Source organism: Acipenser ruthenus, chromosome 2 (assembly GCF_902713425.1).
Source record: "Acipenser ruthenus chromosome 2, fAciRut3.2 maternal haplotype, whole genome shotgun sequence".
Lineage (NCBI taxonomy): Eukaryota > Metazoa > Chordata > Actinopteri > Acipenseriformes > Acipenseridae > Acipenser > Acipenser ruthenus.
In genome coordinates, this window is record NC_081190.1 from 12,367,424 (window position 1) to 12,624,894 (window position 257,471).

General features: G+C 38.6%; 5 protein-coding genes across 8 annotated transcripts; 3 read left to right on the forward strand and 2 right to left on the reverse strand.

The window, feature by feature from the left end:
- The first annotated feature begins 5,260 nt into the window (after positions 1-5,260).
- On the forward strand, positions 5,261-9,014 carry LOC117403773 (vasotocin-neurophysin VT-like). The gene is made up of 3 exons (XM_034006178.3): positions 5,261-5,468; positions 7,830-8,037; positions 8,626-9,014. The coding sequence occupies exons 1-3, from the start codon at positions 5,349-5,351 to the stop codon at positions 8,793-8,795; spliced, it is 498 nt and encodes a 165-aa protein (XP_033862069.2). The 5' UTR covers positions 5,261-5,348; the 3' UTR covers positions 8,796-9,014.
- A 1,603-nt stretch (positions 9,015-10,617) lies between these two features.
- On the forward strand, positions 10,618-14,320 carry LOC117973674 (complement component C8 gamma chain-like). The gene is made up of 7 exons (XM_034926698.2): positions 10,618-10,818; positions 12,110-12,255; positions 12,389-12,459; positions 12,744-12,851; positions 13,259-13,360; positions 13,587-13,622; positions 14,227-14,320. Exons 1-7 carry the CDS (start codon positions 10,672-10,674, stop codon positions 14,232-14,234), a joined length of 618 nt encoding a protein of 205 aa, XP_034782589.2. The 5' UTR covers positions 10,618-10,671; the 3' UTR covers positions 14,235-14,320.
- Positions 14,321-16,419: 2,099 nt separating this feature from the next.
- On the reverse strand, positions 16,420-46,136 carry LOC117403731 (phosphatidate cytidylyltransferase 1-like). Its single transcript, XM_058989627.1, has 13 exons — positions 45,655-46,136; positions 32,003-32,145; positions 29,972-30,068; positions 28,923-29,020; positions 26,859-26,998; positions 24,703-24,761; positions 23,887-23,969; positions 23,542-23,629; positions 23,059-23,127; positions 21,855-22,004; positions 21,619-21,738; positions 19,887-19,990; positions 16,420-19,538 (listed from the first exon to the last, which is right to left on the reverse strand). Exons 1-13 carry the CDS (start codon positions 45,712-45,714, stop codon positions 19,406-19,408), a joined length of 1,344 nt encoding a protein of 447 aa, XP_058845610.1. The 5' UTR covers positions 45,715-46,136; the 3' UTR covers positions 16,420-19,405.
- A 5,429-nt stretch (positions 46,137-51,565) lies between these two features.
- LOC117403511 (endosomal/lysosomal proton channel TMEM175-like) lies at positions 51,566-61,281 on the reverse strand. Its single transcript, XM_034005660.3, has 10 exons — positions 60,960-61,281; positions 60,065-60,103; positions 59,384-59,481; positions 59,032-59,083; positions 58,809-58,844; positions 57,326-57,409; positions 55,990-56,154; positions 55,497-55,575; positions 54,999-55,134; positions 51,566-54,777 (listed from the first exon to the last, which is right to left on the reverse strand). Exons 1-10 carry the CDS (start codon positions 61,158-61,160, stop codon positions 54,114-54,116), a joined length of 1,554 nt encoding a protein of 517 aa, XP_033861551.2. The 5' UTR covers positions 61,161-61,281; the 3' UTR covers positions 51,566-54,113.
- Positions 61,282-70,741: 9,460 nt separating this feature from the next.
- Positions 70,742-237,660, forward strand: LOC117403877 (ras-GEF domain-containing family member 1B). 4 transcript variants are annotated; one of them, XM_058989640.1, is made up of 17 exons: positions 70,742-70,883; positions 72,759-72,846; positions 139,633-139,680; positions 158,133-158,186; positions 220,578-220,760; positions 221,192-221,314; positions 221,440-221,577; positions 226,658-226,870; positions 227,123-227,197; positions 228,219-228,314; positions 228,420-228,522; positions 230,331-230,410; positions 230,923-231,018; positions 234,004-234,099; positions 234,209-234,332; positions 234,765-234,837; positions 235,880-237,660. In XM_058989640.1, the coding sequence occupies exons 1-17, from the start codon at positions 70,810-70,812 to the stop codon at positions 235,902-235,904; spliced, it is 1,689 nt and encodes a 562-aa protein (XP_058845623.1). In that variant the 5' UTR covers positions 70,742-70,809; the 3' UTR covers positions 235,905-237,660. The 4 variants fall into 4 exon arrangements, with proteins under 4 accessions (XP_058845623.1, XP_058845624.1, XP_058845629.1 ...); XM_058989641.1 differs by lacking the exons at positions 70,742-70,883; positions 72,759-72,846 and adding an exon at positions 109,042-109,388; XM_058989646.1 differs by lacking the exons at positions 70,742-70,883; positions 72,759-72,846; positions 139,633-139,680 and adding an exon at positions 149,029-149,068.
- Positions 237,661-257,471: the final 19,811 nt, after the last annotated feature.

Sequence of the window (257,471 nt, forward strand, 5' to 3'; positions counted from 1 at the left end):
ACACCTATCACATCATAGTTAGTGCAGTAGCTTTAAGTTCTAACATTTCGTTTTTGAGACTTCTAGCATTTAGATAAATACATTTAATGGATATCTTACCTGAGTTGTTGCCCTTGTTTAGTCTAGTCTCCTTTCTGTTTTTTTGTTGATTTCTTCCTTTCTAGTTTAAATGCTTCTGAACCTCCTTGAGGATCCTTTCTCTTAATAGATTGGTTCCCTTTTTATTTAATTGCAGTCCGTCCTGCCTATATAGATAGTCCTTGCTGTAGAATGTGGTCCAATGTTCAAGGAAGGTGAAGCCTTCCTGTGTGCACCACGATTTCAGCCATGCATTTAGATTATTTCATTCCAGTTGTCGTATTGGTCCTTTGCAAAATGCCGGCAGTATCCCAGAAAATACCACAATTTTGCTCTTGTCTTTTAATCTTCCTAGCTCTCTGAATTTGTTTTGCAGGGATCTTGATCTGTCTCTTCCAGTGTTGTTTGTACCGATGTGGACAAATACTACCGGGTCATCTCCGTTCATTCTAGGAGCCTGTCCACGTTCTCAGGAAGGCAGCACACTGTTGTAGTAAGGGGGTCCATACTGCACACTGAACTTGCTGTGTTTCTCAGTATGGAGTCCCCTACAGTCATGACCTCCCTTCTTTTTGTTGCCTGGCCAGCACTGTTTATAGGGTCCTGGATGTTGTTCCTTTCATTCTCTTGATGCTGGTTTTGATCATCTAAATTTTGAAGTGGGTCAAACATCAAACCTTGGCTTCTGGCATGTGATTTGTTAGAGGTTGTGACTGTGTGTTCCACGACATTCCAGATAGCAGATTAAAAACAAATATATATATATATGAACATAATTTAGGTATTTTATTTAATGTAATCAAAGGAACTACAAAATGATATCGTAAAAGCCATAATAGTAGTACAGTATTTCATATTAGATTTTGAAATGTCACATTTTTACATTTTGTCAGTTTTTAATTAAGAATATGGAGAACTGTAAAGCGGTATGATATTCAATATGTTAAACTGACATTATTCAGCAGGTTTCATTCGACTTTATGAAGCAAAATTAATAATTCTACAGGGTGATGCAAAACTTTTTCCCATAACGGTATAAATAGGTCAACATTACAGATTTTCAGAAATGTCACAACATCACTGGAGTTTAAAATAAATACATATTCATCAGTGGTATAGATCGTTCATAAATATTCAGTCCAATTAGTTTTATGAAGCAGTAAATACATAAAAAATATGACAGAACATGTTTCAAAATTGTTTTGGAAAATGCTGATTTGTATTTCAAATGCTGCTCAAGCTCCAGACTGTGAAATGTCTCTCTTGTGACATGTATGAATACATGTTAGATATTTAGATATTGCTGCCAACCAAATGTGTATTTGTTTCAGCAAATGTATAGTGAAGCTCAGGTCATCAAGTAACTTGGTGAGAGCATACCTCTATTAAAGTAACAAAAAAACATTTACTGTCTGGAATCTGTTCCCAGATTTGTATAAACTGTATTGTTTTAATTTTTTACCCATGTTGCCTCAGCACTACTATCCATATACTGATCAGGAAGATTGAGGAATAACAAGCATCCTATTCTCCTGCTTTCATGTCAATATTGTCAGTGAACTTAGATAATAAATGTTGCCAAACTACTGACCCTGCCTGATCTTATCTGGCCACTGACCAGTAGGGGGTGCTGTGATGATCCGGTTTACCTCTCTATGGAGAGGCCAATGCAGCACTCCCTGTGTAATCCCAGGCAAGGTGTTGAACTCTACATGAACAGGATTGGAACCTGCGAGCTCCCGGTCGCAGGACTCACCCTGCACTCCAGATCAGCCACTGGGGGGCCACTTTTTATTATTGATTTTTGGGATCGTGTCAGAAACATGACACTACACATGTTGTTTTCTTGTATGGCACATATTACTTCAGTTCTTACTTATTTGAGCAGGGTCTGTTCAACGAGAGTCGACTCGACTGGAAATGTCAATCACACTTATCTCCCTCTCTCTGCATCTTCTTCATACCTTCTCTTCCTCCTTTCATCTAAGCACTCATCCTGTTCACTTACATTACCCCTTTTTATTTCACAACCCCCTCTATCTCTATTAATCTCTTCTTCACTCCTCTCGTTCCCTCCCTTTTTGTCTTTCTCTCCACTCCTCTCTCCCCCTTCTGCCTTCCTCTCCTCTTCTCTCCCCCTCTCAGTTTCTTTCTGATTAGTATTCATGTAGAGCTCCCGGATATCTAGCCTGCGAGAGGTCAGGAAATGAGACATGAATGGGCAGAGAGTAATTGCTTAAATAACTTAAGTGATCTGAAAGATGGAAAATATTGATTATAGATTCATTTGTGCTCCTGACCTTGAGCCAGGCAGAGAAAAGTGAAATTTAGGTGGGGAGTCATTTTTGTAGGGGAGAGATTTTGAGTCTCAATGCTCAGTTCACAGGCACCTGCCTCCTTCCTTCTGTTAGACTTTGTAAAATCAGGAATATTCACTTGCAACAAAAAAAAAGATTAAAAAAAAATAATATATTAAATAATGATACAAAAAAATGTAAGTTGATGGAACCCATTCATACAAGGTGTCATTATTTAGTTACTATAGTGGTTTTGCTCTTTGGAAAAAAAAAATCTTCTAAATTGAGCCTTTCAGCTACTCTAAAGGGTCCCAACTCTGAATTTTACATTAAGGTCCATAGATACTGGTTACTTGGGTAGAAGTGTCAGAATCGATATCACAATAAAATATGATGGCTCTGTTCACTAACGTTATTAATCCAGGAAAAAAATGAAAAAAACAAAACCATCGGGATTACAAATCCCGTTTCAAGGGTTACCTGGTGAGGTTTCTACCTCGAAATGTAATTAAAATAAGAATGTGTTCCTCTCAGCACACAAAGCTCTTGGATCAGGGGTCTCCTCAGCAATTATTCCTTGCAGCTTGGTCAGCAGTGCTTCTTTGGAGCAGCCGTGGGGTCAGGAATTCCCTCCTGCATGCCTCCAGGTTTACATCTGCAGCTCAGCGTCACCTCTTCTTAAGACTGCTCTGTTTATCATGATGAGCATAGTAACGGTTCTCCTTTAAAGTGGAGTAAATGTGTCACACTGTGTTCATTTTTTATATGATGCAGATTTAGTGTTCATGTCCACTTGAGCCAACAGACTCTTTGCATTTTAAACCTGAGTTGGTTTTGAACCAGGACTTCCAGTGATGAAGAGTTTGAAAGGCTGGTGAGTAACTGGATCAGTACAGGGTCAGTACCTGGATCAGTACCTGGATCAGTACAGGGTCAGTAACACCTGTCAATTAAAACATGCTAAAGGTAATTGCTCTGAGTATCTACACATGGCAGTATAAAGTATTTCTTTAAACTAAGAGGGATGTTGCCAGTCTACAGCATGCTTCTCTATTCCTGATAAACATGCAGTTTAAACAAGTTTCATGGCATTTGTCTACTAAACAGATCTAATCCAATCAAGGCTGTTGACGCATTTATTAGGTGGTTTATCCTGAACTGCATATTCATTTCACGTCTGCTGGGTGAGACCCCTGCCTGCTGTGCACCTCGAGTTTAATTCTAAACAACCAGCAGTGATTCTGCAAACTTGTGTTTGTGTTTGCGTGGACTGACTTAAAATTATGTATTTTCTATCAAACAATATTAGGTTGAAAGCCCACAGTTATTTTAACCCTTCCTTGTGCGTACATCCAGCTGAAAGGAAATTAGATGAACAATTCATGTTCTATAGTAATTATTGAGTGCACTCCACATGTGTCGATTGACTGCCAGAAAGTAAGAATTGAACTCTGCCTTAATACTGTCAATATCCCAAGGCAACTGAGGCGGTGCTGTTTGGAGTTAGTTAGTCAAGGTGTAATCACTGTATCGACCATTTCCCAATGACAACCGACTACAGTGCCTTTAGAGGAAAACCTACATTCGGAGATCTGTAGTGTAGACACCTCTCCAGAATAGCGCATAGAGGTTCAATAGAGTTCAGAGCTAGCAGGATATGGGAGACTTTAAACTAATAGCCAAAAACTCATCGAGTGTGTGTATATCGTTAGAAAAGTTTATCACAGTAAATGTGTACGGTGGTAATAGACAAATAAGAATAGGGCAGGGAAGCGATCGTTTCTGGACGGCGGCGCAGGCAGGTAAATACCAATGCACACACAGTCCGGTTGCCAGTTTGGATAGGGGCCTGTTCAGAGAGCCTTTTCTCTTCAGATTCCTTAAGAGTAAAACCTGAATTTAAAATACAAATGCACTGCCTGCGTAGAACTGTGTTCAGAGCCAGGGCTTGCTGTTAGAACTTCATAGTATAGGTAAAGGATTTGACTGAGGTATTACATTTTTAATTACATCAAGACACCAGTATTCTGCATTGGTCGCAGTTTTTTAAAGGACACATGCTCATTGATTAGGTTTTGCTTCAGCGAAAGAAAAAAAAGCATGTGAGAAACAAGTTAGGTGCCGAAATTAAATTAACATTGCGAGTTTATTTCTATTTTTATTGACGTTTAATTGATTTTAGAACACCTGACAGTGTTAAACATACCTAATTGTAAAAACTGGATTTAAAAAAACGAAAACAAACATAAAGCAGACCCCTCTGTCAGGTTTGTTCGATTAAAACGTAGAGAAAAAGTGATGATCAGCACCTTGGACAGCGTAACTTCATAAAAGTCAGCAAACTGTTTTTTGTTTTTTTTTTATAGCTGATGCAAATACAGATGCAAACTGCCGTTGGGACAATGTTAAAGGGGTTGTACATACAAATATATCTGACACGACCTTTGAAGAAATGTTTGAAAAATATAAGTAAGACATTGTGTACATTTCGTTCTCTATTCCTTTTTTGCGCTGATGGTTTTTTATTATTATTATTTATTATTGCTAAATTTGTTCTACACAAAGGAGATTGTTAATTCCATTATTGTATTGGGAAGGAGATGATCACTTCAGACGCTATGCTGGACCAAGTAAAGCTGTCCTTTTTATTATCGGTGTCCTTCAGGCTTTGAATGCCGTTGCCTTGTGGTGAGATGTTTTGTTCATGATTAATACACACAACACAAACGCTGGAAGTAATTATTTTGTATTGTGGCATTAGACGGTACGTAACTGAGCAATGACTCACTTAGTTTAAATGCACAAGAACACAAAGGTGGGGGGTAAAGGAGAAACAATTATGGTGACGTTGAAAAAAAGAATACATAAAGCGTTGTATAAATAGGTAGGCAAGACATGAAGCAACACAGTCGCCAGTAGCTAAAGAGCTCAAAGGAACCGAGTGCAAAGACAGAAGATTTTGGACCTGTCGCCATGCCCGAGTCCGCCTTGCCCCTGTGCCTCCTGGGTCTTCTCGCTTTGTCCTCCGCCTGTTATATCCAGAACTGCCCGAGGGGTGGGAAGCGATCGTTTCTGGACGCCGGCGCCAGGCAGGTAAGTACCGATGCGCAATCCGGTTGCCAGTTTGGATAGAGGAGTGTTGAGTGCGCCTTTTCTCATCAGATTCATGAAGAGTGCAAATGCACTGTCTGAGTAGAACTGTGTTCAGAGCCAGGGATAGTACCGGTAATGGATTTGAGTGCGGTATTACATTTTTAATTTCACCAAGACTCGAATGTTCTGCAATGGTCCCGTTTGACTAGGTTTTGCTTCAGCGAAAGAAAGACAAAAGCATGTGAGAAACAAGTTAGGTGGAGAAAATAAATTAACACTGCGAGTTTATTTCTATTTTTATTCATGTTTAATTGATTTTAGAAAAAACTTTGTTTTTAGAACACCTGATGTAAAAATACAATGTTTAAGAAAACACCACGTTAAACAGCCTAATTGTAAAAAAATGATTTCAAAAACGAAAAAAAAAAGAAGAAAACATAAAGCAGACCCCTCTGTCAGGTTTGTTTGACTAAAAGGTAGAGAAAAAGTGATGATCAGAACCTTGGACAAAAGTCAATTTAAAAAAAAAAAAAAATCGGCCCTACTTTTTTATGTGTGGATTTGTGAGATTTACGCTACGCTTGAAGGGACGCAGTTGTAGTAAAACGGACCAGCTAAAACTACAGTGTTTTTATGGTGTGGATAGAAGTGAAATATATGACATTTTAAAGCACATAACTACATTCTTGGTTTGTCTGGGTAACTCGAACCCTGTTTTGTATGCAGATATGTGCCTTCCCGCTGATCTTCTTGGATACCTTCTCGCGCTTGTAAGAAATCACTAAAGCGAGCGGGGAATTGGAAAGCATCACATCTCCCGCCTGTTACTGTATCAATAATATTTCAAAACGGCTGAATGCATTTCCATGAAATTTAAGCCAGTGACTGATATGAAGGTGTGATGATCGTATCTTGTTTTCAGTTTGTAAGTAATTATAATATATGTTACTTATTCTAAGGACGAACTTTCGGGTTATACTCTTTTTAACATATGATGGAAACCAAGGAAATAACGGTTTGTCTCGTGGCAAACTATGATAAATGCATAGTATAACCGTAAAAACTGCAAGAAACTGCAAAAACACAGCGATAAACTTTGAAAAGGGTCCTACTAAGTAGTTGTTAACATACTTCCGTTTTATAGATATGGGGACATCATGAAGTATTTATCCCAGTGCTAATATTAAATATTAAACATGTTTTATTGAAAAAGCAAAGCAAAACGGTGCTTTATATATATATTTTATGTAATCTTCCCATGAGGTTTAATCAGAAACTACGGGTCCCTACCTAACTCCACAGCTGTCTCAACAAGGAGACCACCCAATAATGTTTCTAGTTGTTTAGTAACTTTTTTTTTTAATTGCTGAAAGAACTTTGTGTCACCTCCAAATCCTTCCTTCCCTCATGCTAAATCTCTTCTACTGAGTCAAGTGCAATACAAATGTTCGGAGCAACCATGCAGTTCACTGGAATATAATTTGTGTATACATAATAATTCTGGAACTTTCAAATGCTGAAAAACAGCAACACAACTGTGGATAATACATTATACTTCTGATATACTTACATAAATGAAAATAATACATAATTACAAAGACATACATGTAACCCAATGGCTCATTCTAATACTTTAGCAGAACAAAACATACTTTAAAATAAAAATCTTTTTAGCGCCCCATTATATCTTATGAACTGGGAAAACAACCTGTTTAGTATTTCATTTTATTTTAAAATTTTACACACATTAGGAAAACCTTGTTAAGTTGGCACAGCCAGCTTGCTTTCAAGAGGGACCTGGGAAACAAAAACTAGACAAATATACATTTAAAATCATCCATTCTCACACACATTTCTCATTGCTCAGTGATTACATATACTTCCGATAAGAAAATAATATCTTATAATATCCCCTCTCTCCTCAGTGCATGGCTGTGTGTTATTGTAAACTCTCTCCTCTCTCCTTGGTGCATGGCATGGCTTTGTGTTATTGTAAACTCTCCCTCTCTCCTCAGTACATGGCTGTGTGTTATTGTTAACTCTCCCCTCTCTGTGTGTTATTGTAAACTCTTCCTCTCTCCTCAGTGCATGGCTGTGTGTTATTGTTAACTCTCCCCTCTCTGTGTGTTATTGTAAACTCTTCCTCTCTCCTCAGTGCATGGCTGTGTGTTATTGTTAACTCTCCCCTCTCTCCTCAGTGTGTTATTGTAAACTCTCCCCTCTCTGTGTGTTATTGCAAACTCTCCCATCTCTCCTCTGTGTGTTATTGTAAACTCTCCCTCTCTCCTCAGTACATGGCTGTGTGTTATTGTAAACTCTCCCCTCTCTGTGTGTTATTGTAAATTCTCCCTCTCTCCTCAGTGCATGGCGTGTGGTCCTGGGAACAGGGGCCGCTGCTTTGGCCCCAGTATTTGCTGCGGGGAGGAGCTGGGATGTTACGTTGGTACCCCGGAGACTGAGCGCTGTCTGGAGGAGAATTCCCTGCCATCTCCGTGTGAGGCTGGAGGGAGAGTGTGTGGGGTCGAGGAGGGGGGCCGCTGCGCTGCACCCGGCATCTGCTGTGATGAAGGTGAGGCTAAGATTTTGGAGCATAATGTTCCATTCAAGGATAGACCCAGTGTTTACTTTTAAACCGATCTTTCAATTAGTTATGAGGATTTAAGCATCTTATATATACAGTAAATGAAACCCTAGTAGTGTTTGCAGTCATCTTATTTTTTTGTTAGTGGACTGCAGAAATGAGGTTTAGATGCATGCAAGTTGTATTTTTAGACAGGTGTAGCATTTAAGCATTTATAGCTGTCTATGGATTTTAATGTGTTCATGAGTAGCTGAGACCTTTTTTACATTGCCACGTTTTGTTTTCAATGCAGTTACACATCTAAAATGAGAAAATGAAAGATCTGTCTTGATAATATCTATGTCCTGTTCTTTTGTTAATTTAGGATACATCAAACATATAAAAAAGTGTCCTCTGAAAAAAACTGCCACAGAAATATTCCTATCAGTGTATTGAAAAAGCTTTTCTGGGGTTTGTGGGGCAGCTTAAATAACCGAGAAGTCATCATGTGTGTCTTTTGCCAGTCATGATCACTAAAAACCATCAACATTTACAGAGCCCTCACTTCCAATACTAATTGTGTTGTTGTCACTCTAGAGAGCTGCATGCTGGACTCCATCTGCCTGGACGAGGACAGTAATAAGAGACGCACTTCCACAGAAAAGAACATGACGCTGATGGGCAGTGCTGCCAGTGACTTCCTGCTGTGGCTCATGCACATGGCTAACAGGCAGCCACAAGGGCCAGGCAGGAACCAGCAGTTTTAGTGCCACAGAGCCTCAGAGCCTCAAACCAGTTTCGACTGACTGATCAGAGGGATTGCTGGGTGGTACCCATTGTAAAAAAAGTAATTACAAATAAAATATATACTCTATTCTGGCATATCTTGAGAAGTGTATTGCAGTTTTTATTTCTTATATTGAAATCTAACATGTAAAAAGTGTGCAGAGTGTAAATATGTAGCAAATAAAGTGTTTTTCTTGCACAACTTATGGAGCTGTGTTGAAGTCATTACTCTGGGGAGCTGTCACTCGTCTCCAGGGTGTCCTCTGGACTGTGCAGTTTAATATATAAAGGTAGTGCTGGCCTATGCAATGTAATTCCTGAAGGCCGTGCTGGACTGTGCAGTTCAATGACTGACAGGCCTGCATCAGACTACCATAACTGGACAGGAACACAACATTTAACTGAAAATACATTCATCATACACACACACATCAGTGCAGCAATAGTGCTATAGAAATTCTTACTGTCAATATGTTCATCAAATAACTTTACTTAGTTTATTTTATTACATATAAACATTTGAAAATAACTTTGGGACATAAACCTGCCACAGCTCTTTTAAAAACAGTTTCCTGCACTTGTGACCTGTGTCGTGCTTTCAGCTATCACTGGCATTTCCTCTTAGTAATAGTGTGTTCACAAGGGTGTAAACTGGGTGCAATGGAGCTAGATTCTAGCACCAGGGTACCTCATATAGCACCAGCAACATTAAATTCTGCCAGCAGACATGTTAATCATTTGTTTTTTATTCCTTAGCAACCATAGATTATGATAGATTTCTCATTGGGTCCCTATTACTCACATGACCCGCCCACTTATCCACATACACAGAGAGAAGGTTTGTGTCGTGTGGGAAGTTGAGAAAGGGGGCTTGATTAGAGTGGGTTTGATAGCACCAGTATGCTCTCCAGTACTAAACTTTCAGAACAGTTTAGCACCAGTTTTCAAAATGATTTGCACCCCTGGTTCATCAGAATTGCATGGCATTGAGTTCACTGAAAAGAATCCTGAATTCCAGGCTTTTTGCAACTCCAGGCTGTGTGGTTTGAGTTTACTAATTTTGGTGAACATGCAAATATAAAGAATAAGACTGGTGTGCTGGAAAGTATGTGTCTGTGTGTATGTTGCATTCATTATAAAGTGCAAGCAGAAAACAAGCTGACAACTGTCTGTATCTACCAGCTCCCTGCATGGTGTATATGTGTACAGCTATACTAAAATACTGATACTGGAGATTCAATACCGAATTTCTAGGCAATCATGGATTTTATGAAAAGGAAATTTCATTGCACAGCCCACTCTCTTCAGCAGCTTTATGGGATTATTATTTATTTCTTAGCCGACGCCCTTATCCAGGGCGACTTACAGTTGTTACAAAATATCACATTACAGATAAGAGCAGTTATAAGATACAATGCAGTCAGTAGTAAATTCAAATAAGAGAAAATAAAAAATACAGTAAATATGTATATATAAATATGGATGCAGCCAAGGCAACCTTTGATTGCCATCTAATCTTATTTGATAAAAATCAATTTAAAATACAGAAATAATCCGGATGCTGCCAGAGCAAAACTCAGTTTGGACCTACACTATACATATTATAATATTAATTTGTAAATATGTGATTTTGATATCTTTGGTATCATGCTCGATAGGGTATGTAGCATGTAAACTATTCTAGGGAAATGAAAAGGATAACTTCCAGTAAACTGGTTTAGTTTAATCATCAACCTGAAAGTTTGTAAACAGGCAGGGTTGTTTGCCCTGGAAAGGCCAGGGACAGATAAAGTTCATATAAGCAGCACATTACATCCAGCCACACTACCTAAGGAAAGGACAGGCAGAGGCAGAGCAATGGACAGACTCTGGCTGTGTTTCCTTCTCGCAGCCCTGCATGGGCTGCATCTCTCAGGGGTACACTCTGCTGGACCCAGAAAGAACACTATAAAGGAGAATCCCATTGACAAAATCCCCATTCAGAAGAACTTCAACCTGGACCAGGCAAGTCTAATAATATCTGTATTCAGGATTCAGGGCCACTGTCCTGCGCTCAGCCAGCTTTGTTTGTCTGGGGTACTGAAATCAAATACTCAGTTACTTGGGGAGTAATGGCAACACATTAGAGTCAAATCTTTGATTTTGTGATGTTTAGAGGACTGTAGCTCTTGAAATTGAAAAGCTAGAAGCTTAAAACCTATGCCAGTTAATAGCCTTGGACTTGTACTATTGCCTGTTTGTAGGATACAATCCCTTATTTTTTTACTTTTACAGTTCACAATAGTTTTTGTCATTTATACTCGGCATTTCTGATGCAGGAGATACTTACAGAAGATCACACAGCTCATAAAAATGACACAGTTTGATTGGTTAACCGTTGAGTAATGATTCCTCACACTTGCTACCTTCACCAAACTTTGGACTAAGGAGGTAACTCACACATTCTTGTCAACTTTCAATCAATAGCAGTTACCAATGGTATTCAGTGTGTGCCAAGCTATGGATTCCTCCCCTCCTCCATCTCATTGAATCTACCTCCTTGTCTATTTCTCAGAGCTGGCTAAAAGATGTCAATCAATATTTCCAGGCAGCACCTGGAAAAAAGAAAGGCGAGACTGAGCACCAGAACGGATCAAGTCAAAAAGCTTGCTTTTACAGGGCTTGCAATTCCCCCTAGATCTGCACCCAGCCACAGGTTTCAGAATTACCCTCAATTCGGTGTATTATTGAAATGATCAGATGCCAGGATTTTAATGTTAAGTGAACTGTGGCTCCTGCAGGTAGACCTACAGACTCACAGGTGAGACTTGTTCATGCTGTGATAAGAAGTGCAATCAGTTGATTCAGAGCAGATTTACCAGGGCCTCCTGTGCCTGGTTATTTCAATAAGATACCTAAACAAGGGGAGTTCCCAAACCCAGGACTGTGCGAAGGGCTTCAGCAAAGTTTCAAGACCTGTTTCTGTCAAATGTTTTTTTTCTCAAAAAAAAATTGTAAAGTTTTGTGTAGCAGTACTTATTGAATATTCTGTGATGGCTTTCTGTACATTGAGATTGTCCAATGGGGATCACTGATTGTCTTGACACAGACATTCTAAAATGTCTGATAGACTCGCCAGATACAGGTAGTGTCCTGAGCTACAGTTACAGGGCCCAAGGATACTTTTACCTGGATTACTGAGTAAGCCTTCCAGTACATGATCTTGTTGACAGAGGTGCTGTGACTGCCAAACCAATCTGCCCCGCAGTGTACCTGATAACCAGCCAGCCCTTCCTTCACTCCCCCTTCTCTTCAGCTCACAGGGAAGTGGTTCCTCATCGGTGTGGCCTCCAAGTGCGAATATTTGAGAGAAAATAACTTCCGGGTTGAAGGAACCAGCGTGGTGCTGAGCCGCTCCTCCACCCAGAAGATCGCCCTAGATGTGAGCACACTGAGGAAACTGTGAGTACCTTGAGAGGGGAAGGGAGGGACATTAACAGCCAGGAAAGCTACACTTAGGATAATGCAGGTTGAAGCAGTCATGGCTGTAGCTAAATCTACAAGCTGATTCAACTCCCTTCTTTGTTCTGTTCAGGGATCTGCAGTGCTGGGACATTCGGCAGGAGTACTGCTCAACAAAGACCAATGGCAGGCTCCTCCTAAAAGGTTTGTGTCAATCACTCCAGGGCTTTAACTCTGACACCCGGAGACAGTTTTAATGTCAGTCCATCATTGAACAAGTCTCTCGTGTACCACATCTTAACATCAGCTCTTAAACTGCAATGGAAGTGGAATAAACATCAGCTACAGTTGAGTTTCACTTTAAATTGTAGCTGCCAAATGAGCTATAATTTCGATTACAGCAGTGAATCTGCCCAGGAGTCTAATAGCTTGCTAATGGGTCAAAGTAAGTGCAGAGAAGTTTGTTAAATCTTGTCCTTTGTGTTCAGGCCGTGGCTCTGGAAATGATGTTGATATTGTTGTTGGTGAAACGGACTACCAGAGTTATGCTATCCTGTACTATCAACAACGCCGCAAAATCACTGTCAAGCTCTATGGTGGGTATATTTTCCATATTAACACTGGCATATAGAATTCTGAATAAATACAAGCTGCTGGTTTCACAGGCCCCGATAAGCAGTAGACCAAGATTAGTGGTAATCAATGTTTGTGAAACCTGCCAAATATCTTTGGACATCACGACTTGTAGTTACTTGATGTACTCTTCTTTAATAACCATTAGCACTCTATCTGATCTTAGTGCTTTTTAATACCGCTATACTTGTTTCATTTACAAGTATAGTATTCAACAGAAAACAAGTTCAGGGATCCTGCAGATAAGGAGTATGGTGTGTTGTTGAGAATCTAAAGGTCAGTGTTTACAGTAAATGGCAAGGCCGATGAAAATAGCCTCATAGCAGCATCATTACAGGCTAATAACAACCCTGTGTTTCTTCTTGCCTAGGGAGATCTTCTGACATCCCTGACAACATTATTGATAAATTTCAAGAGGCCGTCCTTAAACAAAACATTGGAGAGGACTTTATCTACTACTTCCCCAAATATGGTGAGAAGATGACCTTTGTAACTGGGTACTCTTGGGATGAGGTTCCCCACAATTGTATGGTGTTCAGAAAAGGACTACATTACAATAATAAGCTCCTCTTTACCAGTCTATAGTCAACATTAAATGGTTTGCAGATCAGATCTTCATTTTCTCCCTTCACCACTCAACTGATACGGGCCCTCCTGTTGTAACATTCGATAACAACACAATCTCCTTGCATTTGCAGGGTTCTGTGAGTCTGCAGATGAGTTTCATATTCTCCGTAAGTAGTTTTTTCTACTTTTTTCTGCTAGTGAAAAGCATAGTAAATGTAGAGTCACGAGTGTACGCACTGATACGGGAAATCACTGCAAAAGGCATAGTTAAGTAATTTAAGTCTGACGAGGTAAACTTTAAAGCCAGAGTATGAAATTAAATGTGAGTTACATAGAAATACTGAAGGAAAGAAGTATTTGACAAATAGCTTGACTTGAAGTCTTGAAGCCTATTTTGGCAGAACTATGTCTAAGGATTTTACAGCCCTGGTCTGCCATTACCACTTTGCTTGTCGTTGAAGACACCAACCTGCATTCTGACAGGTTGGGATAATAAAGACTGTCTTGCTAACCGATTGTTTGAATTTGTACATATTTAATGATGTTAAAGATGCATCATTGGCTCATTGGTGTCTTGGTAATCCTTTACCTGGTGTTCCTGTAACTATGCATGGCCATTTCTTATTGTGTGATATGCTGTTCTGTACTTGCTCTGGATGAAGCTCATGATATTGATTGCTCAAATAATTTATTGTAGTGTGCAAGGATTTGTATGTATCAGACATTCTTGCTTTGAAAAGTAAACATTAATCAAATTATTTTCTTTTCCAGGTGAGTGATGCAAGAATCAATAGAAATATCTATCATTATTCCAAGTCATGGCCTACAACCCATTGCTGAATAAAGCTGTTCTTGTTGCTGCTTAGTCTTGACTCATTTCTTCATTTTGTGCATGGTAGTCCCAGTGAAGAACGGTGTCAGTACCTTTAAACTGGTCAGAGGTCAAAACCAACTGGATTTAAGCAATAACTAGAATATGCATCGAGTTCGAGTGTGGAGTAGTGGTTAGGGCTCTGGACTCTTGACCGGAGGGTCGCTGGTTCAATCCCAGGTGTGGGACACTGCTGCTGTACCCTTGAGCAATGTACTTTACCTAGATTGCTCCAGTAAAAACCCAACTGTATAAATGGGTAATTGTAGGATAAGGGCGTCTGCTAAGAAATAAATAATAATAATAACAAGTCCTCTGGGGGATATGCTTACTTTAAAACTTTTTTTATTTTAGAATGTCCATTTATTTTTTACTCTCACTGCAGCAATTCCCCCCTCTGATCCCACGACCAAGCCAGAGTGTATGTCAGCGAGCTACCGGCCTCTGGAGGAAACAGGCCAGCTCTGTAAGTGTCCACCTGAGCTCACTAGGTGCCTGGCCGGCAGGGTCCGCTGTAGCATGATGAGGAGAAACAGTCCCTGCCCTTTTGTCTCCCTAACCGCAGCAGCGCCCCAATTGGAATCCCCAGGGAAGACGGCAACTTCCCACAGCCAAGACGCGAAACAGCACTCCCGACTGTATGCATTGTAGGAGGAAAACATGTTTCCAAAGTGAAACTTAAAACCCATGTACATTAGAAAAGTCATATTAGATAGTTGTTAACTTCACACCACATGCATATCATCCATAAGCTGTAACTGTCCAGCAGACAAAGTTTCAGCACTGATTTTGAAATCAGCATCCATCCTCGGACAGGCTGCACAAAACAATTCTTAATGTATCAAGCAGAAAAAAGTGAACGAGATTCATAACAGGCGAGACACATTCATGGGAAATTACAGCAAATAGTGCACAAGAAAACACCATTTTTATAAATTATAATCTAAATGAAAAATACAAACAAAAACACAGACTGTCAATTTGACTTTTTAAAATATTCTTTATTATTATTTTACTCAATTTACCCCATTTTAAAGCTTCTAAATAAATCTAAATGACAATTGTGGCCACAGTTGGTGTGTTGGTGGCTATTTTAAATGGTACAATGCCTACATATTATTGAGATTCTACGTTTTGTTAGAAGTCATTTGCCACCTGGGCACTAAACCATCTGTATTTTTTTGTTTTATGAAATGAACAAACTCCCTTAAATAACACATTTCCATAAACATGTTTACTAGGACAGCTATCAATAACCCTAATTAATTTTTTATTTATTTTTTAATTGCTAGAAATACAGTATAAAAATAAAACTTGTTTTCTTTAATATTGTGTATATGTCAAGTTTAAATGTTACAATATTTCAAGCAGTAGTCAAATCAGATTTACAACATTCAAATGCAATAAACAGGTTACAGTGTGTTCTCACAGTTTCCAACACAGGTCACTTTCCTTAATGCAACAATAAAAGCAGATGAATCTCAAAGATCATGTCACATATTTGTAATAATACATTTGGTGTTATTATGTTTCCAACTCACTCATTAGTTTAAAATCAAGGGCTAGCCCTTGGGGACTTTCTTGTCTTGCAGATCAAGCTTGAATAATTTAATAAAATGGTAAAGAACGCAGAACTCATATTCATCCCCCCCCCCCCCCCCCCCCCCCCCCCAAACTTGAGACACATTTCACAAGTCCTGGGAGAGAGAGGCGTTAATCACACTGCTCCACATATATAAGAGGTATTTAAATAATTTGAGTGTTAAAAAAACCCACCAAAATTAGTTTTGGGGCAACAATTAGTACATTTAACATTTGATTGTTATTGCAAGCTACCTTGTAAGGTGTACTAAGCTAAAAGTTTCCCTACATTGTATTTAATAAAAACAGTTTCTATAAACTGTTTGACTGTATTTGTGTTTTATACTGTCCTTGCCACATATTGTTAGCAGAAGGGTTTGACAGTTACCTTGCCTGTAGCTAGGTCATGTTGAAGTGGTGAAAGAGAGGATTTAAAACCAGGCTACTCCCACCCAATGGCTCTATATTTTGCACCCTATTTGTAATATGCAAGAATTACATATCAAGGGATATTTTAAGGGACATGTATTTTAATTAGTTCTTCAAAAGCAAATAAATAAATACATTTAAAAAAATAAAACAGTACAGTTGTGCTTCTTCAGTTAAGAACTTGAAGGGATAATTAAAACAACTCTTATTGTCATTATTTTCTATAAGCGCTGCCACAAAAATAAAAAAGGCATCTTCAGATTGATTGTGCTCGTATGAAAAGGATGTCTGGATTGTGCAATACTAAAGGTCTTACTATGAGACCAATCTTAAAATATAGAGAAAACGAAAAAACAGTCTTAAATGAGTCACAATAAAATATAAATAATGTGATCACCCAGGGTATGACAAGCAGCTGATGACAAAATATATATGACAGATTTAACAAAGAAGTGTTAGGGTATAGCAGTGTCAAAATACATTGCACAGAACAGTTCAAAATACATTGCACAGAACAGCTGAAAATACATTGCACAGAACAGCTGAAAATACATTGCACAGAACAGTTCTTGTGTGACATGAAATACTGTACACCCTAGAATCATTACCATATCCACGGAGCAGTCTTAACCATTAACCTCCCAAACTTAACAAGCTACAGTACAACTACAAATGATGAAAACTAAACAATGCATGCTATACCACTAAGAGTCATCAGCAAAATACATTACTCCTGTCCAGTACAACACCACCCAAAGCACAAGGGCTAGGTTCTCAAAGCTATTTAATCCTAAATCATCATTAGCACAATCTTTTTCTGAAGGGGAAAAAACCAAACACCAAAATGTAATTCTAAAATGAACAAGAAACAACGTATGACTCTTAACAAGTTCTTAAGTAAAAAGTCTTAGTTGTTTCTATCTGGTTTGGTAACTTTATTGGGTCTATTTCTCCTTTCTGAAAAAATGTGCTAATGCCGATTTGGAGTAAATAGCTTTGAGAATTTAGCTCAATATGTGTAATTCTTAGAGACACTATTCTAGCACCTAAATCACACCTACTGTGCATGTATGTACTTAACCCAGAAGGACATATACACACACACACACACACACACACACACACATTTTTTTCGGTGTGTGAATGATTACAAATTTTGATAATGAAGCTTGTTGTTTAGTTTGTTGTCTAGGACCCTCGATTTCAGTTAGAAGTAATGTGGAGGCTTTTATTTCTTTGGACAACACATGGATCATATGCCTAAGGTAATTACAAATCAGAAATTGTCTACCAATATGAAACTACAATACTGCAAATGTCTTGGTTAAACACAGGTATTTACTAATTAGCTGCAGCATATGCTTGTGAATCCAGTGCACCTTGCTGAAAAAGTCTTTAGAAAATTCAGTTTACCTAGATAAACTCCTAAAAAAACACAATTGGTGGAACTGAAATAGTCAAATTTCTAGCAAGCAATATTTGACTGCTCTTTTTAATTTGAAAACCAAAATACAGCCAAGTAATAAAGACCTGTGATGCACCTGTCTATTTAAAACTTAAGCAGTTGTTGTAAGCAGGTTTGACTGTAAGACTATGGACATAAACTTTATCTGATTTGAAATGGTTCTGCATTGTACAGGTATTCTCTACTGCCACAAAATGAGTGATTATCAATATATTCCATCTTCATTTACTTGCAAAAACGCAGACTGTGCAGATAATGCGAACTTAACTTTCCAATCAAGAGAACAGTACAGGGAGAACTGCTGGTGAGTTTGACATACTTTATTTGTATACCAATCTCAGACATAGCTATTGTTTAATGTTTATTCTTTATGAGACGCTTTAAAATTATTAAAGAAAAAAAAACAAAAAACGGTGAAGAACATTCAGGAGAGACCAAACCTAACCAATATCCTCGATAGTTGTTACTATGATAGTCAGCACATATTTCTAACAAATCCCATGGTTTGCTCATTCTGGAAGCAACACTCAGTATTTACTTATTTTACAGAGTGTCTGGGTTAAAGCAGTAACACACTTGAATTGCAAAATGATTTGGTTTCCTTTCCCATTTCCTACTGGATTGTAAACACACAGGTCACAGTGCAATCTCAGTAAACTGCAATTAAATCTACAGTGACGCACTACTACAAACTCCTTGCAGATGCTTTACTGCAGTAACTGGATCACTAGTATTGTACATCTTCCTTTTGTATCGAAGTTTTATACATGCTACATACACAGTCAAATTAAAAACAATACCATTCACCTTTGTCCTAAATACATTTGCAAATATATATATTTATTAAATGAGTCATATATACATATAGGTATATCATTTCTATGTATTTATTTGATATACTTGGGCCTGTACTATACATTGTATATATCTATTGCTATGATGCTGCTGGAGAAGAACTCAGCTGCTTAACTACAACATTTGAAGTAGACCCCCAGTATGTTCTACAGTATCCTTTACCCTTACTGTGTGATGGACAAATAAAGATACAGTACCTATCTGAGCGAACATTAAGGTTATTGCAAACTGTCTGATGCATCTTCACTTAGTAATATTCAATAAATAGTAATAAATGTTTAAAATCAGACTTCCTATTATAACCAAATAAGTTTTGTTCAGTTCAATGTAAATAGAGTAAAAGGGTCCATGTACTTTACCTCCACATTCAGATGAAGTTTACCTTCTGTAGGAAAGACTAATACTTTGTACCATTCCTTCCTTCATAAATTTGATTCAGCAGAATATCTGAATATGAACAAAGCATTTTACACACTCAGCAATATTTTGACATTGCTTTTAAAGTCTTCATCACAGGCACCAGTGTAGTCTCCCATTGCTTACTCTTTCATGCAACACTCACAGTAGCATGACGGCTGCCCATTTGAACTCTTGATGTCAAAGTACTAGTGTTTCACAGTAATGTTAGAGAATAAGCAGTCTTCTTAAAATCCTAATCTGCAATGGTATGAAGCTACAGCAGGACGGTCTTAGTCTGCAGGTCCTTTTTTATTGTGGAGATGCCGTAGCGTTCGGTTTGTCTTACAGTCTTACAGCCCCCTGATTGCAGGCGGGATCATTCCTGTTTCTGTTAGGTGGGATTTCAATGTGTTGAAGATGCTTAGTTGTTGTTCTGGCTGCAGAACCAAAAGCTGCTGTAACACTTTACTAGGGTTGGGTCCCCTAAAAAAGGAAATAAATAAATGAGCACATCTACAGTACTGATCAGCTAAAAGCTACATCTGTAACTGATACACAAACATAACTATTGCAAACTAAAGTGCTGTGTGCACTGCACTTGGAAACAATTATATTTAGAATCTGGTTGCAACATAGTCCTACACTGGAATAACCCTCTTAGAACTAGAGTACAAACTGCCATATTAAACTTACTCACAGAACTCCAGTTTCTGCATTACAAAGAAACAAGTGAGGATGCCTCCTTTATTGTTATCCAGGAGAAACAGATTTAGTTTCCTTAATGTATTATTGCATTACTAAAGTATTATTAATAGGTATGCATTTTTTTACCTGATGAAGCTGGTGAGGTAAACATGGACAAATGTTGCCACTAAGTACTGGCAGTCAAATCGATCCATGATCCCACCATGACCAGGAATTGTGTCTGCAAAATCCTATTGGGGAGGGGGGGGGGGGGGAGAAGGATTTATTAGGTTGTAAAGCAGATTGATTAAACCATTTTGAAATGCACAATTAACTATAGATTTTGCTTTTAGTATAAATACTAAAAGTTATTCTGTACCCTTTCCATCCTGGGTTTTTGTAAATTGCTGTTATATTGCAGTCTTGCACCAGCAGATGGTGTTCAAACTGATATTCCTACAATGCTGTGTTAAAGCAACCTAATTTTAATAGATGTAATAGACAACTCTGTCAATGCAGTCATGCTGTTGCTGGCCAGGTTACTACTGCTTTTTAGGAGTCTTGGTCTGGAACATTTCTGGATGACATGCACAGCTACGGGCCAAAGGTTTTGGGTCACCTTATAGAATTAACTCATTTTGCTTCATAAAGTCAAATGAAATCTGCTGAATAATGTTACGATAAAATATTGAATTACATACTGCTTTGTAGTTTTCCATATACTTAACGAAAAACTGACAAATTGTCAAAAACTAAATCTAATATGAAATATTGTACTACTATTTTGGCTTCCGGTATACTTTTGCAATATCATTTTGTTGTTTCATTGATTACATGATGTTAAATAAAAGAATCTACAAAATCATAATGATGTTCATATAGTTCTTATTTTTTTTATCTCTCAATCCTAAAATTCGAGGTGACGTAACTCTTTTGGCAATAGCTGTACACTGCATTTTGGAGAAGAAAGTAGTTTGGTTATTGTTTCCAGAAAATATATATACTGCAGTTTCAGGCAGATATGAAATTACATTCATACATTAATACACTCACCTGCTGCCTCTGCAGGTAAATAATTCAACTATGGAATCTTGTTTTAAGTAAAAAATTGAATGGTAAATCAAATAATTGTACTATTTTCATAGTAGCAGTAGTATTAAACTGTATGAACTTGGTCCCACATAATCTACCTTTGCTGTAACCTCCAATTACAACAGGCAGAAACACAGGACCAAGTCTCCCTGGTGTTAGCAAGGGCAGGACTGTAGGTTGGTTGACACTATAATATAGTAACTCATCATATTAGCCCATCTGACTGCAGTACTCTGTAGTAACACTAATGAATGAATATATATATATATATATATATATATATATATATATTATATATATATATATATATATATTATTTGGAGACGTGCACCACCATGAAAAGAAAACAAAGTAGCACTTCTAAAACAGTGTTCATTATATTTCACCTTCTTGACCAGGCAAGTATTAAACATGCGACTGTTATGCAAACAGTATTGGTATACAGTATAAAGGAACTTATAAATGCTATGAATCTACCTCCTGCCAATGTTGTTGTTGTGTACAGTGATCATACTTACTTGCATGATAGCTTTAATGTGTGTATGAAATCAGTACAGATACCATAATCCTCATGAAGAGATGTTACTTAAGGTTTCTGCTTCACAGGCCCACCTCATTACAACTAGTGTGTTTAGCGAAAGCTCTGGATAACATGTTTCTCTGGTTTCACCAACTCTGATTAGCACCAACTTTGGATTACCTTGTAAGGTTATGCAGTCCAAGATCAGAGCTAAATCAGGATATTTTAACAAGCCAAGAAGCACAAATAATAAAATACTCGTCTTACTTTGATTTTGAAAGCTCTTTTAAATCCACTTGCAAAGAATCCTCCAAATGGCCCTATAAGCGATGCAAAAGTAGAAAGCGCAATGCTGTGGATCTGGAATGGATAGATCTTCACTGTTTTCTGTAAAAATACAAAGCATCGTAAAGCATAAACAAACTCATACTTTTGTGTCAACCTCAACTGACAAACTTAGCACTTTGAATACTTGTTACTTATTAATTTAATGATGTTCTTACCCATCTAAGCACAGTTTGCAACACTGAAGGAAGTGTGTAGTCCTGCAGCACGAACAGATCTGACGGTTCACAATCGATTAGAAAACTGTTTGATTCACTGTATTCCACAGGGCACACAAAGTAATTGTACTGTGCCAACAGATAGGCGAACTGAAAAAGAAAAATATATATATATATATATATATATATATTATTCAGGTGAAAGACTTGTATAAAGGGCAATCGATTTTATTTCTGCTGCCACCAGCACACATCTACAAACAAGGCATCGCACCGCAGAGGTCAGTTCTTGAATGGACAAGTGCACAAAATGTTTACTAATTAGAATCAAATATAAATAGGCTTGCTCCCTCTGAACACTAACTTGTCAAGAGCTCATTAAATACAAATCACTCACCTCTAAGAATAACGTATTTTGAACAGACTTGGGTTATTTATTGAAACCTCACGAAACCGGTTAATTGTGCAACCCGTTGCAGGGGTTTTGCTATCCAATATGATCATTTTCAATGTATTCTTTTTATCTGACCAGCAACTGAACAAATGCAGCCTGGGGATGCCAGCTTCTCAATTACAGGACATCACCAGCTCAGCTGGTCAGAACCTACTCAGAAAACACAAGTGTCACACCTGTTGTATAAGTAACAGAGTGTTACATATGCCACCTAGTCACATATGCACTCTTACAGGTGAGTGATTTACGATTGTATTTTATGAGACCCTGAAAAATAAATGTTGAAAAGGCGCAAGCCCACATATAAGGATTGGAAAAGCTATTGACCTGAGCCTTGTCAGGTTAATAAAGATGTCAGTGACTTCATTTCATGCTAGACCGGTTGTGTTATTAGTTATCAGATGCTTCCAGGGAGCTGGAAGAGAGGAAGTGCTGGGAGTATTACCATAGAAGAAAACCAGTGAAGGCTTTGCCCAGCCTGGTTCAATTAAAAAGAATGGTTATATTGGGAAAACGGCTTAGTTGTCCCAACCCTTTAGTTAGGAAAACCAAAAGTTGAATTAGTATTCCGAGGGGAGTTAGGTTTTTGTTTGTCTATGTGCTTAATAAAAGTGCACAACCCACGCTAAAATTACAGTTCTGTGTCTGGGGCAGTACTTTATAAGGGCGCAAAAGAACCTGAGCTGGGAGGCTTGGTTACATAACATATGTATATTTTCTTAGTGAGGGAACAACATTTGTTTAACTTACTATGAATCCAAACATGACTGTTGAAAAGAATCCTCCAATAAAACCTTCCCAAGTCTTCTTTGGAGATAACTGTAAAGAAATTGATCTGTTGAACATTTCTGGAGAAATCCACGATATATTCAAGCAATTCACCTGCTACTGAATATATAGCCACGACACACAATCCTTAAAAGAGTGATATACAGTAAAACATCAATTATTCAAACTAACTGGGCCCAGGGGTTGTATAATCAATGTAGTGCAGCACATGGGGCTATCAGGTGCGATCATAATGTTATCCACTTGCAGGGAACAATTATATTGTTTTCATTACATTAGTGTTTTATTTTTTCAACATTAGCTAAACAAAAAATACAAATAATACAATATAATATTTCAGGAATGATGTAACTTGGGGACCAATCCAGCATTAGATAACATACCTCAAAAACAACTCTTTAAATGAAATGTATGAGATCCATCAGCAGCATCAAAATATATTACCTTAATTAAGGGTGTCCTTCCAAAGAAGAAACCACAAATGTAAGCTGTTATATCATTACAGATGACAGTAGAGATTGGCACAATAAACCTATATGAAGGAAAACAACAGATTCAGCAATCAAAGAACACAACCTACATACATGCAAGCTGGATTTTACATGAACAGGCATGAATACAGAACTAACTATAGTTCTACAGTTAGAAAAACAAACACATACAGGTATTAACAAGTTTGGGTTAGGATTTGGGTTTATATACAGTAGTATATCATTTACTGTTTTCCTATTGAGTCATCATCACTATACATCTAAAACAGGTTTAGCAGGAAAAGGGTTTTAATCTCACCAGATCAGTCCTTCAAACAGGTTTTGGATGACAAGGTGTGACTGTGAGACTACAATTAACAGGGTCACATGGGTCCAAGCAAACTGCACATTTCCAAAAATAAAACAGAACTAAATGTTATACATGGTGGCGTGGAACAGAACAGGAACCAATCACTTCTACCAGTTAGACATGTGGAAGAGAACGACTATTCACATTGTATGGATCACGACAGCTATCATTAGAAAACGTAAGCGGTGAAGCAGATACCAGTCAAAGCAGATGCTTTAAATGTATTTCAATATCTATCTTTAACATTTTAGAGACCATTTCATTTTGTGTACTCTGGATAATGATAACAGCTCAGTTAAATTGGGTATTGCTTCATGCAATTAGAAACAGTCCGAATTAGTCATCTAGAAGCATTTTTTTTGGATTAAATACTTTAATAAGCAAGGCAAATAATGATGTAAATGGAAAGAGCCATAAAGAATCATTCCGAAAACACATAACAGGATATTAAGCAGGACACTTGTATGTAAAAGCAGATTACATAAAGTATTGATTCCTTTTAAACGGGAATACTGTAAAACATGTATGGATAAATGTATTTCACAAGAAATATAGGATACACTATCAAAGGAAATATCTTTGCAGAGTACTCTGTAACACAATCAAGAGATTCATACTCTATTAAACATGACTAAAGGAATGCTGTATGAAGCTGTCAAGTTTACCATGCGGGTACTGTTATAATCTAGGAAGCCATGAGCTCAATGGTAAATGCAACTCAAACAGATTAGTATAATTAGCACAAGTTACATTGCTGATACACACCATATAAAACTGCAGGCGGTAATGTTTCTTCACTAAACTCAGTACAAACATGCAGAAACCTGAAAAAGTAATAACATGCAGTCAGTTTTCTCAACACGGACAAAACAAACATTTAAAATCATTTGTAAACCATTTTGCAGTGTTATGAAAAAAGGGACCTATGTAATTGTAGCATGGCCTATATAGCCTGGAATCACTGGGATGGAAAATGGTTAATTAAATGAAATGCATTCGGGCCGACTATGGGCAGATGGTTTTAAATCTATTTTAACAGCCATGAGGCTATTTCTGATGACATTAACTGAAGTAAAGGACTAAACTGCATTTTACTAAAAATAATAAACAGAACAACACAACCCTATTCACAAAGCTGTTCTTCACAAAATTATTAAAAGCAAGTACATTTGTATGAAGTACATTTTATGAATAAAATACAGGTGGCTGTTTTTTGTGAATAGGGCCCATGAAGATTAAACCTTGAACACATACAGCAGCACACATCCTCCACAGATATGCAGATATGTTTCTCGATGTCATATCTACAACACACTGAGGGGTAGATGTACGGAAGTCTAGGATGAAATGTACTAAGCAAGCACAATGCTATTAGCGACTTGTTGGGAGCAATAGACAGCTCTCATTCTGAGAATCTGTATAGGACTGTGATCTATTTTGTGCTAATTGTCTAAGCTATTAAGTAACCAATGATGACAATGCAGCATAATGATTTATTTTGTGTTACTGGTAGCCTACAGCTAAAGTAAAAATTAAGTGTGCTAGGTATTCATTTGATTTTACTGTACAGATTTATATTTTTACATAATGTAATGTGTAGCCTACCCAAGACACATTAGTGTTATTTCAGCGCACTTATGTACATTTAAAATGCATTGAGCACAATAAATGTATGTGTGTGCGATTTTATTGTATAGTTTTTAAACCAGACACCTCCTTCTGTCGGACAAACATGTCCGGGTTAGCGAGGAGCTACTGTATGACTATGAAAAGCTTTTTAGGGGTGAAGGTGAAGCCCCCACTATAGAATCTGATGCCTTTCATTTATATAACAGTATTAAAATAGGTCAAATGAAGACGGAACAATGCTAGAGATCTTACTAAGAAGATGCAACAAATATTTAAATTAGTATATTGCGGCTCTTTCCATTAACATATTTTCTCTTAGTACATACGACAAAATGTATACTTTGTGAATTGTGACAACGGAAATGCTAATTGCGGTATGTTTGCGCTGCGCCTGGCCCATCTTAGTACATCTACCCCTGAATGCTTTAACCCTAGAACGATGTTGGCGTGCAGCACACTTCAATGAGATTTTTAAAAATCTAAATCCCACTTATGTTTTTATGTTTTTATTGCATGGATTTTGCATTCACTTTGAATATTTTTTTTCAGAAAAAAAGAAAGAAATAGATCAGATACTTGCAACGCCAATGGTTTCTCAGTACAATACAATACCATTGTTTGCTAACTGTCTTAGATATCTAGACCAATTACTTGCTAACTGTCTTAGATTACTAGACTAATTGCTTGCTAACTGTCTTAGATTTCTTCCAGGTGCGCTGAGACAAGTGTGAATTGCAACGGCCTATGTTGGTTGCCTAAGCAATACAGCTGCGGGTAGTCTAGGGACAGGTAACTTATTTTTAATACCAGCTGTGATTAGTCTTTAATACTAGCTGCGATTATCTTGCTGTGCTTACAAAGGTAACACAAAATTCTCCTGTCAGAACACTGCACTCTGATTGGCTAGCATATTATTGTTAATAAAACAATGAATAATCCTCTCCCTACACCGAAACCCTAACATTAAGGTCAGTATCCTATACTGCAGTCATTACACATCCTAAAGTAGTTCATGTTTGGCAGTGAATAAGCGTTTTTGTTACTTTAAAAAAAAGTGATGGGAGGTGCTGACTGTTGTCCCGACAGGAACATTTCGGGGTACCTTTGTAAGCACTGCGATTATCTTACTGCTTATATTTAGAGCCCTTTATAGGTTAAACGGCTTGTTAAGTTATCATTACTAGAATAATTGCTTGCTATCTGTCTAGATTACCAGGCCAACTGCTTGCTAACTGTCTTCGATAATTACCAGCTGCAGGCAAGTAAGAGTAAGCAGACAATCAAACACTTACCTGACAGGTAGAGAGCGAAGGAAATGAAGCGGTGGTAGCGAACCAGAAACTGTAGAGGTTCATCTCTCTGGACCAAATTCCCAAAGTTCTCAGCCACAGTCTCTCCATAGAAGAAGTAATTGACACACAGCAAGAAGTACCTTGAAAAAAACAGAGCCAGGTATGAAACTTTACCTTACATTTCAGTGTCCTTCCCAGTTACTTACGCCACTTTACAACAGTGTGTGACAATAAAGCTGTCGTGGTATTGTGGTGGTAATGCTGCAGCACACTCTTCAACTACAGTCCTCTTTCACTGTCTAGTAGTAGGGTAGAATAAGGTAGAGTCAAGGGTTATAATTGCCCCACCCCCACCCAGTCATTACTTCAATTATATATTTTTTATGGATTTCTTTTTTATTATTATTAATCAAAAACAAAATAAATAGATCTGGTTACAAAACTGCCAAGTTCCAAAGCCTAAATTTAAAAAAAAGACAGTATTTATGTACATTGTTTGTACAGTCCTCTTAACCAACTACAGCGTTCGTGGAATCTTTTGCTGCTAGCATGAAAACGTTTAACATTTTTAGATTTAATCCTAAAAATTCAGACCTGCTGTACCCATATTGTACAAATTAGAATCTAGTTCTTACAATAACTAATCTCCTAGTGTTTAGAAATCTGGAGAAAGCTTTGTCTCCCACCTGAAATAGGTACAAATAAGATGAAATAAGGAGGACAAGCGGTTCACTGCAGTGATCCTTAACTACTGTACACTAAACGTAATTCCCAGTCAAGTGTAAGGGAGGCACAAATCTAGAACTAAAAAATATAAAAGCTGGCACATGTTTCTGAAGTCTTTAAACTCATAATTTTAGTATTTTAAAAAGGAAACAGTATACCAACAGGAAATAAAAAAATAAAAACATTGCACAGAGAACTAGTATCAGAGCTCTCCAGCTGCAAAACAACAATGTATCTTGTCTTTAATACTCCCTGATAAATATGGGCCTTACAGATTGCATCAGATAAATGCTCTTATTTGGTGCCAGTCGACTACTATGATACTGTACATGCAAGTACAGTAAATCACACCAAAGACTACCCACAGGGTGTTTAATATATCCTTGCCCATGTGCAATACCAGGGAGTATTGTGGAGCGTTTGAACTGGGCATTAACTGGCTCCACTTCAGCTTTGAAAACAATTCTAGTATTTAGTGCAAATTCTCCCCCAAGACTAGTTTATAATGGAAGGCTTGGTTTAGTCATTATGTTCCTCTCTTTGTCTCCACTGGGCTGTTGCTCTGCAGGCTAATTTCCATTGCAGTCACTGTATACAATGTACTTTGTTTGGATTAATTTACAAACAAACTGTGGCAGTATGAGCCATTTTCTACCACTGTACACGACATGGCTCTGTCCTTTCCAAAGATGTGACCAACATAATGAAAATGTATCCAAGCAGCATTTTTAACACCTTGTCTGAACCATGTACTTTATAGAGGTTTACAATAATAAATGGCCTTGAGATGACACAAAACAAATGTTTACTGTAGCTTTAATCATTTCTCTGGCTGTAGGTGTTTACAGAACAAACCTGCATATAGTCCCTTGATGAAACCTAATACTGTGACAGAGTGAGATTTAAAAGCACACAGTGGTGTAACCCCCAAGAGTTTTTTTTTTTTTTTTCAGCAAGTACTGTACTACCCATCACTGAAGTTTTTCAGGTACTTATACTATCTTATCATCAATCAGTTATGACATACATTATATTTTTTATACATTAATCTTGTATTGAACCATTTTTAATTTTGTTCTTTTAAGTATTTCTTGTCAGAAAAAAAACAAACATTTTATTTGCAGAAATTTCAAAATCACATTTCTAGAAACAAAAAAAGATACTGCAAAAAACACAATTTTAAATCAACATACAAGACTTGAGTTCTAGCCTTCCTTCTGAGGAATGCAGTGTCATTCTACACCAAGAATAAGGAGAAACATTTACAGATTTAAGGTCAACACGGTGACTCCTCCCCTCAGTTCAATGCTGCTCATACAAAGTGTCCTGTTTCCTTACCAGCTTAGTGTTCTGAACCATGGAAGCTCATAGGAATGATAAACTCTGTAGCCGATAGTTATAATCTCCTGGAAACACTTGATTTGAATGGCTAGGACCTAAAACAAGGAAAGAGAATTATTTATTCAACATACGAGAAAAGAATACTGTCCTTGTTGTAATTAAGTAAACATTTTAAACCCTCTTTTTCTCTTCATTTAGAGTGTGTTTAATTATATACTGCAATGTATTTTTTGTTGTTTGTTTAAATATCCTTAAACTAAATATAACCTTATAACAGCATTCAGTATTTCTTGACATTGACACAGTGTCATGCGGGTCAGCTACGTGATTTAACACTATTTTTGATAAAGCAGGGTTGACCTGGATGACAGGTGCAAGTAAACAATATGCGTATCAATGCCCTGGAAGCAGCTTGTTACTGACAAATGTTTCTTCATCCCTGCTGCAATCTGGCTCATGGTGCCTCAAGCAACAAAAATATGGCTACAGAATAAACAAAAATGTTCCTTGCTGAAGTGAAACCTTCACTCAGGCGTGGCTGTATGTTATTTCGGAGGCCGTCATGCATTCTGTCTCGTTCAACCCGGGTATGACCCAGGTACATGGTTTCACACTACACGGTACTGTGACCTGGGTAGCCAGAACCCGGGACTGGGTCCGTGTAGAAATGCCAGCGTGAAAGGGGCTTTAGATTTAAAAATGTCCAGTTTTGTCGGTTTTTCGTTAAGTATATGGAAAACTACAAAGCGGTATGTAATTCAAAATGTTAATGTAACATTATTCAGCAGGTTTCACCTGGCTTTATGCAGCAAAATGTCTTAATTCTATAGGGTGATGCAAAACTTTTGGCCATAGCTGTAAATTTAATTCTCATCAGTCACAGGGTGTCAAACACAACCTACTGTCATTAAAAAAAACAGGACACACCTAAAGCTCAGTTGGGTATGCCAGAGAATTTTTTTGGTTTAACTGAACTCATTGCATCAGTCTACAATCTATAAAACTGCAATTCCAACACAACCCTGTACATAAATACCCAGGTGTACCATTAGCATTAGCGGAAGAGGTCCCATGTAGATGATTAGAAAAAAGCCAGAAATCATTGTCAGTGTCAAGATCCCACGAATCCACCAGTTCTTCCACCTGCAAAGGTAAAAGCACTGTGTTAAACATGTCTTTTCCAAAAACCTTTTTAACTATAACCAAGGACCAGAATATTCTTCTATTTTTGTTACTGCACCAGGCTAGGATGTCCTCATTCTTCCATATTAACATTAATAGGGTTAGCTCTCAGACAGAAGACTAGGATACCTTTCTGGGAGAGCCAGTAATCTTATGATTTTATTGTCATATTCCTTATATCCACCCACCATTGTATATCTGTTGTAATTAAAGGCATTCTGTGTATAATGTGCTTTACTGAGCAGCCCTGGGTTGCATCCCTTGTATAATGTGTACCCCTTGTATGTTACCTTATAAAAACACCACACTATACAGTACTTTATAGAATGCTATTAGCCGTATGTTATATATGCAGCTCATATATAAAAACGCACAGAAATCCTACTAATATCTGTAAAAAGTTTGGACATTATAGTCATAAAATGATGGTAATGTACTGTATCAGCCTCCTAATGAGATTCCTGGATTGCCACACTATATTGGATTTTCTCCCAGTTGATATACATTGCAAATAATGAACCTGTTGCAAAAGGCATTCAAAATTAAATCAATGCATTGTAGCCATATTGCTAGAGCTCTGGACTGGAAGCCTAACGGTGCTGAATTTAAAACGGAATTAGTAAATACGAATGCTTCGGTATACGCTTTGGGTAAAAAAGCTGCTAAGCTGAAGAAAACCTTTTTATTTTGCTTTTTCAAAGTGTTGCTCCTCTGCTGTAAATTCATTTATTAGTGATAGGACTCGTTTTCTGTACAACACTTGGCACACAGATTACAAATACCAGAACCTATTTCATTTCAACCTGGCCATTAATTACAACTAAAATGTCAACTGATACAAATACAGTGATGCTCTTTTGAGTGTGTTGATCATATCCAGAATTGCAGCTGAATATGATCTGCACTGTCTTGTTCAATCACATTGTTTTCCTGAGAACTGGGTACTCGTTCCAGAAGTTTGCATTTCTCCGATTCCCAATCTTCTATTCAAAAATAAGAAAAGGACTTTATTGGGTACAGTACCCCTTTTACTCATTTAGTGCTGATAATCACCATTTTTATTTTGAAACCTAGCTTATTGTAATTGACAAAAAAATATTTTATGAAGGCTAATTTAAATGCTAAAAAAAGGAAAAGGAAATTTAGTATATCTATATATTTTAACCTTTACCCAATTTAGCAAAAAACTATTTGAGTCAACAGATGAACTCATCAGAGTTAAACAAATTATGAATCAGGCAGCAAGAATTTCAAATAAAGCACATGATGAGTATTTGCACAACTCTAAAACCATGTGAAAGAAGCCCGTTGTCTGCCAGTTAAAAGAAAAAAAAAGCAGTGTCATCTTAGAACCTTCTGTGAAGTAACTGCAGGGATATTATTCAAGGCTTTGTGGTTCACGAGAGTTTGCACTGACTTTAACTGTAATTCTATCTGGCAGGGCAGAGGAACGGCATCCAGTATATCCCGCCTGCAAAGCTGACAAGGATTATAGATGTACAAATAGTATCTGCTTCTTATTAGTGCTCCAAAACTGTATTCTCACTTTAAGTACTACTTGAAACAACATATTTGATGTTTTCCTCTATAACCGTATGACAGTAAAGAAATCTAACATACATATTTTTTTATGAGGAATATATTAGTAATGTAAATGTAAGATAGATCATCTTAAATATTGGTGCACTGTAATGGACCATGAACAGGAAATTCCTCTTTCTGTGATGCCTTTGGACACACCAACCAACATAATCACTGTAATGCAGGTCACATTAAAATAAAAACAAATGAAAAAGCATGCAACATTTGATGACATTTAAAGAGATACAATACTGTATTATAGTGTAGCAACACATATTAACAAACAAAGGAGTAGCATGCAGACTTCAAGGTACCTTGAAGACATCCCTGCCAGGGCTTTGTTGAGACATTTGGGAGTGTTATCTACAGAGGGTTGTACTTCTGGAGTATCTGTGTCGGGTTTGGAGTCTCTGTCTCCTTCTCCTCCCAGTCCAAATCTGTCCTCTCCATCGGTATCCTGTGGAAATTGAATAGCAAAAGATATTCTTCTTGCAAGAATTTCATTGAGCAATAACAGATGGGCAATGCACCATAATCCTATTGAGCAAGTTGTAATGCAAATATGTCCAATCAGTCACCCAAATAGCAACCTAAAAAAATGTAATATATATTTGCTGTGTGTAGAATTTAAAATTGCCACAACTTAAAAGTAGTTTCCCACTGACAGCAGAACAGAACATCAAATAAATGTTGCTTTGGTACAAGTACAAGCAATACGAAATCAACAGAATATACACCTTGCAGTAGGTATTTTCTATGCTCTGCTGTTGTCTGGAACTCCCTGTAGTTTCTAACACATATATTTTTGTTGGAGAGTAGCAGGGTTTTGGAATTGTTATACAGTGTAGTCACAGAAGCAGTCATTAGTCATGGGGGCACCTGTGACGGTGAAATGCTAAATTCAAGTTTCACAATACAGTGCTTCCAGTACTTCTAGTAGATCAAACCCTGAGACAAGGCTAGGGCAGTGTTTTACTTGGCTGGAGAAGACTGTTCAAGTGGAAACAGACCAGCTGATATTCAAGCTGATTCACTGGACTGGAGAACAAAAAACGACAGGTGGGCTGGCAGGCCGAGCTTCAGAGCTGCAAGGTCATGTGGTGAGAGGGGGAAGTGATACACTGCCTCAACACCACTCACATCACCTGATCATACTGGGCAAGTTTCTATTTTTTCCAACTGCCAAGCCAGTTGCTTCTTTTCACCCATCAAACATTTTTCATTTTTCACTTTCGTGTACAGTAGTATACTGTATGGCACAGAAGGCTGCCTATAAACCTGATGCATCCTCCAAGCAAAGATTTAAAGAAAAAAAAAAAAAAAATCCTAATCTTTACAATATATGCTATTAAGCAGTAGAGATTACATAACTCCAAGCAGAAACAGAGATGTACTACAGATATAAGGAAATGCTTCCAAAGTCACATGTCTCTGCCCATTAAGCTAGCCTTGCGTTCATTAATACAAAACATCTTCAAAAGGTGCAAGTGCCGAGGAGCACTTCAACTTGCACCTTAGACACCTGCAATCATTCCTCAGCGTGAAATATCTTCTCTCCACACTTTCCTCAATTCAATTAAAAATGCCTTGAATGTATAGAAATGAAGGTACGGGGAGACCAAGTCTGTAAATGCTGTACAGGATGTCAAATCACTGCTGAGATTTAAAGGACATGTTACTTATGAAAATGCAGGAACTCCTTTGAGTTTACAGCAAATGCACCTGTCAGAGTATAAACGAACACCCTAAAGTGCTAAACGTGGCTAAGATGTTTTTTTCCATTTGCATTACTAAAAAGAGTATGGTAAGTTATGAGTGTTAATGTGATAAAAAGTATTCCACTTTCTTCAATCTTTTACTACAACTATAATAGTCCCACATGGACATGCCCTTCTGTTGCCTGAAGGTAACTCCCCGCGCCATGCAGTACATGGTCTCATTGGCTTAGTAGCGCAATTACTGTAGATACTCATGTCAACCGTTACTGAGAATAAACATTTCCAGGGTTACAAAACAGAAACCGCAACCTCAAGTTAAGGTACCTTGAGTATATTTGGTTGCCTTTCTTTGCTACGTTTTGCTGGGTTTGTTTTGGCTCCACACAGAAATAATCACAGTGAGCTTTCTTTTCTGGCAGCACATAAATTTTGTTTTAAAACGGAATCAAATTAGCCAACTCCTAAAGGGAATCAAATTAACTAACTGTCTTCAACCATCTACTGCATAATTACATTTAAATCTAAATTTACAGTGGATTTAATACACTCGGCTGGCTGTTCACGTGGTAGACCTCAAGAGCTTTACTGGTGGTATCTTGAAAAATACTCTACAGCTTCTAATTAATATTTTAGTGATCCAGAGTGTGTTGCAGCATGATTCCATTTACATTAGATTGTACTGAAAGCTGTTGAATTAAACAAAGACATACAGTATTGGAGGATTCTGGCTGCACAGCACTTGTCAAAGCTACAGCCATCCAAGTCAGATTTCTTACATATTTATCTATGCATTTATTTAACACAAAAAATCAATCAATCTTAAGTTAACCTTTCCATTAATCATGTTTAACCTTTGGAAGACTGTCTCCCTTTCAAAAAAGGAAGGGGGTGGTTTGTCGTCTTCTCAGCGTTAAGATGAATAATATTAATCGATACAAAAAGTGTACTGTACTGTATATAACAGTGCACAGCAACAGAAGCACACTGTACAGAGTAAATGTTATGGGATTATATTTGAATTCCATTGACATTTTTAATCGCTTATATTTTTATAAAAACACATTACCTTCCCCATTTAAATTGGATTTTTTAATTCATGTTTTTGCCAACACTGTCAACATTTCGCCTGCATGGTATTTTTTTTTGGTTGCTCACATTACAATGCGTTGAAGACCTGTTTACTGTCATTTGTTCATATGCTTCAGCTAGGCCCCCCTGCCCTTCTCCAGCTGTTTGGTTCCTAATTACTGTAGAAAGTAGGATTTTATTTAATGAGACTATATATAAGTTTTCCTTGGCCTTTTTTAAAAAAAATACAATTGTACATTTTGAAAAACAATTTGTGGTAATATAAAAAGATTGAAATAATTGTATAATTCTTACTGAGCAGGTGGCAGACTAGGACTACAGAGCAGCAGTTTTGATGCCAGAGATAAAATTTGATCAGTCATAGCGATGGTTATACTGTAGGAAATTTGCAATGCACAAGAGCTGAATCTACTATACAGTATGCTGTACTCGAAACGCTTGCTGACATTTAAGAAAATGTCAACAACCTTGTGTCTGGAAACACAGGGCTCTAGTCACAAAACTTGGGAGAAGGACTGGGTTTTTTTGAAGAGGTTAAACAGTGCTTTGAAACCTTCATTAAAAATGTCATGAACTACAAACTACAATCAATTAATCAAAACAAACTTCAAAAAAACAAATACTCTTTTGCCCATAAATACTAAATTATTTTGCTTTGTAACATGCAAACTCCCTTTGTTTTAAATAATTCAAACAGCGATAATATGTACAACCACACTCCAACTGCAACATGCATTTTCACCAGCTTGGCCTAATGGCTCAAAAATGTTTTTCAGTACTTTGTTGGTCCGAAAGATTTTTACAGACGGTACAGACGGTACAGACGGTTACAGACGGTATTGCCATCCAGTCCTCAGGTACTGCACATTGGCTCAGGTGAGTTCAGGTAAGGGCTTTGGAAGCACTCTCTCACTGGATTTGTATTGGGTGTTCAAGTCGCATCTGAACCCTGACACATGTGACTTTGGAAGCAACACGGTTACCAATATGTCAGTCCTAATAATCTGAAAGTGACCAATTATAGTATATAATTACAAATGAAACAGAACTTCCAGCCTGCTGCCTCTACAGTACACTACAGCAGCAATCAGCAGTGTCCCATTTCACAATGTGATATTTATTTGCATGTGTTTTTGAAAGGGAGCTGAAAGGCTGACAGTACTCTGTTAAACTGAGCCACAAATTCCTTCTTTCTGCTGACAAACCTAAAACCGGCATGAAAACAGAGTCCTAAAACACTGAGACAGCACATCCTCAAGGTTTCCCTGGCCATCGTACAGTAAAGTGTTGCAGGATACTGCAGCAACGCTGGAGAACTGGATTTGACAAATTAAATAATCTTAGTGGACCCCCCAGCGTCAGCTCACTTTGTTCGCCTTGGTTTCACTGTAGCCGTCTTCCTGAATGTTAGTCTACATTAAAGTTGCAATGCTACCTTTAACTTAAATTTAACACATTCCCATTTTTAAAAATGGTTTTGATCATATAAGCAGCATTTTCACCTGACAGTATTCATTATCAATTAAAACTACAATACAGAATTCACGCAACTACTCTAAACCTTACGAAAGCAAACCAGAACAATGTTTAAAAGGCAAAGGTCATCCAGGATGCCCTGCAGTATAAAAAGTCCAAAGTAACTATGATAAACGATAAGGCAAACAGAATGATAAGTAACCACGGCTTTGAAATCCATTTTCTTATAGAATATATTTATTTAGATATTTACGTATTTATTTAAAAGCTGTGGTTCTCAAACTGGGGTTCGAAGAGGTTGCCCAAGGTGTCCCTTGATAATTCTAGTGAGAGAGGCGATACCTATTCTAAATCAGAAAAAAAAAAGAACTCCACCGTGGAAATTTTTTTTTTCCAATATCTAATCACTTCCTGTGCTGTACGGCAGTCTTACCCCAATGGTCTAGCTGTAAACAGTGTGACCAACAGATCACTAGAAGTGTTATTAAAACATGGTATATCTCTAATTTAAAGTAAAAAAAGAAGCAAAGAACAACAGGCATTCAGCACAGTGATATGGAGTCTAGTGATTATGTTTATAGCGCTAATAATGGATTTGAAAACCTTGGCTAACACAAATAAGTTATTTTAAAATACTCAGTTGCCACAATTCCTCCAACAATCCACTTGGCTGGAGTGCCTGGAGTCTGTAAACAGAAATGCAGTACTACAGCAAACATTACAACATCTTTAGACTTCAGAAATATCAAACCATGTTTCACTAGTAAAGTAGTTATTGTTTACTTATCCATATCCCCACCCCCCTTCCTCAAGGGAACTGCTTCACAGGACTAGTTATACCAGCTTTTCCAGAAGCTTCCCTTTCAGTTACTCAATCACCAATGAAACTCCACCCAACCATCCAACACAAATCTAGTTTCTAGATTCAAATTTGTGACAGTGACAATGCCTGTAGTATGATTAAAACATCCTCAAAGTAATTTTCATACTGTCTTGTACTATAACAGGGGTGGCCAAACTTCCTGACCCTACGAGCCACATATCAAAATTTCCATATGGTCGAGAGCCCCTGCTACCTCTTGATGGCAACAAAATACACAAGAACAAGGGATAGAGCATCGCAGAGGTTACACAGATTATACTTTTACCCCTCGAATATCTGAATGCTGGGTTTAAAAAAAAAAGAAAATCACTTTGGATGACTGCTGCGTGTATTAATACTTTTGAGAGCTGTGTGGATGACAAATGCACTGCATTTATTTTGAAAGGGATTACAGTACCTGCTCATGACGAGACGTAAGATTTGTAAAAATTTGCTGTGATTTGTTTCAAAATGACGTTGCTGGCCTTGTACTGACCACAGTGTTTGAGCGATTTGTTGCAGATGAGACACAGGCTTACCACTGTTTTCAGTGAAAGCAAACTTTCTCCCAGCCTGGTTTAAAGCCTCACATATTCGTTTATTACTCGTGGATGGTTTTCTCAATGCCATTGTCTCCACAAAACGAACAAGCGATTAAGAAGAGAAGAAATAATAATTAACACGAAAGAATACAGAGAACAAAAATAATAAACTTCTTGTGTTTACTTTTTACTTTCTCTCTTTTTGTTTGTTTATTATTCTTTCTTCAGTTCATTCGAGCCGCAAAGCGTGCGTCACCCAGCGTTTCACCGGGAGCCGCATGCCGCTCGCGAGCCGTGGTTTGGCTACCTCTGTACTATAACTTGACATGAAATAAATGTCACTTTATTTGTTTCCTGTTGTCCTGTTTTTATTACTTCATCACTACAATGGTATTTGGCATTTTATCCTAAGATTAAATTTGAATGATGACACCGCTATCGTACCGCAGCTTTTAAAATGATGACACTGTAACTGTGTTTAATTACTGAATTAACACTAACACCGCATACAAAAACAGCAGTTACCTTTATCAATACTGTTGTTTGTTTTGTTATGTGGCTATTTATAAAAGCTGTTATAAGTATAGCAGCGCCATGATTAAAATGTAAGTGCTAGTGCATGTCAGATCCGGAATTACACTTAAGACCTGAAGCTGCCATGAAACCAACATGCTGATCAAGCTGATCAACCTGATACACCACAGTCATACTGCATACCCGGTACCTGTAACACAGGTACTAGTTTCTCCTATTCATGGTTTTAAAAAGTAAACAGTTACAATAAAGTAAATTGTACAATAGTTTTCAAAGGTAACAGTACAGTAAAACATACTTCAATGCAAATTATACATTTTCTTAAAACACATTTGTCTGATTTTTTTTGAGGATATTAAAGTATATTTTATTTTGTCACTTTTTATTTATTTATTATTTATATTTTCCATTCTGACATGAGTAAGGGAAATAAGGGACAATACATTTGATTTTGATCAACTTCTCCATTTACTTTAAACTATATCGAGTGTATAATCTTGCCGGTGCAAGGCTAAGCTATGTAAGAGTCTATTTTATGTTTTGTAGGTATTACAACAATTTACAATGCTGCTGTGAAAAAGATGCTGGCATTGGGCATCCCGCAAATCAAATGGGCAGCCATCACTGGAACCCTGTTTTGTTTTACTTGCCAAGTCATGAAAAGAGTAATTGTGTTTGCCTGTGATGTCATAGGCACAATTCATGCTGAAGCAATGTTTTAGTTTGAAATTGGATGTGTTTGTTCACTGTGGGTAGTCCACACTGGGATTCAACATCTTGCTGTTGAAGAGCAGATTGCAGAGCAGGTGGACAAACAGCCAGGCCAGGTATCAGCTGTTGAGTAAAAGACTCACTAATCCCAAGCAACAGGGATCCACAATTTCACATTGCAGCAGTCATCAAGAAGGGAATTTCGTTTCTGTCCAGCATGAAACAGCAATACATTTAGATTAGAAATTGCATTTTATTTTATTCGGTTTGATTGTAGCACGGAAAGCTTTTATCAAGCAAGCTGCACTATAGCTACAAAATGTATTTTAATCTCAGTGTATGGTCAATTTAAATCCTTTTCAGAGGTGGAGGAGTCCCTAATTGGGTATCTCTACTAGTGCAGCACACATAAACTGAACTTGCACACTGAAAACAAAAGCTACGTAGTTGGACTTTGAAAATCAATACCATGTGGTAAGCTGCCATGGTTAAATGAGAAAGCCACTGTGAAACAGATAAGAAACAGGCATTGGCCAATCAGCCACCTTGTTCACTAGAAAAATCCTTAGTCCTTAAGAAGATGTATGGTGAAATTTTATAATGGACAGTGTCCCATATCGTTTAAGGAAAAAAAAAGTGGGTTTCACATACTTTCAGAAATGTGTTGCTTTAAAGGCCAAGGTGGTCAAAATGTGATTTACATATTGTAAAATTAACAAAAAACACCAAATGGTGAAAGTTGTATTTGTAGATTTCTAATGTATATTAAGCTTCCAGTGTGGGAGAGGGGGTTTGGGGTTTGGGGTTTGGTTCCTAGCTTTAAAGGAAGGCAGCAGAACAATTAACTTACAGTAACACCATTAGTTTTTTTTTTTTAATGACAACAATAATTTCTGTTGTGCCTTTTATAACAAGGATCCCAAAGCGCTTCACAAATGAACAATTAAACCATTAAATTAAAAACAGTCTAATACAGAATTTAAAAAGTCTAAAACTAAAATGTTATAAAATTTGAATTTAAAAAAGGACAAAAAGAAAATGCAGTTTTGATTGTAAAATAGGAAAACCAAGATAGAAAAACTTTTTTTTTATTTTTTTAAACAAAATATGTTTTCAATCTTGACTTACAAACAGTAAGAGTCCCAGCTTCCCTGACAGAAGAAGGCAGAGCATTCCATAATTTAGGAGCTTTACATGAAAAGGCCCTTCTTACTGTATTATTTTTATTCACCCTGGAATAACCAGCAGCCCCGCATCCTGTGATCTAAGAGTGCGGTTAGGAGTATACAGGGTCAACGATTCCTGCAAGTAACTGGGTGCTAATCCATTCAGGGTCTTATACTTTAAAAGCAAAATCTTAAAATCAATTCTAAACTGCACAGGGAGCCACTGCAAAGAGGCCAAAACAGGAGTAATATGTTCACTTTTTCTGGTTTTAGTCAGAATTGTAGCTGCAGTGTTCTGAATGAGCTGTAAGCGAGACACCACATATTTTGCGATACCAAAGAAAAGTGCATTACAATAAATCAATTCTAGATGGAACAAAGGCACACATTAGTCTTTCAGCATCAGTTACAGAAATAATAGGTCAAAGTTTAGATATATTTCTCAAATGATAAAAGTAACTTTCCTAATAGGAGTCTGGAATGATAGATCAGGGTCAAAGATGACCCCACATTTCTCAATTCTATTTTTAGTTCTGATGAGAAACTGCTAAAGTCTAACTCAACTTTCTTTTAGTTGGTTCTGAGAGCTCATTAGCATAACCTATGTTTTATCAGAATTTAACATTAAAAAGTTCTGAGACATCCAACACTTGATGTCAGCAAGGCAAGCAGCTAACAACACCCCAGCAGAAGTACTTCCTGGCTTTAAAGACAAATATAGCTGAGTATCATCAGCGCAGCAATGGAAGTTCATTCCACGTCTGCGGATAATGGCACCTAAAGGTAACATATATAACGAAATTAATAAAGGACCTACAACAGAGCCCTGTGGATCACCGCAGACAACTTCAGACAATGCTGATTTCACCTCCCCAACAAAGACAACCTGAAACCTATCAGGAAGATACGACCTGAACCAAGATAGGACACCTCCTGACAATCCCACTGAGCTTCCAAGACGATTCGCTAAAATGGTCCATAGTATCAAAAGCAGCACTTAGATCTAGGAGGATTAACATTGAGGGATGGCAGTCAGAGCTTATCAACAGATCATTTACTACTCTAACAAGGGCTGTCTCGTGCTATGTGCAGCACGAAATCCACACTGAAACTTTCCATATGCACTATTAAGAGCTAGAAATGTGTGTCATTGATTGCCAACAACTCTCTAGAACCTTAGCTAAAAATGGCAGATTGGAGATTGGGCTATAATTATTTCCCCTAAGATTAAGAGCACATGTAGTGGGTCTCATATGCAGGACTAGCTCTCTCAGTTCTTGTAAGGTAATCAAGAAAAAAACCTACAGCAGCCTTAACAGGTCTAATTGGTAGAATTATGAAGTAATCCTCCATAATACTGTATAAAGAGTCTGTAGAATCTAATGTCTGATGTCTAGAATTTTATTTAAAAAATAATTTAAGTCACTGCAGCTATAAGAGGAGCCAATGTTAACGGTGGGAGTATTAGGGGGAGGATTTACTAATTTATCTAGGGAAGCAAAAATAAACCTAGGATTGCTTTTATCAGTTTTGATTAAATTAGAACAATATGATGATCTAGCCAACACCAGAGCCTTCCTATATTTGACCTGATGGCTTTTCCAAGTAATGAACATGCAGTTTACATTCCTTCCATCTCCTGTACGTTTACAACTCTCACATTGCAACTTAGGAGCCGTATCATTAAACCATTGCAAGCTTCTTTTAAAAAGACACTCCCGACTTTTAATTGTATGTTGCACACTCTTTGTAGTTAAAGGAAGATAAACATCGAAAAAAATGGCAAGATAATCAGAAATACTGAGATCAATAGTTACGAAATGTTGAACAACTAAATGGTGAGAAATTACTAAATCTAAAGTATAGCCACGATTATGCAATTGACCTTTAACATGCTGGACATAATTGAGGGTATCCAGTAGCCTCGAAAATTCCAGAGAGTTAGAATCAGAATCAATGTCATCATGCATGTTAAAATCACCCAATAAAATAATCCTAACGTAACTGACAGACAATATACATAACAGATCCCTAAATTTGGCCAAAAATGGCAAGTTTGACTTCGGTGGAAGATATACAATGAACAGATAATTGGTTATTTAAAGTTAAAATTAACAATTCAAAAGATGAATAACCTTCAACAATTTCCTGTTTGATTCTATGTTCAGTGTGGAAGATAGTGGCAAGTCCATGTGCTTTCTGGAAAAAAGAATAATTTGGAGGAGAAGCCTCAGTCAAGGAGACATTATCAACAGTTCCAGCCAAGTTTCAGTTAAAGACAAAATAATAATATAATAAAATCACTTTTTAGAGTGATTTTATTAGAAAACGATGTAACATTAAATAAATCCAGGCAAGAGAATGTGATTGAGCAGAGGTAATAGGGATGTGAAGAAGATTACTGTAACAAGCACCTCTGTGATTACTAAATGCCAACGAGAGTGGTAAGATACTTTAACTTCTATTTTGCACAGCTCTTTAGATTCTCTCCCCTTCCCCAGGTCCTAGTTTAAATAATTTGCTAAGTGGTTTTCAATATTAGCAGCTAGTTTACTTTCCCCTGACCTATTTAGGTGCAATCCATCTTTCTTTTAGTATCTAGTTCTTTCCCAAAAGCATTCTCACACCCCTTTCACACATATGAGTTATGACGGCTCAGAACCAGCACTGATGCAGCACTTTGGTCTGTGTGAATTGCCTATACCATCACAGAGCCGTCACATTTTATGCCGTCTCTGAACCACCTTGCGAGGTCGTCAGTGTTACACGCTTTCATTTTTTTCAAATACAATGGATGATCAAGAACGAGGTAGTAATTGGAGACCGGAAGAAGTGAAGGAATTGTTAACTTTACAATTCTAGTAGTGGCAGCTACTAAACAGATGCAGCACTTTGAACTGTGCAGTAGAATTTGGGGGCACAAGACCCTGTGCAAATCCACTTAAAGCGAGGACAGGGAAGTTTACAGTACACTACGGTTCTCATATATATGTGTGTGTGAGAGAGAGTGTGTATAATTTATCCACTCTGCACAGGAGTGTTCTTGAGCAACTAACTAGTAATAGATAAGATTGAAACTATTTCCTTTGCTGTCACAATTTGCATTACGGTTTATTTATTTTAATAATTCAATTGTAAAGATCCATGTACAGTACCGACACAAACAATGGAAACAAAAAATGATTTTCTTCACTCAGACCCCTTACTTACCAAAATACTGTGGTATCTCTGAATTGATAATCATATCCTATTTAAAAAAATGCAAGACATTAACGAGCAATTCATCTCTCAAGTACACTAGTACCCCCAAACATTCTCTTTTTTCTTTATTGGTAAGCAGTAAAACTGGGGATGGGAAGTTTGTTGCCAGATGATTTCATTCAGACTACTTGCTCACTTAGGGCCTGATTTTCAAAAGGGGAAAAATAAGAACTAGGTCACAAAATGATTTTTAATACCGGATTTATGTAACTAAATCAAGTTATTTATATTTTAAGGGTTCAACGGGTGGATACATGATGCCACATTGTATGTCAACCCTTTGAAAGCCACATGTTTAGTGACCGAAATCAAGTTTTTGAAATCACTTTACGACCTAGTTCTTATTGAAAATCAGGCCCTAAATATCTTGACATTCTTGAAAAGAAAATACTCTCTTTAAAAATATGCAAAAGATTTTAATGAGCAGTTTTTTCCACAAGTACTGTATATGATGCACTTACTATCGATGAAGAGTGACTGGGTATGACATTTTGCCTTCATTTCAGCCTCAAAACTACCAAGGACAACACTACATGAAAATCGTTTTTTTTGGGGGGGTCAAATACAGTACAGATTATCCGGTAATAAACTCCCCATCTCCAGTTGTACTGCAGTGACAGAAAAAGAAGAACATTTTGTGGTACAATTCTGCTTATGTGTTATTCATTAAAATATTTTGCATATTTCTAAAGAGGAGACAATTATCTATACAGGGATACCATGATATTTAGTAGGTAAACAGAGGGAGAGAGTGAGGAAAAATTTGCAATAAAACTGGCATTCTGTAAATCATTTGTTTTTTCCATAATTTGTGACGGTACTGTATACTGTAGTATTAACTGCAGCAAATACAAATGGGTCAATTGGAGCTGAAATCAGTCACTTGCTGCATCAAAGTTTTTACTCTAAGGCAAATTCATCCCCAGTGAACATTTGCAAAACTGACAGCTACTGCATAGTGCAAATGGCTGTCATGGGCAATGCAATGTATCATTTTACTAAAACCCTTGGCTATTGACAATGAGAAACACATTCATTCTCAATCCAAGCAAACAACGCATTGAAGAACACCTAATGCATCTTCTTTCTCAGTTGAGTACTCTGTTTTAAGCACAGGGCTATCTGTTGTTTCCTATAGAAGAAAAAAACCTAAAACTAAACTCATGAAATTATTTTAATTAAAATGTTTATGGACAAAACAGAAATACATTAATAAGAACATGTAAAAATATGATTTGCATGTAACTATAAATTGGTATAACATAATTGCTTTTCAGTAATCAGTACTTCCATTTAACTGTTGTTTATGAATTATTAAAATACAGCCTATTTGAGGACCAGTAGCAAAATACTAGTATAACGTTACAGTTAATGCAATACTGCAGTGTTCTAAATTAGGTTAAAAACGCTGGTTTTCTATCTTGCTCTACCTGAATCCCTGGCTTCTATAAGACCGTGGATCATTGTGAACGTAGGTATAGTTCTAACAGTAAATACTATAATACACTGACAAACTTCGACATTGCACAAAGTTTAAAGTGTACTATTTTATTGTCTCTCGACAGTAAAATGGATTACTATAGGGTAGGGCCTTGCACGCTCACTGACTGTAGCCATGGTTACACTCGTATATGACTAAGTCCCATTGCGAAGGGGTGCGGTTAGTGTTGTGTACCTTAGCAGTGCAAAAGTTATTCACAATGAAAACCAACACAAACACAAGTCTTCACGTGAACAGGTAGGGGATAAGAAATTAAGTTTGTGTGTTGTTCATAGTGGTTTACTTCTGTGAAGACACCAACTACTCGTGTTTTTTTTATTTATTTACTTGTTAAACGATCCTTCAGTACTTTGACTGGGCGTGTATTTCCAGCGCGCACACCTGGCTGTACACGACAGGTTAAACGTTACTTCTTATCTCTGTTCTAACAGGTACTTTTCCACACCCGATATGGTTTACTGTAACTTAATGTATATACTATCAAATATACAGACTACTATGCTATATAACACATCAATAATATGTGACCTTGCGTATATGATGATGGCCGTTCACAGTTCTGACCGTGTTGTGTGAAAAAAAGAGAAATCCCTAACACAAACCACCTCTCTACAGATATTATCGGTTTATTAAATAACAAACGTTGCGAGGATTTCACGGTTGAACAAACTGTAAACTTGCACGTGTTTGACAACAAGATTTCTTAACAAGTCATCATGGAAATTCTAGTCTTAGCAAAACATTACTGGCCTTGAAATGTTGTACATTTCGTAGTTTAACTTAACTCTAACGATTGTGAATTACATGTTGATGGTGGATATATTAATAGATACATGTTTTAAATGTTCTGATTTGAGAATCATTTTAACTTGTAAATGTTACCAGTAGTACAGCAAACCATAGCGACGGTAATGTAAGCAGTGCGTCACCTTTTCTAATCGAAATATGTCACTATGTTGTAAACGTACTGGTATTTACTAAAGTCGCATTCTTAGTTACTAAGCGATGATGAACTAGAACTGTATTGATCTAAATTCGTGGTTCAAGCTGTATTGTCAGCTGTGATTGCAAAGTGACTATTAACTTGCATCTTTTCAGTGTCCTACCTTGTCACTGATGTTTTCTGCATCACGGTCTCCGCCTCCTCTCTTTCTCAGCTCTGTCATTTCTTCTGTCAGTTCACGAAGACAGTATAAACACTGTATGTACTTGTAAATGATCTACAGAAAAGCACCTTGTCACTCCTGAATTATCCAGAAAATAATGAACTCACGAAACGTCAGTACTTTAACAGCACCTATCCAGGTAAATTACACTCCAATACACGCCAATTCTGTACTGACAGTAATTGTTAAGCCCCACTTCCCTGTCAGTATATCTGCGTTTGTTTGTAACTCTGCGGCAGCTGTCTCCAGGCTCTTGCAGCAGATCTCAGTCTAATCCCAGCTCTCTCCTCTCTCTCTCTCTGCTTCTGACGCAGCCCTGTACAAACGCCACAATCTGAACCTACAGGAAACCCAAAGCGTTACACTGCGGCAAAGACCGCGCTCTGTCAGCGCCACAGCGACGCGTAAGTGTGGAGGGCTGTAGTGACTACATGTTCTCTGTGCAACAACTTTACGTGCGGTATTTCAGGTATTCGTTTTTCCATTACGGCTCTAACTGTTTTGAAATAATGTTGTACTGTATTTCTACACACAGTCTGATGCAGATTTTATTTCGACTTGGCTGTGTGTTGTTCGCCGAACATTCAGTGTCTACGGTATGTTTCCACGATTTGTATGCATTGGAAGTTTCAATCAATGCATTTCTTAATGCACTGGCTTCAGTGCTGCAATGTTCTGATCAGGCAGTTCATTTTCATCTACATTTGAGACCTTCTTTATTGTTTTCAGAGGACTGTAAATATATTCCTTAGCAGTCTGACCCTTAGTACAGTGTGGCTATGTGGATTTTTAAAAATTATTTTTAGGATGTTATACGTCTTAAGACTTTAAAACTGATTAATGCTAGCTAATCTGATTATTACTGTGGTAAAGTGAGCTAGCGCTGTCACTTTGTCTGCAGTGATTGGGCTAATACGACATTATAAATTGCTAAAATGATTTGACTAGTTTGTAGTTTAGCTTTTAAATTAGACTACCTCTTCGATAAGATTTGCAGCACCTAATGCCGATAATATTGTGACTGTAAAAGTAGTACAATGTATTGACTTCTCTTAGTTTTAACTGTTAATTAAAACTAAGAGAAGTTCATTCTAACAAGAGCAGTTTAATATGGATTTAAATACTCTTTTCCCCTCTAATCATTGAAATTCAGTTTCTAACATGACATGACTTAACTAAAAGGAACACATTCTCTTTAAAGGTAAGTAGTTTTTTTAACCATTACAATTGTTTTAAGTAGTTCTAAGCATTTTGAGTGGATCTGAGCCTGTAGAATCCTAGTTACCAGCTGTGTGTAAGAACTTCCCGATTTCAAAGAAATCATGTGATGCTGTTTCATAGACACCATCAATAGAGTTTAGGAATGTTATGTGTCCATTCTGCAGTGTTCTTTACAATGGTCCTTCGCTTTGCCTTATGAAACCTCAGTAATTTGTGCCGGCTTGGATACAGCAGCACCTACCAAATGAGGAACTACTTTCAGCCCTGTATCATTAGATAAGCTGTCTTGTCCACTGTGACTGAAGCTGGTGATGTAGCTTATATTACAGAATGTATGCAAGATGCTTCAATGTGCATAAGATTATAATCAGAAATGTCATACAATTTAGGTATCACATTGTTTTTCCAATCCAAACATGCTTGTTTGTATTTGTCAAGCATTCTTCAACTAACAATGCCTTCTGCTGTAGATTGCAACATTTAAGACATTGAGAAAGATTTCTAGTCAAAATATTAGTCACTGGATTTATTACAGTTTATTTTAGTGTTGAATAGTTATGTGTGCTATAGACTGGATTTGACACTTGTTGACTCTTTCAAAGTATGAATAGCTAGTTTGTTGCTGATGTGCCAGTGAGTTTTGGACAACTGATCCCTGGAACCAGCACTGGCAAAGAATCACATTGTTTCCAAAAGGAATGACATGACAGCATTAGAGTTATACTGTAACATGGAACTCAATAATTTAATTCTGCTTGCAACTGAATTGCAGCAAAATAAGTTTTTAACTGTAAATACACAGTTTAAAAATGGTTATGTATTCATTACTACTTTTCTGTGGTAGAAAATAAGGATTTGGTGGGTTATAATTATAGCACCTGAGAAGCTGAGTTCAGATAGACACCTGCAGGTTTAGACTAATCATAAATTCCAGGAATGACCAGCACTAGATTATGTTGTGTGAAGACCTGGTTATGCTGGCCTTGCCTGCTGTATTTAGTGTCCAGTTGATAAGCACAAAAGATTGTGCACTTTTTTATACAGATGTAAAACTTTGCATACTTATACAGCTTTAGGTGCTGAACATTTTCTGATGTAGTGTCAATTGATCAGCGCCCCCTGGCGGCCTATACCGCCACCTGGTGGCCGACCCGAGCAAGCAATTTATCAGTTGAAGGGTTTCGACCATAGTTTCATTAATAATTACCCAATTAAGGCTCAAGATGGCTGTAAATGTTGGCATAAATGTGAGGATTATCAAACAAATCAGTAAAACAATAGCGAGTACAGCTCTTGAGTTGGCAAACAAAACAATCACAAAAATGAGTGAAAATCGCAGCATAATATCTGTTTCATGCACATTTTGGACTTTTGCAGTCACATTTTTTTAGGTTACAGTTCTAGGTACTTGTAAAGAACTATAAAACTGCACTGATACCTGTGCAGTAAAATGATATACAATATTATCATTTCAAAAGTTTCTCTATTTACCATTTTGCCAAAAACCTTACCCCCCCATTTGTTTTTCAAAATGCCACAAAATGGAATAAAACGCAAAAATCAATTTATCTGATGAAATGAGGGCTCAAAATGTTAAGAAAAATGTGAATCTACTATTTGTAGTATTTAAATGTCAAATTGATAGATTTGCTTCAGTTTTACATGATGAATAATATCAATATGTATACTCCATATACATGCACTATTCGGATAAACGGCAGCACCATCTATACATATGTAGTGAGGGCTTAGGAACCCATTACTGTCTCCAGTGTTTCAGGGGACCCGTTCTCATGGGGCACACCCCAGACAGGGCAGGGGAGGAGGCTGGAGTGTCTGTGAGTTTGCCAGATTGACAGCAGGTAAATAAACTGATTCCCCCCAAATTGTTGTTGTTTCAGGTAGGACAGTATTATTAATGTTACATTTGACCCACTTGAAATACTACTTGTTTATGTATTAAAGATATAGCAAATTATTTACATAGTTTGGCACAACAGCATTAAGCACCAACGCTGGAAATCATCATCTACCACTATGCATCATGACCGAAGTCAGGAGACACCTCTCCCACTCTACACTGGAATGATGGTGTATGCACATAGCAGGAAACGAGGACTCCTTGACAACATGTTTGAACTTGGAATTTGCAGCTCATTTGACTGTATGTGTAATGCTGTATGTGAAAGACACACTGAAACCCAAGTAGTTCCAAACAGCTTGCAAACTGGAGTTTTCAAATTTGTTTGCAAATTTGTTTGCACATTGCAATGGCAGCATGGAAAGAAGCAGGAACCTGGTTGGAAGGAAGTGGATGGACAGACGTGCTCACTCAGGCTGAAGTTGCTACATCAGGTAAAGCAGATTCATACCTTCAAGCAGCCCAACTGACACTTACAGGGTGTGCTCACCAGGTTACAGCAGCCTCCCTGTACATCCTGCAGCATCAAGCCTATGATGAATATGTTGAAGAGCTAGAACATTTAGAAGACAGACAAACCTTTGACGACCGAAATACTTTCCAAATGATTGTTCTTTCCATTTTCTCACTGATCTTCTGTACGAGGAAATAAAACTTCCTTCAAAAGACAAAATGCTCAGGGCCATGTCATACTAGTTACACACAACCAGCTACACTCTACAGCTATGGCCAAAAGTTTTGCATCACCCTATAGAATTAACATATTTTGCATCATAAAGGCGAATGAAACCTGCTGAACTGTGCTACATTAATATATAGAATTACATACCGCTTTGTAGTTTTCCATATACTTTACGAAAAACTGACAAAAATCGACAAATGTGACATTTCAAAGTATAACATGGAACACTGTACTATTATGGCTTCAGGTAGACTTTTGCGATATAATTTTGTAGTTTTTTTTATTACATGATGTTAAATAAAAGATCTAAATTATGTTCATATATTTTTTTTATTTAAAATGATGTCTCAATCCAAAAATTCTAGGTGATGCTAAACTTTTGGCCATAGCTGTAGTTGCACACAACAAAGAACAGAGCTGTAATCCTTAAAATGTAATCCTAAATTCAGTCCAAGCTAGCTCCAAATGTATCCATTTAGAAATCCCAATGAGCAATAGGATTCCGAAGTGTAGTCCATGGTCTTATGGTATAAATAACTCTTATAGTGGGTGGTATTGCAAGAACAATTTGACAGAACATTAGTTTGAGTCTTATTATTCTGGCATTGACAAAGTAATTAAAGTAGGTGTAACAGGGCAAAGGTTGGGTATGAACCGGCAACCCCGCACACAATGCAAAAGAGCCAGGCTGGTCTGCATTGGTGGTTATAGAGCTTTTAACCTCATCTCATCTAATCTCGCCTACATGGGACAGAATCCATACCAGCAGTGCATCACACACTGCCTGTTACAAGTGCAATGTGCAATAGTAGCAATTAAATACATTTCTCTGTACAATTGGGAGTTATTTTTAAATGGTGACTCACAAAATCCAAACAAGTACAAATTTTATCCCAGCATAAAACAAGCCCCTGTCCATTTCGACATTCAATGTGTACTTTCCACAATGTAATTCTAATGGGATTCAAAGCAAGCCGATGCAGTATAGCAATTATTTGGCCACTACGGGTCTGAATCTGCCTTGTTAAAGGAAGGAGATGTGGAGCAGTGGTTAGGGCTCTGGATTCTTGACCGGAGGGTTGTGGGGACGCTGCTGTACCCTTGAGCAAGGTACTTTACCTAGATTGCTCCAGTAAAAACCCAACTATAAATGGGTAATTGTATGTAAAAATAGTGTGTAAAAAATAATGTGATATCTTGTAACAATTGTAAGTTGCCCTGGATAAGGGTGTCTACTAAGAAATACATTTTTTTTAAAAATGTTAGCTAGCTATTGAGCAACATTGAAATCACTGCACAAATCATACCTACATGAATAGTTAGAATCAAAATAGGAGATCCCAGGGTTTGGTATCTTTCTTCATAGCTGGTTAGTTCATGTAGAACAACAAAAAAATGTCATATTACAGATGTATACATATTCTTCTGTAAGAAATGTCCTGCCTCTCAGTTGTGTGAATTACTGTCATGGGAAAACTACTAATTACATGTGGATTTTTTGGGGAGCATGCCCCCTGCCCCCTGGCAATGCTGTTTCATAAGGCTGAGGATTGTGTTGTGTGTCAGCATTAAACATATCAGAAGTCATTTAATCTAAATACAAAATAGATGATACCCCTGCTTATATTATAGAGCCTGTTGTGGTTAGAATGCTTTGTTGACATTCTGAGTGCGAGATCTACACTCGGCATAATTCTGTGTATTTGCTGCCAATAGGTTCCAATGGGGATGGCAGCTGTGTTCCATTACAACAGTGCATGCTGCTGGAACAATTGGGAACAGCACAGCAAACTGAGATCCCTGCATTGCAGTCTCTCATATAAATCAAATGATACAGTATAGCAGTGAGGAAGCACATTGTTCAAAAGCACTGCACCACCAGTCCATAGATTCTTTTAAGTTTTGTGAATTAAAAGTTAATACTCAACTGCTTCACCCAGGACAGGTGTGATTCCTGGTGTCTTACGGCAAGTTATTTCATACTTTAGTAAAATGCTGGAGAGTGTTAATAATAATCAAGCTCACACAGCAGTTATTCAGTTTTATTCAGACCCAAACAAACAAACAAAATAGAAACATCCATTTTGCAGTTTCAGGTTTTGGAACAGCTCAGTTTTTATACGAGCACAGTTCCGCTCACTACCCAAGCTTGTATACAGTTTGCCTATAAATAGTAGAGTTGCAGTGTAGGTATTGGAGTGCGCCCTGTGAACGTCAATGCTGCCAACCATCATATCAATAAAGATATAATTACATGCTAATAAAAAGTATTTTATTAACTAGCACTAGGACATTCTGACAGCTAAAACATTGACTGGGAACCTGGAATGAAAGTGTGTCAGCCACTGTAAAAAGCAACTCACTGTAATTATACATGAAAGCAAAACAACAATAAGAAGCTTTATTAGCCCAAAAGTTAACATAAGACATAGGCTTCCCCAATCATGACTTCCTAAATGGCTGCTATCCAGTGAGGTATTTTGAAAATGGAACCAGGACTATTTATACATATAAAAAAGAGGAGCTGAATAGTACAGGTAACTGGAAGGTGCACTTATGTTGGCTTCCTGTATCATATTTATAACAGCATGTAGATACCAGGGTCTAAATGCCTTCAAATACCCAACAGCAATACAGGCCAGTGTCAGTGGCTCACTGATCAATTTGCGTGACAGAGGGAGATAGCTCTGTAGGGTGGCAGTCATTGTACTAGCTCTGCAGGGTGGCAGTCAGTGTACTAGCTCTGTAGGGTGGCAGTTAGTGTACTAGCTCTGTAGGGTGGCAGTCAGTGTACTAGCTCTCCAGGGTGGCAGTCAGCGTACTATCTCTGCAGGGTGGCAGTCAGCGTACTAGCTCTGTAGGGTGGCAGTCAGTGTACTAGCTCTGCAGGGTGGCAGTCAGCGTACTAGCTCTGTAGGGTGGCAGTCAGCGTACTAGCTCTGCAGGGTGGCAGTCAGCGTACTAGCTCTGTAGGGTGGCAGTCAGTGTACTATCTCTGTAGGGTGGCAGTCAGTGCACTAGCTCTGCAGGGTGGCAGTCAGTGTACTAGCTCTGCAGGGTGGCAGTCAGTGTACTAGCTCTGTAGGGTGGCAGTCAGCTCTGCAGGGTGGCAGTCAGTGTACTAGCTCTGTAGGGTGGCAGTCAGCGTACTAGCTCTGTAGGGTGGCAGTCAGCGTACTAGCTCTGCAGGGTGGCAGTCAGTGTACTAGCTCTGTAGGGTGGCAGTCAGTGTACTAGCTCTGTAGGGTGGCAGTCAGCTCTGCAGGGTGGCAGTCAGTGTACTCGCCAGCAGTCTACAAGGTTAAACATTTTTTTTACATGCATAGTTCTGCCAATGACACTGCAAGCCTGGTACTAGGTATAGTAACTGAAAAACAGGAACCAGTCCTCTGCTTGCTATACACAGCCTAATTATACTGGTTAAACAAGTTGTAACAGAATGCTTACACAACAGTGCCATCTAATGGGATAAATCTGCATTACGCATTTAATGCAACAATAAAAAAAAAAAAAAAAAAGATGATTGACAAAAATACATTACAATCATAAAACATGTTACAGAAATCATTAACCCTTATTGAACATGAATGGAAAACAACATTCAGCAGGAAGGGATCTCAGGATAATAATCCAATGAATTATAAACAACCGAGAGTCCATTTTATGGACGGTTTTCTACTGGCAGGCCCATTAGCAGTTGACAAACTCTTTGTGCTTAGCACAATAATATAAAAATGCACTTACAAATTATCATAGAATTTAAAATAAAAGCATTTATAAAAACGATCATCAACAAAATAAATGAAGAATGTTTCCAGATTATTTTTTATATATATTTTTTTTAATTGGATAAAATCCTACTGCAGCATTTACTGTTGAACTGGCTCTAAACTTACAGTGTAATGAAGTGGGCACTATTTATTGCTATAAATCTCCCGAATTAAGCAATGTGCTCCAAGTAACAGGTCTTGGCACTTTCCTCTAGACTAGAGCAAACTGACTTAGGTAAGCTTTTCTGTCAGCTAGCAATTAATTGTGTAATGAAACAGATAAAAAGGTATTGGAAAGACTATTTGGATGAGGTGAGTTGTACGTAAGTTATAGGTGAGTTTCAGTTGCATTAGCTTAAAGTGACTGTGCTTTCCTGGATGGGCTAATTACAGTAGGCTTTTCTTTAAAAGCAAAAGTAACATTTATATGTACCTTAATATGAATGAACTTCATTCTTGAGAATGGAGTTCATTCATAATGTCTATTTGTTAAACCCAAAGAACGGGACAGTTAAAAGCCTCTCTCTGACACAACAGAAAATAGAGGGGGGCGAAGGTAATGCAGCGTTTCACAACCTGTCCATTCTCGTCTCATGAAATATTTTACTTTTACCTAAATGATAGAACTGATGCTTCATGAGTCATAGTATCAAACTCCTTCAAGCAATATTTATGGTCACTATTGAAGTACTTGCACTAATGGTTTCAATTACCATAAAAGGTAGAGCCATTTCAAAACAAAGGAGAAAAATAAAGGCAACCAACCCAACAGATTTTTTTTCTTGTAAGTCTATTAAAATCTAGGCTAAGACACAACATCATTGAACGGCAAACGACTTTCATCTTCCTCGAATGCATTGTGCATCGGTTTGGCCGGACGAAACACTAACTTTAAAAGTGACAAGGCAACGCTGACAAGAACACGAAGGGCTAGGAAAGCAAACGGCACAACGATTTGCATGAGATGGAAAATCTGGGCACTGAACTTACTCAAAATGCAAGTGAGGAAGAAAGTGGTGAGCGTGACGGAGGGGTACAGGGCAAGCTTGGCAAACATGAAAGCATGTTCTCTGCCCCCGTACCTCACGTATGGATGCAGAGTTTCCCTTTCATTGAAGAGGGCAGTGACCCAAATGGCGAGCTGGAAGATGCCAGCGAAAAAGATGATGACGCAGCTGATCTGGATGGCCTCCAGTTCGTTGCGTGAGTTTTTTGTGAACTCGTGAGTAAGCTGATAGGCCAAAGGAAGGCCCCCGACACACGCCAGTGAAAACGTATTGAGTAGGCCCATGAACCTTGTCGCCTTGGTTACGTGCAAAAACAGTGAATGATGAACAAACCAGAGGAGCCCCACAGTCACAAAAGAGCCAAAGTAAGCCAGGAACTCGGGGCCAAACTCGCTGAGAGCTGCAATCAGACTGCCTTGATACTTCTCCTTCACCTCGTTACGATCAGGAACATTGTCCTCGCTGTAAAAAGAAGATTGCAGTTTGGGGAAAATGGAAGAATACTGAATACTTTCTTCCTAAAATAAATCAATAAATACAGGTGCAGTACATTTAAAAATGTATCCACACATTAGTAAAATATTAAAATAGAAAATAGAAAATAGAAAATAGAAAATTCTATTCCTATGCAATTGGTATGCATACTTTAAGGTGAAAATATTTCTTCTGTCTATGTGACTTACCATATATCCAAAATTAAAAGTGTGGCTACAATAGCATATACCCCATCTGTAAAGGCTTCAACCCGCTCTTTGCTGAGAGGCTCACTTGGGTGGTATGAGTAGAGCAACATGCTCTCAGGAAGCTCCTCTTGACGACCTTGGGAAAGCAAATCACTTGTATATATTTCAGATTCAAAAAAATCTGAATAAATAAATAATTCACACACAATCAAGCTTTATTTTCCATGACATCACCATGACAAAAGCTGCTGCAACCTTCCCCGGAACATTTTCAGCAGCTTCAAAAAGAAAAAAGAAAATTTCCAAAAATATATGGAGAAAGAAACAGCAACAGCTTCTGTTGTCATGAGTTGTGCAGCCTCACCCCTTTTACTTAATCACTCAAAGATGGTACCAACGCTGAGAATGTTTTTTTAATAAAATATATTAGCAATGTATTATCAAAGTATATTATGAATTTATAGCAAAATGTACCAAATATTTAGATGGCTAACTCACCAACAATCTTGTTTCCACACCATTTTAAGGACTGGGTTATGTAAGGAAGGAAGATGACCAGGGCAAGGAGAACGTATGACTGCAAAGAAAAATTCAAAGGAAACACCAGGACCAAACGAAAAACAACACGTTACACATAACTAAGCAACATGAACAAACCTCAGTTTATTTATTTATTTATTTTTATCCTTGGATTGGGAAAGTAATTAGCATCATACATGCCTAACAATCAATAAGGACAGAAAGTGTAAAAACTTCTACCAGTAGCATAAATGTCTATGCAGTTCAGTAAAATTCAGGCAAATAAAGCTTTGTTACAACTTCAGTGATTCTCAAACATGTACAGTGTGATGTATGAATGACTGCCTCCACTATACCACCAACCTGCTTGGGATAATGACATATACCCCAGTGTATCCCATTTAAATGTCAAGCTAGCTCTTTAAATGTTGTTTGTGTAAGACTGCATAAACAGTTTAAAACAAACACGTACCAGCGGGAAAAATATGAAAGAAAAGATCCCTGCAAAAAAGCAGAAAGCAGGGACTCTTAAAATAATCTTTAATATGTGGCGTTTGTAGAAGGTCTGGTTTTCTGATATCTGTATGTGGTCATTCAATAGGTAAGGATGGCCAAATCCGTATATGACAATCACAGCCTGCAAACAGAGGGACATGGTTAGCAGATGCAAATATGGCATTCATGACAGGCTTGAATCATGTTTTCTTACAATACTGACATACAAATAACAAAGTGATTTAAATAAACTTGCTCAGTTTAATACTGGGCAATTCAGTGGCCATTTGTGTACCGATAATTATTGCAGTTATTATGGTGAGTTATGGTGAGTTATTATGGTGAGTAGGTTATTTTAGCAGCACTACTAGCAGTGTATGAGTCAGTTCATTGGAGGTTCTGTCTGTATGATTCACAAGACAGTATAGGCAGCAGGCTGTTGAAGAGATTCTCTGTAAAGACTAGGAATTGCAAGGCGTATTTAAAGGCACAGAAGTCTATTTTGTTATGTGTTTTAAATATATTTATTAGGAAACCTTAAGGAATCCAAAATGTAAAAAGTAACAGTACAGTATGTGCATGTAAAAATGTAAGTGTGACATACAGACAGATTGACACTACTTAAAAAGTAATAAGAAAATTGAAGACAGGACATCTGTTTGATTCAGTGTTTTATTACTTCAGTGTGTTAAATAACCCAGGATTCTACACAGTAGCTCTGTTAATGAAACAGATTTAATGAATTTTGCCTGGAAATAAGGCTTCTCAAAAACCACAAGGAGCTGCATGTGAGTCAACATTGTGATGCAGTAGAGATGCATTGCTTTTCACAGCTCACATAATCACAAGGAGCTGCATGTGAGTCAACATTGTGATGCAGGAGAGATGCATTGCTTTTCACAGCTCACATAACCACAAGGAGTTGCATGTGAGTCAACATTGTGATGCAGTAGAGATGCATTGCTTTTCACAGCTCACATAACCACAAGGAGTTGCATGTGAGTCAACATTGTGATGCAGTAGAGATGCATTGCTTTTCACAGCTCACATGAGCCTGATGATTTGTTTCTTTATAGTCCATGTTTGCAGGTATGTCTTGCTGTTATCCAATGCAGAGAGTAACCAGCAGCATCTGTTAGTATTTCATTTAATAGTTTCTCATAGTTAAACGGTTTTAACTACTAACAAATTAACTGAAATCAGAGGCTCCACTTTTAATTGAATTAACTAGAAAGAATGTTTAATAAGTTTAAACAATAATAAAAAACATTTTTAAACACTGCTATATGAATATCAACAATAGAACATCTTACCTGAATCAGACCTATAACTATTGCACAAGCACAGAATAACAGAATTCCAAGTGGAACTTCTGGGAATGTAGCCATCAAGGAGAACTACATAAAACATAAGAAAGTTACATTTATCCAAAGAACACCGAGCAAAAAAAACATAACGTCATGAAAGGTAAAAGACAATGCCACTGGATACACTCAGGTACGTACACCCTGCCATTCCGTTCCAGAGAAGGCTGAGAGTGACACTTGAGGCAAGTTTTGTGGTAATTTTTTTATATTGACTTGTGTTTCTACAGGAACTAAGCTAAGACCACCGAACCCATTTAACTTGATACTAACATTTATCCTTACCTGCCCTAACCAGAGATAAAAGACATGAGAGGGTACTGAATCAGCCTGCAACACCACTTAACACACTGAGCAATACCTGTGTTTAGCACCCTTGAACTTTCCAAATTACTTTCACCAACTGCAAATTAGAAATTAGGGCTTTTGTATTACACTTCATTCAATATACTTTAGATGTAGGGGTTTACAACATGGAAATTGCAGTTTTCATCCCGATTTGATCTTGTAGAGATAATCTATACATTTGTTATGCAAATGGAATCACAGATACGTGTTCTGTAACCTATAAAAGCTGCATCTCCCAAGAGATTTTTAATACAGCACTCTTCCGGATTCAAGGCAGCACAGAAGGTACAGTATCAAAAGGGATTTCTCTAAGGGTCATTCTAGAGCAGTGGTGCACAACTCGGTCCTGGAGGGCCGTTGTCCCTGCAGGTTTTTATTCCAACTGCACTCTAAAGTACTTTACTGGACCTTAGAAGCTTAACTGGTCCAATTAATTCATTTAGGGTATGGTTAGAACAAAAACCAGGAGAGACACCGGCCCTCCATGACCTGAGTTGTGCACCACTATCCTAGAGGTATTTCAGTGTAAATTGACCTTCTTCACATATACACACCTTTGACAGAAATTGCTCCCCCTATGGATAGTATTAAGTATTACAACTATTAACTCAAGCGAGAAAAAAAAACACTTATTTAGGTACTCTAGGATGGAGGGCAACATTTATCAGACTGCATCACAAAGGACTCGACAACTATGCTGTCGCTGACTTGCAGTATTCCAAAGGTTAACATTCCAGATACACATCACTGGTTGGGAGAAAACAGCAGATCAAATCAATGTGTTTCTTGTCCAGTCTCAAGGTCATGTTCAACATAAAGCCATTAAACAAGTACTGCTTTATTTACACTGTCAATCCACTTTGGATGAAAATGCAATTTCCTTTTCTACACCACATTAATCACATAGTCTATGAAGGTTGGAACTGCTAAATTAGTGCAGATTAGAGATCCTTATCTCTGGTATGCTAAAACGATCTTAAGCAGCACAATGTCTCCTGCACTGTTCATATTGAGCAAAATATTCAAATTAAATTTAATAACAACTAAACAAAAAACATAGCTATAAACAAAAAGGAATACTCACTGTATATGGCAGGAAAGTAATTAGCATCATACATGCCTAAAAAAAAAACAAGCACATAGTTAAATTACATTGTGTTGTTCTTTTGTTCCTAAACCACTCAATTCTTAATAGTGATTAAGTTTAAGTGCTACGATGTATGTCTCTCTACACTATATATTATTTGTACCCTGTTCTAGTGTTTGTACTGTAATATGAAGCACAATAAAGGTTACACAAAACTCACCAGGTTAAGAAGTGCTAGGAAGTCATCTATTCGCTCAATTACTTGGAATAATCTGCAAAAAGGCACATTAAAAAGAAAATCTTTAAATTCAATTCGGTGAAAAAAAACAACTCTGCACTGTCTAGATTTTTGTCCCACTTGAGATTTAATAATCCTACAGAAAAATATCGAGTATGTTTTTACCATCCTTTAACTGCTGTAAATGAAAATGAGAGCAAGCAGTACATGCCACAGCTTATGGCAAGACCTAGTTACTAAAACGTTTATCAGCACCATGCCAAACATACACTAAAAGACAAGTTCAGAATCCTAAAATGGATATTGTTGAGAGGCACAGCAGATATTTTCTTACCTGATATGTGCAGCCCAAGCCACAGTGACTATTAAAAAGGTCATCAGGTACACAGCAATTTTTGTTGTCAGGAGCTGCTGTAAACTTTCTTGTAGTTCCTGTTTAAATACATTTAGTGTTTTAGTCTGTTCATAGCAACACATTGTATGAGTCAATGTTGGCATACTACTGGATTTGTTTAAAATACAATTGCCCTTTTTTAAATAAAACATACTGTTAATAAGTATGTTAAAATGTTCAATAAGTAATCTCTGTGAAATGCAGTACCTCATTTACATCAGTGTCATTGAAAAGAAAAATACTGTTAAAACACAGCAAGAGCATGCATATAAACCCCATTGACAGCCTCTTAAAGCCACAGTTCTGTCTGGCAGATACTGTTTACTGTGCTGCCATCTTGGTGATGGGGGATTCTGATACAGACACATGATTTGCCAGACAGCTGGGTCCAGTGAGGGTGTGGTCATGCTGGCCCTGACTGATTTGTAACAGTCCTGCGAGCTTTAGTGTGGAAGGAACAGTTTCACAGTGAACTCGGACCACAAGCACTGTTTCCATCTACGGTGTGACTAGCATTTAGGCTCACAAAAAAGAGGGAGGAATGACTAAACACATGCATTCGTAATATGCCAGTGAATGCATTACAGTCCTAGGCACTGACACGAAAGCATGAAATGTTACCTGGTCTGGCTCTATCTTTGTATGTGCTACAGGCAAAATCTGAAAACAAAGAAAGGGAGGTTTGGATTATTACAGCAAAACAAACTTTGAATCATTATGCTTATAGCTGCACCTGTGTAGTCTGTTTACCAACGTTGTGCTTAAATGTACTGGTACTGCACTCAATGCCAATATAACTACTGAAAGCACCACCTGACTATAAGCATGCTGGACAGATATTGCATGTGCCCATGCCAAATCAGAATGTACACAATAGATTGCTTGCTGTTGTAAAATGAAAACCATAGAGGAAGGAAGTCACACAGTATATACTTCACAGTAGGCAAGAAGCCACACAGTACGCCATGACACACTGAGTCAGGGGCTGAGCTGGCTTAAACAGAACTAGCACAAAGTTCAGAGATTCTCAGTACTGGAGGCATTTGGTTTATTTTACCAGTATGCTATTTTATAGATCTGCCTATCCATTCAACCTCTCACTACTTATAACGATACTGTGCATCTCTAGGGGTTGGGTTGAATTTTTTCTGTACTGTAAATGCAGGGTCTCCTGTGAGATTTCCTGGCCCTCTAAAATACTGTAGTTTTACCTGATTCGGTGTTTTAAATTAAAATATGCATATCAGATTTTAGAAGTTAAGTGTTAGTTGTTGAATGCTGAGCGACTCCAAAATACAACAATACATTTGTAATAACGTATGCATATTATTGTATTGTAGTGAACAAGATAGTTTGCATGTTACAAGATGTGCATTGTTTTAATAAAATATGTTCTACCAATGCCCTCACGTGAGTGTCCGAATTGCGGCAGAATTGTTGTCACAGGAAAACCGCAAAATACACCAGTATGAAAAAAAACAAAACAAAACAAAAAATCAATCATTCTATATCTTACCATAATAGTAGCTATTATGGAGATGAGTGCATCGCTGTAGGCTAGCAGCCGGTGTGAGGACTGGGTACTGCTGTGCCCCTCCTTCTCAGAGATGGTGGCACTCTCCAGAAATGAATGAGAATCTCTTGTCCTGGATCTTTTCTTTTCCATTTCCTCACTAACATGGTGCTCAATAATCTCATTCTCCTCTTTTTCTGCCATTACTATATCTGTAACTGTCTAAGCAAGCTTCAAGAAAACATTCATACGCAAGACCTCTGTTTACAAACACAGCTGCAGTATAACGACCTATGAGGAAGAAGGATTCCTAAAGGAAGTGACACAATAAAGACGGCGTGAATTAATTAAAGAGACAGGAAAATAATTGCTGCACCGCGAATCTGTTGAGATTGTGAATTGAAACCATTTCCACAATGCTGTTTTTATAATATTGTGTGACACTACGTATTTTGTAGCTTTAAAATGCATTCTAAAGCATTTCAGTGGGACTGTGGTCATATGAACATAAATGTAGCCTGGGGGTTTAGCACATTAAAGGAGATGTGTCTCATGGTTTTAAAAATATTTCTACACGGTAAGTTCCTGCACTGAAAATATTATTTGGTGCTTATAAAATGTTACCAGTATGTTGAGCATTGACATAACCTAATTCATTTTAAACTATTTCTGCGCACAAAAGCAGCCCAGACGTCCTTATTTAAGTAGCAGTGATGCACAGTGGTAAACAGTTTTCAAAGGGGAATATAAACAAACTACATAGAACGCGAAACTATAAAACAATGTACTAAACTGACACCAAAGGTCTGTAGGGGGTCTACTATCCCAGCCTATTTCTGGTCCAATGCAGTACACTTAGGCCTATACAAGGCAGTCTTTTTATTTCTTTTGAATTGTGTGGGTAAATTATGGGTACTTGTACCAGCTGTGAATGCATATTCCTGTAAGTGCTGTAGTGGAAGCTGGATGTACCTAAGACACACTTTAGAGTTTTCTGAACAGTTTTTTCAAAATGTAAAAAAACTTTCTGACTAACTGTTTATTATTATTATTATTATTATTATTATTATTATTATTATTATTATTGTATATTTTAACTATAGAGCTACTTGTCCAGTTGTGATGAATCTTGCTAAGGACCTTATTTAACTCAGCTTAATGACAATATCATGATCCTGAAGAGCAACCCAATCTGAAAGTAGATAGAGGCACACTGTCTTTGTGTTTGTTGAATGATCCATTTCCATTTTAAATGTTTAAAGAAGCGCTTATTCAATTGGGATGGAATTTGATCTGGAAATTCAGGACTTCTTCAGCACCAGCACCATACGTCATTTTTATCAACTTTTGTATGTTACTAATGGGTCATATGTTTGAATTTACACCGTTAGCAGGGTATGAATGCCACTGACCAACTTCAACTTAAATTGCAGAATATGGAGTGCCTAATCTTCTATTATAACCAATGGCATTCCTGCAAACCAACTATATTTTGCTACAGTGTTTAATTTCCCTCTGTCAGACACATTTCACTAATAGATTTTTAATTCATTCATTTCTCGTGGGCATCTTTGAACCTTTTCAATCTTTATAAATTAAGCTGCTTGAACATCAAGGAAGCATATAAAGAAACACATATTACATGATGTTCTTTAAATACTGGAGTTACAAAGCCCCAGCAGACAGAACACTGAGTGGATATTGTAGGCCCAATTGTATGCTTCTAAAATATTATTAAATATATCTTGCCAGATCAGGTTTTTCCTTCTACAGGTCCAGAAGGTATTTATCAGTCTTATCCTGTGCAATATTTTTCACATGTGGGAGAAACACAACTGTAGGTATTATGCTGTGAAGTTTGCTTTTTGTAAACTATATATATATATATATATATATATAGAGAGAGAGAGAGAGAGAGAGAGAGAGAGAGAGAGAGAGAGAGAGGCACACACAGTTTATTTAAAATTAGATTGTATTAAATTCAAATTAGGTTTATAGAACTGAAATTTGTGATTGTACACATTTAAAGAAATTAGCAAGAAATGCAAACACATTCATTCATCATGCTTCCTGTGTGTCTTTCTCAACTTACAATAAGTGCTAACAAAGTAATATTTTGTAAAGATGTAAAGACCTGAAATGTCTTGTGAATTAGTCTCAAACAACTCACTTTGGCCAAGGAACAGTAGGGGGCACTGTTGACTGTTAGTAGCATATTTCCTGCTTAACTGATACCATCTAACAAATATTATTTTATTTTTTAAATGTGTTTCTAATATTTATTATAATAATTGTATATTTAGCATTTTTGGATTGTTCAGCACATACAGTTTATTTATTGAAATGTTCCAAAGATTTTGCAGCAAAAGCAGCTTCCATATAAGCGTCAGACAACATCATCATCAACTGGGCTGCCTCCGATCCCGATTTGTTCACTAGTCTTCGGGGGGATAAGGGCAAACGCATGCACAGTCTGCACTTCTACAGCGCATTTTTCTTGTGCCTTAAGACTGCCTCAGCATCAACCTCCCACAGAGCAGCCCTTTCCACTCCGCCCCGCTTCAGAGACAGGATAGCGGCCCAATTTGCAGCTCCCCATGCAGGCCACACATCAGCTCCACCTTCTTCTTCCAGGAACCCAGATAAATACGGCTGTAACATCAGATTTGCCGGTTCCAAGCAACTCTAACAATTTCAACTCCTCTGTCTGCTAATCCAAGTTTTGCTGGAATCTCTATATATGCAACTACTGTGGTGACGCCCACGCTCAATCAGTTTGCCCAGGCGCCCCCAAGAAATAATGTTCGAAACTGCTCACAGTTTCCACCCCCAATAATCATCCCAGCTCTGATTGAAGCCCTCGAACATCACCCAGACCAGCTCTTCACAACCTACCTCATCAACGGTCTGCAGCACAGATTTTCTACCCAGTATCATCGTATATTTGCAATAACTTACACTCAGCAACCTCGGACCCTCAATGAATCAGCACTCTCATTCAATCTCAGACACATAAAGGCTGCCACAGCAGCCCTAACATATTCGACTTGCTTTCCGAAGCCATCTGCTGGTTACTACTCAACTCCTGCCACATTCCATTTTTGCTTCACCTGCTCAACCACTTTCCTGATCTCTCCTTCCTCGGACTCCCCAGCAGAAGCAATTACAAAATTCAGAACACTATTCTCTGCACTCAATGTCCCCCTCTCGGAGGAGAAAACCGTCAGTCCAGTACACGCTCTGGAGTTCTTAGGCATCACCCTGGACACAATGAACTTCAGACCCGCTGTTCGTGGATTCTTCCCGTTCAGTTGTATTGAGACATTGGTTCTCTTCCCACCTGGCCTCCCTGATCTCCAAGGTAGGCCTCCCGCCCCAGTTCTACAACCCTCACTCCTTCAGGATCGGGGCAGCAACATGGCGAGAAACAACCAGCATCTCATTAAGAGGCTGGGGTGCTGGTCTTCTTCAGCAGTTGACTTGTACATTCGCTCTTCAATTTCTGACATTTCCACAGCTCAACAAAGTATTGCTAGCTCCTACCATGAGCAGTTCCCCAATAGCGAGGGTAACTACTCTCCTGTCCTGTCTTTTCATTTTCAGGTTTGCATCCGCTACCTATTCCATCCTCGAGGGATTCAGGTTTGCATCTGCTACCTATTCCATCCACGAGGGATTCAGGTTTGCATCTGCTACCTATTCCATCCACGAGGGATTCAGGTTTGCATCTGCTACCTATTCCATCCTCGAGGGATGCTGTGCACGGTCTTGGAGGCCACGCCTCTCATCAAGCAAGACAAGCCTTTTATATGTTTTCTCTAGTGGTCTCTCCTCAACCAACCCAATCTATGATCTAACAAGCTATTCTTATAGCCTGGGCTCCTTCCCCATGAATGTGTTATTAGGGATTTCAAAGGGATCAATTTAAATATTTTATACTTTGTATTTCTCTAGGGCTGGAACTCCTTATTTCATTATAAAGCAATTTGAGACCTTGTGCTTTCAAGCATCAGAACATTAATTGGACCTAATAAGGATACACCTGAATCTAATTTAGTCCATGTCTTTAAAAAGTGAAGTGGACATTTGCTGCTATCCCACAGAATGTAATCAAAAAGCAAACACAAATCCAGGGGTTCTCAGGCTGGGAAGAGAGAGACCCTGGGGGGTGTAAAAAAGGTATCAGTGGGGTTGCAAACTAATTTCAGAACCTGGTGACAAAAAAAAAAAATACATTCAACAAGCAGCTCAATTATTTGCCCATTACCTATTTTTCAAAAATAATTGAGCTTCAAGAAAAAAATTACACTTTACCTAGGACATTTTAAGTAGTGGGCATGTTGGCTAAGATGCATTAGCTAAAGCTTGCCATTCCATGTCTGCATGACACTTTATTGCATAAAACTGAACAATACCTGATAACATGTAGGCAGTTCAGACAAAAGTCACCTGAGAGTTCCAAGCTCATTTAAATGTCACTTGTGTCAAGTAAATCTTGGCAGACTCAAGCATTTCTATTTTATGGTCACATGAAGACAATTTGAATGCCATACATTGTATAAGCAATGTAGGCTGACACATGTTAAATACTTCAATGTAGGTGTAACCATTAAAGTATATATCACTTATTTACCAAATGGTACGTTGTCAGAGCTGCATTGAGGTGAATAATGCCATTATTCAGAGCTGGGCATCACTCCTTACAGGTTTTACCTCATTACTTTACACATTTCAGAACCAGTTACGCCATGCAAGGGTTGAAAAACACATGCCCTTTATTTTTCTGACCTTACATAACATTGTAAGTAGATTTAGGTTCTAGAAATGCTGGAAGTGTTTAAAACCACGTTGAATTAACATTCTTCTGTTGGAATACAATCATAACCAAACTCCACAACTGTACCATAAGGTAAGGTTTATGCTAATTGCAACATATTGTCATTGCTAATATTATTAATTGTAAAAAGAAAATAAAGCAGCTCACAAAAGATATTCTTATGTGAAAATACTGTTTTTTATGGTGTGTTTGCAGTAGAATACTGTGGTTTGTGTGAAAATGGCATTTTAATTTTATTTTTTATTTTTTACCGTAAGCAAATGCCATGTTCAGTGTATGTCTTGAAGGATGTGGAAAGAATGCTCTTTCTGCAGTGCTGTCTAGGTCAGAACATAAGTAATGTAACAGAATGTAAGCCTGGACAATAGTCAACTTGTCAGAAGCTACCTCTGTGTCCTCTGCTCAACTGAGCTGAACAGTCATAAATCTACAAATACACATATTTGTGAGTCATTGTCTTTACAATGATATAATATTGCCATGTCTCCTGAAAGAGACATAGCAGTTCTATTTCTCAACACCATATCAAGAAAGTTACTCTTAAATAAGACCATTTTTAATACACAAATATTTTTCTATAACAAAATTTAAATAGTAAGCAATTGTTCTCTGCACTGAGATGGTTTAGACCTACCATTTATGGAGATCTGGTTTGGAAGTGTCACGGGAGAACAGAAACTAGTAAATATCCTCAATTGATCTTTTGGAAACTGGAGGTGACATCAGGAACGTCGTTGGCACTGCTGGGTGCTTGTGAAGTGTGTTGGTTTCTGTAGCAGCTCTCTCCCGAGGGAGGTAAGCTGTTGTGTAAGGAGCTCGGTGCTGGCCTGGCTGCAGACTTTCAAAGGCATTAGCTCTGAGGAAGCTTGCAGCTATTCCAGTGGAGCTTCTCTCTGCAAGATTCCCCAGACATTGCTGGAGGCAATAATGTCAGGAACACACCTTAATGAGAGTTCAGATGGGATTGTAGGAAAGGAAAGAAATGTAATTAAAAGTAAATAAATATGTGATGTGTACTTTTGCCAAAAGAAAGCTGCTGGTTAAATTCCATTCATTTGCCACTAACTACAAGGATTATTAACCTCTTACACTTTTCAATAATCAGATACATGCCATGTAATACTATGGTTGAACCTTCTCAAATGTAAAGGTTCAGTGCCCTACATTGGTTTTGACTTGAGTATAAATTTAGCAGCAATGCATTGTTTACAAAAATCTTGGAAGATCTGCACCAGCCGTTATACTGCAGCTTTGCGAAGGTGAACTCAGCCTTTAATCTCTCATTGAGATTTAATAATCTCAACAATGTATTATTTTGTGTAATATTTTCGCATGACATCTCAGTGTTCTTGTCAATTACAGTAATGGAAATGTTGCAGCTTTGTACCCTATATTTTAAACATTTTAAAGACAACATAAAAATAGTAATAACAGAGAATTGTAGTAGTTTGCTTAGTGGTTGAAGGCAGAGGTTGGGACATGAACCAACTATGGGATGCTAAATGAATCCTGATGTTTGAGCATGTTCTATGAAGGTTGGTTTCCAGTACCTAACACCACTGGTGGCAGGAGGTTGGCAAAACAGATTAGAGCTGAAAAAGAGTAGAAAAAAGACTGCAGTAACTCTGGTCTTCAGCTCCATTATGTGGCCTGCTCAGAAGATAGTATCAGGGTCTTGTCTTGAGCTCTTTGTGTGTAAACCTTTTCCTGTCCAGTTTAATAAAAGAGCCTGGTTCCTGCACTCTGTGATGGGAGGTTTTGTACAGCAAGCCTTGCCCTCCTGTCTGTTTTTCCTTTTTGTTTTCTCATCCCGTACATGTCAGTATGTAAAACAAAATTATGAAACACAAACAATAAAAACCAATCAAGCTGGAATTGTATAATGACTACAACTATATGAAATAGAGGTATACAGTACATAATGTTTTAATTTCTAATTGGAGATATGAAGCTAGGCAAGTAAAATAAGTAAAAAAAAAATAATCTAAAAATGTAAATTGTCAGTAATGCTCTTACTAAAATGTGTACAAGAATAAGGCTTTGTTCATTTAGATTAGTAATGGATGAGTGGTCCTTTAATTCTACAAAATCAATTCCAGAACGAAGTGTCAGCACATCCTATTTTCCACACAATGTCAGACCACCAACCAGAATACACAACATATTAGATGTTCATATCCTTTATAAGGGTTGTTCACTTACTGAATCTCCAACTAGCTATAACATATTAACCAAATTACTGTATTTCTAAGCAGATACAAATATAATTTGTTTAGTTTTACTTTAGTTCCATTATAATGTTTCTTCATTTCGAAAGGTTTCTATGATCTTCCTGTTAATTAAGATTAGTTCATAAATAAACTGAAGACTGGATTTGTGAACCATACCACTCAACAAATCCCATGTCAGCCAACTGAAGAAATCTTTTTTTAAATTCTAGTGTCCAATTATTTGACCTCCATTTTGCTCCCTAGTTTAGAATTTCTAATCATGCTCCATCACATTAGCAATTCCCCACAACAACTCAGGAGTACTGAATGGCGGTGGTTTGCTGATTCCATGGCCAAGTCATTTTCCTCCTTACACCCAGGAGGGCGACAGCTGATAATAGAGAACTAGCAACCCTAGGAGGGCAAAGTCCTGAAGGTGTCAACTCAATGTCACCAGGCACTTGGCCAGTAGGGGCTGCTGAAGCATGGCAATATGAAACAGTCCCTGACAATTTTTCTCCAGGATGTAAACCTGTGCTCCTCTGACAGTATGGCTCACACTGTGTGCCATGTGCTCATGCCTTTACTGGTGAGCCACTCAAGCATCATAAACTACTATTTTTAATGAGCTCCAGTTCAGTTAGGAATTACGGGGAATAAGCAACTCAAAGTAATGAGTCCATTCTGGAAATCCTTTATAACAGATCCTAGATAAATGCATAGAAATGACAAACCTACATTTGGAATGCCATGCAATACTACTTAGATCACAAGGCAGACCTACAATGTAACCTGACTGGTTTTATTATTGTGTCATGGCAAATGATATTTGCTTTGTTTGCATTTCAGACATGTGGCATAAGATTAATTTCAGTGATTATACCAAGTACCATTTCATTTAATCAAAGCAAGCCTTCAATCCACATTTAAATAATTATATATATTACCAACCAGTTCACACTGGAATCATTACAAATTCATTAAAGTGGTTAAAGTGCCCTAGAAACATCTGGATGTCAGATTGCAAGTCATTTGTAATGTTTATGTGGAGCCTGTATGCGTGTATACCCAGAATGGAAGTTCTAGGCCTCAATCTTCTTTTTGTCTTTCTTTTCTGCTTGTTATAGTGAGGCAAGTGGTTCAGTTTTTTGACAGGACAATACAATTTAGTGCTGCTTTGAACAGTTACTAAATTCAAAAGGAAAACACTGACAATGCGAAACTGCTGTAAGTCATTAGATACTAAATTCAATCTCATTTTGCCATCCAAAACTTTGCAAATGACACTTATAAAAGTTTGAAACATTGGAACATTTGTCATATAATGTTATTAGTTTATTTTAGTATAAATAAATATGATTAAGTGATTTTTTTTTAAAATAATGGCTGAGTTTCTAGCATGCTTATATTGCTGGAGCTGCCCATATCTTTCCATCAGAAGCCAGGTTTTATTGTAAGTTGTAACTAGTGGTCTTCATGCAATTATTCTTTTCTAACGAGGTAGAAACAACCTCTCCTCTAAGATTATGATCAATCCACCTCAGATTGACTGTGGATTGAGCCACATCATTCTTATCACCTGCGCTTTTGCTAACCACCGTCTCTTATTGATCAGTCTGGTTCTTCCTATCTTTTTTTAAACATACTACTCATTATCCCCTTTGAGATGTGAAGATGCGATTCCTCTATGACTGACTGGTCATCATTGTGATTATTTATTGAGACACAATGCCAACAACTGTTGTGCAGCACACAATACTGTACTTATGTGGTAGTTTACAACAAATAAACCGAATACACATCAAAAAAACATGTTCTGGAGATCCATACAACATTAACAACATGAGTGTAAAACAGATTGTGACTTTTATCCTCCACATCATTTGTCAAACATTTGTGTTAAATGTGTAAAGAATGTGGTTTAATTGACTGTGTTTATTAATTACGTCTTACTCCTAAAACATTCTCCTAAACATAACAATGATTAATAAAGCATAATCACGATTCAGATTACTTTTGATTGATAGAGACTTTATTAAAGAGAATTTAGACAGAATATTTAACAGGGTTTAGACAGCGTTCATTGGTTCCAAATAATACAGATTAACAAACACTTTGCATGTGTAATTCCTAATGAATTAAAGTAGTTAACTAGCTTTTAAACAATAGTTAGATCAGTATATTTACCTCTCCATTGGGAGCCATTTGACTTGGAGTCCGCACGTTCTGCCCAGCAGCACTGGAGGTTACTGTAACTGCAGTTTGGGATGTCCCATATTTATAAAGAAGCTATCACAAGATTACCACAATGTACCTGTAATTTCTCTTTTCATTATTAACATCCTGACAACTTTTTACACTTATAAGTATAAAGTCTGTTTCAAAGCTCTTTTCAAAATGTCGAATCTTGTGCACTGGGGTTTGAGATCTGTCTTATAAATCAATGCAGGAAGAGCGATTTAAAAATCATAACAAGTGCTCTGGCTTTTCTGTTCCATACCACATCATGGATCATTATTGCTGTGTTACCTGTCTGACAAAACTGGACAACAATCCTTAAACTATCAATGCACTAAAGCAGATAAAGGTATGTTATTTAAACAGTTGTAGCAACACATTGGGACGTGTAATGCTATATTTTTCGGAAAACCCGCTACTTACTCTTTAAAGTATCTGTGTTTTGACATCTATCTAATACATTTCATGTGCTCTTTCAGCAGGTATGGTTACAGATCAATTTCTGGGAAAGTAGGAGGAATGAACTGCACAGGACAAGAAGAGAGAAGAATGAGAATGTGATGCTTCCATGCGTGTTTCAGCAGCATTACCACGGGGGTTTGATGCAGGGGCCAGGAGAGGTGACTGCCGATGCGCTCTCCAGTAAGTAGCACCTCAATCAGTCTGCCTTCAGCTTGCCAGCCACACACTGCCCATTACACATGAAGGAGAAGGCCTATGCAGGCCAGACTTTCTTGAAAGTCATTAATAGACATCACCCTATGTAAACACATGACTTCATAGTGACATGGATGCACACAAATACAGCCTTGGGGTCTATATTCCAGTAACACATATCATCCAATTTGTTACAAAAATTGATTTACTAGCAGTACTAAAATGATTTAAATTGATCAAATTGTTCATGCAGGTACTATAACAACTATCCTCTATCAATTAAGCCCCCACACTCACACACACACACTACTTGAAATGTATTCTTTTTAACAGCTTCAATGATGTGGATTTATAAATTTAGGAAAGGACATGATTAGTTGGAGAGGGGAAAGAGTGGGCTTTGTTTATAGGGAGGGATAAAAGGGTCACATGTGGAGGAGTGATGAAGTGGTGCTGTAGAAGGAAGAAATAAGTCTGAAAGATGGGGCAAGAGTCAAGATTAGGTCACCAGCCTGCATTATCAAAGCACAAATAAATGGGTTTGGCTTGGGTGATAGGATGAGAGGTTAAAAAGTAAAAAGGGGAGAGAGATTTAGAGGGTGGTTTCCAGGATTCTTCAGTTTCATGAGAGGATGTGAAATGCTAACACTGCAAATATGTTAGTCATTCAGTTAAACCAGACATTTGACCAACTGAACATACAGACATAAGAAAATTATGGTCGAGAGGAGACATACGGCCTATCTAAGCTCGTCCGGTTCCCTGTCGCTGACTGATCTCAGAACGGGTTGGGTCTTAAAGGATCCCAGTGTTTCAGCATCAACATGACTAGGTAGCCCATTCCACACCCTCAACATTCTCTGTGTAAAGATGGATCGCCTTCCCTCTGCCCTATCTCCATTTAATTTCCAACTGTGCCCTCTGGTCCTTGTTTCTGTATTGCACCAAGTATTGGTTAGGCTTAACTATGTCAACTCCTTTTACGATTTGAAAGTGCTCTAAGTGTGGTCTTACCAGTGCATTATACTGTACAACCTCATCATAGCCTCCTTCTGGCTATATACCCAAACATTCTGTTTACTTTTTTGATTGCTTCCCCGCATTGCCCTGCCATCTAACACTTTACATTGAATAAAATACTTGTAGGCAAATTAACTACAATTTGGATCAATTTGGCCAACTCCCTGAAATGTCGTTAAATGACTGGATTGACAGAATGACTATCAGCATACTACATTTAGCATTTGTTTTTGTTTATTTCAGAATTATCAAGCTAACCCTTTTTCTACAGCCCACAACATTTTAACCAATCACTTTATTAGGATCTTTTTGGTTGATAGTCCAGCTGCATCTGGTTGATCCTTTTTAATAAAATCTGTGTAAAGTTACCAATTTGCTTAAAGTAGTGTATTGTAAAGTATATAAATGTATGAAGTAGTGTATGTCTCATTCTTTACCATGTAATCCAGGGTTTTAGGGTCCTTGTGTAAAATGTGGACGCTTATGCTCTGATTGTGTTTGCCTGGCTGCTTTCTCTCTGTCTATAATACAGCATAGTGAAAGCACAGTAAAGTGCAGACAAGCATGGTACATCAAAGCACGTATGGTAAAGCATTGTAAAACTACATTTTGCCCACAGTAAACCAAACTATATCTGTAATATAAATACTGGGAAAGCATGACAAACTAAATGACTGTCGATTCCCCATAGTAAACCGTTAGAAGGATAAATGTACTGTCCAGTGGGACTTCAGCAGCTTTGCATTGACTTCCTGGCTGTGCAGTGCACTGGCTGAGCTCTCAGAGCTAGAAGCAGAGGCAGTGCAGTGTGGTGCTGAGCAGACTCTTTTCCTCCAGCAGCTGTCTACAGGTGCAGCAGGAGCAGCTGGAATGGGACAGAATGCCAGCGTCACTCAGGCTCCACTGCAGACACAGCAAACCAGTCAAGGTAAAAATAATCAAATAAATAGCATCCTGAGGAGAATAGTATATCAGGTTCACAGCATTACAAAAACAGATTATGCTACAGTACACAATCTATAAAACGGGATTTTGTTAATGGAATTTTCCAGTACTAAACACGGAGTAAACATGGATTTATATTTGACTGCAGGAAGCTTTTTAGACCTTGGATGAGATTTTGAAATGTCTCACATGAGAACATAGTGGATACTTGGCACCACTGTACACTGTCCGATATGAAGGCGAGGTGGGATTTCTTTTAAATCTGACCCTTCTGACCTAACTGTTGTTTGAGGAATGAGGCTTACATCTTGAATGGTTCTTAGAAATGTGTGGGCAAGCTTAGGCCACAGCCTGGACATGGCACAATCACCCATGTTACATCAACGGCTTCAAAACCGCAAAGTTAAAACCAACTATCTGCATAAGGAAGCAACTACTTCCTCAAAATAAATACAAAAAGGGGGAACTATACAATGTCTGTCATGCAATTTGTATATGATCAGTAAATGGTGGTAATTTCCTCACTTCAAATGCTTTCAAACCTAATTTGCTGAACCTGGTTAAAATAAGGAGAGCGAGAGTCCAGGTTTTTTACCGTTAGATAATTCTGTATTTTTACCTTTGGGACCAGGGTTCAAACCTTGGGCAAGTCACTGTGTGCCATCTATAGTAACAGCTGCTTGGGGCCTTTTACAAACAGTCTTCTGGATGAAGCATGTTTTGTAGCTGACAGGATTCCACAGCAGATAACTCCTGCCAAGTTTGGCACATAATACATCAATGTTATCCCAGAAAGCCCTAGGTGAAGGTACAGAGTTAAAGTGGCAGATGGTGTTCAATGGACATTAACAAACATGTTCAAAATACATGTTATAAGTGCAGTTGAAAGCCCACTATGTCATTTTCTAAAGCATGAAGCAAGCAGGCCTCATATAGCCAGTTTGTTGAGTATGAAAGAGTAAAATGCTGGTTGATTCATTTGAAATATAGTAGACTTCTGTTAATCCGTGTTTCAATAATTCGTGTTTCGATAATCCGTGCGGTTTAATACAGTGCATTATCAAAATGTATTAGTGCAGAAATCATCTGATCTATGCAGAAGCGAATATTCGCACACTTTATTAGTGCGGAAATCAGCGTATCTGTGTGGAAGCGGATGGCCATTACTTAATTTAATTCAGTACAGTATAGTGCAAGCCAATGGACTGTACTGTATTGTAGTTACTGAAACCAGTGACAACCGAGCAGAAAGCAGACTGAATATGATGAGCAGTTATGACAATTAAAGACTTTAAGAGCAAGATCAGTGACTTTTTTAAACCAACTCTCTCTGCCTCTGAACAGCGCTGATTATGTACAGTACATATTTTGACCATTGCTGGGACATTATATTTTATTTGCATTATTGCATTTTTCAAGTTTTCAATTAATAACACAGGGATTTCCCAAACAGTAAACTCAATTTCAGCTAATCCATGTCTCTCTCTCTCTCTCTCTCTCTCTCTCTCTCTCTCTCTCTCTCTCTCTCTCTCTCTCTCTCTCTCTCTCTCTCTCTCTCTATATATATATATATATATATATATATATATATATATAATACATCTGTGTATGAAATATCATAAAAACTAATGTATTCTTGTTTAGAATTACTCTTTTTATTATTTTCTGATTCAAGCACCCATGTGCCCTCAAGAAGGCTCTTGTATTTTCTCCACATTCAGCTGGTACACCAATTTAACCATTAAGAGTTGTATTCAGCAGTAATTATGGGAAAGAATAAGGAACCCAATGACTTTACAAGGGGCATGCTAGTGGGTGCCAGTGCAACCACCTTATGTCTCAACAAAGTGGTTTCAACTATATTTGAAAAACCAAGCTGCTGAGACGGTGTACTAATCCACACAATGTTTGCACACAATCAGCCCGTAAAGTAAAACCCTGCGTAGTGCTTTGTTACTGAAGCTAGCTGTGTTTAGATACATTTTGACCTCACACTTGAACTTGTGTGTGTTGACATATTATTAGTACACATTTCTGGAAATGCTCTACAGTGAAAAGACTTGGTGTCTAATTGATAAAGCTGCACATTTATAATGGATGCTATATTTATCCTCTGCTGCTGGGTGGCCATCTGCAGCTGTCAGCAGGGATATGATAGAGATATTGAGAGAATGTGCATGTTCTCAAGGGTTTGCCTGTTACCCTTTTCATTCTTTTTCCCTACCCTTGAAATGTGTTAATTAGAACATGAATTGAAAGTTGTACTGTCTTATAAATTACCTACAGTTTCCTCTGATTTTCTAAAGACATGCATGTGTATCAGGTGGTTCACTGCTGTTACATACACTGCTGAACCGTGTGTGATAGGTGAGGTAATGGGATACGAGTCTGAGACCCTTTTGTACAGCAGCTTACTTGGGAACTGTCGACAGTTCTCACCGAGGCTCAGTCTGTCCCTTATAAAAGTTGACCATAGCAAAAGCATTGCAAAGTGTAATAAAGGATAGAGGAAGCATGGTCAAGCATAGGTAGGCATTGTAAAGAATAGTAAGGTTTGGTAAAGCATATCAGTAAACATGGCAAACGATGGTAAATGCAAAGTATTATTTATTTATTAGCAGATGCCCTTATCCAGGGCGACTTACAATTGATACAAGATATCACATTATTTTTACTTACAAATTACCCATTTATACAGTTGGATTTTTACTGGAGCAATCTAGGTAAAGTACTTTGCTCAAGGGTACAGCAGCAGTGTCTTCCACCTGGGATTGAACCCACAACCCTTCGGTCAAGAGTTCAAAACCCTAACCACTACTCCACACTGCTGCCCCATTATCATGGGAAAAGGATGGTAAATAGAGTAATACCCTTGTGTAAGGTGTTACACAGTTGGTAAAGCAAAATGTCAACTTGGAATGAGAAAATCGCAGTTAGGTGTATATTAAAAAAAAAATGTGTTCCATTTAGTGAAAACATTAGATAACATCATTTGCGTGGTTCCACGCTTTGCTGTGGTCCCTTTTAACTGTTGTCTTATACCTCTGAGCAGGTCTTATTGCTTAAACACTATGCATTGTACCGGTCAGACTTGAAATGATGTACTATTATTTATTTATTTATTTATTTATTTATTTGGCAGACGCCTTTATCCAAGGCGACTTACAGGTGTTACAGTGAAGTACAGGGTTACAATGCCAGCTTAATATTTAAATATAGTGTAGTTTACAGTAAGTGCAAATAATACTACTAAAATATAATATGAACTAAGATGCAACAAATTAGGATTACAACAAGTTATATCTACAGTGACATAATAGTGCAAGGGTAGTGCATTATCTGAGGATCCAGTAACGTGGTGCATAGGTCAGGCAAGTCCAGTGCATACTAGGAGCGGCAGAGCAAGAGTTTTACAAGTGCAGTCTAAAGAGGTGGGCGTTGAGGAGGCGGCAGTGAGAGATGGAGCAGTGCTGAAGTTCTCCGGTAGCTGGTTCCACCAGAGGGGCTAGGGAAGAGAAGGAGCGGGCATGGCAGTGGAGGGAAGGCATGACCAGTCGGACAGTAGAGGAGGAGTGGAGAGGGCGAAGGCTTCTTTTAACATACAGTATGAATAAAACAAATAGAATTAAAAGCATATAATAGTGTAAGATGTAAGTCAAATGTAGAAATATTTGGTTGCAGAGTTTTCTTTTTAAACATACTATTTGTTATATCAATTAAAAGCTGTGGTGATTAATGTGGTCCAAGAAGAAAGGAGGATAATTCTCACCTGAACTATCGAGAAATACCTGATAACAGGTATTATTTGTTCATTATGAACATTTTATTCACACATAGATTATTAAAATACCCTTGCAAGGAGGCTCTGCCAGCAGTCAATGTCTGATGCACTTTGATACAGTAATCTGCCATCAGCATTTATTTTCTTATCTGTATATTGTAAACTAGAATAGGAATCAATTGATGATGTAGATTTGGCGCCGTATTCCCTAAAGTAAAAAGCAGATTTTCTTTCCCCCTAACAGAACTCTTAGATTAAAAGCACATCATCAACCATAAGTCGATACCGTTCTGGCAGCATAAGGAAGACTGACATGTCTAGTCAAGTACCAACAGAAACAAGCGATAAATCAATGTAGTTTTTTCTTCCTGCTGAAAGAATCACAACACCTTGTTTCACCCTGGACGATATCAATGCGCAGAAGTTAGTTGGTAATAATGGGCTCCATTTTAATGAACTTAATGACTGTGGTCAGTACTCTATTTTGAACTGTTAGGGCTGGGTCTTAGCTTATTATTTTCCTTCTCTTTGGTCTTTTAAAATGAACAAAGCTAATTACTGCTCAAGCATATGCCCTGGTCCTGTTTATTACTTAAGGGAGATTCCATCAGTGGAGGATTGATTAATATACAAAGACATTTAATCCTGTCAATCGTGGACTATAGCTTCAGGAACGGAGAGTAATTGCATTTCGTAGTGAACTTCAGTAGCTTAGTCTTAGCTTATACAGCAGGTAAGTATAGTAGAACACAACATAGTCATACTATATATACTAATGTTAGCAAACATGGGTGTCCAGAATGTAAACTTTATTATTATTATGATAGTTATGCCTACTGTATCTTTTTCAGTAAACTTCCATATTGGCTGATAAATAGAAACTTGATACCACTTGATCTTTTCTTCCTTGTTGCTAATCCCCTGCATGGATGTAACTTTTCCTGGAACACTAACCATGATCCCTAATAGACTGAAGGGTATGGCTGAGTGCACAGAAATGTCCACTTATTGCTGGCTTCCAATGTAATCAGCAGGAGGTTGATGAAATGTGTGTTAATAAGACTTGTTCAACATCATTGAGTAACTTTGCAGATTACGTTTCCTTAAAAATTGTTGAAGGAACTGTGTACTGTATTTTAACTGGGTAGGTTCACAGCTCTTAATTCAGCAAATGACAATCAGTTTGTGCTCCCTTATAATAAACTCCCAGGGAGAATTCTACTAAACCAATCCAATTAAATTAAAGGTTCAAAATAGCTGTCAACCACTGTAAACAGCAAACCCTTATAAAAGTTTCCCATGGGGAATCTGATGTGACTTTAACAGTGTTAGGGCTGCAGTTTTCCAGTTGGGTCTTTCATACAAAGAGTGCATGATACACCCCTCTGATACGATTAGAGGGAGCCACAGAACACAATATTATATGTCATTATCATTTTAACATTATTTCAACAAAAAAGACTTTTGAAAAAACATTTTAATACTGTGAGTAAAACTTTAAGAATAAGGCCTAAAATTTCTCCAAGAGAGAATGTTTTGTTGATGGTGAGCTAACACCCTACCATCATGTTTCCTGGAATTTTCATCTCTACATCATTACCCAGGCCCACTCTCATTTACTAATGAAGCATTGGCACTGCATCATCAGCTGCCCTGCCACAGGGCTAATGCACTGTGTTTATACAAGCTATTCTCTAATAATCTCGAACAATCCTTTTCCAGGGCCCATTGAACTTGCCTAGCTCCTTCCGGGGTTACATACATTCACAAGATCATTAAATAATTCATTGGTTCTTGCTGCAATCCAATTTATATAATATGAGGGCGGTATAAAAAGCATGTTTCCGAAGTGGGAAAATGTCAGTAAACGTATACAATTTTATATATCTCTTTGTTAGGGGTGATCGAAATCAATGGGTGATTTCTGTATAGACTTTCAAGCCTCTTGTCACCAGCCGGACAGCAACTGTTTCCAAACTCCTGACCATGGAGGTAATGGTCCAGCCGGGTATTTCCATCACGACTTCTTGGGTACTGACCCCAAACTAGCTCCAGACGACTTTCCTCCCTAACTCCACAGGAGCACATAGGGCAATGCAGCCCTCCCTGTGCAGGCTCCTCAAGTGAGTCTCAGAGTAATCCTCTAGCAGGAAGTACCACTCAAAGGAAGCGGGGTGCATTGTGGAGGCTGTAGTTTCTTAACAGAGACTTGCATTTTCTAAATGATCATAAAATAAAAATATGAAGATAACAGCAATGTTCCAATTGGCAAGAAGGGGTAGGAATATCGTTAGGTTGTAATTTTGAAGTGAAATAACAATTTGTTTTGGGTTTAAACTGCTCACCAGAAAATAAGTAAAAACATACATTACATACTAGCATATCTGTGATTTTACATTTTTATGGATTTTTTTTTTCTTTGTCAGGTATAATTTTGTTTATTAGTCAGAGCATCATTTTTTAACAGACTGTGTCAGGTATAATTTCGTTCATTAGTCAGAGCATCATCGAAGAGACTGTGTCAGGTATAATTTTGTTTATTAGCCAGAGCATCATTTCTGAAGAGACTGTGTCAGGTATAATTTTGTTCATTAGTCAGAGCATCATTTTTGAAGAGACTGTCAGGTATAATTTCGTTCATTAGTCAGAGCATCATTTCTGAAGAGACTGTGTCAGGTATAATTTCATTCATTAGTCAGAGCATCATTTCTGAAGAGACTGTGTCAGGTTTAATTTCGTTCATTAGTCAGAGCATCATTTCTGAAGAGACTGTGTCAGGAATAATTTTGTTCATTAGTCAGAGCATCATTTCTGAAGAGACTGTGTCAGGTATCATTTTGTTCATTAGTCAGAGCATCATTTCTGAAGAGACTGTGTCAGGTATAATTTCATTCATTAGTCAGAGCATCATTTCTGAAGAGACTGTGTCAGGTATAATTTCGTTCATTAGTCAGAGCATCATTTCTGAAGAAACGGTGTCAGGTTCAGGGATTGCCTAACAGTTTAAGCAAGCACATCAAATATGGCTGCTCGTGAAGAAACCCTGAAATGCTTCCCAACCTGAAAATGTTGAAATTTAAGCCTTTTGCTGACATGGAAATATTTAAATGTAATTCTGACTGATGTAGTTTAGTGTACCATTCAACTTGCACAATGTATATTTTATTTAGTCATCAATTCAGGAAGTTAGTGATGTCTAATTAATGTATTTAGGCAAACAAAATGCCATTAGTTTCGTGGGACATGCAAGTTCTAACACACTTGTGCAGAACATGTGCTTTTGAAGCTTCATTGCGTAAATCTTATTATGTGTCACTTTTATAGACACGTTTCTATAGTCAGATTTATATGAAAGTGGATAATTGGAGGGTTATGCAATACAAAGGGGTTTGACACAGATGGTAAAACATGTGTGCCGCTGCAATGTGTAATGATTGTAGGATGCAAACAGGCAGAGTTTTGTTACTTTGGCTACATTAGTTCCAGCTTCTGCAGATCTTCAACACCTATAACATTGTAGATATAGAACAGATACTGTATTAGTCTCAGTTGCAGCTATTCATTCTAAACTTTCTGTCTAGCTCTGCTAATTATAAAACCCAGCAGAATACAGAATGTTGTATTTTGTTCCCTTATGTTCTGTACTGTAAGAGTCTGTGTTTGTCTCATCGGTATTACAGCTGTTGGTGACAAGACATCAGTCAGGAGATGCTTACTAAAGACACAATCAACAGAACCTAAACATGTTAATAGTCTTCAATGATGTACTGAATAACAGGAAACAACATTCTCACCCACACAAATGTCATTGTTATGTGTGACTAATTATTCCAGCTGTAACCCATTTTTACACAAGTAGCAACAGTGGGAATGATAAGCACACATATATGAAGCTTATGAAGGTGTCAGAATGATGAATTTAGTGAAACAGAACAGAACATTAGCAGTATATGCAGTGAGGTAAATCTCAATCAATCATGTTGTGACAGCTAGCTACCGAGTAGCAAAGATTCCACTTTACAGCTCACTGCTGGGGTGCTGTTTTGTGTTTTGCTCTGATTGCTCAAGGGGCAGAGTTCCTGGCTACTGCTGATGTAATGGCCATTCTACTCCTGACTTGCATTTAGAGAGATGACAAGCAGAATTGAATCCTGATTTCCATTACACAAGAGTAGATGTTAAAACTTCATGCTGATTTGAACTCGGCTCTTGCCAAGAGAAGCACCAACTAAGACGTAGCTTTACAGTAAACTAATGTGATCCATATGTGTCTCCATCCATTTGCACTTCCTTCCATATGATGATGTAGATATCCTTCTGTCTGGTGTTAATGGCTGAAGTGTAATGCTGGCTCCAGGGATCAGCTTATTTTGCCTCCCTGGCACATCAGCACACACAATGGCTGTGATGCTGGCTCCTGGGATCAATCACAGTGCGGCCTCCCCAGTGCATCAGCATGACAACCGTCTTGATTGAGCTACAGACGTGCTCAAATTTGTAGGTACCCCTCCACAAAAAACGAAGAATCCATTCTTGGGTGCTTTTAGCTGTGTGTTTTGGGTCATTATCCTGTTGGAGGACCCATGACCTGCGACTGAGACAGAGCTTTCTGACACTGGGCAGTACGTTTCGCTCCAGAATGCCTTGATAGTCTTGAGATTTCATTGTGCCCTGCACAGATTCAAGGCACCCTGTGCCAGGCGCAGCAAAGCAGCCCCAAAACACAACCAAGCCTCCTCCATGTTTCACTGTAGGTATGGTGTTCTTTTCTTTGAAAGCTTCATTTTTTCGTCTGTGAACATAGAGCTGATGTGACTTGCCAAAAAGCTCCAGTTTTGACTCATCTGTCCAAAGGACATTCTCCCAGAAGGATTGTGGCTTGTCAATATGCATTTTAGCAAATTCCAGTCTGGCTTTTTTATGTTTTTCTTTCAAAAGTGGAGTCCTCCTGGGTCTTCTTCCATGGAGCCCACTTTCGCTCAAAAAGCAACGGATGGTGCGATCAGAAACTGACGTACCTTCACCTTGGAGTTCAGCTTGTATCTCTTTGTCAGTTATCCTTGGTTCTTTTTCTACCATTCGCACTATCCTTCTGTTCACTCTGGGGTCAATTTTCCTCTTGCGGCCGCGCCCTGGGAGGTTGGCTACAGTTCCATGGACCTTAAACTTCTTAATAATATTTGCAACTGTTGTCACAGGAACATCAAGCTGCTTGGAGATGGTCTTGTAGCCTTTACCTTTACCATGCTTGTCTATTATTTTCTTTCTGATCTCCTCAGACAACTCTCTCCTTTGCTTTCTCTGGTCCATGTTCAGTGTGGTGCACACAATGATACCAAACAGCACAGTGACTACTTTTCTCCATTTAAATAGGCTGAATGACTGATTACAAGATTGGAGACATGTGTGATACTAATTAAAGAAACTAATTAGTTTCAAATATCACTATAATCCAATTATTTATTATCTTTTCTAAGGGGTACCAACAAATGTGTCCAGGCCATTTTAGAATATCTTTGTAGAATAAGCAATAATTAATCTCTTTTCACAGCTTCTTTGCTTTATTCTATGACATACCAAAGGCATGCAAGTATACATGATAAAATAGCTTTTAATTTCACCACTTTTCAGGAGGAATGAAGCATTATTTCAATGAGCTGTAAGGGTACCAACAAATTTGAGCACGTCTGTAAGTAGGGTACATCTCTGGGGTCTTCAAGTGGGCACCTTCCATCCTCAGTGTTTCGTTGACTAGCCCACAACACCTCAAGAGGACTCGACGGTGATTCTGGCGTCCCAGCATCACCCCCCTCCGTCCCCCACTCAACTCAGCCCAGCTTACTTACCTGTACATCAGCGTTTCTTTCTTTCTATTGTGCTTGAGATCCCCAGCCAGAATCTTTCCGTCTCAACCACAGCCAGTTGCTGCTCCTCTCTGCTGCTTCAGATAAGTTCTTCACTGTGCGAAGCAACTCTTGGCCACTGAATCCGACGTCTCTGAGAAACCGGGTTGTAGAGTGTGCCACAAATCCTCGACAACCCACCTCCACTGGGTAAACCTGGACTCTCCATCCTCGCTGTTCCGCTTCAGTGGCTAGTTGAGCATACTGCAGTTCCTTCCTCTCATACGCCTCAACTACAGCATCCTCCCATGGCACTGTTAACTCTACCAGGTGAACAAGGCGTGCTGATCCAGACCACAAGACAATATCTGGTAGAAGGTTAGTGGTGGCAATCTCAGGTGGAAAAATAAGCCGTTGACCAACATATGCCAGCATTTTCCAGTCTCTAGCAGCTTCCAGTTGTCCTGGGCGAGGATTGGTTTTAACACCTTTTCTTGGTGGTTGCTCTCCTGGGCGGAGGAATGTTGTCTTTTGTGTGTAATGTTTTGATGGAACAGGTGGCAACTTATTGGTCATGTTACGCTTGTCTTCCAATGCTTAGGCCAAACATCGCAGCACCTGGTCATGGCGCCAAGTAAACCGTCCTTGGCTAAGAGCCACCTTACATCCTGTCAAAATGTGCCTTAATGTTGCAGGTGATGAACACAAAGGACATGAGGGATCCTCTCCTACCCAGAGGTTTAGGTTCCGTGGTGATGGGAGAATATCATATGTTGACCTGATAAGGAAACTGATCCTGCTCTGTTCCATTGACCATAGGTCTTGCCAGCCAATCTTGCGTTGTTCCACACTCTCCCATCTCATCCATTCTCCCTGCTTGGCCTGGGAAATGGCCTTTATACACCTCATTCTCTCCTCCTGCTTTTGCACCTCGTTGACTACCAGCTTCCTCCTTTGAGCTGGGGCTGCCTTGTGCCATGTAGGAGGAGCTGAACTGAGACCAAGACCCCCTCTTCCATGCTGAACTTGCCCCATGATATCACCAATTCGAAGGGCAGCCTTTGCATCTTCCACAGCTTTCTTTGCCGCCCACTTTCTTCCAGTTTTCAACACAGGTGCTGCCTCCCTTACGCATTTGTCACGTGACTCTACTAATGTCATTTCCAGTCTGACCTTGGCGCACTTAAACTCCTCGGTTAGAGCGGAGACTGGTAGCTGCAGTATTCCTTTACCATAAAGTCCCACTCTGCTGAGGCAGCGTGGAACTCCCAACCATTTCCTGATGTATGAACTGATTAAAGCTTCCAGCTTCTCTACTGTTGTCAAAGAAACCTCATACACAGTCAGTGGCCACAGCAACCTCGGCAGTAGACCAAACTGAAAACACCAGAGTTTTAGTTTGCCTGGTAGAGCGCTGCTGTCTATGCTCTTCAACCCTTCCACTGCTTGTTGTCTAACTTCTCCCACACAAACTGTGTCCTTTAGATCCCCGTCGTACCATCTCCCAAGACTTCTCAGACACTGTTGGTATTGCCTCACCATTAATGAAGAATGTTTTATCTACTACTTTACCTTTAATTATAGAGATGCTCCTTGAATTAGTGGGCTTGAATTGCGTTCGTGCCCATTCAATGTTATTGGTTAATTTGCACAATAACCGACTAGTGCAGGCTACTGTTGTAGTCATGGTTGTCATGTCATCCATGTACGCTCGAATTGGTGGTAGTCGCATTCCAGAAGCCAAGCGCTCTCCTCCTACTACCCATTTTGATGCCCTAATGATTACTTCCATTGCCATGGTAAAAGCCAGTGGAGAAATGGTGCATCCTGCCATTATTCCAACCTCTAGGCATTGCCATGTAGTGCTGAATTCTGAAGTTGAAAAACTAAATTGCAAATCTCCAAAGTAGGCTTTCACTAAATTTGTTATTGTCATCGGTACACTGAAAAAATCAAATGCCCAAAGAAGTTCATGTGGCACTGAACCATATGCATTAGCCAAATCCAGGAATGTCACATGGAGCTCCTTCCTCTCCTTTTTAGATGATTGAATTTGTTGCCAGATCACATTGATGTGTTCTAAGCATCCTGGGAAACCTGGAATGCCCGCTTGTATATTAGTGCCTGTGTTTCCCTGGAGAATTGATCCTGCTGTGGGGCTGTCTCTTTATAAAGACTGTCACATTTACCTCTGGAAAAGAGGTTTCAGTCCAGTCTCAAGAAAGAATGCCTCTAACACAGAACCGGCAGAACACTAAACAACAAAGACATACCAGATGTCAAGAAAAATCAGCTGTTATTCAACCCATCCCACCCTCCTACAATTTTAGTAAAACTGAATGCTCTGCTGTCAAGGTTTTTAGAAATAAAAACAACAAAACTGGTATTTCAGGTGTTAGTATAAACAGCACAGCCTCAGTAAACCATTAACAATAATAAAGCATCCCCCCTAAGGTGACTAGCATCAGAACCCCTGGAAGCACCAAAGGTACAAGCACTTCCCCAATGACTAACAACTTCCCCAGTGCCTGTCTCAATAGTTGTAAACCAGTTGCAAACAAGTCTTGGGTGAAATGTACTAAACAAGCGCAATGCTACATGAGACTTTCTAGGGAATGCTTTGCGGCAGCAGTTTTACTTTGCGGTTCAAGCTTAGATGAATATGCATTTATGTGCATTCCTGCATAAATTTGCAAAAAGGGGGCGGAGATAGTGCAAATGAGGGTTCTCAAATATTATAATGAGATGTACGAAAGCTCCCGGCAATTGCAACACTTACAATTGCAGCCATTTGTTAAGAACTTTTGAAAGCACGTTTTAAACAGTCGCAATTGTTGCTGGCATTTCCCAGTCCTCATTTTCTCGTGCGTTGCCAGTTGTGCTCAATGCACTTCGTGTGAGTAGACGATCTGTAATATAGCTGCTCAGTGTGAGCTGGAGCATAAACGTACCCGCTGGGTTGTTGTTGGATAAATGGACTAGCCAGTCAAACTTTATTAGGGATCCTGTGTTCAGTTATTGCTCCAAGCGGAGGTAGGGTTTGTTTATTTTTCGGGTTGTTGTTTGTTTTGGTTTCCCTGCTGTAAATAATAAAAGTAGCCTAAGTCATGTATTGTGTTGGAAAACAGATGGCAGTCTCCAAGCTCTTTATTGCAGAACAGTAAACATACAGCCACTTCACCACAATATTAAAATAACATAGGTAAAATGAAGACAGAACAGAATGCATTGTACAGATGACATTTACATTTAACAAAAACAATGTTATTTTGATTCTTGCACCCTTGCATGTATAGATGTTATCCTTCGGGCACCCTCTGCTCCAGCAAACCACAACTCAACTCCTGCTAATCATTTGAACAATGTCGCACAACTCTCGCAATGTATAATGCTAGAAATCTCATTACGAAGACGCAACAAATATTTAAATTAGTATATTGCGGCTCTCTTCATTAACATATTTTCTCTTAGTACATACGACAAAATGTTTACTTTGCTAAGTGTCGCAACGAACATGTAAATTGAGGTATGTTTGCGCTGCGACTGGCCCATCTTAGTACATCTACCCCTTAGTGTGTTCCCTGGCTAACCTGCATATTTCTTGGCCAACCAGCAAGAAAAATGAGTCCCCTGTTGGGATGGAGACTAGCTACAGCCAAATTGCCCCACTTGTTTAAACTCACCTTAGCAGCTACCCCCTCTGACATTTTACAATATGGCTTAAGCCCTTGCCTGTGAATTTATTTGACAGGAAGTAGTATTGATAAAATAGTTGAAGAAATGTACTGGCTAAAAATAAGTGCTGCCATTTGTATAGGCCCACTTTTCTGCAATTTTTGTTTAATGTGTTTATTTATTTTGAATTTTCAGCCTACTTTGTTTGCATAATAAGTGTATTGGGACAGCTACAGCTATTTTTTCAATCATCATCAACATCATTATCATCAACACCATCATGATAAAAGCAATACTAGTTTTGTATACTAATATAGCATTCATGGGCTTTCTATTGATGACAGTGACACATCTTTTAACTACAGGCCTACAGGGCATTTATTTATTAGAAACATTAGTATTGTATGCTTACCCTTACCATGGTGAGATGTATTTGTCTGTATTCAAATGAAAATTGTTTATCATGGGCATCTCATAACAGTTTACTACTTAATAGCTGGTTAGTTATGAGGCTTAGCTGATAACGACTACCATCAGCAAAATATTCTAGGATGTGCCTTCTGATGCAGTATGACAGCTTCATGATTATTACATTGTACAGCTGCTGCTTCGATGGAGAGGATCATAATCATACAGATAGTAGTTCATGAATATGCATGTGCTGTGCAAAGAAGCCAGATAGGGTCTTCATCATGAATTGGGTCTCAATGTACACTTTTGAGTTTTTGGACATTAATCTACAGTATTCCAATATCAGAGATATTATATTCACATTGTTATGTAAATGTGGTTGAAACTAAGGAATCCACACACGTTCATCACAATCAGCTTGGCAGCAGAAGCGGTCCTTGACAATACTGTTCGTTTGTGGCAACCTCTCAATTCACATTACTGATTAGGTGAAATAGCATGAAAGTGGACCTAAATAAATTACATTAAACATATTTATGAATATAAAGGCGATCATTAGGTGGTGGTCAACTTACAGGTACCCCATTTTCATTTACTCCAAATATGTCTACTCGGCATTAATCTGAGGTATAGGAATAGCAAAAATGAAGGCTGTGTTCTATTTAAACTGGCCTAAAGGATAATGACATTAATAACACATTAACTAATGGCTATTAGTTTTCCTAAAAACAAGTAAACATGATGTCCATAATCTTGAGCTACAGTGCCTTTCCTTACCTTAAGGTAATGTTGGGTAATCCAATCCTGTTTAAAGAGCGAACACTGACAGCAGGAGGTGGATACAAATCCTTTCAGTGTTAATTTGACCAGTGATGAATTATGTCTGATTTATTCTATCGATCAAGACAAAACTCTACAAGTGTAGCTTGTCTGCTCCTGCCTTGAAAGGTGACTCAAGGTGCTTGAAGGATTGCTTGCAGTGAGTTATCTGCGATGATGGATGCTGTTAGGCTTTGAATTTTCTGTTTATAAATAACACCAGTGATTACTACATGTCATTCTTATTGAACTAAACATTACAAACCAGTGTGATATCGCAATCATTCATTAGGACTCGATTTTCTAAGATATTATATAATTAAAGAGAATGCCTTCTACCTATTTTTTCTAATGATTCAGAAATTGTATATATGTATGCAACCCAGAACAGGCTAAATTGATATCATACCTGGTGATTTAATTGGTGCTGAAGTCAGTATAGTTTGCATATACCTTATAAGAAACTGCTTGGATTCATGTAAAATACCACATACAGATTAAACATGCCTTTGTTAAATCTACACAATTGAGGAATGCTACACAATTTTAACATGTTATAAAAGGTGGAATTGCATATGGAATTGCATTCAGTATCCATTATAAACTCCACATAAAGTTTGAAATTATAATAATAATACGTGCATTTTCCCATGAATTTCCAGTGCTTCACCAAGCTTTCCTATGTGTTACAGTGCTTACATTTTAATATTTTTACCAATATACAGAAGACCACAGTAAACCTTGAATGGATGTTTTGCTGAAAATGTATTGCAGAAGGGTCGAATGATCAGCCCTGCAAGAAAGGAAGTGTTGTGAACTTAAACAAAAACAGAACCAAAACATTGCCTTCAGACCAGCAAAAATATATATAAATAATAAATATGCCTGATAGTACCTCTGCCGTAAGTCCCTTTCTTTTGACTGGGATTTCTGCAGCCTTTATATACAGTGATGAAAGCACTGAAAATGTGTTGACTGCCTGACTTAAGTTTCTTTTGAGTTTGTCTTTACAGTATATAACTAGCTGCCTAGCATATGGTTTAACTCAGCAATGTATTAATTAATCAGGGCACCAGTTTCCACCCTTCCAGTCACGTTCTCACATGGCTTGAATGGAAGGTAACTAGGGAGACAATTTACATCCTATTCCTGCCAAACCACAACATTAATAATGTTCCTCTCCACACTTACACAGCACACGTAGCCAGTTCTGGTTCTGGGTCACTGGACCTAGCTGTGAATTTCTCAGCAGTTCTTTGTCTCCAGGCCCTGACCAAATATCAGGGTGCTGCCCCAAACCCCCCTGAAGGACTGTAATGGAGTCAAGGTTACCAGCTGCAGCTGCTCCAGGGCAGCTCCTCTCCCCTATGGGATGCTAGTGGCTGCAGTGACTCCCGGGGCAGCAATGACCGGTCCAGCTTCTCCAGGGCAGCTCCTCTCCCCTATGGGACTCTAGTGGCTGCAGTGAAGCACGGCGCAGCGATGACCGGTCCAGCTGCTCCAGGGCAGCTCCTCTCCTCTATGGGATGCTAGTGGCTACAGTGACTCCTGGGGCAGCGATGACCAGTCCAGCTGCTCCAGGGCAGCTCTTCTCCCCTATGGGACGCTTAGATGCTCAGTGGGGGACGCTGATACAATACAATTTTATTACAGGTGTATATGTCCATGAACCACACACCCTCAACCTGAGTAGTAAAACCAAAACTCAATTCTGAACTTTGGACCTCTGAAGAAAGAAATGTTGAAAGCCTGGCTGGTGCCAATAAAAAAAAAAAAAAAAAAAAAAAAAGGAATTTGCAAATGGACATAAAGACATTTTTTTTCTTTTTTCTATTTGATCTGATGCATAAGACTGGAACTGATGTTTGGGCTGCTACAGTATATAGACCTGAGTAAATCATTGTCATATGAAACTCAGAAAAGTTTCATTTGATGGCATTCAAATTGATGTTAGCTTTCAGGTTAATGCTTGCATAGTTACTACATTATTAAAACTGGATGTCAAAGCGTTTCAGTGCTGTTTAACATGTAGCCGTTCAATGAAACTCTGCACAGAAAGGGGTATGTACAGTAAATATTTATGTTTATAATGTATTCAATTGGCTAGAATATGATGTTATATATTGTGAACCAATATAACTTTAGATTTTAAAATCTAAAACAGAATTAGCACATAAATACTTGTTGTGTACAACCTTTTCAAAATATAATTTGCATAATAAACAAAACATATTTATGAAAAGTCCATGGAAAATCACTGTGAAGTATCTGCAGAAATCATCCCAGTTGTCTAACATTTTCCTTTCTGTGTGCTAGTCCTTCAGAGCTTCTATTAACACATGCTCTTGCAAATGCATGTTTTGCAAAAGTATTAATTTCATGCCCAATGACTCACACATTTGCAAGCACCGTGTTTAGTGCCTATCAATCAGTTATTAGATATAGCCCCCTTTATATAAAGATTTTGCATTCACATTTGGAGGACAGTGAGGTTAGTTAAACATTTTGCATTATCTTGGAGAAATGGCTGATTTGTAAGAAGATCACCATGAATATGTGGGTGATGTTTCACTTTTTGGATTATTACAATTATAATTTAAACCAGATGCTTCTGACAATGAAAGTGTTGCTGCTGAAAATAAAATAGACCCAAGCAAAGAACACGATTGTCAGCTAAAATGAGGCACCTGTCCAGGTAGCCACCGTGGCTTGGAGAGCCTTAACGACCATCATGCTTTAACATATTCAGACAGCAGAAAGCATCCTTTGTCAGAGCTGTAATGACTGCAGGTGTGTTGTAGCTTGAAGAATAAAACATAATAAAGTATGATGACAACCTCATGAAAACTGGGTTCTGGTTTTGAAGACGAATAAAATCTCTATTTAAAGCACAGCTGTTCAATTGCCTTGAAGGTCCTTTAATTGCCTGTGTTTATTATGTAACTAATTAAAGTATGATAAAACATGTGTACAGTATTGTCACAAAGACAATACTGTACACCCCCCCTTGTGCGCAGCACACATGGCCTCAACGGCCACCTCCCCCCTTAAAAATCCAGCAGTCCAGGCCAAAGTCTCGGGCTGGGAAGGGAGGCTTCCAGGGGCCCACAGGTGGCAATGTTGCCAGTAGCCAGGCTGCTACTGGCCATGCTGTCAGCAGACGTGCTGACAGCTCCCAGACTGACTCCTTCAGCCGGGGCAGTCCTGGCAGCGGAAAGGCTGCTTGGGGGATGGTCTCCTGACCTCCCCTCTTCTTCGTAGCCGGCAGCTCCCTCTTCTGCTGCACAAGTGCTGCAGTGGGAGCAGGTCTCCGGACCTCCCCCACGATCTCCGGCAGTGAAACTGCTGCAGTGGGAGCAGGTCTCCGGACCTCTCCCACGATCTCCGGCAGCGAAACTGCTGCTGGGGTTGGTGGTCTCCAGACCTCCTCCCCCTTCTTCGTGGCCGACAGCTCCCCTTTCTGGGGCTCCGGCCACCGTACTCCCCATGGTGGAGGTACGGGAAGCAGAGACAGCTCCTGCTGTTCTGCTTCTGGCAGTGGCAGAGGCAGAGGCAGCTCCTGCTCCTCTGCTCCTGGAAGTGGCAGAGGCAGCTCCTGCTCCTCTGCTCCTGGAAGTGGCAGAGGCAGCTCCTGCTCCTCTGCTCCTGCTGGTGTAGGTGGCGGAGGCAGAGGCAGCTCCGGCTGCTCTGCTCCTGCCGGTGTAGGTGGCGGAGGCAGAGGCAGCTCCGGCTGCTCTGCTCCTGCCGGTGAAGGTGGGAGCAGCGTGTAGTCTCCTGCCGATGGAGGTGGGAGCAGCGTGTAGTCTCCCCCTTTTCCAGGGGACTGGTGCTGCTCTGCCTCTCTTGCAGGGAACTGGTGCGGCTCCGCTCCTATTGCAGGGGACTGGTGCGGCTCTGCCTCTGAAGGGAAAACCAGCAGGCATTCTTCCTCTGCTGGTTGTGCTGGGGAAACCAGCAGGCATTCTTCCTCTGCTGGTTGTGCTGGGGAAACCAGCAGGCATTCTTCCTCTGCTGGTGAAGGTGGGAACAGCTGCCTCTCAGGTTTCGGATTCCCGCGGTCCCCCCGTCTGGGCGCTGGACGCTCGCGGTCCCCCCGTCTGGGCGCTAGTTCTTCCTCTTCATACTGGGTGGGGCATATGGCTAACGTGTGCCCATAAGCCCCACAGCCAGGGCATAACTCTGCCGCGAGGTTCTTTAAAAAAACCTCCCAGCCATCATCCCCGACCTCCTCCCTTTTGGGCTGTGGACGCCCCGACTCCTCCCTTTTGGGCTGTGGACGTTTGGGCTCCTCCCACTCAGGCGTAGGAAGTTCGGGCTCCTCCTGCTTGGGCTGTGGACGCTCAGGCTCCTCCCGCTTGGGCTGTGGACGCTCAGGCTCCTCCCGCTTGGGCTGTGGACGCTCAGGCTCCTCCCGCTCAGGTACTGGAGAGGGCAGCGACTGCTCCTCTCCCTCTTGCTCACTGGAAGGCATCCCTCCCATGTCTGCAGCTAGGTACCCCAGCACCACCATGGTGAGGTCACGAACGGATGCCGGGTTGTGCTGTTGCTCCCAGTCCTCCCATCGTTTCCCATCTCGCATCTGCAGTGCGTGAATAACCCAGGGGAAGTCACTGGCGAAGTTCCCCTCGGGGTGCACCAGCCAGTCCCATATTTCCCGGGACGGTGGGGAACCCGGTGGCAGTGGGGTGGCTACTGCCCCGTTGTGGCTGTCCTCCTCCCAGCCCGGCATGCAGGATGAGGGCTGCAGCTGTTGTTGCTGCTTCCGCTGCTTCCTGCAGCTCTTTCTTCCCATCCTCGCTTTACTATTTTTTTTTTTTGTAATCCAAAACCCCCTCTCCTGGTCTGACGCTTGGAGGCGCTGTTTATCCCACGATGACACCACGTGTCACAAAGACGGCCGGAGTGGGTGGTGTCAGACCAGAGCCAGGAAATAAATAAACAGAGAGATGTGGTTTGGTGAAGCTGGGCGCGTGATTGCGCTCAGCATTTAATAAATAGAACAGAACAGAAAATAAAAGGTTGGAACACAAAACAGGACACGGCACTTGTAGCCAAAATAAACAGACGAACAAAACGGACTAGACAGTGCACAGACAGACGAACAAAACACGGTGAGCAGATAACACTAATATTTACGCTTTTTCACTTTTAGTTACTCCTTCTCTCTCTCCCGTTCTCCACTCACCGAACACCTAACCCCGAGTGAATGCTACGTGTCTCTATATATACTGTTGTGCTGGGATTCAATTACTAATTAATTATTCACTTGAATCCCAGCACGTGAATTAATTCTGTGCAACCCCGTGCTTACATATTACATTTAACCAGCACATGAAGTGATTTGTGCTCTCCTCGTGCCTAAATACAAATCTACACTTTTTAAATACACGTGAAACACAGACCCGTTTATATCCCGTGTACCAATGACTATACACCAACATTTAACACACGCACGCAACATACAACACATAATAAGCACACAGGGGCGGGGCACATTGCCACAAGTGTATATATATATATATATATATATATATATATATATATATATATATATATATATATATATATATATATATATGTGTGTGTTTGGTTTGTTATTCTTCGGTTTAAATGTGGTCTGGCAGAGGCGGTGTTAGCAGCTCGTCTCTGTCAGACAGCTCGTGCGAATGCATGGTCGGCAGTCGTGATTATTGACTGTCGGCCATGCAAACTAAAACTCCTGTGCAGAATGTGGCAGTCTCTGAATTAATTCATTGGTTGTTAATTCGGAGAGGGTCACGTGTATACGTCTGTTCCTGTGTTCAATGTGGGTGTTGGAGAGGAGGAGACTGGAGAAAATCGAAAATGAAACTAAAAATAAAATAAAACAGGTACAGGTACAGGTACAGGTACAGGTACAAGTACAGGTTCAGTGAAGGCGAATGCCCAGCCTGACTTAGGTATTGTTTTGTTTTTATGTGTTTGTGATTTGTTTTGCTCGGTGAGCATTGTATTTGTTTAAATATTTAATTGTGTTTTAATAAAAACGACGCACCAGAGCGCTCTTTCACCCATAGTACCTGTCTGTTTGTTTCTCTGTCAGCTTTCTGGTCTGGGAACGCCATCACTCGGCCAACCTGTCACACCCTGAAATTAAGCAATACAGATCTTTACCGGCTGAAAACAGCTGGACATGTCTGCTTAGTTAATTGTGTAACAGCTCAATTGTTCAGTGTTTTTTGTTCCTTTTAAAATACAGTTTTGACAATGCTGTTGGTTTCAGAGGATAATGTAGATTGTATAAAAGTAATTTGTTAATTACTAATGGCAATAGCACATGTTATCATGTTATCACCACAGAAATCACCTGCTCGTTGCAGGCATCTTTTGATGGCATTTTTTTTTTCTTCTTGTGAATCCAGTTGACAAACGCCTGCAATTTTGCTAGGATATAAAATAAAGGCTGTCTAGACAAATTATTGCAGATAATACAATTAGCGCAGCGGTGGCCTTTTATATCAATTCTGGGAAATATTGCATTAGGTCGGCAGTGATGACTTGAATAATTAGCCCTGGGATGATCTGGATTTCCATATATGTTTGAAGTCTCTTCCCAAAGCATGCACACTGTGAAGGCAACAACATAATACCCAGTGCAGCTAGCTAGACAAGCTTAATGAGGCCTGGAATGACACTATCGGAATGCATGCACTCAGTGTACTTTGTGACCAGTATTCTCTGCATCAGCAGCGGCATGATACATTACTTTTCTCCTGCTCTATAGTAATCAAACACAGGTACCAGATCTTTGTGGCAGTCACTGAGACAAGTTCATTGTCCCTACATTAATAATAGCAGGCAGTTCCACTACATTATATATATATATATATATATATATATATATATATATATATATATATATATATATATATATATATATATATATATTGTAGGCTTGCTGAATGCAGGCACCACTTTTTAATGTGGAATTAATCACAGAGGCGAACACAGGTTTGGTTGATCCGTGTGTTTTTATTTTGGGTCTTTCCCAGGGTGAAGGACATCAAACGGAAAACAAAAAAAAACATATATCTTGCACGGGAGTAGTTAAAAAAAAAAACTATTCTCAAGACAAACAAACAAAAGGTTCCAACACGGCTCAGTCCTTCTCTCCTCAGTAACGATCCCCTGTCTAGTGACTGCTCAGCCTTTTTATATCACTGGGCTGGAGGAGATACTTGTTAACTGCATCGGCTACAGGTGCTGGCCAATTGAGGCAATCACTAATCTATTCATCTTAATTAACCTCCCTAAATATGAGCACCTGTAGCCTATAGCCCACTTATCTCCTCCTGATCATTGCAGGCTGGTTCCAGAGCTGCCAGTGATCCCTCCTGTGCTGTTTGCTGGGTCCGGTCAGCCTCTCTCCAGCCCACCATGTGCACCCCCTGCGGGTTGGCCTGTGAGATGGCTCACATACCTTCCCCCTTTGCTTTGGCATAATCCTAGAGCAGGAAGAAGAAGTCAATTCAGGGATTCTTGACAACACGTCAGCATTCATATGATCCTTACCTGCCCGGTGCTTAACCTCAAAACAGTAGGGCTGTAGAGCCAGAAACCATCGAGTGAGACGAGGGTTTGAATCCTTCTCCTTATACATCCAGCGCAGCGGGGCATGATCTGTATAAAGGGTGAAGCGGCGTCCCCACAAATAATATTTTAAGCTTTCTACAGCCCACTTGATTGCTAGACATTCCTTTTCTATCGTTGCATACCGTTGTTCTCGAGGTAAAAGTTTTCGGCTTAGAAACATGATGGGATGTTCTTCCCCATCAAAGTCCTGAGCTAATACTGCCCCTAAGCCCACCCCTGAGGCATCCGTCTGCAAGATAAAATCTTTTCTAAAATCAGGGTTCTTTAAGACTGGTCTGGACAACAAGGCATGTCTCAAGTCCTGAAACGCCGCCTCACACTCTTTGGACCACTGGATGGGACGATTTTTATGGCCTTTGGTCAAATCTGTAAGGGGTGCAGCTCTAGTGGCGAAGTGCAAAATAAATCTCCGGTAATAACCGGCTAGCCCCAAGAAAGCCCGAACCTGCCTTTGGGTAGTGGGACGAGGATAATTCCTCAGGGCATTAACTTTAGTTTCTTGAGGTTTTACCAACCCCTGCCCCATTGTGTACCCTAAATATTGGGTTTCCGAAAAGGCTAACTTGCATTTTTTTGGATTTGCTGTGAGCCATGCCTGCCTAATGGACTTTAATACCGCCTGTAGCCTTTGTAGATGTGTCGGCCAGTCATGACTAAAGACTACCACATCATCTAAGTAGGCTCCAGCATACTCAGCGTGAGGACGGAGGACCCGATCCATCAACCGTTGAAAAGTAGCAGGCGCTCCGTGCAAGCCAAAGGGGAGAACCACAAATTCAAAGAGACCCTGAGGAGTAGAGAAGGCAGTTTTTTCGCAGGAGTCTGGTGATAATGGTACCTGCCAGTAACCTTTGGTTAGATCTAGAGTGGAGATATACCGGGCATTTCCCACACGCTCCAGCAGTTCATCCACTCTAGGCATCGGGTATGCATCAAATTTGGAAACAGCATTTAATTTTCTGAAATCAATACAAAACCGTATTGAACCATCAGGCTTGGTAACCATTACCACCGGGCTGCACCAATCACTAAACGATTCTCTAATAACACCCAACTCCAGCATTTTTCTCACCTCCTCCTTCATGGTCTCCCGTTTGGCTGCCGGGACCCGTGTATGCCGCTGACACACTTTCACTCCCGGCTCCGTTGTGATTTGGTGCTGCCCCAGGTGTGTGATCCCAGGTTCCTCAGAAAATACATCAGAGTTATCAGACAACAATTTATTCAGTTCTTTTTGTTGCTGGTTATTCAAGTGTTCCCCTTTGCATATGCTACGTCTTTGTGGTACTTTGGGCTCCCCTTGGGTTTCATCCTCCCCCTCTAACTCTCAGCATTTCTAAAAAACAAGCACTCTCGTTCTTTCCAAGGCTTTAGTAAGTTAATGTGGTATATCTGGTGGGTTTTTCTTTTACCTGGTTGATGAACTTTATAATTCACGGGTCCTACCTTCTCCACTATTTCCACTGGCCCCTGCCATTTTGCTACAAACTTATGGGGGTCAGATGGGACCAGCACCAATACCCGGTCCCCCTCTTTAAATTCCCGGGCCCTCGCCCCCTGATTGTACTGTTGCTCCTGTTGGGACTGCTCTTTTCTTAAATGTTCCTGCACTAGTTGGGACATTTTTCCCAACCTGTCACGGAGTTGAGTTACATACTCTGCAACACTGTCCCCTCTAGCTGGTTCTGCCTCCCATGCTTCCCGCAAGACATCTAGTAACCCTCGGGGCTGTCTGCCAAACAGTAATTCAAATGGGGAGAACCCGGTTGATGCTTGGGGAACTTCCCTGAAAGCAAACATCAGAAAAGGCAAAGCAGTATCCCAGTTACACAAATCTTCTTGTGCTACCCTTTTAAGCATACCTTTTAGGGTTCGGTTGAACCTCTCTACCAAACCATCCGTCTGTGGGTGGTACACAGAGGTTCGAATTGTTTTTACTTTCAGGAGGCGGCATAATTCTTTAAAGACCCGGGACATAAAGGGGGTTCCCTGGTCAGTAAGCACTTCCTTTGGGAGACCCACTCTACAAAAAATATTCATTAGTTCTCTGGCTATAGTTTTGGTAGCCATGTTCTTTAAGGGGACCACCTCAGGGTATCGGCTGGCATAATCAACTAGCACTAATATATATTCGCACCCTGACTTGGTTTTTGGCAAAGGGCCAACTATATTTATCCCTACCCTATCAAAGGGCACCTCAATAATAGGTAGTGGTATCAATGGAGCTCGAGGCGGTTTTTTACTTGCCACTTTCTGGCACTCTGGACAAGACTCACAGAAATCTGCCACCTCACGCCACACCCCAGGCCAAAAAAACCGGAGAAGGATTCTGTCTCGTGTCTTGTCAGTGCCTAGATGTCCCCCCAACAAATGTGTATGCGCTAAACGCATAATGGTGTTCCTCTGTGAGTGCGGTACTAGCAACTGGTGGGTATGTTCTCCTTGGAGAGTACCCCTGAATAACCCTGTATAACAGGCTGTTGTTTAGCAAAAAGTGTGGGGTAGGTTTTGTGTCGAATGTTCTCCAATATTCTTCACTAGCTTCCAAGGCCTGTTCAAATGCATACCGTAAGTTAGGATCCTCTAACTGAGCTTGCTTAAAAACCGGACGATCAAGTTCAATCGCTCGGTTCAAAAAATCTCCATTGTCTTCAGACTCTACCACCTGTAATGGGGGAAGATTTATAGGGCTTTCCCCAATTCTGCCAAGGTTTTTAGTTTTCTCCAGAAATTTCCTACCTTCCCGCTTCTTTTGAGAGCGGGTTTTCCTTTCTCCCTGGGGGGACTTGATTACTTCCTCCCCAAATGGAAATAACCCTTCGTCCATATTTTCCCCCTCAAAATTAGAAGTGGAGGGCCGTGGTCCCCCCTTTTCTCCAACCAGTGTGGTTCCAGCTTTTAACAGTTGATGGAACCTTTCACAGTTCTTCCCTAAGATTACAGGGAAGGGGGGAGCTGGAATCACTCCCACCTTAACCTTAAAGGATTTACCCCCAATTTCTATATTGATTATTACAGTGGGATAAGCTTTTATATCACCATGTACACACAGTAAATTTATGTCTGTTTGCCCCTTTTTGTATTTGCTTCCTGGTACGAGGTCCCGGCTAACCAGAGTCTCTGTGCTACCTGAATCTATCAGAGCGATGGTTTCCTGACCCTCAACCCTCACTGGTATGACAAAGGGATCTGCACTCACCGGGCCGGCATGACCATATGCAATGCTGCGCGCCACCCCGACTTCCATACGTTCGATGTCCTCCTGCTGACATTGCCTCGCGATGTGCCCGGGTTCTCTGCACCTGAAACAAATGATGGGGCCTGGGGATGTCCGTGGTTTGTCCTGCCAGAATTCCTCTGGTGGGCTAGTTTTTTCTGTTACCCACCGAGGAGCTAACCGTGGAACCCATAAAGGGGGTTTCCGGTTGCCCTCTTTGGGGTTTACCCTTTTTTTATGTCCTTAGGAGATGTATTTGTCCTCTTTTCTGAGCTTCCTTCCGATGGGGCTGCAGCCGCTTCAGCATCCTGGTAGGCCTCTGCCAGGCAAACAGCTTCCTCCAAGCTCTGTGGTTGATTTCTTCGGACCCAGGCTGCCACTCCGGCTGGTATTACTTGTAACAGCTGCTCGACCACCAGACAGTCTGTGATTTGCTCAACATTCCTGCTCTCTGTTTTCAGCCACCGTTTGCAGAAGTGGCGGAGGGTTTGAGCTGCCACACGGGGTTTAGTCCCCAAGGGGATGGTATATCCCCTGAAGCGCAGTCTATAGCTTTCTTCTGTGATGCCCAAGCGTTGCAGGATAGCGGTTTTTACTTTCTGGTAATCTTGCGCGTCTGCCGTGTCCAGTGCTCTGTAAGCGGCTTGAGCTTCTCCGGAGAGACATGGGGCCAGTTTCAATGCCCACAGCTCTTTTGGCCAAGCTGCTGCCTCCGCCATTCTTTCAAACGTTACTAAAAACGCTTCAGGGTCATCTTCAGTGGTTATTTTCAGGAGCTTGGGCTGGACTGCAATCATCCTGGCCACCGTGGCCTCCGTACTCCCTGGTGCCATCATCTTAGTCACCAGTGTGCCGAAAAATTGAGCCAGTTGTTCCTGTCTCTGCACCTCTCTGGCTTCTCGTTTCCCCTCCTGCTCTTGCATCCACCGTATCAGCTCGTCCACCTCCATATCCACACAATAAGTTTAGCTGTTGCCGTCAGAGAAGCCCCACTTCTGGTACCACTTGTAGGCTTGCTGAATGCAGGCACCACTTTTTAATGTGGAGTTAATCACAGAGGCAAACACAGGTTTGGTTGATCCGTGTGTTTTTATTTTGGGTCTTTCCCAGGGTGAAGGACATCAAACGGAAAACAAAAAAAGACATATATCTTGCACGGGAGTAGTTAAAAAAAAAACTATTCTCAAGACAAACAAACAAAAGGTTCCAACACGGCTCAGTCCTTCTCTCCTCAGTAACGATCCCCTGTCTAGTGACTGCTCAGCCTTTTTATATCACTGGGCTGGAGGAGATACTTGTTAACTGCATCGGCTACAGGTGCTGGCCAATTGAGGCAATCACTAATCTATTCATCTTAATTAACGTCCCTAAATATGAGCACCTGTAGCCTATAGCCCACTTATCTCCTCCTGATTATTGCAGGCTGGTTCCAGAGCTGCCAGTGATCCCTCCTGTGCTGTTTGTTGGGTCCGGTCAGCCTCTCTCCAGCCCACCATGTGCACCCCCTGCGGGTTGGCCTGTGAGATGGCTCACAATATATATATATATATATATATATATATATATATATATATATATATATATATATATATATATATATATATATACATATACAGTATATCTATATAATGTCTTTTTTGTGTGTGTGACTCTTATACACCATCTTTCCTTTGTTTATTTTCTATTGTTGCATTCTGCTAAACACATTTGCCTACATTATTCTGTCTACTTTGTGTACATTTATTGACAAGCTCACACCGTGAAATGAGTCTAGCGGTACTGAGCCTGCAATTTATGCAGCTCTCACACCTGTACTTGCTATATCCATCACTGAGGTCCAGAAATGAAAGACTAGAGACAGAATTGGGAATTGGAAAATATTGTGTGCGGTTAGATTAACATTTTACTTTTCTTTTTTTTTAAAGCACTGCCTAGGTTCGTAATGCAACAGCATGTTAGGGGTTTTAGTTTTCTAATTGGTTAACACAAAGCAGTATACTGTATGATTGAGAATCGAGATTAAAAAAAGGTAAGCATCTGTGTGTGGGTGTCACAAAGATGGCCGGAGTGGGTGGCGTCAGACCAGAAACAGGAACACAAACGACAGAGAGATGGGGTTTTGGTGAGGCTGAACGCGTGATCGCGTTCAGCATTTAATAAACAGAACAGAAAATAAAAGGTTGGAACAGACAAAAACACTGGACACGGCACTACACGCCAAAATAAATAGACAAACAAAACGGACTACACAGACAAACGGTGCACGGAGACAAACAAACACGGTGAGTGAAAACACTTAACTATTCTTCTTCTTATTATTATTACCTCCGTCTCCAATCCCGTTCTCCACTCACTGAACACCTAACCCTGAGTGAAAGAAACGTGCATCTATATATACTGTTGTGCTGGGATTCAATTACTAATTAATTATTCACTTGAATCCCAGCACGTGAATTAATTCTGTGCAACCCCGTGCTCACATATTACATTTAACCAGCACGTGAAGTGATTTGTGCTCTCCTCGTGCCTAAATACAAATCTACACTTTTTAAATACACGTGAAACACAGACCCGTTTATATCCCGTGTACCAATCTATACACCGACATTTACACACGCAACACGCAACACATAACACAAAAATGCACACAGGGGCGGGGCACTTTGCCACATATACCCCCCCTTGTGCGCAGCACACATGGCCTCAACGGCCACCTCCCCCCTTAAAAATCCAGCAGTCCAGGACAAAGTCTCGGGCTGGGAAGGGAGGCTTCAGTGGGCCCATGGCTGGCCATGCTGTCAGCACCCCTGCCGGTAGTGGCACGGCTGACAGCCTGTTGGTCCACTCCTGCAGCGAAACTGCTGCTGGGGAAAGTGGTCTCCTGACCTCTCCCCCTGTCTTTGTAGCCGGTAGCTCCCTTTGGTGGGGCTCCGACCACAGTACTGCCGGCAGCGAAGAAGCTACAGTGGGAGCAGGTCTCCGGACCTCCCCCACGATCTCCGGCAGCGAAACTGCTGCAGTGGGAGCAGGTCTCCGGACCTCCCCCACGATCTCCGGCAGCGAAACTGCTGCAGTGGGAGCAGGTCTCCAGACCTCCCCCACGATCTCCGGCAGCGAAACTGCTGCAGTGGGAGCAGGTCTCCTGACCTCCCCCACGATCTCCGTCAGCGAAACTGCTGCTGGGGTTGGTGGTCTCCAGACCTCCTCCCCTTTCTTCGTGGCCGACAGCTCTCCTTGGTGGGGTTCCGGCCACAGTACTTCCTGCCACGATGCGGAGCAACTAGCAGCCCCAGGCGAGGGTGAAGCGTGGCAGGGAGTCAGGACCAGCCGGGGTGTGGGTGTTGGCCCTCGTCTCGGCCTCTGCGACCAGGCGATTCTTCCCCATGCTTCCCTCAGCAGCCTATGCAAGGGCTGCGGAGGGCCGCCAGCTTCATGTCCTGGTCTTTCTGGTGAAGGGAGAGGCAGCTCCTGCTTCTCTCCCCCTGATGGTGATGGAGGCAGAGGCAGCTCCCGCTCCTCTCCTCGTGATGGTGGGGAAAGTGATACCAGCAGGCATTCATCCTCTGCTGGTGGGGGAAGTGATACCAGCAGGCATTCATCCTCTGCTGGTGGGGGAAGTGATACCAGCAGGCATTCATCCTCTGCTGGTGGGGGAAGTGATACCAGCAGGCATTCACCCTCTGCTGGTGGACATGGCGGAGGCAGAGGCAGCTCCTGCTGCTCTGCTCCTGCCGGTGAAGGTGGGAGCAGCGTGTAGTCTCCTGGCGACGGAGGTGGGAGCAGCATGTCGTCTCCCCCTTTTCCAGGGGACTGGTGCTGCTCTGCCTCTCTTGCAGGGGACTGGTGCGGCTCTGCTTCTGAAGGGGAAACCAGCAGGCATTCTTCCTCTGCTGGTTGTGCTGGGGAAACCAGCAGGCATTCTTCCTCTGCTGGTTGGGCTGGGGAAACCAGCAGGCATTCTTCCTCTGCTGGTTGTGCTGGGGAAACCAGCAGGCATTCTTCCTCTGCTGGTTGTGCTGGGGAAACCAGCAGGCATTCTTCCTCTGCTGGTTGTGCTGGGGAAACCAGCAGGCATTCTTGCTCTGCTGGTGAAGGTGGGAACAGCTGCCTCTCAGGCTTCGGATTCCCGCGGTCCCCCCGTCTGGGCGCTGGACGCTCGCGGTCCCCCCGTCTGGGCGCTGGACGCTCGCGGTCCCCCTGTCTGGGCGCTGGACGCTCGCGGTCCCCCCGTCTGGGCGCTGGACGCTCGCGGTCCCCCCGTCTGGGCGCTGGTTCCTCCTCTTCATACTGGGTGGGGCATATGGCTAACGTGTGCCCATAAGCCCCACAGCCAGGGCATAACTCTGCTGCGAGGTTCTTTAAAAAAACCTCCCAGCCATCATCCTCGACCTCCTCCCTTTTGGGCTGTGGACGCCCCGACTCCTCCCTTTTGGGCTGTGGACACTCGGGTTCCCCCCACTCAGGCGTAGGACGTTCGGGTTCCTCCCACTCAGGCGTAGGACATTCGGGTTCCTCCCACTCAGGCGTAGGACGCTCAGGCTCCTCCCACTCGGGCTGTGGACGCTCAGGCTCCTCCCACTCGGGCGGTGGACGCTCAGGCTCCTCCCACTCGGGCGGTGGACGCTCAGGCTCCTCCCACTCGGGCTGTGGACGCTCAGGCTCCTCCCACTCGGGCTGTGGACGCTCAGGCTCCTCCCACTCGGGCTGTGGACGCTCAGGCTCCTCCCACTCGGGCTCCTCCCGCTCAGGTACTGGAGAGGGCAGCGACTGCTCCTCTCCCTCTTGCTCACTGGAAGGCATCCCTCCCATGTCTGCAGCTAGGTAACCCAGCACCACAATGGTGAGGTCACGAACGGATGCCGGGTTGTGCTGTTGCTCCCAGTCCTCCCATCGTTTCCCATCTCGCATCTGCAGTGCGTGAATAACCATGGGGAGGTCACTGGCGAAGTTCCCCTCGGGGTGCACCAGCCAGTCCCATATTTCCCGGGACGGTGGGGAACCCGGTGGCAGTGGGGGTAGAGGGGTGGCTACTGCCCCGTTGTGGCTGTCCTCCTCCCAGCCCGGCATGCAGGATGAGGGCTGCAGCTGTTGTTGTTGCTGCTGCTGCTTCTGCTGCTTCCTGCAGCTCTTTCTTCCCATCCTCGCTTTACTATTTTTTTTTTTTTTTTCACAAAACCCCCTCTCCTGGTCTGACGCTTGGAGGCGCTACTATCCCACTTCTGACACCACGTGTCACAAAGACGGCCGGAGTGGGTGGCGTCAGACCAGAAACAGGAACACAAACGACAGAGAGATGGGGTTTTGGTGAGGCTGAACGCGTGATCGCGTTCAGCATTTAATAAACAGAACAGAAAATAAAAGGTTGGAACAGACAAAAACACTGGACACGGCACTACACGCCAAAATAAATAGACAAACAAAACGGACTACACAGACAAACGGTGCACGGAGACAAACAAACACGGTGAGTGAAAACACTTAACTATTCTTCTTCTTATTATTATTACCTCCGTCTCCAATCCCGTTCTCCACTCACTGAACACCTAACCCTGAGTGAAAGAAACGTGCATCTATATATACTGTTGTGCTGGGATTCAATTACTAATTAATTATTCACTTGAATCCCAGCACGTGAATTAATTCTGTGCAACCCCGTGCTCACATATTACATTTAACCAGCACGTGAAGTGATTTGTGCTCTCCTCGTGCCTAAATACAAATCTACACTTTTTAAATACACGTGAAACACAGACCCGTTTATATCCCGTGTACCAATCTATACACCGACATTTACACACGCAACACGCAACACATAACACAAAAATGCACACAGGGGCGGGGCACTTTGCCACAGTGGGTTATATGGGTACTTGTGGAATAGAAACGGGCCTGTGCCAAGGCCTCAGCTGGGTCACTTCTGCTTGTTGGGATTTTACAGCTTGTACAGGTGCTCAGCATCTGATATCCTGTAATATTGTTTTCTGATCTCTAAAGGTCAACAACCGAATTCAGACATTTTAATAAGTCTGTTGTGAAGAGACACCATCCTCAAAGGACCTAAAAAGGGAAAGTACCTATCAGTCTACTAGCCGTAGAACTACCACATAAAACATTAAGGGCCTGCTTTATCAAGGTGTTTGTGTCCTTTTGAAGATGTTATTAAGAGCTTTGGCGCTCATTTACTTTCATTTTTATTTTATCATCACCTGAATTTTGTTGCAATATCAAGTTAACATCTGTCATAGTTTTCGGGCAGTGTTGCATGTATAATGCAATGGGGAAAAAATCTGTGACATTTAAGGCTGTTAATAGCATGAAGTGGTTATTGTCATATCTAGTCTGACTGTGTTTTATTTAACACACTGATGATTTTACAAGACAGAAACAATATAGAATGGTTAATAGAGAAGGCATGATTATTACAATTTTTGCTCTCTGTTTTAATTAAGAGAGAGAGGGATATATTTAGCAATATATTTTTTAGACAAACTGTAGACAAGAAAGTAAATAATGTATTGAGCAAAAAAAAAAAAAGCTTGATTTGTGAAAAGTCGTTTTATTTGGTGAATCATCCAGATTAGTTACAGCTTTGCCAGATGGCACAGTGAATGATAGTATAGGTTTAATGCCCAGTTTTGCTTTTACACTAAGTATTTCATTGCAGGAACAGGGCATGGGAGGAGGGCAGGGCTCAATGGGGTTCTTATTTACTGCCGTAATAGATATTAAGATATTAAGGAGCTCAGCATCCCTAAAAGAGTCTTTATCAGTTATTTTACCCGAGGATGTTTACCAGTAGGGTGCTACAAGCTGGAGATGGCACTATCTAATATACTCATCGCTCTGCAGCACGAGGAACATATGGGAAGTCTTCTGGACTGAATGTTGAAACGGTCTTCAGTGACTATTAAAGATAAAGTGGCAGAGTGTTACAGGAAGCGGTCACATTACTGCATGCATACTTTATTTGCTGCTTCACAACTTCGCTTATAGCTTATTAACCAGACCTACATTTCAAGTTCATTTTCAATGAATATGTTGATCTTAGTACGGTTTTCAACAACTGTTAACATTGCATATTCACACCAGTAATTAGAAGAGGGCACAAAATTCTCCAAGACTGAAGAGTATGAGAGATGGGAACTAGGAGATTGTTTGTCTTAATATTACATTAATAAACACATAACCTTAATTTTCTTCAAGTAAATGATCAAACAAATTAAAATGTATTTCCATTTAGATTCCTCTGGGAACTCTGAGGGGTGTGGAGTTCCATGTGGTTTGGAATGTATTCTGACTGAACAACTTTTGTTGTTTTCTAATCTAATGAGGGTCCCTTTTTTTGGTCCAAGTCTATCTCAATACTATACCTATACAATGAGGTGAAATATGATATTGTATTCTGTTGGTCCTCTCTGCGTATAGCCATTCAATGTTATGTGATGTTTTGAGTCCACTCAGTCTCTTCAGCATAAGCTTTTCCACAGGAACAATTTATCATATAAATGACTGCCGTTTCCCAAGCTCTTCTGGAAGGGTGATTGTTTTGTATCAATATTTTGTTAAAATGCTTAGATATGTAATTATGGGAATGCATACTACACGACAAGGAAGAAAACGATCATACTCAGAATCTTCCACTGTGGCCATGGAGCGATTCATTAATCCTAGCCTAGCCAGACGCACAAACTAGATTGATTGATATGGATGACATTTCTCTATCAGGCCTTGTCATGACAGAGTGATGTAATATCGGTCTTTTGCCAGAGGGTCAAGTGGAAAGTACCAAGGTTAGAATGCACATATTAAACACTTTGCTCTTGTGATAATGTGCTTCATGTATGAATTTTGATGCTTTACTCAATAATGTAAACTATAATGCCTCAGGTTTCCTTAACATGAATGCATTTGCTTTGTTTTGTTTTTTATACTACATAATTTAGCCTACATCATGAATATTAAATTTAAAATGTAATACGGACAATGAGTTTCCAAGATTGCCTGTAATATCCTCCCTGCACATGATTTCTATTTAGATTATGGCACTCACAGAGCTGTAATGGAATCAAAGCCATACTGTGCGTGATCCAGAGACATTTTTCTTGCCAAAACCATCACAATTATTGTGAAGAACCAACACTGCGCAAAACTGTGAATCAGATTTTTTTTTTTTTTGTTTCTTTAAGTCATTTTCTCTAATGAAAGGATGGTTCTTGCTTCTGTCTTTTGCCTTTTTTTCCTCATTTTTTAAATCGCAGCACAAAAATGTTATTAGCAGCAGTGAAGTTGACGGGACTGTTTACATGTTGGTTTTCAGCTGTTTTATTTAGCTAAATCAGTTCTGAAGTTTTCAGCAAACCATAAATTTGAAATTCTGATACATTGCAATAAGGGCGGCATGGTGGCATAGTGGTTAGCGCTGCTACCTCACAGCGCCAGGGTCCTGGGTTCGAATCCGGCCTAGGGTACTCTCTGTGTGGAGTTTGCACGTTCTCCCCGTGTTCGCGTGGGTTTTCTCCGGGTACTCTGGTTTCCTCCCACAGTCCACAGACATGCTGTCCAGGTTGATTGGTCATTCTAAATTGCCCTCTGTGTGTGTGGTGCCCTGCAATGGACTGGCATCCCATCCAGGGTGTAGTCTCGCCTTGCACCCTGTGTTTGCCGGGTTAGGCTCCAGCTCACTGCGACCCTGTAAAGGAGTAAGCAGTTAATGATAATGGATGGATGTTGAAATAAACTGCCATTTAGATTTTGTGTTTGTTTCAGTGTTAATGAAGGGTTGACGTTGACTACAGTATGAAGCGAATGGGTTCAAGAATTGTAGTCTTTTGAGGTAATCAAATATAGGATAATGACGGCTCTACTCTTAACATGATAGGCTGTGAGGTTTATTTATACACAGTTCCATACATGTAATTATGTTTGAAATACTTCTACCTGAAGAGTGAACAAAGATAATCAGGAGAATGCTAAACTTGTGTTGGTTTAGTGCATGTAAAAGGGGTCTATTTTAAGAATCTAAACAGTGGAGGGTCTAAATAACACCAGTTTAGCTCAACCTATTAATCCAGCTGGCGTTTTTCACCAAGGATGATTTATTCACCACTCTACCAAGATCTTTAAATACAGAAATTACAGAAAGAGCAAAAATGCTTTAGCTTTGAAATAAAAATTCCTATGAAAACTAATACTGCAGATATATCTTTGCAAAGTTCTGCTTTATGCTACCGATGCCTAATGACACAGAAGGACACAAAACAATCCTCTCTTGTCTCCCACATCCCTGCTATGTTTATCTTTCAAAGCCATGGTAATAATCTAGTTCTGTCTGGTCTCCCTGCTTCATTAGGTTGTATATAACTGCGTACAACAATAGATAGTGTGAGATTGGAAATGTAATTATCTCTATCATGGTTTTCCAATAATGTTGGAGGTGCTGTTAATGGCCTTGAATTGCATCTATTCATGTAAGGCATCTATTCATGTAAGACATATAAACAGAAAATAACAGTAAAAAAAAAGGAATGCCGTAGGTTTTTTTATTTGATATATTATTAAGGTGCTCTTCCAGTTATTGAAACTATGCAATTATGTCCTACAATACAAATGATTGTATTCAATAGTTAAAACTATTATTACTGTGGTATTCTGTAGCATATTTCCTACACCCAGGGACACATCCTTCCTACTCAGCAGCAGAAACAACTAAGGGATGCTGTTCCATAGACCTTATTTCATTAGGTTTGATTGTTTTTAGAAATTTTAATAAGGCAGACAATGACTCAGCCCTTGCGGGGAAGGCCAGCAGGATTAATACAGTTTCTGAGAGGGCGTATTTAGATGTGCCACTGCTTTAGTTATTATAATAGACACATAGACCAGACAGCAGCAGGATATTTTCACTGGGTTCTCTGCATTTTCAGCTAAAGAAATAAAAGAGAGCATTGCACGAAAGGGATTCTAAATATAACATACTGGAATTCTTACAGCATGCAGGTGTGCAGCAATATGTGAAGCTAAGATACAGAATAGTCTTATTGTGTGTCAGTATACACAGTCTGTGCAATATATGGCACTCTCTGGTAGACAAAGGTATGAAAAAGGACAGAAAAACATGTTGCTTGCTAATATATGTGTGAAATTCTGCTGCACTGCAAACTGATGTAACGGTTTACTGCTGAGGCTTGCAGATTACTGGTCTCTTGTGATTTAATTTGTCAAATGGTTATGGTAATATCGCATTCAGCCTTCGTGTTCCACAATCTGGCATGGGCATTTCCTCCCAGTGCTACGCTACAGTATGTGTCTGAGTTGTCACTTTTCCACCATGACAGCTTTCAGATTGCTATACTGTAAGTGTTATTTTGCTATTCAACAGCTCAGTGTGTGATTAAGCTGGGTAAAAAAAAAAAAAATGTAAAGCACTTTCATTCTTACTGTCACAATTAGTATAACCCTAATGTCTTTTTAACATAGTAACATAGTCAGTAGTCTTGAGTAAGAGAGAAAGAAACACATTACTTAGTAGTACCAGGCTTGTTCACTCATTAAAAAAAAAAAAAAAAAAAGTATTCTATTTTATAAATAAAATATACTTTTAAACATTTATCAAAATAAAATGCTTCCATGAAGAAGAAATATTTAAAGTTTTAACTGCCCTCTTAATTTGCTGCTGCATCTGTTCAGAGGCAGACACTTTAAATGTGCCCACTCTGTGTTGGATGTCTTGGCGCCCCTTTGCAGGGTCCCTTTCCTATACTATGATAATAGTGACATTCAGCGGGAAAGGCTGGGAGTAGATATGAAAAGCAGAGGGACGGGGCTGGTCATTCATTCTGATTTACCAGCTATTTAGCCAGTGGGAGCTAACTGGTGCCAGAACAATGGGTTACTTTTCTTTAGTGCACATTTAGAGTGCATGAAGATAGGCATGCAGACTGGATTTGCTGATCAGACAAAGGAATTATTACAGGACCTTCCTATTAGAGAGCTGGTTGTCTGCCTGTCGGCTTCTTTGTAAGGAATACAGCTCAGTGTTTTTAAGAATCTGTACGGGGAAACCTCCACACTGTTTGTATATGGCAAAGTTTCTTGCAGAGCTTCTGGGCTGCACATTGCCAGGGAAGGGCAACTCTCCTATGTTTGAGGTAGGTTTGGGAAATAAGATACTTTTGTTTGTGTATGTGGATGTTGTGGAAGGGTACCTGAACCCTCACTTGGCTTTCCTTTTAAAGTTAAGAAAGCTTTTTCTGATATCGACTAGCTTGCCAGTTTGCCATTCCTTAATGTACTGCAAAGAGCATTGAATCAAATCACGCAATTTGAAATCATCTTTTATAATTCTGTCAGTGCTGCTGGGCTCTGCTATGTGCTCTGATAATATTCTTGATATTTTCAACCATGCTCTTCATTTTTAAAAGTTATTGTGAAGCCTTCGGCGATTGCTTTTTTCAATATTGTGACAACTAATTTAATACAGGTCGTTGTAATGAGGCTCTTGTCATAAGTTTCTATGCATTTTCATTCTAATTTATATGCTTGTTTAGCCCAATGGTTCATTAGGTATTTTCTAGGTGGTAAGTTGAGGTTATTGAAATTAATTTAACTTGTTTCTAACACCATCGTTGGAGTACTGGGTTTTTAGCCACTGTGTCACCTGTTACTCAATTAAATAAGTAAAGCACCACTATTGTCTACACAGGCTGGTTAAGAGTCTACACGGGGACTTAACTCATGAAGAGCTGTGTTTTTTCAGTATTATCTACAAATATCAGAACTCGCTTCAGGTAAGAGCCCTGGCCTTCAGGCTGTTGCTGAAGCTGCTCTAGTTGTAGAGCACACTAGCAATGGGTGTGTAACATTAAGATGGATGACTGCAGTACTGGACATATCAACCTATTGTATCCATAGGCCTTAGAAAAAGAAAACAAAACATTCACTTCATTTTGGGACTACTTAGTCTTGAAACGGGCTTTGTGTACAATTCAAAATGAATGTTCAAGTTTGTTTTAGGGGGCGGTGTCCCTTAGTTTACACCAGACCACTAAAAGAGAATGAAAGGGATGCAAATTTGCTCATGTACTCTTCTAGTTGTAGCCTGTGCTTTGTGGTGGGAGCTTATAATAATGTCTCTTCCAATTACAGTAAATGGGTAATTTTACAGTTGTTATTTTATATCTCTCTTTCAATTTACATCTGATAGATTAAATAAGGCAACACTTTAATTTTACTAAAATGTGTTAATGCATTCATATCATTACTGTAAAACAGCTATCTCTCTCTCTCTCTCTCTCTCTCTCTCTCTCTATATATATATATAATTTAATCAATAGTGTGTTATGGTAATCATTGTTACTGTACTAAAAATCTGAACAGTTTTCTGAATTTCTGAGGCACATTTTGATCTGTGTGTTTGATCCCCATCACCTCTATCAGGTGTAATTTAATGAGCTGGGAAATCGTTCCAATTTACTTACAAATCCGTTTCTGTTCGGTAAAGTGATTCCTTTCATGGCAGGTGGTTGTAATGTGACACGTGTACAGTCTACTCACCATGTACACTTAAGGAGCCTGCCGACTCAGACAATTTGTGCGGCTCATCAATCTCTACATGCTATTCTCCCATTTCATTGACAAGATCAATTGGCTACTAAGAACCACACAAGCTTAGATGGGCCTAATAGCCTCCTGTCATTCATATATGTTCAGATGTTTTTGTGTTCATTTTTCATATACTCAGTGACATCACTCAGCACTTTGGAGAGCAATGTAAGGCAGTTACCTCGACAGAAGTACAGAATGGCATGACTAACTTGTTCCAAATACTCTATTCGCTGGTAACACGACTACTTTTCTGATCTCAAAATAATATAGTCAAATAATTGTAATAGTTTCTTTTACTATTGCTATACATACTGCCATTGAGTGTTTTATAGTTCTGGGTGATTATTTTAAAAGTGCCCTTAATTTTACACGTGTATTATCAAAGCCACAATGTATCAAAGTACCTGTATACAAAAAAAAAAAACAGAATCCTATATCGATCTCTACCCTGAACACCCCTTAAATTATGTCTCTTAAATTGCAGAAGTCTGACACATATATTGGGGACCTGCTTTAATTTGAACTCAGTGAGCCCACTAGTAGCCATACCTGGAAAATAGCATTTTGTCAGAACACAAAATCATGTGGTTTTGATTTGCACTTTATAGATGTGTCTAAACACATATAAACCCTGAAAAGCAAGCTCTTTTAAAATAAAGAAGCATCCTGTATCACCTTTAGATATACTAAACCTTGTCTTGTAGTGAAATCTAATAATAGGTAATGCCTGGGAATGCAATAGAGAGTCGTGACTCTTTTGTTCCCTCCAGTTCTGTCACATATTACAGGCAGCTTGTGAGGATTGCTTCCTGCCAGGGTTAAGCTGCTGCTTATCACTTCTGGTATCCCGATGATGGGTTTTGAAAAGAATGGTCCGCTGCAGATTTTAACGGCAATTACAAACAAGCCCTTTCCCATCCAAAGCTAGTAGATTGGAGCATTAATTGGTTAATTGGCAGGGAATTACGACCACTGGCCCATTAAATAACACCAATTTAATGGACAACTTTCATTGCAACTAGCATTTACAGTTTTCTTCCGCCATGTTTTTTAGCATTTTACCTATTTTGGCTATTATAATAGAGCTAGCCAGGCAAATATGCAACTTCCAGCACATATTTTCCATTCAGTGTTCTTTTTTTACATAAATGCTTAGATGAATTGTTTAAAAATGTAAGCAGTACTACACCCATCTTCTTGTCAAGACTTTATTGAATGGTTTCTATAGAACATGCAAACTGAAGCTGATGGAAGTAGCAACTTTTTAAAACAAGAGCATTAACCCTCTGATATATCAAGCCCAAGCTTAAATTCGTATTTGTTACTGACGTTAGAAATGAAGGAAATGCTGACTGGTGTAACAGTAGAGAACTTTATACTTTAAAAACATACTAGAATGAACTAGCTGGTATAAAATGCCTACTTGATCCCACCCTCTTTTGTTGGTTTGTTTTGTTTACCCACCTCCTCCCCTACTCCTCCTTACAGCATGCTATGTACAGGCATAAGATCCCTATTCTGCTCATTCCATAGGCTGCAGGCAGCAATGTGTAGGCTTCAACAGTTAGGACCATTGGGCAATGATATTCTGCTATTGTTTTGAAGCATTGTAAAAATCTAACAGTAAATTACTGTTTTTATCTTTGGATTTAAAAAGGGGACTATTACTGTTAACAAATCGTCTCCTTCTTTAAAGTATATCGATGTGATACCCCTGGTATCGCTCTTTCTCCCCACTGGTGAATTTAATCACTTTACTCTTTGAAACAGACATACAGTAATTAAACCACTTCATTTACAAGGGTGTCCTTGTCAACATGGCAATGACTTTCAGTTTGACCATCAGAATAGCTTTCATTCATTGTGGTTTGGGCTAGATTTGACTCATCAATTTATAATTGTACACAGTATTGTCCAATTTGGCAAATAAAAACAACTCAGACATGTAATCTATCTTGTACATAGTCTTTAGGCATTCTTAGTTATGCATGACTTAATCTAAATGTATTTATGCACAGACGTGGATCTAATTCATCTAAAACATCTAATTTCCATGCATATACAATAGTTCCTATTAATACAGTAGCACCTATTTTTTTATCGTCTTTACTTTTGCAAGTTTTGACCCACAGTTGCAGAGTTTGGAGAAAAAAGAAAGCTGTACCTTGGATGATATAGCAGGGTCCTTAAATGTATTTTAAAAGTACTAAGACACTAACATATCTTCTTTCATCTGACAGATACAGATACTGCACATGTATAGCCTAGTAGGTAAAACAGAACCCTGTGGAAAAGAACAAGGTTTAAGTTAACATATCTGTCAACATGTCATATTTAAAAGTTAAGCAGTAAATACAATGCTAGATATTTTCCATCAACACCCATCTAAAATAAAGCCCCCACTGAGATAGCATTGCCTAGCCATAGGTTTTACAGTGCAATCTGAGATGGGATGAAACTAAATATATAGGAACTTGCACCTCTAGTATTAGGAATAATATATAAATGGAATTTAGGGTACCGAAATGAGTATGAAAACATAAACTACGTGAATGGTTATAAAACAATGTTTAATTGCTGACATGTACCTATTTTGTAATAGTCGCATTATTTAAGCCTATTACAAATCTATTCCATATTTGTTTTTAAACAATGTTCTTAAAGAACATTGAGATAGATACTCAAAGCCTTGTGCTCCAAACAAACAACTCAGACATGTAATGTATCTTGTACGTAGTCTTACGTTGTCAGGTATTCGTTGTCAGGTATTTTTGTTCTTTTGAGCAAACGAGTGTTTTATAAACGATCTGGAGTAAAAAGCTTTAGATATCGAGCCCATAGCCCCTGTCTGTGGTCTGCTTAGTTCTTGGTAGCCCAGATTATCTTGCATGATAAATGCATTGAATCACTTGCCTGTCTCATAGAGGCTGCTTGCTCCTCAAGGTCAGAGATCAATGACAGTACTGTGTTGGGATGCAGTTGGATGGAAGGGCGGGCTCTTGACAGCAGTGCTGTCAATCCCTTGTCGTTCCTCACTGCTAAATATGTTGACCAAGTTTAAAAACATGAAAAAAACACCCTGTGTTGTAAAGCTGCAAGTATTATCACAGAACCCCATAGAACCACGAACGGTGCTGAAAAATAAACATGTTGGTTTTGCACAAGGACACTGTTCAAGGGCATTCTTTTTCTTGACATGATTATGTCGACTCCTTTAAGCGATGAACATGTATGTGGCTTCCTGTGCAAGCCCTTCTATTCCCTAAGCAGCTCGCAGTCAGAAGTCCTGCTGTGTTCATGGCATACATTTGCATGTATTTATCTCATCATTTTACAACCAAAGACAAAGGGCAGGTTTCATTCTAGAAACATTCCCGACATTTAATACGCGTGTTAAGAGAGAAGAGAAGGTACATTGGTGAAGACTAATTGTATCAGGAATGATAATAAACCACTCATGTAATGCTACAGACCCCTGTAGATTAAAGATCTGTAAGCAGATATGCAGCAATGCTGTGTCTTGAAAGACCTCCCCTGGAGAGTCTGGGATTGAATTTCCATATTTATTTATTAAAGAGAATTTGCCTGTATTCACATCTTTTAACGAAATCCGAAATATTTGCAAATTGTACCCTTAAAGTATTTGGATCAATTGTAAGTATTTGGAAGTGCTAAATTAACCACAAATAAATACTGTATATTGTAACGATCCTGGGTCTGCTGTAACTGCGTTCGGGAAGGTTCTGTGACCCAGGTTCAACAGTTCAATGCAGCAGGTGTTCGGGGACATCAGAGATGGGAGAATCGCCACCAATCAGGGACCCAGCTTGCTGTGGAAGTGGTACCCAGTTGCAACATTGTTGGCAAAACCAAGGGACGAGATGTTGCAACCATCAGGGGATCAAGAGTGGGAAGCCGTGTCTGCTTGGGATTGGAGGCTGGTGCACCGGGGGCTTGCCCTGGACACAGGAATAAGTAACGGGCTGCTGGACTGCTGAAACAGAGAGACAAGCTGGAGTGAGACAAAGACTGCAGAAGACAGAACCAAGGAGAGCAGAATAGAAGTGGGACTACAGCAAAGAGAAACCATAGACTTCACTTAGTGGCTGTAGCTCACGGCTGAAACAGTGTGTTTTTTGGATTTTCTTTCTTTTCTTATTTGTCAGTCTGAGTAGCACTACGCTGCTCAGCTGTAGTTGTACCACTGGCTGGTAAAGCAGCATGCTTTTACTTGCCCAGTGTAGAGTCCCGGCTTAATAAACCGTGAATTAGAGAACCTGCCAATCCTGAGTGAGCCTCCTTCTTTTCCACGCAACAAAACAATATTTTGGTTAACATACACTTTTCAGAATACTGAATCATTTACTTCTTACACATTATCATCCATTTAAGTTACTGGATCTTTTCACAGCACTAATTGTAGTTGTAAGTACCCCACCGAGTTGTTGCATTTGTAACAATAGAAATGATCCTTATTCTTGTAATAGTAATCTCTCCATTTGACCAGTTTATGGCCCTAGGGTGTGGTAAATCAATGTGATTATATACAGAACAGAGACAATGACATTGCGCACATGCATACTAGGGCAAGATTTATTATAAAGATATGGAGGAGAAAGCCACCCACAAACTAGATTTCTGATGCTAGATATTTTCCAGTAACACCCATCTCCCCAAACCTGCTGTGCTCGTAGATTGTGACTTATTAATTACAGTACGTATTCATCTACATGCATCACCTCTCTAATGAGGCTTAGCTCACCTGGCTAGTGCTTGTGCCCAGCAGCCAGAGCTCCAACAAGCAAATACACAAGCCCTGGACAAACATCTTTGCGCAGTACCTAATGAGTGTGCTATGGAGTCTAACATTGTCATATGCCATAAGCTTTAGATCAACAAAGGGGGTTATTTCTATTCCCTAAAAATCACAGTGCTTGGAATTCAAACCTTTACAGTATGTTGAGAGCTGTGTAAATTTTAGACTGTTAGCAGTTTTGGAAGTTAAATGTTTTCCCTCTGGGTGCACCTTAGGCAACTATCTACCTACTGTTGATTCTCGATGTCCTGGTATAACATTGCTAGATAAAAACGCTTTCAGATAGTTTCACAGACCCTGATCTGCAGTGTTACCTTAGGTAAGGTAGTCCAAAAATAGTGCACTAGTGGATCTGTGAAACCAGCTGATAACTAGTATTCGATCTGTTCTAACCTCTACTGAAAATAAATAGTGTGTATGTGCAGTATCTCATTTTATCACTGAAAGATAAGGCTGTTTATTTAGTTTCTTGGACTATTCTATACAAAAACAAAATGACAGATGCATTTGCAGTGGGGTCCCTTTTTCTGCGTGGGTCACTCCACTTTACCACCTACCCCTTCACTGGAATCAAAAGCCCCTTTCACACTGGCACGTCTACTCGGGTCCAGACCTGGCTTCTGGCTACCCGGGTCACAATCCCATGTAATGTGAAACCACGTACCTGAGTCGTAACCAGGTTAACCCAGGCCCCAGCCACGCCCGAGTGAAGGTTTCACTTCCGCAAGGAAGGTTTTTGTTGCTTGAGACACACCATGAGTCAGATTATCAAAAGCAGTGTGAAATCGCGTAGCCGACCCGCATGACACCGGGTCCTGACCTGGGTAGGTTCCAACCCAAGTAGAGCATGCCAGTGTGAAAGGGGGTAAAGATGAAGAGACACAGGGAGACGGTGCGGAGCTTCACAAAGCCTCTTTTCTTTATTTGGCAACTCTGTTAAACACAAAGAGTAATAAACATTCTGCTGCCCCTTTGCATTCCCAGCTACAGCTTATTTTCAGAGTTATATCGTGAACTGCATTAAAATAATATAAAGGTATAAACACCATTTTACATTTCAATTAGCTTACAGAAGCATTAAAAACATTTCAATAAGCAACATTGTGATAAACAACACATGTGATTGTATAGTGGCTGATTTTAACCCTCATAAGGACACACCAAAAACAGACTTTCCTGGTAACCTAGGGTGCAAGCGGACCCCAACAATAAAATAACATATAACTAACAACTGGAGTAAATGAATGAATGAAAATGTGTATATGAACACTTTATTTTGCCTTTCCTTCTAGCAATTGTTTGGTATAATGTGTTGTTTATGCTATGAAAAATGATTAAGACGCCCAATGCGCACAGCTGTCTCCTGGCAAGTGAAGGCACCACTGTATTCTGGATGCTGTAGTTTATTCTAGGAACATGTCACGGGCCCCAAGCCTCCTCTTTCATTTGGTATATTGGCTGTGCTCCTAGCTCTTTCCGTTTTTGAGTTACAGGCACTTGAACACACCTATCGATTTGCTGCGCGTCACAGCACTGGAGCACTGAATGAGGGGGTGGTACAAAGTACGCATACGGGCATGCCTGACATCAATGGAAAGCACAAAGCCTGCGCTTTTAAAAGACATTGAAACCAGAATGCTATCTGTTGAAGTGACCGAGTAATAGGCAACAAATGAAAGTTAGGTGCTGACTCATGTCACATGACTCAAGCCTTAGTTTCGGTTTGCTGTAATTTTGCTTAGGAACGTCTGTTCAGGACATACAATACATCATTGGAAAAGCTCTAATTCTGTACTTTCAAACAAGCTTTGAACCACGGTGCTTGAGATATTCACGCAAGAAGGTCGGGCCCACCGATACACTACGCCTGGAGTCCACATGGACCCCAAACCTAAAACAATTTGGGAAATTCAACCAGGCTACCTGGACTAGAATTATTCTTTGTATAGTGTAACAGGATGGGTGCCTGGCAACTGCCTAAAAGGAGACTATGGAACAATGGTCAAAGGTGCTTTGGACTGTTGATGGATGGACAACGACCTGTGCCTTCTGCCAGTTCTGTTGTCAATTCAACACCTGTCTTCTTTCTATTCCTTAAGGATATTATCTTCAAGTATTGCTCATCCATGTTAGACAGCTTGTTGGGTCTTCCAGTCCTGGGTTTGTCAATTACAGATGATGTTTCTCTGTACTTGTTGATTATGCTTCAGATACCACACCTTGAAAATCAAGTGATGCGAGCTATTTCACTCAATATTTTTCCTTCTTATGCAAGTCAAGGTTGTTATAATAGTAGAAAACACTAGCGGAGGCTTTGAGTAAATTGTTGTTGCTCATGAACACAATATTAAAGCTGCTGCAGTCTCCTTGTCCTCTTCAGTGTCTGGATTATATCTGGAATCTGGAATCTTCAGATGTGGATGCAAAGGTTCCAAATCCGGTCAACATTTTTATGACCCAATATGAAAGGAAAACACAGGCCTCTTAATGAAAATGCAAAGGGGATTTGGGGATTCTTGACCTAAAGTGGCATAGGTGGAATCTCTTCACTGAACTGATATTAGTGGATCGACATGTGTGGCGGAGTGTCCCGCCCCTATGTATTTATTTATTATTATTTGTATTTGTTTGCGGCGCGGATAAAAGCGCCGCGTCTTTTGTTATTGTTTTTTATAGTTATATTTAAAAACCCCGTGAGGATGCATGACTGATCAGCTACTGATTATTTAACTAGCTGACAGTCATGCATCCTTACCAAATGCGTGCAGACTGTGACCGAGGGGTAATAAGATAACAACTAGTTAACCCCTCGGCCAGAGTATAAGAACCTGCCACTGTCCGTGCTGGAGTTGGAGTGTACAGAGGAGAGTACGGGGAGAAACAACGACAGTTAGAAACAATTGCTAAAACGTGCTGGATTAGCCAGCATGACACTTTGTCTGTCTGATTCGTTTGGCCCTCGTGCCCTTTGTTTTGTTGTTTGTTTAAACCTTTTGTTTTTGATTTGATTTATTAAACACGCTGAGTGCCGTTGCATTCAGCTTCACCCGCCCATCCATTGTTTGGTTTCAGTTACTTCCTGGTCCGTGACGTCACCACACCTCACCACTGCAAGCCAGTCTGCCACAACATGGGTTTTTTGTTTATATACAGTCGTGTAGCTACTGTATTTATTGCTGCAGGACGTGGGTTATCCTGTGATTTTCAGTAATGTTCTGTAAGCAGAAGCCACTGAGAATGATATGGCAAAATTATTACAACACATGTTATTATACACATTTTCTACATTTAAATACCACAGAAAGTGTTAAATTAGCTTTAATGTGTTGAGTTTTTTGCGATCCTCTAATGGGCTTTCACTGACCCTTATCATCATCATCAACAGCAGTAGTGGCTGCTAGCTTTTTCAGTGGCGGTGGTGTTTATACAGCCCCCTCTAACACAGCCTTGATGAACAGCGTGTGAATATGCATACATAAAGCCAATTGTCACCTCTAGCCTTTGAGGTCTTTATCCCTTTCAAAAACAGGTAGATAATTAAATGATTTGCAAGTGCTGGTTTTACATCTGTGGAGGCTGTGGTTGAAAGACTGGGGAATTAGTGAGGCCGTGCTTGCTTGTGTTAAGTGCTCCATGGTAGATTTATTTATGTGACTCAGACTATCACTAACTAAGCTAACTAAATGATTTTTGCTCTGCAATAACGTTTGCCATCCGACCTTTTTATCAATACTGTGGGAGTGTGTGAAAAGCACAAAGACTCCTTGGAGGAATGAATGAGACTGCTGCATGTGTGTATTTGCATGCATCAGTGTGTGTGTGTTTAATGAGAATGCTGCATGTGTGTATTTGCATTCATCAGTGTGTGTGTGTGTGTTTGTGTGTGCATCATGCTGTCTTTATATGCCATTCAAACCTCTCTGCTATATATTGTAGAATGTCACCCCTCTGTAAATTGGGAGCTAAGTCTGGTTTGAAAGGGCTGGACAATTGGCATAACTCAGATGAAGAGCTTCTGTAAAATGTAAAATGTATAAACCCTATGTGACAGAGCCGTATGTAACTTGTCATAGAGAAGTGCTCCTCTATGTCAGAAAGTGTGGGCTTGGCAAGAAGCAGATAAATTTAATACTGGTTCATAGGTAGTGGCTATACTTGTCAAACAAGCTACATTTTGGGCACATGGTTTAAATGGTAATCATGTAGGCTGTGTCTTTCTTGTTGGGTTTTGGCCATCATGTCTAACTGGGACTCAAGTGACGGGGAGTTTACGATGAACAGCCTTCACAACAAATAATCCCACGCAATAAAACCACGAAGTTACAAACTCTACACTTACGAACTGACCTGTCAATTGCCACTTAAAATGAGTCATTTCTCTCCTTGTTTTGATGTTTTTGGTTCTAAGCATCCAAAATCCTACACACACACTTACCTGTACTTGAGTTTTTATCACAATACAGCATGGATTTGACCTGCGATTTCCTTTCAGTAGAATGTTAGAAAACAAGACAAAATTAAATCAAAACACTGCCAATAATTAATGAGCAAACAATAAGAAGCTACATTGGTACACATTGGTTAAATAACTTTAAGTGATTATATGAGAACCTGCCTGCTGCGTCTGCAGAAATCTAGCTGGATTGCAGACTTGGAGATGATTGTTGAATTTACAATGGGAACACATTAAATATTAAAACCACTGCAGTCTCCTTGTTCCCTTCAGTGGATTATATCTGGAATCTGGATTCTTCAGATGTGGATGTAAAGGTTCAAAATCCGGTGAGGATTTCATGCAGGAGTAACTGTAAGACATGCCCTACTGGGTGTGGAATCACAGACTTCAGTATTCTATCCTTAGAAAGGAAGACACGATTCAATGACGCTGGGGGAAGGGGAACATGAGGCAGTTCATTCTCTTAAATTATTGTGAGATTCCCAGAATCCCCAATCCTTGAATGAACCCTGAATGACATCCCATCAACCTATATGCACTTTAGATACCAGTATTGTTACATTCATTTCAGCTATTAATCTGGCAGTACTAGATAGGTAGAGCTTTTATGAAATGTGGAATAAATACTAAAGTGACTAACATGCATTCTGGATGTTTGATTTTCAAACCCTTGAGTCGTTCATTCATTATTTAAACAGTGATTCTATTTAGATCCGTTACCATTAAGATCATTTGAATATACCACAGTTAGTACACAACTGTTTTCTATGCTTCTTTCAGTCAAGTTCCATCAATTTAATACAGCCCCATTTAGGGTCCAATTCAGCAAACCTTTATATTTAGAGTGCCCAATTATTTTGTCCCCATTTCCCTCCCAAGTTTGGAATGTCCTATTGCATCCCCCCAATGCAGCAATTCTCCACAAGAGAGGACAAAGGCCAGCAGATGACCACTAAAGCTCACCGCGGCATGGCCAGTAGGGTCCCTAACCCATGGGAACGCTAGGGCCAATTCACTGTTCCCCCTGTGAAACCCCTGGAGAAGACTTTGCACAGTCAGGACTCAAACCTGCACTCCCCAGACCGCATTTAACTCCATCTGACAGGTGTATATTGCTGGAGATTCATCACAAAACAATTTGTCTGTAATGCCCTTTGATGAAAGCAGTTATGTGTCACTGACTTGGACTCTGTATTATCTACACTATTAAGTTATATATATTTTTCTCATCTTCTACATTTTATTAACATCTTAAACACATCAGATCGATCCTACAGTGGCTGACAGATGCAATGTGTTCTCTCGGTGTGGAAGAATGGCACATTTGTCTCAAGCAAGTAATATTCCTGAGATGTGTTTTTTTTTTTTTTTTTCTTGTCAGGTATGACAGCTGACTCATAGGAAATACAATTATTCTATGAGCCAGACTGGTCAATTGAGGTGACTAGCCACATTCAATTTTAGGTTTGTAGATACACTTTTATATTACATATTTCCTACTGTTTTACACAAACAAGATATAACCTTTGTCTTGAGACACCAATGTTTACAGCAATTGTAATACTTGAAACTCTTATTCAGTGCTAGTTCAACTGCTAAACATTCCAGATTTATATTCTAATCTATTTTGTATTTTGAAGATTATAACACTCCAGGGGTGTCATTCTGAAAATGTAGAATTAACTCAATCAATCAGAGGCCAGGATGACCTCATAACATCAAGAACCAGTGCTAGGCAAAGTTCCATCACAATTGGAGAAGAGGTATTAAAATTACTATTATAATATTACTCCAGTTGAATTGTTATGGTTGTAGATTAAAATTAATACATGTTTTCTATTCTTTGTTTCCAATAAAGACTGGAGTAGGCCTGTGACAGGCTGCTGGCATGTGGGTGCGTGCATTCGCTGCTGAGTGACAGGCAGGAGATCGAGACGGAGGTTGAAGTTGACACACTGCACAAGTGCAGGTTTTATTAACAGACCGACAAAACATACAGAAACCCCACCTGACTACCAGCAATGGTAGCTCACATGGGACATACAGCTTGGCGTACAAAAGGCAAAATAAAACACTGTACAAAAACTATAAAATAAAAGGTGCAGTGAAAATGGTGTGCGCTACTCCTAATATATGGGATGTCCCGCATATTCACCTCACTCTATGCATTAGTGGAATCCACAATCCCTTACTAATCTTCTCTGTTCCATACTAAGCAAACCCAGACTCCGGTTTCGGTTTCTTTTCGTTCTGAACCCGAGTCACTCTCATGGCAATCAGAGGATTACAGCAAGGTCTTTAGGTCTCTTTGTCTGTGTAGCGTGGACGATATTCAACCCGTTGTCCTTGGCTTTGCTGCAGCCTGGAAGTGAATAAACGGGACCCGACACCCCGCTGGAACACACCTACCTGCTGATTAGATTCCACAGCTGGTAATCACACACAGCAGACTGGCTCTCCAATGGAGCATCATGTATTTCCTTAATTATTTACACACAATTACACACAATAAATGTACACACATTTTTACACAATACTATTTACAATATAAAGACACAGACCCACTCTTCATGTGCAGGGATACACACATTCTGTCCCCAAGCCACTAGCTAATAAAGCCCATTTCACAATAATCATTGATCACAGTGGCTAAAGGGAAGTCCTAACCCCAGGAACACAAGCTTACACTTGACTTTGCCTCCAAGATGTTGATTATTCAATGACTTACCTGCAGTACCAGGAAGCCAGTATGCTTGCTGCACATTTGATGAATCGGATTCTGACACATGGTGACCCGGTTGATTTTTTCCCCATCAGTGCTGCTGTCTAGATTTGAGTTTACACAGTAAGCACCTCAGTGGTGCTTAAAGACAGAGATCACATGAAATGTCAGGTGATGCAACTAGTAAAGACAACCAAAACCAGGAAATGTTCTCTCTTTGTACATCGTGTTAGAATGGGGTGGTGTCTGTTATATACTCTACTTCATAATCACTTTGCAAAGTTCATTAATTCCAGCAAGAATAGGATAAACTACATTATCATATTTATTTTTAAATACTGAGGAAATAATATTCGGCCCTATTTTGAAGAACACGTAAAAGCAATTTTTTGAAGAGGAATAAAATAATTTGAATCATTTAAAACTAGCAAGAAACTACTTAGAACTGTATTTGAACCCACACTGGTTCACCTATGTTCACCTAAGTGTGTGAAATGGGTGTCTAACAAAAACATGTTTGTCTCTGGGCTTTTCAAAGATGAATATTTAAAATATATGTTGATAGAGTATATATTTTTTTAATTTAAAAAGTTAAAAAATCATATATTTTATTTATTTATTTTTCTTTAGGTTGTAGCTACAGTCTCTAGAATTTAACAAGCATCCACTATTTGAATTTATTAATGAGTTCTCAACAGAGTTGTTCTTAAATGAACTCTTTAACTGCACTAAATTATTAATTTCGATAATTAAAGGTAATGAGAGCAAGTGGATATGTGTGCACTTTGGTATACTGAGAAATTCTACACATTAACTAATAAGGCATAAATTCTTGATAATATTCTGCTTTGCTCACAAACCGCAGAGGTATAAGGCAGCTGTTAGAAAGGAAACTAGCATCAGCCCAGAATCAACTTGATTGTACATTCCGTAAATTTAAAATCTTTTACTATATGTAATTGTATAGCTGACTCAATGCAGAATATCTTGCTGATAATACAGTTTCTTTAGAAAGTACTTATATATTTGTAGAACCTTGGTGTATTTTGGGGGGCTGGAGCTGGGGCTCCTCTCTTGTGTCATCCTGCCAAAATACCTGTCAGTCACCCTAAAATGACCCGTCAGTCACCCTACTTAAACTGTAGCCAACTCCCTAATTCTCATCTTGCTTTTCAGTTTCCTCCATCCTCCCTTCCTCCTCCACTTTGCTGCGTCACCTCTGCAGTGGTCCCTTCTGGGGGCAAGTGAAACTCACTTCCCAACCTCAAGGAGGCAGTGTGGTCCAGTGGTTAAAGTCCAGGGCTTGTAACCAGAGGGTTACCGGTTCAAATCTCACCTCTGCCACTGACTGACTCACTGTGTGACCCTGAGCAAGTCACTTAACCTCCTTGTGTTTCATCCTGTGGATGAGATGTTAAATCAATGTCCTATTGTAAGTAGGACATTGTCACAGCCTACCTCTGTAAAAGGCTTGATGGTGGGCCACTATGAAATTATTAATATTAGAGGCCGACAACATCATCTCGCCCTCCGAGAGGAAGCTTCCCGCGGGTCAGACCAAAACTTTTCTAACTACATTTTGTTTTTCCATTCTCTTGCTTAAATCTATTCATTTGCACCCATGCCAGTCTCCCCCTTTGGAGAGCAAAGCTTGCTCCCAGCTTTCAAGCTAGTCATTGACTCTACTTATGGAAGGTGGCTCTTACAGCTGGGGGGGGGATGGGGATAGGGGACCTCTGGCCCTCTTTATGTGTTCATTCCTTTATTCTCTTTTCCAGCACTTTTGCTCTCCCTGCATAGATAGTGAGGCTCTCCATGTGGCCTCAGAGCGTCAGCCGAGTCTGACCTCTTTCAATTAGACCTCTCAGTAAGCCTGGGAGACCTCAGTTCGTCCTCTATTCTTCCTTACTTTCATCTTGGGGGAAGTTACCTCGCTTCCCGGCCTTGGAGGTTGATTGGTTTGGCCTCACCTCTCCGATTAGTCAAGGGGAAACCCCTATTCTGTTGCTAAAGTCACAAGCACTTTTTTTCTAGTAGTCCCTTTACACAGGCCTGGCTCCTGCCTCGTGAAATACCTGTAGATTATGTATTTGTTGTAAATCTGGAATCTTTCTGGTATTAATCTTAAACCTTTGGAATACACAAGTACATTTTTGTTTTGCTTGAACCTTGCTTAAAGTTTCATCAACATCTGCTAGAAAAGTGACCAAGTTGCCTTGTGTTCAAGATAAGATATATGGATTTACAGAACCTGCTTTCAAAAGCAGCTGCACTTTTGTGTCTGTGGAAGTAGAGGTTATTTCCTGGAATCTTGTGTTTAATCAGTTTCGCACCATGGAGCACAGTGTTAGGTTATGTACATACATGCCAACAGTCCCTGTAACATGGGGACTGTCTCCTGTGTCCTGGTGCAGGCAAAATCCCAATATTGTGTTGTAGTCTATTTATAAAGAACTTCTGTTTGCTACTCAGGTATTTCTCCATGTTCTCCACCAAGAATGTTTTTCTATGAGAATTTTATGACAAAAAACCAATTAGATAGAAACTAAACCATAGCAGATGTAAATAACTTTACATTATCACCTGTTAGAAACAAGAAATAAGCAAATGCTCACTCGTGTTCTTTTTGAGTGTGCTTTTGTGCCGTTTCAAATGACTATAAAGCAATAAATAACATTTGTATGAATAATTCAGATTGGATTGAGTGAAATCCCTCTTGTTCTCAAATTATTATTTGTTTATTTAGCAGACACCTTTATCCAAGGCGACTTACAGAAACTAGGGTGTGTGAACTATGCATCAGCTGCAGAGTCACTTACAATTACGTCTCACCTGAAAGACGGAGCACAAGGAGGTTAAGTGACTTGCTTAGGGTCACACAATGAGTCAGTGGTTAAGGTGGGATTTGAACCAGGGACCTCCTAGTTACAAGCCCTTTTCTTTAACCACTGGACCACACAGCCTCCTCTATTGCAGGTTGTGTACAGAATTGAGTGTTCTGTATTGCTTAATTCCAGTATACCAGTATAGTGAGTGTGTACTTAGTTCTTTCTCCTTCCATGATTTACATGTTGGGTTTTCTACAGTTTTCTACCAGGGGAATGCAGGTGTCTAAATAATTTGTGATTGGAATGTACAATGACCTGTGTCATGGGTATTTATAGTTCTCTAATTGGCCAGCTACAGCATGTTGCTGTAACCGCACTGGCTTATTAAAAAGGATTTCTGTGTAAAAGGCCTGCATTACGAATTCAAATTCACAGTAAGCATTCCTTGTCAATATGATTTTTAATTAACTGAAGCTTAAATAACCTCATGCAGAATTTAACAGCACACAGTTGGAGGAATACTAAAAGATGTATTCTGAAATGAACAGACTGTTTTCTTTCCTAGAACCAGCAGAGTCTGAATAAATAAGTGAGTTTCTGTAGCACTGGAACATATTTATGGAAGCTTGCATTTTTTATAAAACCATTTGCCTGTAACGAGTTTTCATTTTGTAGGTTTGAAAAGCCAGGTTTTAGGTTTTATGTTTCTTTTGTGGTACTTTTTAAATCAAAACTATATTGTTGCAGCTGAGTCATTGGGATTGAAAACAAAACAAAACATAAAAAACAATTATGGGATCAATCAGCTACTAGGAACTGGACTGAATGGCCTCTTCTTGTTTTCTTATGATGTTAGATAATTGTAGCTGGCATATATACACTGTATGGCTCCCTTGAATGTTTTTACAGCAAATACACACAGTGATCCTCCACTTATTAAGTATTTTATTAAGTAGATAATCAAATCCCATGTGAGGGATTGGACAGGGTTTTAGTTTGAACAACCATTTAATAAACAATATGTACTAATGAAAGTACAAGGGAACACACAATGTAATGTATAAGGAATTTGTCAAACCAGTTATTAGCTTGGCCCTCATGGGGCATTTTACTTGAAAGCAAAGAGCTGCGGAGCCCTGGATTGAGATCTGTTGAAGGTAATCATATGTACTGCACATAAAAGACAATAAAGTTGCTGCAAAAAATGTGACAAGTAGAACAATTCGTTGAATGCTATTTATTCATAAAAAAAAAACCTGATCTCAAAAAAATATGAGACAATGTGATTAGTTTTAATTAAATTCATTGAGTTTGTTAACTGAGATTAGAGTGTAAAGAAGTTTACATTGTGATCATGACTAATATTTAATACCACAGCTACTCCTGTCTGTAATTCACTGTAAAATAAATGTACCATTTTACAAAACTAAAACTAAACAACTCACGGTTGGTTTCATAGATTTTGATTAGCACTAATCTTGGACTACCTAACTACGCTAATCAGGGCCTGTGAAACCAACCGTCAGTAGTTTAATTAAAGGCCAGTAATGAAAACTGTTGGTGTACTTTTGTTTTAAAATAGGCTCCGTCACATTACACTGTATCTGGAAAGATACACCTGCATCCTTACCATAATATAATAATAGTGACTACGGTTCAGACCAACGCTGTCTGCTATACCAGAAGAGTCAGGCTCAGCTGAAATTGCTGTCAGGCATCACTCAACGAAGTCAACTACTGAGAGAGTTCTGTAAAACCCCAGAAGATAACATGACTGCAGTACACAGAGAACTGCACCAGAAGGCTCAGAATCCACAAAAGCTTACAAATATATTCCAAACTAATCTCCAATAACAACACAGAATAGTACTCAGAAATGTTACAATATGTGAAGTATGTTAACGGCATTGAGCAAATAAAAACGGCTCTGCAAAAATGCAATCGTACTTGAGTCTGTGGATTATGGATAAAGTGGTTACTAATCTCAGTGATAATACAACAGCATGAACCAAGAAAACAGAAACATCACTTTGTGTATCAAGGGAGCAAAAAGCCGTTAAGGCAGATTGGGGAATTTATAGGGTGACTATTTGATAAGGTTCACCAGGGCAATGCATGGCAGTTCAGGTTTTTAGACATGAACTCCAAAGCACAAAGGTATCAGAATGCATTGCAAAGAAAAAAACCTGAACTGTCACGAATGAACCTAATTGCCACCCACCTTATGAATTTAGAATCTACTGTATGAAATGTGTGTCCTACTTTACACATGGCCTCCTTGTGCAACAGAATATCCAGATACAAAATGTTGTATACGTTTTGACTGGGACTTAGACAATGTACTTATTTTGAAAAGTGAATGTCAAAGCCAGGCTTGGTTCAGTCAAGAAACTGATGCGTTAGATTATTTATTAAAACAAAGACTACACTAGACAACACTACTACATTATACATATTTTACACTACATCTTGTGGTCCCTGCCCATAAATTAGCTCGCATGTAAGTGGAGAGGCTGGCCATCGGAAAGCCACAGGCAGGGGGCAGGATAGCTACCCTCCCTGTTGGACAAAGCCAAAAAGCAGGTGGAGGCTAGGGAGGAGGAGGTGAACTCTGGTGCACAGTGGGAACGTAGTGGATTGTGGAAGATATAAATCATTTCATTGCTGATCACTAGACGTATTGTTTATCCAGGATGAATAAGATACTAGCTACTCGATTGATGATTTCATCTGGTATTGGAAGCTCCTAAAATATTCTTGATGTTTACGCGATTTGATCTAAGGTTGAAGTGAGTTCCTTGCCATAACCACCACTTTGCTTAATTTCATCATGCCTTCTCAAACTTACTGTAACTCTGGACTGATAGTTTTTCAAACCAACAAACTGAAAGCAGTATTGTTAGAGCGGCTTGTCCACTAGAGGGTGCAATGCATAATACCTTTGGTAAACAGAAGGGTTCTTAATTATTTGACCTTTACTGCTAAGTGTTATTAGGCTCCGAGGAATCACTGCTATTTCTTCACTCTGCAGTAGATTTGTTTAAATAATCACGCTGAAGACAGAGCTTTCACTGCTCCTGAAGTAAGGGGGGTTTCTTGTAGGAAGATGGAACATTTAGGTTTGAGGGTGAAAGTATCCTTTAATAAGAAAATGATTCATTACAATGCAAAAAATCTGTTGGAAAGGTGTCAGCAGCTAAATTAATTTACTCTTCTGCTTCGGGTTTAATGCATGTTTTAAAATAGCTAGTGCAGCTAAAGGGAAGAACTTGCAAGCTTCAATAAATGCATCACAGCCATCAAAGACTTGGCTAATAGGTAGCATGGGAACAAATTGGTGAACAAAGTGCTTTACCCCTCCAGCACTCAACTAAATTAAAATTTCAAAGAGACAAACAGACAGTGGTGGTGTTGTGGGAGAGGAGGGAGTCTGAATACAATCAAATATTACTGAAGAAGGTTTGCTTTTGGCCCATAACAAGAAAAATATAGTATGTGAGTAGGACCAGGCAACATTTTAGCACATTTTTTTTCCCTCTTTTGACACATAAAAATAAAATGCAATTGTACTCCCATTCTTTAATAGTAACATCATAAGTACCAAATATTAAAGAGGAAGTAGCTTCAGATATCATTGTATTAATGTTGTCACCTTTCTCTTGCCATTATGTTGGGTGGGTCTGGCTTCTGTTGATCCAATAGTGAGTTCTCTATATCTGGCTTTCACTCTCTGTAAGCTTGTCTAACTGTCTAGGACTGAATAGACTTCCTCGTTCCATTCAAATCATGACTGGCCTTTCATCTTGGCTAGTTCCACCTACACACCTCTGTACAGCTATGGACTAAAGTTTTGCATCACCCTATATAATTAACTGATTTTGCTTCATAAAGTTGAATGAAACCTGCTGAATAATGTTACGTTAACATATTCAATTAAATACCACTTTGTAGTTTTCCATAAACTTAACGCAAAATGAAAAATGTGACATGAAATACTGTACTACTATTATGGCTTCCAGTAGATTTTGTAATATCCTTTTGTAGTTTCTTTGATTACATGATGTTGAATAAAATATATATTTTTTTAAATTATGTCTCAATCCTAAAATTCCTTTGGTCATAGCTGTAGAATTGGTTGGGACAGCAGAGTTGAAAGGTCATACTGTCACATGGTTTGAATGGAATGATGAACTCTTTTCAATCACACGTTCACACAAATTCAAAGCCTGTGAAGAACAATGATAATAATGCAATAATGGATCATCAGAGCACAGAACCACTCTCAACGATTGCAAACAGCATACAAAGACAAGGGGAAAGTGGAACAAAGAAATACACTGAAGACACCATTATCATTTACATCACATTTCCAGTTATAAAACCCAGACATTGGTGTTCTGAAAAACAAACAAGCAAAGGGTTAGGGTAACAGGGAGATTATACTCATTTGCGAAACATTGTGATGAGTAGTTTTTTGGCAGCTGTGAGAACCATTTGTGCTCACTGCCTGTGGCTAAATGTAAAATAGTAATCCATTGGAGAAAATCGGTTTACATCTGAGTAAATTTAAAGGTATAATTAAGTGTATTTAATAACAAAAATTCAATTTGCATATGTGGTAGCTGTGATTGTTGGAAAAAAAGTGACATAAAGCACAGAAAAAGCATAGTGAGGGAATGGTAAAGCATGTGCAACAAGAAAGGTCGAGGGTCATGCTGATTCGCTGGCTCAGTTACCAATAAATCACAAACCAGAGGGGCACACTCTGCAATATTGCGTTGCTTCCTGTTGAAAAAAAAAAGTTATGTAGAACGGTACTGGATAATAGTATCACTGAACAATAATCAATTAAGCCCCATGCATTTTCAAAGTATTATCACAAAATAAATGACCTAGGTACTCCAGGGCACTCTAGCTATGGCCAAAAGTTTTGCATCACCCAATAGAATTAACTAATTTTGCCCCATAAAGTCAAATGAAACCTGCTGATTAATGTTAAGTTAACATATCAAATGATATACCAGTCTGTAGTTTCCCATATACTTACTGAAAAAACTGACAACATTTTAAAAAAATGTGACATTTTGAAATCTAACATGAAATACTGTACAACTATTATGGCTTCCGGTAGACTTTTGCTATATCATTTTGTAGTTCCTTTGATTACATAATGTTGAATAAAAGATCTAAATTATGTCCATATAGGTTACCTGAAAATCATATGGACAGGTAAACGATAGTCTAAAGAGTCCATTTACATTAGTTAAGTCAAAAGGATGGAGAATGAGAACATAATGATAAGAAGATGGCATGCTGAGGGTTGAGGTAAGAACAGTGATTACACCGACTTTGAAAACTCTATGCTCTTGGAATTCCATTACCATCATTCTGTAGCCCATGGATGCTGACACACGGCACAACATGTAAAGACAATTAGGAAGTGCAGTACCCTTGGTAAGCACGGGACCTTTATTCAGTCTAGATGACTACGAGTGAGTCACAATCCATTAATCTCAGTCATACATTCCAATTTAGACGCTCTGTATACCTGCACCTGAATTGCTTTTCCTTGTGGAATGACAGCAGTGCTGTTCAAGGACACAACTGAAGAAGGAGACAAAATTGAAACTGGATGTTTTTAATGTCACTCTTTTACACACACATTAGGCTTGAACAATGCATTTTGTGAACAGGGTAGTGCCAGGCTGATTTGTGTCACTGGGGATAATTGATTAATAAAATGACCAGCCACCAAGAGATTGAAGTTGAACTTACTGGTCTGACCTCAGTGACCATGGAGATGCCACGTTGTGTCACATGGCAGTTTTTTTTTTTTAATTTTGTGATGTTGCAGGCTGCAGTATGTATTCTGCATGTCAACTTTTAAAATGGGATGACCAGTACTGGTATAATAATGGTATGCAACCTTTGTGGAAGATTCACTTTATCAAAAAGAAGTTCAGTGATTTCACAGAATTGGCTGCCAGTAAGAGGTTATATATGTATTGTCACCTACAACTATGGCCAAAGGTTTTGCATCACCCTATAGAATTAACAAATGTTGCCTTATAAAGTTGATTGAAACCTGCTGATTAATGTTACGTTAACATATCGAACTATATACCGGTTTGTAGTGTCCCATACATGTGACATGAAATGCTGTACACTATTATGGCTTCCAGTATACTATTGAGATATCACTTAGTAGTTTCTTTGATTACATGATGTTGACTAAAATGCCTAAATTATGTTCATATAGTTTAAAAAAAAGATGTCTTAATCATTAAAATTCTCAGTGACGCTAAACTTTTAGCCATACTGCAGACTGTTGGTAAAACAAAATGTAACAAATCTTTAGCTCACATCATCATACCATTTTTTGTATCTTTTGCTGAAGAAGAGAGCAAGAATCAGATATGTTTCATTTGTATCCATTTTATTCAAAAAGTGCAACAGTGTGGGACGTCATAGTAGATTGCTGGCAATGTGAGGTGTTTTATAGCTGATTGAAATATGTTTGGGGCCACATTTTTTCCTGCGGTCAAACTTTTTTTTTTTTTTTTTTTTTAATTTAAAATAAAGACCACTATGAATATAGTCTCCCTGTCTTGCCATTTTTCAATTATAAAAATACCATTGAAGCCACCTTTACTCAGAGCTAATGTGCTCGAGGTTATGGTTTGGTTTGAACGTATGTAAATCTAAATGAAAATTCACTTCACCATAACCATGCTTTCACTCCGCTTCATTACACATTGCTATGCATTTCCTATGGGAAACTGTTGTAAGGGAAATAAAAAAGAATTCATTGAAAAGTGTACAGAACTTCAGCAATCCTGTATATACCTAGTCCAGGCCATGTCCAATGTAATGTAGTATCATGTTAATTTAGTGTGGAAGAAAATATTTCTTTACTGCACTATGCATTCTGGATTCATTTCCCTATTGTGAACACAGTAAGTGAAAAGTGAATGGACTAAAACGATATTAGTGAATAAACAGTTCAAACAGTTTTCCTATATTATTATTATTATTATTATTTAGCAGACGCCTTTAGCCGGGATTTGAACCGGGGACCGCCTGGTTGCAAGCCCTATCCCTATGGGTCTTTATTCAGAACTGCTGGAAATTGAACTTAAATGAAACAAGGTGTCCTTGTGACCTATCCTTCACACCACCCATCGAACCATTGCAAGATTGGTTAGCAGCCGTGTAATCAGATTGAAGTGTATGGGTCAAGAGGTTAGGGTCCTAGCCAAAGTCATTCTGGATTAGCAGATGCTTGCAATCTTCTGTATTACTGTATATTATAGCCGTCAGATTGTGGGAAGTGTTTGAATGGAACTGTCTTGTGGTCACTTTTTTAAAAAAATCAATAGTGCTATAAAATGTGACAAACCTTATGCTTGCTTAATTTTCTTTAAACACAGTTTTAGACCAACAGCAGCAATGTGATATTTGTCTTAGTGACACTATCTAAATTATTATGATGATGATGATGATGATGATGATGATGATGATGATGATGATGATGATGATGCTCATGTTTTGAAAACGTGACTGTGAGTGAAGTGAATGGCAATCACATAGTTTCAATGCATGTTGATTGGTAATTGTGTGAAGAAAGGTCTCTGTTTGTTTCATCAAAATACACTTTCTGTAGGTCATTAACTGTGTCCTTGGAACACTTACCATCCTCTGCAATGAAACAGCAGAATGAATAAAAGCACCATGACCCCGTCCTATTTATTATACATGGCTCCTCGCTAGAAAGTAACACAAGACACATGTGCCTCTAATTATTTAGAAGATGTTCCAACAAAGATCAGCTTCCCTATAGAAACAAGATATGCCAGCAACATACGAACCCTCCATATAAATAACACATACCGGTATCCCATTGAACCCGGAATCACTATAAGCTATATCCAGCAATGCAGACTAGCTTCTCATAAGAAATGCACATGCAGGATGTAACCCCTACATGTATTCAGGCTTTGTCATTATATAGCAGGGTTGTGATAATCTTTAACATTGCATTTAATTGTGTTTCATTTCTTTAAAGTGCCAAGAAGGGACCTCTTTTAATGATTTAGGTTTGCCACCAATAAATCAATAGAACAATCCAACGAGCTGAGACGCTGGCTTTCAAAATGTGAACGATTAATAAAGAAGTACGATGACTACGTGACAAACAGCATGAAGGAAAAGGCTGGCATCACTGTTTAAAAACAAACAAACTAAAATAAATAAACAAATACATTCTGGTAAAGTCTAAATGTGGCCGACATTGTATTTGATAGACCCTTCTTTTTTATTGTGACAGATCTGCACTTCAGCAGACTGCTTTTGATTCTAATCCACATCATAATCTCATTGACTAATACCCAACAGCTACAGCTACACAGTGTAACTCTTTCATACTGGTCCGTATCGAGGACAATAATATCAACAGCTTATTTTCCTGATCCAGTAATACAGTATATACAATATCAATGACCCAGTAGTCCAGTATATATAATATCAATGATCCAGTAGTCCAGTATATACAATATCAATGATCCAGTAGTCCAGTATATACAATATCAATGACCCAGTAGTCCATTATATACAATATTAATGACCCAGTAGTCCAGTATATACAATATCAATGATCCAGTAGTTCAGTATATACAATATCAATGTGTACAGTGTTCTACCCTTTCAAAGTGGCCTGCTATGTGTAGTTCCATTGCACTGAACCACATTGTTGTAAGACTATTTTCACTTTAAGTGCATCAATACTCATAAGAGCATCAGAGCATGCTATATATATATATGAGTATTGATGCACTTAAAGTGAAAATATCCTGTTCCGGTAAAAGTGTTTCAATGTTCCACGCTGTAAAGCAAACAACAACATCCTTGGCAGCAGCTATTTGTCTTGCTGCCCCTATGCCCTTTGGTTTGATTAATACAAGGATCATTTATCTGGAGCTGCTGCACCAGTGCAGGCAGGCACTTGTGGAGGTGCATTCCCCCATTGAATCCCACAGCTATGAGGCATCCTCTTCCTCTCGTCTTCCCCCCAGGGAGCGCAGCTCACAGGGATAACTGTGTGAAGAGTAATGACTGCATTTCCCCTTTCTCTTCTGCTGCCAGACCTTTGGCGTCCCTGCTGTGCCGGTAATGACTTCAGATGCATTACACAGCTCATGCAGTTAAATTATGGGCAGTGTTGCAGGGACATGTAGTGAAGAAAAAAAATGAGATTGGACATTTAAAAAGAATGATACTAGTAACTGTTATGTTTGTAATGTGAACACAGTCATTCTTTTTAATGGATCGTTGTTTCTCTTTTTAGAGAAATAATTAAAATGATGGATAGATACTCAGAGTAATAAAGCTACATTACTTCATACAGTACCTATCATAGAGAATAAATGACTCAGATTATTAGGAAACCTTCTTTTCCTGGTTATTTTCCTTCACTTCTGAGACTGATGGGATTCTATTTCAGTGCTCCCTGAATTAATTATTGAATGAGACACAGCAATGGCATTTGTTTTCTCTGTTTCCATCTCCTGCCCTAATTGTCCCTGCGTTATGGTCTTGCAGGAGCACAGTGGGTGAAAGAGATTCAGTATCAGCGTATTACTGTATATCAGCTCCAGTCAGTAAGAGTATCTCACACCCAACCACATGGTAATATGCCTGTAACTGGGTCATCCCATGCTACAGGGATGGGATTGCTTCCTGTGCTCAGAAATACTTCATTTCAGGGTGATCACTTATACCTGACTGTACATGAGTACACAACAAATATTATCGCAGAAGTCTCCCATTACATTGGGAAATATCTATGACCAATGAGAAAGGAGCTGTAGTACTACGGAGCACCACACTTACTGTAGGATACAACCTTATGTGACCTGGATTTTCCCTCTCACATCAGAGAAAGTGGGGTTGTGTCCCTTTGATGACCCCAGTTGTGATTTTTGGGTAACATGGGATTTTGTTTGCTTGATTGTTTTGTTTGGTTGAATATAGATGAGATCTACTCTTTTCTTTGTGTGTTTCATGTGACTTCTATTACCCTGCACATGAGTGCCAACAGTCATTTCAATGAGCAGACAAACACAGTACGTCCATTTCTTACGCATTCCATTTCTTTCTCTGTTTGCCTGCTGTGAACAGAACAAACTGAGAAAGGATTGAATTGCTACCAATACAAGGAACCCATTGTCTTGGTATGATTTTGGCATTACCTTCTCATGTATACATTGTTGATGGAGAAAACCGAATGGGGAAAAAGTCAGGTAGCAAGATGCTACAGTAAATCCCTTTCTGAAAAGGTGCTCTCAAGACATTGAGACACAATACCCTACAGGATGCACATTAATACACAGACTCCCCCACTGTTGACACTGTAGATGAGGTTATTTTCTTCTAAGACTGACCATACAAGATGGCTTATCTTCACACAATATATATTTTTTTTAAATGTAGTACTTTTAGTTGCTGTATTTTTTTTTGCCATTGCTGTCTCAGAAGCGCCTCACTGTACTGTTACCAGGACAATGCTTGTGTGACCGTGCTATACACCTGATATAACTGCCATTTTGTTTACAGTGCACTGCCAGTGAGTGAGAAATTTGACTAATGAGTTTACGGTGTGTTGAGAACTGTATTTTCTGTGTCCACTAGGTGGCACAGGCACATTAGGTAGGGTGAGATGCCAAAGGCTGTCAGTGTGGGTTTTTCCTCTGCTGCGGATTGAAGACGCAATCAGCAAATTTTCAGTAATTACGCAGTCTAAAGCTTGGCTATAGGCACATGGTGCAACTAACTTATGATTATTTGATCTATTGCAAGTAAAAGAAATACAAGTATCACATACTAAAGATATTTTTTTAGTTGTGTCAGTATCACATTATGTGGTGTTTTATATGCAGTTATGAGCTGGAGTTTGTACGTATATTATTAATACGAGAGAAGAAAACAGTATCCGTTGCCTTTCCGAACACCATTCTGTAATTTTAAATGACTGGACAGGCTATTGCATGGCATCTTGATCGGCTCTTTGCTCAGAAAAAGATAATTAAACTAAAACCAGATTACTGCTAATAAAACACAACAATCCTTTTTGTTTTTCAATGGGAAGCAGTGGCCTTCACGTGTCAAGTGGACCTCTGCTGAGCTCTAACTATTTTGGGGGTGTCGTATTATTGTTTTTAAAATCGAACCCGTCTCAAGAGGAGGAGTCATTCAATAGATGATAATGAATTATACATCTGGGGTTACTGGCATTCTGCTGGGTGGGTGCAAGTAGCCACACAGCTGCAAAAGCCTGCCTGTCCTTTGTATCCCTGCGACGCTCTCCTTGTGGGAGTGTTGATGCAGCTGGTGTCAAATCTGTCGCCTTCTTAAATGAGCTCAGCTGCAGTCCCCAAATTTTTGTTTGTGTTCCCCTGGTGTTGAGAAATTACACAAGCGTTTCTCTTTACAACACAGGAGTGCAGATTGTCACACAGCTACAAGCCGCATGCAGACCTTCACACTCTGTCTGCGTGTTTGTTTGTTAGTTTCTGTGTCAATTAACTAGACTGGTCCTTGGCTAGGAGACAAACAAATACATGTTTTGGTTGCTGTCATGCCAACAGTTTTATGTGTTGAAATTTAAAAACATGCATTTGTGACAGTGATGGCATAGTGATAAAATCTCTAAGAAAAACACATTGTTCCAAAATCACTAAAGTGATAACTGACCAGATACAGTATGTCCATTTTGCAATTGTACTGTCCTTATTTGAATTTTGGATATTACCGTATTTGCTCGAAATAGCACTGGGTGCTTATTTTCTCAATCTTCTCTTTACCTGGGTGGTTATTTGGATAAGACCATCTATTTGAGAGTGGGTGCTAATTGGCCACTGTGAAATTATCGATGCAGCACCACTTGGTGTATATATGTATATGTATATACCACACACGGGGGTATATTTAGCATGGGATGCATTACTGTTATTCCACTTAAGTGGGATAACATAAGTGGAATAACATGCTTACAAAGACTAGTTTCAAATGTGTCTTTGCTTACATTCCAATCCAGTGGTGTACTGGTTCTGCTGAAATTCAGGACTGAGCTGTGCTTTGGTAGTTCAAACAATACTACCACCGATATCACCACTTTAAAATATCTGAAATCATTTCAGGTTTCTATTGTTGTTTTGATTTGGACCCCAATTTCCTTGAGAACGAATTTAGTCAAGAAATATCAGTTACCGACCTGCCTGAGTCTGACTTATCCGAACAGTCTGCAGCCCCTTCATTAACACCAGAGAGACTGCAAATTGACAGACTGAGCACAGGATTCTCTGTAAAAAGACGGTTGTGAAGAAGCCATAAACAGGCTTGACAATGACAGTAAAGATCTGGCAGGTAAAATAATCCCTGATCTGATTGTCGGAGCTTGAGGTTTGCTGGGACATCCTCCTGCGGTGAATAAAACCATATAGCACAAACAATCATTCAATATCCTTTAATTATATGTGTGGTTACCATGGCATCAGAAGCCTATAAATACATCCAATGTTTATTTTCAATGTTAAAGATACTGAAACATTGGGAAGTTGACTCTTTGAGTAAATCATTGACAAATACTGTATCCTGGTCGTGTAGCCTGCTGTGGGGTCCTTTAAGTATAATATATATACACAGTTGTAGTCAAAAGTTTACATTCCCCAATGGAAATGTATAATTTCTACAAATTTCTCGAAAACAAAAGAATTTTAGGAAAAATCTTTTGTAGCAAAAGTTTTGCTTTTGTGGATGAGGAAAAAAGGGATGCACTGGCAGCATGATCTCAGGGAGCTTACCCCTTGTTACAACTTGCCTCACACATGAGGTAAAATATACATGCTAACAACGTACTGTAATACTGAGATTCACTCTACTGAGCTGAAATCTATGGAAAATAGCATTGCTAAAATAACAGCTAAAACGATTTACCATTGTATATAGCATTGCTCCTGTCGAGGTTCCCGAGCTGATTTGTGTATGTTACACCGAGCTCTTGTAATGATGTACGAAACCCTAACCCTAACCCATCGCACATTGCCAATAATAACACACTTAATACTGGCCCTCATTCACAGGTGCATCATGATGATGAAGTCTCATGGGAAGGCTCTTCTTGCCTCTTGGTTATTCACATTGGGTATATGGAACTCATTATGATCCTGAGCTCTGACCCCGGCCTGTCGGAGCTGTCAAACGCTGACATTTCACAAAAAGTCCTGGAAACCAAATGCACACCATAGAAGTACAGTACAAACTAAAAGGCCATCTAGTCCAGCTGCTGGCAGTTTCACAGAGAATGCTTTCCAGTATTTTAAACCAGCTAATCACTATAAGTTTGCCAACATGACAATGAAATAATTGCATTTAATATAAAAAGCCTTATACACTAGTCCTATTTCAGCGTTAAGCAACTTTTTTCTTCTCATCAGTAACCACAGTTGACTGTCATAGCTTTCTAGACCCCAGTAATCACTGCTAGGCTTCGACTCTTTCAGTCAGCATCCTTAAATAGATCTATCATTATGTCTCAAAGCATGGGTGCTCAATTAGAATTCCTCTTGTGCCCCATATCATTTTCTTATCCTTGTATGCTACACCGTTTTAATTGAGTAGATGACAGTATCTAAGCATCAAAGCTGCTTCTTATTAATGCTTCACTGAAGCAAGGACTTCTGGGATACATTATATTGTTATCATGTGTGTTCAATTCTGCAGTACTGTGATTAAAGGCCCAGTGCAGGCATGTGTGGCCTAGGCAGACCACAAATACTGTAAGCAGCTTGCATGTGTTTTGAAAATAAAAAGACAACTGTGTATTTCAAGAGACCTCAGCTTTGTAGTTTCATTTTCCAAAGGCTATATTTGAAGTGTGTTGACTAACGTCTCCTCCTCTTCTCTCCCGCAGTCCAGAAGTCAGCCTCACATAGGCCTGAAGCAAACCTCCAAACACCGGGTATGTTGTGGCACTTACATCTGTTTACATTGTGTACTTTACCCCTGATCACCCTGCCATATTGTTCTAGAAATTGACTGATGCTTTCTTCAGGCACTGCTCCTATGCTGCAATAATGACCCAATGATGGCATACACTCAACTCCCGCCAATAAGAAGTGTGATATACAAGGTTTCTCAAGATTGCGGCTTGATACATAACAAACCAGGAATCCAAAAATGTGAATATATTCTGCGTAAAATTAAAATTGTTTACGATGATGTATTATTTTGCCAGCTGTCAAAGCGAGTCTGTTAAGCATGGACTAGATACTAATCATGGCACTATACAGTATATGCTGATAATATTATACACTGTAAATGACTCTGACTAATACTACACTGATTATAAACATCAGTATATCAAATGCACAAGCGCCTGTTAAGAAACTTTAGAACCCACAATGCACCTGACTGGGCTCCTGGAACTTCCTGCCAAATTAATACTATGGGACACATGTGTGGAATGTAAATTTGTCTTGCTTATCTTTAATGATGCAGAAATATAACTTGTCCCTCTTTATTTGAAGGAGACACTATAGAAAAAAATGAAAAATTTAATTAAGAGTTATTGTTAAATTATGGTATATGTCTACCTCCATTACACAATCGCATAATAATATTCAGTAAAAAACCTAAACAGTGATGCAGTGTGGATGTATTGATGAAAGCAAAAACAGCAGTTGGTTTGTGTTTAACGTTGTGTTCTATGCAAATTAGTCATGTGCTTTTCCAACACACGGTACACTGCTGAAGCACCAAATAAGTAACTGATTCATTGTGTTCTACCTTACTGGAATAGTGTATTGGGTACAATTTTGTAGTAAATGTAAGCATTGTTTATTCCCCGCTGTTAAGGGATGAATTTTTGTTGTTATTGTTTAGAAGGCCTCACCCATTGTTTAAATTTAAATATAAATGTGACAGCACTATTCCAAATGCATTGTGTTGCCTTTGCTCCTGTGTTTCTTCAGTTTATACAATACACTGGTATTAAAATAGTATCCCAATGCAATTTTAAATCACTGTCCCTCATAGCCTCTACTGTTCAGCACAGCTTTGGAGTTGGAGCTCTGAGGCATCTAAGGCATCCCTGAATGTTTTTTTTTTAATCTTTGTTTTTTATTTTTAATATAGCACCTTTCACAATAAAAATTGCCGCAAAAGTGCTTCACCTGAATACAAACATTTACAAATATTAATACAAGAATGCAAGAAAAGCAAAAGAAACACATAGAATAGTAAAACAAGGCAGAGAATAAAAGGAACATCATGTTAGCATAACATTATAAAAGTGTGTTTTGAATCTTGTTTTAGAAGCAGTGACACTTGGTGCTTCCCTTACAGAGCTAGGCAGACCATTCCAGAGTTTTGGGGCCCTATAACTGAATGCTCTACCATGTGTTTTTTTTTTTGTTTTTTTGAAAGCTGCAAAGATGCCTTTCATCCTACTCCACTTCGATTCACCTTTTATATGTCAGCTTTTTTAAAAATCACTCTAAAATAACCTAGTCATGGCTGTACAGATTTGCTTCTATGCATCCTCCGCTCTGGCAAGAATTCAACCCCATGGGCAAAGAACTGTTAGTTCCTAAACTGCTGTTATGATTTTGGTTTTTATGGCTATAGCTTATCCAGATGTGTTTCATATGTGAGCCTGTCTTTCGCCAAGCATGATTATAGAATTCAAGTGAACACAGACGTGCTATTATGGAACCCAGAAGTCATGTGTTTTAAGAACCACAAAATGAAAAAATACTCTTAGCACACTTGTGGCTATGGACTTCTAAATGAACTTCAAAGAAGTTAGACCTAACTGTTAATCAATCAGGCTGTGTGGAATGTAATGAAGACTGACAACGCAGGTCAGTAATTCATGCCGCATTCAAGGTCAAACAGGTGCCAAATAGTATTCCAAGACTCACCTGCTATGTTTGACAGCAGGGGGACGAAGCATGCAAGAATGCACAACACAGGAGACGAAGTAGAGTTCATTTAAACTTATGGTGGCTTTAGTGTTCTATATGACATGATATGACATGATATGACCAGCTCATTGCTTCCACCATAACTTAGTTTTTTGTTGAAAAATGGCACAGAATACAAGGGCGTATCTGATTTACACTGAAGTATTTCAATATTTTCAGACTTTCTGCCAATACCAAAACACAGTGTTTTAAAACAATGATAATAGCTAACATAATGCCTAGACATGTTAAATACATGTTGCATACATGAAGTATCTCCCCTGATAATTTGATGCCAATTTATTTTGCACCTTTTATTAAATAAACAAAATAGAATGAATGAAGTAAATCTGATTTTCAAAGCTGTCCTGATGGCCTGAAGGTCTAACTATACTATTTCACATTCCTCAGGTAGAACCAACTTTTTTTATTTAGGAAAGTTAGCACCTCGCATGAAAAGTAGCTGTGCAACAGATCCAAGAGGGCTCTCAAAGGCTTCATAGACCAATTTGTTTTGGTTGAGCAGCACATTAGCAGTTTTTATGGCTTATTCAAATGAGCCAGAAGATGTCAGTCTAGCAAAGACAATCCAGGTTGGCTGCTTAGTCAGATGGAGCGGGAGGTGATGGGATCAAAGCAAACTCCACCCCACCCACTCTTTGTGGAAATGCAGGCTTCTGTGCGCTTTGATTTCTCACCAGCTGTTCACCAGGGTTTATTTTTTCTTCTGCAAGAAAAATGAGAACCTGAACTGCTCTACACTAGAGCCAGACCAACATCAGATCCAGACATGGGAAACCTAAACACAGTTAAAGCAAACAGCTGAATCTTTATAGTATTCAAGCATGAATAGCTGCGTGATAATACAAGGTACAGATTTATTGCACAGGCTAGCTCTGTAAAAGATTGTCTTCATGCTAGGTTGCACACAAAAATATATTCCAGTTCATTTGGCCAGTATACCAGGGTTTGATGTGGAGTTTGATGTCAACAAGACAGAAGCTGCATTTTGGTGCCAGACTTTTATTAGTCAGTTCTGAAATACCTCCCAAGCATTAGACTATCTGTAGTGCTGAGAGGGTTGATGCATTTCTCGTCTGGCATTAAAAGTATCTTTTTGATGTCTCTTGGTAAGTCCTATCTGAAAGACTGCAGCTCTTTAAGTCAATTCTGAGTGTTGGCAGATGGAGTGTGTATAATTCATTCACAGATCAGAGGCAAACCACTATATTGTCCAGAAATAAACATGCTGCCGACTGCGACTTTTAGCATTTTCAGTCATACAGTTCATAACTTCTCCCTTGCACCAAAACCAAGAGTGATGGTGGGATGTGATCTCACTTCACATACATGTCTTTAAACAATGCAAATCAGACTTATGTTTATATTGGATATACCGGTGGCCCCCGAGCATGCAAAGTCAATATTCAAAAAATGTTAACACATCATTTATTTAAGACAACATTCAAATTTCAGAAAAAACACATTTAAAGCAATCTGGCTATTACCTAATTAATTTAGCTCATAGTGAAATATGGAATGGCTCCAACTGCTGTGCAACGAGTGTCTTATTTCCATCCCTGCGGCTGCACCACTTATTAAGCTCTAAACTCAACTTTTGAATAAAATCTGACAATGAGCGTTGTGACCTATAACATAAGAACATAAGAAAGTTTACAAATGAGAGGAGGCCATTCAGCCCATCTTGCTCGTTTGGTTGTTAGTAGCTTATTGATCCCAGAATCTCATCAAGCAGCTTCTTGAAGGATCCCAGGGTGTCAGCTTCAACAACATTACTGGGGAGTTGGTTCCAGACCCTCACAATTCTCTGTGTAAAAAAGTGCCTCCTATTTTCTGTTCTGAATGCCCCTTTATCTAATCTCCATTTGTGACCCCTGGTCCTTGTTTCTTTTTTCAGATCAAAGAAGTCCCCTGGGTTGACATTGTCTATACCTTTTAGGATTTTGAATGTTTGAATCAGATCGCCGCGTAGTCTTCTTTGTTCAAGACTGAATAGATTCAATTATTTTAGCCTGTCTGCATACGACATGCCTTTTAAACCCGGGATAATTCTGGTTGCTCTTCTTTGCACTCTTTCTAGAGCAGCAATATCCTTTTTGTGACGAGGTGACCAGAACTGAACACAATATTCTAGGTGAGGTCTTACTAAAGCATTGTAGAGTTTTAACATTACTTCCCTTGATTTAAATTCATCACTTCTCACAATATATCCAAGCATCTTGTGAGAAGTAGTATCCTACTGGAATTATGAAGTTATGTCACGCTTACTATGAATATGGGCAGCAGTGTGGAGTAGTGGTTAGGGCTCTGGACTCTTGACTGGAGGGTTGTGGGTTCAATCCCTGGTGGGTGACACTGCTGCTGTACCCTTGAGCAAGGTACTTTACCTAGATTGCTCCAGTAAAAACCCAACTGTATAAATGGGTAATTGTATGTAAAAATAATGTGTAAAAAATAATGCAATTGTATGTAAAAATAACGTGTAATAATTGTAAGTCGCCCTGGATAAGGGCGTCTGCTAAGAAATAAATAAAAATAACATACTGAATATGTTCTGACAAAAATGATAACAGCTGACTTACACAACAAGATCCCCAGGTATGGGCAATGTATGTGCCCCAGACTTTGTAGCGCAGTAGATTTAATAATTCATATACACTCATGTATACATAGTAACTGCAGCAAATCATTATAGATGATGTGAAGGATCCATTCAGCTGTCACTTTATGTAATGCATAGTGCACCAGTTAACCAGTCAGGCATTATGATTAAAACTAAAATCTCTATTGCTATTTAGCTAACAGCTGTGCAAATGTTTAAGCTGGCCAACATAAGGTGCATCCTTTAGACGTGGAGGCTGGGTAGTGTCAGCAATGTTAAATATCTTACCAGTGGTTCCCAGACTTTTGGATATACAGTGGTTGTTTCTTAGGTGCAGGAAAATAGGCGGTGATCAGCTTATGGAGGAAAATTTCAATTGCCACCACACACCTGTTGTCACCTTGATTTATTATGTCAAGTCCAGAAAGAATGGGTGCAAATCCGACCTGTGTTGCATGAAATATTTAAATACCCGTTGTGAGAAATCAGCAGTCCCCCCGCCCGTTGTGAGCATTTATTGAAAACAATTTTTAATATATGTTTAAAAATGTAAATAAGTGTTTTATGTACCTAAAACATTTGTTAATATGTGTTATTGTCTTTTGCAAAATGGACAATAAAGATCATGTTGTGGTAAGTTTGGCAAGTCTCTTTATTACGTATCATTTGATAAACTGACTGGAAATGTGCTGTTTTTATAGCAATGCCAAAACAAACGTTTTATTCAGGTCAAGTCGGTAGGATACTTCCAGTGTAAAAAGCAAAACGATTGATGTGTTAGTCGTACCTATTATACATTACTTCCACTGCTAACAGATTTGAATGACTGAAAGTAGATAGTAAGCAGCTTACTGCAGCTTATACAGATAAGACTTCAAGCCACCAAATTACTATTTATAAAGTCCTTTCTTTTTCCTGCTCCAGTTTGAAAGCCCTTTTTTCTAATTTAACATTTTTCATTTTTTGAGCAAGAGAGTCATTATATTGCTTGTATATTTATAACACATTAATACTTCAGACCTGTGGATTATTGTCATGTGATTGTTATTCACATAGCTCGGGGCCACAACCAACGTACCAGCTGGGAGTGAGAAGCAAGCGTTTCATTTACTCTTTAACACTCACCCGCATCATGGTCAAGTCATTAGACTGCAGTGTCTTTCCATTTCTGCGATGGAAGTTTTGAATAATGTATCAAGAGATCGATTTCTTTCTTTCTTTTTTACTGAAATTAATACTCCTGCAAGTTACTGGACAAAGGCTGGCAGGATTCGTCAAATCTTCCCCTCAAAGTTCAGTAAACTCAACACAATCCTGACCTAAACCTAAATAGCCCTTTTAATGTTAAATTACATGGTATTACATAAGGTGTAGAGGTTATCAAGCAAGTGATTGGTCATGCATGAGCAGGTTGAGTAGCTGGATATGGGTTCAATGTTGGAGGAGCCATAGTATATTTATTAATAATAACATTTAAACTATCAAACTTATGTTTTAGTGTTTTGCAATATCATTAGATTGTTCATTACAGAAAAAGTACATATTGAAAATCTGTATTGGCAATACACTATATATATATATATACAGTGCCTTGCAAAAGTATTCAGACCCCTGACCAATTCTCTCATATTACTGAATTACAAATGGTACATTGAAATTTCATTCTGTTTGCTATTTTATTTTAAAACACTGAAACTCAAAATCAATTATTGTAAGGTGACACTGGTTTTATGTTGGGAAATATTTTTAAGAAAAATAAAAAACTGAAATATCTTGCTTGCATAAGTATTCAACCCCTGTGCTGTGGAAGCTCCCAGTTTACACCGATGAAAGAAATTGCCCTAACGAGGACACAATTACCTTACAATTGGCCTCCACCTGTGAACCATTAAAGTTGCTGTCACATTTTCTGGATAAAAACCCCACTGTTGAAGGGTCATTGGTCAGGCTGTGAATCTGAAGGAAAATGAAGACCAAAGAGCATTCTACAGAAGTTAGAGATAAAGCAATATAAATGCATAGATTAGGGAAAGGGTACAAAATAATATCCAAGTGTTTGGATATCCCAGGCAGCACAGTTGGATCAATAATCAGGAAGTGGAAGCTACATCACACCACCCAGGCATTGCCAAGAAAAGGCCGTCCCTCAAAACTCAGCGCTCAAACAAGAAGGAGACTTGTGAGAGAAGCCACAGAGAGGCCAACAATCATTTTGAAGGAGCTACAGAGTTCATTGGCTGGGAGTGGAGTAATGGTGCACCAGTCAACCATATCAAGAGCTCTGCATAACACTGGCCTGTATGGGAGGGTGGCAAGAAAGAAGCCGTTACTCAAAAAGTACCATCTGAAAGCACGTCTGGAGTTTGCCAGAAAGCATGAGAGTGACCCAGCTGCGATGTGGGAAAAGGTTTTGTGGTCAGATGAGACCAAGATAGAGCTTTTTGGCCAAAACTCAAAGCGCTATGTGTGGCGCAAACCTAACACTGCCCTTCCTCAAGACACACCATCCCTACAGTGAAGTATGGTGGTGGCAGCATCATGCTGTGGGGATGCTTCTCATCAGCAGTGACTGGGCATCTTGTTAAAATTGAAGGAAGAATGGATGGAGCAAAATACAGGGAAATACTGCAAGAGAACCTGCTTCAGTCTGCTAAAAAACTGAAGCTTAGGAGGAAATTCACCTTTCAGCAGGACAATGATCCCAAGCACAAGGCCAAAGCAACATTGGAGTGGCTCAAGAACAAAAAGGTGAATGTCCTACAGTGGCCCAGTCAAAGTCCTGATCTCAATCCCATTGAGAATCTGTGGCACTATTTGAAAATTGCGGTCCACATGCGTCGTCCAACCAACCTGAACAAGCTGGAGCAAATCTGCCAAGAAGAATGGGCCAAAATCACTCCGACACTGTGTGCAAAGCTGGTACATACTTACCCCAAAAGACTTAAAGCTGTTATTGCAGCGAAAGGTGGCTCTACCAAATATTAATGTGTGGGGGTTGAATACTTATGCAAGCAAGATATTTCAGTTTTTTATTTTTCTTAAAAATATTTCCCAACATAAAACCAATGTCACCTTTCAATAATTGATTTTGAGTTTCAGTGTTTTAAAATAAAATATCAAACAGAACGAAATTTCAATGTACCATTTGTAATTCAGTAATATGAGAGAATTGGTCAGGGGTCTGAATACTTTTGCAAGGCACTGTATATACACTATATATATATATATATATATATAGATGGGCTTCAGTGAGTTAGAGGAAAGTAATTCATCTAGAGTTTCTGTGACGTCATAAATTACGAGACCGAAGGTCAAGTAATTTAAACTGTCACAGAAACCCGAGATGGAATTGTTTTCCTGTAACTCACTGAAGAGGCCCATCTATTATTTTTTATAATACATGGATACCCCTTGTATATATGTTGAAATAGAAACAGAGTAATGTTTTTGCAACCCTTTAATCCTTTATCACAAATAAAAGGGGAATCTGATGCATGGTGCCATTTTCAGGTATATAACAGTATTTTGCTTTTAGATGAAAACTGAAATGGAATTGTTTTGTGTTTTCACTTCACTTATTCTCACAAGAAGCATGGCTAACAAACAGAAATGACAGTTTAGAGAAGCTGCCTGAATAATATGGGGACTGGTGTTGATTGATAAGTAGGGGAACTTCCATTTGCACTTGACACCAGACCTCAGTCTGTGTTTTCCAACACAGTCATTAACTCCACAGGCAGAATGCTACCAGTACTGCATATAAGAGAGCTGCGGCATACAGATCAAAGGGAGATGCATGATCTGTCCATCCCATACAATTCTTAGAAACCTTGCAGGAAGAATTCATAGGACAGAGAAATGATGGTTCCCCAATACAAATAAGACACAATCAGAGAATTAGAATATATATATATATATATATATATATATATTGTAAATGACTCACCCTCACTCGGGTTCGTTGCCCCTTTAAGAATGCGACCCAGACACACGAAATTGATTTTTTCCAGCGCTCACGCGCTATATTTTTAATAAACACAAAATTAAATAAATACAAAGCACACAAAATAAACACCTAGCTCTTCTGGAGCACTAACTCGACTTTCAGGAACCTAACTATCACAGGACGGCCAAGCCGTTTCCCTGTACCACAAAACTTAAGCACACAGGTTTGCACTGTACCTTTCTCTCGGGACTGCCGGGAAGCAGAGCACTCCTTTCTGCCTCCTTCCATTCAGCAGCCTCGAGCAGACTGCCTGCTCTCTTTTTAAACCCCGCACCTGGGCCTAATTTCCAATAACGCCCAGGTGCGGATGATGAATAATAATAAAACAATTAAACAATTGAACAAAACAATAAAGCAATCCAAATCAAAACAGAGCATTTCTATAGCAGGGAGGTTTTAACCCCCTCCCTGCTGTTTCTCATAACCCACTATTTTACAATATATATATATATATATATATATATATATATATATATATATATATATATATATAGTAATGGATGTAGCAGGACAGGGGGCCTGCGATATGAAAAATGTTTTGTTTTATGGCAGGGACAGAAGTAAAGCCTCCCTGCCAAGGTAATTGGTTTTGTTTGATTTAATTGTTTTATTGTTTGTTTAATTATCACCGGCACCTGGCAATGATTGGAAATTAGAGCCAGGTGCAGAGTATAAAAAAGAAGCAGTCAGTCTGCTCTAGGCTGCTGAGTAGAAGGACATGGGAAGAAGTACTCTGTGTCCGAGCAGTCACTTTGTAAGTAGTATATTTACGTAAACTGTTTGTAATAAAGTGTTGTGTGTTGAAGTTGTATGTCAGGTAAACAGCTTAGCTGTCCTGCATGTTAGTCAGGGACCTGCATATGTGTAGTGAGTGCTCAATGAGAGCTAGGTTTTTGTTTTGTTTGTTTATTTTTGTTTTGTAATAAGTGCATGAGTGCTTCACTGTGCAGTTCTGTGTCTGGGTCTATGTTTTAAAGGGCAAACAAGCCGATAACAGAGAGGCAACGTTACAATATATATAGATATATAGATAAAATCAACAGTATGAAGGTCACTCTTGAAATCAGGACTTAAAGGATGTGTTGCAGTAAGAATACCTCTGTTAAAGGGGAACAAGACTAAAAGGCTACAATATGCACAAGAACACAGGAATTGGACTATGAAACAACAAAGTGCTTTGGACTGTTGCTTTAATGGACAACGACACCTATGCCTTCTGCCAGTTCTGTTAATTCAACACTTTCTATTCCTTAAGGATATGCAGTGACACGGCACAATTTAACAATTTAATAGTTTCAATATTATTATTTCAATATTTATCTTAATTTCAGTATTATTTTTTATCTTCTATTTTATTTATTATTTTGTTACCATGGTTCCTTGTTTGTACATACTATATATATATTATATATATATATATATATATATATATATATATATGCATCTGTTCATAATATGTATGTAATTGCTTTGGCAACACTGTGGAAAATAAGTCATGCCAATAAAGCACTTTGAATTGGAAATATTATCTTATTAGCAAGTATTGCTCATCCTTGTTAGACAGCTTTTTGGGTCTTCCAGTCCTGGGTTTGACCTCTTTGAGCTAAAATTATATATATATATATATATATATATATATTTATTTATTTTAATTGACATAGTACTTGATTATAGCACTTGGTCATTTTGAAGTATGTTAGTGTGTTTTACCAGTGTGCTGTGAATACAGATTCTAGATAAGCAAAGGTTCTGGTGACAAAACAAGCTCCAGTGGTTAAACAGAACCCTGTCAACACAGTATATTTCAGCGCCTCCACAGTACCTCTTTACTGCTCTGAGGAAACTACTGTAGCTGTTAATATAAGAATGACAAATGTAAGCTGGGTTTACACCGTGAAAGGATAAAAAGGGATGTAATCTTATCAGGATTTAATTCATTAAAAAAACAAATCTTTTTTTCATAATACTTTGATAAGATGATCGTTTTGAAATACTACTGATTGTACGGATCCCACCATTTGCATGTAAATGCATAAATCCTAGTGTTTAATCCCTTTCAATACTGGGGTACAATGGGAATCATTTGATGTACAGAGCCACATATGAAAGTGCACACTTTCCCAGGTTTCTAATTTTAGAATAAAAAAATCTACCCACTTAGTGATCATATTTCTACCTCCACCGTGGTATTTAAATGCTGTAGCCATTGATTTCCTGTCAAACCATCACTTGAGGCATCTGCGATAATGAGGAATCAGTATTCAACCACACGTGACAGGAGGCCTTTAAACAAAACATCCTGTCAGTGCTGAACTTGAGGCGAATAATGCGGGAATGGATTTTGTCATGACAGACATTGATGCAATCAAAGACAGGCGCAGCTATAAGTTATCTGTGTCCTATTAAGGTGTAAAAAAGAAACCTCAGTTTGTGAATAATATTATAATACCATTTTTATGACTTAAATGTAACATTATATTTTCAATTTGCTGAAAAAAACTAAGGAATTATCCAATGGTTTAGATTTTTAAACAGAAAAAATATTTATACTTTGAACCAGCTTACAGAGTAGTAACACTACTGCACCTCAAAAACCAGATTTCTGGCAATCTTCATCAATGTTTTAATATAGGGTACATTGGGCAGATATTCAAATAGCCTTCCCCAAATCATCTGCTGTGTGGTATTTGTTGGGTGGTTGGATTTGACCAGCAGAGCCATCTTGTCATTTGACCTCAAAGAGCAGATGTCAGCTGATCTATATTTACACTGATTTTGTCTACTTGACCTTTTACTTTGTAATCTGATAGGTGGAAAAACTTAATAACCCACAAATTACATTATGCAGGTAGTTGTATAAACTAGCTGTCTTGATCCTTGTGACCATTTTCTGAAAACTGAAATGTTCATGGCTTATTTAGTTTCAATCTCATCTTTTTAACACTTTTTTTAGAAAATAGTGTTTGACAGTAACATTAAGCAAAAGGAGGTGAATCTGACACACATCACGCCCTCCATCTGCCAGAATTCCCCCTTGTTTTGTAATCAAGGAGACATTATGAGGCTGGATCTCCGCAGTAGACTACATTATTACACTTATTGTGTGTGTATTGCACACAAAAAAAAGGGAAACGTGACTCAAAATCACATCTAAAATCATTACTAGCCTTTAAAATAACCTGCCAGAAGTTTGATGAATCCAGTGTAAAATATTGTCCTTTTTTTATATGGCCCTGTGACTGAGAAAGAATGAATTCTCGTCAACAGTCTCCCTCCCGACCTGTGAGGGCGCTGTGTAACAGGAACAGTGTGCCCCAGACTGGATGGTTTGGCAGTTCATTCCAGGGCCAGTCGGAAGCCGACCATCCAAGAAGAGGGCAGAGTCACAATACCAGAAGTCATCACCTTAATGTGATAAGCGATGTGTCAATCGCGGATTGGAGGATACGTGATTGCACTCGCTAACGAAGGGGGCAGGACTGAAGGTATATCGGGAGATGTGGCCAAGCAATCTGTTCCTTGTGTTACGCAAAAAACTACGAGGAAAAACCCTGTTTACTAACCGTGAGTGTTTTGTTGGTTTTGTCCTGTCTAGTAATTGTTGTATTTGTCATTGTTAGACGGCTAAACAATCTGGGAGCTGTTGCTAAGGGGCCAGTTTCCAAACCCGGCTTCACACCCCTCCTGTGCACGTTATTTGTATTTCACAACCTGCACTAAGACCACTCACTGTGGACTTGTGACCGTGTTGTGTTTGTGTGTGTGTGTGATTTATATCGTTTAGTATTTCGGGACTGAACCCATTGTGTAGATTATGTAAGTGTTGCTGGCACGCAACCCAGCCAAATAAAGAGTTGTTTTACTGTGAACTGTCTTGTGTATATTATTCCTAAGCACCGCATCACCACTACACCTGCGCACTGCAAACCACTTTGCCACAGGCCCTCACACATTAACACTTCAGTATGACTGGTAAACAGCCAGGCATTTGTACTTGTCGATGTGTAGACACTTACAGTATAAGTCAACCCAAAGACCATAGTCAAATTGACCTAGTTCACTGAAGTGTCTTGTTGTATAGCACTAGACCCAATACTAAACATTGGAGTAATTACCAGCTCTAAACAATCTACTAAGCTTTACTTGTTTCTAATTAGAGAATTCTATTTCTGTACTGAATTTCAGCCAGAAGGATTGATTGCATGAAGCTGTAAAGCTTTCACAGACATGATCAATCGGTTGTGGGTGATTTACTCTTTAATCATGATAAAAGTTTCCAGGAGATAGATTGAAATTCCTTTTTTTACTGTTTGGTTACTTTTAATCACAAGGCTGGCGATCAATATAGGAGTCAATGGAAGATGTTTCAAATGGCCTTCTGTGCTACAATGGGAAGAAGTGAGCAATGAGACTGGTGTATATTTGTATAATGTCTCAGGTCTCCTGCAATTATGACACAATGGCAAAAGACAGCACATTTAACAACAGTAGTGACCTAAGAGAGTTCCTCATGACTATATTGTGACCAGGGGTCTATAAGCAGGTGGCAGCACTTAGCACTACAATTAAGGTTAGTGTACTGCGGTTCAGGTGAGGATTAACCAATTGTACCAGCCTCATACTGTATGTAATACCTTAGCTAAGATTAGTTTAGCTGCCAGTGTTAGAACCCTATATAGAAGAGGTGACATTTTCTGGACTAAACTTCTAGAAGTCAAAGCCATTCTAAAAGCTTTAATGTTCAGATTTCTAACAGCTAGTTACTGATTGATGCAGGTAGGCGTATCCACTCGCTGAAAACTGAAATGTTTGTGTGTTTTTCAATCTTTTTAATACGTTTTTCAGAAAATAGTTTTTGACAGTAACATTAAGCAAAAGGAGGTGAATCTGACACACATCACGCCTTCCATCTGCCAGAATTCCCCTTCTTTTGTAATCAAGGAGACATTATGATGCTGGGTCTCTCCAGTAGACTCCATTATTGCAAGGACAACATGTTATTGATGAATGTTATACCGGGTTTGAGAGAGCTTGCCACTTACTGTAGTGCAGTGTGTAATGCTGGTGAATAAAGCAACCCCAGACAATAAACAACAACACATAAATGACTGTGTGTGTGTATGTGGCGGAGTGTTCCGCCCCTATGTATTATTATTTGTATTTTTGTTTGCGGCACGGATAAAAGCGCCACGTCTTTTGTTATTGCTTTTTATTATTTATATTTAAAAACCCTGTGAGGATGCATGACTGATCAGCTACTGATTATTTAAGTAGCTGACAGTCATGCATCCTTACCAAACGCGTGCAGACTCTGGCCGAGGGGTAATAAGATAATTAACAACTAGTTAACCCCTCGGCCAGAGTATAAGAAGCTGCAGCTGTCCGTTCTGCAGGGGGAGGAGTGTACAGAGGAGAGTACGGGGAGCGGAGAGAACGAGAGAGAGCGAGGAGGAATAACGACATTTAGAAACAATTGCTAAAACGTGCTGGATTAGCCAGCACGACACTTACTTGTTTGTCTGTCTGATTCGTTTGGCCCTCGTGCCCTTTGTTTTGTTGTTTTGTTTAAATCTTTTGTTTTGTTTATTTGGTTAATTAAACACGCTGAGTGCAGTAGCATTCAGCTTCACCCGCCCATCCATTGTTTGGTTTCAGTTACTTCCTGGTCCATGACGTCACCACTGCGAGCCAGCCTGTCACAGTGTAATAATGACAAATTGACTTATTAATCATCCATTACAACTCAGGCAGTAAGCATCTTTGACTTTAAGGCACGCTCTTGAACAGGTCAAAGCACAATTGTTGAATTAAGTTACATTTTCTACATAAAACCAGGTACATTTTGGATTAAGTAAATGCACACCAAAACAAATCTTGTATGCTTTTAAGAAAAATGTTGTATCTCTATATGGTGGTCAAAAAGGAATATGAGACTACAAAACAAACCAAAAAATGTATCACGGCAATTTCAATGCAACTATATGTTTTTCTCATCAAACCATACAGTAAGGCGTGTTTCACTAGATGTCTCGGTGATGTATTTGATTATAGTGATGTTCTGTACATCATCATTGAATAGGAATCCGCTTGGGACTGCACTGACTTGGTTTACTTAGACTTAGACATATATGCAGTGGCATTAATGTCAGTACTCAACGTCAAGATGATATAAACCCTGGAGGTTTCTGTGAGGAATGAAGATACAGGAGGTCAAATTCACTGCAGAATGTGTGGATATCTTAGGGAACATTTATCACTTAACACCTCACAATACTTATTTTCTCTTGTAAAACCTTAGGTGGAAGTGTCTCAAAAAAAACATTCAATACATCTGTTTACTTGAAAGTTATGTTTATGTTATGCTGAATCTTTATATGGATACCAGAATAGAACATTCTAGGTCAAATTATTTAATTTATGGTACAATATTAATGGGTTTCCAATTGATCCTCATTTAAACATCCACTTGTCCCAACTTATAAACCCCAGTTATCTAAAACAGTTAATATATTTGTTTTTTCATGTCCCTGAAGCAGTTTTGATAAATGGGGTTTGACTATCTATCTATTGATCTATCGATCTATCTATCTATCGATCTATCTATCTATCGATCTATCGATCTATCGATCTATCGATCTATCGATCTATCTATCTATCTATCTATCTATCTATCTATCTATCTATCTATCTATCTATCTATCTATCTATCTATCTGTCTATCTGTCTATCTGTCTATCTGTCTATCTGTCTATCTGTCTATCTATCTATTTTCAATTTAATTTCAGCCATCGGCCTACTATTAACCATACAATGGCTTGCAATGCTCACATAGTAGGTCAGTGCTTGAGCCACACCCTCACAAAGTCTAAGCTTGCTTAAAAACAGGATATTTCCTATGAGATAACTTAGTTGGGATGTTTAGGGAAATACTATGAATAAAATCTAAGAAAAAATAAGTCCTATAAAATCTGACACCTGCCCTCAATCATCTTTCATTAACAGTCTGAAAAATATGTCAGAAGCAAGATTAGTATTTGCCACCTACATTTTTGAAACACAGTTTTTATTTTCAAGCTGTTGACAGTGCAGATTTCAAAGCACTGAAATTGACATATGTTCACTTAAGACTCTGCAGTATTGCCCTGGTATGGCCTACTGCCCCGGGGAATTACATAACAAACACTGCCATCCTCTTAATATTAGCCGGTGGAATATACTGAAATAACAAGCTGTTTGGATTTATTAAAGTTGTAGTATGAATCAGCAGCCTTGGTAACATCTGCAACTCTTTCTTTAATTTGGTCTCTTGATGCAGGTTGGAAATAATCCTACTAAATTTTGATAGGAAGCATGAATAATTAAAATATGTTTATATGTGAGAAGCACATGCAGGGATGATGGAGTTTCCCCGGACTAAATCCATGAAAAACAGTTTCTGTTTAGCTCCTAGAGCACAAGGGTCACTGAGACAGCTGTACTCTACATATTCTCTAAATCCATAAAAAACAGTTTCTGTTTAGCTCCTAGAGCACAAGGGTCACTGAGACAGCTGTACTCTACATATTCTCTTGCTATTTGTATGCTGCTGTTACTTAAACATGACACAAAAAAAAGGTTTTCAAAATAAACATGTATTAAAATTCCTACGACAAATATAAATTCATGACATGTTATTTTTGAAGACTTGTGAGTCTTCAACATTTCTAGATATAGTTTGAACCAAAATGAATAAAATTTGAATACTAATCTTGAAGTAATGATGTATGAATGCCTTTTTGAGTCTAAATAATTTTGTCTTGGGGTAGCCTCACAGTCATTTTAAGGACGGCGCTTTCAGGCCGATGTTTGCTGTTACTAGAATACATTATCTTTTGTACGTGATTGCACTTCATTCTGCAGAGTCTGTTATTTCCTTCCATAAAGCTTTGTGTTTAATTAGCTGAGAGTGCTCTAGCTCTTCATTAACTAAATAAGATGCAGATGATGGCTATTATTCTCAGATAAGACTCCTGTCTGTGCATTGAATGACTTTTTCACTTTGCTAATTACATTTTCGGGGGGGGGGGGGGGGGGGCTTATCATTTTATTATACAGATTCTGTGTACGTTTGCTGTAATTGATGGAAATTGTGGACGCCCCATATAATAAAACAAATGTTTATAATAACATGGTTAATAGTATCTATGGTGAAAAACACACACACACACATATATATTTCTAGAAATTATACATTTCCATTGGGGTATGTCAACTATTGACTACAATTGTATATATAAATACACAAAAAACCCTAATAAATAGCTAAAGGGGAATTAATTACCTTTGTCCTACCTGCAGATTCAATAGCAGTTGATGTTTACTGTGATAGCAAACACAGGGCCTATACAAGAGATGTAGTAAAGTGTAACAAGCTAGTTGCTCTCCTTGCTGCTGCTGGTGATCCAGTGAAGCTTGCTCAGAGGAACAGAAGCATCTTCTTAACTCTCAGGTGAGAATAGCACCCGCTGACTAATCTGGTGCCCTGTGCTTCTGCCTGACTGTAAGGAATGAAGACACTGATTCCTGGGTGAGGAATGTAAACAGTACAAGGCAATACAAGTGATCTTGATGATAGGAAAGAGTTTGTCAGGGTCCAATCCATCTCACGGTATTGTTATTACTTATATAGTCATCCTACTGTGCTCTTTGAGGTTTATTCATAAGTATGTGTCTGATACAATTTGGTCTGTAAGCTCCTGCTACTCCACCAGTGTAGGCAGATTTAACATTTGAAATATCTAAGAGCCTGGAATTGTTTTAATGATATTCTATTGTTATTATATTGTGTTTGGTTAGTTTTCAAGCATACATTCATTGAAATAAAGTCTCTGGCTATTGTTTCAAGGAATAGTGTGGTATTAAGCATTGCTACACGGATATATTCATTTAACTTCATTCTTGTCTGTCATCTTTTGTGGCCACATACTACCTGTGAGTGTGAGGAGCTGCCACCCACAGTAATTTGAAGCACAATGTATATTCACAGCAGTTTGCTGCACTTATAATGCACTACAGAGCAGCAGGTCTCATCTGGGTTAAGTTATGAGCATGTTATTCAGTAAACTGTGGTGTGGCAAACCAATAATAAGATAGTTATAACCATGCAGAACTGTCAAGCTACTGTAGGTGACTACTTATAAAGTTAAATAGTTGGCAACTACAATGTGATTGATTGAAGCATTGCAATGATCACATTTAAAAGGGAATCTAGGCCTACTATTATTTCTAATAAACCCCTGATAGTGTCATTAAACTGTAAAATTCAGTGAATACTCATCCCAAAAGCCACATGATTATTTATTTTTTTTGCCTGTGAATGGATACCACGAGAACCATTTTGTGTGCTCTGTCATTTAGTTAATTTACTTACTGGCATGCTGTGTTCTGGCTCCAGCATAACATCAGCCTAATTTACTAAACTGCAGAGCAGGAGAAGTATGCAGTTTAAAATCTCTATGCAGTTGGTCCAGGATATAAAAGGTGTTACAAACATGAAATCATGGTAGGAAAGAAGGTACCCGTGCCACTCTCATCAAACACTATAAGTATACTGGAAACCACACTGTATCAGCTGTCTTCTTTTGTAGCAATTTAAAATAGCAACAGGAGCCTATAAAACAAAGTGCACTGTTTTCACTGTAACCGCAATCATCCAAAACACTTATTTTCTAAATATGTGTTGACAGAGTGGGTTGGATAATTGCAGTTATTGTCTAATAATGTATGCAATTAATTCTGACATTAAATGTGTGTCTTTATTTGTATTTTTTTTTTATCAGCCCTCAATCTTTGGCACATTGACTCATGAGAAACCGTCATTGGACCATAAAAGGGTGAGTCACTTCCTTTTGTTTATAGCTTGCTGGCTGCTGTTGATGCTTTTTTTATAATTTTATGACTGAAAATAAAAATAATGAAGAGAAAAGATTACTTTCTTTGATTTTTTTTCCTTTTGTCATCCTTTTAATGTTTTCGTTTTGTCATGTGTATTATGTAGCACCGTTTTGTGAAGTTAAAAAAAGGAAAACAACATTCCTCCCATAACAGTGACATTTTAAATGTGCTTTCTCTGTTTTGCAATGTGAAGTGTCTTATTAGAGTTGGAAGGAATTTATTTAATCTAAAGTTTCAGATAAAAACATATATAAGATCATATTAATTGAAACAAATGCTTTTCTGACAAATGTCACCTCTCGACTTGGAACATGGTAAATCTCTCTCAAATATGTTTCCTTGCAGTATTCATGGAGAGCTTTGTCTGAGAAACTGCTCTTTGATTAACTGCATGAAAAGGGTGTTTCTTCCTGAAGTTGATGCCTCATTATTTCCTTTTCTTTCATAACTTTAGTGTGTTGATAATATTAATTTGGGTTACCCAGGGGTTCATTTGGAAACAAAAAGGTACCGGATGTTATAATTAAGGATGAAGGATAGCATGTTTGTTTATACTGTAGACCTAATGTATTGATTTACAGTGGCTTTTGTATGTGCTTCATGTTCTCATCTGCGCATGGATCAGGGTTTCATGCTTTATTGTTGGTGTCTTGGCTTGTTGTTAATGTTTCCTGCCTTACTGTTGGTAGCTGCATGTCATGTTTAACAATATCTTCAGGTTTATCAGGTGTATAATCTTCAATACCAGTGGCGGGCCGACTAATCTGATGAACAGGAGTGGCGATGTTATTATTGTTAAGAGCACTAGTGTTTTGGCGTTTCACCGTTTGGGTTGTAAAAAACATTAGTCATTTTCTCACTCATAGACATTAAATCATAAAATATGTTGTTAAAGTACTTTTGTCATTGAATTCATGGAACAGGAGAGCAGTTCTTTGGGACATGTTATGTATACAGAGTTATTTTTTGCAACTATATATATATATATATATATATATATATATATATATATATATATATATATATATATATATATATATATATATATATATATTTCATACCGTTCATCATTTGCAAGCTGTGTAATTCTCACCTGTCTGATAAAAAGGTGCCACACCTGGGATACAGTGCAATCCAGCACAAATTAACCCCTGGGGTTACCTTGTCATACAAAAATGGCAAAACATAGCCATGAGATTAGTGTGTTCCTCATACCATGTTTTTCTTTTTGTTAATTTCTGTGCGTGGTGAACTTTTATTACCCTGTAAACTGCCGAAAATAAGTAGCCTTATTATTGTTCAGTACTAACTGTAGTTAATGAGAGTGTAAATGTTCAATTCTCAGATATAAGCGTTTCATCTGTTATAAGTCATTCTTAGCCAGCCCAGTTTTTTTCTGAAAGAAATGCTTTTGTTGAATGAAATTTCATTCAGTGAGTCTCTCACAATAGTGTCTTATCTAGGTCTTAATTGCACTGAGCAAAACCACACATTGCCAATAGTGTGTAATTAGAAAGGACGCTTTTGTTAAATTAAGCATGTTATTGTACTGTAATTATACCGCTAAATGCGTAATTACTGTTTTATTACAGTTTAGTTACCGCACAGATAGTTTCATTTACTGATAGATACAAATTAAGAGGCACACATCACAAAAAACCTGGACTGATTTATTCTTCACACTGTACAATTAAAGCCTAGCTTCTTATGAAACCGGGCCCTCTTTAAATAGAAAAATGGATGTTTGTCACTTAAATATTTCAGCCAAATTCACGTACAATGCCTGTTTTCTCATCACAAGATTCTGCACAATTAGCCTTTATATACAGAAAAATCTTTGATTTTCAGATTTAAATCTTTCAGGATGAATAGGGCTGAACCTAGAGACACAGGAGAGGCACAATTTATCATAAAGAACTTGACAGATTACTTCTCCCACAGAAAGAACTGCTTCTTGGCCACCTGAGCAGTTTTCATATGGTAATCATTCTACTGGCATGTGCTCCATTACTGCACTGGCAAGTTGTTTTGGCATGGTTTATATTAGTATCTCTGGAATACATTGTAATGATGTCACTAGGGTCCATTATTGTAATGTGTAGTTGCATCTTACTGCAACGACTCAAAGCTTTGCCCATACAAACAAAGAAAACAAACAAGAATTGTCAGCTAAAATTGTTTTGTGGGTCTACTCTGTGATACAAAAACCTACATACACTATCAATACAACTAAACCAGCTAAAACAGATACACAGGAAAAGAAAAATAAATCTGTAATAATGTCTGGTCATTTCTGATTCGAACGTAGAGCATCAGTCATTCACTGTTTTCATAACTTTTTTGTTTAATTAAAAACATGTAAACAAAAATAAAGTAAATAGAATAAACTTAATAGTTTACTAAACTTGGCTGGTAACATACAGTATACAGTAATGTCATCTGGTATTCATTAACTGTCCATTAGAGGAATATCTTTAATGCAGATATGTTCTATCTGCTGCTTTATAATTATTTTTTTTATCTTTGCTGTTTCTCTTTTATATCTGTGGCATTTGCTTCAAATCCAGAGTCTAGAACCAAAAAGCTACATTTACATTATGAAAAGACACTGGTAGTCATATGTGTCCTGACGGTAAATCCACTAATAGCAGACATTGTGTATTATATACTGCAGCATGACTGCCTTCATAGACAGATGTGATTAGATTGTGATAACTAGTTATAATTAGATAATGATCCTGATAAGATGTTTTAGGCTGTGGAAATTAACATCTGGAAGGGCAGGTTTGCATACTTGCTAATATAAAGAGTAATTTGTTCTATCTATATCGTAATAAAGAATATGTGTTTTGTATTTGCTCTTATTAGGACTGAAGTCATTGTATTTTTTATCTTAATTGTACTGTAATTCTTGATATGTATTATTTTTTGTATACAACTGTAAGTCGCACTGGGTAAGGGTGCCTGCTAAGAAATAAATAAATAAAAGAATAAAAGAATGCTAAAATAGCACACAGATACAGTGAAATATCGCAGTGGCTTGACTCTTTGCCTTTTGTGTCTTCGGTTTAATTAACAACCACAAAGCATTACCACACCAGACTTCATTTTGTTTTGAAATGCAAATCATAACGAGATGAATCACAAAAACTCAATTAACAACAGCAAAACAAACAATTAACTGGCTTTTGTGCTTGGTTAGTTAGATATATTAGGTAAACTGGCCTGTCTCGTGAAGAAAAGCATTGGTCTGCCAAACAGCAAATGGCTTCTTTAATTACTTAGCTGCAGTCGATAATGAAGCAGAAAGATTTAAAGACAGACCATTTCTCATGTGTCTGTGAACAATAAAAGGCACTTTTCAAACTCTGCTTCGTTTATACCCCATGGGGCTGCAATAATGAAGCAGGCTGTGTTTCCATTGCCTTGTGCCAGTCTGTGAGCTCCAGACTCCAGCTATGGGTATCTCAACCTTTTTAAATAGATTTTTTTCCTAGTAAAGGTAATTAAGAAATCAATACCTGCAAATCGATTCTGCCTGACATAGAATCAAATATATGAACATTTGTTTCATGTTAAAGTATTATTAAAATGTTTAATCTCATCAATTTTATGAATGGTCAATAAAGCAGTTTGTTTCACAGTTTACACGAGAGTCTACCAGCAGTGTTGTGGTACAAAACAGCTTTATGAGGAAGTTACACAGGGAACAAAAATAATGGATGGGAACTTTTTTGAATGCTGCACCTTGACATTACTGGTAAACGCTCTGCTTTATTGATCAGTCAATAATTAGATACCATTTTTTAAATACTTTTGCATGGAATAAATATCATTATTTATACTACATGTAGGGCAGCAGATTATATTTCAGGTAATTATTTCTTAATCGCTTTAACTAGGAGTTAGTTCTTTAAGATGGGGACCACCTTGGTGATTTTCCTACAGACCACAAGCATCTGGTTTTATACAAACTATACAGGTACTGAATGCAGCTACAGTTTTTAGGACTATTCATATATTTCATTCTAATAAAAAATGCAATCCTTAAAACTTTTCTCCTGCTTAAATGACTTTGCAATTGTGAATATCAGCATTTTAGCAGTGACTGATTATTCGATAACACTTTATATTAAGGTGCTGCTTATTGATGTTGTATAAATGTTTTATAAATATATAATAGATGCTTCATAACTATGTTATAGAGTATTAATAACACATCAAAGATGGTTTATAACCATGCAATAGCCATATACAGAATTACATTTTTATAAAAGGGACAGTTTTTAGCCACCTATTGTACTTTGGGATGTTTAAACGTAATTCCGTACATGGCTAGTGCATGGTTATAAACCATCTATAATGCTTTAGTAACACTAAACAACATAGTTATTGAGCATTTATTATATATTTATATATTTATATATATATAAATGTAAATCCCATAATTGTCGTTCAGTGTACAGAAGTTTGGATTTTGCTGGAGATAAGTAGGTATAATACATCTTCGATGAAGACATTAGCCAACATGCTTGATATCGTTTCATTGTTTAACATTTAACATGCAAAATCTTTCAAATACCTTATAGATCTTTTCTTCAGGTGAAAGTGGAATATTCTGATGTATGAGCTAAAACACAGATTTGTTAACTGTACCAGTATTTTGATTTGACGTGATGTTGCTTGCACTGTGCAGTGAAGCTCTGTGCTGAGAGGAGGGGTAGGACAAGTGCACACAAAGATCATCTCAGGATTACCAAGCCCCTGTGAGAGCTGATGCTATGTGGTAGCTATGAGCACACTGCTTTCCTTGTATGTTAGCACTTCATCAAAGAATCAGAAGTCATTCTATGGCCATTATAGTTTGTTATTGTGTCTGCAGCACAAATTAAAAATGCATTTATACATGGGATCCATTTTGGTGCTCTAAAGTCATCAATAAAATGGTGCACTGTAAGCTTCCAGGTGCACCTTTTTCTTTTTTCTTCTCCCTGCACAGCTTAATGGTTGGTCTGAAAATCAATTGCAACATCCCTACAGTCTTACGCAGTTAATGTAAAGAGGTTGAATTTATATAGAGGATCTGTATCAGAGAAACAAAACAGCAATTTACCTGTAGAACAGCAGCAAAAACACAGTGCATATTCAATGTGGTTAGGGTTGTTATGTTATGCACTACAGTGCAGCTTTTGGACCACAGACCTACTATTGTTCAAATGTCTCTATGTACTGTTCAGTAGACAGCTTCCTGTTAGTGTTTCCATGGTGAGGCCACTTTAGTGATGCAGTGTTCTTTTGCTCTTTTCAAGTGTCTGAAATTGCAGTGCCACCTTTCTCCCTACAGCTGTATAATGCAAGACTGGATTTAAAGTGCATAGAGCTAAAGAAATGATTACAGTAAATCCTACACAATATGTATTACTATTCTCTCATGTTCCTAAATGAAGAATGCCCACCTTGGTGAATTCCTTTTGCCCTCTCTTCAATGCTGCACTTCCCATCATGAAGGAGCGCAGTCGACATACGTGTGTTGCTTCTGGGAGTTCGAGTTCTTCTAAAAGGAAAAAAAAAATCAGAATGTATTTTGTTTTAAACTATGGCTCTTTATTTTGTTTACAAGACTCACACTCCCAGAAGTTTCACACATTGACTCTCCTTCCCTGTAACAATCGCAGCTTTTCCAATGATTGACATTCTTTCAATTTTCCTTCATGTTTTCCTTCAATGTTTTCTGTTTATTCACAGAGCAGGCGACGGCTATGTGAGTGTAACACCTCCCTGGTACGGGGCGTACAGAAATAGCACAAATACCTTCAACTGTAAAATATCACAATGTAGAGCAACTACGCCAGTTCAGTGCGATGAGGCACAGAACAAATTATAGGATACCAGAGAGAGAGAGAGAGAGAGAGAGAGAGAGAGAGAGAGAGAGAGAGACCAGCATCACAATATACTGTATTTCTTTGGTTTCATTTCCTAAATTCCGGTCGGCTACCGACAGGCTAAAAACACTCAAGGCGCTTGCGTTCATTATTCAACACCGGCATACAATCAGCCCAATACTTATTGTCAGGAAACTCAGTTTACTGGTCTGTTTCACTCTCTCTAACTCATCGTTCCAAACGCCAAATGCTACATTCCCACTCCTACACAAACAAACAGACAGACAGGCAGACAGGCAGGCAGACAGATAGACAGACAGACACAAACCCTAGGATGGCCATGCCGTTTGTAAAAACATGGGCTATTTATATTCAGGTGCGTAAATTGATCAATGATTCAATTAGTCGGTGCCCAGCAAGGCAGATCAAGGGAAACGAGTGGAGAAGCCAACATAACATGTTACAAATCAATTCTAAAGTGTCAGATAACATAAAACGTGCACTAATCAAATCAATGGATAAAATTATAAAAACAATAATAACATACAAGTGTAAAATAAATATGAACAGGGCATTCTTGACCCTGTTACATGAGTCCACAGCCCCCCCCCCCACCACCACCACCACCACCAGTGTGGCCTAACCCTGCCCAGGATGGATCTCTTGGACAGGGTAGTTGGAGTGCTGCCTTTGTCTTTGTAGCTGGTTTACTTGTAGAAAAACATACAATTGTATTTGTGTTTTTCGTGATGTCCACGAGGAATTGAATTGAGAACACTTAAACTCATTGTACACAGGCCTCAACAAGCACCACATCAACATGCTTTTTGATCAACACTGTCAACCTAGGAAGGATTCTAACAGACAATCTTGAGGTCAAATGCTTTAATCCCAAACCCAGCTACATATTTATTGGAAAGTATCATTTTTTAATGGTATTGATAACACTTTGCTTATTGGGTTACGGCAGCTCTGTTAAGAGAGCTAATGAAATGTTGGAAGTGGGATTTAAAATGCTAGCAAATACAGTTTAAATATCACAAACTAACAATCAGTAATAATGACTTCTGAGTGCAGCTTTCCACCATGGCTTCTAATTTGTTGCTATTTGTGAACCTAAACAGCTTTTTGTGGCTTTTTGAATTTGATTTTGAGAGGGATAAAGGTTATAATAGGACAAAATCTGATCCTTTCACAATCATGTAATTATTATTATTTTATGTGGTAAAAATGCAAAAAAAATAAAAATAAAAATAACCACATCTGCAGTCTGTGTACAGTAATTTAAAACAAAGGTCATGCATGAATCTTTTTCTTTACCCAGAGTGTTATTCAGAACTTTTTCAAAATATGTTTAACAGAAAGAAAATGGCCAAACATGGCCATGCTAACAATGTTATACAATAGAAAAGAGACACAAGATTTGTGCAGATTGTAAAGGTAGCTGAAAAGCTATTGTACTTCATGAAATGTGACGGCTGAATATGCATTTTCCGCGTGCACTATATAGGGTATATTGCGGATGCTGTGTGTGTCTGCGCATAAAGTGAAGTCATTAGTCCACCATGCTCATTTTTTTTGTCAACATACTCATTTATTATCTGTGCCTTTTACTCTGGGGTGAATTAGAGTGGATTTTCCACAGTGTCATTTATTTATGCTTTGATTTAGGCAATTTCTTCTTCTTGTGTCAGAGGTCCACTCTATTGCTATTTCTTCCACTGATTTTTTTAATGCAGGGCTGGGTAGGATTCAGTAAATGCCAATGGTGTTAACCTTTAACCCTAGAGTAAAAATCCCCTTTATAATGCAGTGCTAAATGGGACAGCAGCATTAACCGCTCATCTGTAGTCAAAGCTGACATTAAATATAATACAACAGGTCTTTAGAGGCTTATAGTGAAGCAATCAACCACAACACAGGGGAACAGCCATTGAAAACAATAAGCTTTTACTGTTCCACTGTAAAGGCAGATTTTCCTCTGTAAAAAAACAAACAGTGAAATGTGTCACAGAGTCATTCGTAAGACATTTGATTTATAATTGTGCAGTAACCTTGGCTCATTAATGGAAAAGGTATCTCATAGCAACCAGTCACAGTGAGGCATGCTGACATTCCTGTGTAGTATTATGTTAATCAATGCTTGCTCAGTGATGAAAAAAACATCACCTTTTCACTTTACCAATTAGAGGAACCTTTTTATCGCTATGATTTTTTATACTATGTTATTACAGACTCCTGTTTTGCATATAAATGCAAACATGATATATGGCTGTGTTATGAGAGAAGCCCAACCAAAAATAATATAAGGATGGATTTACAATTAACCTGAAACTTTGGGCTTAAATGAGGCTGTCGTATTTGTATTTGTATGTTTAAAAAATAGATACATTGCTTTCTTCCTTTGTGCAAGACAATAGACTGGCAGCCTAAGGCTGAATGTTCCAGAAGTTACCAATAATATTATCTAGAACATGTGAAAAATATGTATTTATGTGGCTTTACTAAACCCATTCAGGTAGCAGAATGAGCTGATTAACATAAAGATTTGCATGTCTGAAGCACAAATGGGCAGTGCAGATAACATGTTTGTCTCTTAACCTGGGAACTGGCATTCCATCCTCAGTCACAAACTCCATATTGTGTTTAGGAAGCTGACTAGTTACTTTTAGAAGCAATATGTATCCCAAGCTATACTCTACTTCAATTCGCCCATAAACATTAGGTTACTTACCTGAAAGAGAAGATGACCACCAACGACATTATGTATGGGATATGCCTGCCCATTGGGTAGGTATTGCTGAGCTCTTTATATCAGAGCTGCTGGTAGGCCCCTTCCTGGGGTGACGCACTCGGTCCCACCCACCGAGGATTTAAAACCGTCATCCTGAGGAAGCCATTTCTCTTTTTCCATCGAACCCGTGAGGGCGACTGGTGCGACCTCGCGATTGGTGGTTGTCTTCTCTTTCAGGGAACCAGGGTTACGGTAAATAACCTAATGTTCCCTTTAAATTCAAAGATGACCACCAGCAACATTATGTATGGGATAATGTATACCAGAGCTGTCGTGAGGGAGAAGGAATGGCAGCATATGAGGGTGAGCTTACACACTCAAGGACCTTTGTGTCTAACAAAGGCAGGGCAGGTTCTACCACATTAAGGTGGTAGAACCTGGAGAAAGTATGGGGCGTAGCCCAGCTAGCCGCTGTACAAATATCGGACAGCGAGGCCCCTCTGAAGAGGGCCCAAGATGTAGCTAACCCTCTAGTGGAGTGTATGGCTTCCCTCCCAGGTGGGGGCAAGCAGGCACCATCATATGCAGTCGAGACTGTGTCCGCAATCCAATGTGACAGACGCTGCTTTGAGAGGGGCTGTCCTAGGGGCCATGTCCCGTGACAGACAAAGAGCTGGTCAGAATGACGCAGAACTCTTGTCCTTTCCACATAGCATCTCAATGCCCGCACTGGGCAGAGGAAATTCAATCTTTCATCCTCCTCCGAAGAAAACAGGAGTGGTGGAAGGACTCCATTTCCACAGACTGATTAACGTGGAAGGCTGTGATCACCTTGGGGAGGAAAGCAGGGTTTGTACGCAGTGACACCCTGCTGCCATTGTCCCAAATGCTCATGCAGGAGCTGTGCACCAACAGCGCCTGCAGCTCACTGACCCACTTAGCTGAGTAGCCAAAAAATGCGCACCCGGATATACCGAATCCACGGGGGGATGACATGCAGAAATAGCCGCTACCTACCAGCATCAAGCAGTTCTTGCAGAAACTGTAAGATAACTGGCATGGGGCAAGAGATTGGGTCATGACTCTTAGACAGACACCAATTCTGGAAATACTTCCACTTGTAGGTGTACAGCGACCTAGTGGAATGTGCCCTAGCGCTCTGCAACGTACCCACAACCGCATCTGATAGCCCTAGGGCTAACCAGCGGTCCCATTCAGGCAGACCCAGATGCCAAAGAGTGCCTCTCGTCTGACTGAGGACATCCAGGTGAAGTGGGATCTCCCAGGGATGGCCTTGTAAAAGCTGGCACAGGGTGAAGAACCAGATTCTCCTGGGCCACCTGGGGGCCACTAGGAGAACCGATACCTTCTCTAACTGGACCTTTTCGAGAAAGGACGGGACCAGAGGTATAGGTGGGAAAGTGTACAAAAACGCTTTGGGCCATTCGTGCACTAGGGCGTTGATGCCAATTGGACGTCTAAGCGATGGAGGGATCCGGCCAGGATCCGCAGACTCTGAAATACTCTGTCACGACTGCCATGTGGGCCACTGCTCCCTCTCGGGACTGGGAACAAATCAACCAGTTGTCGAGATAGTTCTTTACATCTGGTCCCCTGCAGCCACAAGGGGGCCAGGATAGCATCCACGACAGCGGTGGAGTGCTGGCTTCTGATGCCACCTCGAAGCTTGATTCTGCCTCGGCAGGGGGTTCGGGCTCCCCTCCTACCTCCATGCCAGAGGAGAAGGAGGCTGCATCCCAGGTGTCCTCCTGTGCCAGCTGGGACGCCTCTTCCCGTTCACCATGATCTTCCCTAGGGGAGGGAGGGTACGTTAGTTGGGGCGGTATTGGAGCTGGGACTGTGGCTCGAGCCACAGGTGCCTGTTGAGAGGAGCTCCAGGACCTGGGCCATCTGAGCCTTCAGGTCCATAATGTCCCTGGCCTGTTTAGAACGCTTCACCCTTCTCGCCTGTAGGGATGGGGAACGACTACGGGGGGCCTGTGCATCAGGGATGTCCAGCAGGGGTTTCTGGGACAGTTCATGGAGGAGGGGCTCTGGGGCTCCAAGAGCCACTGACGGTCCGGCCACCTAGGGCGCGGAACTCGCCCTCGTGACCCTTTCCAACCTGTTTTGAAAACAGTAAATTAAATAAAAGTTTAGCATATATTTACTTGACCTAATCGTGACTTTACTGAATTTGCAAATACAGGCATATGTCGGTACTATAATGAAAAGATAAATACAACTGTTTAGATTAAAACTGGACTCAATTGAGATATAACTGACACCTTCTAATTGAAGCTGCAATACATTTAGTACATCAATATAGCTTGAAAAACATTAGTGCATAAATTAGATACGGAGTGTGATTGAAAGTGTGTAGTAATGGCTTTAGGGCTGACTCAGTAACGTATTATAACACTTTGGGATGTCATACAAAGATGTATCCTACAATGAGTACTTCAGCCTTTAGGGAACAGTCTTTAATAAACTAGAAATCACACCCCCTCTGAAGCTCATTTGTGCAATGTCTAGTTTTTTTTTTGTTTTTTTTTTGTGGAGATAGCATCTGACTGTCTTGGTTATGTAGATTTTTACCCCTAGTAATTTGTATTTTTGGGTGTTTTTCTTTGAAATTTCTTCTAGGTTCTCTTCAGTAGTCCATATGAAGCAGGTGACCCACACTCCACTGCCTGCAGCAACAATTGACTTATGTTTTTAAAGCATTTCCAGGGATAATGATTTCCTAATGCATAAACCTGTCAGCTTCCTGCAAACAGGCTTAAGCTGCGGTAGGATAATGGCTGCTGGAGTGAAGTAAAGTAAAGGTGACCACAGGGCTTGGTTAATGGGACCTGACCTATGGCTGAACATTTAGGTCAGATAAAGGTTTGGCAGCGACAGCCTAGCTTTAGCATGGTGCGTTCCATTAAACTGAAGTTCTGAAGCTTCAAATGTTTTTGCTCTTTATCTGTTTTCATCAGAGAGCAGGGGTCAGTACATTGTCTTTCATCTCAGCTCATCTCTGGAATGGCTTCACGTAATTTACTTCAGGCATTCAGAAACAGTTGCAGAGTTCAATTGGATAACCATCAAGGCTCATTATAATCTATGTTTCTGACCATCTTAACTAAGCCATTAGAAGCCATACTAATTTGAAAGACGTTGACACAATTATCTATAAATTTGTCTCTTAAATGGTTGGATGGTTATGCAGCCACCCATAGTCCAGGAATACTTTATAATATGGATAATGCCATTTCCATCCATTGCATAGTTTCAAATTAAGTGATTAAAGTAGAGAAAATACAGTACTGTTTTTTAAAGACTTGTGAATTTAGGAATCTTTACTCCAAATCTCAATTTCCGCTCATTTTTGTTAATATAAAAAAAAATCAAAGTTAATCAATGTTTCATACTAATTTTGCCACATTAACAGTTTTATTGTTCTTAGGGGGGGGGGGGGGGGGGTACAAATAGGGTTTTGGCATAAATGTACCAGCCCACATTGAAGAGAAATTTATCTCAGAATATATTTCAAAATATGAATCATATACTAAATTGTACTGTAATTTACTTCTGTTTTTGAAAGGAGAAAATCACCTTTCCAATTTTTTTTTTAAAAACTAGAACCAACCACTAATACCTGTTTCATGGTATTATGAAAAGTGATTGTGAATGGAAGTGAATCACTTGTTTTCCACATGTGTCGATCGTGCTTTATTAAGGTAGCATGGCCAGGGAATTGGAAAGAAAAGGGCTTGTAACCAGGAGGTCCCCGGTTCAAATCCCACCTCAGCCACTGACTCACTGTGTGACCCTGAGCAAGCCACTTAACCTCCTTGTGCTCCGTCTATAGGGGGAGACGTAATTGTAAGTGACTCTGCAGCTGATGCATAGTTCACACACCCTAGTCTCTGTAAGTCGCCTTGGATAAAGGCGTCTGCTAAATAAACAAATAATAATAATAATAATAATAATAGATATGATTCAGAATTGATCTGTGATTTAAAACCCCTTCCACTTTACTGTAGTTAAAACAGTCTAGGTGCATTTAATCATATTGTTGTACTCGTTATTTTTAGAAAGCTGAAAAAAAGCATTAGCTTACAGATCCAAACTGATTACAAGGACATACTTGGATTCCAGAACACAGTGCTATTACTACTGTGAATTATTAATCCTATTACTGTGCCTTAACATTACACCTGAGCTGCGATGCAGAATTAACTACCTTTTAAACAAAAAATGTCTTGCATACGGACAACCACAGTGGCATATGAATTGTTATTTTTACTCAGTTGTTTTTGGGTTCATAGAGACAGACTTCTGGACTTTGAAGAAGGTTTTTTTCAACTATTGTTTTTAATGTATACAGTATGTTTAACAAAAGCTAATTTGTGGTTATATAGGATTTGTATGTAATAACATTTTCTTCCAAAACAGCAATCATCCTTCCAATATTTTTTTTTTCTTTAGACTTGGATAAAGCTATTTAACAAAGGAGCTGATGCTTTCATACCAGTATTTAATAGCATTAATATTATGGTTCTTGAAGATGTGTATGGCATTGTGGCATTGTCTATATATATATATATATATATATATATATATATATATATATATATATATATATATATATATTGCTTATTAGCTAGACTTACAGTTTACTGTGTGAACTTGCATATGACCATTTTAAATATCCCACTGGATCCAATGGTGCTGAAAGAATAACTAAATCTAAAAAGAGTAACTACATTTCTTTTACAGCGGTGGGCTAGATTCTAAATGTAATCAGTACATTGAAAAAAGGCAGGATTTAAACTTGACTTCAGCAGTCCAATTAGTATATTTTACTTGTGATGCTCTTTCAGTTGATAATCCTTAAGTGTTTTCTACACACACAAAAATATAAGAGTTCAGTTTCATGATCTGAATCTTGGTTTCACTGCACTTCTTATAACAACTATGTAGCACATTAAAAAGGTGCATGAAGCGTGTACAAAATGCAGATTCATCAGTGCATTGATGCAACTGATAACTTGTAGGTTGACAGTACTGTACATTATGGATTCCATACTGAACATGGGTTGCAACTGGATCCAAAGTGTGAATACAGAAAGATTCTAAGGTCACACAAAATGCCTGCACATTTTTATTAGGAACCAAATATGAGTATAATAATAAAGAATTCTGAGAAGCTTATGCAGAGCACGTTGCGTTAAGGGTCTGCAATCCCAGAAACGATGTCCAGAAACATGACCTTGAACATCCTGGCAGGCTCACTCATCAAAAGGGATTTTTAAATGGCCTACGGAGTCATACAAAATATTTGCAGAAAATGGGCTGGTTTCATTATGCTAATAAAAAACAATATATTGTAGCGCCGGTAAGAATCCAAGCTGACAATTTTTATCTTCCAAAGCAGACAGCCCCTTTATTAGCAGACACCACACACACACACACACACACACACACACACACACACACACACCCCCCAAGCTGGCGCAGAGGCCACTATATAACCCCTTCAAAGTTGGTTCCCGCCAGCCAAGTCCTGCAGTCCCTGGAGTGTTTTTTTTCCACACAGGGCAAGGTCAGCATAGCTGCAGAGTGCAGAAACGTAGCTGCAAAGTGCAGAAGCAACGTCCCGCTGCCGGTCTCAGTTACAATATAATTTGCTAAAGACTTGTAAACCTAGTGCTGACTGGTCTTCAGTTTTACATGCATGAGTTATAACTTTAAGGAGAACCTCACTGCAGTGCTGCATTTTTTTTATTGTTCTGCAGTGTATACACTGATAGAATATGAACTAAAGCTAAACTGAACTAAGCTGGACAATGTATTCCCCCCCAGTACTCTGCTGTTCTGCTATTATTTTATTTATCAAAACGGTTTAAAATACATTGAAATGTTTTATTTATTTCATTGTTTATTTTTGTTAAATTCTAATTCAATTTCATTCTGAAAACAGCCCTAAGGTGAAAAACAAGGCACACATTCAACCATGTACAGTATAATATGCATTATACATACAATATCAATTGATTATTCAAATGTAGATAATCAGAAATACTTGCAACTTACTTTTCTATATTGACCCACGGTCATTGATAATACCTTCACAAACACAGGCGGCATAAAATTATATAAATCTATTTTTCCATTTACAAAAATACTAGTGTATTTAAAAATAGCATTTTTTATATCAAAGTTTCTCTTTTTTCTGAAGGAGACATCACAACTCGTTCTATGGTAATTGTGTGACAAAACAATCTAAGAGAAAAAAACAACCGCAGGATTTTTCTATATCTGCCAACAATAACGGTATGAGGCAAATCCAATTGCAAGCTGACGTCTTCCAGGATGTTTTCCGGTTGAATTCGATTAGGCATGCAGGATCATGGATCAAATGGATGGGGCTTAAAAAATAAAAAAATAAATCAGAGTTTTGTTTTAGTGCAACCGGTGTGCAGGTTTAAGCAGAGGAACACAAACATTTCATCCCCCGTAAATCAGCTCGGCTGAAAATTGAGACGTCAGTCTGGTTGATTAAAACACCCTGCCAGACAGGCCAGGTGATGTGTGGCTTAGAGAGAGAAGCATCGCAGAGCAGAGCCAGCTAGGCTGTAATGAGCACAAACTCCTACCCTGGGGAAACGTATACCTTCAAGGAACAAAGAAATGCATTTTACAGTTCTGTGAGATGGACAGAGACAGGAACCAGAGGGAACGCTGTCATAAATCAGCATAAAAAGAAAGATCAGTCAAAGGAAACATTATATTCTGTGGTGAAACCTAGCTGGGCAGTGTCCATATCACGAAGGAAACATTTTCCACACCATTGATTTTCTGATCAGAAGACCACACAGGGGTCAATTTAATGCTACACAAAATTCTTTAGCAATCTCAGTGGTGTTTAACCCCAGGGTTTAACAATCTCAGTGGTGTTTAACCCCAGGGTTTAACAATCTCAGTGGTGTTTAACCCCACGGTTTAGCAATCTCAGTGGTGTTTAACCCCAAGGTTTAGCAATCTCAGTGGTGTTTAACCCCACGGTTTAGCAAGCTCAGTGGTGTTTAACCCCAAGGTTTAGCAAGCTCAGTGGTGTTTAACCCCAAGGTTTAGCAATCTCAGTGGTGTTTAACCCCACGGTTTAGCAAGCTCAGTGGTGTTTAACCCCAAGGTTTAGCAAGCTCAGTGGTGTTTAACCCCACGGTTTAGCAATCTCAGTGGTGTTTAACCCCAGGGTTTAACAATCTCAGTGGTGTTTAACCCCAGGGTTTAACAATCTCAGTGGTGTTTAACCCCAGGGTTTAACAATCTCAGTGGTGTTTAACCCCACGGTTTAGCAAGTACCAATTCAGTACCAGTGTGCGATCATATCAGGGCCCCATGCAATATTTTTGTTCAAAATCCATTGTGTTGCCAATTGTTAGTCAAGCTGTGGTCGGCTTATGGTTTCCTAGGGTTTATTCAGAGTAATGCACATTTGTTGAACATTTCTTTAAGTGATAGTTCACCATAATAAAAAAATGAAAAACAGTATTTCACACAAGTTACATGGTGCTGAAAGGAAAACTGATTGTTCAAGTGTAAATGCTTAATGGTGAATATTTTCATCTACAACTGAATTTAATCCTGACAGAGAAGACCATGATAATATTACTAGACAATAGTAAATAATAATAATTTTTAAAAAATAAATAAATATAGCAAAATCAGAATACAAAACCAATAGGAATAACTCTAAAATTAATTCATATGGAAATGGGATGGATGCCATTCAAATTTAATTTTAGTTAAAATTGCAAATACAATTGTATCTTTGATCTAAAGATGAGTTTCAATACAGTATAGAGATACTGTTCTCACAGGACCATGTGACAGTGCTACCCTGACTACTGTTCTGTGATCGGCTTTATATGCCCTATTAAGCTTCAAAATGAAAATGTACTACTGAATTGCTTTCGGTAATGTTCTTCTTTGGGTGCCCTGAATCCAGTAATCCAACAGGAAATGAAATGGGCTTAATGACTTGCAGGCCTCTGTTCTGAAATAACACCAGAAGATATCAGTAAAAAGAATAAAAGCAGATTAATCCAATCATCCTGTGTTATCATATTAAACCTGGATGAGCAGGTTCTAAAGGTTCTCACTGGAGCTTGGCAGTTTTACTGTTTAAATGTGATAATTGCCTTCCCAAAGTAGTGTTGGTATGGGACGTTTTAAGGTGTCTGCTGAAAAACGTTTGCTGTCGCAGATGAAGTGGCAGATTCTCTTTTATGTTAGTCACGGCACAGGCTCCCGATTATCAGTGCCGTGGTGTCCTATTCTCCTTCATGTCAAAACCCTGTTGATGTCTGTGAACTAAATGGCAAGGCTGGATAAATCACCAATCCATCAAGAGGGCTTCCACTCACATAAGATGTCACTCCTCCTGGGGACTGAACCAAGGGCTACCCAGGCAGCTGCAGACATTATATCCTCCTGTATAGACAGATATCTGGGATTTAGGAGACCAAGACTGTTGTGTCCAGGTTAAATTAGCATTGGGAAGGACTGGTGGTTACCATGCCAACTGGAATGGATCCAATGCATTGCAAGCATGACTAATGCAGACAGGACTACATCTGATTGATTTGGTTTAAAGTATTTTTGTACTTCAGTTAGAAAAGAATGCACTGATTAACATTAACTATTATATTTTAATGAAATCTTTAAAGTTATGCTTGGTTGCCTCCATTTTCCCATTAGTCCCAACACCTTCAGGCCCTTCTCCCTGCAACAGAACCTAATATCTTTTTTGTCATCTTTTATTTTTTTCACAGCTGTGAAAGTTAAAGGATTGCACACTGGGTCAAGCAAGGTTAGATGCAACACATATTTGAGTCCCGCTAGAATCCCACAACCACTTCAGAGCAGCACACAGGTGTGACTGGAACACTAATTCTAGTTTATTCAAATAGGTAGCGGACTTCACCAATACTATAACAAATAATAGTCATCAATAGTATAGCAAATAAAACTTGGAAAGAAAACGATAAGGAGGGGGGAGTGGATTTAAAACAAAGGGTATGGCATCTTAATTTGTTACATACAATCATTTTAATAGTTAACGGTTAAAAACTAAAACTTGAAAACCTCTCTAACCTCTTTGCAAAGTATTTGTATTTTTTATTGTAATGTTAATGGGGTAAATAATCCACCCATGCAGGAAAACAGCACAAGTATTAATATAAAGTTAAAGTGCTTCTTGTAAGCATTTCTGTATATCAAATAATAAATCTTATTTCATCCCAACATACCACATTGTGGGGTAGAAGTACGTTATTAATTGAACTGAAGTCCACTTTTTGAATGGCAACGTCAAAGATTTCTATTCAGATGCTTGATCATAAACCTCACTTTAATGAATAGCTGAATACTTGAATGAAGTAGACACATGTAAGTGAGGAAGGTGGGTGGCACTAAGACTGGATACAAAGGCTCTCTGAGATTGCTTAGGGTAGCTTTATGAGTGTATGAAGCTGGATTCATTCTGACGACTCCTTTTCACATAAATGACATGAAACGAAGGAGTGTACACCATTTGTCTAATCTACATGTAGATTATTATTATTACTCATGCCTTTTGTTTGCTGCCATGTGGGACCCTCTTGGAAATTACATTTGTATCAAGATATCTATTTTGAAAAGCATTCAAAATAATAATTATACTACATTTTCTCTTCAAGGTTATTCTTTGTGGGTTTTTCCTGACAATGGAGTGTCATTTTGGGATAAGATTTCATTTTTTTGTAGTTGCTCTCATTAAACTGCTGTCTCAACAATTTTATTGAAATTGTATAAAGTAAAACCATTTTTACCAAAGCAGCTTAGATCAGATAATTAATCAAAAAGCCACAAATCAACAAACTACACCATCAACAGTGCCTCCCATAGTCATGGAACACCTTGACATCAATAATCTTGCTCGCACCTTCTGTGACATTTTGTTAGAGTCTGATTATCTTGACATAATGATTGGGCTAAAACAATCTGACTCACGTAACGAGCATGAGATTACAGTTAAATGGGATTCCAACCTTCATAAAACTGAAAGATCGGGCCTCAGGTTTTTCACTTTTAATTAGGCTGTATTATATTGGATATGTTGGAAGATATCGTTGTATGAAGAAAAGATGACGTGGAATCTTCTTCAGGGGCACGTTATTTATAAAAGAAAGATGTGCTAAATTGACAATAAGTAAAACTTATAAACAAATGTTTCAGCTAGTGCCTTCTTCACTGGCGGTGTCTGATTAAAACTGTATGTGGTAATACAGTAACGGGTAGGGCGGATATGTGATGGGCGGATATGCGACGGATTACTGTATTATCATATGAGTTAGGAAGAGGTGACCTAGATAACTGTAAGCTCTCCGAATTGCAAGGACACCTTTACAGCTGCTTCAGTTGACACTTATTCTCCCAGTCTTGCATTGTTTCTGCTTGAAAATAGTGCGTGACTGATTACTGTATTAGCATGCAAAGACCCCCTCCTGGTTGGGCATGGTGCAGTCAAAAATATACTCAGTCCTGTCCTGATAAAACATCGCATCAATGTATAATATATAATGTTTGTTGTTTTTTTTTACAAAAGGTATAAAGTGTGGGGTGTTGAGAATACACATTGCATTTCCAAAGTCACCCTACCAGTCATAACAATTCAATCCAGTTGCATTAATGAAAAAAAGACAATCATGCTGTAAAAAGATTAGAATTTTATATAGGGAACTGGGAAAGGTCCAATATAGTATGGAGTGAAGATAGGGGCTATTCAAATTAGATCAGTCAGTCTATACATGACTCTTTCTTCTTGTGTGGCACATCAACCCTGATGAAAATTCCAGCAGTGACCAGAGCTGGTGATTTGCTGGGTTTCAGTTGGTCCTAGAAAAATAGATTTGTTTAGAATCACTTTAAATTCATTAAGTCACTCTTAAATGAATCTGTTTTCTGGTAAGCCTGCCACTTCAGACGTGTAAACTTTAGTATTATAAACGTATGCTACTAAACTATAGACTAACATTAAGCAGCTGTCAAGTCTACATCATTTATCTTTGGTTTCTGTTTGTGTTTCTATTCAATCACATATGGACCCAATTGTAGCCCATTATTACACAACCTACTGTAGCCTTGCTTTGAACAAAGATGGGCAATACATGTATTTTTCTTTACATATTTGCCATGCAAGTACTAGTATATGTACAGTATGTGTGCAGGTTCCTGTTTAGACACTACAGCCTCCGTAATGCAATGTTCTCCAGCCAATTCCTGCAGAACTGTGAGACTTGTGCGTGAAATGTACTTTAACGGATCATACTCTATGCAGCTGGACATTCCGTTTTATTGTTGCTTGTGTTCTCTGTACCTGTGATCTGCCTCATTCTGCATTGTGGAACTTGTGATGAAAGTAAAAGGTGCTGTTCCAAAAGCTTTGTACTTCATCAGTGCAAATTACTTCCTTAACTGGTTTTCTTTAAGCTTTGTAGTTTATTACAAGCACTACCACAACTAAACCGTTTAATCCCCAATTGTTACATAATGGCTTATTTTTATTTAATTCAGTATATATTATTTTAAACGTTGCTGTTCAGTTTACTGCAGATAAGCTGGTCATCTGCAGCTGCTGGAATTTTCAGCTAAGAAATGTGTTGGTTTGTGAGAAAATAATAGAAAAACAACAACAACAAAAACAGATATTGAAGTGAAGCCAGTGAAGACAATTATTGTTGTAAGAACCAGTTCTGACTATTTTAGTTGTTATTTGGTTTGTCTAGAGTTTACTACATTTATCCTAGTGTCAGGTTTTTCTACAACATATTAAAACATAATGACTCCAGAGTCAAGGTTCATAAAGAAGAGATTGTTCTCTTTAATGTTAAAGTCATTTGTGTTGTGTAGTTGCATAGATCAAACAGTTGAAAATGTGTAGCAGTAATTTATTCCAGTCGGTTTTCAAAACTGATTAATCTCTTCTGCTGGATTGAGCCTAGAAGTACTGTATCAAACCAACTGTCACATGTTTTGCTTGCTTACTGTAGGTTAAACAGAAGAACAGGCTTATGGGCCAGATTTACAAAGCTTTTTTTCTGTGCTGCCTCATAGATAAGGAAGGTTTTTGACACAGGCAAATACCCAGACAGTTGTGTGCCCATACATAGCAAACACATATTTAAAATATATGATTGGACATAGATGAAATATATACACTCCCTCAGTTTCTCCCCCTCTGGCCCCAGAATAGATAATCACACCATCTTCAGATACATGAATAAGATTGTAATGACCAATGCGTCCTCAGGTGCAGTGCTACCCTGAATATTATACATTACTAAAGAAGCAACAGAAAGTGAAATGTCAAGCTATCAATGAAGCAGCATGTCTCACCCATCTCTGGTAAACTAATAACCAAATACGTGTCCACACAAAAGGAATATTCATTCTAAGCTTTACAAAGACTATTTGTAATAATTTGTATATTTCGTTTTTTAAAAGTAGCTCATTAGAATAGAGTTGACAGGACTGCTATCTAGTTGGATTTTGAATGGAATATTTGCCTGTGTTTAACAAGCTAGGTCTAGTCTTGGATGAGTGAATAGATACATGGAGTAAATGTGAATAGATACATGGAGTAAATGTGAATAGATACATGGAGTAAATGTGAATAGATACATGGAGTAAATGTTCTTCCCCAGTTGTTAGTAGAGGATATTAGATATTTAGATATATGTCATAAAGTCTATATGAATAGTGCACAAATATATGCTTCAATTTAAAGTTGCCCTCTAAGCTTTTCAGATTACTTGTGGTGAATCCTGCATTTAACAGAAATGTGAGCTCTGAATTCCTACAGGAGTTAATTAAACAGAGGATTGTATTTAGATAGTACTCTTTAGATAGTAGTCTTTTCCACAATAATGATAGACAGAATACAAACTATGGGTCAAAGGATTTTATTTTTATTTTATTGAATATTAATCAGGTAAAATAGTAAAAATAAATTTGCAAAGCCGTTTTAGAACACTAATATTAATAAACATGAGATTATCCAAGTGTAGCAGGGCGATTGCCCTGCATGTGTGTAAATTAGTGTTGATATCATTTGTATGGGGAAATGGGTTTATTGTGCGTCGTTTTGGAGTTGATTTATGTGATTGAATTATTGTTTACAGACGTGCGCTCGATTGAGACTTGCTGCCTTCTAGGCTTAGTTGAGGGGAACGGCAGCAAGTGATTGGCTGTGCTGGACCTCAATCAGCAGGTGGGCGGGTCTTGACCGAGTGTCCGTCTGTTTAAAAACATCCGCGGGAGATTTGCTCGGGGCGACTGCAACGTCATGCCAGAGGGGAGCGGCGTATACTGGGGAGAAGAGGGTCCGCGCTGCAGGAACGACCGCTACGCAACCCTGAGACTGCAAGCGGTGCTTGTGAAGGCAATGCCCAGCCAAGGCCGTATAAAGCAGCACGAGTCGTTGTATGAATACCGGCTCATGTGTAAGTTAGTTTAGGGAATAGCTTCCTGGAGCGGGACGCCTCGTTTATAAGGCTAGCGCTCGCCCTCTGTGGCACCTTTTATTTGTAGTTTTTGTACTGTGTTTTATTTTGCCTTTCATACAGCTTGCTGTATGTGTCCTGTGTGTTACCATGGCTGGTAACGTCACATGACCATCTTTATTTACTTTCTGTTTTGCATTAATAAATCCTGCGCGCCTGTGCCAGCGTTTCAACTCCACCCCCCATTGTCTCTCTGTACTTTGTAAACAGCGGCTATCCACGCACGTGACGTAAGACCCTGTCACACCAAGATACTAACTTTATTCAAGCAGTTTTTGTAATCAGTAACTTTAACTTGTTAACCGCTCTACTTTGTACAGCTTCTCATGAGGCACTCTGTCCAATCTAAGAGAGAGGTATATGACTGCATTTCTTGAAATTACATTATTATTTAATGCAGCATTCATTCTCCCTTCTGGACATTTTGCAAATTCAAAGTATCAACTCTGAGCAATAAAAAGAGATAAGCAGACACTATATTGCTTTTAGCCATTGCTAGTTTAAAGCACAATATTGATGTCATTCAAGGTTCCAGTACCTCAAATTCATATCGTCACAATAATCCTGGAACAAATGAATTTCATGTGTGTGTGTGTGTGTGTGCGGCATACACACAGATTTATCATCCATTGTTCTGTCCTCTCAACGAAAGTAACTATTGATAATCATGTTTCGAAACCATGTCCTGTAAAAGAAAACTTTTAAATGCAGAACTATTTGGTTTAGCTCCAGATTTCAGGGTTGTAGTGATTCAAGACAAATTTAGACATTTTAAATCTTCACTAAACGAGTGTTTGTGCAAAACGTCACAAGCTTGGCATATAAATGTGTGGAAAATGAAATTTGTAATAGGGGATCCCCAAGTGACTCCTCTGGTAGAGGCATGGCCACATGGTGTGCAGGGTGAGTCATAGTCAGGGGAGACCAGGTTCGCTTCGTGGCTATGCGGAGGTGACAGCCTTTGCTGGGGATCGGCACATTGGCTCTGGCACTCCCATGTGTTAGAGGCAAATCAGCAGGGACTTTCTCCTGATCATAGCATGGAGGATGCCCACTGACCTTTATTCCTCTGCTGTGAGGATTGCTGTTGTTTTCCAATCTGTAGTGTCATTTACATATTTTATTGTGTATGATGGTGCATATTTTATTGTGTATGATGATATTTGACATATATTTTAGCAAATTCCTGGAATTGTACTTGGTTCTATCTTGGAGGAGATACAATTTGCATTAAAAATAATTCAAATTTGATACTGCAGTCTGCAAAGAGATTTTTATTATTCATAGAATTATAAGTTTCATTGCCTAACCTAAAATCGGCTTTGACACTGATTAGAGGAAAGGTTAGAATAACCATGACATATGGATAATTAAAAACATGGCACACACTGAAAAAGACATTGAAAACTCTGTCTAATTTAAGTTAAGAAACTCAAGTACAGTCGAGCCTTCGCTGTAAAAAAAGATATTCAGCAGAAGATGGTCTTTGTTTGATCTTGTATGAGTCCCAGTGAGCGTGCAATCCTGGTAAAACCTGCCCTTATAAACTGTTACTCATAATTTAAAGAAAATCAGATATAAATAAATGGAAGTCCATTTTAGAAGAAATACATCGTTTTGCAAGGGAAAGCTTTGTGGCAGACTTTCAGATGTATTTAAATGCTTGCTTTATTTGCAATGAAGCAGCTGTCGCTTTACATGGGAGCCTGAAAGCAGAGATGCACAAAGTTTCTCTGACTCTGCATCTGGCACAAAGGTCAGTCTCCGTGGAGGTGCCCTTGGAAGAGGGGAAAAGCAGCAAAGATATATCCCATAATGCTTCACTGCCAAACACAAGACTTCCAGATGTTAACCCTTTGTCAGTGGCAAAAAAAAATGATGCGTGGTGCAGGTGTAAAGTGATGCAAGTGTCTCTCACATACATAATCTCTGTTAACTTATAATGTAAAGCAAAAAATAACACAAACCGAGTTTATATTAGTACTTAAACCATGCTTTATTGCATTAAAAAATGCCTGGACGGGCTAAGCATGCGATCAACAGAAAATGCCTTTAAAATTCCACAAACATCAAGTATAAAAATAAATATTATGTTGTACATGGAAACTCAACATGTATACAATCTAGTAAATAACCAAACAAACAATTTGTCAACACTACCTGCGTTTTAGTATGAAGTTGCATTACACATACAAAAAGCCGCTTTTGATTTTTTTTTGGCAAAACAATTAAAATAAAAAAAAATAAAACAGAATTTGCACGCAACAACAAAAAAAAGAGAATTAAATAATATTTTTCAATTATATATTGTAGAAGGTAATAGACAGGATGTTGTAAATAATAAATAATACAGTGCTGGAAACAAATGCATTATACATTATAATATACACATACACAGTTTCATGTAATGACTATTGGCTACGCAAACAAATATGTAGGGCTAAATCAATAATAATCTCCTGCAGCTCTCAGTAATCTGTTTTGCCAGTAAGCAGGAGCAGTGATTGTGGCATTGATAAAGTGATATTTTCCTGTTGAAAAAACTGCTGAAAATGTAACTGTAAAGTGACATAACAGTTGTGCTCTATTCTCAGTTAACATTCAAATCAACCTGAGACAATTCCTTTTGATTTAGAACGTTTGGTGTTTAGATCCCCCATGTTTAGATCAGTTGAATAGACCAGTGTTATTTTTTCTTTACAAACACAAGATCATTTTTTTGAGAAAGAGGCACAATAAAAAGAAAGTAGACGGCAAAACAGAGGATTAAAAAACAGACATGATAAGATTATACAACACCAAAGAAAATGAGCTTTGAAACAAGGGGGATCATGCCATTCATTTAAATAGGAAAACAAATAAATGCAATACTGAATGGAACATATTCATTAAAATAAGATGCTGGCATTGTGTACTTATCATCAGTGATCAGCATTACAGCTGAACAGAAATTTCCAGCCTGTGGGGATTTTTTTCAGCAGCAATATTCTCTATCTGTCTAGATGTACAGTATAGGACATCACATTTGCCAGGCCAAGGGGGTTGCGAGCAGTGCGGCCACACGGGGCGCTGACCTGAGGGGGGCGCCGATTGGCGGACAATAAAAAGTACAAAATGTTTGTGCAATACCAATTCAAAACAAAAATAACATAAGAAAGAAATGAGGGCGCTGATTAGCTGACGAATAAATACTGAAGGTAGAATAGAATTTCATCCCCCGATCGTTACTGCAATAAAATGGGACCAAAGAAGATACCATCAGGAGCCGAGTACAGAAAGTTGAAAAATAGCAACACAGAGAAAAGGAACGCACACTATCAAGCGCCAAACTATATTAGCTCCAAACCTGCAGAGTCAGAGGACGCTACAACGTCTCAACAAACAGATGTTTGTGGAGAGCACATTAAGTGTGCTAGTAATGTCTTTCTCATGCTAATCATGTAGATTAACGCACTACAGTATAAGCTAAACTGATGTGAAAAAGAAAAATAGTTTACGAACATCCATATGAACCATGCTTTAAATTAAACTTATAAATCAAGAATAAATGCATTACACACACAGTTACTTACTTTAACGTAGCATGAAGTTAAAAATAAGTTACCTTACATTGCAAAATACAAAGTACATGTGTAGGCTCTAGGTTTTTGTTTCTATTGCTGCATTCCATTGAACATTTTACAGCGATTTAGAACCCCTTTGTTATTCGCTGAAGTTCCGGGGGGGCTGGATTTGTACCTCGCACAGGGCGCATCGAGGATATGTACGGCTCTACATACGCTACACTTTGACTGGCTGAAAAAACATATACTACTCTTAATATTCAGTTAAGTTTGTTTTAAAATAAACTAATAATAACAGACTACCTCTAATTTTCTCTGAGAGACATCCTCCCTCTCACTTGTCGAGACGAGTTATACACACACGCAAATACACTAGGGCTTCTGGCTTTCGGTGTTTTCTTCTGACTTTTCGTCTCTCCTTTACGAATTAATTTCATAATTAACAGTTTCTCTGTTAAGTCTGAGTTGTTGATGAAAATGAGGCTTAGAAGAATTATAATGCAATACAAAACCACCTTGCCCCCCCCCCTAGTTAATTCTGTGAAACCAAATCATGCACTCGCACTCATAGTGATCTCTATGGAAGGCCATCTGGGACAAAAACACGTTGTTCTGCTTTAGAGTGAACCACAATCTCATGGGACAGAAAAAAGGCAAGCACATCATTCTGTAATGCCTCGCCCAACTTCCTGAAAATGTTGTGTAGTGATTTTTATACAGATTTTATATATTATCAAGGCTTGAAGTTAACATATATTTGGTAGCATTCTGTTACCCAAAACTCTTAATTTGCTGCTGTTTTTTTTATGCAGTAGCAGTTTTATGATACCTTACACTGCAGTATATGCCCGACCCTGAGTGAACACGTACAGAATTACCGGGATTTTTTTTTTTTTTTTTAACACGTACATTATTAGTATCTTTCATAAAGCGAGAAACCATTGCTAATAGAGCTTCCCGATAGATGACTGAGCATAACAGGTGCAGGGAGACTAACGCGGCTCATTTTACAACACCGTCACTAATAGTACAAATTGACTGAGCACGGCGCTTCTGCTGATGGAGCTGTAAAGACAGGGCAGAAAGAAAGGAATCGCCACCACAGCAGGGATTTGTGTGGCAGACAGACATTACTCATCAGTGATTCTCAACAGACTTGACAGCCACAGATGGACCTCAATTATTACAGTAATTCAAAGCCCAGGATGGTGTGGTATAATTGCCAGTAAATACAATACAAGAAATTGTTTTTGTCAGTTTTTTTTGTTAAGTACATGTAAAACTACAAAGCGGTATGTAATTCAATATGTTAACGTAACATTATTCAGCAGGTTTCATTCGACTTTATGAAGCAAAATTAGCTAATTCTATAGAGTGATGCAAAACTTTTGTCCATAGCTGTATGTGGCTCTGAAGTCTGTCCAAGCACTGGGATAATTTGCAGAATTAAGTTGAATTGATAATCCTGTTAAATGATAGCTCTGTATGACAGATAGGCTGAATGTTTCAGTTTCTGCAGCATGTTCCATTCGTTATGCCTCATGACAAATTTTACTGGAATCTTTTTTGAAAAGTCAATTGAAGGAATACTGTAAAGCAGGATTACATTAGATTACAGTGCTAATCTAATTACGAATCTCAATTTACCTCACGTCAAACAATAGAAAAGAAGGTGGATGAAATCACATAACCACAGACGTACACCTGTATTTATGCACCTTCTGAAAGAAAAGAAAAAAATTATGTAATTGAACTTAAAAAAAAAGGATCATTGTTCTATCTATTGGGAGTGAGAGCGGACAGATTTTCTTTTTTTTTTTTTACATTTTTGTGTGTGAATTTATTGGCAGTGGTGAATCTGATTTTGCGAGAAGGCCTGTGCGTTGATAACATTAATGAATCCTCACAACAGCAGCTGTCAGTCAGAGAGAGAGAGAGAGGAATGGATATTATTTTACTATATGTGTGTGTGTGTGTGTGTGTTTAGAGTGTACAATGCAATTCAATGTAAAATCCAAACGGTATTCACTAGAATTAAGCATTATCATACTGTCAGTAAATAGGGAATGTGTCTAACTAGGGGGTGTTCACATGGAAGGGATTGCAAACAACCCAGGCTGGGATTGACTGTGGTAACGACCTGAGCTCAGTCGAGGAGTGTTCAGACAGGATATTGAGAAAACAGCCCAGGAAAAGCAGCCTAGTTCGTTTGTAGGGGTGTGACGATTCATTGTGTATCAGTAAATCATGATACTTTCTTTACATGATACACTGTTTTGTAATTTGTATCGTGATACAAGACCAAAAGTGCATTTGTAAAATTGGCATAGCTTATTCCAAGCCTGTTTTTTTGTAATTTTGATGTCATTTTCCTAAAAAATATGATATATTTAAGATACTTCATATCAACCACCAAATGTCAAGGCAAGCACTGCGTGACTCACCATGGGGCGACTGTAATTGTTCTGCCCTCTGATAGTTTATCATTCACATGCAGAAAATTAACATCCGCATCTGATTCGATTCCCAAATATGAGCCGAGACCAGCTCTATTTCTGATCTCGGGTCGGATGGTTTTAAACAAGCTGGGGTCGATTGGAAGCATTCACAGCTTCAGTCGATCCAAACTGCTACTGGGCATGGATCGCTTGCCCAATCAGCCGTGTGAATACTCCCTAACAGACACAGTGAAGTAGAGTTTGGTAGAATTACCCCAGTGCCTTTACCCATTCAAAACTCATGGCAATGCTTGAATATGTGTTGGCATTATATATAATCGTTTGCTCAGAATACATGGATTGGGTTAGAGTTAAGGAATTTGGGCAAGGTTAAGTAATTTAGACAATAACACTGTGATTTTGGAGGTGTTTTTTTTTTGGGGGGGGGGGGATTATTCACAATTTTTCCTTTATTTAATTAAAAAAACAAAGAAAAACTATATATGATAATTCACTTAACACTGCTTCACAAATAGAAATGTAAGGAACTTCTTACCAATACCAGGGAAGACTCTCTTTTGGAGAAGGGGGGTTATAACCAGGAAGACTTGTTGGTATGAATTGTTTTTTGTTATGTTATAAATATTTTTTTCCTTATACTTTTACATTTGAAAGATCATAGGTCAGTAGATTTCACACCAAATGTGTTTTTCACCACCATAGTGTATGCAGTTTAGTCTTAACATTCCCATGCCTCCAGAGGTGAAAATCATGAAAGTGTAGTGATTAAGGCCACAGCACCTCTTCATTTATATACTGTATGTGCCCGGATATCCATAGTTTCATCAAGCAACATGTTTTTCTAAATATATTTGCTACTGTAAATCCTACGTGGAATGTTGTATAACTGGATACCTAATTTGTTTTCTGTCCATGTACAGTGATGAGCACACATGCTATAATTAGATTTATTTAAAAAAAAAAACGGCATACTTGCTGCAGTGTAGTCCAGAATACAGAGAAGATGCATTTCATCAAAGCAAGATTGTTGTCACTTCCCTAGACAGGTAATGAGTGTTCAACAGACTTCTGTAACTCAATTACTCAGAGAACTTACACTGAATCTAAATGTGACCAAACAGAACAATGGAACATTGTAAGCTTCATGTAACTGTAAAGATTATAACCAAATTTGATTAAATTAATGATTAAAGAAACACAAATTAGATCATTCGGTTACTGGCAGATTCTGTATTTAAATCTCTTTAAACACATTTCCATTTTTCTGTATTTACTGCATTTTTTTAAAAAGAATAGTTACACCAAATGTCGTGACATCAGAATGTGGGGTAACTGTCAGTTTAAGTAGGGAAAGAGCTTGGAGACAAAGCTAATCTTGCCATGTATGTGCTATATTCAAGAGAATGTGCATATTTCAGATAAAATGTGATTCAAGCTTGTCTAAATGTTCAGTGTATAATTTGATTATTTAGATTAAATATACCGGTATATCAAAGATTAACAAAAAACTTTCCATAAAAAAAACAAGAGATTTATATGATTAAAAAAAAAAAAACTACAAATAAAAAAATAGTTGTTAAATGTTATAAATGCAAGTTTGTAGGAATAAAACAAAAACAATTAGTATGAAATGTTACCAAGGAAATCAGGGCAATGGAAAGTGTGTCTCTGGCATACATCAAGTGCAGGTTACCTAGGTGATGAGAAAGTTCAGGTTTGCCAGGTAAACAGAAAGTGCAGGCAACCTACATTTAGGTAAAGAGAAACATCAGCTTTCACAAACTGGGAAAACATTCCTGGATGAAGGAACTGCTTAATCAAATTGTGGTGGCAGCTAGACATTTTACTTATTTATATCAGTGTAAGGTTATTTGGAGGTTTTGAAGGTATTGGTATTCAAAATGTAAATTGTGATTTGTCTAACATTTGCACAATTTAAAAAAAATGTTTTTGTGTGGTGTAGGCAGGGCCCCGATACCTGTTTTGAAGTTATCTTACCTATCGTTTACATCCACATGAACACTGTGAACAACCACTGTCTTAATCCATGCTTTTGTGGATTCATATTTCATATACAGTAGATTAGTCAGAGGAATTTTAACTAATACAATAATTTCATAAATGTTACATATTGTGCACTTCCATTCTCTGTGAATGTGTAATTTTGAAAGAAACACATATGACATGAAAACATTTCAAATACAGTATATGGAACCTTAGAAAGTTGTCAGTTTGCATGCCTTAAAAAGCCAATGGATTTTTTGGTCTCTTTCTCCCATTGTCCATCACCTCTTCGACCAGAATTTAGTCAAATCATGGGACTACTTTCTCTTTCTTAAAGTCAGTTCCAGTCCCTGAAGGACATTCATCTATATTCATCCATTCAATCATTCACAGAAAATGTCATCCCTGAAGGATAGGATTAAAGGAAGTGGATTCTCCTAAATGCTTAAAATGAATAAGTGCTGCCATATTTACATATTTCGATAGCTTGTGTGGCATTGGAATAACCACATTCTTCAATTCTGTCAGGCTTATAGACAACTTTATACAAAAAATATGTTTTATTACACTATTTAATGCTGCCATGTACTATAGTGAAATGTAATGGCATTTCTGACAGCCTGCACATCAGCCCCTATTACGCCTGGTGATGGCTTCACCAGGCAGCCTTATAAGCGTTTGTTGTGGCACGTTCTTAGAATGGCATAGCTAAACATCTAGGCCTGAATTCAATCAGAATTAAAAGCAAGTCAGTGGTTTTAAATAGTATTTCTATAGGATCACAAAGGCTATAACCATATTTTTGCCACTGAGATGAAATTATCATTCGTATTCTCTTGTGTGAAAAACCAACACTCATTTATGAACATATGTTGCTGTGGTTCCTTTAATTTGTGCCTATATGGGACGTTTTATATGACACATCTATACTATACATTTATTTAAAAGTCACACAACGTAATAAATCATTTAGAAATTGAAACTGCCCGAGTTTACCACAACACTTTGAGGCGTAACCGTTATACACACTGCTGATGAAAACAATGGACTGTACAAACACCATGTGTACTTCACTTCCGATTAATCCTGAATTACAAATTTGCTTAGCGCATCCTGAAATAACTGCTGCTTTTTCCTGTTTTAAGGATTTAAGGAGTTCCTAATGAACTCCATTATTCTATTATTTTATGGAATCACTGAAACAGTGCCACATGTAGCATTACTCATGAATTGAATGCAATGGGGACTATATAAACACTGCCCTTGGCTCATTCCAGTAAAGAACATCTTTCACAGCCATTAAATCAAATGACACATTTTATCCTTGAAACAAATCAGTCATTTTAAAAAGTCCATCTGTTTATGCAGTTCCAAAATAAGTGGCTCTCAGATATAGAAAATTATTGAACAAGCTTTTAATGCGGCTTTGTAATTTTGTCAACGTACAGCCTCGTATAATATATTCATTCAAATTATTTTGTATCATTGAGAGATTTATGTGGCTTCACAATACATATGGTGAACCTATTTAAAAATATGTAAACATATATTAAATATACAGAACTGAATTTGTATTTGTGAAACTATTCAAAATCGACTTTCTTTTTGTGGCTTTTGAATGGAATAAGTATATTAATAATAACAATAAGACATTAGGGCAGCAGTGTGGAGTAGTGGTTAGGGCTCTGGACTCTTGACCGGAGGGTTGTGGGTTCAATCCCCAGTGGGAGACACTGCTGTTGTACCCTTGAGCAAGGTACTTTACCTAGATTGCTCCAATAAAAACCCAACTGTATAAATGGGTAATTGTATGTAAAATAATGTATAATGTGATATCTTGTAACAATTGTAAGTCGCCCTGGATAAGGGTGTCTGCTAAGAAATAAATAATAATAATAATAATAATAATTAAGTAATCTCATTCAACAAAACTTATAAATAATTTAAATTAACTCCACTGAGATCTATTCACTTGTTAATGCAATATTTACTGTCCACAGAAGCATAGTTAAACAACACACACACACACACACACACACACACACACACACATCAATCATAAAGTCAGTTCATTATATATAAAAGACAGAGTTGAACAAATGCACAGAACCCTACATGTGCCCTCTAAAACCTTTAAGGGCTCAAAGAAGATAGTTTACATGACATAGTTTGTATCACACTTCAATAATTCGATGTGGGAAAGGCAATTGTGGTGCATTTTACATCTCTCTTCTAAGAAACACATTCAGCATTGGAAAACAGGGATTCAGAAAACCCAGTAAAACTGAGAAACGAAACACAATGCCCTTATGAGTTTAGCTTCAAACCGCTTTTATTAAGCCACACACAACCCCCATCTGTAGTTATTTATATTTTCACTTCATCCATCGGTAATTAAGATAGATCTTAAAAAAAGAAAAGAAAGAAATGGTGTTGCTTAATGCTTAACTCTAACTGAGAAACCTGGCAAAGGTTGTGCTTGTGTGGCAATGTTTAAAACAGGTTGCTCTTCATGTATTCATAATGCATAATGTAAAGGGAATCCAATTGAAGCTGGGCTTATTACACATAAATCCATGTTGGGTCACTTAACAGCCAATTTACTCCCACCTCTGCCATATGTTTCCATTGCTGGTGTTGATTACTTTTAGTCATATAACTGATGTGCACTAGAAATGTAACTATTGTTTTAGCAGGATATTTTATCATTCTACATATCTTTGTTGTCACAAACAGTATCTAAACAGCAGTGCTGTCAACGGAAGGAGCCCTACAGATACAGATATACTAATCTGCTGTTCTTTAACTGAAATTAATATGTCAGTGCATTCTGCACTGCTAATTCACCACACAACACAACATGGTGTCACACTCTCAGATAGCATTACAGTAATTGACAGGGCAGAGAAGCACACATGAAATCACTTTATTAATAAAATATATGCAACGTTAAGTGATTTCCCATGACAGTCCGTGGGAAGCATTAAGTGTTGTTTTTTCTCATTTAAATAATGAACGCACAATGAAGAAACACTAAAGCACAGGTTGTGGTTTGCGACATACAATTTATGTAAAGCATAAAGAAGAGCTGTATTTTCCTGAAATTAAGAGCATGCAAAAAAAGAAAACAAAAAAGCAATTCGACAAACGTGTCTCCTTTAATTATCTAAACATTGCCGGATCTAAATACGTCCTTCACATTACTGCAGAAAGTACAATAAAATTACAGTGAAATGAAGTCTAAAAACATTTTATTTCGAGGGCAGTAGTATTACAATCCTCCACAAGATCATTAAAATAGACCACAAGATGTTTTCATCTAGTAAGTGTGGTAGTTAATTACACAGTATATAAGAAATACAAAAATGGAAAATGTCTTTCTTACACTGCCACACAAAGTAAACCAATGGTCCTGTTAACTCTGTGTATAAAAGCCTTTTTACCTTTCGGTTGTAAACATGTTTTAAATAAATCTGTTGTTTTTTCTTCCTTCGTTTCAGTAACATCAATACAGTTACAACACATCAATAAAAGCCAACATGAGGCAGAATCGCTAAGGTCACAGAATGTCATTGCTCTACAGCTCACCCGTGATTGCACGACAGATGCAAACGTCCATTTGAGGCACAATGTTACATAAACATTAAATAGACTCTCTTGCATCAAAAGCAGATGAAAAGTGAATTCCCCACACTTCTTAGGCAAATATTATTTTACAACAGTAACACAAATCTGTCTTTTTCCCATTTCTTAGCAGCCCTGGGCTCAGCAGCTTTTCACAGAATGGTTGTCAATGAAATGATAGTGCTGGCACTGCCATATTCATTTCAGCAGAAGCAGTGGCTGTAAGAATCTTGAACTAAAGTATGTTTGTGCCCTTGTTTATCTGTTTGGTATAGCTGATTTGTGAGTATCTTAATGTCACTGTAATACTGCATTATATTTTTGTAAGTGAAGATAAAATAGCATATCCTAAATAAACTATTATCAATCTAAATTGACATTATGTTGTACATTTCAATAGTACTATATAGATGACAAATATGCTCTTCTGGTATACTGTGCATATGCTTCCTACAGCAGTGAAAAATTCCAATACCAATGATTCAGTTGGTTTCAAGAAATGTATTCATTTTCCAGATGTGTTTTGGTCTTTAACATTTTATATTGAAATGCTTGGTGTCCATTGCTGTGAAATGGCAAATACTAAAAGGAAAATACCCAACTGCTAAAAAGTCTGTCCAATGGAGTAGGTATAATGGTTATTTGGAAAGCTGCGCTAAGCAGATGGAAGGTGTGTTTTTCTACTGATTTGTAGAAAGCAGCTTGCTAAATAACAGTTGGGAGGAGCTGGGAACCCAGCAAGTAACCAGCTTCTGTTGCTTTCAACCAAAACACAGCACTTGTGTTCAAATCCACTATTCGGTTTGTAATCCATGCATAGCTGGCTATTCCAACAAGAGAGGTTTAAGCTTCATTTGGGACTTTATTTAACTGTCTTGAAATAATATTTCAGTTTTTTTTTTCAACAGTGGAATTACAATTTAAGACTTTTTTCAACTTTTTTTTAAGACTTGTAATGTAGCAGATACTTCTAGACTGAAAGAAAGAAAGAAGTTTAAAAGTTAAAAGTCCTTTGGGTTTTTTTCTGCTTCTTAATAAAAAGGATGTTCTTACTGCCGCAGTGGACCTCTGACAGACATGATTGCCCTCATGTGTTATTCATGAATCTCTCTGAACGTTGGCAAATACACGTGTCGACAGTTCTCTAGCTGTTTATTTGATATGAACGGTCAACCCCTCATTCATGATCTTACATTTCCATCAACAGGCATTGCATTTCTTTGAAATGTTTTTTAAGGGGTCATGAATTATTGATCAAATCAAGATAACTACTCTGTGCACAACAAGCGTTAAATATTTGGTAAGTGCAGCAAAAGTCAGAAAGTAACAGATTGCAGAACTATTTCTTGTTAAATTTGAATTGAATTGAGTGCTGGAGGAACCTGTCTTATTATGCATTTAAGAAGCAGTAACTGCTGTACCATAAAGGACATTTGGATGAAGTACCTTTGTATTACTCTATTTTAATTCAGACCTGTCTTGCCTTTACAATGCACAGTAGCTGATGGAGTAAATGCAGCTGAGAATTTTTAGTTGCAGTTGTACATCACTGTTGTATTTAACAAGGTGTAGTTTAGAATGTAATACCAGAGTCTACAGAGCCTGCATGTTCCTTAGATTATCAGGTTTTGCTGCATTAGGTGTTTTGTGTTTAAAATTACGTCTTATTATTTCCCAGTGAGAAACTCTACTGTGCTCATTAACAGGCTGGATAACGGGCTGAGAAGTGTGGATGTGGCTCGTTCGAGGTTATTTACAGCACTGCTCTTTCATAAGCCTTTCTTGCAGCTCCTCAGGTTTAATCTCAATGGAACACCTTCTGCTACTGGACTTGGTTGACCTTCTCAACACTCTGTTTGTTCTGACCTGGAACTGCCAAACAGCACCAATTAGAAACAGAAGAGGTGCTTGCTTGCTCAATGTTGTGAACCCCTATCCCTTAGAGCTGACCAGAGGCCATCTGAACTCATTACAAGGATGCTCACAGTGAACTCCACTGCTATAGTGCCTTTGGACCCACTTATTGATGAGTTGCAAAATGGAAAGGGTACTATATGTCCCTGGTAAAATATACTGGTAAATGTATAGATAAAAGATTATTCTCTTTTGTGTATTTATTTATTTTTCAAATAAGCCTACTGTAATTGCAAATGAACATAGCAATGTTGATTTATTTACAGCCTACATAATATCGCTAAATTAAATTGAATGAATTAACCAATATTTATAGATCTTTTTTATTGCTTCTAATAGTGTCGTGTCGGCTTTCTCGGGAATTGTTCATCATCCCCTGTTAAAGAAGTATAAAAGAGACTGTGATTTACTACATTTATTTGCTAAAAAACCCCTGTTTACTTAGTGCATCCCAAATAAAGAGAATACATTTCAATTACTTTACACAGTAAACTCATTAAGCATTGAAGGCAGTTCTTTGCTCAAAAATGTAAATAAATTACAGAAAATAATGTGCTCTTAATTTATTAGATGTCTAAGCATATTATGAGCTTTTCACAAGCTTCATTTCAATACAAAACTAAAGGAGGAACAATAATAATCAGCTATTTGAAAATTAAACTGAGCTTTTCAAATATCCTCCAATGTAAGTACTGTAGTTAACGTGTTATTCATTGTTTATTGAGAATGTGTAAGCCTGTCTGTGTAACTGATGAAACATATCCAATATGAACTTATTAGTTGGTATCTGCTAGCTGAACATACTATTCTATAAATATATAAGCAGTGTATTCAAACAGTTAAAAAAATAACCAACCCAACTGTGTTTCATTTTGATGACTGGACTGTTGATTTGATTTCTGGTCGAGGGTGACACAGCATAACTGTGATTCCTATTTTTTTTTACCAGCTGTAGTAAAGTCCACTGCGTGCCATACTATTAAGAAGCACGCAAACAGGCAGGGGGTACATGGTTTTTTAAATGGGTCATAAACACAGCAGAGTGGATGTGCAGATTTGTGCTCTCCACGCTCCTTTCATGGTTTTTTAGGAAGGCTTGCACTCCTGCACGCTACATAATCTGGGTAAAGGAACAGCTGTTCAGATCTTAGGAGCCTCGAAAGGCTGCCTCACTGGGGATTTACACACCGTGGAAAAAGAACACCTCTAAAGAGCGACATGAACATTGTTTAAAAGAAGAGGGGCAACACGAAATGAAATAAGGCTTTTGTTGGTATAAAATCCCCCCCCCCCCCATGCTAAAAAAGAGTCAAGATGCCCTATCTTTTTGTTTACCTTATACCCCAAGTGCAGATATTGATTATTCGTGTGTAAGACAGATTGTTCGGTAGCAGAGCTAAAACACTGCTAGTCAGAAAAAATGCACATTAAATAGAGACATTTTAAGTTAAATGTCAAGTCTTCATAATTCAAAAATGGTGGAAAATGACATGACTTAATAAATGTATTTTATTCAGTGTGTTATGTAAATATACAACAGGGTAATGACAGTGTATTATTCTTTATAGAATAACATTTGAATTCAGGCTGCTAATCTTTGGGAGGAGATTCTAGTATGGTGGCCTTGAATGGATTTACTCAAACAGGAAATCCCTATAAAGAAGCTTAATAGCGTGGATGGATTGCCTGTCTAAACATACCGTATTCCTTAGAATATAAGATGCAGCCCAAATTTAGATACAACCTCAATTATGCATATAAGGGCAATTTATACAAAGGAATACTCAATTACGTTTTTCCAATGAAATGCTACAAACTCGTCTGTTAGGCATACAGTAGTCCGTCGCTTATCCGGCTGCAATGGGACCAGAGTAAGGGCGGATATGTAAAAAGTCAGATAAATGAATCCTGTTTTAAATACCATTACACACAGCTGTAACAATTACTATAGTCACACACTTATTGTTCTGAGATTCAGCTTTTATTAGAGAGCTCCCCTAAATCCCTTGTTTAGAAAGATACAGGGTAGCCATCTGCCGTGAGGGTGCGTGTATTCGCTACTGAGTGATTCCGGCTACACGCCCGGCTGTCAGCGGTTTCGACTTGCTTACTCACACTTCAGTATCCAACCCTATACTCGAATTTAAGACCATTTCTGAGAAGAAAATCTTTAAAAAGTGCATCTTAAAGTTGAAGGAATACAAATACATGTTGCCAATGCACTTCACATTCCAAATCTGAATTAGTCTTTTATGTGGGACAGCCTACTATTAGGAACTTTACGGTAATGTATGGAATACATTCCAATAGCATGCAGTGCTTTAGGTGATCAGCAACCTTTCACATGATCGTATTATACAGTAGCACTGCCCTTGTCCTTCCTCTCTTGCTCTATAGAAGATTTGGTCACAGTGGCTTTTTATATACTGTATATCTAAGCTGGATTAACCTACCCCCTGGAAAGGTAGCCTGCCTGCCCTACATTTTAGACTTACTGAGCAGATCCAAACAAGGAATCAAACCCCACGGCTTCACAATCCAAAGGCACCTCTGGAAACACCCTTCCCAAAAGTGGGCCTTAGCAATGCTATTACTGTATAAGACCAGTGCTATTACCCCGAGGTAAGCCTAGCAGCAATGACAATGGAATTGGTATGATCGATGGCTCATATCATTATCATTGGCCATCAGTGCAGAACCATTACATCCATGCTGAAGATCATTTTGTAAGGGCAATTTAATCTGTATGAGCAATTTAAGTGTTTCATGGTAAATTAGCAGTATTTATACAGTTTCCCATGCATTTCATGTTTTCACTAAGATTTACGACACTTTGATTTACTTTTACCATGGTATACCATAAGCAGTATCATCTGCTATATGATCATATTCGATTCTTTTATAGTATTATACTTTCATTATCATCATATATTTGTGACTAGCTCTAACTAAATTGTAGTATTAAAGCTTATGCAAATAAAATAACCTAAAAAAACTTGGCTATTTAAAACAAGTTTAATTGTAAGCAGGGTTGTGAGTTAACGATAAGTGTTTGTCTGTTTGATCTTGCAGGCCCTGTGTATACAGATACTCCCTCCTTCACACAGTGAGGCTATGGAGTGATAAGGCTCTTGTCTGAGTTTGTTTAGTATAGACTCCCTCTAATATGACAGAGCCTTTGTTTTCTTAGCACTGGCCTGCTTGGTGTGTGTTTTGAGCTGTGCTTCCTGCCCAAAGTCTCCTGCAGGGGAAAGAAAAGGTCATGCCATTGCGTGCAGCCCTTTTTCAAGGAGATGTGGTTCTAGGGAGGAGGCTGGCTGCTCAAAGAACTTTATGTACAGTAACAGCAGGACTTGCAGCACATTCCAGCACACGCAGGGGCAGCCCAAGCAGGCCGGTCAGGGCCGGTTCCACAGCTGACACATGTGGGGCGTCTTCAGGAAGATAAACAAGATCAATCCTTTTGATTTCCTGCACAAAGAGGTCAGTTAATGATGGAAGCAGGGTTATGGGTAGGGGAAGGAAGGCAGTGCTGGCTGCAGCTGATAGGGAGCAGCTGGTAGCTTCTGGTATAAGTCAGTATCTCGTGGTTCAACCACCTGCCAACACTGTGATGATGGTAGTCCTTACTGCATTGGAAGAACAAGGACACTCTTCTAAGTGTCTTTATCAACACGACACGTAGGGAGATTCATTCATCAAATGAAATGGTTAATAAGTAAGTTGATTCAAATGTCATTTTTTTTTTTTTTACATTTCCCTCACTTTTGCAATCATTAGTTCTGGGTCCTGTTGTTCCCATATTAAGTTAATATCTTGTTTTCTCTAAATCTGCATTTACCTGGCTTGAGAATCCTAAGTGCCGGACAGCCTACCTCACTCCATTCAAATCATGTGACAATGTAACCTTTCCACTCTGCCAGCCCCATCTACTGTATCTAGATCTATCTCCCTCTGTCTGTACATTTGTACAGTAACTGGGGCAAGTTGAAAGGTCACAGTGTTAGGGGATTTGAATGGAACGAGGAAGTCCTGGCACTGTCTGGTACCTCAGACAAGATCAAAGCCAAGAAAAAGCAGATTTAGAGAAAAAAATATATTAACTCAATATGGGAACAGCAGGACCCAGAACTACTAAGGATGATCGCAAAGACCATAAAAAGCAAAGGAAATGTTAGAAAACTACATGTAACTCTGGGTTGAGAAACTGCAAACAAGGGCAGCTACAGTGGTAAAAGCATCAATGGAGGTATGCATGGTGTCATATTAGTATAAATCACACTGGTAATTAATTGCCTAGTTTGTCACATGTGACCTGCTGGTAAAGTGTCTTTATGGCATTGAACTGGAGATATAATGGTATGCAAAAGGGAAGTCCTTGTTGTCAGTAGGAGATTTGTAGGGATTGGTAGGGAAGAACATCTTTGCACTGCATCCCCCGGACCATGGTTTGAGAAACACCGTGCTGACCAGTTAGGCATCTGAACCTGCTGTTATCATTGTATTTTTCCAAAAAGATACTACTGGGCCAGTCCCTCTTCTTCAGTGATACTCTGTCATGAATTTAAAAGCTGTGTTTACTACTGGGCCAGTCCCTCTTCTTCAGTGATACTATGTCATGAATTTAAAAGCTGTGTTTACTACTGGGCCAGTCCCTCTTCTTCAGTGATACTATGTCATGAATTTAAAAGCTGTGTTTTGGGCCAGTCCCTCTTCTTCAGTTATACTATGTCATGAATTTAAAGCACATGTTAGAACTATGAGTACAAAAACAGTGTAGGTGGTGGTAAAGTTATCACTTCACTGTGTGCTTCACAAAACAGAAACAATAACAAAACGGTGTGGTTTCAGTTACATCAGTCATCATAAAGAAAATCTGTGCTTTATTTAAACCTAGCTGAACTTCCCTTGGGTCTGGGACTTCTTGTTACTGAGATGAATACAAATCGAGTGGCGTATTGCGTTCTTGGTGAAAGGCTGTTGTCCACTGCTTTTAAACACAGGAAGTTTGAGTCTGAAAGCATTAATGTTGACATTTACAAGGCAGTAGCTGAGAAGCTTTGACTTCTCCAAACAGTTCTTGACAAAGATTTTATTTCCATTTCCAGGAAATGTTTGTTTATTTATTTATTTATTTATTTATTTGTTTATTTATTTTAATTTGCTTAAAATAGTTCTGAAACACAAACCATCTGGAAATGATACACATAACATCTTGTCAGGCATTTGGCATATTGCAATCTTTCCAGTTTCATACCATTGCATCTCTTTGTTGAACTGTCCTCTGAAATAATGCTAAGGCTTTGGGGAACTGACAGTCTGCTGGGTCATGTGAATAACATGTGTTCTTTGAAGTGGACTGTTACGTAGACAATGTTTTATATAACAGCATAAACTATATTATATGACCTAAGAGTGGCCTCGTGCAGCATGCAGGGTTGGTGTAAGGATTGTAAAAGCAATATGTGTAGTATGTCAGTGGAACTAAGAAGCTGGTTACATTACATTATTAGTCTTAAAGAGATTCCGAGTCATTCAGTCCCTGTCTTTAGCACGGAATCCACCCAAAAAAGATCAAAATAACTCATGTTCCTCTGAAAAAAAAAGTGCATAGAATAATAATAAAACTCCTTTATAGATCTCCCAAAGAGAGACCTATTAAATCCACTGACATTTACAAGGGGCTGGTGTACTAAAACAGAACAGTTATGTGACCAGACCCTTACAAGGTTGTACCTCGCAGTAACCTCTATCTCCTGGCATTCTACTCAGAACATTGCCAGGAAATCCCCATTCCATTTTTTAGTGAGGGTTGAAAATGTGTTGCATCCTAGAACTAAAGAGAGGGTCAGCAGATCAAGACATACAGTATACGTAGTCATGGTGTGATCAAGTCTCAGGGACCAAAGATTAATTCATATATTGAAGTTTGAATTACATATCTAGTGCCAAATCAATGCTATGTCCTGTTGTTTTTTTTGTTAGCACCTGCAGATCTGTTGTATTACTATACTGTGCAGACTGTGTATATTCTATATGTACATGTTTCTCATGGTACTGGGTGGGGAATGTGCTGGGTGGGGAATGAGAATCAAAGGGCGTTTCCTTGGTTGTTGTCCGACAATTTCTACTACTTCCTTGACTTCAACAGCTTCCCAGCTGACAAGCATAAATGTCTGTTTCTCACACACAGAGCAGGCATGATAGATACAAGAATGAATGAAGGCCTGAAGTAATGGGGCAACCCTTTATATCTGACCTCGGTTATTGAGAGGGAAACCCAGTAGACCAAAATATCCATTAGAATCTACGCAGCTATCAATACTGCAATTCAATTTCAAATCATCCAAAGATTAATATAGCACTGTGGCAGGGCAGAAGCCCTGAATGTGTAAATATGGAAGTGTGTGTTAGATATGGCAGGGCTGGAAATTAAGATTCCAGCCCTGGTTGTCTTGGGTGTGATTGTGGTGGTGGTTGGCAGGAATAGGGTTAATTCCTATCCCTGCCAAATACATGTGCAGAATGTAGCCAGGTGTTGATTGAATTATTAGTTCTCAATCAACCCTGGCCACATGGTATATAAGGGAGCCTGGGAGAGAGACACATGGGCCTGAAATGTTTGTTTAAAAAGAACTCACCGTGATAGCACTGCTTGGGTGAGGGTTTTGTGTTTTTCATTTTTGTGGTTTGTGATTGTTTTTGTTAAACCTTTTTATTTTGTGTTTATTAAAAATGCGCGGCAGCGCTTAAACTTCAGTTTTACTGTCTCCGAGTCTCTGTCCACCCAGCCATCCTGTCACAAGCACAAAAACTTTAAAAACTAAATTCCATAGCCACAATTAATATTAACTCCATTATTAAAGGAATCCCCTGTGAGAAAACCAGTATTGCAAGAAGAGATCCCCTCTTCTGTGGTCTGGGGAACGCTTGTGTGGTACCGGTATTTACTATAAGAAATATTATGTCCCATGCTAGAAAAAATGAATTAATGCTAATACATAATCACATCAGAGATTACAATGGAATATGTTTTGTAGTTTTATTATTGTATTTTTATGAGAGTGTAAAAATATTACCAGCATTGTTTGTGTTTTTAAGAAAAGATTCCCCTGGTCTCTATTTTGTATCATTCATTTATGTTGTTTCACGCTAATCAGAACTTGAAACCTATACAACATCTGACCTCACTGTGTTTAAATAATATTCTTTAAAATAAATGATATAATAATTTTAATTTTAAAAATAATAATACTGTATTACTGTATATGCTAAAGCTAGTATTAAAAATTTAAAAATGTAACACACCAAAAATACTAGAATTCCCATTATTTATGCAGGATCTGAAACGTTTGATTTTCTATGCATTAAAACCTTTAATCCATTTTAAACACAAACTCTTTATTCAGTTTCTATCCTGTCTTTGAACTGTTCTTCTTTTGTTAGTTCATTTTTAAGCTCTAAGCCCTGAGGCAGTTTCATTCGATTAAAAGCAATTACTATGTCAATACTAGCATCTTTCAGACATCAGTTGTTACTGATGAGAATGTGGCAAGGTCTTAGAAACGGACTTCATTGAAGTATGTCAACTCTTGGTTTTGTTTTGTTTTTTTGCTTGTGACCCTGAATCCTCACTGTTCACCAGTCCCATACTGTTTGAAAACTAGTATATAAAGGACAGACACAATGTGTGAAGTATATTAAATGGGACATAATATCTAGCGAGTAATAAATGAAAGAAGCTAAATAAATAAATAAATAAATAAATATTAATCTAATTTTCAGGGATGACTGCTGAAAAAAAGGCTTTTGGATAACTGAATCCCAGAACACCACACCGAACAAAAACAGTTTCCATAACAACTCCATAGCAACCATGAGATACTAAGTCCCAGGTGCATTTATGGGGAGTGTTATCATTGGTTCTCAAGGGCAACCATTGGGCTTATTGAATTCATCCTTTTAATAACATAGTTTAGTACTGTAACAAACATTTAAATACAGAGCAGTTACTACACTTCTGTACTGTTGATATTTAAAAAAAAAAAAAAGCACTTAAAATTGTATGACGTTATTAAAAAAAAAAATGTTATAAATAAAATAAATAATCCAATGTATGTGTTGTTAACCATAGGCATTTTATGTATTCAATTCCCTTTTCTTCCCCACATGACCACCCAGACTCCACAATGTAGACGGGAGCCAACAAAAAGAGAACTCTGTGTTTTAGGTTCATCCTGTTTATCTCACACATCAGTCAGTTTTCATTTCTGGCACCAAACCACCCACCTGCTTAGGATGGTCATACAGCGTTGTGAAATCTGTGTCTTCTTCAGCTTTCACTCTGACTTTCCCTCTCTCAAGATCACATGGAGATTCCTCTAAATCTAGACACCCTTGGTTAGACAATTCACTGTGTCTGTCCTACACAACAATGCACAAGCATACAGTATTAATTATCATGAGACAGACTAGTAATATGTGTGGTTGTTTGGTTTAAGCACACGTCCACCCACTTCCTGGCATGAAAAATGCTCATGTTGATAAGAAAGAATGATATATTAGGACAGTTATATAGTTTCTACAGCACTTATGGATTTGGCTAGGTGAATTAATTTGATAATTAAGTCATCAATTACAATAAACAAAACAAACTGTGCTGCAATACAAAGCAATTAAGCTGTCTGTAGTTGGGTTTGTTATCTGGTTTCTGTTTTCCACTTGATAAACAAGTCATAGTTAGCACAGGGCTTAAGATCAGCATCAGCTGTCAGAGGTATCACAGGTTGTTTTCGTTGATGTTTCCAGGTCCTATTCACATTTATCATTCCTTATACTAACTAATGTCAAAACATCTTCATGCTCCCAAAAAACAATCAGTGATGTCTTTCACTCATTTCAGTAAAAGGGAAAGGGTTAAACAGATTGATAGCTTTTGATCTCTTTTCACATGCATCTAAAAAGTTCAGTGTGTAAGTGCATGATTCTTGCTACAGCACTCAACTATATCTTAAAGCTGACCTTTGAAAGACCACAGATAATCCATTCTATTAGCTAGGTTATTATACTATGTGGCGTTTTTATGAACATTTCCAAAATAATTATTTCAACTAGTTATGTTAAACAGCAATGTGATTGTAGATGGTAACCAATTTAGCACATCTGACTGATGTTCCTCATTAATAATAACAATATTATAAACATCAGTGGTGGTGAAACTTACACACTGAACTTTGAGCGAACAGATGGCATGTTTATGCAACATGATTAAAAAAAATTTAAAAAATCAGCATTCAATGCAGTCCTTTATATCAGTATCAACAATGTAGGTCATGTCTGTTTATGGGGATGGAAAAGGTAATTTGAAAAGGGGAGAGATACTAAGAACTTCAAAGGATTTTTAATACCAAACTACCTCCTGCAGCGTTTTGTTCTTCCAAAATGAGCTTGTGCATATGTGTGTGGGCATATAACCTTGGGTCTGGTACAGTAAATGTCTCATTCACTGGAGAAAAGAAGTCAAAACACGCTGTGTGGGAAGAAAGTGAAAGGCTTGAAGCCAGTGTTTTCCAAGCTTTGATTTTCTAAACAGCTACAATACCAAGGGATATATACTGGTGTACCATAAAACCACTTGTGTGGTCATTACTCTGCTCATCAAATGAGAGCTGTACCAACTCTCCACTAGACCAGACGCTGGGAAAAGAAGACTGAAAAATGAAGCAGGCGTCCCCTTCCCTTGCTAATGGGTGGTTTCCATGGTGAATTAGTTTGATACATTCTTTAAAAAGAAGTATTCCTTTTGAGAAAGACTACGCCAGTTTAGTATGTACTTAGAGACAGTTTTAGTATGTATAGGGGGCAACCAAAAAGGCTACTGAAAAAATTGTGGCTGGTACTCTGACACCCTGTGTAAGTTGAGAAGAACATTTGGTGCTAAACTCGCTAATGAGAAAAGCACATGAACAGGTTTGTTTAAACAATACATTACTAGTCATTCAATGGTCTTATTCACTTAAAGGGCATTATTTATGTAACCTTTATTTACCAGGAGGCCAAATTGAGATTTAAAATATCTTTCACAAGACAGGCTTGAATTTCAGTACTACAAAGGAGTGATAACCAATGTGTTACAGTCTATTTCATACCATTAAATGTGTTGCTTGTATATGTAGTTACGGTGAATAAAGTAGAAAACCATTTAGAACAGCAACTCTCACTCAGATTTACTCATAGGTGTTAGAGATCTCACTAATCTGGTGGCAGGATACTGTGTTAGAAATTCAGCACCTTAGCACGTAATTAAGACCTGTATAATTGAATCAATATGGTTGCCTAAACATTGTAATCTGTTCATGTTGAGAGCTCTTCACACAATCAGATATTCTGATATGCTGATGACAAACAGAAGCCCTTAAGCCTTCCAGTGGTTTTAGGCATGCCACGTTTATGAGGCAGTTTGGATCACTTTGTAAAGTTGCTCATTTCTAAGGGCAGCTTAAAAGATGCTAATGTATTTCCTGGCTAAAAGAAAATGTACAAGCTTTAAGTAAGCTTTGTATTTTCAATGGAAATTGTACAATTTATTCTTGAAGCACTCACCCTAATCAGCAGAACTGTTCATTATCGGCAACAGAGAGTGTAAGCTGCAGAGAATGCTGTGCATGCAACATAATACTATAACTGAAAATGACTCTTCCAGTGTAGCATGGTGCTACCAGGGGGGTATGTTTTAATAATTGTTAATATTAACTTTTTAAGGTGACAAAAGAACTGAGAATATATGAGAAGAGAATATGCATACATGACCACTGACAAAAAAATCTGAGATCAGAGCCAAAGGCAATGGTACAACATTTTAAAGGTACATTTTTGTATTACTAAATTAAGCAATTGATAGGTTTGTTGTTTAACTTCTTAAATACCCTTATTTACTGGTAAGGAGAATGAGTAATTCTAACAGAAAGTGGACTCTCTCTCTATGGAGACTGCTATGTCTAATATGTATGAAGTAATGCATTACTAATCACCGGACCTTCTGGAACCTCTGTGAGCAAATTAGCAGCTGACCACAGTGACCAGCTTATCTACAAGGAATGTAAGCATTAGGTAACATAATTAGACTTCAGGATGTAGTACATTCTGTTCTGCACTTTTGCAGAGAATGAACCTCCTCTTGTTACAGCTTGGTTCCATCAATTGCCTCCTTTGGTCAGGATTGTGCCAACATGAGTACAAGGGCAACCAGACAGACAGGCAATCAGACCACAACATACCGTCTCAAACTATTTGGATTTCCAATGAATGTGTTCCTGGGATCTTAGTGTTGTGCTGTGATCCTCTAGAGAAGCACACCCCATGACTGCTTTTGACGAAATCGTATCTGTGGACTGTATATACACAATTAGCTCACAAGGCATATGATCATGGCACATTTAGAGTCAGATTATTTCCAGTCATAACTGAAGTGACTCACTCAGCCCAATCAGAGGGCATGCTGTGGTTACAGATCCTCATGGGGGTTAGAACAATCTAAAAGAAGGGACAGAACCGCAGAAACACAATGAATGGCAATCTAGCGTTAATTATGAATATCACAATAAATACAGCAAAGTGTAGTAAATGATTAAATATCTGTAGAAAAACTTGATAAAAAGTGCCAAATGCATTGTAAAATATGCTAGAAAATGCATATTATGAGCAAATTTACCATGGTAACTGCTACTGCTGCCAGAGCACGATGTATTTGTGTATGTATGTGTACAGAATGTGTAGATTATTTGTTGTAACTGTTCAGCTAAAGCATCAGCATTCACTAGCACCTGATTCCATGCATTTTAGAAAATCATTTCCTTTCCTTGGATTAAGTAGCATCTCAAATCTGAGGGGTGAATTCAACCAAACAATACCCATTATTCTCCTGTTTTGTGGTGGCATTTACGGTTTAAACGTGTTCAAAAAGGAATGAAATGTTATCACAAATATTTCTAATGGAATTGTGTGTTCAGGGGGTGAAAGTTTGGTTGAATAGCAACATAAACAGGGAAATAGTGCATGTTATAACACAGCTATATTTTTGTGGTATGGTTAGAATCATTTTTATTTGTGTGAAGCTCTACTTTATTGGGTGCAAAGCTTCATGAAAAAGTATATATGAGAAATAGTTAAAAACTGGGAAACACATAAATACATACATACTTGAATAATATATAAGACATATATGTATTTTTTGTGTGTGTGTGTGTGTGTATATATATATATATACAGTATATACAGTATAATATATATATATATATATATATATATATATATATATATATATATATATATATATATATATATATATATATATATATATTTTCTTTTCTTTTCAGAAGTTTGGTATTGTATGTTTCAGAAGTCCAGTCAAGCAATAAAAGCCTGTTTGGATCTTTACAGTGGTCTCCTAGGGGAGAGTATTTGAGGCAGATTAGAATGGTTGAATTCACAGCCTCTGAAAAACATGAAGAGGAAATGGAAAAGTGCCAAAGATTTGAACCTCTCAGTGTTCTAGCTCCCCAGCATGATTTTTTTCCCAAGCTGCAATACACTGACATAATCTTCTTATGCGTGGTACATTTTATTTGCTCACTGACCTATTTTTTTACTTTGCACTTTATCAGTACTGCAAGCGGTGGAACTTATTATAATATGTCATATCTAAATGCAGTGTTTTAGGACATATCTCAGTTTAAATGCCATGTTTGACCTTTTACTGGCTGAAAGATATTTACTAAAGGAATGTTTGTATTTTGCATTTTGTTTAATTTATTTATTTTTAAACACAATTGTTTGTATTTTGGTCAACATTTCTTACACAGTGAGCATCATGTTTCTATTTCTATAGTATTAAGAACTTCAAAGTTAAATGGGTTAAGTCATAATTTACCATTGATTTGCTGGTCAGACCTACACTAAGCTAACATCGTAAAAAGATGTGGTCTGATGTCCGTCATAGATCCTAATCTTAATGCTCTGAGGCAGTCAGATTTGTCTGCTTGTTTGAAAGACTCTATTCTACATTTTATTTTAGGCTGCATCCTTAGTGCAGGCTCCACTGTACCACCATGTGTGGTGTCTTATATACAGTAATATATAATAATATATAGGTTGTGTAGTCAAAATAACAGCATATCTGGTTCTTAGAAATACTTAAGAAGGTGAAACAAAATGTAGCTGATAACTAAAATACCAGCTTCTCTGTCAGCCTTAACGTTTCTAAAATCCTGTAGCCCTTGTCCTCCTGTCTGTTTCTCCGAGTGTGTGCAGATAACACTGATTATATTGAAGCTAAGATGTCTTAATGATTACTTGGGGTTACTACAGAGTCAGGTCAGTTATGGTTGACAGAGCAAGGACTGTGATTTTAGTGACCTAATTTGTCTAATAGGGTGCATTGTGTTGGAGTACACTGGCACCCTAAAGAGAGAACTCCGTTCAAATGTCTTTGGATGCCTCTAGATAAAAGAGATTGCAATACTTTGAATGGGACGATAAACTCTTATAAATGACTAAACAATGCAGCAATTAAATCAACTATGGGACAGTAGCAGATCACGTCTGTCTGAAGAGCACAGGGTTTACTACAAGGCAAACTAGCAGTAGAGGCATTACTGTCACAATTCTCATTTTATGCATTTTTTGTTTTACTCTACTCTTTTAATTGTTCTATTTCTACAAACCAAACATTTGTTATCTCTTTTTTAATTTCCATCTTATCAAATTCTGTATTATACTGTTTTTAATGTAATGGTTTAATTGTTCATTTGTGTGTGTGTGTGTGTGTGTGTGTGTGTGTGTGTGTGTGTGTGTGTGTGTGAAGTCCTTTGGGATCCTTGTGATAAAAGGCACTGTATAAATGTGAATTGTTGTTGTTGTTGTTAAGATAAATTCTGTTTATAATTGAAAATCGACCTGCATTTTCAGACTTTCAGGTAAAACTAAGAAACTTAGCAAGTTGGTACAAGCATTAAGTCCTATGCACTTTTGTCATGATAAAAATGGCAAACCAATCCAAGTTTAAATATTTCAGTGTATTTTTTCCCTCAGAGATTACTTTTGAAGCATTTTCCCCTAAATATATTCTTAATAAGGATGTTTGCACAGATACCTATCTAAAGGTAGAACAGCTTCTGCCAGCAATGTCCATGTGTAGTCAGGTGAGGTTAAAGGAAAATCCTGATTTTAAGTTTTAAAAATTCAAAGTTCTATGTTTGTTTATTTGTAACGTATGTTGAGCTTTGTGTTTATGTCATCGACATGAAGCTCTAATGGAAAAACTTTGAACTGCACCCTGCACATAGACCTGTGTCTTATATAGTTAGCTCCATTTCCAATGGTTTCATTGATCAGCTCTTTCATTTTGTTTTCGTGGATTAATTACAATTTGATATTCATGAAGCTGTTTCACTTACAGCACATTTAGTGCATGCAAACCATTATACAGCAACAACAGAATCCCTGATTCACTGAATCAACTGCATTCAAACAATGCACTTCCGTTGCTGTTCAACGAATACAAACCCTACCGCGTTATTGAATCAGCCTCTTAATGTCATCAAAATGGAGGTGTGCAAACATGAGCTCTAGCATTATTCAATGCATGACACCTTCAAGAAATGTGAAACAGGTTATTTAGAGTGGTGGTAATAAGGAAACTACTGCATAGCCACATCAAGGTGATGGAGGCTGTGTGGTCCGGTGGTTAAAGAAAAGGACTTGTACCAGGAGGTCCCCAGTTCAAATCTCGGCTCAGCCACTGACTCATTGTGTGACCCAGAGCAAGTCACTTAACCTCCTTGTGCTCCGTCTTTTTTGTGAGACGTTGTTGTAAGTGACTCTGCAGCACATGCATAGTTCACACACCCTAGTCTCTGTAAGTCACCATTTGATAAAGACATCTGCTAAATAAACAAATAATAATAAAAAATAATGATGTTTGCAAGCTGCCAGATTTCAACTACAGAACCATTATTATTTTTTTTTATCATTAGCATACACCAAACCTAAAAAAATCCACATTTAATTTATGGGACTAGTCTCCAGTCTAATATTCATTTTAGCATAATAATTGGAATATTTTACTTTTCATGCTAATAATAACTTGGAGTAAAATGCTTTTAGAATCATTGTATGACGTTGTATGTGAAGTGACCATTATCGCAAGCCATGGTTGATTTTTCATGTGACTTTTTCTCTCACCACCTTCCCAGTTACATTGCATTTTTATAATCCAGTCTAAATAATATAGTACACATATGTAACATATGTCCTATAGCACATTATTTTGTATATACTCAAAGGGCAACTTTGTGTGGTTAAATATCAGAGTTACCTTAACTGAGGTATTCTTTTTTGTTGTGTAGATTAACGTTGTATTATTTTCTGTTTTAGTCCTCACATCTTGGTGATTTTTTAAAACCTCAAAAATATAGATACCTCTATGGCCTCTGCCTATCCTGCCTTGACTCAGCAGGACCAGTGACATCCGACGTGGGTCGTCACTAAATAATAATAAGGCATGTGGGTGTTGACATGCCACACAGGTGCACAAACGTAATTAACACCGGTGCTGCCACTAGGGTACCAGCAACGGTAGCCCCAGTGTCAGTTTTAATAAAGACAAAACAAAACAAAGCTAAAAATAAAAGTTTGCCACACACGGCAAGCGCTAGCCTCACTAAAAGAGACGTCCCGCTCCAGGAACCTACCCTACGAAACCCTTGCTATACTGTTGTTGGGATCAAATCCCCTAAGCTAACCTAGCCAAGTCCCGGCGTCCTGCCGGCGACTCCAGCCTCTTCCTGACGGTCTTGGCTGGGCAATGCTTTCACGAGCAGCGTCTTGGAGTAGAAGGGTTTTGTGCAGTAGTTCTCTCCTCTGAAGTGGACGATCTCCTCCTCGGTGTACATGAACACAGAGGCTTTCAGCAAGATGTTTCGCTCTATTTGTCCGGGTAGCGTGGATAATGTTTAGCCCGTTGGCTTATGACTTTGCACACACACACACACACACACACACACACACACACACACACACACACACCTCTTCCTGTGCAGGGCTCTTGCCCTGCCACAGAGACATTTCAGTTTTGCTGTGATACGTATTTTCTGCCAGGATAAAACACTATGTTGTATATGGGTTAACTAATACATTTTAAGGGGGTGCCTATTTAGATTATCATTGTTATAACCAGAGCTGACTTTCCCATTTGAAATGTAAATAAGCCTGCTTGTTAAAGTTTTTGGTGCCATGCTGGTATTTACAGTTCAGTTATATTCTTACTGTATGGTAATTCATGAGTGGAAGTTGTTTCTTAAGCTTCTAGAGTATACCCTATATTGTTTTAGCTGATATCACCATATCTTCAATACACCTACAACTGGAAATAAAAAAAGGATTTCCTGACCATGATGAATTGGCATAAAGTGTATGTAATATTGATTTCTTTACCTTATTTTAGGTAAAATTTGACCTATTTTTGGGACTACTTTATGGGTATTTCTTATTCTTTTTAACATGTCATCAATGACTTTCAGTGTATCAGGTAACAATGAAAAGTATGTTAAAAAATAAACTTTTTTCACAATTAGTCTTTGAAATAACACAATAATATAATATAATATAATATAATATATACATAACATGCAATAAAAAAATGCTTCCTGTTCCATGAACTGCAAAACAAAAGTGAACAGTAATGCTATATTTCAGGATGCGACATCTACAAGTAAGAAAATGACTTGTTTTTTACAACCCCAGCGGCAAAATACCAAAAAACTAGCACTCCTGTTCCTCGCATTAGCCGTCCCGCCCCGTTCCTCCAGCAGGTGGGAAATTGAAACATATATGGGAGCTACTGTTAATTTTTTTTACGAATTAAGCCCTGCTGTTACCTACATACTTTTGCTTCTGATGACTTAAAATATATAACGGTAAATGAAAAACATTCAAAACAATTGAACATGATGGCAAATAATAACAATAAAACTCTCCAGATTGGGCCATGGGCCCATAACATTAGTAAGCAGTCTAAAGCAAAGCTTTTATCAGTATGTTGTTTAAGCTGTTTGTCTTTTATAATAAAACAAATCAAACATCCAAGGGAACGGGCTTAACAGTGATTAGATTGTTTGTTTACTGTGGAGGCTTCTGAAGGATGGCCTACCCCCGACAGAGTTTTAAGTGAGATAAAGAATGCTGCTAAAAACTATTGTTGAAGCATCTGATTTCCCTCCAGACCTGGAAATCTTTTAATTACACCACCAGAGGTTTCATGTTTCTTCAATAGCCTTGTGTTGAAACTGTTGAGATGAATGAATTGTTGAAATAGTTTCTTCAGAAGTGAACTTACATTACCTTGGGGAGGTCAGTCAACTATGAGGCTGACCTTTAACCTGAGCCTGCAATATGAGAAAGCAGGCCTTCACTCAACTGCATGTCTGTTCTTGGGTGGGGGGTAGGGGGTGGGGGGGTAACTGAGAGGCAATAACAAAAACAAAGTTTGTGTGTCATCCCATGTTTGCCAAAATATATAGCTTTTTTATTATTGATTAATGACAGACTGACAGATGTTTATTTTTCTGTCTAGTTTTTGGTAAAAGTGACTGTTGTTTTGTCTGTTTATAAACATTTCTCACAAGGAAAACAGCAGACTGGTCTGTGTTTGCATTTCACTCTTATACAACTTGTATACCTGTTAACCCATTTATTTTTTATAAAGCTACAGTATTAGTGTTTTTGTATCCTGTTTTCATATTGAGTGTTGTGCAAATGTATGTACACCATGTGTTTTAAATCTATGGATACAGGTGAACTGATCTGTTAACTGTTAATTGTTAATTAAGTGGAAATCATATATGTGATGCTGTGTTCTGAGATTCCTTATACTGAGGAAGGCAGTTTGCCGAAACGCGTCTGCAGCTCCGTTCTGAATCAGGGTGGATATAAAAGATTTATTTAATCAAAAATGAAATAATAAAGGAATATTAATTGTACTTTTAAGTGCTTCAGATTGTTTTTTTAGTGGAGAGTGCGGGTCGTTCTTTTATCAATTTAGTGTTAACATAAACATTACAATACTACATTCTGTACAGTGGCACCCTTCATGTACAAGCATCTTAAGAGGCTACACAGTGTTCAAGAAATACTCAAGAAAAGCCCCAATCAAACACTTGTTTTCTCTACTGTCAAATATCACATCTGTTATCAAGTATATCCATTACAAAATACCACCAGCAAGAGTTATGGATTCTGTGTTAAAGCAGCGTATATGCAGGGTCTTAATTACTGCCATTATATTATGCTGTAAATCCTTTCTAATCGTCTAGGTTTCAGGCACTCTCTTGTATACAATGCCTAACCAATTCACCTGGTTCCTTTCTTTTGTCTAACCCCACTTTGAGCATGTCTAGGTGTTTAGGTGTGAAAACCACTTGCTTCAGGCCAGTACATGCCTGTCCAGATTACATCCACTGTCTGGTAGATTCATTTAAGATGTAAAAGTTGCTAGGATAAACTCAACGTAGCAAGCTGCTCACAATGGTATTCAAAGGACACAAGACAGAATGCATGGTTAGAACCATCATTCATTGTATGCATGCACCAAATAAGCAAAGAGTAACAGCATAAAACCTTAGAGGTGCAAACAGCAACCAGTTTCCTAATTAATAATAATAATTAATTAATATTTATTTCTTAGCAGACGCCCTTATCCAGGGCGACTTACAATTGTTACAAGATATCACATTATTTTTTTACACATTATTTTTACATACAATTACCCATTTATACAGTTGGGTTTTTACTGGAGCAATCTAGGTAAAGTACCTTGCTCAAGGGTACAGCAGCAGTGTCCCCTACCAGGGATTGAACCCATGACCCTCCGGTCAAGAGTCCAGAGCCCTAACCACTACTCCACACTATCAGACAGGTAATAATCAACACTAATGAATGCATAGCGAACACTTTATTATTGAAAAAGGACTCCACAAAAGCTTTCCAAACTGAAATCATACACATGTGCATATGATACATGGTACTGTAATATTATTAAAAAGCAGGATTTTTTCAATAGATTCTCAAATTTCTCATCACAAAACAAATATAAACAGAAGAGCTTCATTCTGACAATGGAAAGCAGATGCTACTGGGCAGCTGGCTTCTTGAGGCTACAAATAAGGCATCAGGGCGATTATTTGATCAGTGTATGAAACACCATTCCTGTTGAGGTAAACAGTTCATAACAGTACTATGAAAATCATATTATAATCTTTTTAAATGGGAGCCAAGATTTGCCTCAGAAAGAATTTCCTATAAATTAACAAGCAGGAAATGTACAGTGGAAACAGCTTAATAGAATTACTGGTTAATTGAATCAACCGCATATTGTAATAAAATAATTGCACTTTCTTTGCTGTTTAACCAAAACAAAACCTACCGCTTTACTGAACCAATGTGAATGTGATTAATATGAAAGTGTACAAACATGATCACAGAGTAGATTTTCACTGTAGATCACAGGGAAAAAACACCCTAAAATGTTCTAAATCTACATACCATACTGAAAGCATTAAGAAATATAAACAAGGTGATAGAAAAACAAAGTCTCATTGAGTGACCTTTTTTTTCAATTCTATATTCGCAAACCAAAGCATTTTTTTCAGTGTGTAACCTCTGCCTATGTGTTTGTTGAGTTAAATATAATACCTATAATTGAATGGGCAACTGAGTGGGCAAACCAGTAATGATGTCAGAAAGTAGCCAGCCAGATAAACATGTGGCTAACTCATGCAGCCGATTATATTTTCCAAGAGGTAAAACAAACAAACAGAAACCCCACAGGATTGCATTAAAAGAGTAAAACCTAGTCTGGCAGTTTCTAATGAGGCAATTCACATTTAATTATGCTAACGATAATGCTTATGTTTAACTTACCAATGCAAGCCTAGCAGCTTGTTTAGAATGTCTAATGAAAGTAAATAAGCATGGGTATTTTTACATGCTTTGTGTTTATGTTTCTCAATTATAACATCTCTTTACCCTGAGATAGGGGTTGTTCTAGAATGTTCCTAAATTATTAGTGTCATGTAATGATATTATTACTGTCATGTAATAACAAGAATGATACATATACTGTATATGCAGCATGCTTTGAATCCTATTTTGGGCCGTTCAAGACATGCATCCAATATGTGCGCTTATGTATGTGTATGTATGTATGAATGTATGTGTGGACTTACTGATGCAAAACATTTTGGTCTATGACCCCCTTTTCTTCGAGAACACGTCATGAGCTCATGGGAAGCCTAAATGGAGAGAGAATGGTACTGTGCAACTGAATTGGTATATTTTGTTGTTTTTTGTTGACGTGTATTCTAGTGAATAGGACGGCTGGCAGATGTCCCGGTAATGGGAGACTGTCAATAGGGCAAAATAGTGCGATTCACACAGTCTGCCAGAGTTCATTTGAATGCGTGCCAGCAACTTGTCTTGTAAGAATAACAGAAGGAGGAAACTAGTGAAAACGTATTTTACTTTAGGGAAAGTCCTATGGTTGCATTAAGTTATAAACAATTAAAACAAATGCTCTGTAGTATTAAAGCACACATGATGAAATGACATGTTCAAAATACAGTGTCTAATACAGTGATACAGTATATAATAGTTTTTTTTTTCATCATACAAAAATATATAAAGGCATAGCAGCAATAGCATTTGCAGACATGCAAAACACTCATTTGAGTTTAATTAACTTTCATTAGGTGTGTTGGTTTTAATTCCGATGCAGATGTGTTAGTGCAGGTGGATACTGCACTTCATTGTGTCGATCACGTGCACAGCTTATCGACTTGTCGATAAGAATAAAGCGGTTTAAACATAGCTTCGGGAGTTTATCAGCTCCCATTGGCTGGCAGCGCTTTGTAGTGTAAATGCTCTCCGCTCTCTGGTCAACCAGTTTGAATGTGCCGTGGTGTGCTGTAAACCTTTTCTTATTCAGTGGGCGGACTCTTTCAGAAGACATGTGCATGTGTCGATTTGCAGAAATAACCTAACAGGCTCCTACGTTCAGTGATATGCGGCTAGTTTCTAGTAAAGGATCAGTACAGCAGCATACTGTATGATTACATTGGCAAGATTTTGTGGAATCAAATTCACCTCGCTGTATGACTGCAGTTTGTGTGATTATTCTCCTCTCTCTACCGTGATATTTTGGGGCTAAGAGGAATTTGATCCTGTTTCTTTTTGAGGTACGTTTTGTATGTCAGTACTACTATTTACCTATGCTTAGTTCTTATGCCTTAGAATGTACTGATACATTTTATTTAGGATATTATTATTATTATTATTATTATTATTATTATTATTATTATTATTATTATTATTACAGAAAAAAAAATACTAATGAATGTACCAAAGAGCACACCACAGCCAAGACTAGGCTAAGAGGCGGTCAGTCAGTTAAACAGATACGGGTAACAGGTTTCGTGTAAAATAAATATATCTGTAAATGCTGTATTCAGTGTGCTGCATCACCACGTAAAAAAGAAACATTTCGTCTTCGTTTTTGTTTTGAAATAGTTACATCTAGAACACAGTTATTTGTAATTGGTTTCGTTTTGTGACACACTCGGACATTGTGTCTATCGTTTTCGTTTTCTTTGGGTATATGGTTTGGTAATCAGTATTTTATCCCCACATGATTTTTTAAAAGACCGGACATTTTTGTAAACGGGAAGAACAGGCGTTAGTTGTAAGTCATTGATCTGTAAGTGCTTTCTCAAGAAGGGACTTTGTATTGCTTATGTGACTGACAAGATTTAGATTTTGATGACAGGATAGAAAAATATTTTGGTGTGAAACAGTTTTGCACAACATAAGGTAGCTGAATCTCTTGCAGTGTGTTGCCTTTTGGGTTTCTTCTTGTCATCTTTGTACAAGAGCCTGCATGTTAGCTTTGGCACAGTTTGCCCGTTATGGGTCGTTTTATTCACATAAATTAAACATGTAAATGTGTGTCCTGTTTGTATTGGAAAGACATGCAGCAGGTGCCAAAACATGTTGATACAAACACTTCATTATTATAAATAAACTACACTGATTCTATACTTCTGTATGCACTTTAAAGCAAAGAATCATAGTTATCTTATTGTTACCAATTATAGTATACAGGTGTAATGTTTAATATTCTTCATGCCACAATTTTTCCCATATACTGCATACGAGTGTACAATATTATTATTATTATTATGACATATTTGTAAGTTTAGCAAACGTAATTGTTATTGTTTTCCTTTGGTCTTTCTCATGACTCATATATTACTAGCAGTTTAAAAGGTCATTTAAATGGCTTATTCATAATGTTATTTATAGTAGTATTTTTCAGATGGAAAATTGTCTAATATTACATGTATTCTTAGAAGTGATGTGACATTTGACATAGAATTGCACATTATTCTATGGAGTCACGTATTTAAATGCTGTAGATTTCTAGATAACAGGAGGGTTTTTTGACATTCTGGCAACTAAACCAATACACAGCTTCATACATTTAATCAGTATTGCATTTCCCAGTTAGGTTGACCCTACTCGTTTATGTTAATAGTCTATCTTAATTTAAACCGAAAAACAAACATCGCATGAAGCTTCTCTAATGCTTCTCATTAGCTTTGACTCAAGCTACTGGGTTCATCCAAAACAATATATATATATATATATATATATATATATATATATATATATATATATATATATATATATATATATATATATATATATTATTTACAAATGCCTAATATATTCACAATTTTTGCTAGCATTCCAAACCCCTGTGTTTTCATGTAATACAAATAGCATCAGCTGCCATAGAAAATAACCAATGGGGAATATGTCTTTGTGAAGGAAAGCTGAAATGTTTATTGATGAAGTACAACAGAAGTTTTTCTTGCATGTTTGTTTTAAATGCCACCCTGTAGCGAGGTATAGGGACTTTGACCTGCTGAATAATTCCGTATTATCTTCAAACTGATGCTTGGGTTTTCATATACTGACTCACTGACTGTGTACTACCGTCTACTATAAGGGCTATTTGCCCAGTATTGAAGTAACATTTTGTGCAAGGTTTTTAACTCCCTACTGTTAACTACAGGCAATAACATATCATGTCTCATGTGCTCATTGTCGATACTTGTTATGAACATGCGCATCAGATTATGAGAAGGGTTTCCTTACAGAAGGTTTTCCATTTGTCTTGGAAGGGTGTGTTTATTGAAAGCCAGAATCACATTTCTAGCAATAGGTAGGATAGTTCCATGAGACTCTTTCATTAATGCCACTGTTGTGTAGTTTTTTACGTATATAACTGGATATCAAAGCAAGAGACATTTAGGTAATTTAATTGCCTTTGTGGTAAAGACATGTAAATGAGTGGGGCAGTTATTTATACCATCAGGTGTCTCACATAAGTGGTCATACAGGTCTATTACTTTTAAACACAAAATAAGTGTAGGAACAATCTCCCTTTTCCTGCCTTTTATTGCTGTTGCTGTCTGATGCTTTTCAATATTGTGCAATTAACACCTTGTTAAGAGAGGGAGTAAGAGACAGGGACTGTTTATTCTGTTTATTCACTGTTGTCTGTAAATTCAAACACATCCTTCCCATCACTTAAGCCTATTCATCAGATGTGAACCCAGTTCCCTGTTCTCCTGCAGCATGACAAATAAATGATACCTTTTTCAGAGTTTAAAGGGAAAGCTAAGAGCGAGGAATTCAATTGTATACATCCTTATAGAAGTTAACATAGTAAAAGCATAGCGAAGTGTAATAAAGCCCAGTGAAAGCATATGTAAGCATTTTAAAGAATAGGGAGAGATGGTAAAGTAAATTAATAAACATGGAAAACCAGGGTAAAATATGGTAAACGCATGGGAAAACTGCAAACATACCATGGTAAACGTTTCTGAAGGTAAATATGAACTACATTGGTATTTCCTGTTGAATTCCAGTGAAGCAATCATCAACCCTTGACAGTCCACTTGTACTCCTGCAAACAGTTATGTTTGCTATTGCCTGCATCAGCGTTATTCATTTTTTAATTTTTTTACCCCAGTTTAATTTCATTCATATAAACCCATTTAATCCAACCCTTACTCATTAACTGTCACTTTTTGTACTATGTGGCTAGAAACTGAATACCCCTACTGTACGTTTAAATAGCATCTACACCAAGCCCTAGCAATAATAACTCATAGCATCTCCTCAGTGCAAACACATTATTCCCAAGGGCTGTGCTGTTCTTCACGTGTTTGCATGCATGGATTCCCAGCCAGGGACAAAATCCATGTGTGACAGATTGTCTCAAGGCAGGTTGGTTCATGCAGCCAGGGCAGATAGATCCAATTTCCTTATAATCTTGTCAGAAAGATGCTAAAGGTAGTTTCACAAATTATCATCAAAAACAGAAGATCCTGGTCACCATGAAAAGCACAAAAGCAGACAGATGCTTGGTTTTATTTTATTTACTGCACCTTAACCAAATTAAAAGAGAATAAAATAAATAAATAAATAAAAACTTTTAAACTAAATATCTGCCACATTTTATAGCTTTTTGACTGATGTGAAACTGCCTCTTCCCAAGAACAACCTATTGTAATTATGCATGTTAAATGTACCCTTATTTTCTCAACTATTTTTGTAACACCTGCATGTCACTCATTATCAGTATAATAAAAAATAGAAGCACCACCAATACCAGTAGCTCCTGAAAAATCCCCCCAACCTAAATCTGCTCCTTTTGGCCCTGATAATGGCATACAGATTGGACACCTGCAACAAGAAACAAATAGTTTCAGATTGTTTTTGTTCAAATTCATCACTCAGTCTTTTGTTAGACACAGATTATTTTCTGTTGCAGCTGTAAATAAAGAACCGAGGGAGAAGAAGCACAAGTACATTTGCATTTTTAAACTGTGGCTCTTCCCAGAAGGCAACTTCAACACGTTCTGGAATTGTGCCTACATTACTTTCAGGGAGAGTTCTGTGCAAGCGCAAGCAGGGGGTTGTTTTATTCGGTGTGGTTAAAAACAATACTGTATTCTGAATAAATCACTTGTGTTTTAAAACCCACCACTTGCCATTTAGAAAATTAAACAGAGAGTTACACATGATTAATTAGCTGCAGAATCAACTCTGAAGCACCAATTCAAGGAAAAGCACAGATGAAATAAATCCCTCATCATTTACCACTGGTTGTTTGTCTCGTGATTTTTAAATGTTTATGTATCCAGCAAAAAATACATAAGCATAGTTATACTATCAGACAACTGCAACAGAGGTGGTGCATCTCATTAACTACTTCAATAGTGTTTGTTTTGGGGGAGGGTGGTAGTGATCAAGACATGGATATTATTTTACCACTGAGGAATGGGAGTCTAACACATGGTGGAACAGATGCAGAGGGCACTGAAGTGACTTCTCATACACCAAGCAATCCCTCATTTTGATGCAAATTTCTCATGGCATCATGAAAAGAGGGATTAATGTGTCCAATATGGCTCCAACACCCCCAGCCTCACGCCCTGTGTGCCCAACTGGCGGCCTCTGTAGCCAAGCAGCAGTGTCTCTTATTGTTTCAGATCCCCGTGCCCTGTGTTTGCTACTGAATGGGCCCATTGTGTGGAGGTGGGGCCAGAAGCGTTAGTCCTTTGCTGTGCACATCATCCCTCGGAATCTGGCTAATAGCTTTATCGCCTGCGCACCAAAATGCTGTGTGAACAATCTTTTATACGAGCTGTCGAAAAAAAATCCCAGCCGGGGTGGACTGGTGGTGGCACACTGCAGCCGGGCCTTCTTGAAATCAGGTGGCTCATTAAGTGAGTGCAATCTGGAGTCAGCCTTTCAAAGGAAACTTTTGTAAACATCATGGGTTGAATAAGGCAGCAGGAATGTGTGCTGTGCAGATGATCTGAACACAAGTTGTTGTTGACGTGCCGGGGGGATGACCTTAGTTCACATTAGTTGTGATAGAAGAGTGTGACACACGCCTGTTTTTTTTTTTTTTTACTTTGCTTGGCCACAGATGGATTGGAAAGACATGTTAGTGACGATGGCCATGCTTTTTGTTTGCCCCGTAGATCAACACAGTCAAATCTTTGTGAGATTTTTTCGTACGACGAGTTTGTGGGTAATCCACCACTCTGAAACATGTCCTGTACAATCTGGGTGCTCATTTTATTTGTGTGTAATTTGATTAGTATAACATCTGTGCTAGAAAGGAAACATGTTTCAATTCTCAAGACACTGAGTGGTTGCCCAAGAGTACTTTCAGCTCATTTGGAATGAATGAAGATGCACTGTATGTGTGTCGGGGATTGAGGAGGAGCATGTACAGTTTGTACTGGAAGCACTTTCCTCACTGCAGTTTCTTTTTTTAGGCCGTTTTATTTTTGAGGATTTATTTTTCTGCACCTCAGCTGTTTATCTGTATTCTTGAATCTGATCTTTTTTTTTAGGAAAGTATGCCGCAAACGCCAGCCTTTGCGGCTATGTTAAGCACCAGCGGTTATAACCGAAACCTGTACCAAACCAAGGAGGACAGCTATGGGGGCCTGTATTACCATGACAACAGCCTTGTGTCGGGGTCCTTGGAGGCTCTTATTCAGCATCTAGTCCCCAGTGTTGATTACTATCCTGACGTAAGTTTGTGAAATATCTACTTGGTGACTCAGTCGTATATCTCTTATCCTTTGAATTTGAATATGTCGTTCAACCTTATTAATGTAATGCCATGTGTGACTTTTGAAGAAGAAATTAGTTTAGCACGTAAGAAACTATCATACCACACAGATACATTTTTATATTTGTGTATATATATATATATATATATATATATATATATATATATACATACACATGATAATTGCGTTAAAGTTTATGAAATTCCCCACAGGCAGAGGACTTTTTACAAAATATTCTGTTTGACAAAAAAAAAAAAAAAAAAAGAATTGTGTTCTTTTAAGTCAGTGCATTTTTGGTATAGCTTGATGAATGCATCTATGTAAATGCTAAAAAGGGATGCTATTTCTGTAACATAAATAACATGTTTTTACTTTTTTTTTTATTCCAGAGAACATATATATTTACCTTCCTACTCAGCTCTCGGCTTTTCATTCACCCCTCTGAGCTAATGGCCAAGGTCTGCCAGTTGTGTGTTGAGCAGCAGAGATTAAATGAACCAGGGACAGACAAGGTAAGGTTTTCACAATTTCTATAGCAAACACCAGATCCACAACCAAATACATTTGCATTTGGAATTTGGAATTTGAGGCATTATGGTGACATTGTGTTAACTCCCGTTGTTTCTAAACATTACAGGGCAGATTAAGAAAAATTGCCCCCAAAATCCTGCAGCTGCTGACCGAATGGACGGAAACATTTCCCTATGACTTCAGAGACGAGAAGATGATGCAGAGCCTGAAGGAACTGATGCACAAGATAGCCAGCGGGGATGAGGTAAGATGGTTTTCTGTGAGGGTGAAATGCTAGCCCCCTTTAGGGAGACAGGGGGTGCTGTTGAGGCCAACAGCTGAACAGTTTACCACACTAATGTATTCGTACGCATAACTTTGCTGAAATTAAGTAAAGCAGTGGTTCTGGCAGGGAACTCAATTAACCTTAGTTCAAATCATGTAAATATCAAGCATATTTTAGGCGCTTCCAATACCAGACTTCGCCTCCTTCTCCCCAGCCTCCACCTGATTTTTTTGGCTTTGTCTAACGGGAGAGGGCAGGGGTACCTCGAAAGGTGAGGCCAAAGGCCAATGAATGTAGTAATATGTATATTGTTATAGTGTCTTGTCTGTTTTAATAAACAATCTATCACATGAGTTTTCTGACTAAACCAGGGTAGGGACAGACAGGCAAAAGCCAGTTGCCATTCTCTCATAGGAACTGTGAACAGGCTGGCTGTAGGGGTGACGTCAGGCCAGAAAGAAACACACAGACTGGAAGGTGAAACTGAGACGCTGCGGCGCTCAGTGAGTTTAATAACACACAGAAAATAAAAGCTTGAACAAAACAGAACACGGCACTTGTGGCCAAAATAAAACAGACAAACAAAACGAACAGACACTAACAAACAGGGACGAACACTAAACACAAAACCAGCACGGTGCTGGTGCTTCCAGCACTCGTAGCAGCTGTTATTTATTATTATTATTATTGCTTTCACCTCCTCACTCCCTCCCGTTCTTTCGCCCTGAACACACAACCCTGAGTGAGTAAAACGTGCATCTATATATACTGTTGTGCCGGGATTCAACTACCAATTAATTATTCACTTGAATCTCAGCACGTGAACTAATTTGTGCAATCCCGTGCTCACATACTTTATCTGCACGTGAAGTGATTATGCATCCCCATGCCTAAATACAACTATATATTTTAAATCACTCGTGCTACACAGACCCATTTATATCCCGTGCACCAATACCTATACACCAACATTAACACACCACACGCAACCACACATAACACACGCATGGGCAGGGCACACTGCCACAGGAACACACACAGCATGTGTGAGGCTTAAGGAGATTCCTACGATGAAGAAAGGAATACGTGTGAAATATAAATGTGAAAAACTGGCCTGAAATTACATTGAGAACACAACTACAGGGTGGGGTGACAGAGGTCTGCAAATAATAGTTATTTTAGCCACATAGCGCTTTGCAATGCCTGACTGCATGAAGAGAAAAGAAGCATTGTTAGCATTGTCAGTGATGGTTATCATCTTCACCTATGCAGCATTTGAATTGTTCAGCAACTGCTGCTTTAGTATGTGAAAAAATTCAACAGCAAGCCCCCCCAGAGTAATCGTTGCTTTACAGACAATGTGACATTTGTTTATTTTAAGTTAAAAATAATTACTGGATATGCCAAGTTTCACGCAAAATTGTATAACAGGACAAGTTATATTTTAATCTGTAAAAGTTTGATCGAGGGTGACAGCAAAGAAGTGTTATTCAGAGTGATAAGTATGTGTGTGTTCCGTTTTACATGTGGTTTGTACCGAGTACCTTTTTGTAAAATAATGAAGTGCCCCAAGGCATTTTCTGTCTACTCCTGATCATTTTCTGTTACCTCTTGTGTAAACTAAAAATCTCTTCTGCGGCTCCCGTTCCCTTTTTGTTTGCTGCCCCCATAGTCTGAACATGGTACTGCTTCTCTCTCAGGGGTTTATCAGGAACAGGCTGTAGAGGCAGCCTGAACATCGTACTGCTTCTGTCTCAGTTTATCAGGGGAGGCACGCCAGAAACACGGTGACAAAGAACAGGCTGTAAAGACAGCCAGTGATGGAAGTCACACTTACATCTGTTCAAACCAACACCTTTTAAAAGTGCTTCCTTTTATAAATGATTCATCTCGCATTGCAAGTGTGATTCCTCTTAACCTGAACTGTTTTGTAGTGACCCCCTATTCAGTATGGATGAGTGTGCAGTAATTCCTGTAAGAAAAATCATTAAATAACATTAATTTTTAATAGGTTCGCTCTGAATGTTCAGCACAAGAGCAAGGCATCGTATCATATGTCATTGACAGGTGACATAAGAATACATACAGCTTACCATATTGTTAATAGTATGTTGGTCAGAAGACAAACACGTGGGTAGATAGATATTATATTAATGATGCATCCTTTTAAATATTTACATAAAAGACCTATTACAAGAAGCAAACACTGAAAATACATACTGACTCCTAAATCTGTCATATTCCCAAAGCATTCTTTATCTGTTTTGTAGAATGCATTGGTACTGATAGAATGCACTGCAGGATGTATTTGTGTACTAGTTTTTGTTTTGTTGTTGCTCACACTCAAGAGACAGACAGTACTTGCAACAAATAACAAAAGTGCTGACTGTTCAAGACTGTCTTTTAGTAAAAGCTACAGAGCGTTTAAGGAACAGTGCCATTCATTTTCTTATGTATATTTCTAAACTAAAGGACTTTTGTTTCACAGTCAAGTCTTTTCATACTTGAGAGTAATTTGCATTACAAGTTCAGTATCATATTTAAGCAAATTTTAACCACAAGTGGAAAGGACTTGTTGCTTTTAACAGCTAAATGCTTTAACTAGTTTGAAACGTTCTCTTTTTCATTTCTTACACCAACATTTATTAGAATGGTCATACAGATTTTTTTCTTTTATTAGATTAAATGGCAAGAGTCAAAAATGAAAAAACATTTTATATACAAAAGACTTGTTACACAAAATCAGTATTTTATACAATGACAATGTATAGATTCAAAGCTGATGCCTGAGGCACAATTGCTTGACACATTAAGATTTGGCTATTTAGTGGCTGATAAGAATAGCGCAGGACAAGTATTCTGGACAAGTAAAAACACGGTGTCCCTGCAAACTCAAACGCATTTTAACTACATTCAATGGTTTGTTTGTTTTTTTCCATTGACTTTTGCACCACATATGCAGACAAGTTGGGTCCCAAAATAGATGTGTGCATCAGTTTACAGCACAGTGCTTTCCAGATCCATTCCCTTCCAACCCATTGATTTTCAGAGGCTGTAATTATATAAGCTGTACACAGATATAGCAGACTGAGCTCTGTTTTACAGCCAACCCAAACAGCTTCCAGTTTCATTTGACCTGTGTATGTTGTGCTAATGTGTGCAGTCTGTTGTGTGCTGCATTGTCAAGAGTGATCACAGCATCAGCAGCAGAAGCGGGATCATCTCTGCTTATGTAACAGAGGACCTGCTGGACTGGGTCCTGTGGTGTGCACAGAGCATGGCTGCACACTAAATGCATGGAACTGAAAGATGAAGTCGGCTCTTTACAGCAATGGTCATTCTTTGAGTCATTCTCTTGTTTTTCTCCTTTGTTTTCCATGAAACCATTCAGCTCTAAAGGAGCACTAAATGGAGGTGGTGTTGGGCTTATCAAAGTTACTCTCTCTTTTGTGAATGTCAATTGTCTTTTAAAAGGCTCACATTGACAGATGCTGGCAGTTCAGGAGCATCCATACACCTCCACAATAAATATGAATGAGGTGAACTGTTTGAATTAGAACCTACGCAAATCTGTACATGAGTCATACCTTGAAACTGGTATCTAAGGACGTAAATTATGTAACACAATTAAGTCTACAATTAATTTACTTTTTTAGTCTTCACAATGATTCACCTTGGGTTACAAATTTAGTTGTAAAAAAGAATGTGGAGTCTCTAGATCCTTTATCAAACATGGAGTTTAGCAACCTACAATAGACATAACCAAAGTATATGCACACCATTAGTCTAGTATTAATAATGAAGGCTGGGTGCTGTATGGCTTATTTGTTGGGTCATCTTTGTGTTATTGCAGCTGGCTGGATAAGCATGTTCCTCATGGGTTTCTTAGCAATACCATAAAAATACTAATAATTGAGTATTGGGATGTTGTGTTGGTCCAGGACATAAGAAACCCATTCATTATATACTCGTGCTTTTACCCTGTAACACTCACGAGCTATGTGGTCAGCCTCAGTTTTGTGGTAAACATCACATCCCTATTCTGGCCCTAAGGTGGCTTCTATTTATGAAAACTGGTTTTTAGACTGAGGCTAAATTGGACTTGGTCCAGTGTGAAACTTCCCTTGAATCCTGAATCCCACGGGTTTGCTATTTTTGTGCTGCAATGTGAATTTTGTATGTTTATAATATGAAATATCATAAAAGCATCAGTATCCAGATTTATACACAGATCGTTGGAAGTATGTGGACTGGAACTTATATGTTAAACCAAGCTCTTCATGTTTGATATTATAGACAATAACTAACAAGGCCCAATTAAACATTTGTGCCCCAATTCGAACTGGTCAAAACTCCATCATTTCTGAGGCTGCTGCCGCTCCTTGCACTGAAAACTAAAAGAAAAGCAGCAGAGCATATGCAGGAATTCAAACACCTACGCATGTATTATTTGTGACTGACAAGTGCATTAGAGCTAGGATCGCACTCCTCTGCCACACAGATAACCTTACTGTGTTCCACTGATTTGATTGAGGACATTTCAATTTTCCAAGTGCTTGGGCTTTACACAAATGACTCCGAAAAGTGGCAGTAATTTTGAGCGGCAGCGTGACACAGCCATCATACCAAAGTTGTAAATGCCGTTTCTTTGCTTAGAAAATCACAGGCTTATATCTTTTGGTGTCTTGGAATTTCAATTAAATGGGTCTAAATGCTGATGTACAAGTCAGTACAGCACACGTGTTAAAAACTGAATAGTTGTCATATGAGATAATAAAAAGCATTTCCCCAGCAATGTATGCATATATATATATAGATATATAGATATATAGATATATATGTGTATGTTTAATGTTTTGCTCATCCCTTCATATTGACGAATGCTGCTCACAATCTGTATGACAACCAGCAACCAACCTACAACTACTTATATTGACAGCTCTTCCATATAATCTCCATGGTACTGGTAACATTTTTTTAAAAAAATGTATCTTGTGCATATAACTGTAACTGTAACTGTAACATATAAAACTAATAGCATCTGTCGTTTTATTTGCAGATTTACCGTAAGACCGTTCAGCAGATGACACAGAGTCTGATAAGGAAGCTGACCACGCTAAGCCAATACGAAGAGGTCTTGGTAAAAATCAATGCCACCGTCACAGACAGGCTTACTGTTCTAAAGACAAAGCCCCAGTCCATACAGAGGGACATTGTGACGATATGCAACGACCCGTACACCTTAGCACAGCAGCTCACCCACATAGAACTGGTAAGTGAATCAGTCTGAGTTTCTAGAGACAATTACATATTTTCATAGTTTTTGTAATATGGCATCATTCGTAACTGGAGAAATACTTGACAATTTGAAATACGCCTTAGGGCATGCCTGAAAATGAGAATTGTTGTAAGAATGTGGAATCCATAACAGAGGGAAATGATCCTATCAGCCAGATATAGACAGCTATTAAATTACATTACTAGCACTTGTTTGGATTGTGTTTGTGTTTTATTTTGTTTATAGGAGAGACTCAGTTATATTGGACCTGAAGAATTTGTCCAGGCATTTGTGCACAAAGACCCCCTTGACAATGACAAGGTACAGCCCCTGCTATGTTATTATTATTATTATTATTATGATTTATTTCTTAGCAGACACCCTTATCCAGGGCGACTTACAATTGTTACAAGATATCACATTATTTTTACATACAATTACCCATTTATACAGTTGGGTTTTTACTGGAGCAATCTAGGTAAAGTACCTTGCTCAAGGGTACAGCAGCAGTGTCCCCTACCAGGGATTGAACCCACGACCCTCCGGTCAAGAGTCCAGAGCCCTAACCACTACTCCACACTGCTGCCCTATGTTGACTGTCACACAGCTTGTATGGCATTGTTTATATTCAACTCGTCAGTTACAGGTCATGTTTCTCACAGGGAGTCCATCCCTAATATTGGTACTGAATTTAGTTTGATTAGGTGGAGTCGATGGACAACCCTGAACATCTACTTTATATTGATATCATTAAAGTGAAATCTTTGGTTCTCTCCTGGAAGCGCTACAGTTTTCTACCATACCCCCGTAGAACTTGCAAATATCCTTTACACCCTGTTGACATTTAATTTTACATCCTAAAGTGAAACCGTCTTAGCAACAACCTAGCAACCAGCTAACAATTAAGACGCCTATGGGTTCTATGAAGCCGCACACACATCAACTTCTGCTGGCTCTTTGTTGCAAGGCAAAAATACATTGGTGTTATCTAAAAGGGATTCCTCTGTGTGTTTGCTGCAGTTACTAAATAATGAAAACTAAAGCTGTTGACTCCATTATAGTTATCCTTTGCAGGACTTGGTTATTAAAAAGGGCTAGATACTCGAGGCTTGATTGAGCTGTGCCCCAAAACACAAAAACAGAAGTTTTTGTAAAAACGGATGCCCACTAATGTATCTTTGTGACCGTTCTACATCTGCCTGCTACAGGCCACTTACACAAAACGAAGTACTCAGTTACTACTTTTTTATGTCAAGTAGCTTGTCACCTTAGGTTAGTAAAGGGCAGTCTTCTTTTATGTTAATAAAATAACCAAAAAGATGTCTATCTTCGTTTACCGCAGAGTTGCTTTAGCGATCACAAGAAGACAAGTAACCTGGAAGCATACGTGGCATGGTTTAACAGACTCAGCTACCTGGTGGCGACAGAAATCTGTATGGTAAGTCTCAGATCTCTAGGCACCTGTCCTATTAACCCAATCTCAATATTATTGAGTCTGTCAGCTTCAGCAAATAACGTACTGGTTACGATATGTCATTCACAGCCCGTAAAGAAGAAACACAGGGCGCGAGTCATTGAGTATTTCATCGATGTTGCACGGGAGTGCTTCAATATCGGCAACTTCAACTCTTTGATGGCCATTATATGTAAGTATTTAAAAAGCACTTTGCTTTTTTACATAGCACATGCTGTGTGGTAAAATAGGTGTTTGTCTACGGCCCATAGAACAGATATGATTCAGTGACAGTAACATTCACTGAATCTGTGTAATCTGAAATTCTATGGGAATAAATGTGCTTATAGTATCACCCTGTGGCCCTGCAATGATTTTGTCGCTACCATATTAGACTTGCACAAGTTTCTAGTGCGGACCACTGCTTTACAGTCTGAAATGAGCATAGACGAGAATTGAATACAGATGATTTTGATAACTGGAGGCTTTTGTTGTTGGAAATCAGATCAGCAACCATACAATGGTTTTTTGGCTACATTTGAAACAGTTAAAGTATTTAAATCTGGTGCTTGCACAGTACTCATCCTTTGCTTCAAAGAGTTGAAGACTCATGTACCCCCTCTGCTAATTAGGTAATGATTTGAACTTATAATTGGGGAGGGAGGGGGGTTGAATTTTTACTAATAAATATATAGACAGAGGAATCGTAACTTTTAAATTCAACAAAGCTGATCTGTATTCTACTATTCCAAAAATAAACAATTTAATTGTAGCCTAAAACCTCCCCAGCATCATTGTGAACCCATTGGAGCAGCAGGGTCATAGGTGGAGGTGCAGTAGGAGGTGAATAGCCAACCAGAAGGGGCGGCAATGTTAGAATCTTCTGCTCAGCATCATGAAGACAGATGGTCACCGCTGACCACAGGGTACACAATTTGCAAACACTGTGTGAGAAGAAGCTGCCAGCTGTCCTAGTCATAACCTCTCTCGGGGGATCCTGCTTCAGACAGTGGTTTATGCAACATGTCCTTAGGGATGTTCAGTGGAAATTTAAATGAACAAACAAGTCATGGGAAAGTGTGGCTTCTTTTGTGTCAAGTTTGTTTTATAATCCCAATCTACACAAATATGTTGTAAAGTAGGAATAGGGCTCCACATTTGAAGCCATGTGTTTAGCTGCATAATTAATGCTAACATAAAGAAAACAGTAAGTTCCTGAAAACCTTTTTTGTTTTTTGCCTCTAAGCTCTAAAACTTGAGCCTTTGTGTAAATGCAGTGTGTGCCAACTGGAAGCCAAAAATACTAAACCAGTTCAACCCTGGACAAAAAAAAGTCTAAAATGTCAGAGTCCTCTACAGACAGCATGAGCTGTAATTATACATGCCACCCATGATCCGCCAAACAAATGTGAATCAAAGACACAGAAATTGGAACTAAGTTTATAAAACATGAAAACATTTATAAAATGAGACGTGGCAATACTACACTGAATATTTTATAGTTCAGTCCATTTGATCACCAAGTATACAAATTCTATTTTTAAGTCTTATACTGTAGAAAGAGTATAAATTACCATTTAAATGTCAGACATTCTCATGGGGGTTTGTGGTGTTTTTACTTTATTTTTCTTATGTAGTCTTAACTAAGGTCTTCAATCTTGAAAATACTTGAGAATGAGGTTATCTCACAAAGACCCCTCTGTGCGGCATGTTTAATGAGAACAAAGTGGTCATATCTATGCTGTAATAGACCATTTAAAATACGCTATCACAATCTAAGACCTTCTTACCATGTGTTAGGCATTTTATTTGGGAAATGGTGCAGAACGAAATTCCATTGTTCTTCTGGAGTTTGTAGTGTTATCTTTTGGAGGACCATAAGTGACTCAAGATAAAGGGAGGAACGTCCAGTTGCAGTTCAGTAATCTGTGCTTTTGTGACCTTGATTGCATTATCTGTTTGCACTGACATGCACACTCTTCTCTGTTTGTTTGGCTGCAGCTGGCATGAACATGAGTCCTGTCTCCCGGCTCAAGAAAACCTGGGCCAAAGTAAAAACAGCCAAGTTTGATATCCTAGAGGTAAGTGACCTAGACATGCTCCCTCATGGTACACATTCTCTGTTGAAGTGTTGGGTTTTCGGAGGGTGTGAATCATTATCAGCAGTGGGCTGCTGTGTATGGGGGTAGGTTGGCGTCACAATTGAAGGACCAACATTACAGATACACGTGGCAATTTAGATATGCATTAGCACACAACTGTGTGGGATATTCAGTTTTACTAATACATCTGTGGTTCATTATTATTACAGCATAATACGAGGGAGGAGCCAATGTTAGTCAAGTAACGGTATCAACAGCTATTTAAAGGTTGATGTGGATACATTAATATGTGCAATTGACCTTGTCTTCTGATATAACATAAAGGTCCTTGAGAGCACTTGGATGTAAGTGAATGCACCTCAATGAGATATTCTTGTAAAGGGACTGAAACATTTCGGTTCATTACACTGACATCCCTTAAAGTAGTCAACCATGTTATTGTCGATATTTACCTCAGCTGTCATCATTTTTTTTCTTCTTCTTCTCTGCAGCATCAGATGGATCCTTCAAGTAATTTCTACAACTACAGAACAGCACTGCGAGGGGCAACCCAGAGGTCTTTGACAGCTCACAGCAGCAGAGAGAAGGTAAATATAAAGTTTCCAAGGGGCACAGAGAGCTAACAGGAGCTCCCTTTAGGGAGGCAGGAGTGTGTGTGTGTGTGTGTGTTTGATTGGGGTAGCTGAAGTGGTGATGAAGCCCATGCTGCTCAATGTAAGATAAAAGATGATAAGGGGACATTGCACCAACAGCCTGTAAAGCACAGAAACAAACAACCTTGTTTGTGTACGATGTTCGCCTTCTTGATAATCCAAGAAACAACTCCTGTTTTTTTTGACATTATACAAATTATATTATGCAAAGGACACCTGAAAACAAGACAATGTAATCTAGGTGATGTAATGTTTAAATATTACCAAGATAACTGTATCAGCAGTGTGGAGTAGTGGTTAGGGCTCTGGACTCTTGACCAGAGGGTCGTGGGTTCAATCCCAGGTGGGATTGAGCAAGGTACTTTACCTAGATTGCTCCAGTAAAAACCCAACTGTATAAATGGGTAATTGTATGTAAAAATAATGTGATATCGTAACAATTGTAAATTGCCCTGGATAAGGGTGTCTGCTAAGAAATAAATAGTAATATCTTCTGTGAAATGCTTATCAAAAATCATGTTATCAGTGAGAGCACCTCATTTGTTTACATTAGTTCACACTCTCCAGTAGCTTCAAAAGGAATAATTAGCAGCTCAGCTGTCATAAAAAAAACTATAAGCAGGTGTAAATTTATGAACAGCACTTTGAATAACCTTCATTTTTAATGTTTAGGAAGCGTTTTGCAGATTTATCTTCAGTTCAGTAATTTTAAATGATATCTGCTGTCAATAGGGAATATGATGTCACCAAAGGAAAAACATAAAAGAGAAAACAGCAAAATGATGAATAACAATCTATGTGAAAAACACATTTATATACAGTACAAGCTTGTTTATTTAACAAAACTACCTGCCTTAAATGTTAAACTTAAAACTGAAGTTCATTGTGCATTATTTAAGTGGAATATAAAAAGTTTACTTGAAGTGCAGGCGAATCAACTGGAGTATATTTAAAAGACACAGAACTCCCTAAATAATTCATTACCATGCAAGCACTGAAGTGGAAGAGATTGCACAGACCACCCGAGCAAATCTGCACTTCAGATTTTTGGCAAACTCACTAAACCCACCTTCATTAGAAGACTGTCCTTCAGAGCAAAGCAAACTGTTTTCATACTGGGATGTGTGCTTTAATGAGATTTATGTAAGAAGTATGGATTGAGAGCTGAATTTGATGCCGACCTTAACTTAGAGAATGCTTTATATCAGGTTATAAAGAGTATCCTTGGGCTGTTTTGAAGTGCAAAGGCAAATTTTCAGAAAGAAATACAAAATAAATGTAACGGTAGGAGGAGTTAATTAATTTGTTTTAGGTCTACACTCAGAGCAGCTAAGCTTGTGTATCTCCACAGGGCCAAAAAGGTCAAGACATCGTAGGGAGGTCCCAGAGGAAGCTGTTTTGTTATGAAAATGCTTTGAGTACAAGACCTTTTTAAGAAGCAAGGCATGAAGCCAATTGACATTTTGTACTATCAAGTCTGCCTCCCATGGAGTAAGCTTTTGCAGCTGTTGGTTTGAAGTACGTAGGCAGTATTTTCACAGAGCCTTGCCCACCTTTTTGTTGCAAACTTTGACACTTCTGTGTAGCAACTCATGCAGTCAATTAGGTCTTTTGACGAACATTAAATGAACCACAGGTTCAATCAGCAATAAACAGATGTTTTAAAAGATGAGGTGGGTTCACAGTGTCATTGGATTAGCATTCAGAAGTCATGTAAAATAATCTTCCCAAGCCCTCTGGAATACTCTGCCTTGTAACACAGGACATATTGCTCTGTTCCTACTGCAGTTCCAAACCACACAGCTCTCTGGAGGAAACATTCACTTCAGACACAGCCTTTTGAAATGTTAAGCAGAATATCATTGCCCTGGATTGTAACATTAAATATTTGACTCTGGCCTTGTTGTTAAGTCTGGGGGGACTTGAAACCCAGGATTTTACCTACAAAACTGGGCCTAGCAAAGCCAGTGAAGCTCAGTTCACATCAAGGCCGAACGTGTGCCCAGATATTGGCACGTTGAAGTACAGACAGTGCAGCCTGAACCTCTGTGAGACTTCAAATCAAAGGATTACAGGATAAAGTAGGACCCCCCCATGTACATCTGTGGCAGCTATATTGTGTTCTCTATGCAATCCTATTGACATCAGCAGGAGGGATTTATAATGTTACACTGCAAAGTACAGCTGTTCTTACACCACTTGTCCATTTGTATGTCTGTTTTATATTACTGCAGTGCAATAGGTAAAGTTTCAGACCAAACCTTATTTTACACCCTCACTGCCTCAAATCATCTTAACACATTGACTGCAACCCTTTTATTTTTTTACATTTTAATAAACGATGAACACGCGCCCCGAACATAATGCCATTGTATCACAAGTCATCTAGTGCGCTAAACTTTTTTTTTTACTAAGTGCTGACATGCTGCTTTTCATTGATTTCCAATGAGTGTAACCATATAAGCTCAGCACTGTATTAGAAACCTAGTCTGAAATAATGAAAGATGTAATTTAGTACCTCAGTTGTTTATACTTCTCTTACCGCTGGCATGAATTCATTTTTAAATTCAGAACCATTCTACCATCTGGACAAAAGCCAAAGTGCTTACTAACCTACATCCATTTGAAGGGACTTGCCAAATTATTTATTAGGCTCTCCTAATGGCATGCCTGCATGGCAGGTTTTATTATCATAGACCTCCAAGTCAGCTTTTAGCTGTAGGAAATGAATTCCAGTTGTGTTCAAGTGTGTTTATGTATTGACAGCCCTTAAAAAGCATGTATTCTCCTGGTTGGCTTGTGATGGGATACGTGAATACATGTGTGCTACCTGTTGAGTTATCCTGTAATAAATTATATTGAATAAAACATTTAGAACTGATTTTATTTTTTTTGGTTTTGGTTTGTTCTTGTTTGCAGATTGTGATACCTTTCTTCAGTTTATTAATCAAAGACATTTACTTCTTAAACGAGAGATGTGCCAATCGACTCCCCACTGGGCACGTCAACTTTGAAGTGAGTACTGTTTCTGTTTTTTTCTCTTTTTTATCTATAGGAAATAGTCCAGCAATGTGAAACATTTGTCTCAATGTATTCAATTTCAAATATGATTTGTTTTTTTCAGAAATTCTGGGAGCTGGCAAAGCAGGTCAGTGAGTTTATGACATGGAAACAGGTTGAGTGTCCCTTCGAGAAGGACAGCAAAATCCTCCAGTATCTTCTGACAGCACCAGTCTTCAGTGAAGATGGTAAGTGTCGTAACCAAAAGCCCTAACTTGAGTTATATTGGCTGTCCCAGAATGTGCTGCACAGGAGAAGAGGAGAGTTGGGGAACTACAGTAATTGAAACATCAGCCCCTCTTAGCCCACAAAGCATAGATCTGCTTCATTTCATATCTACAATGAAAACCCCTTTTTACTAAAACTTCTGAATATTTATCAGAAATCAATCTTTGACCAGGGCTGGCATAAGATTCTTCATCATAATTAAATAATTACTACCATGCAGATACTTCATTAATTAAAAATATTTCAAAACACAAGTTTTGTGATTGAGAGCCTCTCCCTGTTTGTTATTATTTTATTTTGTCCAAACGTGTACGAAAGTGTGCAGCTTCGAATCATCAACCTAAGAGGTTTCACCACAGCCACACTAATACACATTTCTCTTCCTATTACAGCACTTTACTTGGCCTCTTATGAGAGCGAGGGCCCTGAGAACCACATCGAGAAGGACAGATGGAAGTCTCTAAGGTAATTGTCAAAGGCCTCTCAATCAAGTCAAATAGCATCACTCTTGACATCAGACATTTTAATACATTCAGGTCAAATAAAGACATGAGCTATAGACTTGTCTTGTCAGTTTGTGCTTTTCTAGTTGATGTATGTATGTATGTACGTACACATGTACGTATACATGTGACTTCATGATAACTGGCATGGATTTGTAGTTTGGACGTTTTATGTAAATATGACTACTTCTTTAATTGCTTTGTCAACTTGTGATTGGCTGTTTGTTTGTTTTTTTGGGGGGGGGGGGTATATAAGTTATTTCAGTTCCTGTTTAAACATGTATGAATTGTGAAAGGATGGAAAGAAAAGTGAAATTCAACCACGTAAAGATTAAAACTTCTTTTTTTATTGCAGGAGTTGCAAAATAGTTAATGAGTATCAGTGAAGAATGAACTTGTTTTAATTTTGCTCTGAGATTCAGCCAGACTCATTACTATTTAATGCCATGTCTATTATTAGGACTGAGAGATTTTACTTTCTTTGCAAGCCTGAGTATTTCTTTATTGAGACTGATCCCTCAGGAGGTACTGCTTTTAGTTTAATATGTTACAAGTAACGCTTTGAAAAATCTAACTACGTCAGGCATTCTAAATAAATCCCCCCCCCTCCCCCCCATATAAATACTATTTATTAATGGTCTTTGATAGTCTTTAGGTCTTAAGATATTCTTTATGCTTCGAAAGGATGCTGAACTGAAGTGTGGATCCGTAATTGTGCCTGAGCTTTATTTAATTAAACCTGAATCAATCCATTTACTAGTAAACCAGAGACCTACATATGCCAGTCAGGGGAAATAACTGCACCACAGGGTTTAATAGGCTGCATTTCCAAAGTGATTGATGGTTATTATGACATTATGAGTACTGGTTATATAACCTGGATGGGTTTCCGTCAGTTTGAGGAAAAAATAAAACCACCTCTCCTAACACTGTTGATAGGGTGTAAAAATAAAAGGATAAGATTGAAAATCTGATGTTTATTCATTCTGTTTTATATTTTCTAGGTCTTCTCTACTAAGTAGAATATAAGATGGTGAAAACAGTCAAGACAACGTGGACCATTGCATGACAAGTTTTGCACTAACTGTTGAGTGATGGGGTCCAAGTAACGGTATAACACTTCGTGTCAAGATCGAGGAACAAGTAGAATGACAGTCTCTACTCTGCTGACAAGGATCTTGGTGTTCACCGATAGCAACAACGGTGTAACTCTAAAAACAAATGACAGTTTGAGGGCTGCGAGTCCTGTCTGAATTGCTGGTCACAGCGTTCCAGGACACTTTTTTTTTGGTTTGTTTTTGTTATTCCTTTTTTGCAGCATTGTTTTTTATGTAATTGTCTTCGAGATGAAGAAGTGGGCATTGTTGCCTGTAGTTTACAGACTGTAAGACAGCTGTATCGACAGAAGAACCTTCAGGAATGACCCACTGAGCTGGCAGTGAGGTCAAGCCATTCAGTATTAAGGGGGCAGGACTCAGTGGCTGCTAATTTGTGTGCTGTATCGTCATATTTTTTTTTTAAATTAATTAACTAAGAGTTGGCTGCTGGTTGGCTTACGGAGTATTGAGTATTTGTAATATGTTGCTTTGAAACAAACAGTGGTTGTACTGTTACAAAGAAGCATCACATGGGATTTACTGGAAGGTCATTTGTTTGTTTAATTTTAAACTTATAAAGGTTATCTATGTTATGTTTAGATTTGGTTTTTGTATGTTTTTGTACTTGTAAATACTATTTGGAATATTGTTTACTATACTCTGACCACAATTTTGGATAAAACATTTTACAAAATGTATGTACAATGCACAGAGTGCATGAAAAGAAAAGACTGCAATGTCATTTCTGTGGCTGTATAAAGTATACCTTGTAATACTTCATGCACTAAACACAGATGCTTTGCATCTCCAGTAACACTAAAGCATAAAACACAAAGATAAACAGCCTGCAAATGTGAAGATACTGTAACCACACACGTTCCTAATTGTCAGTGCTATTATGGCAGTGCAATACACCACCTTATTGCGCAAATATTGACTTGAAGTAGCTCCAAGCACTTCAGATTAGCCACTCTTTCTATGTGTATAAGTGGAAACCTTCCTGAATAACAAAGCTGTCAGCTGTGTTATATAAAAAAATGAGGAATTCAAATAGCCTTGTGGTTAGAGCTGGGGTCTGAGAGGAAATAAATCCCTACTTTTAAACCCAGCTCAGCCTGCTGACCGTACATTTAGGAACCGAAAGGACTCCACTGTATGAATGGGACGTGGCATCTCTGGTCACATCACATTACACCAGTGGCCTTTAACTTCTGCTTCCAGGGTCAGAAGCCGGCCTTGTAAGATTTTGAGTGGATTTTGATGGATGGGTTTTTTCTAAATAATGTTATTTAAGTATTCTACCCCAGAGGTCCTGTGTGCCATTGTATGTTTAGATATTACTTACCAGGGTGTTTGTTTTGTATTAAACATTTGAGTTTGTACCAGGTACAACATGTTTAAGTAATCCATTGCCCAATGAATGGTTTTAAGAACAGTTTGTAAATAACAACTATTTTCAAGGTACTTGAATTGAAGTAATATTTCTTGACTGATGTGTGACTCTTGTAATTCCTTTTCTTAAAAAAGATGAAATGATAATATTGTGGTTTACTGTGTAAATAATGTATACTTTTTTCTGTGCACAATGTTATGTATTTTACCTGTCCAGGCGGCTTAGAAGAAGCGTTTATAATTTATGTAGCTGCAAAAGACTTTGTCAATAAAAAGTGAAGAATGTTGTTGAAGAAGTGGCATTGAAGTGTGTTTAATTTGTGCCATTCCTCCCAGTCCGAGGCTTAGCAGGGAAGAAAATGGCTGAGTAAGCAACTCTACCCATTATATTAATAGCTTACAGTGATGGGGTGCACAGCAGGCAATTCAGATTCCAATAAAACTGAAGCATTCAACTTGAAAACATAGAAACAACAACATCAGCTTACCCTTACCAAATTATCCTTAATTGCAAAGCAGTGGTACTACAACAGCAGTGCTTCTGCTCCTGCAGCTAATGACCATTAGTACAATGTTTATCATGGTGGCATAATGACCACTGGGATATTTGTAGTTCATACTTAGTATTGTCATTGCTGACACAACAAAGCTGGGATTGAACCCCAGGCTGCTATGCCAAAAGAGCTGGTCTCCATTTGCAAAGCTGACAGATTAATTTTATTACTCAACTCAGTCAAATACTGTACTGGAGAAAGTTGTTTACAGATTGCTTAGCCTGAAGAGCCATGCTACCAATTAAAGGCAGGGGTAAACAAGTGTGTCTTAGCTCTCATCTGATTAATTGAGTAATGAGCAGCCTCTCAGAGTAAACACGTAACAATAAAAACCAAACCCTAGTGTTCTGTTTGTGGCATACCCCTTTCAGATCACAGATCATAAATCTTAGAACAGCATATCCCATAGGACCAGATAAAGGGCTTTGTTTTTAATACCTGATCCATGTTTTTATTGGCCTGAACCCTTTTTTCACTTATGTAATATATTAGTCCATTCTAATGTTTACATCATGTAAGCTATGAGTCCATTTATAATGTTACATAGTTTCAGGAACATGTTTTCAACAGCAGGTTAAAACCAATTGTTTATGAAATGGAATTATTCTACATTTAATTCAGACATTTAAAAGGACAACATGCTTTACTTAAGTATAACACAAACGATTAGTACAAAGTGTGTGTTTTCCTTAACGGAACACACTGGAGTCAACGTTAATGATCGAAACAGTGAGGGATCTAAATACTGTTGAACTCTTTTGATCCCACTGGTTATTTCGATTACTATAATTTGAACGATTCTGTTCTTTAAAGTCTTTAGCTGCATACTTGGTGATTGCAATGCTGTTGCTTCTAGTCTGATTTTGATATGTGTTTTTTTTTTTTTTTATTTGTTTTTATGATAGTCACATTCTGCTCTTGACCTGGTCACAGCCAAAAATAGAATTTGACATCAAAACAAATGAGCAATTGATTCATCCAAATCAATATTTCATCAGCTGTTCCACAGAAAAGAGAAGAGCTGAACCAACATCATTTTGCATCCATCTAGGTTTGCATTGACCAGATTTGGCCGAGATTCACTTAAGAAAATTTCATCCAGAATAAGTACCTGGGGAGTTCATTCAAGAGATTTATACCCTCTGTGTTTAAACAGTCCTTCACAGTTTATCGTGTCTTATTTTGCCCACCCTCTCTCCTCTCTACTGTTTGTCTGGTCTCACTTTTGTAGACAATGGTTTTGTCTTCTGTTCCTCACAAAGAGCATTGGACAGCCAGGTTTTAGGGGCATGGAGATCTGAACCTGATACGCAATTGGGTTTGGGCAGCCAATGGTAGAAGATTAACATCATTTTCACTTAACCCCACTGTAACAGAGTGCACTTTGTGAGCAGAAGTAGGACCAGTTAGAACTTGATTGCTGAAAAGCTCTGTAAGAGTTGGTCCTGTTCCATGCAAACCGAAACAGGCCCAGCCCACCTATCAGAACCACCAGTGCTGACACTAGACCCAGACATACCCAAAAGATACCTTTCCACTGATCAAGTGTCCACTGATGGGGTTCTTTGCACCCCAGGCTCAGACAGGAATAAGTCCCAGTAATGGATGGTTTGAGAGCAGCTGGTCAGAAACATGGCAACAAAACCTCTCATGGGATGCATCTTATTTGAAACGAATGTGTTATATCAGCGAGGTTGTCCTGCCTGTTAAAGCTGAAGATCATCCTCAGAGACCTCGTGCCTCGTGATGGACCTGGCTGAACAGGATAGGAAGCATGTTGGTTTCAATTGCCTGCAAGGGACCTTTCGTCTAGAACTAATAGGCTTTCCACTAACGTGGCACCCAATGACCATGCAACATTGTAAATCAGCCAGCAAGCCGCTACCTTGTGCAACACGTTACCTGTTCATTATGTAAACTAGACAAGCTAATGGTCTCTACCATTCCACAGCGTAGGGGGTGTATCAATACTTGGTGGTGGATAATGATTTTTTTTACTCCTCGGCAATGGCTGTGCTCCTCATATTGGAATTTGTACGTGTGCTCAAGATTCCATCACAATGTGACGTAGTAAGGCAACACAGAACCTTATAATGCAGTGTTGTACCTGTTTTCAGAAACTTCCAGGACCGTGGGCCATATTCACAAACATTTGCACTATTTTTTTTATTTTTTTTTGTAAAAAGAACAAAAACCAATTGACATTTCTTTTGGCAAACTTTACAGAAAGTTATTTTTTTTAAAGAATTCTCAGTGGTAAATGCTTTGTGAATATGGCCCTAGGTCTATTACAAAGACATTCTGTAAAACAAAGCATTACAATTCCAGAATGTTCTAATACAGATAATGAAGAAAATATCTAGTTCACTACAGTTATTTACATTTTTAAACTAAATACTTACTTTCATAATTTAACTTTTTTTTCCATTTATATCTGGGTCCCATATTTTGCTAAACTGCAAGCTATGTGGTGTAGTGTACACAAAGTGGTCAGAGCGATCGATCTGAGATGTTGTATAAGGTACTGTAAGATACATTTTATGGTATACATAGTAAATCATTCATATAGAAAGTCAATCCCAATTTAAGCCAATTGAAAGGTATAGAATACTTTATTTTATTCAAACAATTGGCTTCAAAACACAGTTCTTAAGATAACATAATTAATAAAGCTTTGTAGAAACGGCCCACAGTTTATAGATAGTATGTGATTGTTGCATGTTGCACTGGTGCCACCTGGTGGCCACCATGCACAAATAACAAAACATGATAGCTGATGGGCAGATGCCTTCATATACCTCACAATCTGATACTCACAAAAGTGTTAAAGTATGTACAGACCAAGTTTCATCACACAGTGCCTCCATACATCCCCAGAACATTCAATAACTTAACATAAAAAGATCAAGCATTTAGACACAGTGACTGCCATTTACCAGGGTCAGCATGTGAGGAGTGTAAGCCACATTCGAACTGCCAGAAGTACGGAAAATACCTCCAGGAACCCAACAGAATTCCAGCGGCTTTTAGAATTTCAGAACATTGAGAAGAAGGAGCTACTGTTTATTTAGTAGAGCTACTGCTATTTTTAGCTCTCTGAACCATCTGACAAATAGTCAGTATTAACAGAATTAACTTTTGCACAGTGCCCTTCTAAAAAACACAAATTGGAAGTTTCTCACTGTAGGAGGAAATGCAGAGATGAAACATGCCTTTTTTTCTTACTATAACCATGCAAGTCAGCAGTTTAATGTACCATTATTCACTTTCACATTTCTTTCACATGTTTGTTACATTGACATGAATATTTAACTTAGGAGTAAATTACTAGAGTACTTTGGAAAACATTAAGTTTTTTGGTGGTGGAAGCAGGATAAAAATCCAAGAAAAAAATGTGGGAGTGGGAGTGGGAGTGGATTTGCGGGGCACCGGGGGGCAGGAAGGGACTAAAAAAATATTCCTGCGTAGGGCTCTGAGCCACAGCACTTATGTGTTTTTTTTTTAATCACTCTTCCTGCAGTGATTTAGAGGACAGATCACAAACGCCAGTGCACAAGAGTGGCCATTTTGAAAATAGCTTTGAAACAGACATTAAAGTGTAAAAAGCTGTCAGGATGTTAACAATGGAAAGAACAATTACAGGTACATTATTTAAGCGGTTGTAGCAGCATGTGGGGGGCGAGCCACGCTATATTTATATGGAACCCCACTGCTTACTCTTTAATACCTCGGTTTGATACATTTAGTGAGGGTTTACCCCAGAAGATCCTTGTAAGGTATTGAAATGTGAGACAATTATCTGCAGAGATACACATAGATGAAGTGAACAACGGGTTTTGCCTACTATTAAAATGAACCCCAAGTGTTAGAAATGTAAATGATTGTTTATAATGGATAGTGTTTCATTTAGTTATTGGGCCATTTCAAATATTTGTCCTCATGTTGTAAAGAGCTCTACCCAAATGCTGCCTGAGCCTTAGCGCGAAATGTTAGCCCTGTGGCACCACCTCCTGGACACATTATATAATAAATGTATGTGGGACTCACCTTTGTATGGTCTGAAGCATTGGCTGACACAAATATGCTACTGAAGTTTATTACTTTCATACACAATTTAGCAGAGATGGAACAAAGACTTCCATTGCATAGGCAAAAGAGCAGGGGCTGGGAGCGAACAGTTATAGAGCTCTTATCTCATTTACAGGGTTCAGAATTATTAATGCCACTGCGTCGTACATTGATACATTCCAGGTTATAATATGATCTTAAAATATAACACTATATGTAGGTAACATGCTCAGGTGTGTCCATTTCAATTTCTGACAATGCAACACGTCACTAGTGTAATGAGTGTGTGTGTGTGTGTGTGTGTAATCAGTAACAGTACCACCACTGATGGCTAAATTGACTCCACCAAACTCATTTAACCTGCGATTCAATTCAGTATTTAAATCCAGATGAAAAACTGTTAATCCAGTGTGCCAACTAGCTCTCCATCAAAGGGACTTTCTTCCCTTGTCTAAAAGCATTGCACATTACATTTCATGTACATTGGATATAGTATAAAGATGGTATTTAATTTGTTCCTGCACTTTTTTCAGCCTCACACAGTAGATTTTTGCATGTGATAATATCATCACTGTAGCTTTCAGTATATGCCTTGAGCACTTGTCTTGTTCTATTGCAGACACTTATCTGTAGCATTTACAATCCACTCCTACCTTCCATTTGTGACCTTTGTGTCTCCATCACAAAATGAATTGTCAGCAGAAAAGACTATGTCTATTGCCATCATCTCGATTGTAAATTATAGAAAGTCATTGCAATCACTTCTGCACATTTTCAGTTGTATCCCTAAAAACATCAATGTGTGCCCTTTTACTTTCTCCAACTTTTAAATACTATTTAGACTGGATGTAAATAGGTTTTGATAAATGCACACATGATAATAGTAGAATGCAAATTTGTAAAGTATATTTCATCTAAAATGCCATCACACATATCCTGTGTATGAACGCACCACAGTCTTTTGGTCATATTGTGTATGTGAGTCTATGTGCGGTGTGGTGGGGTGTGGAGGGGTCTCTGTGTATTCCATATGAATCACAGCCAAGTCCATATAAAGCCAAAAGAACTAGAGGAGAGACCTAATGATCAGATGATGGTCGTACTTTCAGATTTCCTACGTATAAATACAGCAATGATGTATTAAATACCCAGATAAGGACGCTGGGGCTAACTTCCTTATTTTTATCTAATGTGTCTGTTTCTGTAAATGTCAAACACTTTGGGGTATGACATTGGTGGAGCACGAGAATACAAACCAAAAACAATATGTCACAGGAAGGGCAGCAAAGTCGTCTTGGCACATGGAAAAGAAACGTTTTCTGAGAAGGAGCTGAGAGTCCTTACAGCTGAGGTTACTCAGCATGAAACTGAGTTGTTTGGAAAAGCCTCAGCCAACATCAGTTATGCTAGTATCCTTAGGAAATGGTATATATTGGCCTGCCCTTTTTAGTCTGACATCCAGAAATGCACCTAGCACTAGAAAACGTGGACTGGGCTATCCCTCCAGACATTTCAACTGTGGTCTGAAAGGAACCAGAGGCAAATTAGTGCAGAGAACACAGCACTTTCCCATGTGCAGGGATAGCGATCCCTAGATTGACGCGGGGGTCTAGCTCATCCCTCAATTCAGCTATTAGGTCTAGGATGACCTGTAGAGTGAGACCATAACGCTTTATCACCACATCCTCCGGCATCCCAAACAAAGAGACCCTGGGATTGAATATGCAGGGTGTTCTTCGTCTTGCTCTTCTCCTCCGAACATGTTCCTGCCTCTCTTCAACAAGAGCCAAGTGTCACCGCATCAGGAAGTGTACCATAGCAGCCATCCTGAGGCCAGTGACAGGTCTCTGCAGGTGTGTGCTTTTATACAGCTCTTAGTTACTCGTTTCTACAATGGCTTGCACCTTGTATAAGAGGTGTAAAGTTTTTGGAGGGTCAGCAATTGCCTAAGTGCAAGGCAAAATACTTACATCACATTATGTTTGCGCCTGCTTAGTATCCAGACCCCACCAAATTACATGCTGTTTTCTTCAATTGAATGCATTTCAATATAATTTTAATGGATTAATGATGGCAAAGTGCAAATTTGATAGTGGGTGCAGAACGCCAGGTGAACACTATTCTTTACATATGGCACATTTTTAGCAGCTGGTAAAATCAAACTTTATGCTGGCTAAACACGATTTACGGCAGCATTATGGGGGTTTTGCACCTGCAAATCACTGCGCGTATCCTTACATCTACCCCTTTGAGTCAGATATGTCTTCTTTTTAAAAAAAAAAAATAATAATTGGGGACCTTCTTTGTAAGAAGGCAGAGGCTAGGCTTGAACCGGCGACCCTGCATTATTGTTGTTATTTATCCCAGTAATAAAAAATGAATGTGGCAAAAAAGCTTCTTTCATTAGCTAAAACTGCTTTAAGCTTCCTACCTTATACAAATTTACAACAAAAACAGTCTGGACAGATTGCTTAGCATTTGTATCTGTGTTGGATTCACGGCAATAAACACTGGTGAACTTTGATCACTACAAGCACCGCAATGAGGTATAAAAAGCACAGACTGAATATTGCCTGCACAGAATAAAAAACTGTTTCCAAGGTAAGATAGCAAATTTCATTAATTATTTACAGTCACTTTCAGAAAAATATTCATAATAATAAAAAGATACACATCTTATCATTTCATGTTTAATAACCAAAAAGATGATTGCTTCACCCTTACTATAGTATACTGTGCAGTACTGGGTGCTCAGTATTGTTTAATATATACAGTACAACCTCAGAGTTACGAACCCCTTGAGAATGGAGGTTGTTTGTAAGTCTGAAATGCCTGTAACTCTGAAAATTAGTTTTCAATGATTTTAATAAATGTGTACACCTGCTATCTACACCTTCACTCTGAAGAATAATACAAGGATACAGCAGTGTAAAGCAATACTTATATGGTTATGGTTCTAAAGTCTTTAAAACAGTAGTATAAATGGAAAAAGGCTAAACTGAATTTACCATTGAGATCGTAACTGTAGCAAAATCAGATTTAAATGTCCATGAAAACCTGGGTTAACGCTGTGCTTGTTTTTAAACAGAATGCTTTTGTGCAGCTTGCTCATTCATTCAGCTTCCTTTGGTTTGAAGAAAAAAACTCTCTGCTTTGTTTAAAACTAAAATGTTCCCAGTAAAACTGCTCATACTTGCTTTGAAATCTGCCTATCTGGTTGCATTGCACACATGATTGAGTGATTGCATGCTTCCGGTTGAAAGTGGGGGTTCGGTAGACCGGTCAGTTTGGAAGCTTGGTGTTTGTAACTCTGGGGTTCTACTGTAACTCTAATAATGTCTTAGAAAACCTGTATAAAACCTCTTTCTTATCTTAATAAGTGAAATGTGAAGTATAGGCATTTCTATGCCGAGAAGTGTCAAGTTGTTCTCAGGATTCTATTTGCAATCATGGACAAAAGTAGAAATGTAAAATATGAACATGAAAGGTGGTTTTGAATTTGCTGAATTTCATGGAAACTGATGAACTGTTTGTGTAAATAAAACTGAATACTCATTGAGTGATTTTGAAGATAAACCCTGCAGTCATGTGTTTTATTGCAAACCCTATATATACATAGTGCATTGTGAATTTTGGTTTTAATTTAATGTAATCTGCCCCCAAGTCATAAATTAGTCATAGACTTTTAATTGGTGGGTTATGTATGCTTTTTCTTTTGAAAAAATAATGGTGGGAATTATGTTAGGGTTACCATAGGGCTCCAGATTAACCGGACGCTTTGAGACAGACCGGGATTTCAGAATTCCCCCTAAATTGAAAGTAATTCACGTATAAATGAGCTCCACCTTTGCTGAGATTAATCCTGCTGTGGTGGAATTGCTTGGGTGCAGCAAACAATTCACACGGATCAGCTGCTTCTGATCAGATCTTAATGAACGAATAGCTAATTTATCGATAGAGCAACGAGATGATGATGCGATTGTATTTGCAGAATAATATGGGCGACTGAATTTTAACAAACAGAAAAAAATAGCGCCTGGCTGCAATTCATTCTTAGTATAATACAATTATTTGACGCGCATGCGGGTATTTATGCACCATTCTTAATTGTAGCTAAGGATGGTTCATTTACACCTTCATTTATTTCAATTTAGGGGCAAGTTTGAAATCCCGTTCTGTCTCACAGCGTCCGGTTAATCTGGTGCCACATGGTAACCCTAAATTATGTCCTTATTAATGTTACATGGAAGTCAGGATACCAGTAATAAAATAGACAGAAAACTGATAACAGAAGCTAAAATCAAACTGATTTGCATATAGTATTTGGCATATTGGATTTTTGTGGGATAGTTGCAGATGCTGTTGCAGGTAATGGGGTTATGGCTAACAAAAGTATATTAAGTAAATAGACAATAGTATTTACCAACAGCAATCCACCTAATAGATAATGATATTATGGCATGAGGTAATAATGGGACCGAGTCAATAATGCCTGACACAAAAGCATACATGTTTTATTTCCTGTGGTTTGTCACAAGAAATCTATAATTGTTTTTGCTTGAATCATTCCACGTGGTTAAGTGAAAGTTATTTATATAGCAGTCGAGCCCAGTCGGATTTTTAAGATGGATCACTACCAGCAATGGATTGACACTGTGCTCTATTTATCAGTGTGTCAGTTTTGTGTTTTTTTTTTTTTTTTTACACTTTTCCTTGAAGAGATTCATATTTTATATTTTTCAAAAAATTTGATTCGGTAAACCTTTTTTTATTAATCAATTCTGCTGTTTCTTCATTTTAAAAACATTTGAATGAAGTATTCTCAGAAGAACCGACAAGAAAACATTCTTGGAGCCATGAGGAACAGGTATTTGTATACTTAGCTTACAGCCATATAGTTTACACCCAAGCAACCAAGCGTCCGTTTAGGTGAAGTGTGTTGTTCATCTATAGTGAAAGAGATAGAATTGCTGGATAAATAGAAACTGGGACGTTGTTAGGAGACTCAGGGCTTGCTTATTTAGATGTGTGGTACAATGCAGTATTTTTCACAGCTTTGAAATTTGAAATTAGTATATTAGTTGCCTAATTTGTGGAATTTTTCAAGAACCACCTGGAATTTTCTTATTGGGAACCTTAGTTTTATTTCTAACCATAGCATAGCTAAAATCATCAGAACTATTAAGAAAAGCAATGTTTGGTAAATTGTGGGGGAAACAGGTTTTTAAGCATTTGGACATGAAGTTATGCACATAAGGTCAGTCAGTTCCTCTATACTCGACAGTCTATCAGTCAAAACAACAATCACAAGAACATCCTTTTTCAGTTCAGACTAGCCATCAGTTATTTAGTCAGACGACTGCTCGTACTCTTTTCGTGTTTATGATACCATCACCAAAGACTTGTGCTATCAGTGAACCAAAGACTTGTGCTATCAGTTAGATTAGCAGAATGAATGGTTACCTAACACACTTGAATTGTCAAACATTGATAACCAATAGTCTTTTACACTACATTCAAGTACTGGGGGAGATTAATATATTAAAAACTGCCAAGATGAAGCATGTTTCCCATTGTACCTGACTCTGATCCCTATTCCTGAATAGATAATTGTCAATTCCAAAGTGCAATGGCACTCTAATGTTACTCATTTACTACACATGGAATTTGGTATTGTAAAAAAAGTTATTTATCTAGTAATAAACAGGTAACATTGTCATAGTTTCCTGTACCTCGACATTTCTCTAGGTGTTATTTCTGCACAACAACTGCATAGGATTTATATAATGCCTTAGCAATAATAATAATAAAAAAACACAATAACAATATAAACAACAGTTGAATAAAATAAGTGTTCATTACACCACAGCCTTATCGGGATTGCTGTTGTGATCAAATATGTCCTGTGCTGAAGGTAACTGATTGATGAAGTGATCTTTTTCTATTTCATTTTTGATAGAACGAAATTAATGTTTCTTTACATATGCAGAAATCATGCACAGTTGTACTTAGACCGCTGTTCTTATCTTTTCAGATGCATTCGGAAACAGCAGAAACTCTCAGCACCAGTGTACAGTGTTCTGCAAATCAGCCAAGCAGGTAAACAATCACTATGCTCACATGATCTTCATTGACATTTACCAGAAATCAATACAATAAACATACCCTGGTAGTCATCAACAACATCTTAATTCCTTTTCTGTATTCCCTGGTTCTGGATAAGGCCAACAATTGTAAATGTTTTTGGACTATGTTGGCACTGTTTCTCAATAAAATTCCCAGCATTTAACCATTTACTCTATAGGCTTTGTGAAATGGGCTGTGGTGTTTGAATCCCACTGTAAATTTGGTCAAATGCAATTCCATACATTTTTTCTTATTTTGTTACTACATTTTTAAACAAGAAATGGGAGTTTTTGTGAATATAAACAAAGTGTTACTAGTCACATAATCTAAGGGGCATTGTGACAGGGAGAGCCCTGTCGCTGGTTCTTGTGAAAATGTGTGCAGCTGGGACGCTTGGCAACTAATTGAGCAGGTAGGCTCTCCCGGCACTGAGCTGATTGGGCGGTCCGGATTGGGCGTCCGGGGAGGATACGTGGAGTTCAAAAGGCATCTGCACCACAGCTTGAGGAGCCTGCAACATCATAGCAACACAGGCGGGCGCTGAGCGAAAGCTTGCTGTGTTGACATCAAGGAGGAGAGTGTCTGCTCCATGGACAGAACTTCTACACGAAACAGACGGTGCTCGTTAAGGCATTGCCCAGCCAAGGCCGTTTGAAAAGGCCATTTGAAGAGGCTGGAGTCACCGTGAGGATACCAATACTCCGGTTGTCCAGAAATAGGTAAGTTTGGAGGTTTGCATAGTGTAGCAGGTTCCTGGAGCAGGATGTTCCTTTTAGTGGGACTAGCACTTGTGTGGCAAACTTTTATTTTTAGCTTCGTTTTGTTTTCTTTGTTAAATCTGACACTAGGGCTACCATTGCTGGTACCCTAGTGGCAGCACCTGTGTTGTAATTAAATCTGCACGTCTGTGTGGCGTGTCATCACACAATGCTGTGTCTGCCTCATTATTACTCAGTGACAACCCACGTATGTAACATCGCCCTGTTACAGGCATGTAATATCAGACCGAATGGTTTGTAAAATAGATTGTTGATATATCCAGATATTAAAAATAATGTGGCACTTAAACAGCTAATGCTCACTGGACACCACCTGAAATGGAACGTTATTGAGATTCATAGAATACAGCTGGGTACCAGTCAATGCATGTGGCCGGCATCATTTAATATGGCTAGAGTTTAAGCCAATGTGGCAGTGAAAGGGTTAATTTCCAGACAACACTGGTAATACAGCTATTGACCAAGCATCAAGACAATACTGTAAATCAAAGTATACTGTCTCAAAAGTCACTTAACTTCAATATGGCAGTTATATTAAATCAAAGGTCAACTGCATGGTATGCAACATAAACATGCAAATATAAAGTCACAAGGCTTTTCCGACAGGTTGAACTTGACATAGAAAATCCCAGAATAGACCTATGTACAGAGTATAAAGGCAATATATCGAAGTGTTAGGACTTTATCATCTAGAAAATAAAAAGTCCCAATACGGCAGTCATCGAAGTTCACATGTCATAAACGATTGTCGGATGTAGTTAGAGTTTTCACAACACTTAAAAGATACAAGGAATTTTAGCAGTAGTATGTGCAACGACGCAGATGGATTGACAAACACATATACTGTAATCTCCCCTTACTGGAATGCTCAATTACACCAAAACTGCTGGATAAAACTACAGCTCAAGTCCCATATTTCAAGTCCCATGTTTGAAACCTTGGTCTGAATTGCTGGTCAAAATACAACGCCAGAGAAATGTATTCTGAAACAGAAAGGACCAAAAACATTCAGAGTGCAACTTGCGAAGTCTGCTTAAAGTCAGAATTATCGCAAATTTTATAAAAGGGTTGATATCTGGGAAGGTTGCTAGAGAAGCAAACATATACAAGGCCAATAAATGTCAATGACAATTGCATCATTACAGGTAATAAACATTTGATTCTTGATAAGAAGGAACTAATGCATTATTTTAAAGTATCTACAAAACAAATCAATATCTGACTACAGGTCTTTTACATGAGCAAATAATGGATTACTATCAAGGCTCTGCGTTTAGATTTTTAACTACTGGCCCCTTGGGCCACTGAGGTTTTTTTTTTTTTAATTTAGAATCTCCAATTATTTTACCCCCGATTTTCTCCCAGTTTGGATTGCCCAGTTATTATTATCCCGGCTCACCGCTGCAACTCCCACACCGACTCCCGCCAAGCTGTCTTTTTTTTGCACTGCAGGTCTACAGCGAAGCCATCAGACCCATAGTGTCGGAGGACAACACAGACCCCAGTTGCTTCTACAGCAGACTTTATACCATGCACTCTTTATAGACCCTGATTAGCAATAATCCTGGACTACCTAATGTTACCTTAGGTAAGGTAGTCCAAGACTAGGGTTAATCAGGGTCTGTGAAGCTAGCCTTTAAAGGATTTTTTGTTGTGGTGTACAACACATAAACATAAAAAGGTATTAGCAAGTAGCTATTGGCCTATCTACCTGATTGGATTTGGCATCACCCTGGTGTGGAGCATGTTCTCCTGGTAAACCCTGGATTCCTTGACGACTCTGGAAGGCTGAACAAATGCTGTCGCTTACTTATATATCATTGCTGATCAAGTCCACCCAACAATTCTGCACTTGTACTGCGCTGGTGATGGTTACTGGTCGAGATGATAATGCACCTCTCCTCAGTGCCAGAACTCTGTGTGAATGGCTTGAGGAGCATAACAGACTTCAGGAATCCTCCGTGGCCACCAGGATCCAAAGATCACAATCCAGTTGAGCATGTTTGGGATAAACATGGACGACTCATTTGTCATCCCGATCCTCTGCCCATCTCTCTGCATCACTGGAGTGAAATCATAATGACTGAATGCATTACCTCACTTCATGGAGTCTATGTCATGTCGTGTCAAGATTTGTGATCAAGCCAAATGTGGTTTTAGGTACAGGTCCTAATAAAGTGGCCAGGCAGTGTAAATATTACATTAGCATAAACTGCTATCAAATGTTTTTTATAACTGCTTATCAACTGTAGGGCTTTTCCTTAGGGTCTCTGTCAGCTTAGTGACTACAAACCCAACCCAGCCTTGTGTGTGCTTACTTTGGGTGGACCCATATTAGAAAGAATAAACCTTGATAAGTCTGTCCAGTTCACCACAGGCACGCCTTCTATCTCTGATTACAGAGGACAAGAGGAAACCAAATAAAATCAAAATACAGCTGCTCTGGTGGTACAGTATATACTAGAATGAAGCGAACAGCACATTTTATAAATTAAACAACTGAACAATCTCTCATTTCATCCATTTAAGTCCTTTAATTAAGATATTATTTTATATAGTAATCTGTATCTGCACCTCACCAAAACCCTAACCTTAAAGGAGCAGTTAATGACAATATGAAAAATCCACAATTTCAAAATACACAGCCACAGCCACAGTGAGGCACTGTCTTATTCCAGGATCTCTAAATAGCAAACACAGCCCTTTACTGGAGTGGAGTGGCTTGTAAAGCACAGGACAGGCTGCTGACTGGGGGAACAATCGATGAGTATTTAACAGCGCACGGGTCCAGCACCTTGCATTGCTGATATAGAAGGGAAGGAGTGGCTGCATGTTGGTGAAATGTGAAAAAAAATGCAATTGTTTTCAAAAGAGAAAGCTTTGAGTAGGAAATGAAGCAGACTTTACATTATAGAGATAGGAGAAAAGTCGCCACCGGAACTCTTTGCATTCCCATGATGCACCGCATCGATGGAGATGGAAAAAAGAGGGAGTTGACTATCTTGTTTTTATAGAACATCTTTGCTGAGATTGAGACTGTCCATCTTCCATACTGCCATATTCCCGCTTTGAAAATTGCACCTGCAGCCACTCCTTCCCTTCTATCAGCAATGCAAGGTGCTGGACGCATGTGCTGTTAAATACTCGATCGATTGTTCCCCCAATCAACAGCATGGCCTGTGACCTCTATGACATATTTTTGACAGCGATTTCACGCTCTATCCAACTCGTAATTTTGTGAGTTGTACTCGTAACTTTTTGAGTCGTAGTCGTACTTTGTGATTTGTACCAGTCATTTTTTTAGTTGTACTCGTATTTCTGATTTGTACTTGTATTTTTTATTTGTGTCTGTAATGACAAGTACAAATTATTTTTACGCATACGAATATTTTTGACAGTGATCTCCCTCCATACATAATAGCTAACTATGGAATTAATTCTTCAAGTATGTCAGATATTCGTTTTTAAGTTTTGATGAGATCTGTCTATTTCAAATAAGTGTTTCCCTTTTCTGATCTTCTAGTAGCAATAAGCCCTGCATTGCCTATGGGTAAAACTAGTTTGACAATCTGTCAACACCGAAGGCACACAAATGTCTTGCCACATCTGCCTTACAGAACATAATATAAACATCATTTAGATTTTTTATTTAACATCATATAATCAAAAAAACTATAAAATGATATCGCAAAAGTTTACCAGAAGCTATAGTAGTAGTACAGCATTTCATGTTAGATTTCTAAATGTCACATTTTTCAATTGTTGTCAGTTTGTAGCACTATGTAATTCAATATGTTAATGTAACATTATTCAGAAGGTTTCATTTAACTTTATGTTAGTTAATTATATAGGGTGATGCTAAACTTTTGGCCATAGCTGTACAGTGCAATATGCAGATTACATTGATAAACTCTTTCTGGTAGTAGCAGGAGAGGTATACCTGTTAAGTTCATACAGTGACCGAGATGCAAGAAGGCTTCAAGGGGAAGGCTGCTACTGTGTCTACTGCTGAAACTACTTTTCAGCAATGTAAAACAACAGGGCAGGATTGTGCTGAAACTACCTTTCAGCAATGTAAAACAACAGGGCAGGATTGTGCTGAAACTACCTTTCAGCAATGTAAAACAACAGGGCAGGATTGTGCTGAAACTACCTTTCAGCAATGTAAAACAACAGGGCAGGATTGTGCTGAAACTACCTTTCAGCAATGTAAAACAACAGGGCAGGATTGTGCTGAAACTACCTTTCAGCAATGTAAAACAACAGGGCAGGATTGTGCTGAAACTACCTTTCAGCAATGTAAAACATCAGGGCAGGATTGTGCTGAAACTACCTTTCAGCAATGTAAAACAACAGGGCAGGATTCTGCTGAAACTACCTTTCAGCAATGTAAAACAACAGGGCAGGATTCTGCTGAAACTACCTTTCAGCAATGTAAAGCAACAGGGCAGGATTGTGCTGAAACTACCTTTCAGCAATGTAAAACAACAGGGCAGGATTGTGCTGAAACTACCTTTCAGCAATGTAAAACAACAGGGCAGGATTCTGCTGAAACTACCTTTCAGCAATGTAAAGCAACAGGGCAGGATTGTGCTGAAACTACCTTTCAGCAATGTAAAACAACAGGGCAGGATTGTGCTGAAACTACCTTTCAGCAATGTAAAACATCAGGGCAGGATTGTGCTGAAACTACCTTTCAGCAATGTAAAACATCAGGGCAGGATTGTGCTGAAACTACCTTTCAGCAATGTAAAACAACAGGGCAGGATTGTGCTGAAACTACCTTTCAGCAATGTAAAACAACAGGGCAGGATTGTGCTGAAACTACCTTTCAGCAATGTAAAACAACAGGGCAGGATTCTGCTGAAGCACAGTGCCTTTTCTATTATTATTATTTGTTTGTTTAGCAGACGCCTTTATCCAAGGCAACTTACAGAGACTAGGGTGTGTGAACTATGCATCAGCTGCAGAGTCACTTAGGATGTTAAGTGACTTGCTCAAGGTCACACAGTGAGTCAGTGATTAAGCCAGGATTTGAAGCGGGGACCTCGTGGTTACAAGCCCTTTTCTTTAACCACCGGACCACACAGCCTCCTTGGCAAACAGTGGAAGTATGCAGTAAACATTTTCCAAATAATGATATTGATTGTGGGACACTGTATTAAACATGACGCTTACTTGCACCTCCTTGGCCTTCTTTTGTATATAACACAATATTTACACAATTGACTCCTTTAATCCTTCTTTTACTCTATTGCCAGACATTATTGGCAGCTGCTGGATTTTCTTTTTTTTAATTAAAAGTAATAGCTGCAGTCATAGAATATGGGTTATCCATTGGGCGTCACACTTTATGTAACACCTTCAGCAATGTCTACTTGAATGCTTTAAGGCCAATTGGAAACTGACCAGTTAAATCAGAAAATAGGTCATTCATTAAAAAGAAGCCTGGGGCTTTGAAAGTGTGTAAACTGGATTTTGATCCCGGAACTTGACTTACAGCAGTACCCTGTTGATCAAGCGCGGTAGTTTTGTACCATGCTATTTAATAATTTTTTTGCCATACTTATTACAGTTGGTTCATAGTGGTTCAGCTTCAGATTATTTTGTGCAATAGCAAACTATACATAATTCAATTAATAAATAATCAGGTTTTTCTTTTAAAGGCGGCATATAATATATTACTAGAGGTAAACTACATGTTTCAATGCTAAATGGTGGGTGGTGCTGGTGTGGGTATGGGTGTCAATCAATCATTTTATCAATTATTTTATATAGCGCCTTTCATAGTGGACCACCATCACAAAGCGCTTTACAAGACACAGTAAAGGGAGGTGTTGCTAGGGTCATAAGGTTTGTTGAGGTTTGAGTTACTGTTCTTGTAATTGGATACTATCTACAAAGATGTTGTCCTGTATATCTTTTGAAAACTGGACATACTTCAATAAACATTATACCTGCATCGGCAGTTAATACAAATAAGAAAATAAGAAGACAAAAAGGTTGGGCAGAATTGTAAATAAGCAGTACTGTATGTCTCTAGAATGCACTAATTTACCACACTTTTCACATAAGTGAAAAATATAACCATAATGTAGGCCCCTATACTTGGTGAAGATCTTTACCCCTTGCCTCCTTTGATAAAATTATTCCAAACAGCAATTATTCCAAACAGCAGTATTACAGAGGAAAACATATCTTTGACTGCAAAAAACAAAGCAAAACAAAAATTTTACAGGACATAGTTAAGAATTGCTTGTTTGTGCTTCACATTTGATGGTACTGTAGTGTATTTCTAATTAGTATAGAAATGTTGTACCATTCCCTGACACTTAAATAGACTCCCCAGTCCTCCACTTCCCACTGCATAATAACCGGCGAGGGCCCAAAAAGCTGTGAGGGGGTAATACAGCTTGTGTTACTTACTATGAGATTTACCCAGAGCACCTTGCTGTGATGAATCCTGTCCACCACTATTTCTATTTCTATTCTTTTCTGATTCCGATTTTCCAACAGCTACAGTACAGTGGCTTCTGCAGGAGTCCTGCCACAACTAAGTGAAGATTACAGTGCTGTCGCGCTACTCACCAGCAGCTAGTGCTGGGGGGTCGCGGGGGAGTGTGGCTCCCACACTTCTCTTCGGCAGGGAGAGCACCGCTTCCGTACGTGTAGAATATTGAACTGTTTTGCTCCTATTAATATATGGAGATATACATGTGTGTATAACCCATACAAATAAGCAAAGAATACTGTGACGACTCGAGCTCTCAACACGATGGATGACACTGGAGACAAGGTGTGCAGGGCTAAATGACAGTAGTTTATTGTTTTGAACAGAACTCAATAATGTCCCAAGTCCCTGTTCGGGCCAGGACCATGCCACCAAAATAACAAATAATTAATTTGCTAGTCTCTAATTAAATTGCTAGTCTCGATGCAGAACCACTTTTCTTCCACTAGGTGGCAGCTGGACCCAGTAGACCACCTCTCCCAGGCGCTCCAGGACCTTGCAGGGTCCGACCCAGTGGCTTTCCAGCCTTGGCAAACAGCCTTTTTTTCATTGAGGGCTGCACACCCACAGCTGCTCTCCGGCGATGAAGTGGCACCCCTGCACCCAGAGGTCATAATTCCTCCTCTGCCGGACTCCAGCGGCCTGCAGCTGCTCCCGCTCAAACTTGTGCGCAGTCTCCATGCAGGCCTGCAGTCGTCGGGTGTACTCCGGACCTTGGGGTGCAGCAGGGGTGTCTGGGGACTCGTTAAACTTCAGCTCCGTCATGGTACGAAGCTCCTGTCCGAGCATGAGGAGGGCAGGTGTGCAGGTGGTGGATTCCTGGACGGCGCTGCGGCAAGGAAGTGATCTGTGTCTTCTGGATACCCAGAACACTATGGACTTGAAGTTCTGCCCCTGGTCTGTATGCAGCTCCTGGGGAACCCCAAAGCAGCTGAAGAACCCCTCCAGCAGGGTGCAAGCCACTGTCTTGGCCTCCTGGTCAGGTGGTGCATCGGCTTCCGGACAATTCATGAAGTAGTCGAGGGCCACCAGCACGACCCGGTTTCCCTTCGCCGAGCGTGGGAAGGGGCCTAGTACATCCATGGCAACCCTCTCCATAGGCGCCCTGACCTGGTACTGCTGGAGGGGTGCGTGGGACCTACCCTGGGAGCCTTTCCAGGCAGTGCAGGCGTCACAACGACGGCAGAAGTCGGCAACGTCCTGTCGGCACTGCCCCCAATAGAAAGCCTGGTGGAATCGTTTCAGGGCTTTGGTGACCCCAAAATGTCCGACGCCTGGACCCAATGACAGGAGGCCAACACTTCCTGGTGCAGAGTCTTCGGAACAACCACCTGCCACAGTGCCTCTCCTGAAGGTTCGGCTGTAGTAAGCCACTACCCTCTCCCCATTAGGTCCCAGTTGCGGCGCCAGCACGGCACCAATCCCCTCGTCGCTGGCATCGATGTCAAGGATTAAAGGCAGCTGCACGTCGGGGGAAGTCAACATGGGGGGCTGGCAGAGCCTGTTTTTCAGCTTGTCGAATGCACTTTGCCTCTCGGGGGTCCACTCAAAGGGCTCGTCCTTCTTCAGCAGGCCGTGTAAGGGGGCGACAAACCTCCAGTAGTAGGATGCGAGCCCCAGGAACCCTCTTACCTGGAATGACAGTAGTTTGTTGTGCATTTTGAATATCTCTAAATGATAATTTGGCTTGCCATAGCGCTTGCAATAGGACAGTGAGACGAGCTGATTCTGGACCAAACCATTCAGTATACGAGAAGGGGGAGTGTTAAGCATAGGATTAATAATAATAATGACGGCGTTTTAATCATGTGTGTATTAGTGCATGAAACTGGTTGTGAAAATATGTACAGTATTTGTGTATTTATTTATCTTTAATATAAATAGCTGCTAGTTGCTTTATAATAATGCCTCAATACCTGATTGTCTGAATTTGTAATCAATTGGTGGCACACTTGTTAGCCTTTTCAAATACCATAACTACTTGTGATAAACTGCAGTTCTGTTGTGTATGGGAAAACAGAGACTCCAGGCGTCGTGGTAGGGTTGAGAGAGTGTAGCACCATACTGTT

What these genes read in the sequence shown, in the direction of transcription:
- LOC117403773 (XM_034006178.3), top strand. Translation starts at nt 5,349, where the DNA reads ATGCCCGAGTCCGCCTTGCCCCTGTGCCTCCTGGGTCTTCTCGCTTTG. An exon ending in TGGACGCCGGCGCCAGGCAG is followed by an intron (nt 5,469 to 7,829) that starts GTAAGTACCGAT and finishes CTCTCTCCTCAG; the next exon opens with TGCATGGCGTGTGGTCCTGG. An exon ending in CGGCATCTGCTGTGATGAAG is followed by an intron (nt 8,038 to 8,625) that starts GTGAGGCTAAGA and finishes TTGTCACTCTAG; the next exon opens with AGAGCTGCATGCTGGACTCC.
- LOC117973674 (XM_034926698.2), top strand. Translation starts at nt 10,672, where the DNA reads ATGGACAGACTCTGGCTGTGTTTCCTTCTCGCAGCCCTGCATGGGCTG. An exon ending in TGGCAGGCTCCTCCTAAAAG is followed by an intron (nt 12,460 to 12,743) that starts GTTTGTGTCAAT and finishes CTTTGTGTTCAG; the next exon opens with GCCGTGGCTCTGGAAATGAT. An exon ending in AATCACTGTCAAGCTCTATG is followed by an intron (nt 12,852 to 13,258) that starts GTGGGTATATTT and finishes CTTCTTGCCTAG; the next exon opens with GGAGATCTTCTGACATCCCT.
- LOC117403731 (XM_058989627.1), bottom strand. Translation starts at nt 45,714, where the DNA reads ATGACAGAGCTGAGAAAGAGAGGAGGCGGAGACCGTGATGCAGAAAAC. An exon ending in CAGAAAACATCAGTGACAAG is followed by an intron (nt 32,146 to 45,654) that starts GTAGGACACTGA and finishes CAATTTCCACAG; the next exon opens with GATACCGATGGAGAGGACAG. An exon ending in CTGGCAGGGATGTCTTCAAG is followed by an intron (nt 30,069 to 32,002) that starts GTACCTTGAAGT and finishes TTACCTTTGCAG; the next exon opens with GTGGAAGAACTGGTGGATTC.
- LOC117403511 (XM_034005660.3), bottom strand. Translation starts at nt 61,160, where the DNA reads ATGGCAGAAAAAGAGGAGAATGAGATTATTGAGCACCATGTTAGTGAG. An exon ending in TCCTAGCACTTCTTAACCTG is followed by an intron (nt 58,845 to 59,031) that starts GTGAGTTTTGTG and finishes TTTTTTTTTTAG; the next exon opens with GCATGTATGATGCTAATTAC. An exon ending in GTGTGGAAACAAGATTGTTG is followed by an intron (nt 55,135 to 55,496) that starts GTGAGTTAGCCA and finishes TGCTTTCCCAAG; the next exon opens with GTCGTCAAGAGGAGCTTCCT.
- LOC117403877 (XM_058989640.1), top strand. Translation starts at nt 70,810, where the DNA reads ATGCGTGTTTCAGCAGCATTACCACGGGGGTTTGATGCAGGGGCCAGG. An exon ending in CGTCATTGGACCATAAAAGG is followed by an intron (nt 158,187 to 220,577) that starts GTGAGTCACTTC and finishes CTTTTTTTTTAG; the next exon opens with GAAAGTATGCCGCAAACGCC. An exon ending in AGCTCACCCACATAGAACTG is followed by an intron (nt 226,871 to 227,122) that starts GTAAGTGAATCA and finishes TTTTGTTTATAG; the next exon opens with GAGAGACTCAGTTATATTGG.